We start from the raw sequence: 283805 nt of genomic DNA, 5'->3' as shown, positions 1-283805 counted from the left end.
GCTTCCTCTCCAAGAAGGTGGAGATTGTGGCCATCAATGACCCTTTTATTGACCTGGAATACATGGTATGTGAAGAGGGTTTGAAATATACGCTGTCACCAACTATCTTGTGAATTTAGGTGAACTTTAGGTCATGGCTTTTTCAGTTTTACAAGCTTGGAAAGTTATGTGGGAGATGAGAATCATTCAAGAATGATGAGTTTCTGCTTCTGTCATAATTTGGCTGGAACTGTCTCCCTTTTTTCTCTTTCTCTCTCGCTCACATTTCGTCTTAGGTCTACATGTTCAAGTATGACTCCACCCACGGACGCTTCAAGGGCGAGGTCAAGGTTGAGGGTGACAAGCTGGTCATCGACGGGCATAAAATCACAGTCTTCCACGAGTGCGTTCACTAACCAGACTATTAATGTAGACAGATTTCAGTCAGTTACACAAATTAACAAAAAAAAACAGAAAGCTTTTTTTGTGACTCTTAACTTTTCTTTTGTACGTTTTTTTTTTCCTCAGGAGGGACCCCGCCAACATCAAATGGGGTGATGCTGGTGCCCAGTACGTTGTTGAGTCCACTGGTGTGTTCACCACCATCGAGAAGGCCTCTGTACGTATCGCAATCCTCTCCTAAAGTCCTTCAATGTCAATAAATGATGACATGTGACGTGCAGTTGGCCAAAAAGGACATACATGACGTTTTATTTCCAAAAACATTGCAGGCTCACTTGAAGGGTGGTGCCAAGAGAGTAATCATCTCTGCACCCAGTGCTGATGCTCCCATGTTCGTCATGGGCGTCAACCACGAGAAGTACGACAACTCCCTCAAGGTTGTCAGGTAAGAACCAGGAAGTTTCTGTTTGTTTGTATTTTTAAGTGTTTTTTAAATGTGAAAAATTGCATTATTAAGTGTTTCACTTATTGTTCATCTCCCTCTGATCTGTAAAATATTCTTCTGTCATACAAAAAGGCTTTAAGCCGACGCCTTTATTTTGAAAATCCTCTGTTAACTGAAGCTGTTATTTTGCTTCTCCATAGCAACGCTTCCTGCACAACCAACTGCCTGGCCCCCCTGGCCAAGGTTGTCAATGACAACTTTGGCATTATTGAGGGCCTGATGGTGAGGATTAATACACTCCTGGGAACAATCTAGCAGAGATGCTAAGCAGCCCCTAAAACCAGATTATGAACTGCCCAAACATGACCTTACAAAGTTAGGGTCGGGGTTAAGCCATATTCACTCATCCTGTTCTCTGTGTCTTTATCCCCCAGAGCACAGTTCATGCCATCACTGCCACTCAGAAGACCGTGGATGGTCCCTCCGGCAAGCTGTGGAGGGATGGCCGTGGTGCCAGCCAGAACATCATCCCCGCCTCCACTGGTGCAGCCAAAGCTGTCGGCAAGGTCATCCCCGAGCTCAACGGGTCAGTGCCAGAAACTGAGTTGCACTATTCACGTTATTGTATGGACAGGACTTGTCCTAAATCAGCTGAGTTTAGTTTGTGACCTCCCCTGCTCTGTTTTTGTATTTTACAGCAAGCTGACCGGTATGGCCTTCCGTGTCCCCACCCCCAATGTGTCCGTGGTTGACCTGACCGTCCGTCTGGAGAAACCTGTGAGTGACCACAAACTAGAAGCATTCATAACATTTGAAAAATTCAAATGAATTGTGCTGCAAGTTATTTTTAGTTTTTCTTACTGTCCTCAAATACAATGAAAAGACCAAAAAAGCAATGAATTTAATAATACTCACACACCCCATCCTTCTGTCATAACTACTAACAAGCAAAGATAATGTGTATTAATCAAAGTCCCCAACAAATGCACCATTTACTCCGGTTTGAATAATATTTGCTTTAAATATATTCCCCTTTCTTATAAATTAAATGTCTACCTAGGAAACCCCCTGTAAACACACCTCTAGGTGACACTTGTTTATCTATTTTATATTACCAAAAAAACGTACATCCATGTTTGGCATCGCATCCAAACAAGACTGTATGCGCCATATCTGTATCTTGCACCTATTCCCTATCCCTGTCTCTTTATGCGTGCTGCTATTTAATGTCTGTCGATGTTAAATCACCCGTTGTTTTCTCTTGTTTATACATGTGTCACCGTACTTTATTAAAATATCGATCTTTAGTTGGAACCAATAGGCTCGAGTGTCACAGACAGGAAGTCAGAAAGTGTTGAGAAATTGATTGTGGTGTTTTAAAATGTAACAGGCCAAATACGACGACATCAAGAAGGTTGTGAAGGCCGCAGCCGAGGGACCCATGAAGGGCATTCTTGGATACACAGAGCACCAGGTTTGTGCTCGTCTCTCTTCTTTGAACTCTTTGTCAATAAGTGTTCTTGCTAACAAGGCGTCCTCTCTCTCCGCTCTCCTGCAGGTCGTCTCCACAGACTTCAACGGTGACACCCACTCCTCCATCTTTGATGCTGGCGCTGGCATCGCCCTCAACGACCACTTTGTCAAGCTGGTCACATGGTACGCTTTCAGGATGGATTACTTTCATATGCAAGTATCTCATTTCCTGTGATGCTTATTGACAATTTTCTTTTTCTCCTTGCATCTTCACCAGGTACGACAACGAGTTCGCATACAGCAACCGTGTCTGCGACCTGATGGCGCATATGGCTGCCAAGGAGTAAACCGAACCAGCCGATCGCTCATCACTGCACTATGCCACATCACCCACGTTCTCCTGATACCAGAGTTAAACATAAGAAATTGTGTTATCTGTGACTCTGCCCGGTAACCTCAAATAGTCGACCCTTTCATCAGATGCCTGAGGAAAGGTCCCACAGAGAGCAAACGAAAAAGATTTAAAATTGGTGACCAATTACTTTTTTGTATTTGTTAAATTCCCTGTTCTGTTCTTGTGTGAGATGGAGTGAAGGTGTGAGAGTCTCTGTCTGTAGTGCTGACGTGCTGCAGTCAGTGGTGAAATAAAGTCCTCTGTTTGTGAGAATCACGTCATCCTTTTCTCTTTTCTCACTGCGCAGAACAAATTTATATATATATATTTCTCAAAAAGTGCTCAACTGGGATTAATCGTGGTATCAACAGATGAATTCTTATGTGGGTCAGTGGGTTTAGCGAACCCTTACAAGAGCCGTGTATCCATACTGTACGGGGCTTATCTAACACGTTCCCTTGTGGGAATACACCAACACCTCTTAATTGCACTGCCTCTCTATTAGGTGGAATTGTGGGGGATCATTGCTGCTCAAATCAATTTTTTTTTCACGACTACATTGCCTTTTAAAACGATCTACTCTCGCTAATAACCCTGCCTTTTAGTCCTGTCAGATACCAGAGTGTACTGCAGCCTGGCTAACACCCAGACAAAAGCCCACTATAAAAGTTCAATAGGAGGCTTTTATGAATTATGCCTGCAGGTGATTTTGCTCAGAACAAAATGTCAAATTTAACAAGTTTCTCAAAATACCGAACCATCTCTATCAGTCACTCATCTGAGCTGCTCGAGAATAAGATCTGAGCTCCACATGTTGACTTTAAAAGTAGGATTTATTGTTTATATAACACCATGTGCATACAATTGGGAATATGCTCAATAAGAACAGTGTATATGGAGTTTAATGGCTTTCATTTCAAATGTTTCCATTCAACTAAACATCTTTCAGGTTTTGGGCAAAGTGTGAAGTTATTAATGGCTTTACAGCAAATGCATTCATTTCTGTCAGATCAGGATAAATGTGATTAATTCCTTCAATAAAACGCCTCCAAGAGGAGAACAGCCTCTATCATAACACAGATCATACTGTTACTGGATTTAAAATGAGTGTGTGTGTGTGTGTGTGTGTGTTCAACTATTGAAATGGTTCACTCTGAACCACACATTTATTCGTGAATCTTGTTTTTTTTTGGGTTACTCATCTTTTCTTACTTTAATCTTCAAAATTAAAGCCACAGTTCTTCCCTGTCACCTCTTTAGCGGACAATAGGTACTGAGTGTGTGTGGAGGCTCCAATTACTCTCAAACAGTGTGCATTTTATTTCACAGACATGATTGCGAGGTATTCAAAATGATTCTTAGGAATAAAATGATTTTAGTAGATGGCGATCAGAGGAGAACAGAGTTTAAAGACTCAAATAACCCCTCCCTCCCTCCCTCTCCCTCTCTCTCTCTGTTTCTCTCACACTGTTTCCCAGTCTGATTTCTAAGCCAGATAGTCAACAGCAAATTTTCTCTCCAGCTCTCCAGAGAAATGTCACATGGATTTACAGAAAGAGGTTTCAGATTGGGATGATATTAAAATATAAGAGACAATCTTTGCCGTAAAAGACGAGAGGAAGAGCCTGACAACCAGACAAGAGGAAGGTGAGCGTTGACGCTTGTTTCTGTGTCTTTAATGTGTTGCTGATGGAGAGATTAGGGACGAAAAGAGTAAAGACAAAGCTTTTGGATAAATTGCGATTATTTCAGGAAACCTCTGTTCTGTTTTATCACTGTCCCCTTTGTCCTGTCATAGTGTTCATGTGACGCTCACGAGACTCAGAGCCTGTTGGGCATAAATTTATAATAATTGAGGAGAGAGAACTTGTTTTTTTTTCCTGTCACTGTTTATTATGCAGGGTCAGCTAACACTATTCATTATATTTAGTCATTTAAAGATACTTAAAGTAACTTGCATTCTTCTACATAAACAGACACCCCTCTGATGGTGTGACACATTCCCTGGGATAACCCTGAAATATGGAAAACTATAATATTGAAAGAAATGTCAGATTTAAAGAAAAAATTATGCTGCAACCATAGAGGATCTGTCAGCCAGCGGGGTTGAGATGACATTACATGATCTTCTCGATCTGCATAAATTTACATGATTTTCTATGCAATTGTCAACATGCCATCATCATTTACTTTAATGTTGTTTGTAATGTCAGAAGAAACACATCTTAAGGGTTATTTTTGATATTGAACTCAAGGAGGGGTGAAAGAAATGTGTTTTTTTTTTTTTTGTTAACATGCACTACATTGTTAATGAGCAGTGACAGTGACAAGTATAATTTGTGAAAATACTTTCAAACTTAAAGCTCCTACTGTCTCACACTATGCTGCCTTACACACTCCTTATTCTCTTAAGCTGGATGTTTAAATCGAGCTTCTCCTCTACTGTTATTTTTGTATTTTTACATTAAAAGCTGATTAAAATGTCTCTCTGAAGCTCCAGGTGCTGCCCCTCCTCTCTGTAGCTGCTGTGGGTCAGTGCAGTGCATCAATGGGAGACAAAAGCTCCTGGTTTGTCCCCTCGTCCATCCACCCTCTGTTCCTCTCACAACTGCCCCCCTCTGCAGACCTGGCCGTCGCTGTCTTCCTTACCTTCACAGGTAAGCATGGTTTAAAACAGACAATATTTAGTATGATAAAGAAAACGCCACAACATTTGTTCTAATTGGTCTAAAGTCTCGAAATCTGGTAAGGACACACTTTGGGCACATTTTCAGATCATGCTTGAAATCACATTTTTATCAATAGTCAAAGTGAGGATTTTTGAATAATTAAGAAAAGCTCTCAACATTGTGTTTGTTAAATGTCTTCCACATTACCTGTTTCTCATAGCATATGTGTAAATATCTTTGATATTCAGCTTGTCATGCGTTCAAAGAGATCTAACACTCAAAATAATATATTAAGTCTTTAGGCACAACTACTGCTGTGTATACATAGAAAAAACAAAAACAAGAGCCCCATTGGCTGTGGCTCAGAGGTAGAGCGGGTCGTCCTCCATTCGGAAGATTTGATCCCAGGCTCCTTTGGTCCGCATGTCTGTCCTTGGTCAAGACACAGAACCCCAAATTGCTCCCCGTGCTGCACATGGGTCTGTGGAAGTGGTTTGAATGATTGCATCTTGATTAGATGATGGGCAGGTAGCCTCTACATTTAGTGTGAATGTGACACTAGTGTAAAAGCGCCTTGAGTAGTTAGAAAACTGGAAAGGTGCTATAAAAGTACAAGTCCATCCATTTTCCATCCATCATGTGTCCAAAGACTAAATATAGAATGACGAGGAAAAAACTGACTTTTCCAGCAAACAATGGTTTGACCCATTTTGAAAATGTCTTCAGATTTGTGCTTAGACAAGCCCCGAAAACACATCTACCAAAGGACATTTCAGTTGCGTGCACAAATGAGCACTTTCAGAGGACACTGTTATCTTTGTGTTAATGGTTCATTTTTGTGAGAAGAGGTTATCGCTCTTGTTTCTGGCAGGTCTGTATTTGCAAACTGTTCGTGACATTTAAACACGCTGAAATTTACATTAAATTCTAGTCAAGTTCCTAAGTATATAAAAAACAACCAAATATACCAGATTACATATAAAGTGATGACACAAATATTTGTTTCAATAAATGTAATATAGCTCAAATGAAATGCTGCAACAAGCAAACACAGAATATATAAATGAGTGTACCTCAGATTGAGTGGAAAATAACTTATTTTTTTAAAAAGACAGGCGCTAAAAGAGAGCATTTAGACATAAAATATGAGAAAAAATAAAGTGTTTTTGAACATAAAAGCATGTAAACAAGTACTAGAAACCCAAAATACAAGTATGAACCTGAAAAAGAGCATGAGTTGTCTCTTTTAAACCTACTTAAAGGGACAATTTAAAGGGAACATTGGTGTAAATTGAAAACTAAATGATCATACCATTGCAATTGCATACTGTAAAAGACAGAAATACTTCAAATGTATCAAACTATGACGGTATCGGGGAAACTAAAAATGTGTTTCATGTGACTGACTCGTGACTTTCTCGTTCAGGGGGATGACGTTTTCATATTTGTTCAGTCTTCATCACAAAAGACAAAACTAGACACATTGTCTCAAAAAACAGACATTTCAGGCAGTCTGAAATCAAAACGCTTGTACAAAAACCTCTTCAGCTCGGAATCATTACTTTTATTGTTTGGTTCGCTCAACAAATCCATGAAGCCACAGATAAACAGACATCAAAAGTGTTTATTTGGGCTGTGTCTGGGTTGATTGGTTTTTTCGGTGGAGCAGTCAGTGTGAATGTTCAGGCGGCTGCAGAGCGGTTGGTTTAGTGTGTATTAGAAAGAGGAAAAAAGATTAATAACTGTGCATTGATCCACTCGGATGCCCTCTGCTCTGTAATCATACACAACGGGTATTTCTATGATTGGAAGAGCAAAGTTTAGTCACTGTCTTTTCCTCACTACTTCTCTTTCTCCAGGTGTTGCATCGGTGCTGGGGAATGGCATGGCGTTGTTAGTCTATTATAGGAAACGAAAGAGGCTCAGACCTCCAGAGCTCATGACCATCAACCTGGCCTTGTGTGATTTTGGCTTCTGCATCTTGGGAGGGCCATGTTTCATCATTTCCAGGTACAGAATACTTTGTTATCAACCAATAAGTAGCTAAAAGCATGAATCAGGGGGGATGTCACTGTGAGTATAATCAACATTTGCAAGAGACAGAAGGTGCTGATCCAGTAAGCCAAGAGACTAAAGCCCTTCTCCCCCTCTTTCAGCCTGTGTCATGCTTGGGTGTTTGGGGAGACCGGGTGCCTTTGGTACGGCATTCAAGGCTTTGTGTTTGGCATCGGCTCTCTACTCACCACCTGTCTCATTTCTCTGGAACGCTGCCTGAAGATCTGCTGCTTAAAATATGGCAAGTCTGAGATCTTCCTAATGTGTAGACTACAATCCACACAGTTGTGACTGCACTCTAAATCTACTTGACTCTTCCTTAATAAACTTTACTTTCAGCGGTGGAAGAAGTAATCAGAGCTTTTACCTTAGTGAAAGTAGTAATACCCACATGTAGAAATACTCTGATACAAGTAAAAGTCCTGCTTCAAGATGTTACTTAAGTAAAAGTACAAAATGATTACCATCAAAATGTACTTAAAGTACAAAAAGTAAAAGTACTCATTATGCAGAATGGCCCATTTCAGAATATTAGATATGATATTATAATTATTAATAGATTAATGTAAATAACACTTTAATGTAGCAGCTAGTAAAGGTGGGGCTGATTTACTTTATATACTGTTGTGTAACTTAATCTATAACAATATATCTTATTGGATTTGTTGATAATATCTTGTGTTAATAATCTGAATCTGTAAAGTAAGTAGTTACTTAAGTACCCCAATAAATGTAGTGGAGTAAAAAGTACAATATTTCTAATGAAATGTAGTGGAGTAGAAGTATAAAGTAGATTAAAATGGAATTACTCAAGTAAAGTACAAATACCTCACTTGAGTACCGAACATGAGTAAATGTACTTAGTGACTTTCCACCATTGCTACTTGCCACACAGACCCTCCTCTTGGTTGCAAGATACAGATTGGCTACTAATTTATATTTATATCTATTATTCTGAGAGCTTATAATCTACATAATCTACATAATCTACACAAAAGCAAATAAACTTTAAGATATGCACCTTTAAAGATTATTTTCTGGCCAATAATCACGTGTTGAGTACACAATGACACGTCTGATTTGACAGATTGTGTCAAAGCTTTTAATTTGAATTCATGGGCAAAATCGTTTATGAAGTTTTTTTTATGTGGACTTACTTTTTTAGACAAAATAATCAGTTGGATTGGATTAGGTCAGAGGCTGAGTTATGGAATATTAAATCATCCATCTTTGATCACTTTAAGCCTCTCTTACCCTCAGGTGCGCTTAAATTACAGGTTATGAACTTAGCTTATTATATAACATCCATATAGTACATCCCTAATTTGAAGAGTTATTGATTTAAAAGCCATTCATTGATTGATTGGTTACTCTAAAGGTTAATTAAACCTGCTGATGTTTCGACAAAATGGTAAAGGTAAAGGTCAAGACTTCCCATGAGGCTGAGGGCCCACAATTACACATTAACATTATTAGTCACCCAAAGTTCATTGAATGGTTTTATGCTTCTTGCCCCTCTAGGTCAATGGATCGAGAAGCACCATGTGTCTCGGTCCATAGCCCTGGTGTGGGTTTACACATTGTTCTGGGCCTTGCTGCCTGCTTTTGGCTTTGGAAGTTATGGACCAGAACCTTATGGGACCAGCTGCACCATTAACTGGTAATCTTGGGTTTAATCTCTCAATCCTCTATTGTTTACGTGCACAAACAAGTCTGCAGATGTCTCTTATTTGTTTTCTTCATGCATTTGCAGACAAACATGTGAGTGTTAATAAACAGTCTGTTTGTATCACTGTTTCAAGGTGGAGCATGAGATCGTCTCTAAATGACAGAATATATATTCTCCTCATCCTGGTATTCTGCTTTGGATTTCCTACACTCGCCATTGTAGCTTCATATTTGGCCATCCTGCTGACGGTGAGGACAACTGCTGTCTTCATCTTTATTCTGTAATTATTTTCGTTCAGATGTGTTAGTCAATCATTTAAAATCCATGCAAACAAAACATGCAAATTGAAACTTCGACACCCCCTATTGATAGTATTGAAAAAGACACTGTGGCGGACAGCGATGTACAGTATATACCACTACGCGCACTGGGAGACAGCAGGGCTTACCAAACAAAGCAAAGCAACAACAACAAAAAAGACAAATTATATCTATATTGACCCAGAAGCTCAGTGTCCATGCTAAGCCTCTTGGAGTTACAAAGAAATATTGACCTGCGGGGGCTTTATCCAAACACATCACAGTAAAGGCAAAAGCTTTTTCTCCCTTTTGTAGCTAAAGACACAAGTTAATATATGTGTTAATGCAATAGAGCGTGGCTATAAAGTAAACACAAGCTGATTTAACTGTCCCAGTTCCAACCTGAATGCCTCAGATTAACAGTTTCTGATTTTTGTTTCAACGATAGACAAACATGAGCCGACATATCAAATCACAGTCACTCAGAGTAGAATAACAGCTCACACAGGAATATAAAGTGCATAGTGTTAGTGATTCTGGATTAGTGGACGCTCATTTCAGCGGCTGTTCAATCGTGGATGAGAAACCACACAGATTTGGTTGCATGCACGTTAGTCTCGCATTGTCAGACCTCCTCTCCACATAGCCGTGGAGTATGGGGGAAAATACTTTGGCTTGTTTGTATTTCTTTAAACCAATCACAATCCTCTTGGGCGGTGTTAAGCCGACTGTGCCCTTAGATAGATCTAAAAATAGATAGCAAAGATAATGGGAGGGACCTGAAATCCGATGCGTGAGAGGACACCGAAAGTATGCTTTATCTTAGCACTGTGCATCTGGCGAGCCGGACTACAAACATGTATAAAGACTCACAGGTTTATTAATACACAGACACATGTCCAGGTCTTAACAAGCACTGTGTCAAATCAAATTATCAGTCTCCCTCGTGGGCCAGGAACTCTGAAGTGAATGGGCTGAAAGCTACAAAAACTTATCTATGAGTAATTTAAAAGATGCTGTAATTGAAAGAAGCAAGTTGAGGTGGTTCGGGCATCTAGTAAGGATGCCCCCTGGGCGCCTCCCAAGGGAGGTGTTCCAGGCACGTCCAGCTGGGAGGAGGCCTCGGGGAAGACCCAGGACTAGGTGGAGAGATTATATCTCCACACTGGCCTGGGGACGCCTCGGGATCCCCCAGTTAGAGCTGGTTAATGTGGCCCGGGAAAGGGAAGTTTGGGTCCCCTGCTAAAGCTGCTGCCCCGCGACCTGACCCCGGATAAGCAGTTGAAGATGAGATGAGATGAGATGAGATGTAATTGAAATTAGAAATTCTTTACATTTTTATATTAGACGTGTCAGGATTCTCTAAATCCAAATTTGATTAGACTTGATTTAAAGGTCACGATTCTATTCAAACACTTTGTTTTTCAGCACTGATGGATATGCCGTTAGTAGACTATGAAGTCTAACAACGGCAAGTGTTATATAACTTAACCACACTAAGGCCATATGGTTAAATTAAAAGATGGGGGAGTTGCCGATCCTGTTTTTGATGTTGTCCTTCTCCAAATAGCAGCATTAACTGTGGCTTCTGTTTCCAGGTCTACAGATCCAATCGCACTCTGGCATCTATATCATCCTCCTCTGTTCGTCACATTAGCAAAGACCTGAGACTTACAAAGGTAAACACTATGAGCATGGACGGATGATGAGACAATGGGGCCCTGGGCACAGACCTGTAAGAGCCCGCCCACTCTGTCTACGTAGGAACAAGCGCACAAATTCAAAAGTCTACTTTTAGCCGTTTTATAGTCATTTTGGGTCTCTGCGTGGTCATTTTACATCAATTTTTAGTTGTTTTGCATGTCTCTGTAATTGTCTTGCATTTTGCATCTGTTTGTGGTGGTTTTGAATCTATTTTTAGACAATTTACGTGTCTTTGGAGTCATTTTTGTCTCTATGGAGTCGTTTTGTCTACTTTCAGTTATTATGCATCTCTTCGTGGTTGTTTTGCATCCCTGTAGTCATGTTCTGTCTCTGTGTCGTCATTTTTGGTAGTTTTGTGTACTTTCATTTAGCATCTCTTTGTGATCATTTTGTGTTTTTATTCAGTAACATTTTTTACTTTATGGGCCCCTGGGAATGTGCCTGGTAGGCCCTTTCAGTAATCCATCCTTGCCTCATTTTCAGATTCCTTAATACACCCTGCAGGGTAAACAAAGCTGTATGTTTATTTCAGATGGCTGCTGTTGTGTGTATCACCTTCCTTCTGGCCTGGATGCCCTATGCCACTGTGTCTCTGATCTCTGCACTCATTCCCAGAGATGACCAAGAGGCGTCTTTAAAGATGGTGGTGGAGGAGTCCATGTCCTCAAGCTCTCAAAAAGCTCCAAATGTGCCCTCTTTGCTCAATTGGACCACTACAGAAGATTACAGACTAATCTACTACAATCCTGAGAGCAAGTGGAGCGATGTGGACGACATGAACTCAGCCTCCATTAGCGGCCTGAGTGACACCATGCTCAGGTCCACCCTGGACAAAGAAGATGAATCTGTGACCAGGGGCCCCCGGCCGTTCTCATGGCTCCCACCTGTAGTCACTTTAATCCCTGCATTGTTTGCCAAGTCCCACAGCATGATCAACCCTTTAATCTACCAGATCATGAGCAGGGAATTCAGGGATGATGTCTACGTGATGGTGTTTGGCCAAGAGAAGGCAGAGCGGAGGCGAATGCAGAGGAGGAAGGAGAGCATTAGACTCCTTGGACACTCAAGGCAACACGGAGAGACACAGCAGCATCAGCAGACAGCCGACATGGAGAGATCGGAGAGGGTCCACATCCAGCACTGTCTGATAGACAGATAGATAGATATATAGATATATAGATATATATAGAGATAGATAGATAGATAGATATATAGATATATAGATAGATATATAAATAGATAGATATATAGACAGATATATATATATATATATATATATAGATATATATAGAGATAGATAGATAGATAGATATATAGATATATAGATAGATATATAAATAGATAGATATATAGACAGATAGATAGATAGATAGATAGATAGATATATAGATAGATGAGTAAAATACACATTCTAGCGTTCTGAGCAACTTAAAACCATTATGACTATGATTTTTTTTAAATTGATGCCAAAAACAGTTGGCTTTCTCCTTGTTTTCTTGTCATTTATAAAAAATATTTTAAAACTACTTGTCACTAGCCTGTTTTTTGGATGTGGTTGCCAGATTCTCCTGCTAGGGGACCCCAAACGCAGCATTAACCCTCCACAGTCCTCTCCTCTGCGCCCTTACCTAAATACGCCTGGTCCCAGTTTTGCTACGTCGTAATTTTAATAAACCAAATTTAATTTCAAACTTGAAGAACATTTATGAACAACAATGAGGAATTTATTTTTGGGAGATTCGCTTTTGTTTTAGCTTCCTAGCATAGAAGTTAGATAAGCATTGCTAGGCAACCAGTGTTGCTTTATATTTTTATTTATTTTATTTTATGTAAAGTGTCTTAGAGTATCTTGAAAAACACTAAGATAAGATAAGATATTCCTTTATTAGTCCCAAAAAGAGGAAATGTCCTTTTTACAGCAGCAAAGTGGATGGTAAACATAAAAGAAGCATCAATAAGAAACAATAAATTGTAGAAAATATGGAAAAAATATGAACAGTATAAACACAGGGGGAAAAAAATATATACAGTATTTTTTAAATATTTTCAAATCCCACTAAGGCACAGAGGAAAATATTACTATTACTAATGCACATTGAGATTGAAATTCACCTGAGCTAGTATTGCACACTGTAAAGTGAACCCAGTTGGTGAACATTATAGTGAAGTTATTGTAATTATTTATTATAAAGCAAAAAATATATTGTTATTTGTATTATTATTATTATTATCACCATTGTTATTATTATTATTATTATTAAAACAGCAAGTCGTTGGTTTATGTAGAGATTAAAATACGAGATATAATGTAATAATCAGTAAGCTTTAGAAGTGCTGGTTGGTGGGTTTTATTACCTTTGCATTTATTTAGGCTATCATTACTTTATTATTATTATTATATTATCATTAATATCAATTATTACTAATACTATTATTAATGATAATTATTATTTATTATTAGTAGTAGTATGTATATATTATTATTATGTATGTATGTATGTATGTATGTATGTATGTATGTATGTATGTATGTATTATTATTATTTCTTATTAATGATCATTATTTATTATTAGTATGTATTATTTAAATTATGTGTGGTTATTATGATTATTATGATTATTATGATTATTATGATTATTATTATTATTATTATTATTATTATTATTATTATTATTATTACTTTATCACCCGTGTTTGACTCCCAGTTTTATCCAAATCTGAATTATTACTTGTTGAGAGTTGCATCCCACAGAAAACCACCAAGTGACTTTCTCAGCGCCGCTCTAGTCGCGTATTTACGGTAGCCGGTCTCTTCCAATCCCGCAGCACCTGCTCCCGTCTGCGGTCACAGCTTGTTGCCAGAACTTCAGTGACGCGGTGACACTGGATTTCGCTGTTAAACATTCACGCTCTGCGTCATTTTCTCCATTTAGTTAACGTTTATTTTTGCAAAACATCCCACCGATGCGCAGCTCCGGTGTTGCCGCATCTTGTGTCCCTGCTCGCAGCCCACTGGAGTCGCTTTGGACGGTTGTTTTTTTCCGCGGACGGTTAAAGAGCAGTGATCCATCAGCCGACGTTAAGACCTCTCAGCTTTAAGGATAAGATGCTGATTTAGAGACGGTTATATAATCAAGGAAACACTGGCGTTTTGTGCGCACGTCTTTCTGGTACGTTTTACTTATTTATCCATTATATTCTGTTGCAGCAAGACAATTCCCGTCCGTGTTCATGCCAGATCTGCAGCGCTTTAGTTTTCCATACCATAGCATGAATCCTTTGTTGGGGGATAACACGCATCTCCAACAGCATCCGCAGCAGAGTCAAGCACCCGGACACCCAGACTCCCCCTCAGGCCTTCTGTCCGACGCTGTTTTCGGTGGAGCGGACCCGACGTCCTTTCTGCTGGGTGAGCAGCCCGGGCCGGGGCCTGACTTCACCGCACCCTCACAGACCTCACCTTACCTCCACCACAGCCACAGCCACTTCCAGCACCGCGCTGTGCCGCATCCCCCCGCAGCTATGGCTCTCAGAAACGACCTGGGATCCAACATCAGCGTCCTCAAAACTCTCAATCTGAGGTTCAGATGCTTTTTGGCGAAAGTGCACGAATTGGAGCGCAGAAATAAGATTTTAGAGAAGCAGCTGCAACAGGCGCTGGATGCCAACAAGGGCTGTCAGGGTGGATGCTGTGAGAGGAGGGAGCAGACCCAGGAAGCAGGTGTGCAGACCGGATTTGTCGGGACCATACCGCTCAGGCCTGGCTCCCTCCCCTTCCACAACACCAACAACTCAGCCAGGAGGCCTACAACACTGTTCACACCTCCACCCACAGCATCCTTCTACCCTGCAGCCGCTGACAACTCCAGTTCAACCCAAACAAATGCAACCTGCAACCCAGCCATCACCATCAGCCAGGCCTCTCCCTGTGTGGACTCCCCCGGCTCTGGCTCTAAAACTTTCTCCAGCACCAGCGCAGGCCCGGGGAGCTCCACCAACCCTCCTCCACGGTTCCTCCCTGGCACTATCTGGTCCTACAACCACACCCGCAAGTTTGGCCCTAGTGCGGAGCGTCTGACCAGCCCAGGAGTGTCCTGGGTGCACCCTGACGGAGTCGGGGTCCAGATTGACACCATCACCCCTGAGATAAGAGCCCTGTACAATGTCCTGGGCAAAGTGAAGAGGGAGAGAGATGAGTATAAACGCAGGTAAATGGAGTGAAACCTTTTATGTATTATTACCATTTTATTGCACTTGTAACAGGCCTACACAATTGGGATTTCTACTGAGCAAGAGGTCTTACAGTAGGTTTCTTGAGTGTGTGTAATGCTCTACTTTGAGGAGTGAGCAGAGCCGTAAAGCAGCTGCAGACCAGCTGTCTCCAACAAAAGCCGAGTCAGCACAAAACCCTCTCCCATCCATCAGCTCCAGCCTGACCCTGCATCCACTTCTTGTCTGTCCACAGAGGCAGGTGCTGCAGCTAGAAATACACCACAAATGTTAACACATCGCTAAATATAAAGAAGAATGAAGGTCAAAAGCTTAGTAGGGACGTGTGAAGAGCAGTTTGTTGCACAAATGTTCACTTCAAAGCTGATAAATCTCCTGAGATGACTCACCCACTGGTGGCTTAGTTTACAGGAATATTAGGAGGATAATCAGGGAAATACAGCAGGCATTTATTTGATGACACTGAACAAGCGTCTGCAGATGAAAGACCGTAATGATGAAGATGATCTAACAACAAACCCTGGAGGTGGTCCAGTTAGGCCCGTGTGAATGTTGAAAACAAACCCTCTGATGCTTTAATAGCACCCATATGGACTTTAATGGGTCATATGGAGATTTTGCGATTCGCTATTAGCTTTATTTAAGTTGGATCTAGAGCTGAAATGATTAGTCAATTTTCACAGTTATTTTTTAAATGGATTCATTGTTTTAAATTATTGTTTAAAAGCAAAAATGCCAAACAGTCACTGGTTCACGATTTAAAAAAAAAGTAAGTTGTTTTTGCTGTTGTTTTGTTTTCAACATGATGACTGATCGAATACTTTGGGGTTTGGGAACAAAACAAAGCTCTGGGAAACTGTGGTGGCTATCTTATAGACAAAGCAACAGATCTGTTGATCAAGAAAATAGTCTGCACATTAATTGAAGAGGAACTTAACTCTTAGTTGCTGCCTTTAGGATCAAGTAACATCTAAAACCTAAACTCATAATCACTCAGTCATCGTCAGTGTACTAGTTCACAGTCACCCGATGACATCACCAGTTCAGATCGAGATGCTCCGATTTCTAATTTTGGGAGACAGCTGTCTGTGTTTGCAGATCACTGGAAGAACAGGGTGAGCTCTTTTTTTTCGGGTGGATTTTCCCTTTTTTAAATTACTGGAGAAAACAACCCACATCTGCTAAATCCCGTTCCTTTGAATGACGTGACAGGATTATCTGTCCTGAGTGAACTACAGTGGCCCCCATGTTACAGCACACTCATCATATTATGTCCAAATGAGCAGCCATGCGTTCTTCACGGAGGAGGTGCTGACCACAGTATAGTGGGTTCTTTGTGAACGCGGCACAGGGACGACACCGACTCAGAGCGTGTGACATAAGAGGTGTGATTTAATTGTATGTAGAGACTTGACACACCCTGAGTCTGTTTCTCTACCTCTGTGAGCTCACTGTAGGAATCAGTTTACCTCGGGACAATGCAGACATTAACGCGTTTCTCCAAGTGAAACTCACAGCCGTTAATTAATTCTTTCTTCATTTATACTCAAGAGATCATTTAGGGGCAACCCTCGTTTACATCAAGTTACAAGAAAACAATGCAGGAAAAAGAAGCAACATCATCACAATAACATAGAGAGATGCCGAAACTTTCCGAAATGGAAAAACAATTAGAAAAAAAACAAAACAGGACAGCCAGGATGCAGGAAGGATGAAATAATAATAATAATAACGCATAATGTAGTGACTTTTGTTGTCCCTGTGAGTCATTTTCACATCTAAACTCCCCTATGAATTAATTTATTGTGAAGCTTTTGGTGCATTTTGCTCCTTTTTTTGCAATTTCTGTCATTCTCCGCCTCTTTTATTCATTCATGTTCGCTTTTTTATTCAAGGACAAATGATCTTTCTCTCCCTTTACTGCCCTCTCTCTCACCCCTCACTCTGCCCCCCACACTTTCACGTTGTCTTTCTCACGTGAGCCCTAAACCATCCCACACACTGAACGCTTCCTCTCCCTCTCTCGTGCGCTCTGCCTCTCCTCTCTCCTACTGCGCACCCCCCTCTCCACACTCCACACTGTATCTGCAATGCAGCATGCACTGCAAGCTGTAGCTGCTGGATGGGGGCTTGGCTTGCAGAGGGAAGCACTTCTCTGTTTTCTGTTCTCTCTCACCTTACTGATCAAACAAGGATCCTCAACAACGACAACAACAACCGCTGTTTCATGACTCAGTTTCTTTCCAATTAAGTATTCCCCAAAGATCTCGATGTGCTGCAGCGGTCTGCATTCAAAACAGCATTTATATAAGAGGGCTAAACAGACTTTGCAGTGGCATGGGGCAGGTGTGCTGTATGAAGTCACTGAATCTTAAGATCGCATACAGGATCCGTGCTCAGGCTTTTAAATGTATTAAAGTTCAGACCCATGGGCCAGAAGCTGCACCATAGCAGTACACAATTCATCAAACAAGTGATTCATCAGTGAGTGAATAAGAACATTTCATTCAACTTGTATCAAGATTTGTATCCTAATATGATTAAACTAAACTGCATTTCAAATGTATTGTCAGATCCAAAGGCACTCAGCCAGATTGAAATCTAGTTGCCATTTGTGCATCTAAAAATCCAGCACCCAAGAGCCAGTCTCTTACGTCATTCCTATGAAACTATGAGACTTCTGACTGATCCCAAAATTGAAGTTTTAGGATGGTTTTAGTTGATTTACTTGCAAAGAAGCAAAGTTATGCTTACATTCAGTGTTACTCACAATAACAAATGTTATATCTTTGAGGTCTAACAAATATGTTGACATTTGCAAAGCCAATTACATCCAGCATTGCTCACATCAATGTTCACTAGCTTGAGGCCTTCTTCATCATTGCTGGGACATTGCTGTATAACCTAGAGTGTTATTTCCACCTCTAGATCAGCATCGACACTGCTGTCATGACGTTATGTGTCAGGAGGAAATTGTGGTTTGACAAGACAGATGCGCTTTAACTTGTATAACATCTGACTATGATCCCTCTAAGCCCGTTTAACTTTTCAACCTCCTGAAGTAGTTCAATCATGGGTCTCTTTATACCTGCCTTAACGTGGGTCTGGAAGATGCATAAATGGATCATGTGTACATGTGAAACTCCTGGCCTGTATGTTCTGTCTGTTTGCTCTCTGCTTCATTCACAAGACATTCAATTATTGTTTACTTTTTTATATCTGTGTGTCTCTTAGATGGGAAGAAGAATACACTATGAGGATGGATCTGCAACAGAAAATTTCAGACCTGCAAGAGGTGATGTGTGTGTGTGTGTGTGTGTGTGTGTGTGTGTCTGTGTGAGTGTGTGTGTGTGTGTGCGCGTGTGTGTGTGTGTGTGTGTGTCTGTCTGTCTGTGTGAGTGTGCATGTGTGTGACCACTACACAGTTCAAATCCTGACTCATACAAAGCTGTTGCACTCTTTTGTAATTGCAATTTCTTTTTTTTTCTTTGACCATTGCCCATTCACTAATTAAGGTTACTCATTTAAAAGTTATAGAAATTCTGTTTTTTTTGCCCTCTCATTCATGCCTTTAATAGTACAGATGGAGGATGACAGGAAATGGGAGAGAGAGAGTGGGGGCGACATGTAGCAAAGGGCTGCAGGTCGGAGTTGATCCATGGCCGATGTGCCGAGGACTTTTAGGCTTTTCTAATGTCTTTTTTTAGTGTGCATGGGGCGTCACCTGCTGTGAAGTTGATTGACATATTTGTGCTTCCTGCAGCTGTGTCTTTTAGAACCCAATGGTTGGTTGATTTCCTGTGTGATAGTGTGTGCGTGCGTGCACACATGCACTTGTGTGTTTGAACGCACGTGGGACATTGCCAGGAATCTGTACCTGACCCAGTTTAGCATTCAACTCCACATTAACAAGAGACCACAAGCGGCAAAGCACCACTTGAGACTGAAAAGGGTCCTGACCAACATTGCAGCACATATGAATAAGTCAACAGGGAGAAAAGAGAATTATGATGCCATTAGACAAAGCCAGGGCTCCCCAGAAGTCATGATGCATTCAGGGTTTACAATGTCTTTGTGCACTTTGCAGATATTGTTTTGTTTTTGTGACCTCTGCTTGCATAACGTAACCTGTAATTTCCAGTTAAGAGATGCGGCAGGGCATGTGGGTGTGGGAGCGTTTGTACTTCTACGTGTGTGTTCTTTATGGCTTCCTTTCTGCGTGCAGGACCTGCAGGAGAGTGAAGGCTGTCAGGACGAGCTGGCTCTCAGAGTTCAGCAGCTGAAGTCAGAGCTGGTTCTCTTCAAAGGGCTCATGAGCAATGTGAGCGCAGTACAACCCATACAGTCACATGGCAGCCATTCACACTCACGTTAGTAGTAATCACGTGACATCTGAAACAAAACTCTCATTTTTAGTGACAGTGAACCATTTACTTATACATGACATTAGTAATAAGACATTAATAAGAACATCTGAAACTTTTCATTTAGTCCTTTAATTTATGAGGAAAACCTCACCATTAGACCATTTGATCACTTATCGCCTGGCTGCAGAGAATCTGGTCCCCCGTTAATTTACTGACAACTTTAGAGATTTCAAAGATGTATACCTGCATTATTATCAAATAGAGACGTGTGTTTCTGTCACGGTTATGCTGGAGGAGCATATAAAGGAGACAGAGGTGTTTTACAACGGGGCAACCCAAAAGTTTGTCTCATTAACTGCTTATTAATCATCTACTGAATAAAGTATTAGTAATTCACTAATTTACAGCAGTAGACACATATTTTCTCAAGTAAGTTTTCCTTTCCTCCGTCTTATTTTGTTTCCTTCATCCGCTCTGTAGAACTTTACAGACTTGGACACTAAGATCCAGGAGAAAGCCATGAAGGTGGACATGGATATCTGCCGCAGAATCGACATCACCGCTCGTCTCTGTGACGTAGCTCAGCAGAGAAACTGTGAAGATGTGATCCAGATGTACCAGGTACCAGGACTGGAGGAGTCTGACCGGTTGATATTCTCATCCGTGGTTCCTTTTATTTGTCCCATCTTTTCATGTGTTATCATATCCACTGAGTCACTTCCTGTGAAGATTTGTCTTGTTTATTGAGAATGGAGGTCTGTATCCTGATTTTTTTTCTCTGCAGGTTCCCAACAACCAATCATCCCTAAACTGCCGCCGGAAACAAACTCCTCTGTCCTTCAATGGGAGCGAGTGTGATGAACCTGTTAGCACCTCTGAAAGTGATGGTGGCGTTGCCAAAGACGAAGAGCACTGTGGCTCATCAGCCAATCAGATAAATGAGGAGATGCAGAGGATGCTGAACCAACTGTGAGTGGTTTGACCTTGAAATATGATGAGTATTATCTCACTGTCTTTCAGTCCTGCACTTCCACTAATTACATTTCAATGTGTGTGTGTGTGTGCGTGTGGGCATTTGTGCATTTATTTTAGGCGTGAATGTGAGTTTGAGGACGATTGCGACAGTCTGGCCTGGGAGGAGACTGAGGAAACGCTGCTGCTTTGGGAGGACTTCCCAGGATGCACTCTGCCTCCTGACCCCACCCACCCACCAGGAGAGGTAGGCTGTGGTCACACGACTCATTTCAAATAGATCTCTGAGTGCTGGTTTTAAGGAATGGACCTAGACCTAATTACAGGGGAACAAAACAATGGCGACACCAAGACAATGCAATGCAATCCAAGTTCCGAGTGATGTTGATTCAGCTCTGTGGTCATTTTTTGTCGATGATTCACTGATAATAACTCCCTGGTGTTTCCCGTTTCCCTATAACTTATCAATGCCTACTTAAAACTATGCCCACTAAACATTGGACATCGGATAGACGTGCAAATCCTATCTATATTGGATCTGTCGGTCCATGACCAATTCTGGTCAACGTCCAAACTAGGTCCAAGGCAAGACACTTCACCCCTTACCCTGACGTGGTAGTTGGAGGGGCCGTAGGCGCTAAATGGCGGCTATAAGGTCTGTAACCCCAGAAAAGTGCCATGTTATTATTATTGTCATAGAAGTAGTCTAAAATTAGTCTGAATTTGATGTTAAAAGGACCACATTTGGACTATAAATAATCCTAACACGGAGGTCCCACGGACATCAACATTCGACATTTGGTAAACGTCGGAAAAAAACGTCGCCTGATGTTACAAAACAGTCTATTCAGTGGGCCGAAACTGGACATCCAAAAATGACATCGGAAATATGTCACTCTGACGTCACATTGCGCTGTGGGTAGAGTCCAAGCATAACTGTATTTGACACAAGCTTCATTTCAACCGTTTACTGATAAGATTTTTCTTCTGATACAAAATGAAAAATAGTAACAAAATATGTATTTACACTGACCAATTAGACCAATTAATCGACTAATTGAATAAAAGAGGGCAGCCCTTCAAAAAGAGGCCAGAGACATTCACACCATGTGTTTAAATTACTTTTATAAAAGCAACTAATGCATTTGCTTTTTACCGTCTCTGGACAAAGGGCAAAGGGAAACTAGTTTGTGTGTGTGATCAGGACCTGCACCTTTTTTGACTTGTCATCCTTCAGGCTACTGCATGTGTCCTGATATTGTTGGTTCATATTTCAAGGAAGCTTTAAAAGTTCTGATGTGGAGTTGATGTTCAGAGCAGCATTATGTCATGTTGGTCGATGCAGTTTTGTCTCAGGTGCACTGACCTTCGCTGCTCTGCTGTGGAAGGGCCGTTTCAGGACAAAACGCTGCACACAAATACTCAGACAGATGCAGTGTCTGGTCTGTATTGGTGTACTGTGTGTTTGTTTCCAATAAATGCATGTACAGAAGGTATTTGTTTTCATCTACCGGCTGTGTGGTATTTGAGCAATCTGCTCTCTCTCTCTGAAGGGAGGAGCTGCATTAGTCCATGAAATGTGAGCTGATGGGAGCATTAAGCCGGGCTGTGCTTTAATAGTCGCGTAACCTCACTTTCTGATTGTGTGATGATAAGCACACAATCACACGTTTACTGCTAAGCGTTACCACATTTTATCACATGCATATCCAGATACTGACCACAAACATACCCACAATCTCTCTCCTCTTCTCTTTAGCAGGAGGACTGTCTGGAAAAGGTGATTAACGACACTGAATGTCTTTTCAAGTCCCGAGAGAAGGAATACCAAGAGACAATTGACCAGATTGAGGTCAGACTCTTGCTTCATATTTTAACATTTCAAATATGTTCAGTGTTTTCCCTGTTTATATACAGCATGTTGCCTGATTTGTCGTTCTCTCTTTGCTCAGTGTTGTTTATTTTTTTCTATCTGTGCGTAGCCAACACCTCACAGTTGTGCAGTAAACAAACCTAATTTAACATCTGTTATATATCTGACTGCTTGTTCTGTTTTCTGACTCCAGCTGGAACTGGCCACAGCAAAGAGCGACATGAACCGACACCTCCACGAGTACATGGAGATGTGCTCGATGAAGAGAGGCCTCGACGTTCAGATGGAGACCTGCAGGAGACTCATCACTCAGAGTGGAGACAGGTAACACACACTCATGTGTCTGCCAGTCCTGTAACGCTTCATTTTACAGCTCCTTAAGTGTCAAAGTTTGTCTGTAGCACAATGTAATGTAGATGTATGCAGCTATGAGGACATTTCGAAGTGTTTATAAATGCACAGTATTTGTCAACAGTTATAACTTCACCTATAAAGACATGTTTTATATAAATACAGCTCTGTTTTACTTTCTGCTTATATACCAGCCTCCACGTATGGGTTCCCACATGAGGAGTTATAGTTTTTCTAAGAAACACATCAAATACAACAATAAACACTTACATCTGCCTACAACCACATAGTGTGTTATTTTTTCATTTCATTAAGAACTTTAGTGCAAAATGAACGCAACACGCAAGGATCAGAACGTTACGTTCAAAGGAATTGATTTTCAGTGGAATTTAATTAAAGTAATTTCTCCATTTAAACCCAAGAGTGTTTTTATTTATTATTGAAAACTTTATTCTTAGTACATCCTGAATGGTAAGCTTGCCTATGAACAAATTTTAAATCTTTGCATGTTAAGATGATTGTGAGTTTCAGTCAGTTCACTGATCTCTGTTTCTGTGTTTATACCAAATTAAATAGTATTCGCAGAAACTTGCATAAGAATTTCCAATATATATCCCTTTCCTTCTAGGAAAATATAAAATAGTTAAAGTGTTTTGTTCTTTGTCCAGTACCACATAAAACAATAAATTAAGAGTGCTACATGAAGAATCTGTTGCATTTCTTCATGTTTCTATCACAGTAACCCTGCGGCGCCTGCGTCCACTGACGACAGTGACCAGAGAGAAAACGGCAGGTCTTCATCATCTCCGCCTTCTTCCTCGAGAGCTGGGAGATCTTGACACTTCCTCATTCTGGCAGTAACGGGGGCTGTGGTCACGTTACCTCCACTGCATCTGGCTTCAGTACCACAACGACGCAATACGCACCTGTAACTATGGCAACACCATGTTTACATAGGAACCTCTTCATTTACGGAGTCATGTTGTCAATTCTTCCTGCTGTCCACGCTTTGGTCTGAGGAGACTTTTTTAGCACTGAAACTGTTATTGAGTAGCAGAGTTGGATTTTTGTCATTACTGCTTAATGTAGAAGTCACTTCCCTGCAGAGGGGAGAGGTCGTCTCATAGCTGGACCTTGTCATCTTGTGTTTGACAGCCGTAGTTTGGACTGTCTGTTTAGGATCCTGAATTCATCGCAAGTAAACGGGCTGATGTCCTTGCTGTGCTGTGCTGTGGGTTATAGGGAACCATAGCATGATTAATACATGTTGTCATCAGATGAAGGTCACTTCAAAAAGTCCACTCCAGACAAATTTACAGGCCTGTAATTCCTTCTATCACCAAACAAACAGGGAGCGGGGTAGTTTGAGTCTTGTCCTGGAGTGTATTTCTGAGTGATATTGATAATGACGAGTCCAGAAAGTCTAATAAGATGTCATGATTCAGCATTTTACTGCCTTGCAGCTGCAGATTCAGGGCTTGCTTTCCACAGGTAAAGTTATAAATAAAACAAAACATCTGTGCTTTATTTAGCAAAAAGTGGAATAATTATAAAAAAAATAAGCAAAACATTAAGTGGAAGAAAACATTAGCTGTGGAGCAGCAGAGTTGTCTCTGAATACCAACATGAATTAGATACAATCCTGAAAACCGTAAAAAGGAAAGTTTTTGTGATCCGTCATAATTCCAATTCACTTAGTTATCTGCTGCAAATCACCTGAATCTAACTGTTATAGGAGAAATCCACTCTGAAAAACAATGTTCTCCATTGTTGATTTACTTTGGATTCCCTGGCTCACCTAGAGGCAAATGTTTGCATTAAATCTACAAATAAATGTATCATCCTGACACAACATTTCACTATTTCAAGAGCACTTACAACATTATCAGCAAGCATCATTTTGGTGTCAGACTTAGGAAAAAAATATCAAAATGACATCCCTCATACACTGAATCTATCCTAGAAAAGCCAATCAATTTGTCAGTGGTAAATGTTGCAAATGAATGTGGAAAATAACACCAACAGGGTAATTTAAAACATTTCACCACAAAGAAAACATCTAAAATGCATTGAACATCACAGATACAAACTGTTAATGGTGCTTTATAAGAAACAGAAGCCAAGGATGTTGTCAGTGTCAAAGGGAGTCATGTTTGTTTTGCAGTTTTAAATCTGCTCCATGTGATAGAATGCACTGACACCCGAGTGTCACGTAGTAGCGGTTACGAATTACTTTTATTTTCAGCAGTAACGCTTCGATCGGAGTCAGGTCCTGTGTTGTTTGAGCAGAGCTGCATGGTTGAGCAGAACCACTTTAAAAGGAAAACAAAATAATGTAAGTGAGCCGTTGAGTGCCAAAATAAAATGGTCAGATTGTGAATCAACAGGAAAATTGCTGTTCAAAAAAAAAAATCAAAAACTAAATAAGCTGCCGAAGCTATTTCACCACGGTGCTTGATGTATATAACTAAACCTATTTTTGAGCCTGTTTGCACATAGAAAGTAAGAGCAGAGCAAAAATGTATAAGAAACAATCAGCACTATTGTAAAACCTGTAATGTAAAAATGTTGACACGCTGGAAATAGAAAACTATATTTCTTCTATTCAAATCTCATCATCTCCATCTTACATGTTGCAGGCGGGGTACTAGAATAATGAATTAACACGAACACATACCTCATTTCTGGGTACATTTAACCATGAACTTTAACGCAGAAACACTGCTTCAGTAAAACATATATTAGCATACTGTCAGGGGAACACCCCACTATCATCACTGCTCTATTATCAGACACTGTAATATAGTCCTCGCTGTAGTTTTACTCTGTGTGGTTGTACCAGGTGAAATACTTCTTCTGCTTCTAACGCAGCTCACACTTCAACACTTTGTGTCAACAGCAAAGACAATAGGAGGACAGATTTGAAGCTTGTATAAACTTCTGCATGAGAGGCCGTTGGAATCAGCTGAATGCTAAATCACACTACTGTTTGAATACAGAAGGAGGATGTCAGAGATGTGTGAGACATAAACACGCCATTTCCCTTTGTATAGTTTTACTTCCACACACTGAGTGAGTCTCTATGTATGCATGTGCCAGTGTGTATGTTCTTTGGGTGTCACGCCTGTGTCCTGAGTGTTTTTAAAAAGACTTTTACTGGAGCAAATGTACATGAAGAAGGAAACATAACCAGTCCAATTTGACGTTGTCTCTATGTTAAGCATTTGAGACTGGGCTGTCTCTTTTTTTGACAGTCACTTCAAAAGTTGTAAATATTTAAATCAAATGACAATGGAGTTCCTTTTCCCATTGGTACCTTTTTTCTTTATGAGTGTATGTGGCTGCCAAATAAAGTCAATTTAAAAATTACTCAAGTTAAAACAAAAAGCAGAACTACTGAAATGCAAGTGCTTTAGCGAAATGACTGTACTGATGGCTTTGATATTATATGTGTAAAGGAAATATAGCTTTGAATATATACTTGTGTTCAAAGGCTGCAAACGAAGAATGTCCACAGTCACACACCTGGAAAGAAGCTTATAATAATAATAACATTACCCCATTTTTTATTTAGTTTTTTAATGGAAATGCTGGCGGTTAATGACACAAAAGGGTGTTTTTTTGGTCACTTCTTTCCATAAAGTGTATATAAAATGGACGACTTGACTCCACTTCCTCCCTCTGTACAAACATGAAGCCAAAATGTCGCGGATACAGGCATTGCCATCTTGCGCTGGTTACGTCATAGGGAGCCAGAGTCTGTGATGTAATGATCGCGGGGTTGATCCCTAATATCGAGGCTGCCCGACTAATAACAACACAATCACAGCTGTCAATCATGATGTCACGCCCCCTTTTTATAGCAACAAATTAAAGCCAAACTTGAATTGAAAGATCATCAGCGTGCACCTACAATGACAGAAACGATCTTTGGGTAATATTTTAAGTGGACTTCTGTTCTGCCCATGGTCCATCTGCTAAAACAGAGGGGGCGGGATTTATGACCTGTACTGTAGCCAGCCCTCAGGGGAGGATCCAGACGCTATGGCTTCACTTACTACTGATTGATCCAATAAGGAAGTGCCAAAAACCGCAGTTCGCCGAGTGGCCACTAGGGGCAGGTTTCATAATGGAGTAGTTTCTCATTGTTAATTAGGCCGTTTTTCACAACTCAATTAAACCTATTTAAGGCCTGGTACAAAAAAACATTATAGGCTGTATGTTAACGTCATATCTCCATGACAACACTGAGGGGGGTGAATTTTTTTGTACCAGGCTATTTTTCCATTTTATTGGAGGTTAAAGTTAATGACGAATAAGGGGCACAGCCTCTTGAGTTACAGCTAGCCGCTGGCCCTCACTTCTCCTGAGAGGTAAACGTCAGCCAGATGGACGTATCTCCCTCCCCTCAACGTCACATCAATGCCCTTTTTTGGTAAGAGGAAATGAGGTGGAGTCAAAGTCTGACAAGATGGCGAGTACGATTAAATCAAGTTGAGAGAACGGACCTCGACGTAGAGGCTACGTCCATTTTTTATACAGTCTATGGTCATAAAACAAATCATTGATAATCCAGAGTTTTGAGATGTGTGACGGTGCAGCTTTAAACACCAAGAATGTAATTTAGGCTAAAAGCTTCACTGCAGAGCTACAGTATGTGATGTCAAGAGAGACTGAATGAATAAAAGATGCAACTGAACAACAAGGTCATGTGTGATTTTTTCTTGGTAAACCCACCATGTGTTTCCGTTCAGCCTTTGATGTCCACCAGCATCCGCTTACATGAGTTTTGTTTGTTGGGTTTATAGGTTTAAATTGTAATGACATTTAAACAAACCCAACAGCAGCATCTCTTTCCAGAAACAATGTTCCGGATAATCTGGTTAATCATCAACAGTCTACAGAAGCAAGCGTTGACTGAACTGTGAGGACACTGTTTTGGAAAGAGATGCTCACACAAAAGCCACATTGTGAAATGGTAACTGTGGTAACGACATTTTTTTTCATCTGACCTCCACCACTTCTCCTTCTACAGTCGACTTTTGTGTCCATCACTTATGGCAGCCCCCTAGTTGTTTTTGATCACATCTGGCCTGGCGTCAGCACAGTCATGGAAGTGCCATGACAGCGTCCGAGGCTGCTCTTCTATAGTCACCACGCAGACATGTATTGAGGGCGGCTGGGCAAAAAGAAAGGAAAGAAAAGCAGGGTCAGTCTGGCTTTGAAAACTGAATATCTTGTAAGGCCGTTCTAAAATAAGAACATATAAAAAACAAGATACAGTAGTCTCTTTGCTACTCTTTGTACTGTGTCAAATGTATCACACAAACAGTTTTGATTGTGACATTTAACGTTAGCCCTAACATTTTTATTCTTATTTTAGCTAGTACACACATAATTATTCTGTGTCTGGTAGTCTTAAGGTAAGTCAAAGACCAATCACAGTTTGCATCTTTGGATCAAAGAATAAAATATATAAAATAAAAATATAACAATCTTTATATACTTTGGAGGCAACACAGTGGTGTGGTGGATAGCACTGTTGCCTCACAGCGAGAGGGTTCCTGGTTTGAATCCTCCTTCTGTGTGGAGTTTGCATGTTCTCCCCGTGTCTGTGTGGGTTTTCTTCGGGTTCTCCGGTTTCCTCCCACAGTCCAAAGACATGCTCGTGTTAGGTTAATTGGTGACTCTAAATTGCCCTTAGGTGTGAATGGTTGTCTGTCTCTGTTCATCTATCTATCAATGTATGTGCCCTGTGATGGACTGGTGTCCTGTATATAAGGGTAAGGGTGTACCCCGCCTCACGCCCGATGTCAGCTAGGATCGATGTCAGCTGGGATTGGCTATATATATATATATATATACATCTATTTAGATATCATTTTAGGAGAAAATACACAACATGTTCTGTTTATATTTCAAAACTTGACCTATTTTCATTGATATATTCAACTCCATTCTTGCTCAGCTCTGTTTTTATCTTATAGTAGATCTTTACTTATTGTATTTACATTTTTGTTTTATTTTCTTCTCACTTGCTTTGGCAATGTAAACGTCTGTTTCTCCCGCCTTGAGAGACAGAGAGAGAGAGAGAGTGGAAGGATTACAATACTTCTCCAAACAGTATGAATGTATGTATGTATGTATAAATAGATACAATAAAGAATAAGTGAGCCTGTGTGAGAGAGAGAGAATTGGCCTTTTAACTGAGATTCAGAGTCCACTAATTAAGCTTTAAAGAGAACGGATAAGCACTTATAACATTGTGTAGGAAATCTGAGTAATTTCACATATGATTAAAAATATACTGACTTCAAATCAGAAATGAAATTGTATCCGTCACTAAAAATGATCTTCCATCATGTTGTTGACACACGTTAACTGCACAGATAACAGCTCTTTGATACGTTCTCCGTCAGAACTTACAGTTTGAATGGAAAGTGATGAGGCTTTGATGAAACTTTAGTCAGAGTGCGGATGGGTCTGTGTGTGAGAGCTGAACGTGTAAACAGGACAGCGGCACACTGGTAGAGCTCAGTGGGCGGGGGAGACAGGAAGATGTCAGCAGGTAAGGAAACAGTGACACAGGATGGGTAGAGTGAGTGAGAGGACAGAGAGAAAGAAAGAGAGACACAGTCACCTTGAGGAAGTTAACAAAACAATAGAAGAACAAAAGACGCATCATACTAAAGGTAAAAATCTTTTTGGGTGAAATTTTCATATTTTACTGTCAAAGCTTTTTAATGATATGAGAAACTGTGTTGGTGCACTAAACTCTTCAGAACATGCTGACCACTTGACACCTGACATTTTTATTAAACATTTTCTACACTTTTTCTGATAGGATGGGACTTGTGCAATGTTTTGTGATTCTCCTGATGTTTTCTGCACAGCTGGTGCTCACCTCTCCCATGGTAATAATGTCATCCTCTACAGTGTATCTGCCTAAATAGCCTTTATTCTAAAAAGAAAATAGTGTTGTTTGCTTTTCAAGTTAAAGAAATAGCTACCAACTGTAGCACGTGAATCAGGAGTGTAGAGGTTTGTATCTAATTGTGTTAATGTGTTAACAGACTGATGGGACCCATTATTACACTATGGGAGACAGGATGTGTAAAATGTGCCCTGCAGGTAAGACGATGTCTGGTGTGAGCGTTTACTATTTCTGTATCTGTTTTTCTGTCTGTTCCTCATTTAGCTTTGACTCACTGTTTCTAATGAATGAATCAGCGATGATTCATATTTAAGAAATTACTGTAAAGCACTGAGCCATGCCGTATCTATCATTTCTCTCTGTCTGTTGCTGTCTTGTTTTTGCACGTCTCTCTGTTTGTCTGGATGAAAAATTACACATGCACACTGAATTTGCGCTATATGACCACATCCTTCATTAATATGCGCTCTGGGCGAGCAGCCTCTCTCTGCTCTTCATCTCATCCGGTTGTTCTCATTTGTGTCTTTCTGTTCTGTCAGGTAAGTATCAGAAGTCTTGCACTGAGTGTGAGTCCTGTCCTCCTGGAAGCTTCACAACTGAGTTGAACCGTGAAGACAGCTGCCATCTTTGCTACAGAGACTGCACGCCAGGTAATGAAACTATGAGTAATTTCTACCAACTTAACAGTTTCATCCATCCCCGATGATGGTGATACCAGAGTGACCTTTGCGTTTCTATAATAAACATAGAAAATATTAATCTATTTGCATTTCTGGAAATAATCATTTTTCTGTGATAAAAATCTCCTCTATTTCCTCAGCTTTTCATATGAAGGTGGTTCAGAACTGCACCGGCACATCAGATGTGAAGTGCGACTGTGAGGAGGGTTTCAGATGCACTGGCTTGGTCACATTAACAAAACACTGCAAATACTGTGTCAAGATCCAGGAAACAACTACGACTGGTAAATACTGAGCAGTGCAGACTTAAAATTCTGTCTGAACCAGCAGGGGGCCTCATGATACACACGTTATAGTTTTTGCTGACTGTATGAGAATGACCAATAATGATACTGAAGGCTTTACAAAAGTCATTTACACCCAAATTCAAATCCTTTACTTTGAATACTGATACTATAGTGTGAAAATACGCCATTACTACTAATAGTGCTACTTAGGTAAACACAAAATAAGTATAGCTGGAAATATATTCAAGTTGTACTCATTTTGATACAAAGGTCACAGAGCCATGGACATCTTAAACATTGCTGAGAAATAAACAAGTACAAAAATAGATAGATAGAACTAACCTTCACAAAAACTCTTTACATAATGTCATAAATGCCTTTCAATCAGGCCGGAACAAAGACTGTTTTTACATTAATTGCTTTAAAAATATGACTTTTTATTAAAGTCTCTGTTTTTGGTGGGATATTTTTCATTTTTTTTATTTTTAGTTGACAGTAGGGAGATGACAGGAAATGGGGGTTGTTATGACACGCAACAAATGCTGACCGAAGTGCAGATCATGGCCAGAGTCTCAACCCCTGCAGACCACCAGGATGCTACAAAGATACGATTGTTATCCAACAACAATAATGGTATTTGGTCTAATTTAGGGAATTCAGTTAATGTGGAAACAAAACAAAGAGTCACAAAATAGAAATTCTTACGTACCAGTTCCTCATAGCAGAGGATGGCAATGAGGAGTGATGTTCAACCTCTTACTGTACATGCTGCTTGGATTGCATCTAAAAAAAGTAACTGTCCATGACATGATGTGAGGAGGTATAGCCCATCATCACATCAACTAATAGATCGACACGCTCTATCTCACACACCTGTAGACTCTTCTCATGTATATCTGTGGATTTTGTTTGGTCCTGTGTTGGTCCTCTGAAATCAGAAACCAACCTCTTTTTTTTTTTGTTCTCCAGAAGCAGCTGCGGTTACTTCGAGCAAAGATAAACACACGCCTTCCTCAGCTTCCTCAGGACATAGCAGCACTTCCGCAAAACCCTGCCATTTTCCCAAGTAAGTGGTGGATTTCCTTAGATACAGTACATAATAAATTCCTCACTGAGTGGAGTTTTAAAGCTCTAGAGTCACACGGCACAGTTACAGTGTATCACACAGAGATTATTTTAGTCTTTGTTCATGGGGACACATATTTGAGATATTCAACATTTCACGCTTTTGTCACACAGGTGTGTCGCTCAGGCTGTCCCAACGGCAGGAAATGGCACACATCTGAAAGGAGGTGAGTGTGAGAAAACAATATTTCAGCTGATTTCTATCATTTTGGGGAACAGACATCCATTCCAGACTGAATTACCTCGTGATGGATTGACATGAAAGTTTGTGCAGACATTCACGATCCCCAGAGGATGAATCCTACTGTCTTTGGTGATCCCCTAATTGTTCCTTTAGGGGGACCAGCCTATTTATATTTTTGTTTTTAAGTTTACATCTGGACAAGTTATTGGATGAATTTGCTGTGGAATTTGGTAGTCTACATACATCCATGGTGCCCAGACAATAAATCCTAGAGACATCAGTGGTTCCTCAACGCTTCCCGCCACCAGCAAGTCAAAGTTTTTACGCAAGGTTTTGTACAAATATTGTTGGTTCCAAGATGATGAATCTTACTGACATTGGTAATCCTCTGACCTTGTATTTTACTTGCAGATCGGTCTGGAATGTACCACAGAGAAAATTTGGAGCTGTTTGCCAAGCGAACGTCCAATCAGTGTTGGTTTTGAGGCGGGTTTAAATGTGATGCAACGCATGCAAATCTGATCTATAGATAAGGTCTATAGACACATTTTCAGACAGCGGTAGCCCTAACTCTGTTAGCCGCTCGCTAACGCTTTCTTCTCTTGGATCCTTCTGCTGGCATATGGACCGAGCACCTGATATTGTGCCTTTTATCTGTAAATTTTCATTACACAAACAGCAAACATCCTTTACCAACATGTTGTCTACTTTCTGAGCTTTGCCTCGACGCTGTTAGTACATCAAGCTTTGTTGATCTGATTGGTTTATTTGACTCGTCTATCATCAACAGAGGTGGTGATAGATAGAATGTTTATCCAGTCAGCAACCAGTATTTTTGCCCCTTCTCAAAAGATCTTCAAACGAGAGTTTCCAGATGTATATGCTGAGAAAATGCGAATTAATCTATCTGGCGGCGTCAGGTTATGACGGAATACATTGAAAACTAATAACATTAGCATCAGCTGTACTTTGTGATAAGTTAGGATTAGTAATCGTTAACATGCTAACACGCTAAACTAAATATTATCTGCTTCACCTCTGTATGTTAGCACTGTCAGTGAGGGGAGAACGTTTAGCTAAAACTTCTCACAGATACGCTAGCATGGCTGAAGACTCTTGTTTCTTTCTTTCAGACAACACGAACAGTCAGCTGGCAGCCATTTTGTGTCCAATGGTTGCCATTGGAATCGTGGTCCTTGTGATCCTGTTCTCCGTTCGTCGCCTTGGAGATGAAACATGTTTCAAACAAGGTTAGATGGTTTTTACATCCAGGACAGCTTCAGTGTCGGGTGTCTTGGCTTAATCAATCGAACCATGGAACTTTTTAATCACACCCCAACAATCATTTGCTGAAAGCCTTTGGAAATGACTGTGATTCAAATTTGTCATTATCTTTGTAAGTCATTTACATGTTGATTCATCATTGGTGGACACTAGTGAAGAACTGACTATTAATATGTTTTATCTGTTTTCCAGCTATTGTAAAGTTGTGCAATGAGGTAAGTAGCTAATTTCAAAACTTCCTTCTATCAAGTACTTTCCTTCATATTTGGCATATTTTCTCTTTTGTTTGCCCGAAACTGATGGACATGTTCTTCTTCAGGGAGCTGCAGATGTGCCTCACAAGCCAAAGGACTCAACTCCTCAGTTCCCCAGAGATTCACTCAGTGCAAAGCAGCAGCCACCGGGCCTTTCAGCAGCCAATCATGGTACTGATGAGTGAACTGAAGACTTTCATTTTAAACACTTGGCTCACTTTGTAGAGTCATTAAGAAAATGAAATGTAGAAGATGCAGCTGTGTTACTGTTATGATTCTGAGTTGCTCTTAGTTGTCCTGCTCTGTAACCTTAATGTTAATGTGCTTCTACGGACCAATTAAAACATTACTTTAAGTGCATTCTTTGCCTGTTTCGGTCTCTGTAGGTCCAGTCCATGTCCACAATCCGGGGACGGTCATCTTTAGCTTGCTCAGTCAGTTTACAGGCCAAGTTGGTCCAACAATTGAATGTGGGAAGACGGCAGAGAGAGTGATTAGCGAAGAAGAGGAAGAGAGAGACTGTCCTGTGTTTCATCCCACATCCTCTCCCAGTATTCATCTCTCTGAGGAGGAGAGGAGTGGAGAGTTTCACAGCATTTTCTTTCCCTCTCAGGAGCAGGGGAAAGACTGCCATGTGTCCAAAGAGGAGGTGCTATAATGTATCATAAAAATCCCAGAAGATTTGTGTTGGTGGTTACAACTGCTGGCTGGATGCCAGATGATCCATAACACATTCTTTTAAAGAAAGGAACTGTAAAACTGTGAACCCACAGATGAATGTGGAGCAGAGACATCTCCGTCTGGATTCAGTGTTCTGCAGAGACATTGTAATCTGCAGATTCTGGGAAAACTTGTCAGTGCACAACAGAAACTTTAACTCTGGGAACACCAGCTGGCGGGTGATCTCCTTTGTAAGTTATACTTTTAAATATGTAAATACCCTTTAATAAGCTCTGCCAGCTTTCTCTAAAATAATATATCCTTAATGTTTAATGTTTATCATAAGTATTAGGCATTTTTACACAATAACATTTTATTTTGAATAAGAAAACTAAGTGGAAATACAGGTACGTTTAAAAAAGATTCACTTTTGATATGTACGTTTTGAATAAAGTCTATTTATATATACACGTATAAATGTAAAGATGTGAAATCACTTTTGTGTACAATAGTACATACAGTACCACCGTAAAGCAAACAAATGCACAGTTAAACTCATGCATAACCATTACGGTGTCACACTGCAGAATTCACTATTTTCAGTGTCTTTCAGATTCTTTCTCTCTCTGGTTTCCTCCACTTTTCTCATCTGAACGTTGCAAATGTCAAACAATCACGTTTCCTCCCAGAAAACTGGATCCATCTTGAATGTTTTCTGTGGTCGTCAGCGTGGTCCAAGCAACGTTTGCCCGAGTTTGTCCTTAATGTCCAAAGCAACGAGAGATGTTTTGCACTAAATAGTCGCCTGTCAAATTCTTGCCTCATACATCACATTTCCCACCTTCCTGGATAGGCGTGGATACTTCTTCATCCTCTTCATACTCCGTAGCAAAAAAGTAGCCTGAGCAACAACAGAAAAGGAAAGTTTTTTAATATTATAATATTCCTTTAGAATAAAAGAAAATTAAAAACAAACTTGTGCATATTATGAAAGTGATAAAGGTACTATACTCAGTGTCCTTCCTGTGTTTGTAAATTTTGGCAGGGTTATCTGCTTCATAATAAATAATCTACTTACCATGCTTGGATTTAATCCAGCGCATAAAGGGCTTGATTTTTGTTACAACAACGAGTGAAATTCCAGCACACAGGAGGGCAATTATCACCAGGAACCACACAGTATCTGTAAGAGCATTTTTGAAAGATTTAGATAAACACCCACTGGAGAAAGAGTTCAATTATTCCCTTGGTTTCATTGGCACAGACAGAACCAGTGGCTTACTTTACCTTTGATTGGGTGAGAGGATGCCCAGATTGTGGGGGTGAGGGCTTCAGGTCTCAGGGCTAGAGGGAAAGAGAGTGGGAAAAAAAAGTATCATCTCAGTGCAGGCACATTAAATATTTCAGTGAAAATATTTAATTAGGGTTCAGATTAGTCAGTGAGCTCATTCTGAGTTCCCTTATTTTAACACTCTTAAGGAAGTCTGCATTCATAACCACAGCACGATTTATGAATAACTCATGTCACCTTGTGTGTGTGTGTGTGTGTGTGTGTGTGTGTGTGTGTGTGTGTGTGTGTGTGTTTGTGCGTGTGTGTGTGCGTGTGTTTGTGCGTGTGTGTGTGCGTGTGTGTGTGTGACTTTACTCCATGGATACTGCAGAATACACAAGCTGAGGTCAGAACATTGTGAAGACCTTATCAACGTTATTATTATCAACTGATTAATTTGTGCGTGTTTAATCATCACAGCAGCACGGAAACGTTTCAGTTGAATTTCTCAACCATCCCAGAATACTTCACAGTATGTTGCTAATTTTACAGAACTGCCATTGTTGCAGTTCTAGCAAATTTCTTTGAAGCAGTGATAAACAGCGGCGCAGGTAATCTGAGTACCTTTAGAAAAGAACAAATTTATGGAGTTCCAAAGGATGAAACAGACAAACAAAATGTTTAAGCGCAACAATGATAATGGCAGAAATCAAATACACTGTCCTCTGAATCTACTGTCATTTAAGGCTGTTTACAGATATATTTTGGATGTTTTTAAGTGGGGTTGTATGATGTATATGCATATCCAATAATCGGACTGGAGCAGGAACCACTGATCCGTGTTTACACTCGAAGGACTAAACTAAAAGGAACCAATAGCCTCAAACACCACTCACACACTGCACAGTCAATACAGTCTTCGACCCTCAGGCCAGAGATACAAGTCACTCACTTTCAGGACTAAAAGAGCCATGTTGAGTTTCGTGCCTACATCTATTATACCCATGAATAGTTTATCTATTTATTTATTCATTAATTTATACATGCATTTTTAACATTCTTTTAATGTTTTTTCAATGCCTATTCTTCATTGTGCTTTGCAAGTTTTACCTACTGCACGGTTGGACCGTTGCGATGTGTGTGGTATATTGTTTTGTGTTGCTGGGTATGTGAACTGTACATGACTGATGTTCTGCACAAACGAAGTTCCTAACGGATAAATAAAGTTAATTGAATTTAATTGCATTGAATAGTCAGAATATTATCTTCAGCAGATGATGGTCAGTGCACCAGCGAAGCAATGCACGGCTGTGGACGGAAACAGCGGAAAAAATGGATTTTAGCCACCTAAAAAAGGCCCACCTAAGATCATCTATATCAGTGTATGATATAGTATAAGTGTACCATATAGTTAGAATATTTTCACCGCTTTTTAACCTTGCTGTCAGACAGTACTTTCTAGTTATAGCATCCACTAACAGTGATATAGATTTTCATATAGGGCCTTTTTTAAGGTGGCTGAAACATGTTTTTGTAGCTGTCCCGTTGACAGCATCACCTAGCTCCTCTTCAAACTGGGGGTGATACAACTCCACTTCAAAATATCCAAAATATCCCTTTAATAGATTTTTTTTCCTCAGTGTTTTCCATATTTAATGCAGAATTTAATTGAGGAACAAATTCAAAATGTTATTTAATTTTTTTTCAATATTTAGAGTTGGTCTTTTTCAAACATCTGTATGAATATTAAGTCTACCAGAATGGTGCATTCATGTGCATGGGAGCAGAGTGTAAAAATGTCTTCCCTTGTCAGATATTAGCTGTAAAATGCAATGCAGCTGACTCTCAGGTACCTGTAGTGGATGGAGGGAGTGTGGGTTTGGTGGTGGGGTCTGGTGTCGGCACAAGCAGTTTGCAGAGTTGGTCTTTGTATATGTAGCCAGCTTTACATCTGCACACAGCGTTATGAGTGGCGCTGCAGTGTGACTTATACTCCATGTTTGCTGTAAAGAAAAAAAAAAGTTATCACTAATAGATAAAGTATAATCATAATTCTGAGTAAGTTAGGGTACGTGACGAACACAGACATATTCACAAAGGCTGCCTGTAAACCATGACAACAATCAGAAAAAGAAATGACTCAAACTGGGCAAGGCAGGTAAAGATTCTAGTTTTAAGTCATAGTAAGATTATATTATCACTTTTGATACTTATTTCTCACTGAGTCGCAGTATTTCACTATGACGAAACATTTTACTTCTTTCAGAATACTTTAATATGAATTCACAAGATAGAAAGTTAATGAGTCCCAAGGAGCCTTAGTTTAATAATCAGTCCGACATAGTTTATAAAACTATGACAGTCAACTTCAGATCTTAGTGGTTGAAGTCTGTGTAGCCGCACATGTTGAGTGTCTAGCTAATTATAACCTCAAACACATTTTAACACATTTAACACATACAATCTTTATTACACTCTTGCCTTTGTTTAAACTCTGCTGTTTTAAAGTTCTGGCAACAAAATGTCTCCACAAGAACCATTTAAAAGTTTGAAACTGATCAAAACTCTGCAGGTTTCCTCTTCACTACTGTCACATTTCACCACAGAGCAGTGGATCTGGAGGTTTTGGAGCTGACTGGGATTCTTGCTCAAGGGCTCTTTGGCAGGGTTGAGAGGGTGGGTTGTAACCTGACTCACTACCTCACTCTGCTGCCCCATGATGGGCCATTATAGTACAATGAAAAAATCTTTGGAAGACTTAAAATAGACATTATTACAGGGTGCCTACACTGGATTATCATGCATGTAAGATAACAAGTGTGAAAATCATGGACTGCAGATTTAAGAACTGAAAATGTTATACTGTATGACAATATTAGTATAAAAGTTGTGGCACTGTGCCTCCTGTGAAACTCTCTTTGCATCTAAATCCTTGCAACACGTTAACACCCTGATGGAGACCAAAGTAAAGCAAAATATATATATATCAATACTGGTGTATTGCAAGAGCAGTGCATGAGGTTTTTGTGTGGGTTGAATCATTTCCACCTGTTTCCGTAGCCGTTAATTGGCACATAGCCCCTGCATGTGTAGGATTAGAGGTTTTTGACATTTTCAACGCCCACCTTCATCGCTGTACTGTTTGGATTGAAATCTTACCTCAACGATTCATAATTCAGACTGAGAGTCACATACTTTACCTCACTACTCTGTTTTCTCCCTTCTGTGTTTTCCAGTGACATTTAAAAATGAAGCACAACAGGCTGTTTGAGCTCACCTGTTGCAGACCTGACGATAACACAGATCATAAGGCATTTGTGTTTCATTTGCTCTTTCCGATGTTTACCACTTTTCTGTGTTTTTTTTTTTCCACCGACATGATGGGTTATACTTTTGAACCTCTATTGGTGGGCTGCTGCTGATGCCGTTACTGCCGTTACTGCCGTTACTGCCGTTACTGCCGTTACTGCTGCAGAATCCCACCCTAACAACCTCCTGAGCTAGTTGATGTAGGTTTCTCAGAACCCCCCAGTCTCTCTCTGACTGTATACCACCATGACACACAAAAGGGGAAATACCCTGGCATATGTGACTTTAGGTCTCGATGTCAGAGCTGAGTAACAAATATCAGCACAGTTACAGCACAAAACCTGATGTTTTAACAGGACCAGTCACAACTCCAAAGAAATGATGAATCACTTCATCATATCAGACATATACACACACACACACACACACACACACACACAATAAACAGGAAAGCTTCAGGGGGGGTGACAGATAGTATGTATAATCACAATTCACAATAATCACTTGTATATCTGATAATGATACAGTCTAATAATCATATTTAGCATTCATTTCCTGTGTTCTGGTTGTGATAAATGATCAAAGAACAAATTGTCAAAGTAAAGGAGGCATCACATTTCTTAAATGAGCACAAATTCACCACTGAATAACGAATACTACCATATAAACCACAATAATATCATTGCTGTTACCAAGGTTGTTTCTGTTGTGGGTCTACAAGTACAATTTTAACACAGTCTCACAGGTCTCACACATACTTAACACCAAAAAGAAAAGCTGTGAAATTACTCACGTTTATCGCAGTTTTTACATTTTTTGCAGTTCAGGTCCACGTTGTAGGTATCAGTATACCAGCCAGACGTGCATGCTAAACACTTAGGATCACAAACGGTGTATGAACGCGAACCCATACGTTTACCTTGAATAAACACCAGACATAACAGTAATAAATCAATCTGTTTGCATCAAAACTATTAAATATGTTAATATGAAAAGAAGCGGGAAGATTGTACCTGGCGGGCACTTATCACAGCATAAGTGGGGTTCAGCCAGTGGCCATGCATATTGTGTGTCATTGCAGTGTATGGAAAGCACAGTAGACAGGAAAGAGAGACTGCACAGGAGAGTAAAAGCAAAATGAGAATTCGGCTGCATCTGGGAAGAAGAAGGAGAAAAATGAAGGAAAACAATTATTTACTTGATCAGATATATTCACATACTAACAAACACAATGCTCTATAGTTTGCACACCTTAGAGGTGAAGCTACCTGATATGAATACATACAACAGTAGGCTACTGATAGAGAAAATCAGCCCTGTACTAACACAACCATCTTTCTAACTTTACATCCTACTTCGAGTCAGTTGACAGGAAGCTTTTATCACAGGTTTGACTGACAGCTATACGGCTGAAAACACCTCGCTTACAGTCTTTACTTACCGTGGAGGAGAAGCTGAGACGAAGCTGTAACCTGGGACCCTCTGAGTGTGAGACTGAACAGGGGACCAGAAGTGTGTCAGGGGATTATTCATAAAATGTCAAGGATGACTCATTGTGAAAGCCTTATTTTGACAGTGTCTTTGAAATCGCTCTGTCCTGCTCTCTCATCTGTTTCATTTGCCTGCGACCCTCTTAGTCTGTGCACGAAAACATGCCCTCCTTCAGCCTCCACTTTATTTCCACAGGCACCTCTCGTCTTTCTCGTTTCACCCAAATCTTGTTTCATCTTTTGACTGAAAACAATCTCTATCTCTTTCTTGCATCCGTCTCTTTTTCTTCCCTTTGTATGTGTGTGTGTGTAACTCACATATTTAGAGAACCGTCCATCCGATCTTATTCACTCTTGGGGGTGTATTGCTGAGGACCCAGGGGAGTGCGTTGTCAAAGTTGGTGAAATTTGACCAGTTGGTGGTGCTATACACGCAAACTTTTTTTGAACCGCAAGTCACAGAAACCTTTTTATTTCTCCTGGACTCTCTGGGTCCAGATGACTCTGTCTCTCTAAATAGATTTTCTACCATTTTGAATTGTGTCCAAATGTTGTTTTTTTCGCTACACCTCCTTCACAATTTGGAAAAACCTTGAAAAGTGACTTTTTGCAGATTTTGATGTTTCATACAGTTTCGCTACAGTTTGCTCAGAGGTTGTGGGCAGGGCTTATATTAAGAACACTGTCAAATCAATGCTTTGTGCTATTCCAACCACATTTGGAGGACACCACTGGATAAAAGTGTCTACTCTTTACTTTGTCGGCTTTTAAAAATGGTGCGTGTTGTTATTTGAAGTTAACACACTTACTTAATGCTAGCTCTTCTGGTTTATAGCCTAATTGTTGAAAGCACTTATGAGCAGTCACTTTGGACAAAAGCGTCAACTAGTACTACCTACGTCACATCCCGCTTAGGGGTTATACCCAATAAGCTACCAGACTTTTTTTCAGGGGAGAAAAAGGCGCTGCTCTTCGGCAGGACCAATAAAAGCTAGGTCAAACAGCCTTTAGGGCGGCTCACATTCAAATGTGGGGCGTTTCGGCGAGGGAGACGCGCCTTATATCAGGTATTCAACAGTAATGGAAACGCCACTAAAATGTCTGAGTGGCCATGACATATTTGGCCCCTTTTGGCAAACAGGTGGCGCTTTAGCAGCACTACCTAACTATAAAGGAGGGGATCTCTGTCTGTGTAAGCCCACATATATGCAGTACTGAACCGGCACGCATTCTGTCACACACACTGCACGAACACATTCCTGGCAGCAATACAAGGAGCCTAGCAATCGCCTGGTTTTGAATGGGCACATCCCAAACGGGCACTGCACTAGTTCCAAGAAGTAACATTATTCGGATGAGCTACTCTGAAATCTTATGACACATAGTAGTGAGCAATAAAAGAGATTTCTATCAACAACACCAACTGTAAAGGTAATGCCAGAAGTGGCATTAGTCATCCTATCATGCAGATGAACATTCAGATATCAAGCTATAACTGTTTGAAGGTTCTGGTATGATGTTTTATATTTCTCCATAACTGCACTGCCTGTGTGTAATACTTTCTGATGATTATCTGTCCACTGTGGCTTTACATCGTCCAGATGAGAGTCAATAAACAAATGAGTGTTTGGGAAATTCCTTCTTTTAAAGTACAAGTAAAAACATGTTGTGTTATTAGTTGATTAGTGATGACCAGCTAATCTACATTTGTGTGAAGATATTTCCCCAACACTTTATTGATCGCCATTTGAAACAGTCACATCCTCATTTAAAACTGAATTAGACGCTGAGTGGTTATTTATCTTCATCTCAGCCAGTCAGTCCATTAAGCAGTCATGTTGTGCTCTGTCTTCTCACTTTCTTCGTCTTTGTAAGCAGGCTACAACACGTGACATCCTGTCAACTGTGAAACGGGGCCTAAGGTTGACGAGGCAGCATTATAAAGGGACTGCCTCTGTGGCCCCGGTGTGGCTCCAAGGAGTACAGGGATGACTAGAAGAGAGATGACTCTGCGTTAAAATCACTTTGAAGTGACTTTCAGCAAACCTGGTCATGCTTATCTTGAGGTTTCAGTCTTAGGCTGCTTGACCGAAAGGATGACTACCTTCAATAAGAACTTGCCAGAAACATGTCGAAGTCGTCGTGATGAAGTAAAACAGATAATACACAAAAGCTATTTTTTACTTGGCTTGAAACGCGAAATCTACATGCAGACTCAGATCCGTCCTCACATTCTATATGAAACTCACAGGTGTGTTTGCACATGCACAAGAAAAGACCTACAAGCCCCCATAAGGTGTGGTTGACAAGATTGAGAAGGCCCTGTTTTAACTGATGTAGTTTAGGTTGTGTTTTAGCCACATGCTAAACAAGCATATTTTCACAAACTAGAAGATGTTTTGGCCTTACAGCTCTTCTGTTATACGTCTTTCCATTGGGGTATGCCAAATAGGGGAAAATTATAGTAATTAAAAAATAGGGTGGGTGTTAAAAGGTTAAAGTGTTTGTATGCCAAATGTGCTAGTGTAAATATTTGACGACGCCTGTGTGCACAGTGAGAGAGGTGTAAGAGTAGAGAGGTGCAGACACATTTTTTGTCTGCTTGCTGAAAAGGAAGGCTGTGGTTTTTCTGAGGAAGCACTTGTCGTGCTCTGCTGACTGAGCTCTTTCATGTACTGTACCAGCAAAGTCACGTGAGGTTACACTCTGCTGGTCCACTGAGTAAAGCACCAGCCTACTCCAATTATGGTGCCCGCAATTACTGTCCATTAAGTTATACTTACTTTATTGTCTGCACTTACAGGAATGGAACTACAGCGAAGGTGAATTTTCACAATAACCTTTACTTTACCTGCTTATTATCTTTGACATATTTTAAGGCCTATTGAGGAGTAAATACAAGTTTACAGAGCTTTTAGTTGGTTAGAAATGCATATACAGCGTATATATATATATATAATAAATCTATTAAACATCTCTCAGTGTCCATTTAATACCCCTGACTGAATATCCTTAAAATGTACTCAATTTGGAAATTAAATCTATTCATTAAAGTGGGTCGTCTATCTCCCCTGAACACCCACACAGGTGTTTTCAGTTCATCCAGTCGATTAGACCCCTTTCTCAGCACTGTGTGGGTGTGTGAACTACAGTAAGGTAGTTCAAAGTGCTTTACTCAAAACTGTCAGGCCTGGCGAAATTAGGACTCAGATGCAGTCGGAGAACGAGTATGATAGGCTTTTATTCTGAAGCACTTGTATCTCCTTCAGAGGAAGTGACAACAAAACGGCTTTAAAACTCTACCTCATCAACAGACAGAGGAAAGACAAGAAAACAATAAACAGGGCTAGAAACTGAAATTCGCTCCCAAAGGAGGTGAAACCAAAAACACTACACTGGTCTAATAATGAATAAACTAAGAAACGTTACACCAACAGAAAATCACTCTCGAGGAGGAAAAGGACAAAAGGCTATTAAATGATCTACTCTATACTATGCTGAGAATAATTACAAAATCAACGCGCTCCACAAGGAGGGAGGAACAAAACAAAAGGCTATGGCTTTCTAGAAAACAAAAAGGGTTCACAACTAACCAAAAAAACTTTATCAAAAATCAAAATCACTCTTCTTCAGAGGTATACAAGGAAACAGAAAAACAAGCAAGGAAATACTTATTAATACTAATTTACAAAGGCAACTCTGTGGCAAGGCTGTGAAATGCTGGAGCTTCATGACAAGACGAAATACTCTGGCGACGTGACAGGGGAAGACAAGGACAATATATACACCAGGGAAGGGAGCACAGGTGGAAACAATCAGGGATTAGGGGAGACACCAGACCGGTGACACAAGAGGAAGGGCAAGTGACCTGAAACGAGAGGAGAGTTACTTTTCAAAATAAAACCATGAAATTCACAAGACAAAAAGCCCAAGACAGGGCATTCCTGACAAAAACATTAAAAGCCTTGGAAAAAAACGCCAATAAAATCACACTTAAATCAAATCAGTTTTTAGAAAAGAAGGAATTGATGGTGCTAAAAGGAGTTTTGCACTTGTTTTGTACTGTGAACACTTGCACTTACCATGGTCAGTATTTTAGACTTTACAGCTCTTTTCCTCCTGACCCCTGACTTTATAAGTTTTTTATTCACCTTTTGTTCGTTTAGGTAGTGTTTGGTTTTGTTTGTTTGCTTGTGTTGGTTGACTCTTTGCTGTGTATTATGCGAAGTATGGTCTGGACCCCCTCGGAAACAAGATGGTGCATCTCAAGGGGCTTATCCAAATAAATACATTTGAACAACAAGTGTATGTGTTTTTCCCCCAGAAAGTTATGTAGTTAACTTATGTAAAGTTCAGTATACGTATATATGCTGATTGTTATAATGGTAAAAGAAAAAAGTATCACAATAGGTGCTATACATTTATATTCTGTATTCATTGTAATTTTCATGTATTATGCAGACAGCAGGTGCTTTCTCAGCCTTGAAACCACCGTGAGAGTGTGTGCAGAGGAGAGATAATAAAGGAGTTTGTGTAGCAGTCAATTTAGGGCAATTACAAGCGAAAGAGCACTGAGGCCTTCAAGGAAACCGTCTGTGGGTGTGTGATATTTTCTTCTACCTATAAAAGAGAAGTGTACTCTGTATCAGCAGACCTCACCGGGCTTGCAGCCTGAACAGATGTGGTTCTCTGTGGTGACATCTCCAAAGATCTTTGCATTAATAAATATCTTAAGCTTGTTTGTGTGTGTCCAAACTGATCACTTCTCATCAACAGACCCGGGGAGGCTGCTTCACTGCCTCAACAGTTGTTTGTGTGCATATATTGTTTGTGCACAGAGGGCAACTTCATGCCAGCCCTGCATAAGTCAGTGTCCCACTTCGACCAAAAAAGTCTGGCTAAGGCTGAAAATGCACCTGAGTCTATCCTCTATACTTTGAGATGAGACACTGCTCTGTCAGTGAGTCACCTCCTGCAGACATAGAGACGCTCGCCTGTGTGCATTATAGTCTACGGGTTCTGGGATGTTGTCGCTTGAAGGCAGTCTTGCCATACTGCTTCAATTCCTTGAAATGGGTCTCGTGACGCAGCTATTTCCCGTTTCAGTCCGCCCCCGCTCGTGTTCAAGCCGAGAGGGGCAACCATCGCTCTGCCTTCGGTCCAAGAAAATGCACTTAGTTGTATTCAATTAAATAAAAATTCATGTCGACATATGGACCCGGAGTAAAAGAGCTATCCGTCGGTGGTTGTTCAGGTAAGAGACGCTTCTCGTGTCAGTCTGTGGGAAGGGGAGATTCATATCAGGCTTGAGGCTGTGTGGGTGGGCGTCATTTGTGGTGTTTAGTTAAACCGAAACCAGTGAGGCAAGAAAGTCTTAAAGTGTACATTTGGTTGTTAAACACATCGACGTTATCTGTAAACACGTAAGTCGACAGGTTGAGTTATAAGTTGTTATTGTGCGACAGGGAAGTAAAGAGGCGAAGCCGCCAAACAAGTGGCGCAGAGACACGGAGAGTCCTTTCTTTCAATTGGCTGTAGTCCAGTTCACTTCTCCCTGGGATAAGCTACATGGTTTATACAAATGCATTGCCTTTGTTTCTCTTTAATGTGTGCTGAGTTGCCTACAGTTATAGCTACTTACACATTTATTTATAGGACAGGAGAAAATGAAAAAAGCTCAAATAACTTTAAATATAGTGGAAAATTCTGCCAAGAATTCACCTTTCATCTCAAATCCCTTACATGTCAGTTCATATTTGGCATTAGAATCAAAATAAAAATACAATGGCTTTTACTTTTTAATCCATCTGTTTATTGTTTTTTGCTCACCTCTAGCTGACCTTGTCGATAGTTTAGTTTGATCTGTTTATGAGTTGACAAAACCACCTCTGAAACTCAGCCCCCTCCCACAAATCAAGTTCACCCACCTCAGACTTGTCAACTGTTTTCATTTGGACTATGTATTTGGAAGTATTTTAAAGTAAAACGTGTCTATAGCAAACTGTAAGGATGACCCTGAGTAATAATCATGACATTATTCTTATTAAAGTCCCCTGGCCTACATTGTATTGTAATATGACAATATGATGCTAATACATAGATAGATAACTTTATTTATCCCCGAGGGGAAATTAGGTCATCGTAGCAGCGGTGCAATACAATCAGAAAATAGCAGAATTAACAGATGTCTCAAAAGTCAACAGGTATTCAAAATCTAAAACAGACTGCAGGTTAGATACCATGTTTGTGGAAAAGCACTTTGGGTGAATTGACCCTTAAAGGTAATCAGGTCAAGGGTCAGGAGGGCTATTTAATGGAGTTTGGATATATTTAACCACTTAAAATTATGCACAAAGCCTTTAGTTACACACCAGAAAATATTATGAATGAATGGATGAAATATATGGAGAAAAAGTGTCCGTTCTTCAAAATATGAAATGAGTCATAGTTAGCCTGAGTAAGAGGGGTTTGTCCTCTTTAGTCTGGTTGTTTTAGGGCATCTCAGACTGAGCTTGAGCTGAGCTCTGCATTGTCAGATATACAGCTATATGTTTTCAGCCACAGGTGTCCTCAAGATGATATTACGAACGGGCCCTGAAAGCCCCAGCCTCACTGGATTGTTGTAACTTAGGCTGTTTAAAACTGACTGGGAACATGCACCACTAAAGTACAATATCTCTTATCAACTGAAAAGATAAAAGCTTTAAAGTGGTTCCTGCTTTATTTGTCAAACTTGAGGTGCTGTCTTTATTGTTGTGTTAATGGGACCGGCATTGCAAGCTGATGAAGCTTCAGGAATAAGATACAGTACATGAACGCATGTGTCAGCATGTTATGCATTAATGTCAAAGTACGGCTGATAGGAATTAGTATCCTGCCATGACCTTCTGTGTGGGACAAGCTGTGACCTGTTGGTGGTGCTAGATGACAGGTGTCACATAGGTCCGTGATCATTTGTCCGTCATTTTTTTAGTGGAAATTTAAAAAAGATGATGCAAAACCATAGTGGTTATTGTTAGTTTCTCTTGTTATTGTTTTTTTTACCTATGAAATTAAAACTAATTCATTAATTTTGATTTCATTGTAGATTTAAGGATGTACGTATAAGGCATTAAATAATTAGTTTTAACTAGTAGTGTGTGGGCCCAGAGCATACTGTCTGTCCATCATTCAGCAAAAGATGTAACAGAATGCATGACACCAACTATTTCAGTGGCTGTTTGAGCTGTTTTACAGATTGTTTTTGTTACAGGTGGCCTCAGATGGATTGAGTTAAACCTGTAAGATAATGGAGGGAGCTGGGCACAAAGGAAGATGGAACAAAACAGCCCCTGTTTGCACAATACTGCTCCTTATGGTGAGAAAAACTTTAAGTTCTTCACTAAATACTTGCATGAAACACTTCCTTGTGATGGACAATAACGTCTTTATACATTCATTGTATGTTCTGTGTCGCAGTGCATGTTCATCCCCGCTCTGACATCGTTACAACCTCCAGAGGAGCAGACGTGTCCACATGGGGACTATCCCACTGAAAAGGGAATTTGCTGCAACAAATGTTCTCCAGGTACCGTTGCTGTGTCCGGATTCACAGTAGCATGCATCACACATTCTTCTTCTTCTATTAAATGTATTCTCCAAAGTCTTAACTTTGTTTAAATGTTTGTGTTTCTAGGTTTTAAGCTTCAAGAAAAGTGTCATGCTACGGGTCAGAGAAGTAACTGCACACCATGTCCTGATAGACAATACACAGACGAGATGAACTTCTTCCCGAACTGCAGAAGTTGTAGACGCTGCAAAGGTAGAGCGACGTTACCCTTTCTGAATCAGTTTTACTACTTTTATTTGTCGGTGTTGATTCAGGTAATGAATGTTAATTTTTTCTGTCTTTTACACTTCTCTGCAGCATCAAAGAATGAAGTGGAGGTATCGAAATGCGAATCATATCAAAACACCATTTGTCGTTGTGTGTCGGGTTATTACAAGTTCGACATCGACTCGGAAACATACGAATGTCGCAGATGCACAAAATGTGGAACGGATGAAAAGGAAAAACAGACATGTAAGATCTGGCAATGTTATGAATTATACTAATACTCAGTTAGTATGTATCCTAAATCATTTTCTTTATCAACTATGTGGCTCATCAAGTATTTCTTCTGTTCAGTTTAAATATAAAACCCGACCCCGGATAAGCGGATGAAGATGAGATGAGATGAGATGAGTTTAAATATAATTGTTTTTGCGCACAGGTACACCGGAGAAAAACACTGTGTGCGAATGTACAGAAAATTACTACCGTGTCAAGGGCAAGTGTGAACCCTGCAAGAAGTGAGTATACTGATTATATGATTTCATTGTTCCCGTCCCGCTGTTTGGGATGGTTTTATTTCAAGTTTCAGATGGGGAAGTTGGTTTGTTGAATTGAAACTTGCAGCACACTTCCGACTACGTTAAATCTTTCCATTTGTTGGCAACAGAAAAGAGAAGTTACGAGACACTAAAAGTGGATTGCTGACACTTCAACATTTACTAAACAAGTGCCCATTTTGTTATGCCTGGCTCACTAGGCGAGGACTCCTGTCATATCTGGACAAGAATCCTCTCCTACAGAAGATCTTTATAAATGTTATTAAGATATTTGTGTGAAACATAAACATTGTTGTAAACATTTGACCAAGGTTTTCCTGATTCGACATAACCAAAACTGCCTACTTAGGCATTTGAAAAGGGAATTACCAGGGAAGATATAAACAGGGCAGCCAATTAATTCGTATCAGGGCAGTACCCAAATAGTCTTTATTTCAGTGAGGAGGGTGTCCAGTTATGATTTGCGTAAATTGTTATATAGGTAGACAGACAGATATTTGTCACAGATAAAAGAGGAAGGAGGGGATCCCAGAAAAACCTACTGCCCATACAGCCCTTAATCCTTAGTTACACACTTATCTTAGTCATTAGTAGTACTTTTTTATAGATGAAGCATTATCTTTCTTTTAATTACTACCAATTTCCTGTGTAGTAATAACTGTGAAGCCATATTCAAAGTGTTAACATGTAGTGGTTTGAACTCATTTGCTGGTGTTAAAAAAGGCATGTCGGCCTTCGTGTTAATCACTTCCTCTCAAGATGAGATACTTCCTCCTCTGTGTTGTGAAACGTCCTCTCTTTTCCCCACAGTTGTACCGCTGAGTGCAAACATCACTGTTCATCGCTTCCTACTCTGAATACAAGAGGTGAGGACCTGTGACAAGGATATGATTATCAGGCTAGCTTTTATATGAAAGAGTTAAACCACTATGAATTATAAAAGATCTGGTATTATTCTGTGGCTTCAAATGTTTTGTGTGTGACGTGTAATGACGTACAGCTGCACTGATGTGACGCTGGAAATCAGGTGTTTTACAGCAGTCTGACATGAACACAGGCTCAGTGTTCTATGGACTTAGATATATATATTTATATATAGAGATATATATATATATAATTTATTGTGAAAATCTATCTCATAAACATTTTTAGTTATTCATTTTAGTCTCCGATGTATATAAATAAGTTATAATGTTAAATATCAGAGAACAACGTATACGACACACGTCCTGTTTTAGCCAAGTTATATAAGCAAATAAGGTTTGAACCAAAAGTAGGGGTTTGCAGTGTTAATGCAATGTGAATTTTCCCAGTCCAGAGCCCATTTTTACAATTATTCCGACACCACATGAATGCAGCACAAATGGCGTATCTTGCCATATTTCAAAAAGTGAATCTTCTTCATGTACCCATGATTTGGATTCGCCCCAAAACATTATAGGTTCTTCCTTGGCCCATGAGACATCGGGCTGGTAGTTTTTCCGTAATACTGACAGTCGAACAAACAGACGGTAGTAAGTAAATGTTTTGCAGATTCAAGCTATCTGTGTTGGCAAATATGTGCATGTGCACACACACACCACTGTGCACCAAAGTTAAAACCAAACCTACGCCCTTGCTTTTGGCAGTAATATTACTTATAAAATGCTTTTACATCCGGGAGGCATTATACATTAATAAACTAAAAGTGGGAACGTTGCAATGGTGCATTGTGTTCGCAGGAGGCTGTTCAATACTTTTGGGTGTAGTTTCAGTCTGCACTATCAGACCTGTAGCAAACACTGTCACTATTTCTATCCACAGTAGATAAGAAGCTGTTTTAGGGAAAACTTAAATAAACACAAATTGATCAATTATTTTCAATTGGTCAGCCGATTCATCCATTTTATGGCACTTACCCTGGTCCACGTCATCTTAACTTTATTTTATTAGATCTTATTGTTACATAGTGCAGAAGTAGTATTGAAAGAAATCTGATATAATAAAAAATCCAGACTATCATCCCTACTGGTTTTCCATCGTTATGTATATTTCTTTGTTAGGTTTTATAACAATGTCTTAAACATTATTTCTTTTTTTAATGTGTATCCATCTTCATTTCTTCTTCCCTTTGGATCTTTATGAAGCTCCTTCTCATGCAAACGAATATCTTATCAACATAATTGCTGGAGTTGTAGTCGCGGCTGTGGTATCACTGGTGCTGGTTGGTCTCATCACCTACATCGCCACAAAACGGTCTACAGAGGACAAGTTGCAGAAATCCACTTGCCAACCATCGGACGTCTCCACGGACTCATGCATGGTACACTGAACTTACTGTCTGTGGTTACTTTTCTCTGCTTGATGTACGTCTACAGTTCATAACATTTAATTTGCCCATTGTCTCATAGCTATCCCTGTTCCACATCGAGGAACCTTCAGACAACATGAGTGTTACGGCTGTTCCCCAAAATCCTGTGGGTGAACAGGAGCCATCTAATCTGCCTGACTGTGTGCCCCTGGAAGTCAAGAGTGAGTGTATATTACACTGCACATAGCAGCACATGCTCCTGCACAATAGTCCAGTGTGTTTTGGCTCAAACATACAGAAAAACTATTGTTCTAATTCTTATCTCTTCCCCTTAACACACCGCTGCCCTCTCCTCACTCCCTTCTGCAGTCCCTGACCTGATCTACACGGTGCTGGATCTGGTTCCTGTGCCGCAGATGAAGCAGCTGGTGCGTTCTCTCGGTGTGAAGGACACCGTGATCGAACAAGCAGAGATGGATCACCGACTCTGCCGCGAGGCTCACTACCAGATGCTGAGGGTGTGGACTGAGAGAGGGTCACGAGCAGGTGGAGGTGGGCGAGAAAAAATGCTGCACTGGCCCTTAATGCAGGAGTTGTTGAACGAACTGAGAAAGATGCACCTGGGACAGGCAGCCGAGGAGCTGGAGACAAAGTACGGCATTCAGTAACTCTGCAACACGTGCCAAGTGGAACAAGAAGCTAATCAAACCAAGTATTGTTCTTTCTAGAGACTCAAAAGCAGCCTCAAAGCATTCAAACACACACACGGTGCTACCGCTAGCAGATTTATTTCACAGAAACGTAATTGAGAATACGTTTCTGTCCTAAAAACATAAAACATAAACTTTTATTGAGCTGATAAAGGTCTAAGGGCCGAAACATATTTCTTAATACAGTTTATTGCAGATACAAGGACAGTGTTTGGGAATTCACCAATCAATTCATCAATCACTTGCCTAAGGTGATTTATTCCTACACACATGTGTCTCCAAGAAAGTGAAGTTGTGCATGTGCCTTTTTCAATCAAGATTTCACAGAAGCCAGCATCACTGAGAACTCCTGCCAATCACTCACTGAGAAGAAGATGGGGTCAAACTACTGAGAGTGACGGATCAATTGGCTCAGGGAGTCACAGCAAATGTGATTTTGCACAGATGAATTCTGCTTTTTATATATATTTATATACACTGATACAAAATTGGAGAACAGAGTATGAATTCTTGATTTATTCTGAAATACTGTCATATTTCACCTGTGGCTATAGCACTGCTGTACTAGCATGTATTTTGAAATAATCAATGCACTTCAACAAAAACCTTTATTTTGTGAAAAAAAAGAACGAGATTTATTACTTTGTTCTCTTATTTTGATCTCCACTGTATATAAATATATCCTTGTATATGTTTTAAAGAAAGATTTTGACATTTCAGGAACTAGCTTATTGTTTTTGTTGTACGGAGTTCAATACCACTCATGTCTGCACGGAAAATAGGAAGCCAAAACCAGCAGCCGGTTAGCTTAGCTTAGCATTAGGACTGGAAAATGGAAAAAACAGCCAGCCTGGCTCTGTCCAAAGGTAACAAAATCCACCTACCAATACCTTTTAGGAAGCTAAAATGTTTATCTCCCAAAACTATTCTTCTCAGATCTTCATCACTCTGCAGAGTTACACGCTGGAGCAGTGAGCTACAGAGGTGTCGGTAGGTAGACTTTAGGTTTCCAGTCTTTATGCTAAGCTAAGCTAAAGGGGTACAGCTTTGTATTTACCATTCAAACATGAGAGTACAATTCTCATCTCCAGGCAAGAAATAGGGCTGGGTACCCTTAATGTGATACCGATACCAATAGAGTACTTAGTCAGAACAATACCTTTTTTTCTTCTTTTTTTTTAACTGCCAACACCATGTTCAACTCCACCACATCACAGACTGAATGTGTTGTAGCTGCGAGGGTAGCAGGCCAATCACATTGCGCATTAAAAAAATCAATTGCGTGACTGGCTGGGAGCAAAACCATACAAATAATATTGTTTTTTCTAGATCTGGGTACAGAAAGGATCAAATGCAGGTAGTGTTTGACTAAAGAAAAGCAAGAAAAGATGCTGAGTTATTTCGGTTGATACCTTTTTAAAAAGTATTAAGTACCAATACGCAGCCCTAGCAAGAAAGAAACTAAGATTATTTCCCTAAATGTCAAACTAATTCTCCTCTAGGATGTTTTCTTTTGGTGCTACTATAATGTGCATAATGTCTTTGTAAATGCCGGGGAATAAGAGTATTTTATGATTTCATACTGAACTGATCACTTATACAGCATGCATTCATAACCGCATTGTGTTTTGGATCATATTCATGTGGGTTTTTATTGACCAGCAAACTGTTTTATATACTGTGCCTACTCTATCATACATAGTTAGGTCAGTTAAGCTAAATATATTGCTGTTGTCACTTTTACAAAGATATTTTCATACTTTTTGTTTTTCACTTTTTTAGGAGAACAAAATGAAAAATCAAATTCAGACTATTCAGCCTGTAGCATAAAGTTAATTGGTAATGTTTTAATAGTAGTTCCAGGTTTCGTTGTTTTAACAGCTCCAGTCTTCTTTATTTAAATGTTATGGGGCAAATAACAAAGCAAGGGAAGTTTTTAGTTCCTCCTTAGTGTAGACCCGACCTCTGCCACTTTTCAAAGGCTTTTCCATTAGCATTCTTTTAAGCCCCATCATACGAGCATTATTCATAACTGTTAGAGAAAACAGGACACGCCTTGTCTCAGTCTGTCTCAGCCAAGTGAACTATTATGATGCTAGTCTCGGCCTGCAGATTCATATGTGAATTAGAGTACGAGTCATTCCTCACAGCACTTTAATCCTGTGCGAAACTATTATTATTATTATAACAGAAAAATATTGACTACTCCATGTAAAACAGTGTATAAAAGATCTTATGTTCATATCTGAACTTTAAATAAATGTATGTCTTTTATATCTTGTGTATCTGAGTTGTGCCATATATGTGCTGCCTCTGACGGGCTGAGAGTGAATGTTAGGGTGTGCAGATAAAGTATTAATGAGGATGTAATCGTGGATTTGACCTCAGGCACGCGGCCAGTCTACATTCCAGCATGAAGCTTTTAAAAATGTAATCGCGTTTGTAACGACATATTTCCTTCTCTTTGGACCTGATCTGATCTTTATTCCTGTAGTTCCGTACTTTTAGCTTTTCTACTTCCCCATAACTCACCTCTTTAAACCTGTGAACGCTGCTCTTTTTTCTACATTTCCCTTTGCTATCAAATACCAGATTCTCATGGTTGATTTCATATGAGTACCTCTCTTTCTGTTGTGTAATGGACAACAAAAACTGTTGCACAAGACCTCTGTTTCCCTCCTTAAAATTATTTGCCCAAGGTGATCAATAAGCCTGATTGACATAAAACAACAACAGATCATCCTCAAGGAACTCAGTCACCACCTTCCACTCTGCTTAGCACTTTTAACTGTGACACATTAACCAGACCTGCGCACTGATTTGTTGGCTGCAGAATCCAGTTGTTCCCGTCGGGCCAGTTGCAGAGAGCAGGGGTGCAGGTGAAAGGAAGAGAGGGAGGTACCGATTCCACTAGAGAGAAAGAGGAGGAGAAAGCTAACAGAAACCAAATATGACTGTGTAAAACAAAATGGATCCAACCAAGCCCAGGTACAGTGTGTAATTTGTTTTAATTAAGATAGTGTTAAGGTAGTGTTGGAAGAGGAGGGTGTGCAGTACTTAAGAGGAACATTTTACCTCAGGTCTTCACTGCAGTAAACCACTTTCATGTCTGAGCTGCTGTGTTGATCCACGGACTGTCCTCTTGACATTTGATGTGTTTGTTTACTGAGGCTATAAAACTAGCAGGAGGTCTGTTTTTTTAAAGATCAATTATCAATCTTTGATTTGGGGAAAGCGTTACAACTTCAGTCTCATATAGTTTAGTGTGTTACTATAACCTTAGTGTGTTACTGTGGGACACAGACAGTGATTGTAAACAGGTATGACACCGTGATGAAAGCCCTTGCGTTCGTCCTTTGATGTTTGACAGTCTAGCATTAGTGCAGTGAGTCTGTCTGCTGCGTGTGGGCTTTTAGACTAACTTCTATAAGACGTTATAAATACGATTGTGAATATCACTTACTTAGAATGGAAATAGATCCTTCTCCAATCAGTAAATGTGAAATATTTCACTGAGATACAATAGCTTCCAGAGACACATATCTCTGCTACTTAAATCTGCAGCCGGACATTCTGCAAATTGTGATGATGTTGGATTTGTGGGAACTACTGTCAGATTATACGGACTACGCTACGACCTGCACGACTGTAACTGGAGCTGTAGGCGTGTGAGACTGTAGGTGTCATGTTAAATCAGTGTCACTGTCTGTAACATGCAGCAGTTATTCTTTCTGCTTCTTTGACAGCCTGTCTGACATCCTGGTATTTCCTGCGTATGTATGTATGAACAAGTCAATGATGCATAAATTACTTTGAAGAGAGAGAGCTTTTGCTTTCTTTGGCTCTAAACTCTACATTTTTATGTTTTTACTATTAAAGCAAAATGAGCTCACAGATCTTTCATTCGCTTACTTTGAACTTATTTATTTGTTTAGATGTTGTTTGTTTCATTGTTCTTGTGTTTGTTAGTATCCTGCTGGTTTGATGTTTGATTTATAATTCTTTAATTGTGACGCATGTTGTACCCTTTGTTTTGAAGTGTTATATGAATACATTTACTTGCTAAATGATATCTTAAACTTTCCAACTTTGGGGTCGAGACACGCACAAGAGGTTGCCAGGCAGATCTGAAGAGAATTAGAAAGCATTTTTCTTATTACATTTTTTTAAACTTTGCTCTTATATTTTTGTGAGTAACTGGATAATTGGCTCTTCAGTCCTCTTGTGATTATATATAATCATACAATTAAAAATTTGGAAAGGAAGTTGATAAGACATTACCAAAGCCAAATTCGGAAGAAAAATGAATGTTATGTATTCACTGTTTTAATTAAAGATCTGCTGACATTGAACTCCTCCATAAATGCCTAAATAACCAGGCTCCTCAACGCTCACTGTCCTGGTGGTGTTTCTTAGAGTTTCAGCTTCATTAACACAGTGGAAAACTGTATGGGCTCTGTTTGGGTGATCAAAATGTGGAATTTAAACTGAATCATAGCTCAAGTTCAAGCAGTTTTTATAGAGTGATCACTGAGGTTTTTGTGAAAGATCTGGTGCTTGTTGTTATATTATATCATCATCTGTGTTTTGTGTTGGTTTGTATGTATTTGTATGTGTTTCTTCTTGAGTTTTATAAACCTAAAGTCCAATGTTTGATTAATTATTATTATTTATTAATTAAATTATACATAAAACAGGGGAAAAAATATATTTGGTCGTGCTGTACAAGCTGACATGCTTTATTTAGTCAGAAGCCAAAAAGGTCTTAAACAATTGAGCTAATCCCATTATTTATAATAATTCTGTTGGTTAACCTCACATTTATAAAGCTTTAGCCCTGAAAGGAAAGCCAAAGTGAAGCCTTTAAAATGATAACAAAGCACACAATGTCCCTCCATTCTGTCTTCAACTCTTGTAAAGCCTTTTCTTGTGACAAACTATTCCTCAAACACAAACGTGTCCTCACACACACCTTATTTTGGCAATGAATAACCCGGTGTGTGTTTATCCTCAGCCTTTCCTCAAAGGCACCGCATGTAAACAACGGTGGGGGAAATGAATCACTGATGGAAGAAGCATCTGTGCCGTGGCGAGATGGCGTGGACGGGGAGAGACAGAGGGACACGGAAACCAGAGAGCCAGACGTTGATGGGACGACAGCAGCTGCAGAGACGAACCATCTCCACAGGGGGTCACCAGACAAACCCAAGTTCAATACGTTTGGCTATCAGGCAAGTGAAATGTGAGGGTGGCAGCTTCCTGTTGTGACATTACCAGTGCTGGAAGTATTTACTCAAGTACTGTAGTATTTAAGCACTGTTTTGAGCTACTTGCACTTTACTTAGGATAGGTTTTATGCGACTTAATGCTTCTACTTCACTACATATCAGAGGGTGAAGTGTTGCACTTTTATTCCATTTCTTTTATCTGGCATCTGTAGTTAGAAGTAATTTTGGAGAAAAATATGACCGTCATCCAAAAGAGACAGTGCCTTAATCTCTCTGGTTTCAATATACAGGCAATAATTAATTAAACACATTTAAAAGAGTTGAACAATCATTCCGTTTTGATGCCTTGACAAGTCTTCTGCGTCCGCGCTCTCGACGTCTCTGCACCGTCATCACAGTCCGGAAATGACTGTGATGACACTGTAGCGTCATGTTCTACCTATATACAGTATAGTTGGGACATCACAACCGTACAAAAGTCCTGACGGCTGATTTTACGGAACGGTCTGTAAATACGGTCTTAATACATTTCTCCGTGGATTGTGTATTTTGATACTTTCACAGAATATATATACACCCCGACCTGTATTATAATAAAAAAAACTCACTTTTTACAATATGGGACCTTTAGTGTCTCGATAAGATTGAGGGTTTACCCAATCTTATCTGAGTATCACGTGCTCAAGTGTTTAAAATCTCTAAGAAATTCGTAAGGCGTGTGTGTTACTGTCAGTGGCGCTGACCGCTTTTGACATCTGCAAAACACAAATCATGGATAAAGAAGCACAGTCTAGAGTCATCTCTTTTTTCTTATTTCATGATTGTTTGTTGATTTTGAATCGAACCTCTGGCACTTCCACATGAAATGCACAGCATGAAAATAGAATACCTGATGGTATTTTCCTTCTCCAGAGGCGGACCAAGCAGAAGGTGGTGACTGACTTTACAACAGTGAGTAAGGGACAATCTGCAGGAGCCAAACCCAGAGCTGCCCTGAGACAGGTCCTGTTCAGCCAGGGCGTGTCTGAGAAGAACCCAGCATCTGAGGTATTATGTTATCTCAAACTCCTCACACTACATGCTGACATGCTGAGAAACAGATACAGACTTGTTCTAACCATGTCCGCCCACTCAAACCAACCAAAAAAAACTGCAGCATGACTCCGTTGGCATACATTTAAACGTCTGACCGCAAGCATTCACAACAACTGTTAATGATAAATTCTACGGAATTACTGATTCATTGTGACTTCAAAGTTTCCTCCTTTTTTTCCCCCTAACCTTTTCTTCCTACCCTTCTTCCTTTTGTTTCTTACAACCACTCAGGAGCGAGGTCAGCTGGATGTGTTGAAGCAGGATCTAGGGGCCTACGCTGTCCCCGTCAATCTGAAGTGGAAGTGGAAAGAGGACAGTCAGGGAACCACGCTGGAGAAGAACTGGACAGATATAGTGCACTTTCATTCAGTACGGGCCTTTAAAGGATAACTTTGTGTTTCTCTCAACAAATCCCATGAAAAACCAACAAGGAATTGATCCTAATAACAGATGATATACTGTATTTATTCCTCTGTGCTCCAGTGTTATGCAAAGCTATTAAATATGAGCCACAGTGTCGGTCCGGGGGACATGTTCCTTCATTACCATGAACATGGGCACTGTAGTTTATTCTAAGTCAATCCCACACACACCATCCTGCTGCTGTAAATACTCACTACAGCATCAGATCTGCAACTGAAAATAGTTCCCAACAAATGCACTATAAACTCCTGTTTGAGTAGCATTTGCTTAAACTTACAGTGTCCAGCTTCTTTAAGAAATAACTTTGCATTTTTAAATATAAAGGTACATTTTCATGGCCTGTTTTCTAAAAAGATGTATGTCTATTTAACTTTAGAGGGCCTTAGAGCTCCAGACAAACTGGCGAAGTGGTAAAGAGTTAACTTTTCATTTTCAGTGGATTTGTTGCCTACACTTACTGTACAATACCTGCTCAGTATGTAGGTTTTACACATTCCTGAAGCATTTGTAACAATCAACTCATTTCCCTCCCCTTTCCTCTCTCCTCCTCTGTCTTGTTTCATTGATCAGACGATGTCTAAGATCCAGAGGCACCAGCAGGAGGCGCTGTGGGAGTTTGTCCACACTGAACTCGCCTACATCAACAAGCTAATTATCATCAAAGATGTAACATGTCATTTTCCACCTGCTGTCATTTAAATACACTATTTATATGTATGCACAGTATGTCAGAGCTAAAAAGGTCATTTTCCACAGGATGTTTAACAAAGCTTTGTCTGCTTTCACAGCTGGTTATTGCAGCTCTTGTCAACCTGCATCAGCACGGATTTCTTCTGGAGGTCAGTCTGCAGAGCATGCAGCCTCATCTACACTGGAAACACACAAGCACTTAGTCCACAGGTCTATTTTCCACTGCTCTGCATACCACTGACATACATTGAGTGGCACAACAACATCCGCTCTAGCTGAATACGACACACAAGTGGAAAATGTAGCACAGCAACAGATTTCCATCGAGAAGACGGAAAATATCACAAAGCAGAGAAGTTAAACTGTAACATTGATTTTTTTTGTATCATTTTGTTTTGACTTCCTCCTGTGACAGGTGACCCCTGAGCTGCTTTTCTCCAATCTCAGCTCCATCATTATCGCACACCAGCTGTTCTGGCAGGAGGTGATTTATCCAATGTTACAGGAAGTCCGAAGGACAGGCAAACCTTTTGACCCCATGATGTTAGAGGCCGGTTGCCTGCAGGTATGAACTCACTGTTGGCAAGATACCTTACAAAAACATTCAGAGGTGTGTTTTTGAGGCATTTACTCAAATTCTTTACTCACAGACACTATTGTGTTGAAGTGTGGGAAAATCAGACTTTTTACCACTACATTTATCTGACTGTTATTTTGCAGCTTGAGATTTGTGCATGTAAATTAGCACGTTACACAACAGATCAAATAGTTAAAATCAGCTCCAATCTAACCTACTATAACATTAAAATGCATGTTACAAGTTAATGTATCAGACCTGATATTGCAAAAGTATAATATGTTATAATAATATAACTCCAAAAGGAGTCATTAAACATTATAATGAGCACTTACGTTATCCACAATTCAATTTGACTGTCAAGAGTTCAGTCCCAGGTTTGGGTGTGTTATGTTTTATGCAGTAGTACTTTGTGGAGTTTTGAACGCAGGATTTTTCAATAAATGTAAATGTAATTTATCATTCTTTTCTTTTTGTCCCCCTCAGTTCCATGAGCGCTTCTCTTCCTATCAGCATTACTGTTGGGAGGAGGAAAACAATCTGGAGTTCACACGCAGACAGATGGAGAGTAACCCACACTTCCTTACTTATGTCCAGGTACAGTGAGCAGCAGACATCCACACATACACGCATGCATGTGAGGATGAAAGTTCACATTCAGTAGTACCAATGCTAACACCAATACTCACCCACACAAACCCCATCATTACCACTGAGTGCAATCCCATGTAATAATGGGCTGTTCTGTTATTAATGGTGATGTTTTCATAACCTCGTGGGCGACCTGTCAAAGCCGCTTCCTGAACCACTTGTCACACTAACATTTTCTCCACACGATTCACTTATTTAGCAGCACCTTAGATAATGTCTTGTTCACAAAACTGAGTGCAGGAGATTTTTTGGGAATAGTGACTGTAGTGCGACAGGTGTGTCCTGCAGCAATTAAACAAATCCTGGAAGACTGAAGGCAGGAATATAGCATTACAGCTTACAATTAAATGAGCTTTATTGAAATACTGAAAAAAAAAATGGTCTGGGATCGCCTCCTCACGACTCTCACATACCTTTCCTAAGCTTGTGAAATATTAACTTTTTGTCACGACCGTCAGCTCCCAATGCAAAAGGCACACACACGACCGGTCCACTTAGCAAAGAAAAAAAAACCTCAAAATACAACACACACAGTTTATTTTCTGCTCAGGACGCCATTACTCCACTGTATCTTTACACAGCAAATATTTACTGTCTTATAAATGTTCTGAATGTCAAGTACACCTCCTTTAGCATTGCTATCTTGTTTACTACTGTAAAAGTGTTTATTCAACACTTGCTTTTTCACTTATGTCATACCATCAAACTTGTCAACCTGAGTGGGAGGTGATGTTCTTTTGTTTAACAGGTAAAGAGACATTTTAACAGGAAGTGGTACTTGGTGGGTGTTAAATGGTCCTCTCATCCAAATCAAACAAAACAAAAACATATCATTTAACCCCTGTGATACTTTAGTTTTTGTAGGGATGGTTTTATTGGTCTAGACTTTGAGAAATCAGTCTTCTGCCATCGCTCCAATATTGTGGAGGTGAATAGAAAAATAATGTCCTGGTTAATCAGGGCAATCCACAGACCTCCCTATGAGTTCATTGGGAACTATTTTCTATCAAAACTGATGAAAATTCTCTGCAGTAAGGCATTGTGGATTAACCAGCGTAACATGGTTTTATTGGTTATAGAAAAAAAAGTTGATATTGAATTTTTCCCATGCTTATAGAAGCACAATCAATCACAGAAAAACTGCTGTGGTGAGATACTATTTAGTTACTGTAGAATGCTTTTGGGTGAACTAACTCTTTAAATTCAGACTTTTCAAACATGAATCAATTCATGGTTTTACGCCACTCTGTAATATAACTAGTTTTAATCAAAAGCACTGACATGAGGCAATTCGCTTGTGTTTTTGTCCTGTCCAGTGGGTGGAGACTCACCCTCAGTGTGAGCGCATGCGGCTCGGGGACATGCAGGCCAAACCCCATCAGAGGATCACAAAGTACCCTCTGCTGCTGAAGGCCGTGCTGAAAACCACACAGGACCCTCATGTACAGCACACACTCAGAGGCATGGTGAGAAATGTTTCAATCGCAAAGGCAGAAACTTTGTATTTCATTATATTGACTGCTTCTTGTTCAATATTTTCCCATATACTGCATTTTTCATATAAAATCCATATGCAACTTTCAGACAACTACACTAAACATTTTATGATGTCTTGATAAAAAACCTTTGTCAATGCATAGGGAAATGGCTGCGGTTAAAAAAATAAATCTTAAACGTTAAACTGCTCACATTCAAACTTCTCTGAGTATCGTCTTTGATTTAGTTGTTTTTAGAATAACTCCAAAGTAACAAAATCCATCATGGACCATTTTAAAGTAAAGTTCAACAACTGTGATCCATCGCAAAAGGCATTTAATTGAGCTTCTGACTTCTACTTAAAACCTCTGAGCAGATTTTTCCAGAATTTGACAGGGTTAACAAGATGTCATCTGCAAAAAGGCTTATCTTCACTTCTGTTACAGGGGCTGCAACTCCTCTAATATCAGAATTTACCTTTATCAGGGCTGCAAGAGCTTCTAGGCACAGTACGGAAATCATAACTGTATCTAAAAATGGCTCATTTGTTTTGATTTTTTGCTTTAAGTGCTTTAAGAACTGAGAAATAAAGCTTATAGAATTGATGCCAAACCAAGATCTGTTCACTATCTTAAAATATCTCCTGAAAATGGGGTGTTGATGAATTCTCTGGGGTAAAAATGTTTCATTTCTTATTGCTTAAATGTTTGTGACTATTTTCCTGTCTGGAATTAAGGAGATAAATAAGAACTTTTAAATCATAAAAGCTGTTCAGTTCAACACAAATTTTTATCTGCAGAGCAGCAAAACTCCCAGTAACCATCTTCTTCTTGCTCCTCTTCAGTTATCCAGTGTAAACGTTTTTTTGGAGAGTATTAACGACTACCTGAAGTTAAGAGATGAGGAACTCGCTCTCAGTATCTCTGCTCAGAGGGTGGAGGGATACGAGGTGGAGGGAATAAATGAAGACATTGACAAGGTATAATGTGATTGTTTTCCTGCCTAACAATACTGGAAATTATAGATTCATGCAAAAATATACTGATATTCAGTCTTTTGTGTTTTACTAATGATAGCATGTCCGAGAGATCTGCCAGTTCGATCTAACGTGCCCCATCAGAGGAGTAGGTCCTGAAGTCGTACGTAAACTGCTGCTGGAGGAGAACTTGAAGATTCGTGGAAGAAAAGATAACAAGGTGAGCTGAGCCCGTGCACTACATTTAAATCTATTTTTTAGATGTGTAAATGAGCATCCTTGTCATTATTATTTGGACTTTCTTGTGTTTCCTCCCACGTGGTACGATGCAGCTGGAGGTAGTGGCTCTACTTTTTTCAGATGTTCTTCTAATGACCAAAGTCCAGAAGAAAGGAGAGCGCCTGAAGGTCGTTCGACCTCCTCTGGCCCTCGACAGAACATATTGCATAGCACTGAAAGACGGCTGTGAGTAACACTTGATTCAACACAGTTTCATTCTGTATAAATATTTTATAGATCTCATGAGCATTCCTCTTTTTCTCTCAGGTTCATTTGTTCTCGTGGAGGTAGGTGAGCTTCGGAGTGCTATGAATGTCTACTTATTTGCAGCCAGCACCTCGGAGAGCTGCTCCACATGGGTCTCCACCATCAACCAGACGAAGGTAAAAACTGTAATTTCTGACCAAATCTTTTGAAATGATAGAAGTCTGTAGAATTTAACTTGTTGACTAGAAGCATGGCTCTAGAGTTGGCAATGTTGGGAGATTGTCTGTCTAACACTTTGAACCAGACTGAAATATGTCAGCAGCGATTGGATGGATCGGCATACAACTATGTATGGACCTTCACTGTCCCCAGAGGATGAACCTTGCTGCTTTTGGAAATCTCCTGACTTCGCCTCTAGCGGCATCACCACGTTAACTTTTTAATCTAATAGTTAGGTTTATAACCATCACCTGAAAAACGAATGATATCCCAATCAGACATACTATTTAGTGCTCAATAAAAAAAATCAATTTAAACTAAGATGGTAAATGCAATAAACATTATACCTGCTTAACATTATGTAGCGCTCTCTCATACGCATGTCAAATGACTCCTTACACAGCCATTGGTTGGTTCACGGCCTGTTATTTACAGTAGTTTGACTGACATTTTCCTCGTGAAGCCACTAGAGGGAGCTCTTGGTTTAAAGAAAAAAGGCTCAAGGTAATTTGTTACTTTCAACCCTTTTCTGAACAGTAAGTGCCATCTAGTGGGCTCAGAAAATAAAGAAAATACTTCATATAGCTTCATGAAGCTTTGTTTGGACATTACTTCTGTTTTCACTTCTACATTTGCGAACAACTGCTCACCTCTGCCTCTGATTGCTCATTTTCTTCTTCACAGAATGTGGCACAGGTCGGGTGTGAAAAAACACAAAGAGAATTACAAAAATCACAATTAATTTGTATCTTTATGCTACATTGTCAGGAAACACTGAGGAGCCTGAGACAGACTGAGAGCAACAGACAACTGAAAAACTTGAAAATCAAGCAGCTGGAGGCCAAACCTGTCGCCAAAGCCAAGACGGATGCCATGGAAACAGAAGAACAACCTCTCACACAGTCAAGACGAGAGACTTTTGTGGATGAACTTACTGAGGAACCTATTATCCCTCGATCAATAAATGGGATGTTGGCGACAAAAGAAGATGATGTGTCCGCTAACAATCCTGTTGATTCTTTTTGGCACTCCAAGCCCAACTACGGTCACCGTAAATTAGTGACTAAGAGCTTTGCTGGTCCGCAACAAGCAGTCAAAGGATACGAATGGATAGAAATGGGAGTGAGAGCAGAAGAAGTCAGGATCCACAGAGAGGAAGGGGAGAGAACAGATGAATCTCAGATGACAACGCACCACAGGGTGCTATCTGCCCCTAATCTGGGTAATTTCACTCACAGTATGGCAACTGATCCATTAAAATACAACACAACAGGACCACCTGCTCTCTTGTATCCAGATGTTGACTACCCAACGGACGAAAATAGTACTTCACAACCTTCTTACCACCCAGCAATATCCTGGGAGGGGCCTGAGATTTTAAGACTAACAGGAGAAGGAGGAATATCAACAAAGAGAGACTCAGATTCCCAGTCTGTGAACCAGGACTCTAGGAGAAATTCCTACAGCCAGTCTGCAGACACTGAGATGGAGACACCTTCAGAGGTTTGGAGTTGCTCCAAAAATTTGAAGTCACCTGGGTTACGGAGGAGGAGGCCAATCATTACCCATCAAGGCCCCACTTCTCAGACGTCCAACTTAAACAGCGACCTGAAGAGAAATTCACTTTCTTCTGGCTCAGATTCACACCGCGTACTAAAGCTGGGTTCCCTGAAGCCAAACCAAGGCATGTTTTGGAACATGCATGATAGAGTCTCTCCAGACCCCCAAACATTGTCTGAATCTGAGCTTCCTGATCTTAACTTCTATAACAGAGTGAAAACCCAAAGGAGTGCCTCCATTCCTAACATCAACATTGAAGGAGACCATGGACTTCGCCTGTATACTCATAGTCTGTACACTTTACCCCAAGCAGAGGACGCACCTCTCCCCAACTCAAGACAAAATCTCAATGGACACCACTCGCCACTGGAGGGTCTTTTGGTAAGAGCCAAAGAGAGAGATGGATTGAAAAGAGAGAGAAATGTGAAAATGGCCACTTTGAGGTCAAGGTATCCTTCCCCCTCATTTTCCACCACACCATCACCATCACCATCGCCCAGTGATGGAGACAGAGACGCAGAGTGGGAGGAGGAGGTGGAGCTGCTGAGACACAGAGCCCTCACAGTGAGTAAAGGATGGAAGGAGCAGCTGGTGGACGGAGATGAAGATGACAAGAGGAACAGGTTAGTTTGACAAAGTGTCCTTTTCATAAGTTTTTGTTGTTGTTGTTTGATTAATCAACATGTTGGATAATACACCGATTTGATTTTGAAAATGATTTGGTTGCCCATGCACAGTAAAAAATTAAAGAGACACAACAAGTGACATGAAGGACATATTCCCACTATAATAGTAACACAAAGACAAACTAACACATTTCACAGAGAGCATTAGAGTAGTTCAGGAGCCCACCAAGCACTATATACAATTGATCTATTAATAAAAGTTAATATGTCAAATAAATGATGCACATAAGAACAATGGGACAAGAAATAATTGTGAAACTAAAGCTTTAACACTATGTCAAAGGGCCTCCAGTATCAGAGAAAACGTGCAAAGATCACTTCACACAGATAGTATGCATGTCCTCTTAAAACTATTTACTCTCTAAGTTGGTTCAGTTTAACTGCATCCCCCTTAATTAGGTCTGTTAAAAGCGCTACTATTGGAATTAATGTTCAGTTTTGAGTAGGCTGGTAATACTCTGTGAGAATGGAAACTTAATTTGACTCTGTGTTTTTCGTGTTTCTAACCACAAACCACTGTGGACATCTTTCTGTCCTAATTAACACGATAAATATCTCTAAAGCTTTTTTTGATATCTTAAATTGTGGATTGTTTACATCAGAAACAACACGGGACACTTAAACAGTCTCCTCCTTACGCTTAATTTCTAACCTCCTATTTTGTTATTTTCTTCTAACTGAGTACTTACGCTATACAATGTATTTATAAGAGCATTATCTTAATTCTTTGTTTATTTTTATGTTCTCATGATTTCACACAATTTAGCATTTTTAACACTATGCATTACGTATTTAGTATTATGCATGCCAGTGGTCCTATTAGACATTTTATACTTTAGGGACAATTAGAAAGGCTTATTAAACAGCATTTAGTTCATGCAGTTATAGTAATAAAATTATTTGCAGCTCCTAAAGGAAGCGTGAACCACATGCACAGTAAATGTTGTAAAATAATTCATTTTGACCTTCTGTTTCCATCGCTCACCTGCTTTAGTGTTGTCTTTACGGATGGAGTAAACGTGGACTGGTCAGGCTGGTGCTTTGATGATGATGAAGTCATGGATCATTTAAACCCTGGAGGCGAAGGGTTTCTGGAGGGCATCAGCCGATCTTTGGCCTCCTGGGATATCCACGGACTTTCAGAACAAGAGGAGGCGGAGTACAGTCAGGTGTAGCTCTGACGCTGCACCTCAGACTCCTGTACTCACCAAATGGATCCTACAACTGAGGCACTGATTAGCAAACACTACAGGCTTTTTAATGAAGAGCTGGAATGCACAAAAGCGGAAAACAAATATATTTCCAGCAGTGCATCAAACTTTGAGTTTTCCATTGACACAAACGCCTTGAGTCTGAATTCATGACCAATTATGAATTTGTAATTAGTGCAAAATAATATATATATTTTTTTAAATATACATAAAATGTGGTCAGTGTTTTGTGTAAATATAACACCTAATTATTAAATATAATTATTTTTTATAAGTGATTGTATATATTATTTATATCAGTATTCATTTAGCCTCTCATTGACCTTCAAGTTTCAGATTGTATATACTGTATCAATTAAAGCAGATTTATTTCTGTTATTTTTAAAACATTTTATTCTCAACATGAAAACAAATCTTCACATACAATAGAATAACGGAAAACAGATACACGTCACATAACAGGATAATACACAACTTTTCAAATTCAACAATGCTGCTACAACGTCTGCTCTGAAAATACTGTATTTACAAAACTTGTGCAAACAAAAGTCTCCCAAGGTCTTGCAGGCACGGAGCTGATAGATCTCACTTCAGTTTAGCGCTTTGAGATCTTTCCTGCGATGCCTTTGCTCTCATGTGTCTTCACTCTTTCACATGCTTTCTTTCTCTCTCCTCCCGCTCATTGGAGACGGTATGAACAATTGTCTCCAGCGCAGGATACTGAAAGATCCTTTTCCTCTGTGGGGAAAAAGAGGTGCAAAGTTATTTAATTTTGTCTGATGTATGAATGCACACGTTCAATTTTAACATGCAATTCATATTTTGTATTCAGTTTTTCTTAAGTACAATATTGTCCCTGCGTTATAAGGAATCAGTTCAATGAGATAAGGTCATTTTTTTCCAGTGAAACTATCTTTCTGGAAACAAGTGACTTATCTTGAAACAAAGACAATAATTTCAAGATTTGGCATCTTTCATGGAAAAGTGAAATATTAGTAAGAGTTTTGGAAACTGCTGTGATCTGCATGAGTTTACCCTTCGGTGGTTCTTGTACATCTGAGCCAAAACCAGCAGCAGAACAAGGAGGAGAAAGCTGAGACCGACCACGGTGGCGGTGTCCTGTGAGACACCTGAAGACTTTTCTCCGCTCAGAGCACCTGTGGGGGAAAATCAACATAAAGATAAAGTCACAATATGACCTTTTGCATGCACATCAATCCAGTATGTTGGTATATTTTGAGTCTATTTATTTCATACAACGTAATTAGAAAAAAAAAATCAACTCACTCATCAGTTGAATGTGGTATGTTACATTTCCCAAAATGCCGTCTTTCCCGTGGAAACTACACGTCCACTCGCCCTGGTTTTCCTCTGACACTCCGCTTATTCTCAGAGATTTCCCCTTCTGGATTGACCTGACCGACTGGGTGCCATTGAGGTCATAGACCACGTGAACCCACTGATAGTCTGTGACCTCGCTCGTGTCGGTCAGCTGGCAGGTCAGTGTCACAGAGCCTGTTTCCTTTTCCTCTCTGCTGTCAACTGAGAGAGAAACAAGACAGTTACATGCATTGTTGATGACAAAAAAAGACACTCAAGCTTAAACTCAGTCCATGTGAACTTACTTTTGGCAACAACAAGCTGCATGTTTCGAGTCAACTGTTGTCTTTCCACGGTGCCAGAGCATCTGTACCTGCCCTCGTCCTCAAAGCCGACTTCTTTCAAACTGGCAGATTTATCGAAGGGGAGCTGAGTGGACGGCAAGGGTGGAGAGAAAGAGGCAGGAAGGCGACCAGCAGCAGGTTGAAAAAGAAACCCAGGTTTTAGTTTCTCCCAGACTGGACTAGAGGGGGTCAAACCATGGGAGAACACACAGGGAAGTGTGACTGCAGATCCAACAGCAGCATACACTTTAGTATTGTCTTTTGATGGGTGGATGATTCCTGTGAGAGGAAGGGAGTGAAAGGAGAGGTTAAAAGAGAAAAAAAATAAACCACATAACTTAATTTCTTTAGATTAATCAGTTCTCTACGTCTTTTTAACTCTTGAATCTTACCCTTCACAGAAAGAGACGCTGAAGCTCGCCCCACTTTGCCTTTGTTGTCCACGACACAGGTCCAGTCTCCGGTCAGTTTGGCAGTCGCCTTCTCCCTCACAACACTTTTAGCGCTATATCTGGTCGAGGCGAATCCATTCAGAGGCACAAATGGGCTGTTGTTCAACGTCCACTGCACAGAGGCTCCGTAAGGCCACGGAGTCACATCACAGCGGATCGAAATGTCGTGCCCCCAAATGGGAACCGATGAAGGGACGGACACTGTCGAGGATACGCATGAGGATGAGATTACTGAAATGTATTACAGCCAATATCTGATACAGATTAGGCCCTTTAGCTCAATCTGTGCTTTATCAATGTTAATTAAATTGAATCTGTGGTGCTGATTTAACAAATTCATGGAGTGACCACAGTTCAGTAAGAAAACAACCATTTAAGTAAAAATAATCAACACATTGAGCGTTATAAGGCTTTGTAAATGTTTCTTACCTTCAATGATTCTGAGTATGACTGTGTTTTCATAGACCTGGTCTCCTTGTTCCACCCTGCAGGAGTAAACCCCTCCATCCTCCTTCCTCACATTGTTGATTTGCAGGCTGAAATCCCCTCTTTCAAACTGGGAGAAGGGGCATTGTACACGTTGGGTGCCTTTTGGTAACCAGCTAGAGCCCCAGTACTGCAGACCGCTCTTTTGCTTTCTCCAAACAGTGCTGTGGATGGAAGGTGTCACAAACAAGTCAGAGTCATCAGCATATAAATGCAAGTTTGAAGTCGAAGGATGGATGGCGAAGCACAGGACTGGAGGGAAATTGAAGGATTTGTGGTTGTTTGGAGCTGAACAGATGAAGCAAAGAGGAAGGGGATGTGGACAAGTGGAGGAATCAAACAAAAATGTGCGTCTTACCCTTTGTTGGCTTTACTCCAGATGATGAAGGGGATAAATGAGGACGAAGAGCTACTCTTACACGGCAGTACAGCCTGAGAGCCTGCTTCTGCAAACACCTCAGTTTCCTCACATTGAACTTCTGAGGAAGAAACATGAAAACGTTTACTTTTGAAAGGAAATCTCCCCAAAAAATCGAATGTATATTTTATCCCCAAAAGATACAAACATTATAGTAAAAATGAATAAATCATATTTACCTGTCATAAGAAACGCAATCATCCCAAAGATGAAATACTCCAACAACATCTTTTTGTTGCTTTTGTTTTTAATTTGTTTGTTAAAATCTTTTCACAAATGTCACTGTGATCTATCCCTCTGTCTATGCTTGACGTGTTATCTGATGTGTGTTTTTGTGAGTTGAATAGATGAGGTATATATATATGAGCCGTGGGTGCTGATAGAGGGCGGAGTGTTTGGTAGTTCCTCTGCAGATCATGTGACTTCAGGCTTTGATGCGGTCTGCCTTTGTCAGCCTGGAAACTGTAAGACAGAGATGTAAACAGGGAGACCCACTTCCTCCCACGGATTCTCTCTCATTCACTCTGTTTCCTTCTTCACATCGTATAAATTGTGTAATGATACGTAACATCATTCATTTTGCAAGCCAAAGCTTACACAAGACACAAGCACAGTACATAGGGCCATGTACCAGAAGCATCTGCAGTAAGACATGCTGTATTTGCACTTCAAAATAAAGTAAATACATTCCTAAATCATAAATGATAAATCATTTTTAGAGGTATCCATGCCACAAAAGCTGAAGGCTACGTTACAGTTATTCTCCACACATGCAGTGACAATTACTTGTTGACAAATCACTTCAGTGTCATTCACGGAAGCAGTTGTTGCTCTGAAACTGAAATGGCAAAATTGCAAACGCCACTCCTCCGTCACTGCCAGTCACTTACGTTTACAACCACTGATTAACGCACAGCTCTCATCAAAATCTTCATCATTACCAGTAGGATGAGAATGAGGCCATTCAGAAATATGGTTTCTTGTTCTGTTGGATATTCATGAAAGTGAATCATAGTCTCCATTCTCGCTTCTTTGTTTTTCCTTTTCGTCAAGTCTTATATGGTTGCTGCAGGAGAACAGGCCTACACTGCCAGTCAACTGTTTGTCTGATTTAGCCTAAATCTGACCATATTTCATTAAATCTATCTATCTATCTATCTATCTATCTATCTATCTATCTATCTATCTATCTATCTATCTATCTATCTATCTATCTATCTATCTATCTATCTATCTATCTATCTATCTATCTATCTATCTATCTATCTATCTACTGTATCTATCTATCTATCTATCTATCTATCTATCTATGGTAAATGGACTTGTACTTATATAGCGCCTTTCTAGTCTTCTGATTACTCAAGGCGCTTTCAGAGTGTTTGTCACATTCACCCATTCACACTGATGGTAGTGGACATCTACAGACCATCTAATCTAATCATTCACACCACATTTACGCATCCATGCGCAGCACGAGGAGCAATTCGTGGTTCAGTGTCTTGCCCAAGGACACTTTGACATGTGGACCGGGAGGTGGGGATAAACCCACTCTTCCATCGATCTCTCTTTCTCTCTATCTATCTATCTATCTATCTATCTATCCATCCATCCATCCATCCATCCATCCATCCATCCATCCATCCATCTATCTATCTATCTATCTATGTCTCTATCTATCTGTCTATCTAGCTATCTATCTCTCTTTCTCTCTTTCTATCTATCTATCTATCTATCTATCTATCTATCTATCTATCTATCTATATATATATATATATATATATATATATATATATATATATATATATATATATATATAGCTATCTATCTATATTTATCTATCTATCAATCTTTCTATCTGGACTATCTTGTTAGAATTTGCCAATTAAAAGGTCCTTTGAGACAAAGATTACTTTTTTTAATTAAACAATATAACACATTGATGACAGAGACCAGATCAGCTAATCTTACTGGGACATTGGTAGAAACTTGCAAAAACTGTAATTAAAAAAAGGTTTGGAAAACTTACTTTCTGTTAAAGGCAAAGCTAGATAGACACACAGATGGATAGATACACCTGAGAATATGTGGGTGAAACCACAGAGCTGTTTTTCTTCATCCTATCGGAGACATTTTCTCTGCTAACAGCCATGTCACCGACTGGGTGAGTGATACCGCAAGTCTTTTTCATCTAATCCACCCAGAACGCCTTTCTCACCCTCAAACACATTTAAATCACTGACATGTTTCTTTTTTCTCTCACAAAAAAAAGAGCGTTCAAACTGCATCTTTGAAGGGTTGGGGGCATGTGTGTGTCACTCACTGTGAGGGGGTCTTTCCTACAGCTGCTGTTTAGTCACCTCCACTGTATCTGAATATGAGGTGAAGGTACTGTGAAGGAAAAAGCCCCGGACATGGAAACAATTGAGCTTTAAGCTTGAGGGAATGCAGATGATTATGTTAATGGGATTAGCTGGAAAATAGTCAAATCGTATTGCTTCTGTGGACGTATAGCAGATGACTAGTTTGTTCCTGTGTAGAGCTCATATTATATCTACTCTTGTCACAGACACGGTTTTTATTTTCTAATTTTACATCAGCATTAAGCTCTTAATAAAGAACACAGAAGCGCCAGACTTTCTGACTTATTGTAAACACTGCTGTGGTTTAATTTCAATAACTGATATGATTATATCACATGTGTGTAGGTGATGAAATATAATGTTCCATTGTGTTTTACTGGCAGAGGAAGCAGAGCACAGATACAAAAAATGCCGCTCGACTGAGAAATTTTATCAATTGTGTTCAGTCAGCATTTTGTTCAGCACTGTGAGGTTGAAGATGGAAATATGACTTTTTATCTGCCATGCAAAGAATAAAGTCATGATACATGTTTCTGTCTGAATTATGGCATTCGGTGAAAGATACTCCCCCCTGAACTATTCATCAGAGGCTTCATCTTCTGCACAAATAAATATAATTTTACTTCATTTATTGTGTATGTTTTTTTCTTTTCTTCAACTACGAATCCAAAGTATCTCTGCACTGAGTTTTTTTAGTTTTTGCACACCAAAAAGAAAGTCAAAAATCCTTAATTCAGATTTATTTAAAGAAACACTGCACAGTTACAGTAAGACAGCAAGTCTTTTCTGCATACACTGTTGCAGTGCGGTTAAGTTAAATGGAATCTAATGTTTAATAAAGTTTTGTCTGGTTTAAATTTCCAAACACTCGCTGCCGTCTTAGTAATAATGAAATGAAGACAAAGATCAGTTTTGCTGCACTAGTTTCTTTGAAAATGACAAAATATTCCACCAAGCTCTTCACAACAGTAAAACTGAAAGTATCAGTTTGTGTGTGTGTGTGTGTGTGTGTGTGTGTGTGTGTGTGTGTGTGTGTGTGTGTGTGTGTGTGTGTGTGTGCATGCGTGTATCCGACCGTGCATGCGTGCGCGCGTGCGAGTGTGTGTGTGTGTTTGGATCTATGATCTATGTTAGGTAGAGAGCGAGAGTATGTAACAGCCTGGATGTCTGCAGGTTTTCATGTGTTCATCCAGCTCGAGGTTTAACAGCTGATCTCACTGATTAGAAGTGAACAGTAAGATATTATTTGTTGCTGGAATGAAACTGTGCATTGTTCCAGAGCTCCATCTGTAAAATGCATCATAACCCGGCCAGATCCTAAAAGATCATAAAGAAAACTGCAAGGTATTTTCTTACAACACAATGCCTCTATGGTACTTGTACAGTTATGTTTGACCCTATGGTTAGAATAGGAAATACTTTATATTTATTAAAGGTTTGATAGATACAGATACAACATACACATGCAAACAGGAACTATGCATTAAACTAACTTTGACTTTTTTCGACATACTATACAAATACTTTTTGTCTTTTTTTCAACATCATATACTAGGATTTTTTTTAACATTTTTTAACATACTTTACTTTGACTTTATATGACTTTTTTCGACATATGATACTATGACTTTTTTTTACTTTTTTCGACCTACAATACTATGACTTTTTTTTACTTTTATCGACATACTATATTATGACTTTTTTCGATATACTATATTACGACTTTTTTCAAGATACTATGACTTTTTCCTGACTTTTTTTCATGCCTAAAGAAGTCATAAAAAAGTCCTAAAAAAAGGAGAAACGTCTTGAAAAAGTATAGTGTGTCAAGAAGCATCGCAACAGAGACATCTAGATACAACAGGGACACACCATAGATTTTAGTGCTTCTATTTTTTTAAATAAATTTTATAGCATATTTATTCAGCTATTACTATTTGTAGAAGCTTTTGTACTTTTAAATTATTATTATTAAAAGCAATTGTCATGGGCCCCTTTAAGTGTTTTGACCCATGTCTGTATCCAACAACAGAGATCTTTAACAGGGCGTCCTCAGAGTTACTGCAGGGGGTCCACCAAATAGTTTGATAACCTTTCCAACATTTTTCTTAAAAAATATGTCTGAAAATATACATTTACATGAGAGCAACGTATTATTAGCAAATAGATACAGATACAATTGAGCTGAAGGATTCAATACGCCTTGCACATGTATGCAATAACATTGGCATATGATGTATATGAATATGTTAATAATGATCATTGTTGTATCTTAGTATTGTATGCACCATAAGAAGCTGTGTTTATAGGCTTTAGGCTCAGTTTGTTGTTTTTACTGTAAATTTAGTAGGCAGCATACCCTTTGATCTGCTCCCCCTACACCTCTGAGATCCTGTGTCATGACAATTTTACATATTTTGTCACCCTTGATTTTCTGAATTCATGTGTTTGCCTATTTAACTTTATAAAGAAAATAACTAATAATCAATAATTTGCATTGGATGTCTGTGGATGTTGCCCTCCCTCTACTGGTAAACATGATGCAAAGACCGTCAAACGATTGTTTCTGCGCTGCTCTAACGACAACACGGTACTGTCGCTGTGCATTGTGGGACACAGAGTAAGATGGAGGCGGCCACTAGCAGCATGTTGACGCCTCAATAACACATTTTTCAAGCGTTATATCTCCTCTCAAGGTTATAATTTATGCTTCGTTGTAATAATAAGGGAAGAGTAAAGTAGAACAAGGTCGCGGCTGGACGTGGAAACTGGTAATGTTCATTTTACGGCATTAATCGGTTGTTAGCTAACTTAAAGCTAAGGCTAAGGGTCAATGTAAAGATACGTGAACAGAAGGAAACCCTGACCAGACAACACAGATACAAAGCATCAAATAGCAGTTTAGCCCGAGTGAACTGAATACCTTTCATGTGTAGGTGATGGTGAGTGTGTTATTGCAGAAACATGTCTGTCCTGGGCGGGTTTCTGAGAGCTGGAGCGACCTTCTGTCAGTCTGCTGGGACTCTGCTGCACACAGCCAGGGCCATCTCCACTGGTGAGGACTGCTCCTGTGGCTTAATCCAGTTTGTTTTGTGTCTTTACTGTCATAACAAGATTACTTTATATGCATACAGTGCGTGCCTTTGTTGATTATTTTTGAAGACTATGCATGACCATTTATTAAATTATATCTCTAAAGGGGAAATTAAAGTTCAAGGTCTCGGGCTCCTTCCAGCAATGCTTATAAAATAGATATAAGATAAAACAGGAGGATTACAATAAAGAATGAAACAACAATTTAGTAAAATACAAAATAAAGTAATTTACACTGTTGCCAATAAAGTTGGAATCAGATATGTTTTACCTCTTCTCGTGAAATTATCGTGTTAATGTGATTTATTCTTGATAGATCAGGTGTAAGTCTTTTAAAAATTATATTGATCAATCTCTTCCAAACAAATCACAGTGACAATTTAATCATATATAAATACAAATGAAAAAAAAAACACAAAATCATTACAACTTTATGGTCAACAGTGTAGATTAAACAGCGATTGGGATGAATAAAATGTAAATAGGAATGTATATGCATATAATTAGATCTTACAACAGCACAGGAAACAGACCCCATAAGGATCTAAGTATTGTACAATTATACCATGAAGCAAAATTCAAACCATATTTGCAGATTTAAACAAGTAAAGTTAAAAAAACCAATAATAAATCCCCATAATAATAAGTCAGGTTACTTAAATGTGCGTCCTTTAAATGTACATTAATGAGGAAGTGACTTCTACAGATAAAGCATTATCGTTTTATCTGCTGATATATTTTTTTAATAATCAAGTGATTGTTTCTTGAGCCAAAACAACCAAGCATTTTTACTTGATTTAAGTAAAAATGCAAGTAGTACATAAAAAGCAACAACAAAGAAAATCGAGAATTTGAAGTGGAGAGACCTCTTCCTGTAGCTCCATCCTCTCTGTCATGAGCCAATAAGAACGCTCTCTCTTTCTGAAATGACCCGTGAATGACCAAAGTCTTCCGTCACAGGCTAGATTTTCGGAAGCCTAAAAACAGAGCTGAAAGAGGTGCAGAAGTCTAGTTTTCTCTCAGAACACTTGAATTACAATACCATGAACAATTATTCTGGATATTTTTTGCCCAACATCACCGAAAATAAACTTCCTACCCCGGGCTTAAATGATTGATACTCTCAGAATTAATTTTATGCTGATCAACTAATGAATTCATCTATGTATTGTAGCAGAACTTAACGTAGTATACGTGCAAAAAGTACTGAATTCTGACCTGAAACAATGTGCTTTCTTCAGGTACATGCTGTCAGATCAGGATGCATTCGATCCCTCAGCCTAAGAAGGTGGACAGGTGGACTGAGAAGAGGACCATGCATGGCGTTTATGATAACATAGGCATCTTAGGTAAGTGTCCTCATCCAGTTAAAAAGCCTATTTGAGAGAGTCAAATGGAATTTTCCAGAAAAAGGCTGAATTTAGAATCGTAAGTGTGCATGCTGTTTCACTACAACTGCAGAATAAGTCCTTGGAGACAGTTTTAAAAGATAAATTGTGTATATAGTAAAAGCCAGACCAATTTAACATCCTGGGTCAGATGGTGCCTTGCAGAGTTTTCTGATCTCATCCCTTTGTGTCTGCAGGGGACTTTAAAGTTCACCCCAAAGACCTCATCAAGGCTCCCTGCTGGCTGAAAGGTTTCAATGGCAACGAACTGCAGCGACTAGTTAGAAAGAAGAAGATGGTGGGAGACAGAATGATGACTCTGGACAAACACAACTTGGAGAAGAGGATCCACTTCCTCTACAGACGCTACAACCGCACCGGCAAACACCGCTAACAGTGAACATAACGTACCGCCAAATGAATCGGACCAGCCAATCAAGACTGGAGTTTAGTTGTTTGATTTCATGCTCTCAACGTGTTGTATGTAGCTGTTTTCATATTCATATAAAGTGAAGATTTGTGTGTTTCAGAGCTGCATACTTCCTGTACTTATGTTTATCGATTATTTTTGGTCCTGACAAACACAAAATACATGGACAGGAAAAAAAGCTTTGTTTCATTTCTTCTTGAGCAATATTTAAGCTACCTGTCTGCAAGAATTGGCTCCAGAGCATCAGTGTGGTCCGGTTGATATCGGCCTTCAGGTTTATCCCGAAGGTGTTCGATGGGGTTGAAGGCAGGATTCTGTTTAGGTCACTCAAGTTCTTGGATACAAAACTGAGGGAGCCGTACACAGGGGACAAAGGGATGTTGTCATGTTGAAGAGTCTCTAAAGATAAATCTGAGTGGTCATGCAAGGAAAATAAAAAAACGTTTTTTGACCCAGAAACTTTGAGATTCTGGCCAAAAAACGGACTGATATATTTTGGTGATTACCTTTCGAGCCTGCCCTACACCAGATAGGTGGCAATCTAACAGACAGCCAAGGTAACTGACTGACTGATTCCTTGGCTGCAATTGCAGAATCTCCAACTAGGACCTTAAAATCTGGAGCTTTTTTCAAGTTGATCTTTGATCCAAATAAAATTACTTTTGTTTTCCCTAAATTAAGTGATAGCCTGTTGTCAGACATCCACCTGCTAACATTTAAATGTTTTGCGCTAAGTGTTCTTTCAATAATGTCTTTATCCTTTATAGAAACTACCAACGCAGAATCATCTGCACATAAGAAAGTTACATGAACAAACCGACTTTAGATAATTTATATATAAAAGAAAGAAAAATGGTCCCAAAATACACCCCTGAGGAACCCCACAGTCTATGCCTTGTGGTTGAGACATCGTACCCCCTATGTCCACCACTATTCTCCAGATAGGAGCCCACCCAGTTCAACGCTAAGTCACTAAAACCATGACCAGTTTTGCCAGTTTATACAATAAAACACAATGGTCAACCGTATCGAAGGCCATCTGTAGGTCCAACATGACCATGCCACAGAAAGGTCCATTATCCACCTCTTTTTTAAAAATGAAATCAGTTAGAAACAGTAAACATGAATCGGTAGAGTGGGATTTACGGAGGCCAGATTGGTGCTCATAAAGTAGGTTTTGTGATGATACGTGTTAATATGTTCAAAAATGATTTTTTCAATTACCTTTAACAGACTACTCAGAATGGAGACAGGTCTATAATTGCCAGGGTCCAGTTTACATCTCATCTCATCTCATCTTCAACCGCTTATCCGGGGTCGGGTCCCTTTCCCTGGACACATTAACCAGCTCTAACTGGGGGATCCCGAGGCGTTCCCAGGCCAGTGTGGAGATATAATCTCTCCACCTGGTCCTGGGTCTTCCCCGAGGCCTCCTCCCAGCTGGACGTGCCTGGAACACCTCCCTAGGGAGGCGCCCAGGGTTCATCCTTACTAGATGATCCCGAACCACCTCAACTGGCTCCTTTCAACGCAAAGGAGCAGCAGCTTTCTTATAAAGCGGAATCACTCTGGCAATCTTGAGCTTATTGGCAAAGTGCCCTTGACCTGTTTACAATATGAGTACACGGGGTAATGGTCTCCGCAGAATCCCACAAGAACCTAGATGGCATGGAGTCCAACCCTGTGGCCTTTTTTCGTACGAATTTCTGTGCGAACTTTTTCGTAGAAGTTAGTACGTGTTCTGGTTATGAGAACGCGTTGCAAATAGCAATATGTGTCTTTGTGTGTAAACAACTGAACTGTAACAGACCTCATACTGTATACAATAGTTCCCTGAGATTGGAGGAGATTACTTATTAGTTAAATGCTTTATATACACCTGCAACCTTTCAGAAATGTCAAATCCATATTTTGATGTAGGGGGTGATAAACAACTTCCACATTGGGTTACACATATGCAACTCTTCCCTCCCTTGCTAATAAAGTTTCAGATCTGGGTCATGCAACAAAAGCTCATGGCTCAGGTGTTTCCTCTCTGACCGTAGTGAATTTAATTCAACAGCAGTTAGTAAATCAATATTTTTTAATAATTTTCATAGCTGATTACTAGTTTAAACAAAACAATATGTCCCAAATCTTTAGGTCCCATGCAACATCTCAAAAACTAGATGATTCTCATTTCATAGATAATTGGTGATCTTTTTCTACTACTTTCTGACATGTTAGTGACATTTAATCAAATAAGCAGCAAACTGATGATGGAAATGTTATTACATTTACTTACTGATTTAGTTAGCGGGTTAGTTAACTGGTAAACAAATAAATATTATAACCATAACTTACTGCAATAAGAAGTCAGGAACAGTTGACGATCAACTGGCTTGTAGTGGGTTTCTAGTAAGCAGACCAGATTTTGGCTTGTTAAGGTAGAAATTAAATATATATATATTGGTGATAATAAATTAGAACATATATGTAATAAAAAAGGAAAAGGGCCTGCTGAATGTTTGTGAAATCATAAACTAGCCAGTTATTTTCCTTGTAAAGAATTAAGTATGGAAGCTTTATATTACATTTGTATTTGTAAACAGCAACTCCTGCTGCAGAAAACATCCCTGTAACCATGACATGGCAGCGCTAAAGTTCAATTTATTTGGGTTTGATGGGAAAACATTATGTTCGGCGTCAGACTGAGGAAAGACTGAACCCAAAGTGTGTAAAGAAGTCAGTTACATTTGGAGGGGGAAGTGTCAGAGTCCAGATCTAAACCCCATAGAGAATCTCTGGAAACCCACTACAGAGCCAGATCAAACCAGAGCAGTGTGAGAAACTAGTGATGTCCTGTGGGCGCAGGTGTGCTGAAGTCATTCAAAGCTGTGGCCTCTACACTTCCTATTCATTTCTTAATCCTATAGCACTAAGAAAACATTGTTTAAATCTTCTCTTCTGACACAATGGTTAATGTTCTCTAATTTTGCTCGATGATTTTCTTTACAAAATAATAAAGGTTTTTGTTGAAGTGCCTTGGTTATTTAAAAAAACATGCTATTCTATCAAATTCTGAACAGTAAAAAAAGAACAATATTTCATAATAAATCAACTATTAATACTTTGTTCTCTAATTTTGATCTTAAGTGTATAAGTCATGTGGGCCACCCCAGTCTTAAAGGTGTGGACACGGCCCTGCACTCTGCCTATCCTGTACCGCAGTGACGTCCTGCCGCCCTATCCGACAAAGAGAGCTGCAGTACTGCAAAGTGTGAAGGGGGGAGAGAGAAGGGGAGGGAGGGGGTGCCGCACTGTCGTTACGAGTCCAAGTGGAGAAGACAGGAGGAGAGACGCATTATTGCAGCAGCCGTACAGTGCCACAGCACTTTGCACGGCCGAAACTACCGCACTTGCCCACAAGACGCACGTACATCCGTCAGCGCAGGGAGACAGCGAGAAATAGAGAGAGAGAGAGAAATAGAGAGAGAGAAAGAGAGAGAGAGAGAGAGAGAGGTGGGGGTGACAGAAATCCAAGACAGACAACTGATTTTCTCATGACTGGACTTTTTGCAAGCTTAATTTTTAAAATCGCACGCATTTGCCAGTAGCTCTTAGAAGCGACAACTCCAAAACAACCAATCAGTGCTGCGTGTCAGCATCCAGGAGCAGCTCTAAAGGGACTCAGCATCCAGTCGGAGGAAGCTGCACGCAGCACCGCAGGACTGTAAACCTCCGTGGATGCCCTCTTAAATGGATTATAATTTAGAAGTACTTTTCTCCTGAGCTCGCTCTCGCTCTCCTCCACTTCCAGTCACGCGGTGAATTATCGCCCGCTCCGTTTTGCGCGCCTCGGTACATTGCGGTACTTTTGCTGACGACTTGCAGAATAAATGCATCGCTAGAAGATCGGCTCCACTGCGCCAAGAAGACCCTCCGCCTCCGTTTACCGTTAGTGCGGCACTTTCATCACTTTGCTGATTGAAAGAAATCGGACTTTCGTTTGGACAAGTGCCTCGAAATTGTCGTCTCGTTGTTATTTCTGCGATCTCGCTGTTTTTTTTCTTCTTCTTCTTCTTCTTCTCGTGTTGTTCTTCAGACCCTCCCTCCCCCTCCACCTCACAGCCCTCACCCCTCCTCCGCTGCCCGTGAGTCAGTTCAAACAGCTGCATAGAAGATGTGAGTATTAATGCGGCGTTTCCGCTGCGCTCTTTTCACCATAGCTGCATTAAAAATAGTTCAGCTTCTCTGGATATATACACATGTATTCAAACCGTTTATTTCTTTGTGTGCTTTTTTCCACGGTGGGGGTCTGAAACTGAACTGATTTCTTTCAGCTTGATGGATTTTGCTGACGCAAGTAAAATTCTCCGTCACACCATCACTAAATTATGTATTCAGGGGTTGACTGCTGCTGCTGCTGCCTCTGTAAAACCTTAGGTGGAGTTAAATTGAGTAAAAAGAAAAGGAAAATATGAAGAAAAAAGATCATTTTCACCGCAGATTTAAAAAGACAGTCAATTTGTAACTCAGCATATTGTGGGTCAGAGGGTCTGAGGTCATCATCACCTGCTCATGTCAAATATCTGGTGGATCAGATTAAGATTAAGACATCTACGTTCCTTATCTGCTAAATGAATAGTTTGTCATGATCTGTATTAAATATTAAACTGTCCATCAGTCAGTCAGCGGCTGCTCCACCGAGGAGCTTGTTTGCTCAGTTTTAAACCCCCTCTTCCCCCTGCTGGATTAACCCCTTCCCCTCCTCTGCAAATCACTCTCCATCTTTACCTTTTCTTCTCAGTTCCCCTTCAGCTCTGTAATCCATCACAAGAACTTCCCCTTTCCCTTTTTTTCTCTCCACAAAACCCTCTCTCCCATTATTCTTGCTTCCCATCTGTGGCCTATTTTTTCTTTCACTCCATTGCATCTTTCAAATCACCACCCTTTGCATCCTATTTTCTGCATTGCTCACCCTACATCCCCCCTGCATAATATGCAGTTTTCTCCTTTTGCTATGTGGTGGCTTTATCCCTCCTCTTTAACTAAAATTAGCTTCACTTTTTCATAAGCACACATCAGTTATCAGAAATACCAAAACAGTTCCTCTTCATCCTCCTCTTGCGTGCTTCTGCTCAGGTCTGCCCCAGATGCCGCTGCCCCAGGTGGAGCCCCCGGTGCTCCAGGAGCCCCTGGCCCAGATGGAGCCCCAGGCGGTGGACCACCCAATACCTCCAGCAACCGCAGGCTACAGCAAACACAGGCCCAAGTGGAGGAGGTGAGCCTGACCAGGCCAGACTAGGAATCCTGAGCCAGAGTTTGCAACAATGTGTCAATATTAAAGCAGTTTAATCATGAAATATCTGGACTTACTGTATACGCACAGTGCTTATACTGGACCAGAGACAAGCAGTCATGTAAAATGCTTTGTTGTTGGTCTTATGTCCTCTGGAAATGTCTGGTATTTCTAATGTAGAAGTTTTAAATGGATTGAAACTACTTATTTACTCTTATTTATGATATTTAGCTTCCTTGCCTTTAACCATCCTTGTCACCCCCTTTGTCTCTCTTCCTCACCTCTGCCAAATGCTGTCTCATCCTCGCTGATGGGCTAGGTGGTGGATATCATGCGGGTGAATGTGGACAAGGTTTTGGAAAGGGACCAGAAGCTTTCAGAGCTGGATGACAGAGCGGATGCTCTCCAAGCCGGAGCCTCCCAGTTTGAAAGCTGCGCCGCTAAGCTAAAGAACAAGTACTGGTGGAAGAACTGCAAGGTGGGCACATTAGTGTGGCTCAATTTAATTTACTGTCGTTAGTGAAAGAAACTCAAAGTTATCTGAGTCTCTTTGTATGTTGTGCATACAGTATGATAGAGCATGTGAATAAAATCCTCAGCTCTTTTATTCTAAAGCATGGAACAACTGTTCATGCTGATGTGAGCTGAGGCGAACACACTGTTCTGGGGATCCTGCTCTCTGCTCACTAATCTGTTAATGAGCTGCTGTGGAAGGCTGAGCAGATGCTCTGGGGGAAATGGGAAAACGAAGTCTGTTATTGTAGAGTCAGACTTAGAAATACTCAAATGTCCTAGATGTTTTGTTGTTCAGTAAATTCCTTTATAAAAAAAAGTCCCATTATAGGAAATGTTATTGTTTTCCCCTTTCAGATGATGATCATGATGGGAATCATTGGAGTCATTGTGGTTGGAATACTATTCTGTAAGTTGCATCTTGATACTAATACAAATATGGTTTGGATAACTGGTTGACACACAGGATTATTTATAGGCTTTTATTTAAAAAATTAGATTATTTAAAAAATGTAAGAGACAAAACCAACTCATTTGTATTTCTACTCTAACAAGACCACAGCCTGCTTACTGCTGCTGATTGTCAATTATTGTGTGAATGCTGAAAGCACTTTGCTCTCCTGCGTGTATACTTTTTAAAATATTAAGCTCAACACATTCTTACAATGTAAACCAATGAATAACTTGAGGAACTGAAGGTTGCCAGTTCAACTACTGCTGATATTGTATTATGCTGTTACTACTACAGCCTTTCTTCTACCTTTTACCTCAGTTTCTAGTGCTATTTTTGAATTATTAATGATTCAAAGTAATATTTCATCTGCCTCTGTGTCTGATGATTTAAACTATTTGTGGGACTTGTGATCAGGGGGTCAAATCCTGTCAAAAAATAAGAATTGTCATTGAAACATTGTTGATTGTACTCACAAACAGGGTTTTATACGTGTTAAACATGAATAAATCATTAACGCATTTCAGCTTTCAGCATTCAAATGCATTTTCTGCAGGAAAATGCATTCTCTAGTTCATCCTATTACAGTAGAATAATGATTATAATGCTGTTTTTTTAACAGTTCTTCGTTAAAAAACAAACCTGTAAACACTACAATATACAGGAAGAAGAGCGGACTGGTCTCTCCCTGTTGTTTTAAGTGATGTATTGCCAGAGCCATTAGACTAATGACTTCCTCTCCTTCTCTTTCCTTCGCAGTGTACTTCTTCTACTGAGCTCAGCCCATCAATACAGATGGATATGGACTTGCGAATATGAGAGGGAAGAGAAAAAAAAGATACCCAAGCGCCACTCCTCCCCTTTTATCCGTCCTCTCCTTCCTCTCTTCACAGTCTTCCATTTAACCATCTTGCACTTATACATGACAGTAGTGTTTATAGGTGTCTCCGCTCTCTTTGTCCCCCTCTCCCTCCCTTCTTGTTGCTTTCTTCCACTGTTTTTAAGTCTCACTCACTCTGTCCTGTCTCTGCACCCCAACGTATTATCGAGGGACGCAGCAGGCGGGGTGAAATAGGAAGAAAGGAAGGGACGGAGGGGGAGGGAAACTTTTTGTGACATGGGAACACACAGGGCAAAATCCTCTGAACGGAGCTATGGGGGGAAATGTACAATGTACAGATGGTGAATGTGTGCAGGGAGATTGAACAAGAGTTTGCCGACCTTTCGACCCCAGATACGCCAAAGCTTGTTCATATTACTTTTTTTGAGAGTCCTACATTTGTAAGTTGATGTTGACATGTCTAACTAACACTTCTTCTCTCACAACTGCTACCATCAATGCTACCTACTAACACACGACCATGTTAGATTAAGAATAGGGACATTTTTGTTGTATTTGCGTGTTTGTGTGTGTGTGTGTGTGTTTTTGTGATCCAAAGCATTGTAGCCAGTAGCTTTTTCCGATTTTAGCCGATGAGCTTTTATTAGTAACTTTTTCATTTTGTTTCCTGCCTAACTTTCTGCAACGTTCAGTAACAACAATGAGATAAAGAAATTGGAGAAAGGGAAAGAGACTGTGTGAGAGTATAAGGTAAGGAAGGGGTGATTCAGGGGAAAGTAATGAACATTTATTCTGTGGATAAATAAAACAAATTCTGGACTCATAAGCAATTATCAATAAAGTAGTTGAATAGCTACGCTTCATCTTACCTTGGTTTTTGGAGGAAGCATAGTGGCAGTGTTAGGCAAAGTGGCATAGTGATATGCACAGCAAGATAAACCGCCACTAACAGACAATCTACTGTACACATGAACTGACCCGGAGGAAGGTCTCTCAACTCTGACTTGGACAGAGTCACAGCCATAGACAGATGAATGTGTGACATCACATTTAATGAACAAATGCCAACTTGTTTTGGAAGTTGTGCAGACAAAGTGTTTGTTTGTTTGATTGTTGTTTAAGTTGATCTGATCTTCAAAAAGCAGGAAAACAGGAGAAAGGACGTTATTAAGAAACCACCCGGCCCTCCCTTCCCATTCCCCCCCTCACTCACATAAAAACAGACTCACCTGTATGGTAACGGCCAAAATGAGGTGTTTGTTCCTAACTTGCATGGCAAACCGTGTCCATAGTTTTGCCTATTTGTGTGATCTGTGTATCTGCCATTTCTGAATCTAACTGCCGACTGTACATTTTCTTTTGTTAGTGGTTTAAACGACCTGTGTATTATGTCTTTCTGATCTGATAATTACAGCTTATGCAATGCAATGATGCTCAAGAGTTTGCCAAATTTCATTAATTTCAAATGCTTTTGAGAGAAAAATAATATTCAGAGATGGCAAACAACTGCTACTATAGTGAACTGTTAAAAACATGTAGTCTTGTATGGGTAGAACAATAATGTCAGATTATGCTCCTAAAAACGTGTTTATAAATTCTTTCAGGTTTTTTGGGGGGGTTATTGAATATAAAGAAAAGCTAATTTTCCTCTCTTCGGACTGATTTTGAGAGTTGATAAAACTGAGATGCAGAATTGTAGCAGTTAGTTATAATTATCTGATGATATTGTGCAAGAACATTATAAGGTAATTACCACGTCAGATATGAGAACGCGTTTTGTGATTTACAACGTGAAAATGCAGTAAGATGATGCAACAGAAAACAAATGCATGCTTACCACTTTTGCTGATGCCAATAAATAAATCATCAACAGAACTGAGTGCTGACCTTTGTTATATTCTCTTGACACATTGAGCCGATTCAGACCTTGTTAGAAAACCTCCACTTCATGTGATGCCAGCTTACAATAAACAGATTCTAGACTTCAGTCACTTTCTGGATGAAATACGGGTACTGATAACGTCAAATACCTTAGAAATGTTTCTGAGTCACTAAATCCTTCATTGTCAAAAAAGTAAATTACATAAAGAGTAAAAATATGAATATCACAAACAAAAAGACAAGTGAGCCATCCATAAAACATAGGCTACATTTAAAAAAAGAGTACCAAATGAAAACTAAAATCAAAATTTAAATTTCCCTCTCTCCACCCGCTGTGCTTACTGAAACTTAACACAAGTAAACAATACTCAACAGCAGATTTATACAGCTAATTAATTATACAGTAAGTTAGTAAAATAACCCCCACACACACAAGATGTTTTGCATTTTTCTGTTCAGTAGAAGCCTAGAAACGTTTGAAGAACCAGTGATCGCTTCTAACGAAATCAGTTATATCTTCCAGACTCACAAATGACACACAGGAAGTCTCTCTGGGCTCAGTTTCAAGTCAAAATGATCTGCTAATAACTACATACAGTACTAACTTATCGCATGACCTGGTAGAAGAAAAGCGCGGTGATGATCAGGAAACCCAGAACCCACCAATAGGAACCTTCAGAGTGAAAGAGACAGAGAACAGTTAGGATTGTATACGGGGTTAACAGTAAGCACAAGATACAGTACACTAATGCAAATCAACAATTTCAAGACATTAAAAGTTTTAATGTAATGTGAAAAATACATTTCTATCTTTCCATTTATACCCCACTCTTATATGTTGATGTTATACTTCAGTTTTTGTAGAAACAAGATGAAACATGTTAATTGGTGAGCTTCAAAGATGCTGGTACAAAGACTTGGTTACATTTACAAGACTGGGTTTCCTTCTTTCCAGTCTTTCTGCCAAGCTAAGCTAACTGGCTGATGGCTGTAGCTTTATATTTAAGGTACAGACATAAGACTGGTTTTGATCTTCTGAGCTAAAAAAATATATATATATATCCCCAAAATGTCAAACTGCTCCTTAAACAACAAACAACAGTCACATATGTATACCTTGTTCTGGACTTTCTACCACCAGACTGACAGAGAGAGGAGCGTCCAGGGCTTGGTGGGTCACCCTGCAGGTGATTTTGGTTCCAGGGGAAACATTGGAGGGCACAGTGAGGTGAGATGACAGGGAATACGTCCCATCACCATGCTGCCGATGGCTGGACAGAGAGCCCTGATCTGGAAACACTGTGGGCTCTGTGTCTGTAGGAGAGAGGGATAACCACTCCATCTGAAAGGCAATCATCAACCAGCACTATCAGCATGTTTCTTCACCAGCACAGTTTCTCTGAGATTCACCTAAATGTAAAAGACTGAACAAATGTAAATGCATATTCTAGTTTCATCAAATTAGTTTTATTAATAATCATAAGGATTTGTTTTAAGTGTTTGATTTCAGAAGATATTTGCTTCAGTTAGACTAGTTTTCTTTTTTTGTTGCTAGTTCTTTGTTTACTTAACTCAATTTTGCTAGGTGTTGGTAAATTTATTTATTTTTGATGTTATTGGGCACAAATAAAAGGCTCCTCAGGTTTTTAGGTAGGACCTAAGACTGGGTACAGAGAAAAAATTTTTTTTCGATTCAAATTGATTTTCATTTGAATGATCCGATATCAATTAATCTAAAAAATGATCCTGGCATCATATGAAACTAGAAGACCAAAGGAATCCATTGGTACCAACCATATCATGCTAAGTTGTCGGGGCTAAATAACGTTCCAAAGTTAGGCTAAATTTTGTATTTCGGGCCTGTGTGTGTGTCACGTGTATAATAACAGAGTGAAAAAAATGAATTTCCCCTTGCGGGATTATTAAAGTAATTCTTCTTCATGGCCATTTTGAAAAGGAGTCCCTTGTCCTCTGACCTCAAGATCTCTCAATAAAAATGTCACTCAATACTCACTGACTGTAGAGCCTGTCCAGTTTACTCCTGATGTAAATGTAATTATTAATATTTTTAATACTGCACCAGGTTTACAACTTGCAGCATTAGTTCTGAGAATCTCTTTTATATCCAAATCGAGAAATCAGTGGTATCACATGGTCATTATTTAAAATCTACATGTAATGCAATAAGTTTAGTATCGTGGCCTCTGTATTGTGATACGTATCGTATTGTATCTTGAGGTTGCAGGCAATACCCAGCCCTAGTACGACCAGCATACACTTGGGATGGTCTACAAATTTTTACCAGAGCAAGAGAGGCATTAGGAATATTTAACCTGTGTACATTATATCCCTATGGTGCATCAGTAACCTTTGGATTTCAAGTTGGAGTTTCATTATGGATAAACAACGGGCGCAACACTAATACCGGGGGATAGTCAGGCAGGTTAACGCATTTCCTTTACTTGTATGATCCACTCAGACTTTGTGTTGTCATCAATATATTAATAGACTGGGATGTTATGCCTAGAGAACGAATAACATAGAACAACAAGAACATACTAGTTACAGACCTGAACATCCAGTGGATAGTATTTAGTGCAGTGGCAGCTCAGCGTTTGGGGTGACGCTGTCTTCAAAACCAGCTTCTCCTCTGACAGTGAAACATGAGGTGGTTCTGAAACAAAGAGAAACAGAGGAAGAAATGAAAGACATTCTGTGGATGATTCTGAACTGAGAGATTGTGGGTGAAACTTACGAATGATGCGGAGTCGAATGACCTGCTGGGCATCGAAAGGGCCAACACTGACAGTGCAGATGTAGGTCCCCTCGTCCGCAACCTTCAGCTTGGTCAGAGTCATTGAGGCGTTACCCTCAACAACCTGGGCAGCATCCATGCTTGATCCCTGCCTTTCTGCGTGCACTGAGGTCAGAAAATTAAACAAGGATTAAGGTCCACTCTCTTGTTTGTTCTGGAGCTTTTGATCATACTAAGATAGCGTTATTATATCATAGAATCATAATACAGTATATGTATGTATGTAACTTTTGCAATTAAATTTCTATTTGTCTCAGTCACCTGTTCATGTCATTGATGATCATTTATTGGAAACATTTGAAACGGCACAATTTTAAATGTTTTTACTTATTGTGATGCATTAACTTTAAGTGTAATTCTGGCACAAAATCTTCCCATGGTCGTTTTCGGAACTTACATACATCAAATAAGCCATCAAGACAGTTTTTTTCGTGTAACAACTATTAATGGAGAAATCGGGGAGAGTCTCAAACAGCCGGACATGGCTAACACTGATTAGCTCGGGGCAGTGCGGTGAAGTCCTTAAAACAGCTTTTTTTAACCACTAAAACTGCTAAAATAACACCAAACCTCTGCATTAGCATGATTAGAACCCTACACATAAAACAAAGCAAAAAACAATGTAGTTCACGGACCTAGAATTTATTAAAAGATTATTTTGAAAGACTTACCAACTGGCCCCTGTACCAGCTCCTTTCGTAGTAAAGTCCATTCAAGTCGAATACCCAATGCAATGCAAAAGGAAGGAGCCCATTGATGCTTAGGTTAATGTGTAAGGACTCTTACCAAGCTACTGCAGAGGTCTGGTGTTATTTTGAGCAGTTTTAGTTGTTAAAAAAAATGTAGTTAAACTATAAGATTCTTCTTCTTTTTATTAATATCATTATTATTATTATTATTATTATAACATCCACATGGAGCCATACTCTTCTACTTAAAGACCCTGGATTAACCAGGAGAGGCCGGGCACACCTGTTCACACAGCACTTACCCACTGCATTTCCTTCAGCATCATCCAGCCTCGTCTTCATTTCAAACACTTTCCACCCTTTTCCCCTGTGCTGCAGTCGCCATTCAATGTCCACATCCTGCGCTAAGGGTATCTCCTGCTGTTTGAAGCCACAGCTAAGGAGAACATCACCTCTCAGAGGCGCAGTTACTGACTTTATTTGGGAAAACACCAGGAATATCACTGAGGGACAGAAAGCAAGGACACCAGGAAAAAGTAGTGAGTATGATGGTATTTATGGAAACAATTCAATAAAAAGATGAAATGTGAACAAAGTCTGGATCTCACCCTCAGACAGAAGAGTTCCCGAATGGCTGAGAGGCAGACCCAGTTTGTTTTGCATGAGGGTCGACTGATTCTTCTCCACCGCCAAAGTCTGCAGAACCAACGAGGTGCTGAACTCACTTCCCTCCACATTAAGAGACACCATGAAATAAGATGGTTCTGAACTTTCCTGGGGTCCACGAGGAGAGTAGCGACTTATTTCGCACATCACCTCCTGCTCATTGCAGTCTGCATGGAGCAACACATGTGCATTGGGGATCTCAGGTGACGACACTGGCACAGAGAGATGAGAGATAGAAGTTCAACACAAGGTTGTGCTTACATAACACCAGACTTTATACGTAGAGAAGGCAGTGAAAACCTCTGGCTTCCAACAGGATGGCATCTGGGTCAGGGATTGAAGGCGCCACAAACGGAGTGAGTGTCTCGAGCGATTCGCCAGGAGCCCCTGCGACGTCTCTTAAGACAAGAGTGGCTGGAGTCCGTGAGAAGAGAGCGCCACCTCCCATTCCACCCAGTCCGACTCCCTCCTCCACCAAGGTGCAGGAAAGTACCACATCTGCAACCCCATCACCTGAGACACAAAACAAATCAAAGTCTTCCTGAACATCTTCATTCATCATCTGGAAAAAATTAGTCTCATGTTGCGACTACAGTAAAACTGTGACAACTAACCACTTTTAACTTTAATTAAAAGTTTACAATTTTTTACATAATCAGGCAAACAAATAGTCTACCAGAAGACTTCTATTAAACAAATATGAATAAGGCTTTCTTTTATGGTCCCATTATTTCCTAATAATGTCTTGAAAGTTTCCTGGAACACATTATTTGTTAATAAGGCAAATAAAGACGTATTTTAGTTTGTTTTGTTGTGTTAAATCTACAAACCACATGTTGGTGTCCAGAGGAATTTACTTCACAAACAGCTCCATTCAAACCCAAGTAAATATTCATTCATTTACTATTGAAAAATGTATTTATACGTGTTGAACCGTTAATTTGCCATGAGATAAACTTCGTGTTCCTGTAATCAATTGGAAGTGTACTGTATTTTATAATAAGTGTAAATTAGTAAGCTCTTTACAGGAAACTTCCCAGGGATTCACAGTCGAAATATGCTCCATTAGACATTGTGAAATGAATACTTCTCTAAAAATTTCTGAGCTTGACATTAAAGTGTAGGTTCATTTATTACAACTTCTACGTTTGTGTGTCATTCATCATTCAGTGCTGCATCAACATGCCAGGATCAATGCTCTTACCACAAACGCACGTCAGGAAGTATCCAAACAAAATGACTTTAATAATCATCATGGAGCCCTGTTTCCGTTTAAATAGATAACTAAATATAACAGTTTAAGAGCCTAAAACAAAGTGAAACGGAACACAAAAAGCACCTCCGCACTTTCACTTTTGATTTCAACAACTAATGACAGCTCACTGCATCGCTTCGGTTGCAGCCTTTCCTTCATCCCACCGATAATGTGCATAATAATAAACTCATAAACTCAACACAATATAGCCCAATACTAAACTCTTGATGTGGTACTGGAGCTGTGAGCCTGCGTCGCTGTCTGGCGCATGCGCATAACGCACCAGTGAAGTGCGAAAGTGAAAGCAGAATGAGTAGACACGATGGACCAATCAGAGCGCAGCAGGGAACGGGTCATCACCATGGAAACAAGCACCGATGTCCGTATTTCACTTAAATCACTCGGTCGTTTGTTATGTAGGCTATTGAATTAGATATAGATATTGAATATTGATGTTTATTCAACAACTAAATTACTTTAGACATAGGATCATTGGTGTCTCTGTGTGTTTTTATTATTCATCAAAAATTCAGCCAGTTGCAATACAAATACACAATAAAATTCCAGAGAGCAGAATAAATCACACTAAGTATACAGTATAAACACATTTCAGACCCGTTTAGTTATGTCCACTTTTTACCTCTCTTCAACATAAAGAGCTCTGACAAGTTTTGGATTTTTGTAACCTTAAAATGCCCCTAATGCGTATGGTGCACTTAAATGTAAAAGAAATCCACCAGGTACTGAAACTTAACAATATTCAATTCTCATATTGTTCCGATAAAAGTCTGACGAATCATTTTATTCAGACCAAATAAAAGTTTCGGACCTCCAACTAGGCAAAGTGCACTGTAATGCCTGTTAAAGTGGAACTTCCTTCTTTTGAATTCAAGGGAGATCAATCTACCCCGAAATCTCCTACCCTTCTTCTTAGGGGCCGTCCATACGAACGCGGGTATTTTTGAAACCGTGTGTTTCTCTGCAAGGTTTGGCCTTTCATCCACATGTAACCACAGTTGTGGGCTCCTGAAACTGGAGTTTTTTGTAATCGGAGTCCAGGGTGAATTTTTTCGAAAAGTCCGGTTTCAGAAGTCATGTGTGGACAGGAAAACCAATGAAAACCGCTATTTCTTGTCGACATTGTTTGACATAACACTGTGCGATGGTAAACAGTAAGTTGTATCCATGGAGACTTGTGGAGTACTCTAGACATGACCAGCGGATGGAGGCAGATTTTGCAGTTTCATGCAGACGGACATATTTTTTAAGACACCAGTGGTGTGGACAGGATTTTTTTTTAAACCGGGGGCCATAAAAGTTTGGTTTCAAAAATACTCGTGTTCCTGTGGACAAGGTCTTAGTTGGAGGTCCTCAACTTCGAACTTCGCATGACACTGGAACACAGTATTTCTCCTCTTTACCGCACGTGTCAGGCTGAAGGGGGCATCAGATGTCAGGCAGGGGGAAGAGGGTGGGACTTTCGAGGGAAGAGCAGGGAGACATGCCAGAAAGGTAAGAATAGCTTTAAGTTTCATGAATCTCACTACAAAACAGGCAATGCTATCACAAAATAAATTATTTTTAAACTTGGCTGTCTGCCACAGGGTGCTACTAAACTAAGCATGTGCAGAGTAAATCAGTAGATTCAAAGCTTGTTTCTGATTGGAAACGTGACTAAAACATGCAACATGAAGGTAAAAGGGTTCCTGACCAAGCTTACCATATAAGACAGTTGGTCCACCCCATGTCTGCAATACATTTATCTCTATGTGACCGGCATTTTAGGCAAAATGTCCTGCACTGAAATGGACCATTAATGTCACACAGACTTTGGTTTGTAGTATTTTTCCAGGATTTGTTTGCCTTGACAAAAATAAATGTGGATGTAAGAAGAAGAGAGTAAATAATGAAAACTAGAAAAATGGTGAGTAAGTAATTGATGGCAATAAACAATCATATAGTGCAAGGTATTACAGTGACTGTCAAATACCAAGTTGGTGAGAGGAAGTTGAAGTGGATACCATCATCTTTACCTGAGGAAAACATGTGAAATCAAAGTTATCTCAGGACACTTTCCATAAGGAGTGGGTCTAGAGTGCACCCTATGATTTACAGAGACCTTAAAACCCCAACATTGGCAGCAGTGTCAACGAATAGCTTCCTTTTACCAGGCAGGAGCATTGGGCAGACCGTAGACTCTATGGTGGGCGGCCATCTGTCTCTCAATTTTGAGTATGGGGGAGAGGGAGGGTAGAGAGACAGAGAGAGATAGAGAGAGAGATAAGAGAGGAAGAGAGAGAGAGAGAGAGAGAGAGAGATAGAGAGAGAGAGATACACAGCAACCACAATAACTTCAGCTATGATAATAATAGAAAATGTGAATAATTATGATGAAGACAGTAGTAGTTATAATAGTAGCAGGAGGCATCAAGCAGGACCAATGCAGCAGCCAGTGCAACCATGATCCGAAGAAAACCTGTAAGATGAAAAAGCACTAGGACTCCGGGGAAGAAGTTAAGTTAGTAACATACATTAATGGGATACAGATGGAGAGAGAGACAGAGAGGGAGAGAGGAGAGAGAAGCTCTGAGTGTCGTGGAAGTTCCCCAGCAGACCAGGCCTATAACAGCATAGCTTAGAGGTGGTCCAAGGCAAACCTGAGTTGGGCCTAACTATAAGCTTTTTCAAAGTTTTAAGTTTCAATTCAATTCAATTCAATTTTATTTTATTTATAGTGCTGAATCATAAGAAACGTTATCTCAGGACACTTTACACAGTAGGTAAAGACCACACTCAATGACTTATTTATGATTTACATAGACCCAACAATTCCCCCGTAGAGTACGGTGGCAACGAAAACCTTCCCTATAACAGGCAGGAACGCTGGACAGACCCAGCTCTGTGGAGGACGGCCGTCTGTCTTGACCGGTTGGGGAGGAAGAAAAGGAGAGAGAAAGAGAGAAAAGACGGACAGATGGACAGAGAGAGAGACAAGGACAGACACGAAGACAGAGAGACAGACACACTTCCAGAAATGCAAGCAACCAAAGAGCAACAGTAACTATAATAATATCTATAGTAATGTAAATATGACTTATATGTTATGGTAGTTGATATAGCAGAATAGTAGAAACAAGCACAGCTAAGGAATCTAAGTCTACTTTTAAATGTGGGGACGGTGTCTGCTGAACCAAACCAAAGCTGGGAGTTGGTTCCACAGGAGAAGAGCCTGCTAACTGAAGGCTCTGCCTCCTATTTTACCTTCGGAGACTCTAGGAAACACAAGTGACCCTGCATTCTGAGAGCGCAGAGTTGTAGTGGGGTATTAAGGTACTATGAGCTCCTTAAGAAATGATGGTGCCTGACCATTAAGAGCTTTGTAGGTGAGGAGAAGGATTTTAAATTTTATTCTAGATTTTACAGGGGAGCCAGTGCAGAGAAGCTAATTCAGGAGAAATACGGTCTGTTTTTTATATATATGTGTGTTAATCTGAGATACATGCATGAAAAGGCACATTTAAATCTGTATTATGTCACTTTATTCAAAACATTATTTTTGGAGATTCAAATACAGTGCCATGACTTGACGATCAGTGTCATTCAAAAATGTCATGAAGTTATTAAATGGTTGTAATCATGATTACAGTTGATCATTTTATCATCAGCCGGAAGATTAACAATGACCTCAAAGCCTTTTTTGTGACACTATGTATTAACCGCTGTTCAGAGAGTGTTATTTTATTGTAGTTGTTTTTGAATTACTTGAATTTCAGTTCTCCTGCATAGTGTTGTTGATCCAGTCCCTGTAGTTGGTGACTCTGGTATAGACTCCATATGTTCCCCGCTTCCCGCAGTCAACACCCCAGCTGACAATCCCAGCAGCCCAGAACCGTCCGTCATTTGTCAGGGCGTAGGGGCTTCCACTGTCACCCTGACAGGAGTCCTTCCCACCTTCAGGGACTCCAGCACAGAACATGTTATTTGTCAGATTTGGTACATCTTCTTTTGTCCTCTTCGCCAAAGTGATTGAACGGCTGCATGTCTCGTGATCCACCAGAGGGAGTTGCACATACTTCAGCTTATTTGTTAAAATCTGCCGGTCGCCAGAGTCTGTGAGGCCAAATCCTGACACCAGTCTGAAAAAAAGAATTACAGATTTAAATACAAGGTAGAAATGATTCACAATACTAAAAGCAGATAATATAAATACAATATATAAAAAGAAAACTCTCAGTTGTTTTTTTACCCCATCACGCCAGTTTCGTATGTGACTCCCTCTGATGGCAAACATATTGGCATAACGGATGAGTTGAATGTGATCGGGTCATGCAGTTTGATCAAAGCAATGTCATTGTTGTAGTCTAGACTGTTGGAGAGGTCGTATTCAGGGTGAATGTGGATTGAGGCAGCCAACAAAGGAGATTCGTGTAGAGTTTTAACATCAGTACGTCCCATGTAAATCTGAAAAATCAACACCAGAGGGGGACATCTAGATTCAGAAACATGGCGACAATGGGCATGCAGATGACTCCTGTAGAAAACTTACCCTTATAGTCTCGCTCGATGCTGGTTTTCCATTATATTTTACGACGTGAGCTGCAGTCATAATCCAGCGGTCCCCAATCACCATGCCTCCACCTCTTCCTCCATCTGTGGCCAGTAGCACTTGCCAGGGAATGGTGTTTTCTGGAGCTTCCTGTCCTCCAATGATCCTCTGATAGGCAGAGATGAGTTTTGTGGGCTGGCCACAAACTTGATGGGATGAAGAAGCAAAGTTATTTATAAGGTTTGACAGACTTCCAACTGAAGAAGAACATTCTTGATTTAAATGTACATTAGATTTTGCAGGATTTTATTGTTGTGATGAAAAGCAATACCTGGTATGCACGTTGGTCTGATAACAACATCGCTGTTGGATCTCCACTTTCTATCGGCTTCACAGGTGAAGACAACTGTACAGCAGAGTAGAAGAAAAACAACGGTGAGTGATGTAAAAGTGCACTACGGGTGTGTCAGCACACTGTGAAATCACTGGGTGTGGTTACAGGTGATGCTTGGAGGTTAAGTTTTTGTTTGAGCACCAGTAGCTTTGCAGCCTATTTACAACAAATCGTGTTACCATCAGCGAACCATTTAACTCGTATGGTGCTTTAAAAAAGATTACACGTTTATGCGTTTTAATTGTATTTTTTGTTTCAAGTGCAGGCTTCCATTGGTTTTCACGTGTCTATTGAAAAGCCATTAACACACAATAAAATCTTATTTTAAGTTAATATGTAACTAAATGTGCTTTACTGGTTAGAGGCAATGCAGTGGGGAAATCAGTCTGCTCTAAACTGCAGTGACATAAAATGATAATGTAGTTTCATGTAAGTTTCAAGAGTATGCTAATGGAAACCATTGGCTGGTATGAATGGTAGCAAAAGTCTTAAACTATATTGTAGAATACTATATGTTAATACTTTACCATTTAGGCCCCCAAGGAGAGAGTAAAATGGTTCATTACAGTGATACTGAACAACAGAACGGTACTGATTCTGAAAGCCGGACAAGAAGGTCACCCCTCCATTCAGCAACGGTTCAGGTTCTCCACAATCAAGTACTGCAGAAGAACAAAACAAAAACATTAATATTTTGCCAGTAGACTGATCATGACATTGATCAAGAAGACACTATTTGTGGTTGAATTAAAATATTTCACATTTTCTGAGCTTAAAGACAACATACTGTGGCATTCTGGCAGCGGGAGGTGCCACTGTCTATTGCTCTGACACATGGTAGAGAAACCCTCGATCTCTTCTCCATCCTGACAGAGAAAAGCGGGAAACTGATAAAACATCAGCTGACGTTTTTTTTTTGCAAACAATGAGAAATATAGAAGTTTTTATTAGTAATTGTAGAAAAAAGTGAAGCTTCCTCTGACCATCATCAGCTTGTATCCTTGGTCACAGCGCACAAAGATGTAGTCTCTGTAGAAATATTCGGTCAATATAGGAGTGACCCTGCCTTTGGCTACATTACCGGGAAATGGACACTTCACTCCTGGAAACACCACGGACAAGCAGACATCAAACATCAACTGCATATACAAGTTACTCAACTGTCAGTTGCAGTAAGGCAGGATGGCGGAAGATGTATTTCACTCAGTGTTTTGACACTCATTTAAAGCTGTTCTTACTTTCTGGCATTTTGACGCTTGAAACACTTAAATGTAAAAGAAATCCACCAGGTGTTGAAACTCAAACATATTTAATTCTCATATATTTCTGATAAAAGTCTGACCAATGGTTTTATTCATCCATTGCTCCATTTCACTTGCACTGCTCATGCTGCCTTCAAGTGCCATGGAAAGTCTGAAGTTTCGGACCTCCAACTAGGCAAAGTGCACTGGGACGCCTGTTAAAGTGAAACCTCCTACCAGCGAATTTGGGGTAGTTCGATCTCCCCAAAATTTGATAGTAGAAGGTTCCACTTTAACAGGCATCCCAGTGCACTTTGCCTAGTTGGAGGTCCGAAACTTCAGACTTTCCATGGCACTTGAAGGCAGCATTTCTCTCAACGCACGTGTCGGGGAGGAGGGAGCATCAGAGGTCAGACAGGGGGAAGAGGGTGGGACTATGGAGGGAATGGCTGAGTGCTCTAACTGAGACATGCAAGGGGTAAGAATTGCTTCAGTTGCTCATTGGCTTATTTCTTTCATTCCTCTCTCGCTCACTGTATGTGCTGTAGTCCAGGCTCCAGCCTTTGCTCAGGCCTCCATCATCAGTGTGGTAGTCCAGTCTGACAGTGCTGGAGTTTGTGACTATCAGACCGGGACTCTTCCCACCACACAGCTTCATGGGCTCTCTTTCTGGGATAGTCACCTTTTAAAAGAGAGAGGGAGAGAGAGAGAGAGAGAGAGAGAGAGAGAGAGAGAGAGAGAGAGAGAGAGAGAGAGAGAGAGAGAGAGAGAGAGAGAGAGCTCATTTATTGTATAACGTATCTGTTAAGTGCTCTGTTTATTTCCATATAGAGTGTATGGAAGCTGTTTGTCGTTACCTGCAACCAGTGATGGAGACAGCTCGGGCCTTCCTCAGTGTCCATGCTCTCGATGTGGAAGTTGTCAGTGAAGTTAAGAGCGACAGTGAAGCCAGACTCTACAGAAATAATGTACTGACAGAACACAGCTTGAGGTGGGGGGTTAGGGTATCCTGGACTGAACAGATGTCCCTCTGGCTCATCAAATATACCTCCACCACAGGATACTGGGAAATCAGAAAAGAGACATTCTGGTTAAATTCAATCAGGTGTTTCACCATCAATGGCTCATTTGTCAGCTGCTTAGCTACTAGTAACTCACTAGCAACTTCCAATCATTTTCATACAGGTGTACATGTTTAAGCATGGATTGGTTGTAGCAGACTCGTGGCTGCTTAGATTCTTTGAGAGCTCCCTCAAAGAGCGTTGTCTTTTCTGCCAAAGTAAATGAAACAAATAAATAACCTTTTGTCATAAATGGTCAGTTCTTTGACAAGTATCCCTGACTGAAATAAATTCTGGGTTTTGCTTCAAGTAGTTTAAAACTGAGTGAGAGCAGTTCGACTGAACATTGTTCCCACCTCCTCCACATCCCTAAAACATACTCATACAAGTGTGTATCTGTACATTACTTACACACACAGCTGCGCTGGTCTGGGCGAAGCTCGTAGCCGTGGTGACAGGAGCAGAGGTATGAGCCAAGGGTGTTGAGGCAGATCTGAGAGCAGAGTGGACCTGAGCCATCTTCAGGTTCTGGTGCAGAACACTCATCTATGTCTGATGACGCGAGAGACGTTAAGTTAGTGGGAGGTGTTTCAGTGGTGGAAGTGACAGAAGATGGATAAGTGCTACCTTTTGCCTGGTAATGAGCAGAGAAGCCCACATTCTGGTGGCGTTCTGGGTTGTTGTCGTCCGTCTGGAATATGAGGGTGAGTCTGTTGCCTGGAGACAAGATGGGCTGGTTGCCGGGGTGATGCCCATCAGCCGAGTTCTCATGGCCACAAAACTTCCCCAGGATCTTTGTATCAGAGAGCACCTGAAGGATCACAGAGGAAATACAATCTTAATCACATATAAATAGACGGACCAAACCTTGAGCCAAAGTCGCATCTCAAGTCTTCTATGTTTGAATTTGAGTCTGAGTCTCAAGTCATTCTCATTACTTAAAGCTGCTATAATTGATACTTTCGTATTAACAATGGATGAAATGACTATTTATATGAACAACATATGTTTCAACAGCACCAGTTCTGGTAACCCGTAACCTAGCATCAAATGGCACACAATTAGCAACTAATGAACTTTAGCAGCTAAAGAGGCAGATACTCCCACCAGGAGACCAAAACACAGCTAAAACCAAAGGGAATATTGGAAAAACATGCATCTGTCTGCCAAAAGTACAACAAATTTGGCTTATCTAAAACGCCAATGTTGTGTTTATAACTTGTTGCATGGACTCAAAATGCCATTTGAGTTTGATGTGGTAAACTGTGGCCAGCAAGGGCCAAAACAAAAAAGTGCTTCAATTACCTTTTATGACACCACTATACGGGAAATTAGCTTTTTTGCCTAGGCATGATTGTGTTGCTAAGACTTGAAGGGGAGCCCCCATTGAAGCCACTGATACCCAAGCAAGACAAAACCTCCAAAAAAAAGCCCAAAATGATGACATGTGGCTCCCTACCAAGTAGAGACTACTGCAAGGAGAAAAACAGAGGTCTTTTACCCCATTGTGTAGTTAGGTAAACTTAGGCAAAACGTGGCGATGTATGTACGCAGTTGGTAAAGAAAGTGGTAAAGTCATCACTATTCAAGCCTGAAACAGGTTGTCAAAACTGGCACTCGTGGTATACTTTAGTTCAGGACTCAAACACAACAAAACTGGTCTTTTGTTTGGGATTTCATGTGTGTTGAAATATGGCTCTGACTGTTAGGGCGTCGTAATAGCAGCCTCCAGAAGCTTCAATGTCCAGGTGTGTGAAGGTGAGTCGGATCTGGTATCCCTCGGGCACACTGAGGTCCCACTGCTCCTGCAGGTTGGGAGAGTAAGGCTGTGGATACGAGGGGGACTGGACCGTCCCGTACATAAGAGGCTCTGGTTCCGGCAGCCTCCGGCACTCACACATTGACACATACAAAAACCTGTGAAGATGCAAAGACAGAGTTCGCTCTGTTTATCAGTTTGGGGTCATCTGAACTGCTGGTCCAAAGTTGATGCAAACAGAAAAAGAATAAACACACAGTGACACAATCAGCTGTTGCAACCGTGTAATATTGTCGTGGCTTTATATATTGCAAACAAACAGATCGCTGTCAACCTATAAAACACTGCTCATCTGTAATATTGGTTGTAACACACACTGATAAGAGGTCACTCCACAATCATAGAATTATGTGCAACGAATTTTGTTATCAAGCTGGAAATTCATGGCATAAACATTTTAAGCACAACATAAAAATGGGTTAAAAAATTCCATCCAAACTTACAAGATGATAAAGGAGGTCAACCCCATCTTTGGATTATCTGCTGTATCCGTGAGTGAAGTGATCCCCTGTTGCAGGCGCAAATGTCTCATACAAGTGAAACATTAATGACACAAAGTCTGCTTTTTCCTGTGTTTAGCAACTCACTGTGTTAATGCCAGGAATATGCCTTGTTTGTCTTGGCAAAATCGGATGAACACTTGACCTTGAATTATAGAAAAACAGGTTTGATGCTGGAAATAATTCCTCTAAAAATTAGGAAGATCTTGTGGAGTAGACACCTCCAATAAGATGCAAATGTATTTTTATTACAAAAGATTACTATAAACTGCTGATTTGGATTTTAGCAATCAGATCCCATACTGTTTCAAACTGTGGTGCATTCACCCATTAACCTCATTCTATCACTAGAGGGAGCTATTAGACAGTTTACTGCATCCTCATACATAGAAGGCCCTTTTAGTTAGCACAGAGGTAACTTGAGCACATTGTACTTTTTGCCTATAAAGCAACGTCAGACTGAGACCATGTCACTGTGGTTTAATAACAAAAATAGAGCAAATTATATGTAACTTGATGTATGGTTGTCCATGAACATTTCTCATGTGCTCTTCCAGGCTGTGGATGACTATGTTTTCAGTCCACATATATAAATTTCCTTAACTGTTACAGCTGAATTGTTTTGCGTTTTAAAACGTGAAATCAGTCAAAAGCATTTGTATTCCTTGTGCTTTGTGAAGGACAAATGTATAAATGATTAAATAATTATGCGTGTGGATGCCCCTGAAAAAAACAAACATGTTTTTCTGTGTATCTGAAGATGAAAAGCTAGAAATACAGAATATTATTATAGGTTTGAGCAGGCACTTCATATACAGAGGCTAAAAGTCCTTGCTGCAGACCCGTTTGGCTCCAACCTGCAGCACTTTTCTGCATGTCATCCCCTCTCCTCCATTTCCAGTCAATCTTCAGCTGTACTATTGATAAATATATACAATAAGCTTAAAAAAACACACACACGTTCACTGCAGTGGATTTGCAAATTCCTTTAATTCAAAAGTGAAATGTGAATATGATCACAGCTTAATGTTATTAATATTGGTACATTTGATTACAAGTATATAGTCTTTCATAAACATTTTTTATTTTAGACATCGGCATTAGCCTTGAAATTAATTATTAGGGTGAGTAGAACATCAGTTTCCTTTTCATCTTTTCTCTTTCTAAGAGTTTTCTACTGCATCTATTGTCTCCTTAATCCAGTCTACATAATTCTCCACCTTGGTATAATAACCCTTATACAGCCTCTCTTGACAAGGGGGTCCCCAGGACACGATGCCGGTCAGATAATGACGCTCTGTGCTCCCACCCAACATAGGCGAAACAAACGGACCTCCACTGTCTTGCTGACAGCTGTCCTTTCCCTCTGCTCCAGCACAGAACATGTTATTAGTGAAAGTCATGCGCTTGTTAGTTTTTGTGTACGGTGTATTTTCACACTCTGTAAGGGACTTGACCCCAATATGAACATACTTTAACAGGGGAGATGTGAAGAACAAATCTTCATTCTTCCTTGATTCTGCTAACCCCCATCCTGACACCGTGCCTTGTTCATTTTCCAGCACTCCCCTGTTTAACTCTGGCAGACAAATGGGAAGAATGTCTGGGCCTAAATTCACCCTGGAAGCTAATCTTATAAGAGCGATGTCATTGTCAAAATTGGTGGATTCTTGAATGCCCTTCATGTAGTCTGGATGAATTATGATCCTCTCACTCTCCATGACAACTACATTAGCCAACCTATTTGATATTGTTCTTCCGTTTACCAGTCCACCATACAGGCGCAAAGAGGTTTCCTTTGCCATTTCCACCACATGAGCTGCAGTGACAGCCCATCGGTCACTGATCAGTGATGCTCCTCCTCTGTTCGGCTCTTTAATCAAAAGATGCCAAGGTATCTCCCCTATGTTTGCATTCCTACCTCCCAAAATTCTGCCTACATTTGCAGGGTGTTTTTCAGGCTTCCCACACACTGAAATACACAAAAAGTCATGAACAGATTCATATGATTTAAATAATGGCTAATATGGGAAAAACTAAGAAATGCATTTAAAGTCGTACCTTCAATGCATTTTGGCATCTCCGTCCTGCCGCTTCCTGTTACCCATTCACCACTGGCACTGCAAGTGTACGTGTCTGAAAGATTGAAGAGAGCATATTGCTGAAACAATGAAATCAATGTAAATGCAGAAAACTTTCACATTCTCAATCAGAAAAGCTTCTTATACTCACCATCTCCTTCCAGTGTGTAATATTTTGAGCTGCATTGGAACTGGATCTGGTCATTATACTCAGTGTGTGGGTTATCTGAGCCCACCAGCTGAAGGATGCCATCTTTTGGGATATCAGGTAAAGCGCAATCCACAGCTACACGTGCAAAAAAAAACATCATGAAAGACAGTGGTGAGAAAAAACCCTAGAAATTCAAGACAAATTTTCAGAAAAAAAGTCAGACTCACGTTCACAGATGTAATTGGGAGTCCATACGCCTGTGTTGTGGCATATCGTCACGTACTGTGAGGACAGGGACTCGGTGCCTTGCTACTTTGGAAAAGGATAAATGAATTAGCTCAACAGTGGCTTAACTACATCCAATGTAACTCTTTAAAATGTTATGGTTCTCTGCACACTCACAGCATTTGCAACGTAGCCAAGATCACAAGTTACTGTCACAGTTTCACCCCGATGATATTCTGCTTTCTGAGGAGTCACAGTGGAGTGTGGGCTCACCACTGGTGGACAGATCTTGTCTGCAATTCACATGTGAAAAGAACAATTATGATCATTTATGATAGGTTTCCAACAAACTTAATCTAAATATTGTTTTCCCATTGTCTCACAGGTCACAAGGTAGTATTACCTGTGGTCTTGAAGTGCAGATTGAAGCCTTTGTTAGTGCCATAGCCATCAGAGGTGAAGCGGATTTGGACATGATGTGAGTGAGTGAGAAAGGGGGATGGGGGAGGCGTGCGGCCACAGAATGGCCCCAGAGTCCCAGAGGGAGTCTCAATCTGCAAACAAAACATGTGTAACGTCTACCAATGTATGCGTCCTGACTTCCTCTCTGCTCTGTTCCCTCTGGTGAAAAGTGCATGTGTATGCGTGTCCTAGTTTGTGGTTGTTAAGTTTCATGAGGCTGTGTTTATCCTAAAGGACACAACAGGTTATTTTATAGAGTGGGGTCATCCTGCTGTGGGGATACTTTTCTGTTTTCCAGTGACACAAAACCGTAAAACAACGGTCAGACTTGAGGTCCAGAACAATAGAGAACATTTGCAGTGTCCAGATGTGCAAAGCTGACAGAGACCTACCCACACAGACCAAAAGCTGCGATTACTGCCAAAGATGCATCTACTAAATACTGACTTAAGATAAAAGGAATGATTTTTTTAATGTTATGTTTTAGATCAGTTTTCCCTTTTGATAATAAATCGTCTTTTTTCGCAAATCTGAATCAAAAGCGCACATTAAATCTATTCTGATTAAAGACGATAAAACTTTTCAAAGGGGAAGGGAGGTGAATATGTTTCATAATCACTAGACGCAAAGGGGAAAAAATCCCCCAAAACATGTAACACAAAGACTATAAAATGGTCAAAATAGGATTTAGGATTTGTACTTGTTGTCAAATCCATGGTTACAACACTTTTGTCTGGATTTCCTATTTGTTTCATGCTCTGTTAAGTTAGAAGTTTTAGATATTTATATTATTTTAACTCGACACCTACCCTGAGTGCGTCTATGCATGGACCATCAGGGCTTTGCTCCACGTCGAAATCTTCAGAGAAGTGCAGCTCCAGCTGCAGGGTGGCCTCCACAGACAAGGTGTACTGACAGTTGGCATTGTCTGCATATGAAGCAGGCCAGGAGGGACTGGATATGTCACCTTGGCTCAGCCCTGACAGATCCTTGGTACAATTCACTGTTGAAAATAAGCGTTCATTTTCATCACCATTTCAATCAACATAATCGTATGACTTACACAATCAGCCTCTTTTTCATGTAATTGTTCTCTTTCGCCTCCTTCACCCCTGGTTTGCCTGCTTCTGCTTCCTCTATTTCCCCATTTTCACTTCATGTTTCAGTTTGGTTTCACCTTCCTTGATTTGTCCTCCTCTGTCTGATTTGAACCCCTGAGTCTGTACACTTTTCACTGATCCTGATCATGAGATTATTTGTACCCGTGCAAGTGTGTTTGTCCACGTCCAGGTAGTAACCATGGCGACAGGAGCAGTGGTACCCTCCAATGTAGTTGTGACAGAACTGGGTGCATCGGTTATCAGGGTCGAAATCACATTCGTCGAAGTCTGAGGGAGGAAATGAATTGAAGGTTAGATGTATAGCACGGCACACAAGACGGTTTAAATGAATCATATTTGACATTTGGGAGCTGTTCACTCTATTGGTGGGTTCTGGGTTTCACCATCAGCACTGTACATTTATTCTACCAGGACATGTTAGTAGGAAATGAAACCTAAAACTGAGCACAGAAAGACTTTTTTATTTTGATTTTATGTTATACAATGTTAATTTATGTTATGCAATGTATCTTTGTTTTCATTTCTTGAAGCACATTGAGTTCACGCTTGTCCTATGAAATGTGCTATATAAATAAATTTGACTTGACTCTAGGTTTGTCATTATTATCGTTTTCATTAGAAATGAATTCTAGTATCTGGCTGGTTTTGATGTATGGTCTTGATTATATTTCTTGTTTTGGAGATGATGATTCACTTAACTGACATGTACATGTAGCACACCAGGCATCTGGCCTTAAAAAACACCTCTTGTTTAACGTCAATATCTATTGAAATCAATACAAATTTAAAATAATGGAGATAAAGAGAAAAGGACAAAATAAAATTAAAATAAATTTAGTTTTCCAAATGGGTTCCCATGTTATATCATGTATTCATTGTGTCAAACTCAAAGACATAGTTCACAGGGAACAGAATACGTTTTAAAAGAAGTTCGAATAGGCACCTGCAGAGGACCACTTACATGAAGACCTCACCCACAACATTCATTACAATCAAATTCCCTAGATATTGTATAAAAGGACCCCAGACGTTTTCAAAGAGTAGTTGTTTACCTTTAATAATGTAAGTAATCTTTTCAGAGGTAGAGTTATGGACAACTCTGCGATTAATAAACTTTGGTTTGTTGGTCTACTTCCAAGAGAGTGGGATAACTATTTTTGCAAGCAGTGAACAAAGATTCAAGGCCACAACATCTTTCTTAGGTGTATAATGTTTGTCAGGCTGTAGACACAGAATTAAAAGCTCAGGGTCAAGTGTTATATGTAAGCCCAGAATATTCTCCAGAGCTTATTTAATTTCCCTCCTGAACGCTTTCATTTTATCACATTCCCGAACACAATGAAAAAATGTCCCTTTCTCCTGTCCACAGTTCACACCTGCTACAGAGATCATGCCCTTTCCATAGCAGTCCGCTTGCTTTTCTGTTTCCCAAATAGATAACGGGGAACAGACAAAGACTAAATCAGAGATGATCTAATAAAGTTTTTCACTTGTGAATATTTGAAGAAATGCTTACATTAGATATCAAACATCGCAACTAACTCTTCAAACAACATTACGGTCCCATTATCTAAAAACATCAAAGCCCTTATTTTCCTTTTTTCTTTTTTCAGTCCACTTCCTAAAACCTGAATCCAATCTGCCTGGTGGGGAAAAATAATGACCCTATATTGGGCTTTAGCTGGAGAGAGAGGGTTTCATCAAGATATTTTCTAAGCCGTGACCACGGAGTAATCAATAAAACCCATCTCTTAAAGTAATAGTTTGGGGAAATACGCTTATTAACTTTCTTGCAGAGCCAAGATGAAAATCAACACCACTGTCATGTCACGTAGCAAGCAGCCAGTTCGCTTAGCTTAGCATAAAAACTGGAAACAGAGGGAAACAACTAGCCTGGCTAAGAAAAAAAACAACTATTTTTAGTTATTTTTGGTTAAGTTTGCCAATATTTATCCATTTATTGTGCCTCAAAAGGAAAATAACTCACCATAGATAAAATAACCCTGGAAACTGTTTTGTTTTCATTTATGTCAAGAGAAACCTCTACAATGTAGTTGTTTCCCAGCCAGCTTTAACGGCTATAAACTGCAACCATTGTGAATTGTTGTCTAAAAATATCATCTTCCTAACAATATGATTACAAAAGTATTCACAATGATGGAATACATGCACGTAAAAACTGAGCTCTCCTGGGAAATGTGGAGGAACAAAATGGGCACAAATACACCTCGGTATTTCACTTTCTTTCCCCCTTTGCGTCTCACCTTGATCGGTATAAAAGCCTCTGAAGCCAGTGTGCCTCTTGGTGTTTGAGTAGTCGGAGTGGAACGTAAGAGTGAGGCAGCCACCTGGGGCGGAGATGAGCAAGGGATTTACAGTGGCTTCAAGCTCGTCAAATTCCCTTTTGCCACACACAACGGAGATTAGGTTTCCATTTGAAAACACCTGAGAAAGAAAACATGTTGTCGAGGGCACAATAACAGTACTGACATCAGGAAGAAACAATTTCAAATTTATCTTGACCCCTGACCTTCACTGCGTCGTTTTCACAGTCTTTGCTGTCCTCCAGGTCCAGGTGGATGAGCTTGATGGAGAGGGTGTGACCTTTGCGGACACACCTGCTCCAGTTTAGACTGGCATGGGGCAAGTATCCAGTGGGATACCCTGGAGACTCGACCCATCCCAGCAGCATCGTGTAGGCCGAACAGGAGAGCAGGAGAAGCAGGAGACTGAGGGAAGGTATTGAACACAAGAAAATACAATAGAGGTGGTGACACATTGTTAAGAAAAGGAGGACGAAGTGGAAAAAAAGCAAGGAACATGAAGTAAAGAAAGACAAAGGTGGTACTTAAATGTGATAAAATACAGTTACACAAAAAAGACAGACGATGAAGCATAAATCATTAAAATAATAAAATCACAACGCCAAATTCGCTAACCATCTTACAAGTTCTTTACCTGTGATTTGCAAATAATTACATCCGTTTTTTTGTACTAAAATGCTAAAAATTCAAACCCACCTTAATCTCAACATCGTGACCCGATCAAATCTCCTCACAAATAAACTACCTCAACTTCTCTTCTTCCCCTTTATTTTATAATGTACTTTCTCTCTGTCACTCTTTCTTGCAGCCCCCCTTTCTCTCTCACTCGTTTTCTGCAAACGCAGGCATTTTATAAATCTATTTGTAGATTGTTTTTAGGATGTCTGCAGTAACGAGGGAGTGACTGCTGTGGAGTGGGGTGGCAGGAGGACAGACAGATTAAAGAGAAACCTTTTAGATCGACTGTATAGTCAATCAGTTAATCAGTTCAATAGCATCCCTGAGCCACTGGGACAAAGGTTCAGTGGAAACAATGGAGATGGACTGAAAGGAAAGGGTGTAGTGGAGAGAGGAAATGTTTCATTGTGCTGTTTTGCTATGTGTAGTTAAGTGTGCCAAAATCAACCTCTGGTCCTCTAGCTACACGGAAACACACACACAGCTCACTTCGCAGTGAGAGGGCTAGGGCAGGAAGGAAATGAGGAGAGACAGGCAGAAAGAGACAGAAAGAGAGAGAAAGACACAGAGGGGAAAACAGCAAATTAGGGTCACAGGGGTTTTCCACTGTGTAGGATTAGAAAAGGCATGAGAAGTAGGTAAGGCAGGGTGAGAAAGGGAAACACATCAGTAGTCACAGACAGTTCAGACAGAAGAAAGAGAGTGGAGAAAGGGAAAAGAGATTGCTGCGAGCGATGATCTTTGAGCTGAGAATCATTAAATAGCTGTCATTTCAGAGGTTAGGAGCAGGCTTAGAGGAAGAGTGTACAGGAAGACGGTCGTATTTCACACATAGGTGGAGGATTGTAATCGAATGGGCAACGAATGGCTAATATGAGTTGCACAAATGAGGATAAGTACACCAGTAAGGGTGGCAGATGCTGTGATCGCTGTGCTGCAGGTCAGTCAATATCTTAAAGTTTTTGTTACTAACATTTCCGTTGTTTTTGGATGACACACTTCTTTAAAGGACTGTGAAAACCACGACACAGTACTTACTGTGCATCTGTTCTGTGTAAATATTCAGCTTTTCACCATTCCCCCACTACTGTTTTTGCTTACAGCCTAAAATCAGCATCATCATTATATCTCTGTTTTCTCGACTCTCATCAGGACAGTACATGAGGGCTGAGTGCGAGTGTGCTGAATGTGGCCGCGGGCTCTACACCGCCACAAAAAATCACTTGAGTAAATGTAACGTCTGCAAGGACTGCAGTTCCAGTAAGTCAAACACATGTACACACATACAGTACTATATGCACACACACACACACAAACACTTTTTCTGTACCGCAAACACAAACACAAACACAGTTCCTTCCTCTTCTCCCCCCATGCTGCCTTTTTTAGAGATAATAGATTTGTCTTGCAATTGTCTTTTCGTTTGAACAGCATCACAAGTCCACTTCTATAACATCTTCCTTTTTCCATTTTGAACCCATTAAACCCCACTAATCTACATGTGGAGTCAATTGTTACATAACTGTGTAGCCAAACTTTTCTAACGTTATTAGTGAAGGAGTTTTGAAAGATACCAAGTGTGTCAATGAAGAGCTGGATACTGCCAATGTGGAGTAAGATGATTTCAACAACACTGACAGTAATAACCCCCAAACAAAGTTAGTGTGCAGCTGTGTGTGCTGTCTTTGCACTAAATCTGGTACAAAACTGCAACAGCAGAGTAAAACATGTGTCAAATGAAAAACTGACTTTTCAAACTGAGGCTGAGGGAAAGCAAATTTAACTGTGAGAGAAAATGTACTATCTCAAGTCTTTCGAATCTGTACTCAAGTTCAGTGAATGAAACTGTTAGTTTTGTTTTATCCACAGCTAATACGAAGAATCTGAAATAATTATTCAAGTTTAATTCTGTTAACTTATTTCTAAGGTGGCGGGGTTCAAGTTGAACCAGCTTGCAATGTTTTACAATGTGAAAATAACAGGTTTTATATAATAACAATAAGGGAAACAGGTTGTTAAAGGTTAACTGTCATTTTCTCTCACGTTAAGTCCAGTTAGTTTTATTTATGTAGTCTAAAACTACAAATATGTATCAGAGGACCATCGTTCCATCTGGATAACTGAACCAAAGCTTTTGAAGTGATTTTCAGAGAGTCAAAAGCAGAATTACATCAGAGACACAAACTTAAACACACAGAAAATGACACTCAAGAGGCAAAACCACTACAAAGAGATGCTAACCGACACAAAATAACTAGGACGAGACCCAAAACAACCGAACAGATGCGAAAGATTCAAAATTACTATAAAAAAGACGCTAAATATTTGGGGTTATTTTTGGTCTTGCTATAGTCGTTTCGTTTCTCTTTGTAAGTTGCGTTTGTGGTCATTTTCTATTAACTACAAACAAGGCAGCATGTCTCTTTCAGTCTGGGTGTCTTGTTTTTATGCAGGAGGGGTGGGGGGGCTTTAATGCCCATATCCGGGTGCATGTTGTCTAATTATCTGCCCATGCTCTTTCTTAAGATTCTTTAACTTCAACTTCAACATAAATATGGTACAATAACATATGGAAGAGACCTCTGCAACAGGCTGCAAGGCACAACAGACTATATCTGTCTTTGACCCTTTCAGATAACAACCAGAGGAAAGTAAAGGACTGTACAGCTCAGGAGGACACAGTGTGTGAGTGTGTGGGTGGTTTCTACTGTAGCAGTGATCACTGTGACCACTGTCGACCAGTGACCCACTGTCCTCTTGGTTTAGGAGTCAAGGTTCAAGGTAGGCTTTCATTTTAAAATGCATAAATTATAATAATCAATTATAATTATATAGTACAAACTGGCAACTGAAAAGACTCCTTTTTTTCTTGCAGCCACTCGCACAAATGATACAATCTGTGCCCCATGTGAAGGAGGGACCTACAGCAACGTAACAGATTTCCACTCACCCTGTCAAACACATACCAGGTCAGACTGCATCTCCATTACTAAAGCTGAGGGAGGATGTTGACTTATGTTATGTGCATCATTCATTAGTCATCCATCGAGACATGGCAAAAATTATATGTGTGGTTTCAGTTGACACCATCGATCTACAAAACCCAGAATATCCACATTACACTTTCTGTGACTATATATTCATCCACACTGTAGTTACTGTTTATAACGTCTAAACCTTTTAAACATACTGGGACAAAAAAATAAAAAAGTAAATTGGTTGTAGACACAGTATAGAGTATGTGAATATTTATTTGTTTGTGTTTGTATGTTTTCAGATGTGAGGACCTTGGAAGAGTGTTGAAAACTCCAGGAACCTCAACAACTGATGCCATCTGTGGCAACTTCAAATCCCGTAGGTCTCCATTTTCACCTTTAGGCTTTTGTTACAAATGTGTATCATCGCTTCAGATCTTAAAATTTTTTTTTAGCTTTAATAAAAACAACGTAGCGAATGTTCTTATCCTGCGTGACTCAGGGAGTTCCTGTTGACCTTCAGTTTCAATATGTCATATGACCAAGTTATTAAGAGAGGAAGTAGAAGTAGTACAAAAGGGAAAAGGTTGATGCTAGAATGGATGGTCCGGAGGGACAGCAAAAGTATGACCCAAACTACTTTAACAGCAAAAGCAAGACACAGTCTGTGACTATTAGTTTAATCCGTAAAACGTTTTAATTAAAATTGGGCAGTATCGATTTATTCATACCTTCCTGACATCTTTACCGAGGTATACTGTACATGACGACCGTCAATCGGTGTGCTGTGGCACATGAGGACTCTAATATAATCACAAAATGCCCTCTGTTCAGGACACCATTACTCCAATATATCTTTACATAGCAAATATTTGTTTGCTGTTTTATCAAACAGATACTTTACCCATTTTAATCATCTGTGTTCAGATGAATGGCATTTGGCCTGTTTTCGTAGCAGAAGTCCCCAAGGAACGATCAGAGATGTGCCAAAATCAGTTGGATGATGCTACTCGGCGAAGACTGATGACGCAAAACTTTGAGGCTCCATTCCTCTGGGACTTCCGCCACTGACACAGTCCAAAGCCTCTTCACCTGAACACAATACCCATATTGCCATGACACAGACCTGGAAAAAAGTTTCACTTTAATTTTCTGAATGTCAAATACAACCCCTTTAAGTCCGTAGAACGCTGAAAAATCTCTGGAGCGTCTTCACTGCACTGCCTTCCACTATGTTTAAACTTTACACTGACGCAAAACAAACTGCTCTCTAAAGATCTGCAACTGAAAACCCCATATTGGTCACAAAGGTCAAAGGACCTCATCAGGGGACAGAAGTTGAGTTTTGTTTATGAGGTGAGAGGTGAAAAGGTGAGAACAGGGGGATTTGATGAAGATACCCTGTGTGTATTTCCACCACATTTTTAAATGTAAACATGATAATTATAGCAACTGGACTCAAGACATTACATGCTGATAAAAGTGAGTCCCCGATCATTTAAAAAAAACGTGCATTTAGAAAAAACGCTTACATTGCAACTTTTTCCTACTTGCGTGTTCCTGAACTTTACGCTGAAGTTATCAAAGTCTTAATTTTTAGTGAGATCAGTGACTGAAACAGTTTCCGTTAATCCAGTCAAATAACTGTTGAGACACACAAGGTACATTTGTAACTTCTGCCTCAGATCTTACAGGTGGAAAATGTACCTGTGACACGTTTTTACCGGGAAACAAAACGTTTTCATAAAAGAAAAAATCTGTTCCAACCACAGGTGCTGAGGAGACAATGATAACATATAGTACTGAAATGTAGTATGCAAAGCATTACATTAAGTTATCAGCAGATAAGGACATTTTAGTGTTTATTAATGTAATTTTATGACTATAACTATACTGTGTATAAAAAAATAGTATATATTTTAAACTCACCTGTGAATCATCACGTCATACAACATGTTATCAAGCATTTATTCATTTATTAAACATCAGTTATGGATGCTTCATAAGGGGTTATAATTGCTAAAAATACATTAAAAAGACACTTACAAACGTATGTAACAACATAATCTCACCTTATAACTACATTATAATGTATTCTAGTGTGTTATAAACCACTTAACTGTTTATATACTGCTTAGAAATGTTAAATAAAGTGTTACTAGTATGGTTATTCCTTGGCATAATTCTCGTGTGACCATAATTTACCAATGCTGTAATGAAATAGAAATGTAAACGTAAAAAAAACAGTTTCCAAAGTCTTGAGGAAATTTCCAAAAGTCCTTTGAGTCGGCTCTTTATTCACAGGCATTTTATTCACTACCATATAATATTATTAATGCTGTACCAAGAGTATTCAGTAACCACTCGCTCCCACTTTATTTCCCAGAAGTTACTTGTGTAAGAAGGAAACCCTAATTAAAATGGATTTGGGTCCCTCTAAAATCCCCTCTCTTTGTTTATCAGATTGTCCCTGGATATTACCCGCAGGCCTGTGGTCAGGACTCGTGTTGACCGCACTCGTCCTGTTTGGTCTCATCTGCTGGAGGGCAAAACGCAAGTCATACAAAGCCGGTGTGTACAACACGTCACATGTGTGGGTGTTTCGTCATTGCTTTGCACACACTTTTGTTCTCATTCTTTCAAAAAGAAATCTTCCCGAAGAGGCGACGAAGCAGCGTGCAGGCATGCCCACTCACTGACAGTAACTGTGCGTGTTGCTAGCCACAACTTGCTTTGAAGTGTACACTTGATAGTCACTGCTCTTCTCCCTTCACACGTACAGTATCTCCCCACTGCCTCATTCACAGTCAATTTATTGTGTACAGTTAAATGAAATATACAAACCTGATTTTCTTATATTCATTTGAACTCATTACAAGTGGGGCCTGGAATTCATTAACTTAAAAAGAAGTGCATAAAGCTGTGTAACCTAATGCCGAACGAGCTTGGCAAGCACGACAAACTGAATGGGGAAACCACATCCTGTACATTTTATGCCTGACACAGTTATTTGGTAATGTGACGCACACTTCACAGGCAGCCAACTCAAACCGAGAACAGGTCCTACGCTTGTGACACAGACCCATAGCTGATTGTTTTGGCTGACGCTGTGTTGTAATTCATTGACATTTACTGTATTTCCAGTGAAACAATGTGCCAATCCTGGAATTTACAGATAAAATAAATTTTTTGAGAGAAGGGCTTCACAACTAATTCCAGTATGCAACTCGAACGTGATGAGGAAACTAGAAATCTCCAGTTCTCATACACCAAGAATGGGCTTTAACTATTGAAATAAAAGATATATTCTGGATTTTTTTTCCCACTGTAAAATGCAATATGAATGAGGGAGAAGGATTACATGTCATTTCAATAAAATGTAACTAGGTAACTGAAGCACTTTGTACTTTTATATTAGCATTTTTATTTGTGCCTTATTATTCACTCTTTCAGGGGAACCGGGGCAAAGATCAGTTGTCATTTGGTTAGACCCAAATTTATTTAAGAGCATGCACAATAATTATTTTGACACAGGGCTCCTCTACAAGGCCGCTAGACAAGACAGATAACTATGCAGGGCAATTACCACAAACGCACTGAAACACAATGAATACGGGCTCTTTGGGGCCCCTGAGGGTCTGGAGTTGCGGCACTCTACTCGCTGTAGGACTGAAACGTTGTTGTAAAAGGTTACAGTGTCACAGAGAGAGTTGTTGAGATCAGCTTTGATTCATGGTGGCTTCCATTGTAACTGCTGTTGATACAAATCTGACTTTGTTTCACAGAGAAAAAGGAAAAAAACTTTTTAGAGCAGCCTTTCAAGTCTACAGGAGGTGAGTGTTTCGTAATCAAAAGCTACGATAGAGGAGGAGTATCACTTTAATATTGAGTCAAACTGAGCTGTGGTACATTTTAATTTTACAGGTTTGTTATGAATGAACAAGAACGTTCCCTAGAAACATATTTCACATCTCAAACACAGGCAGAGAATTAGATTTTAAGAGATTATAGTGCCATCTAAGGGCCAATCGGTATACTTTTGTTTTGAATAAAAGTAACCAGTAAAAACTGGATGAATTAAATTAGATAAGCTATTCATCTATAAATTATGATTATACAGAGCCTATGTAAAATATATACCATGATGTAGCGTAGCACATTGTCTAGTAATTCAATAATAGTCTATATGAAAAAATTCAAGTTAAGGCCTATTTTTGTAAACTTGTGTGGGAATGAAATACTTAACAAATGCAAAGTGCTGAGTATTTTCTCATTTGATGAAGAACTTTAGTGCAGGTGCAAGGATCAAAGAACGTAAAGCCTCGTCAAATGATGAAAATTTCGTCATTACGCAGTTCGACTGCTGCTTTTTCAACATATTTGCGATATAAACGATAGCAATATACCGTATATACACACAATAGACATTTTTATGTCACCTTTTTCAATATCATGGGTTAAGTAATCCAATTGATATTAATCACATTGAACTGTGTGGTAATGTAAAGTTTGATAAGATAAGATATTCTTTTATTAGTCGCACAAAGGGGAAGTTTCCTTATTACAGCAGCAAAGTGGATAGTAAACATAGAAGCATCAATAAAAAACAATACATTGTAGAAAAATATACAAAAATATGAACAATATAACACAGGGAAATATAAAATATAAGAATAACAGGAAAAATATATACAATATTTGGTTTTATAATATATATTGATCATAAAAACCAACCTGCAATTTTCAAATGATATTCTGTAGGGTGTTTCGGAAGTTCGAGTAAATGTTTGTGCTTTTTATTGTCAAAACGTCATTGTTTATCACAAAATCCAAACGGGATTTTTTCACGACATGGATTCCTTTAAAAAGACAATAAATGATCCCCTTGAATTATCACCCAGCCCTAATTAAAGGAGATATTCCCTGTGGCATTGATACTAAATAATCTCATGTTTTACCTTATTTGTGATACTGTCTGTGTTTGACAGCCAGCTCCAGTGTTCACATTACTCTGGTTGACGTGGTTCCAGCAGCACCGGTCCCTTCACTAGAGCTGCCTTTACCCTTCACTGAGCTGAATGGTCACTGCCAAAAGAGCTGCACTGAGGAAGACTTCAAGTTACCACTTTTTAACCCAGGTGAGAACTCCTCATTCAATCAAATGTTTTTGTGCTTGCATTTCCTATGCCTTTATGAAATATTCTGATAGTAGAGAGATGCAACAAAGGTCCACAATTGGACTCAACCCAGGGACATATTCTATATCTGATATGAGAAGATACCCTCTTAGATTTGGGATGCCATATTATGATATAAGTGCTGTCTTTTCCGGGTTTTAAATGGGCTGGCACTTAGGGCTGGACTATGTGACCAAAAGCCCAAATATTTCTTCAAGAGGCAGAAGATAATCCACAAAGTTCAAAATACTAACTTCTCTCTCATGTCGTCGGTGTCCGATTACGACACAATGACGACAACACTGGCAAACAGCCAATCAAATTACAGAGGGGCAACAAGTAATCTGTTTTGGGCATGCGCATTGTTGTTTTCCCACACTTTACTGTACAGCAATTAGCCTATGGCAGTTAAGTCCGTCAACCACTTTGATTATCTTTACAACATTTCTTTTTAAAGATATTTCCGAAAATTCACATTAACATGAATGCAACATATTATTAGCAAAGATAAATCTGTAAGATAACAAACAAATAACTTATAGGCAAGGTAGCCTTAAGTAGCCATCCACAGATACAATTGAGCTGAAGGATTCAATGTGCCTTCCAAAAATGTATGTTTAATATGAACATATGATGTTAAAATTAATGAATACATTAATAATGATCACTGTAATATCTTGGTATTGTATGCACCATAGAAAGCTGTGTTTATAGGCTTTAGGCCGTCCGAGCGGTTAGGCCCAATTTAATATGCAACTTATAATTTTAAGGGTCTCTGGCATGTAATGTCTACTCACCCCCAATTCTTCTCACCATCTTCCTCTTCTCCCAGTGTAAGGGACTACTTTATCCATGATTAACTGATGAAAATCAAAATATGAAGCCCTTTTTTTAAAGCCTGCTGATCATCAGCGTCTGTGTAGGAAACTATACGTTAATTTCCATTGCAATGGAGGAGAGCAGAGATGGAGAGAAACATTATTAGCCCGCTCCCACGGCTAAGGGGTCTTTGGCCCTCTGTCATTTGTGTTAGACAGCGCTCTATGCCGGCATCATCAAAACACCAAATAGGAGAATATCTTTTGGTAGACTGGATTTTCATCCCACCAGAGTTTCAAAGGCACTTTGTTGGTGTTACCCTTTAGTTTATAAGTCATCTTTATTTTAGAGAGAAAAATGTCTCATAATGTCCATTTTCTTGCTCATGCCAGCCTAAAATGATTTTCCACGCGCATTAATGCTTTCAGCTACATTATGATGGCCATAAATATCACAAAAAGAGCACTGCAAAGCATGTTTGATGTAGCATTACTTTGAAGGATGGTCACACTGAACATTGATTTCATTATCCTCCTCAGATGATAATGTGGTGAGTTGCAGCCAACATGACAGTGTGGACAGCATGGACAGCAGCATTCCTATCACCCCACTGAAGGCCTCGGTCTCATTCACTGAACCCAGCAACACCAATGGAAGTGCCAGATATTGCACCGGCAACTTCCTCAGGACCTACTCAGAGCCGCAGGAGGACGAGTGGTGTGGCGACACAATCAAGTAAACATTGTTGTAACAGTATGCTGATGGAGCTCAGAGTCCCTCTCCAGCTTGGAGGGGCTGCAACTAGTTTTCAAACCTTAAACTGGATCTATTTATATTTTTTTTTAAACAAAAAAAAGTGGAGGGTCTCATCTTCAGGAGGTGAAGGTGGCTGAAGGTTTGCCGCCCCCTGCAGGACTTTACTGAGAAGCTCAAGTGATGTGATATTTCTGTGACACATTTACACTGAAGCCAACAGTGTAAATGCAACAAAAAGCTTTTTTTTAACACTTGTACAGCTCTGTACTTGAGTCAGTCTCTTTGTGATTTAGTCTTAGATAAGAGCATCACAAGGGAAGACAGCGTTATTATTGTTTTTTTATCTACAGCTCAGTAGTTAAAGGAAGTCTCTTGATAGTCAACATTTTTCTTCACTTAAATCAAATCCCATGAAAAGGCCAAAAGTCAAAGCGGCTTGTTCTTCTGTGCCGTGGAGCTCCACTGTCCAAAAACATATCAGGCTGTTGCACTTAGCAACGTGTCTTTTCATCACCATGAACTGTACTGTAGTTTATTCTGCTGCTGTAAATATGTGCTGATGATTAATTTGCAGCAGAAAATAGACCAAAAAACGACTCTGTTTATTCTTGTTCGAGTAACTATTGCTAAAAACAGTGTTTTTATTTTTATCTTTTTTATTTTACACCTTAGGAAGAAATGGGCTTGGGGCTCTACAGGGAGTGGGGTCGTCAGAAATTTTGAGACTGAAAAGACCCATTGTTGGTCTTTTCATGGGATTTGGTGACAACAAGAAAAATACTTAACCTTTAATGTAAATGTATTTTGTAATTATAATTTAAAGGATGTCATATTTAACTTATATTGTTCCAACCCTAGTCATTGATTCAGGTCGAGAATTGTACATGGACATTGGTATAAGCCCCCCCAAAAAAACTTTTGTAGTGCACATTTTGACCACACACAGAAAAGATGCAGCAGTGACGCCTGACAGATTTATGATTTGTTTATAACACTGTGAAGATAGATAGTGCAATATGAGGAAGTATGCGGGGAATGTTTACACAAGTCGTTCTGCTCCGCTGCTCTCTTTACAGTTAGTACCATTAGACAGAGACAATTAAAGATGTGCATGTACATATCAGTGTTCTGACAGACATTCACTCTCTTTGTTGATCATTAAAAAAACAAAACAACTATAAACATTATTCAAACCTTCATTGAGTCCTTAGCTATATTCTATTAAGAATAAGTTCACTGTAACATATTCTGCAGTTACTTCAATCAGCCTTCTTGAAGACTTGCTTTGCAACGACGTCTTGAACTCTCATCTCCTGCAGAGAGGGAAGAGACGCAGGGAAAGAGGTGGAAATGAATAGTGACAATCAATAAGACAGTTTGGCACATCAAAGGAGAGTGAAATGAGTGATACACAAACCTGGGGTTGTATCCAAAATACACCCCTCCTTCTCCTTCATCCTTTGACCTTGTAATCCGTCTCCCACTCTTTCACCATCTACTTATCTCCTCCTTTGAGCCCACTCCCTCCTTTCTCCGTCTCCCCCTCACTCACTCTTCATTAAATCTCTCGCTGCTCCCTTCTCCCGCTTTGTGTAACCTTTAAAAATCCACCATTTTAGAGCCTGATCCTTGTTGGCATTTCTCTCCTGAGTTTGGACGCTGACAACACACTGCTTTGTCCTAACTGCAGCAGAGGTATTAGAAATCCTGCAAGAGCCATTCAGCTTTAAACAATACTGACTGTTTAAACATCTTAATCAGCACTGACAGATTATCTATAATCTTCTTTTATAACGAGAATGAGAAGAACCCCTCCTCTCCCTCGCCTCCGAATTATTGTGGCATTTTATTAAGATGCACATTCAAGAGTCTTTCAAGTGTTTGAATTCCTTTTGTGGGGTCCTACCTTCCCCCCCTCAGGCATGCACAAAGCTCCACAAACCTTTTAATAAAGAAGAATGTAGTGGAAAAAGGAAATAGCACTGGCATAGTTTTATTTGCATATCTTCCCTCATTTAGCATATCAATATTAGCATTTTTTCCACTTTAGTGTTTTTATTTTCCTTGTTCCGTATCCCTCCCTCCCTCCATTTCTCTCAACCCCATACATCCTTACCAAATGCAGCGTGTCACCCTCCAGCCAGTGTGTCCAGCCTCGTCCGTCTTTCTCGCCTCGCTGTACACAAAGCAGGTTGTCTCCTTCCCAGCTCACTGTCGTCTGCATGAGAACAGAGAGACGTTTGGTGTTCTGAGAGCAATTGCTATGTAAAGTAGCTCACACAAGTCTTTGTGTATTACAAGAATGGTTTGCTTCCGTCTGCTCATTTGTTTTGTTTTGGGGACTGTAAGATAATGCTGCTAATACTGATTAATGCAGTAGTTTCCTGAATGGGTTTGAGATAAAAGACGTTTAGAGTAGGGTTTTTTTATTCATTGTTTTCTCTCTCTCACACAAAGACATGCAGCTCAAGGCAGGGTTGAAGCAGCAGGGGTTTGGTTACAACACACAAACAGCAGTAGGTGGGTCGACTTTCCGCAGACATTCCATGTTAAAACACAGAAAGCAAACTTGTTGATACTGATACAGTACTTTACTGTATACAGTACTTTATTGTATCAGTACACCTATGTACGCGTGTCCAAACAATGTGCATATTCAGAACAACAACAACAAACACACCTGACAGGTACGACCGTCCACTGGTCCCAGGTCTTCAGTGAATTCTTTTCCGATAGTGAAATCCATGTTGAAGTTCTTGAACGGGGTGAGAGTGCGGATCTTCATGGCGCCGGTTGCCGGGTCGTGGTTGATCTCTTTGGTGGGTTTCAACAGGCACACAATCTTCCTCAGGGCAAAATTTATATCTGTGGGAAGATGACATAATAATGGGGTAAAATAGTGTGATGTATACTTCACTGCTGCTTTATTAAAAGGGAGCTTTGTCTTGTCAGTGTACTGAAAGGATACCCCTCTGAGCGAGAGTGTGTGTGTGTGTGTGTGTGTGAGTGTGAGTGTGAGTGTGAGTGTGAGTGTGTGTCTCTCTCTCTCTGGGGTCATAGAAAGGACAAGGTGGTGATTTCATTTCATTAATGTGCAGCTACAGATGGAGATGATCCACATTATGAAATCAATGATTAAAGATTAAAAACTCAAAGAAACAATAAAAATGAACAAGCTTTAAAATAAAAGGGCAACAGAATGCATTATGTCACGTTAGAGGTTTAATAAACAGAACTTCTTTGTTCTAAGGGTTACAGCTGTGTGAAACCCGCACTAACGCCAATAAAAAGTCTTACCTAAAGCTGCGAGGTAGGCGTCCATGTTAACCTGATCCACCATATGAAACGTGCCGGAGTAGTTAGGTTTAGACATTTTAAACTCCAAACGAGCAGGAATCTGTGCTTTTCCTTCTTGGTTTTCTTTCCTCGAGTCAGGTCTGGATCCCAGAGCAGATCTGCTGCCGCTTTTTAATATCAGTTTCGTTTACGCAACGTTTTTGGGCAAGGCGTTGATTTTGGACGCGTAAAAATGAGACTGTTGCACGGTGTTTTTCTTGTCTGTGCTGCAGGCTGCTCCTCTGAACGTCCTCTCGGGCGGAGACTAACACTGGATGTGTTAAATCGGTTGCAGGCAGCTGCTGTGACTCACTGAGGCTGAGACTTTCTCCACAGGACCTCATTCAGGGGGAGGTTCATTCATCTTCCCTATTGCTTCACTCACACAGAGGGATCGGTTTCAGAGGCGGTGCTTCGGATTCCTGAAATATGTGGAGGGTGGGGTGAAGATGTAGCTTTCTGGGCACCGAAAGCATCCAAATATAAAGTTTTTTTGGTTTGTTTGTTTTTTTGCAGAACGACGTATATTAGGCTATATTATTGGATTGTATTATTTAATGCATTACTATCTAAATGCATGTTGTCGTCGGTAAAGGTGGTGCTTTTTTCAGGTGATCAAAAGTCTTATTTTTGATCATTTAATGTTTTTGTCGATTATATTTTATATTACTAATCAGCAGAGGTGGAAATTGTGTCATATCCATGCCATGTGTTTGTTCAGTCACTGAACCAGGTGCATTTACTTACTGGCTGTAGAGCTGAGAACTGAGCAGAACAAATACATGGCATGGAGATGACTTGTTGAAGCCACAATTACCATCTCTGCTAATCAGATTCTGCATTTTGTGAAATAATGTACTAGAGTAAAAAGTAGGCTACAATATGTCGTGGAGTTGAAGTATAAAGTAGCATCAAATACAAGTACCTCCGTATAATACTATGTAATATTGTTATCATTATAGTACAGTACTTGAGTAAATGTACTTTAGTTACTTCCCACCACTGTTGTCAAAACCAGAGGTAAAGATTTATTTCAGATTTAGAGACACACCGATTCAAACTCAAAGGTTAAAGGTCTATTTTTTTAATGTGGCTCTATAAACAAAAAAGAAATGGATCAGTTTCATTTCTAGATGAGCATTTTTGTTGTTGTTTATTATTTGAATTATTGCCCTGAACACTATTGAGGTAGTAGAGAAACCATATTAGCACAAGTTGCAGCAGCCGAGGGAGTTAAAAGGAAAAAAAGTAAAAAGCTGAGGTTCAAAGTTCATTCAGCAGTTGACAAAACAACACCAACAGGACTCAATCACTGTTTGAAATGCGGATGTTAGCAAACCTTTAACTACAGACACCCGCCTGTCTGGACGTGTGAGGTTAATCAATTTGGGGATGAGAGGTAACGGTCTTATCTGTGTTCTTTGGGAGGTGCTGACATTTGAGAAAGGTGCAAATTTCCATATGAAAAGTAGTCGTATGGTTCAGCTATGAGAGGTTCAGTGGTGAATTCCTGATCTGAAAAGGAAAAGAAATTGGCAAAAATCTGAATGTAAAAGTGAATGCAAGTTGTTTTTTCATTGGTTGTTTAATGCATAAATATGAGAAGATGAACATAAAAGTGAATAAGATCTAACATCTGTCTGCGTTATCATGAAGTACAAAAACATGTTGCTCAATTGTAAACACACTTATGTTCATCTCTTGCTCCTGAAGCACATCTGTTTATTCATATAAAATATATTATGCGAGAGTTAAACACTTAAAGAGACTTAAACAATCATTTATTTGACGATTAATTGACAATTACAAAACAAAGTGTTCACACAACTTCTGACTTTATTCTCAACATTTCATGTCATCAGATGTCAACCGGTTGTCTCTAATTTCATAATTCACATTTATTTTATTTAGCCTCCACTAAAATACAAATTCTTTAACATTTAACACAATTCTTTAAAAGATTCCCTGCATAAATATAAAAACATCACATGATAAAACCTTCTTCTATCTTTTCCTCACAGAGCCACTTTTCTTGTCTGACTTTTGCTTCTTCGCGTCTTTCTTTCCTTTTGACAGATTCTCGTAAACATCCTCCTTGTTTCTGGAAATAGACGAAGAATAAGCTGATTAGCGGTTCTTTCAGATTCACTGCTGTATATTTTTATATACCGGCCAACACTGATTCAACACAGCTTTGTTAGAAGTGAATCAAAGATGCTGGAGAGGTTAATGAACAGGGCTGCTGCATGAGAATGGTTTAAATAGATCAACCAACCATGAATCAATCACTCAAAGCTGGCTGCCAACTATTCAGCGTCCAAGTGGGTCAAAGTTTACAGTGCTCGGGGCTGAATTGTTCAGTGTTGTGTGCTGTTTTATTTATTCCCTAATTGGCTGATTAGAACATTACTCTGTTCATACATGAGTGGTTTCCAGGCTCAGAGGTCACAAAAAAGCTGAGACAAGTGTCGTCCTGTTTACCTTTGTTGTCCATTTAAGGGGCACATCACTTGAGAAGTGAAAAGAGTTGCTCTGGACAGAACTTTCTGTCTATAGGTGCGTTTCCATTAGAGCCAAATACCCGGAATAAGGCGAGTCTATCTCGCCGTAACGCCCCCAATTTGCATGTGAGTTTCGTTTGTTTACCCTGTCGCAGAGAAGCGCCTTTTGTCCCCCTTAGAGAAGCCTGGTTTCTGATTGGATATAACTCTAAGCGGGATGTGATGTGTGTTAATACTTGACGCCACAACAACACAGTGAAGTAGAGAGTGGACACTTTTATCCAGGGATGTAGTAGAACGCAGTGCAGAAAATGATCTGTGCACGCGCAGGATATCTCAGCCTCTGTTGCTTTGATTTTGATCATTCTTTTTCAAATGTGTCTCTTGTAAGTCATTCGTCTTTATGGAAGTGCAACACTGACTCACTGGAGTATCGCTTTAATGCCAACAGAGACATTTTTTCATTTCCTCCTCTACGCCAGAGCTGTGATAATAGCTCTTAATGGAGCCAAGATACGATTATTTGGGCTGATTTTGACCTCCACTGCCCTTCAACACTAAAAGAAACCACGCTCGAATTAGATTCATTGTGGACTTTATGTCTCTACAACATTTTGTGCCAATCCATCTAGTATTTATTGATATATTTCTGTACCGAAGAGGTGGACCGACTTCCTACTGCTTTGAGGACTCCTTGATTAAAATGTGGTGGTACATACTGCTACTTTGATACACTGTGGATGAGGCTCTATAGTTCATACATTAATCTGATTTTACGCAACAGCTACATTTTCCAGCTGTGGTTCTTGTCTTTAGTGCCAGTAGTCTAATGGAAAAATAATATATTTCAGCTCAAATGCAGTGTAGTCCACATGATAAATAAATGATGAAACTGGGTGGAGTTTAGTTAAACTTAAATGCATCTTCCTTCCACCCACAATTCTTTCTCTCTACAAAATAAGACTTTCTGCCGACATGAGGCGGAACATGTGTAAAAGAAAATAGGGCAGCAGTGTGAGGTTTAGAGGAGCAATGTGAATGTATTAGGGACATTCAGTTCACACACACACACACACACACACAGACACACACACACACACACACACACACACACACACACACACACACACACACACACACACACACACACACACACACACACACACACACACACACACACACACACACACACACACACACACACACACACACACACACACACACACACACACACACACACACACACACACACACACACACACACACACACTCACTTTGAGACCTTCCTGCTCGCTGGTTGGTGTTTGAGCTGCAGATTTCCATACTCTGTCTCAGTTTCCTGGTGAACAGAGAAACAGAGACATTTTAGATATCACATGACAGAAGGATTACTCAAACACAGAAAGAAGGCATGCAACTGTTTTAGTCTATGTGGTTGATTGTTTTCTGTCTCCGGGTCAACGTTCATCTTTCATAAGCCACTCTCTGATAACATATCATTCTGCTGACATTGAACTAGACAGCTGTGGTGCGTGCAGTGTAAAAGTCAACAGCCAAAAGTGCAAAGGCCTGGTGACACACATATCTGTTTTCATTCCTTGTCCTTGTTTCCACTGTTTCCATCAATTTATGTTTCGACCATAAGGAAAAACTACATCCTAAGGATTACTAAGGATTACATGCAAGCATGTGGCTAAGTGCATGTATATGACTATTGTGCAAATAGCTACATACATGTTTTTGAATGGGCGTGTACATGGGATGCATTTGTATATTTGCACGTGGATGTATTTAAACATTACATTCACGTTGCCACTACACGCATCTGTCTAACTCATAACTGTGACAGGAATGCAAGACTCCATGTAACCCCAACAGTTCCATGTTTTACAATAAAAGTGTACTTATAGAACAAAGAAAAGAGTTATTCCTTTGTCTTTTCTCTGTATTTTCTGCCCCTGTTGCTCACCATGGAGGCATAGTCTTTGGCCTTGGTGGTCTGTATGTACTCTGACACAGCCAGGTAGATGAACTTGTACTGGGCCTCTGTCTGCACCATGCCAGAGCGCTGCTCTCGCACCATCTGGATGTATTTTGGGATGTCAAGATCACAGTCCAGACCTACAGAGTGAGATACGAAAGCATTGAATGGAGGCAGCATTTAAAACAACAAACTAAAATAAACTGTTATCTTGAATGGTTTTCTTTTTACTCAATATTTATCTCTAACTGATTTCTTCGTTAATATTTTTTTACCTATAGTGTCAATGGTCTCGAGGATCATGTCGATCACCACAATTGTGCCCGTTCGACCAATTCCAGCACTGCACAAATTCACAGAAGAAACCAAGTTAATGCATTTTTTTTCATCAAACAAACAATTTTACTAACAAAACTAAAAGTCTCTGTGAGGCTGTATTACATGCTAAACGCTTGTATGCTAACATGACTACACCAACATGCTGATGTTTAGTAGGTGTAATGTTTAAACATTAAATATTAAACAATATTTGAAAATTAGCACACAACTTGAAGTGCAGCTGGCTGATGTTAAAGTCATTAGTTCTGCAGGTTGTTGCTCATAAAGTACTCAACACATTAAAACCTGATAATGATGCTAGATGAAAAGTCAGATGATCAAATTATTACGAGTCATGGCAATCCATCAAACAATTGTTGAAACATTTCACTCAAAACCACAAATGTGAATCTTATGGCGGCGCCAGAAGAGAAGTCAGGATCACCAGAGTCATTATAGATTTATCCTCTGGGAGTCGTGTGTAAAAACATGACAATACCCCAGATAACAGTTGAGATATTCCTTATAGTGTGCAACACAAACTAAAAAAAAGAGGAGGGAACATCACTCAGGCATATGCAACCTCTGACAAGGGGCCATAAGTAAATATTGGTATATCAATAAGGGTTGTGTTAAGGGAAAGTATTGGACATCCTATTACTGCGGTGCAGCTTTGTGAACATGCATACATGCCAAAATACTTACACAAGGGTCATGTAACCATCTAAACAACCAGTTTTAAAATAGCACAAGTGGCCTCAGTGTCCGTCACATCACACGGGGGAAATTCCAAAAGGATAAACTGTCAGTTGACTCAAAACCTTTTGTTCAGCTACTACTAATCTAAATCCTGAAAATATCATAATTTTTAATCTTAAACCTTATTTTCAACTATGATTATGGAACCTGAGCTTGGTCAACTTAGTGTTGTGATGCTTTTCACAGCATTACACCAGTGCAGATTTCACACTTTTAAAGAGGATTTACGATCTCCCTGACACGTGGTGTGACCCGACCTCCATCTGGGAAACATAGTGTCACTTCCTGCAAAAAGCTCACATCTCCAAATGCATTATCAGATTCTCAGGAACTAGGAATTTGAACTGTTTTGATTAGGGGGTATTGCATAATGTCAAAAAAATCAACATTAAAATTAAATGACATTGATTTACATGATCAATTCATCGTTTAGATCACTTATCACAAGCAAAAGAGCTAAATATTTATTGCCTCCAGCCTCTGAAAAGTGCTGATTTTCTTTATATTATATTATTTAAAGCAGAATATTCTTGTTGTTGTTTTCTAGCTGCTAGTCAGACAAACGTGCAATTTGAAGAAGTCATCTCTGGCAAATTGTAATGGGAATCTTAATTTTGCAATCAGGGCTCTAAGGGGTTACACGCCTCCACAGTTTGAGTCTGCTTCTAGCTTTGCTGCAGGTTTCATGATCCCCATAACAACATCTCAACAACAATGGATCATTGAATTTATTTTTTCACGTTGTGTGGAGTTTGCATGTTCTCCCCGTGTCTGCTTGGGTTTTCTCCGGGTTCTCCGGTTTCCTCCCACAGTCCAAAGACATGCACGTGTTAATTGATGACTCTAAAATCGCCCGTAGGTGTGAATGGTTGTCTGTCTCTGTTCGTCTCTATGTGTGCCCTGCGATAGACTGGACAAGCGTTTGAAAATGAATGAATGAACTCTGGGGCCCCACAATAATTATATTTGGTCTCCACCCTCCTTCCATGATGTTTCTGGCTCTCCTCCAGCCGCCTAGTACCTGCAGTGGATGATCATGGGTCCAGCATCAGGATAGTCAGCCTGTTTAGAGTTCACTTGACTGAGGAAGCTGAGGACACCGCCTGGCTCCTGAGGGACGCCGTGGTCAGGCCAGCTCATGTACTGGTAGTGCCAGATGGTTCGAGAAAGTTTTGGCTGGGAAAGAGAAGGAGGAAAAAAATGGCATTACAATAATATAATCCCGGTGAAGGCTTGACGTCACAGAGGTGAATGAGGGCAGTGAGGTCAAACAAGGTTTTTTTTGTCAGAGGTTACCTTGTCCACAGGAGCAATCTCCAAAACTCGGATTTTGTAATCAGCAGCTTCCCTCTCTGAGTTAGACGTCACAACAAACGGACCCATCTCCTTGGAGCTCTGAGGGTCGGGCCAGTACGGCACACATTTGTTCTGCAAAAATATAAAGAATAAATTAAGTCAATTCTACCTTTATCTGCAAGGAGCCTCTGTGCGGCTTTTGTTTTCCGTAGTTTGTTTGGTTGCAGTTGTTTTTTATTGTATTTTGCGTATTTTCAATATGTTCATTTGACCTCTGAATTGTAAACTTTGGTCACTTTAATGTAAATATTTTTAGATATTATAGTTCCAAGTGTATTTTAATACATTCATCATGCTCGCCCAGTTATACTTTCTGTTGTAATTGTAATAAGTCAACTCAACAAGTTGCATGCTCAAAGGGCTTGACATTTCAAAAACAAAAATATGAAAACTGTGAAACAACAGCGACCCCACTCCACTGGAAATATCTTTAAAGATCCAAAATAATAACCAGAAATTTTTGACGTCATTTTGAGATATCATGATCATAGTTTCAGTATTTTCAAAAAGAAACACTTAAAGTCTAAATCTGCTTTCATGATTGATGTTTTGATACTGACCCGCCCTTTCTCAACCTCTCTTGTTGTCATGACGATCACCCTCGTGTTCTGCTGCCATACCATCTGCCAGAAATCGTTGACAGTCGTTGCTAGGCACCCTTGGGTGGCGATGTAAACTTTCTGATCTCCGGACTCCCACAGGGTGTTCTACAAACACACAATAAACAACTGAACGCTGCGCAATAAACACACAGCAAAAACCTTAAAGAGTAATAAAGAGAGTGTCTGCGTGATTCTGTGCTGTTATGAGACTTACTCTCACGTAGTTGGCGTTGATGTAGTCTGAACCCACAACATCAGGATCGGTGTCCTGCAGGATGACCCTGGTGTCATTGACTTACAAGAGGGAAAACAAGAACATTTGTAAAGATTGAGTTAATTGAGAGAATAATGACACTGAGAAGATTAAAAACTCACAGGGAAGAATGTTCTTGTATCGATTTTTGCTCTTATTTTCAGGCCTCTGGCCCTCCTCTCTGCTCCTTTTTACCTTTGCCTCGAACTTCTGAAGAGCCTGTTGGAAGAGAGAGACAACTACTGATTCTGTACAGTAAGGGTAATTTGCTAGTTGTGACAGTGTACTGATAGTATACAGGTAGTTAACATATTCTACAGTCAATCAAACTGTGACTTCATAGTGCAACTACCAATAAAACTTCACAAAGAGAAACTAATCAAGTCAATTCATTGCTGTGGGTGGGACAGAAATGAAAATGCAACTATTTCATACTATTTCTACTTCATTCATTGATTAAAGTTCCCATACTGTATAAAGTGACATTTTCATGTCTTTTTTATAATAAAGCAACTATATAAACAGTATCACAATGCTCAATTTACAGGGAAATACACATCCTGTATTCAGAAACTGTGTCTATAAACAAGCCCTCAGGACGGCTGTACATTTGTGTTGTCACAACTAAACTAATATAGGTGGACAGTTAAAATCCTTCCCCTGCTGCAATGATGGCGCAGAGACGCCAAGAGCACAGATGTGGAAGACCCGGAAACACTGACCAATCAGAGCAGACTGAAGGGGGTCTTAAAGAGACAGGCGCTAAAATGGAGTGTTTCACAGGTATATTCAGAAAGACAGGATGAGAAATATTAATGTGTTTTTGAACATTAAAGCATGTTAACATGCTCTAGTAGAAACCCAAAATACAAGTTTGAATCTGAAAATGTATATCTCCCCTTTAAGTCATTTTTAAAAGCAAAAAATGTCAAACACTCCCCTGTTACAGTCTCCTGATTGTGAGTTTTTGTTGTTTTATATCACTTTATATATTGTAATTTTCTGAATGGTCTGACAATTTTTACCAAACGATTGAGAAAACAATTGTCAGATAAATCCGTAATGGAAATAATCATCACTTGTTTGCAGCCTGAGTCACCACCTGTAATTTATCTGTATTAAATTAGCTTCTTAAAGTAGCTTTTGCATTTATTTTCACCAAAAAGTCAAGTGTTTTTGGTGTTAGTGAGTACATTACATACATACATTCACTACTGCTCATATCCTGCGGTGAGTTATACGGCATTGTGAGTTAGTGTATTCCACCACAAGATGGTAGTATAATACCTCTAGTTCTGCCCAAAGTCAGGAAGTAAGTCTTGAGATGTCTTATGGACTGTCAGTTTGTAATAAGATGTCTCATGTAAAATTAGCTTGTTCCCACTTTAGGGACAACTCTGTTTACACCACAGATAAAGCATCATCGTAAGAAACAGTCATAGTGAAATTAAATGAGGCCGGGTTCAAATCTTACGTCAAACTCCTCCCAGAAGCCGGCCTTGCTCTTCTCTCCCTCGCCCTCCTGCTGCTCCTGTGTGGTCTGATCCAGCTGTCTCACTCTGCTGTCGATATCTGCTGCATTCAATCTGGTGGAGTAATAGGGCTGCAGAGGACAGACAGAGAGAGAGAGATAGGAAAAATCTTATAATAGAGATGAAAGAAAAAGATGAGCCAGTGAACGCAACACGCAACATTTTCATCATCATCAGTACGGCCACAGTTAGACAGAGCTGTGAGTAATACTTCCTATCTGTGGGCCGTGCTGCTCTTCTTTTAAAATCATTGACAAAGACTTGTTTCTGTTTTTCACAGCTCACTGATGTTCGCTTTGTTGAATCCACGGTGCAAAACTAAATCAGACATGTTACAAAAGTGTGTATCTACATAATGCGTGGCTGTGTGAAACAGCCCGGGTCACCTGTTTGAGATACACCCAGTTCCCAGAGATCTCCTCGATGCCTTTGCGTTTGTAGAACTCCACCAGGTCTGTCAGCGTGTCAAACGTCTCTGAGCCTCCCACTGTATACCTGTCGTTCTGGACACACACATGGAAACATATCACTTTGCATAACAACACATGTACGAACTGTCTAGTGTAAAAATACAAAAAGATGGTTTCAAAAGAGAAGAAATGGTCCACAAAATGAAAACAAGGGTACAGTATTTGTATTAGTGCAATAATTTGATAGAATCATTATAGAAAACAATGAAATAGCTCCCAACGAGTAGATTTGACTACATGACTTGAAGCCAATTCTCAAAGTATTTTTTTGAGTGGTTGACTTCTTTCCAACACTTTAATCAAACAAGTTATAGGTTAACTGTATATAAAATATATGTATACTGATGTGTTAACTGATACCAGCAGCAGTCAAGGGACTCGTTTTGTGCCAAGCACGGTAAACTGACCTAATCTTTGCCACGCGCTCATGAAAAGTCCTTTGTGACCCTTCCACTAATCTCACATTAATCTTCTACACCCCAGCGGTGCACAAATACAATGGCTTCCATTTAAATGAGGCCTGAACGATGTTTTCTATGTGGTAACCCAACGCTAAAAATAAAATGCAAAAGCTCTGATGATGACGGAGAGACACAATCTATGAAAATGAGTTTGATCCGATGGCAGTGTGAGCAGCCGTTTACAGTGAGTGTATGAACACCAGGATTCAGTTTTAGGTTTCATGTATCTGTTCTTACTCAGAAATAAAACCGTTTTTTTGGGGGGGAGAACATTGCTGGTGAACATCTGACGTAAAACTGCGCCTGACATTTATGAACAATAGCGAAGTTGAAATATGAGACAGTCTTTTATTGCATAAGACAGGGGAAATGAGATTTTATACTTAGTTCAAAGTGCACTACACAACTGTGGGAATACCCCTTAGTATTTTTACATGATGTGAATCTGTTTCTCCTAATTCTGTATATTCAAAGCATCAGACTGACCAAGAACAACCTCTAGTTTCATGCACCCATTATCTTGCATGCCACACACACACACACACACACACACACACACACACACACACACACACACACACACACACACACACACACACACACACACACACACACACACACACACACACACACACACACACACACACACACACACACACACACACACACACACACACACACACACACACACGCACGCACGCACACGCACACGCACACACACACACACACACACACACGAGGGCAAACACCCACCTGACACATTATCTTGATGTGGGAGACTCTCTGTTTTCCAGTTTTGTTTTTCTCATCTGTCAGAACCGACAGAACAAAGTCTCCAGGTTTGGAAAGCGACTCTCTGACCAGGAAGGTCCCCGGCTCCTCTCGTGCACCCAGCAGCTTCTCTGCATTCGGCCCAGACAGGTGACCGTGGTACCACCTGAGACACACAAGGGCACTGATGGTTCACATTTGTGTGCACATTTCTAAAGATATTCATGCCCTGAGCTACATTTAGGTGTGTTTGTGGTGATGGTTTACTGCTGTGATCTGCAAAAACACATCTTCGTGTGTGAATATTGACTGTTATGTAAATGCATTTCATAAGAAAATATCTTAAGCACACTTAGGGCTGTCCTCAAAATATCGATATGGAAATCATATCCTTGCTGATACCTGTATCGATGCAGCAGTGCCGTTAACACAAGTCCAATCCACATTACACAAAGAGCCCATGTCTCAATACAAACAAATATTAATTCAAACATGTTAAGATCAATAATGTAAGAATATTTTATTTGTATGTATTAGTAACTCTGGGCTTAGAAACAGAACATGTCATTTTATGGATTTTGAGTGTTAAGTTGCGTGATCGCTGTTTTACTGAATAATAAAGAACAGCTGTTGTAGTAAATTATATGTAGGACACAGACATTATTTATTATAAGCCTGTATTTGGTTGTAGATAATACCCAGCCCTAGTTGTGACTGTACATAACATGTACAAATCTATTCAAGGCTAAGCGGTTGTCAGACACTCACTGATGTGGTGTACTAGATTTGTGCTCACTCAGTGAGTAGAAATAGAAAGCCGCAACACAGTCAGGTGTATTGTGTAGTTAAAAACAGCATGTACAGATGTTATGGGCAGATCATAATTCTGTCCACCAGCGTACTCAGAGTATGTGTGTGTGTGTGTGTGTGTGTGTGTGTGTGTGTGTGTGTGTGTGTGTGTGTGTGTGTGTGTGTGTGTGTGTGTGTGTGTGTGTGTGTGTGTGTGTGTGTGTGTGTGTGTGTGTGTGTGTGTGTGATTTTGAGGAGTGTGAAAATTACAGAAGGCGCACTCGGCTGTTTTGGGTAGTCGCTTAATTTTAGACACTGTTCTCGATTTCTTCTGCTTAACTTCCTGCTTTGCGGTCGGAAAATTTCTGATGACAGATTTCATGGCTGAAGAGGACAAAGTATTTTTAGCCTGCACAACCCCCCCCCCCCCCCATGTAACAACCACAGATGCCCCCCTGCCCCACACACAGGCATGCACGCACACACACAAACACACACTGCAACTACTCAATTTTTGTCTTTTTGCACTTGCTTTAAAAAACTTAAAGTTAAAGTTTAACTACGATTTACTCACTCATCAAATCACAGTGTGCTTTTACAGAAATTGAAATTAGACTCCACCTGAGAATGTTTAGTTACAGCAGGTTGCATGAAGCACCTGCAGCAACAACATAAAAGCAACAACTAAAAGTGGTGTCTGCGCAGTTTTGCAGAAGCTAAAGAAAAGCCTGTGCAGGAGAATGATTAATGGAGTCCTGTAGTGAGTGGACACGACAACAATTTAACCACGCACTTTCTAGACTGACATGCAATCGCGTCAACTAGGTTTGCTCCACCTGTAACCCCGATAGATATCCACAGAGTGGATGACCATATTTATCCTCTTTTCTGAGAAGAGATAAGCTTCCAGATACATGAGATCAAACATTTATGGTGACCTGCTGAGGTGTTTGTAATCATGCTTCAAGATGAGAGAGAGAGAGATCGGGTGAGATGAGGAAGACGGCGAGTGAGCAAGAACATGATGGAGTGTGCAATAGAGGAAGACAAGTAGGGTCTGGCCATTGCTTTCAAAAGTGTCAAAACTTAAAGTTTCCAACCGCAGCAACAAAAGGGAAGTTAGACAACTGACAGAGAGAGAAGGACGAGGGGGGGCAAAGGGTAGAGCTTCCAGCTAGGGTGAGGTGCACAGTCACACACACACACGATAGAAAGTAGTGTCCTCTTTGACTCATAAATTGAGTGCAACTGTATGAGTTTATCACTACTAGTTGGTCATTAACCTACGTAAGCAGCCTACAGCTGTACAATGTTTCCAGCTGGGAGAAAAACTCCATCAATAATCAAACACCTCCAGCAGCAACGTCATGGAAGTACAATGTACAATGAGAGCCGATAAGAAGAAGAGCACTAATATTAAGTGTTTTTTTTAACCTGCTTATGAAGAATGGAAAATAAATTGAGATTTTTGTCTTATTCACAGCAGCAGCCTGGAGGAGTCTTTGATGTGGACGGCTCTGCATGCAAACAGAGACGTAGAAAGAATCTATATACGGTAATATCTGTCTACATTATTAAGCAAAGATACATGGATGCAAGTTGCTGACAGCTACTATCAGTAAAAATAGAAAATACATTCAAAAGCATATGTTTAGGTGAAATAAAGATAAAGAATCTGAATTAAAAAGTACTAATCATGAAGAATAGTTTTGATCAGAGAGTGATATTATTATTTTAGAATACCCATCATTCAAGTTACGAGGTGTTGAGGAAAAAGCTGCGTATAATCAGTTCTGGGAGTATCCAGAGTATCTGACAAATAATATGATCCTCTATACTGTTGAATAAGTTTATAAAACTATCTAAACAATGTCAAATCACAGCAAGTTTGCTTCTGTAGAGTCTAAAGCTGCAGTCGCCAAGTCTGGCAGATTGAGTTGACTCAAATTTTGAATGTTAACAACTCTCACGCCCCTCCCCTACTACCACGAGCTCCTCCGCTCTCTCAAATCGAGTGCTCGAAAGTGCACGTGCACCAGATTCCTGTGAACGCTCCCGTGTCTGCTCTCATCAATTAACGGCATGGAGTACATGCTTCACGGAGTTAGGCTGGCTAACTTACTCATAGATAGCAACTACTAAAATCATTTAGCATATGCCGAACTTGGGGCGTGTGCCTGTGATATTGTAACATGCGAAGCGTGGAGGGGGGATCTGTGGCGTGTGCACGAACTGTGGCTGACAGTCAGCTCTGCTGCTGAGTGGACGGGATGATACGGGTGCTGCCGACTGGGACTTTAACATAGAGATAGAACAGTCATCCCAACAAAAAGATTTTTTATTTGTAAGTTTTAATACTTGAATGTAAATTCCTAAAGTGCAAAGCAACCAGTAACTACAGTCGACAGATGCAGAAAATGCATTTAAGGTTAAGAAGCAACCAGTGAAAAATGTGACTGCTGCAAGTGTCAAAATGAAGCATAAATAATGTGCAAATGCTGTTTTGTTCTTCCTTTTTTAGAAACAAGAAATCTAAAATTATGTCAAGTGGTTGAAGCATTTCCAGTATCTCCATCTGTGTTTATTAGGAAACAAGTCCCACTGATCACTGGTTATAACCAATGTGAATTTGGACGCGGCATGTTTGTTGAAAGGTAGTAAATAATCCCTTTATTTTTTTAATTGAAAAAAGTTGTATTTTATTTGTCTGTTTACTGGTTGGTCTAATTTATCAGTATTTGTTGGTTTTATGTACATGTTTGTGCAGAATTGTAGTCTTTATGTGGTGGGAAAGTTGAAATTGCTTTTAGTTACTTCACTTGGATGTTTGACCTAGAAATAAACGTTGTTTGCATTTTCATTTTTGGATTTTTCAATGAGGGAGATGTAATTTTATGTATATAAACGTATCAAGCACCAGAGCATTATGCAGCATATCCTACCGTACTGTTACACATGCTTTTTTAACATCTTAACCGAGCCCCACCCACACACACACACACACCCAACCTCACAGAGTTAATAAGGTCATTGCACATATTGCAACCCCACACAGGACACACGCCCACTCAATCCATAGCCCCCTTAAATAAAACCTTGTTTCCACTGAGCAGTCTGGTGCGGTTCAGTTCAGTTTGATAAACATTATTTTTTTTCGTTTCCATTTTCAAAGGTTGCCCCTCTGTTGAGGTAATCTGCACACTGATCTGACACTAAAAGGTGGAACTAGAAACACTGCAGTCTGTGATGTTGTCAGTGTTGTGGGGGAAAAAAGTAAATGCAGTCTAAAGTCTAAACACGTCAAGAGGGGATCTTTAATTGAATTAAATACTTCTGTCTGAAATGAGTAAAAGCACAGAATCACAATATTCAAGAAATGCATTTCAGTAAAGTACTTGAGCAGTTGGACCTTGCTGTTTCCCACCTCTGATAACATCGACCCCAGTGATGAGCTGCAGCAGCGAGGCAGCTGTAGGGATGATGTCTCGAGAGCTGTGGGCTCTTTTTGTCTGCAGTGTGGGTGTTTATTTATACACTGACTCACATTCTGACAAAGATGCTTTTACACCAAAATGTATTATTCAAAAGATTCGGAGGCTTCAAATAAAACACCTTTACCCCAGAGGAAAATATGTAAACCCCATGGAATGTTAAACTCACAAATGACACTTATTATCCCCGTTAAATAGACAACTGTGAGGGGAAATAATGCTCATCATATGTGACTATAGTTGACTTGGCCACCTAACCAAACACTACTACACTTAACCTGAGAGTAGAGGCAGCTCAGAGCAGCCGGTGAGTGTGGGGAGAAGTAAGAGTGCACAGACCTCTCTGTGGTGGGGTCAGAGCAGTTGAGAGGGTATTTGAGCTCGATGACGGTGCCGTCCTTGTCCTGCAGGATACCGTTCTCAGCTGTGTAGTACTCCACCAGCTCTGACAGGGTGGCAAACTTCTCCCCGCCGTACAGGTCGTAGTAGTCTCCTGTGTTTTGGATCCGGATGTGAGTCACCAGCTCGCCCACCCTGGGGAGAAAAACAGTCAGCCACACCGACCGTCAACGTTTTTGTCCTCTGCAAAAAGCTTCCCGATGACAGCAAAGAGAACGCCTCTTTATCAGGAGCTTTTAGGTGCGAGATTTAAAACTGAACAAAAAAAGTTTTCAACGTTTATTTGCTTTAAAAAGAAGAAAAGACAAAAAAATGTTTCAGCATTCACAAATCAGAATCTTACAAAGCTTTAAGTGATTTTCACAGATTGTACAACAGTTAATGTGCAGTATATAGCAGCTGTGTTTGTCTATGACTTTCAGAATATGCACTGTGTTCTCTATAATACAATGTCTACAGTTACAGTTAAACACAGTAGTTCCTTTAATTAGTTAGGATCAGGAATCAAAGTTTGAATGCATGTTGTATTAGGGAATAATCCAACATACAGTAACCATGACACTAACATTTCAGGTAAAATATCTGCAAACGTGGGGTTCACAACTCTACATGTTTTTTAGTTGGGGGCATTTTAGAGCCAATGTCAGCAAGGCGTACACATCCCAATCATGCAGTTTTAAGACTCCAGTCCATTTGATGTGAATGTCTTTGGGACACAAGAAGAAACGCATGTAAGCACGAGTACATGTCTAACTTCTCAAGACGAGAATAACCCAGAACGTTTTTTTTAATTGCAGAGATGATGGGAGTGGACGCCTAATATATTCACTGTTCAGAAAATCTTCAATTTAATTTCAACTTTTACGTCTCTACAACTACAGACTGCTGCACTGTGATTAAGATACATTCAGTATTCAGAGTAAACAAATCAACACCTACACTGCTGCCTGCCTTAAAGGTCCGAACAGGAATATTAAAAAAGGAAAAACAATTCTTACTACATCATATATACCCAAATATCTCTGTGAATTACAGGCTCAGTTTAACATAGCTGCATCATTACAGATACTGTACATTTTACCAATCTAGACTTTTATGTCTTTGAGACTGCAGTACTGTGATCAGTAAATTAATATTAAACGCATTGACATCGGTTAAACCTCATAAACAAGCATCATGGAAATCACATGAGCAAATGTCTCAGGATGTTGATTCACTCCCTGTGTACCACGCGTCACTTCATTCATCATATTTAACTGTATTTGATTTGATTGATCTGATGTTTTTTTTTAGTAATAAGCCTTATCTTTATTCTAAGCGTCTTTAAGTAATACCTATTAAATTGGCCCAAATGGCTTCATTCATTTGTAAAAGCGTTTTAATTTGACTTGAGTTGTTCATATTATGACTAACAACCAAATCAACTAAATCTTAGAGCTGGATAAATAAAAAAAGCACCAACATTTATCTGTAATGACACATTTATCAACACGTGGCATGATCGCACCCACAAGGAGCCGTGGAAAGTTTGATTTCCATCTCCACAGAGTAAGAAATGTTCAAGTTTTGCAATAAACAGTGAAGTTTAAAGGCAGGAGATGCATTTTGTAAGTAAAGAAAAGACAGTAAAGGTAAGAGTCCAGTGTTTCCTGAGCTGAAATAACTTGCTTGTTTGTATGTTTATGTGCCACGTGGATGAGCTTAAAGCGCAATTTTAAAGGAAAGGAGCGATATTTTTTCTTCTGTGGAGATGGAAATGTAAAAGAGAGATTTGGAGTGTTTTTGCATTCGTCATTACCTGACAGACAGGGAAAAATCTCCTACATTTTTCTTGCTGGGTCGAGCCAAAAAGCTGCCATGGATGCCTCGACACTTCAGCATGTCCTCGGCCTGCAGGCCTGTGATGTCTCTGTGGAACCACCTGCATCAACACACACGTGTGCAAAGTAAAAATATACTCAGTGTGAATATAACTGCACCCAGTACACGCACAGATAAGACTTGTATCAGATAAATATAAACACATGTGCCTTCATACGCACAAACATCCAGGTGCATACCTAGTATAATTTTGGTGTACTGGAAAACAACGAGTACAAAGTTATTTTATAAACAAAATATAAAATACATGTACAAATAAATGTAGTCTTTCTTCTCTAGAAATGTCAGTAGTTTGTTTATTAATAAATCTCCACTGCAGGAGAGGCAGGTCTCTCCGCAGTCTGATTCTTCTCGTCGAGTGCAGAAAATTAACAATTCTCATCATCTTACCGATTATTTTCTGGTTAAAGTTTTGGAGACCATTGAGTTTGTCATTATTATCTTTATTGTTAGTTTTTATTAATTTTTTTATTGTTTTAATTATATATTATTTTCTCCTCCTTTTTGTCCGAGAAGCGTCTGTTACCTTGGTTTGCCTTGAGTTGTGATGTGTATATTGTTTGTGTCTGTTTTTATTTGTAAAATAAATACATTTTAAAATTAAACAAAGAAAGTCTTAATGTAAAGATTAACTGATACTAAAATAAATTGTTTCATTCCCAGTGCGGTTTTTGCAGTCTTTATTATTCATTATAATGTTATTTTTATAAGTTTATAAGTTATTTAAGTTATTTTACATTCTCTATTCTGTAGCTGACACAGCTCTGACTATAGACCGGAAGAAACGTTATTTAATTCACTTTTAATTCCCCCCAAAAACTATATTGACCGATATATTAACACCTTCATCAACACTTTACCACCAATTAAGACCATTTTTTCAGAACATCTTACAACATTGACACACTGTACATCTACATTGATTTATTTTTGATTGATCGATTAATTTTCATGCAAGATTTCATTACACTGTTATAAGCAAAAAAAAAAACATTAAAGTTCTGGTTTAAAAAGTCCTTTCAGCAACACCCTGGACTTCAGTCACTCACTTTAACATAACTGTATCATTTTAGACCAAATATCTAGAATTTTATCATTTCCTGGAGCCCTCTGAAGGTGGAAAGAGTCCGTTTTGGGAAAGTTCGGCTCAGAGCCTCCGAGCCAACACAAAAAAGCCTAAAGGAGACCTGTTTTTGAAGTCTGGCTTGACATTAGTAAGAGCCCCAATACAAAAAAATATATATAAATGCTCAATTACCTATAGGATATTTCTAATTACAATAGCTGTCAAAATTAGCTGTTAAATCGTTCCAATTATTTTCATTATTTCTTAATAGCTGCATGGTTAAAATGTACAATATGAAACTTGAAATGTTGCTGAATACACATTCAAACTGTGAGGAACCCCGTGTATGCATTTCTTTAAACAATTAGATTGTGTTTGAACTTGAATATAAGTTACCCCTTATTATATACCCCTTGTAAAGAACATTTGAAGAGCTTGAATGTTTAGGATACAAAAGAAGTGTCTCTTACTCAACCATTGAGGTAAAACACCCTTTGTGACACATTTTCTTTACGCAAACAGACACCGAACAGAACACAACGCATCATATATCACATGATAGAGGAACAGAGTAGGACAGCTGGGGAAAGAAAGAGAAGGAGGAATGGAAACAGAGAAGTTGTCATCTCGTCTTGCACAAAACACAGAGAACAGAGTCGGCTAACAGAGCGTTATATCGTCCAGCGGGGGGGCTTGACTCACCGAACCATGTTGTCTCTTCACTTCTTCTGGGACCAAAAAGAGGAGAGATTTCGTGAGAGTCACTTCTACCTGCACATGTGCAGACTCACAAGTATAAGCACAGCATTTTTTGTTTTAAACACCCAGTTCCTCAATACTTCCTCACTCTACAGCAGCACACTAAACAAAAGAAGACTCTCCTGACTTTCATTCTCATGCTTTTACTCCGTCCCACACTTAGTCTCTGACACTTAACATCTAATATCAAAAATATCAACTCTATCTCTCTGCATCACAGCACATTCACAAAACAATCCTCAAACTAACCGCACTATACTCCTCCTCTCCATCTACGCTTCCCTGCACCCAATCCTCTTCCTATCCAACCCCTCCACATCCCAATAGGAAAGCAGGTAAACACTTACTCTTCTCAGCTTCCTCTGAAAACAACTGACACTCCTCGAGACGCTCGGACCGTGTATACGTCTCTCTCCCCTGCTCTCCGTCGTTCTCTCTCTCTCTCTTTCTCTCTCTCTCCTCTTCCTTCCTTTTTACATCTCCTTTCACAAAATAGTGAAAGCAAGACAGGAACCAAAATAGCTGACAGGCCGGAATTCCTCCAACAGATAGAGTTTTTTTTTTTTTTTATAGACAACCAAAACAAAAACTCATCATGTTTAAGTGCAAAGTAGGTTTAAAATGTGGAAACTTGCTCTCTGATACTCCATCGCTTAGTTTACTGCGTAGATCTTGACAAAGAACGCAAAAGGGATGTTCCATTCAGCGGTGAATCATCAGCGAGAGCGCCTGTCCAGTAATTCCACCTTTGTTACAGGAATGACAAATCCACAAAGTATAAAGTTTAATCCACATGTGCCTTCAAGCCCACACTCCTCCTCTCAGTCCTCAGTCAGACATTTGCAAATCTTTTCCCCTCTGCCTGCCCACCTGTCTGCTTCCACTGTTGTCTGTTTGTTCTTTAATTCCAGGTGTGTGTGTGTGTGTGTGTGTGTGTGTGTGTGTGTGTCTGTGCATTTGTAACACACAAAGGTCATAGTCACAGAACACTTCCTTATTTGCAGTTCAACCTTCCCCCCTCTATACACGTGTGTGTGTGTGTGTGTGTGTGTGTGTGTGTGTGTGTGTGTGTGTGTGTGCGTGTGTGTGTGCGTGAGCCGCATTCAGCTGGTAAACCATTTGCAACTTTGAGCTCGTTTCATTATCAGACTCCTGAGGCGTCAAATCCAAAACTACAACTAAGATGCATGAAGCGGATCATCTTAAACCATGTGATTTTTTTTGTTGTTTTTTATCCCCCGATGTCTAAAGAAGCACATAGATGCATGTAAAAGACACTAATTTCCCCATAATGCAACACAAATCCACTGCACCATAAAGGAGCATTGTTTAACATATCAGCAAACACATGAACCGACATTTTACTACCCGTGGAACAATCAACATTTAACTTGCAAATCCTTTTTACCAGCAAGAGGTGTATTTGAATTCAGGTCAAACATAATAACTTAGTTTACAGCCTAATGAGATAATTGTAAGTGTTGCAAGTGTGCAAATATGCAAGAGTAGAACAATGTGTAACGCTGATAACAACACTGTATTTGAGCAAAGAGCAAAAACCTAAGAATAAGTGGAAGAACCTACAATATATACAGCACACTGTGGCTCCACCCACAGCACTGCAGGTGTCATTCCCCGTGGTTAACGCCAGCCATTTCAGCTGCTTCTCACAAAGGCGCATGTTTAACAGTTGATGCAGGTTTGACTTCTCTTCCCTTGCGACACAATAGAGCGTCAGTTCTCAGGGTGCAGGTCGAACGCTGCAATGTGGCCGCCGACGACACACACACACACACACACACACACACACACACACACACACACACACACACACACACACACACACACACACACACACACACACACACACACACACACACACACACACACACACACACACACACACACACACACACACACACACACACACACACACACACACACTCACACACACACACACACACACACACACACACACACACACACACAGCCTGTTGTTTTTTTCACAACCTCAGAGTGACGGAAAATATGTTTCCTAGATTTGGCCATTATTTTGAGTGTAGCAACGCATCAGACTGTTGCAATGCATCAATTTGTTCAGTACTGTACATGCTGTTCTGGGGTGGCATTGATAAGGTTTTATAAATAACAATGTAGCGGTTCTGCTTATCGTCCGATTCTTTATCGATTCCCTTGTTTATTCATGATCAATTTTCAGTGTAGACAAAAAAAGTAGGCCTACTCAGGTTTTCAGCTTCAGCGCAACTGTTTCGTTATCTCTGAGTCTGACCTGTGTTCATGAAATGAGAATATTTGTACAACTTTTCATTTGGGTTTTCAGGCTTTTAAGAAAAAGAAGAAAAAAGAAACAAAGCACTACGTCTGCATGTGTGGCGCAAATGTTACTGTAACGCTACGCTTTGGACAGTTTCTTTCCAGCAGCGTAGACACATGAGTTTGACGTCATTGTTTTGCAATGAACCGTCAGAAAAACGTGCCGGCATCAATGAAAGGATCTGATGAACTCGGAGGCTCACAAGTCCAGTTCTCAAGTGCACTGCTTCTGGTTTCGTGGATGTGAGGATTTGCTGCTTTTCTAGATTTTTCGATCTTTGTAAACTGAATATCAGCAATTTGAGGACACTTGGACTCTGGGAAATCACTCTTTGAGTTGCACTTTCCCAAATGTTGTTTGGATTATTTAGGGGTTGTCAACTTGACTGTGACACTATTTGAATTTGTCTACCTTTGTCTTCTTCTTTCTATCATGCTAGCTATCCCTCTACACTCGACACACTTGAGTTTCGCAATATTGTGTTTTGCGATACTTTAAAGATTCTCAAAAACACTGTATTGATTTTTAAGTATTAGTTTACCTACAAAGATCGGTGGTTCAATTTTGTACCGCTTAAACCCCCGACCACTAGACAGCAGTGTTGTAATGTATCATCAGCCATTTGACTTTTTCACTTTGAGGTAAAATCGTCTGCATATGTTGGTGTGTTCTTTATACGAAGAAAGTTGACCTAAAACTAGATTTTAAAAATCGCAATAAAATAAATCGTAACCCCTGTATCATGAAATATATGGCATCGCAAGAGTCTTGACAACACACAGGCCTAGTTTTCTCACTTTTTTCCCCTACACAATACTCCAATATCCCCAAAAATATTTTGTAATGTTAAATCATCCTCTAGAAATGTATCAAATGCACATACCAATTGATAATCAGGGGACAAATGAGGACAAAGACTGGAGAAAAAAGGTGAAAAAGTGGGAAAAAAACATCACAGGAAGCTTTTTCATTAGCAAAACTTTACATACACTCACCTGCAAGACATTGTTGGTACTCTTGCAGTTACGGACTCACTGACAGTCTGGACTCTTCTGCTTCAGGAAGTGATGTGTTGAATCCAGTCGCTGGATGATGTTCAGTGTGTCTCTACTGCCAAACAAAGTAAAACTCAGAGAGAGTTAAGTTACATTTACAGTCCAGGTTAGCTCTAATTCTTACTTTCTGTGTTCACTTGTACCCAGCCTCACTCTTGTTTAGCCTCCAACTCTCTCTCTCATGATAAGAAATCAGGCTTAGTTCCCAGCCCAGCCAATCCTCCCGCCCTGTAATTTACTTAATTGTCTAACTATCTCCAGGAGAAAATGTGCCTGTTCCTGTCCCCTTCTTCCTCTGCTCTTCCTCTCATGACCTCCTCTGTGTGCTAAGGCTTTCCTGCTTTACCATCTCTCCTGCAAATCAACATTTGCATCCATGTAAATTCCATCTCTTCTTTCGAGGTCTGCATGCAAAGTATGTCAGGCTCTTTATGCTCATCATTTGTTTTGTTACGGTTATACTTTCCTAAACTGGTTTCAGCATAACTCTGGGTGGAAATATGAACTGATGCAGGGGGCACTGAATTATTGAAAGAGTATTTGGTTCAAATTAATGAATATCTTTTAGAAAGACGATGTCCATTTCCCCGGTAGATCCCAAGATGATATGACAAGGAGTGTCAAAGCTGTTCTGGCAGCTAACGATGGCCAAACAGCCTGAAAATAAAACAGTTTTTCTTTAATTTGTCACTTAATACTTCATTCAAAGACAAGTCTGCAGCCATGCTAGCAGCTCCTCGGTACAGCCTGATTTTGAGCTAAATGCTCACATCGGCATTACAACATGCTCACAATGGCAATGTGACACGCTCATATTTACTACGTTCGACATCTTGGTTTGCTAACATTTGCTAACTTGCACTTAACACAAAGTACAACCAAGGCCAACGAGATTGTAGTTTAGTGTTTTAGTGATTTAGTCATAAATTGAAGGGTTGGACAGTGAGATTGTCACCTGATGAAGTTACCGCCATTTTTCATGGCAATCCATTCAGTAGTTGTTTTTTTTTAATGACATTTAACTCAAAACCACAAATGATTACCTTGTGGTTGCGCTGGAGGAAAAGTCAGACAATCATGAAAGTCAGTAATGGGTAAGTAGGTCAATCAGTGCGACTGTTATTAATATTACTGAGATATTTCAGTCTAGAGCAAAGTGGTAAGCCGTCCATCCCCAGAGTCATGCCGCTAACGTGGCTGAAAATACATTAAGAATTCTTGAAACACCTTTGACTTTTTATTGTAGTTCATAAAAACAAACAGTCATGATAAAAACAACAATGTGGTAACCATAATAATAATTTCCAATAATGTAAAACAACATAACAATATACAGTAAGAAATTAAATTAACTTAAGATTGCCTTCGTTCTCTAAACCCTTCCATGTACCTAAAAGCTGTGGAGCTATTGCATCTTCGGATTTCGGGAAAACGGGAGAGAGTTTCCAAGGAGCAAATCTGTGGTGCAGTTAGGAATGTCGAGGTGCTGGTTGGGACGTTAGCACAGAGAGCTGATCCTGGATGGGGTCACCTGACGGGAGGGGTGGAGGTTTGGGACGAAAGGTAAGGATGCAGGAAGAGGTAACAGATCTGACGCATGGTTAGAAAAGTGACAGTAAGTGTCTCAGTGTCGGGGGGCGTTCTGCAGTAGAGGTGCACATTAATAAGCCCTGTTTTATACAAACATACATACAGGACACACACACACACACACACTCGCGCACACACACACACACACACACACACACACACACACACACATTAGAGTTGAATGACTTTTTAAAAACAAAAGTTTCACAATTTTCTAAAGGAGAAAATGAGCACAATAAAGTCCCTTGAATTCTTCAATAATCCAAAAATGTACTACAAAGCACCAGTATACTCAAAGCATGCTGCTTTTTCTCCAGTCAAGCTTCTTCATCTTCATGTTACATATAGTTACATACACACACGTTTGACCCTGCTGTTAAGACAGAACAGGACAGGTCAGTGGAGCTGCCCGCAGTTCAGTCACCACGACAGTGCCCAGGTTACAGAGGTTAAAACTGAATCCCGGTGGACGAGAAACACTTGTTTCAATTTGCTCCTATCCTACATCTGCAGTTCCAGTCTTCTCAAATCAAAGTCCAGCAGCATAGCTGATATTCCTCTGAGTCCGGCGTTGGGTTGTGGGTGCAGAACTAGGAGGACTAACCTGACTGTGCTGTACATGGTGGTTGAGGGGGGAGGACGTCTGCTACATGGCGGTGAGGTGAGGGCGACTAGCCTCAGTCAGTGAGAGTGAAATGAACAAGGTGATTGGTCAGCGCGGCACCTGCATCTGCTGTGAGGTCTGTGACTGGTTCTGAACGGCGACCTCGGGGCCCCGGCTGGCCAATCGGCTGAGGATGTTCCTCTCTGACATTTGCAGGCGCACGGCGACAGGGGGTATCCTGGCGATGGTTGCCGGGAGACGCGTGACATCAGCCTTCATGTCGCTCAGCAGTTCCTCGAGCTGTTTGAGAACTGGAAATACAACATGTAAATGAGCTAACAGTGCCCCCTGTGGAAATCTAAATGAAGGACTGTTTTAGTTTTATAGTCACTTTTGTTTTCGGTGAAATTCAAGGGTTCAGAATTACCATATTAATTAATAACGTTAATCTGCATTTAGACCAGATTTTAAGATTAAATTTAGTAAATAAAGCTGGAGGGGACGGGAAATTGTGTGGGTTAGGGCTGCAAACATAAACTCTAAAAGCTAATATGGCTAACAGGCCACCAACAGCTCTCCATAAAGTTGTAAATTATATAACTACTAACAACTACTATTTCGTCTGTAATCGTTCTTACACTCACTTACTGCTTGGGCTATTTTAATAATCGATTCATTGTTTACATCATTTTATAAATACCAAAAATACTAAATATTTGGTGACTCCAGCTTCTCAAAAGTGAGGATTTCTTCTCCGTTTTGTTGCTAGTACAAAACCAATCATTTAAAGATGTATTCTTAGATTCTGGGATAATATGATGAGCAGCAAGTATTAATTGATTCATAATCTGCAGAGTAATGGATGGTGAAAATAATAATAAGTTGCAGCCTGAAACTAAACCCTGCTATTGTGCGAGCAATCATCACTTCAACCTCAAAGGTGGAGTACTGAGTGGCTGTACTGCCTATTTCCTTAAGAGGTAATGAAAAGCTGTTCTTGTTCAAACATGGAAGCAGCCCACAGTGTTGCACTGACGCATGTCACGTTAGTTATTTATATGCTTCTCACAACCAAACTACACAGAGAAATTAACGTGCAGCGTATGTAGGCGGGGCGCAGCAGGGTTTTTTTTCCTGCTACACATGAATGCGTGACTGCTAGCTTCACTGTGCCATTGAGTTTTAATGCTGTTGGTTCTGCAGAGTTTGGAAACTGCCTCACAGTGCCCTCTGGTACAATGAGGTATATATCTTAATCAGTTTTAAACAGACTGTACTCAGTTCTATGTAGTATTTACCTGTTGGAGGGCTGCGTAGTTGCGTGCAAAGGAGAAAAATGGACCAGCCGCGTAAAACTAGAGCTGAGCTGGGCTCATGAGGCTATTTAATTGGATATAACGGGCTCACTCTGCTGCGGGAATGCCGTGTACAGAGCCCAGAAAAAAAACAATGTTTCCTTGGAGACAGTATATTGTTTTGATTTAAGCTAAAAGGAAAATTATTGTGAGAATATTTAATACTTTTGACCTGCTGAGATCTGTTCATAGGATGACCTTTGGTTAACGCTCAATTAGTGAAAGTAAACATGCTGAATTTTTTTAATAGCAATGTCCTCGCTAATGATCTACACCTCCTCCTGTGCAGCCTGCTAAACATGACTTTATGTATCACTGAGTTTGTTAGTGAGCTGCCGGGCAGTTGAAACTCAGTTACTTCTCATTAAAAAGCAAAGATTATGAGTGTCACATCTGAAATGTCTGGTCAGTCGAATCCTCTCAAGTTGGCTGAAATAATTAGCGATATGCAATGCCATGTGGTTAAAAGCAAAGTGACAGACTGCCCCTAACTTTGTGGTCTCTAGGAAAGAGCAAAAGCCTGTGCAATACATTTATTTTCCAGGTTCATGAGAACCCTCATTATAACCATCTCTTTTGATGTTTTACCTTTATGCAGAACTGCATTGGCTGGTTTGTTTCCAGACATGGACTCCTTGCTTAGGTGCTGGTGGGACTCGGCGAGACACTCCACCTCACTGAAGCGAGTGTTGAGGGCCATGGATGGGTGGGCCGGGTCTTCTGTCATGTTCAGGTAAGCCGCCCTGCGCAACTGCTCCTCAATCACCAACGCCTGCTCCAGTAACTATACAGGAAACAAAGAAAGACAACATGCCCAGTGAGATGTGATCGAAACACACACTTAAACACATAGACACGCAAGGGAAATGTGATACTAGTGAATGTGGCCAGTTCACCTTGAACCTGCGGGCCAGAAACTTGTTCTTGATCTCCAGGAAGTTTCCTCTGCTCATCTCTCCTTTGAAGGGCTCGTTGAGGATGGCAAACCTCACATCGTTCTGCACATCCTGCCACCGAGCGTAGCCGTGTCTGAGAGGTGCGGAGGTCAAGTCTAACACCATTATTTTGGCTGTTAATGTAAATCTGTGACTTTCTTCGCTTCTTTGGAAAAGGTTCCTCACTGCACAACCTGGCTTGAATGCTTCTAGTATCTTCTGATTGGATCAACAGATAAGATAATAATTCAGTTGATAAAATCAGAAAATAGTGAGAAATGCAAAAATCACAACCTCCCAAAGCCCAAGCTGACCCCGTCAATTTGCCTGTTTTATCTAGCCTGCATTAATAAAACCCCAAGATATTATATTTTCTATTGTAGAGGACTAAGAAAACCTGTAAATATTCATATCTGAGAAGTCAGAAGCAGATTTTCACTTGCTGATTCTGACGACCGACTAATCGATTAACCAACTCATCATTTCAGCTGTAAAGGGCTGAAAAAACAGCAATCACACGAGACAATGAAAACTGTCCTGAAAGGATACTGTATGATTCCAGCCAGCAGCCAGTAGTCATGGCGCCGGTGCCAAATCTCAAAGGTCTTCTTGGTGACGGTGGCTGCCCTCTCTTCATTCTGCCACAGAGAGTGAAGCTCTGGAAAAGAGGGCAGAGAGGTCAAAAGACAAAAACTAAAGAGAAAAAAAAGAAGTGTGGGTGTGTGTGTGTGTCTGTGTGTGTGTGTGTGTGTGTGTGTGTGTGTGTGTGTGTGTGTGTGTGTGTGTGTGTGTGTGTGTGTGTGTGTGTGTGTGTGTGTGTGTGTGTGCGTGCGTGCGTCCGTGCACCCACCTGTGAATCCTCCGTCAGCGATGTTAAACATAAACCTCTGCTTGGTGGCTTTTTTCTTCTCTTCACTGACGTTAACCACCGCCACAGCTGTTGCTCCTTCTTTTGTGTTCTCTCCGTTCTGAAGCTTGCCAGACTCGTCTGTTTTCACAGAGTCCTTCTCCTCTTTTTGCTCTGCCAAAGAAACATGTCAACAACACAAAGTTTAAAACTCAAAACACACAATGATTTTACGGAGACATTAGGTGAAATTAAATTATGATACCAATTGCATTGTTGAGTATATTTACATTTAGTTTTACCGTATAAATGTATTTAAGATGTCTATGTCAGTGTCACAGATGTCTGTGTGTGTGTGTGTGTGTGTGTGTGTGTGTGTGTGTGTTGAAATATACCTTTCTTCTCCTCTATTGGCGAACTTGTGTCCATCTTCTCATCTTTTCCCTCCTCAGCTGAAACAAGAGAAGCTCGGTTAGAATGTCAGAAAAAGGAAACAAGAAACATTGCAGCCACACAAACAGTTGCCTCACCTTTAGACTTGTCCTCTGAATCTGCTTTTCCCTCCAAACTTTCACCCTTGACCTCAGCAGGAGTGTCCTTATCTGAAGTCATGTCCGTCTCTTCTTTCGCCTTGCTTGTGCCATCCACCTCCTTGCCTTCATCTCCATTTCCTGTCTCCTTCTCTTTCTCCTCCTTCCCTGCAGCGGAGTCTACTTCCTCTTCTTTCTTTTCGAGGACAGGGGATTTTTCCGATTCATCTGGGATTTCAATAATCTAGGGGAGAGGGAGCCAGTTTCAAACTGATTGCAAATTCAACTATAATTGTTGCTGCTCAAAACGTATTAGACTGTACAGAATAAAATGATGCTATGGGTATGAAAGCAGAAATTACCTCAGGATCATCTGCCTTCTTTGCTCCTTTGCCGTCCTCACCTTCTTTCTTCGTGTCCTCCTTGTCCTCTGATTTAGACACATCTTCTGACAGGAAACAGAAGACACAGGTCAATGACAAGTTTGCAAAGAATGCATTTTGTCCTGTGTCTGTTATAGATGTTTAAAAACTAAATACATACAGATACATTTGAAGCTTAATAGTTGAAAACGGCAAAAAAATAATTGTGTCTTGTGACCAGTTATTACTTGATTCATTTTTGTTTGTTTGCTTTTTAAATAAGCTAGCAGTCAAGAGTTACTTGTATTTAAACCTGAACAAAGAAATAATTATTAAAATATAATAACATAATTTGAAAAAAAGAAAAAATGCGCTCAAAACTTCCAGGGTTATTTCAGTGCTACAACTTGAATTTCAACTTTAAGTAAGAAAGTTGAGGAAAAGCATGTGATGCTGCTGAGGGCGAAGTGGAAATTGAAAAGCATGTAATTTGTCAAAGATCCCCATATGACAGTGTTACGATATACAGCCCATGTGTCTGTGATGGTTCTTATTGCAAAAGTTTCTAACTACAGTATATGCATCATGAAGCTGAAATGACCTGAGTGCAGTGACTGTTTCTACATTGCACGAAATCATATGGAATTTTAAATGTTCTTTTAATAATCCAGTACAGAGTACAGTATGAAGTGTGTGTGTGTGTGTGTGTGTGTGTGTGTGTGTGTGTGTGTGTGTGTGTGTGTGTGTGTGTGTGTGTGTGTGTGTTTGTGTGTGTGTGTGTGTGTACCTGGGACAGGAGTGTTGGGCTGTGTGTCTGCAGGGGTCCCAGTAGAAGGAGTCTTTGGGTCTTCACCTGCAGCCAACGCTGCAGCCCTTTTGTTCTCCTCCAGCTCTGCCATCCAGGGCATCGACCACTGACCGTTCACATGCTCAAACTCCTGCACCTGTTGATCAACACGTGAACACATCATTGATGAAATACTTGAAATGTTCAAACATATTGTGTTGTGTTTCTTTCCTATCTGGTAAAACATACCTTTTTCCTTATAAGTGACATCACACCAATACGGGTGAGCACATGTTGCCTTGACAACCCCTCTCGTGGGACACCGTCTGCAAAGGTCTCAGCTCCATCAGCACCCGGCTCACAAAGGTGTCGCATGAACAGAGACACGTAGGCCCTGCAAACATGTGTGAAGGAGAAGGTGGAGGGATGTCACCGTAAATATACATTTGGAAAATGTCAAAATCTCAGAGTCATTAGTACATTCCACATAAATACACAAAGAAAATACATTAAATTCAATTCAATTCAATTTTATTTGCAGTGCCAAATCATAACAAAAGTTATCTCAGGAACTTTACAGAGTAGGTAATCATCATCATTGCGAATCAAACTAAATTTTATATATACAGTATATATATATATATTTGTCTTGTTTGTCTGTCCCACAGCCACAGTTTTTAAATGCTGTCATACAAGAACTTAAAATGGTTAAGACAGGCAAAAGTATGACATAAATCATAAACTCTCTCATGAAGATTACGTCAAGACGATTACGAATATCACCTGGCATTTGATAAGAACTTAAAACTTTTCTTTACAGAAACAATTTGATTCTATATTCAGCACTACCTATATAAACATCACATTGAGACTCACTTGAATTCTTTCTCAGACTTCCCTCGGAGGTCTCTGACCAGCCACTGGTTGGTGAAAGCATCCTGGGGAGGCATCCCATAACGCATCACTGCATTCAGGAAAGCCTTCCTCTGCCGTGCGTTAAAGCCCAAAACCTGACAGGCAATAACATGTTCAATTCGAATACATGTCGCTTTCAAGGCAATTATCATTGTTTCTCGTGTAGATTTTTCATCTGCAGGAACTCACCTCGATGTTTCCGCCCACTCTGGCCAACAGCGGCGGCAGAGGTTTGTCCCGATCATTCCTCAGCCCTTTGCGGTTTGGTCTGCGGGCATTAGCTAAAATGAAATGAACAGTTAGTAAAACCTTGGATTAAGATTCCCCTCCAGTCAATAGGGTTTCACTACAGCCATGAAAATTCAATGTCAAAACTTAAACTTATTTTGATCGTGTGATTCTTAACGTCCTGAAGTTGCTCTGTGAAGATGTTCCACTTACGGCTCACTCTGATCCTGCTGAAGCTGTCCCTCCTCACAATCTCTCCGCACTTCTACATTAAATGCTTCTTCGTGAAGCAAAAAGCTTTCAGAACATTTACAGCTGAAAGCAGTTTTGCAATACACTTCATTTATTGAAGAGCAATGATTAAATAGATCTAATACACAATCAATACAAAACATGTACATCTTCTTTCACCATTAAATGACTCGCCAAATAAATAACTTTTATATTTACTTATCAAAAGTGGGTACAATTTGATCTGAAACAAAACTAAAAGTGCCTCGTTTAAACAATCCCTGTCAAGTGTATTTCTAAACAACTTCATTAACAGTTAATATAAACACCAACAATCTCTTTAAAGTGCAAGTTGACAGTTCAGCTGGCCAAGAAATCAATGATTTTAATTTTCTGTCTCTGTTTCTGTTCTTTTTTCCTCATCTTTGCTTGTTCTCTTCTCTTTTTGTCCCTTTTCATCCTCTTTCTATCTTCTCTTGCCTTACTACGCTCAAAGCAGATAATGCAGCTGCATGTTGTGTGTCCTGAGTTCCTGTTGTGGAAGTTGTCTATGAGGATATCATAGCTCTCGTCTGAATCTGAATAAACATCTGTAGAGGTGATTTGAAGGATGTTAGTGGGTGAAAGAACTGACGCTCGAACAGAAAGGTCTACATCTGTGTCTCAAGCATTGCTGGGAAAAGTTGTACTCCGTAAGAATTGAGATACGTTGTTTCTAGCAGCCACTTTGGCGGTGGGATGAAATTGCAGGCGAGCCTGTTTTTTCAGAGTCTCCATCTTATCACATCCACGGTCACTTCCACCTTTTACTCCCGGTCCGTCCCCTACATGTTCCCCTCCTAAATCCATACACACATATCTTCCTATTACACTTCTGCCCTTACTACAAGCCTGACTCAGAAGTTGGACGTTCCAAATTTCTGATTACAAGTGAACGCAGCATATCCGTTAGTGACGATCTGGGCCGCAGACCAACTGCTGTCAGCAGTGTTACTAACATGGTGGCGTATCTGCATTTAGGGAAGGAGTGTCGCCACAGACACGGATATTGTAATAATCAGCAAAAAAGTAGAAGTGCTTTCATTAGTGGGTCATATGATCAATCCCCATTGTTTTAACTCACTCTTTGATAGATAGGAACTTCAAACACAATTAAATAGATGAAAATCTTACGGAGTACAACTTTAAATGGAACATCTGTATCTACACATCAATAATCAAGAGCGGTGACCACCAACGCACACATACCTCTTTTCAACAGTGAGTCTTACCTTCAGTCCGTTCATCAAAGTCTTCATCACCTTCCTCCGAGGCCACCGAGTAATCAGACTGATTATCGGACTGATCCTCTTGCCAGTCTAAAGGGAGCACAGAGAGAAACGTTGAAGAAAATAAAAAGGGACAAAACTCTTGACTGCCGGGAGAGTTACACATAAAGTACGTCCAACTTGTGGAGCTGCAGCCATATTTAGTTACTGACATCCAGGCTGTTAGCCAGGAGAGGGAGCCACTGCTTTTCAGTTTCTATAAATACATTATTTAGTGAGTATCTTCTCCTCGGTTTGTTGTGTTTAGCAGATGACCAAAGTATTCGCAAGTCTTCTGCTGTTGCTGTCCTTCTAATCCTATGTGGACAGAACAGGAGAGGCTACAGAATAGCAAAGCTGGATAACTAAGTCCAAACAGCTCTTTATACATAACTCCATGTTCCAGATTTGAGAAGTACTTTGTAATGTTATAAGACGTTTCCCTAATTCAAATAAATTGTTTTAAACTTGATCTGACAAGAAAGAAACTATCAATTTCTAAATAACACAAAACTAACATGTTTCTAGTTTCTACTGTACACCAAATCTAATAATGCTATTAAACTTCATGCCATACACTGCCTGGATCTCCTACCACGCTACATTAACACCACACAAACACCACCAACCACACCACACGCACACACAAGAAGAAGTTGCAATATATATTGTTCTGTACCCTGTCTTATACCTCGGTCCTCCTGGGAGCCGTCATTGTAGTTGACTGGCTTTCGAGTTCTTTTGCCTTTGCCTAAATTTCGGGCAAGGTCTTCCTGCTGCTGCTCGTAGTGGTGACGGAGCAGCTTCTCCCAGTAGTCAGGATCAACACTTTCCTCCTGTTTGATCACCTCCCTTTCCACCTCCTCCTCCTCACAGAAAGCAAAGAGTACTTAATACTTAAGATCAGAAAATTAAGACACAAGTCAAAGCTCAGTCTATGTCTGCAGCTGCACCACAGACTAAAACGTACATTATTTTCTGATATATCAGGGAATTTTAAAACAGTTTTGACTAAAAACAGACCCTACCTATCTGTCAAAATAAAATTAAGCTGTGTATTTGTACACCCATATTATAGACACACTCATACATACCTCATCCTCTTCATCTTTGACCACATACTGGGCCACTTTAAAGGAGCTGAGGTATTCGTTCATGCTCTGGAGCTCAGTGTCATCTGTGGCATCCTGGTTCCTGTCTAACAAACGGTCTATTGCGCGGTCGTCATAGTGGATCACACTGCTGTCATCTTCCTTGTTGTCACCTGAAAGCAGGATGAGTCAAATAAAGAGGAAGGAAGCAGAAACTACATTAACTCCCTGTAACATCTGTCAGATTGGCCAAGCATCCCAGTGTTAGTACTCTGATTATCTCCCAAACACAAGAATAACAATGTGGATTGGAGCACATTAAAGTTAGTAAAAAACTGAATAGAGAATATACATCCATTGACAAAGCAGTGTGCATTACAGATCTCCATCTTTAACAAAAACACACTAACAATAATAAATATGAATTGCTTTCACAAATATGGCAACTGCCTTCATTTTTGATTAGAGCGTGTCTCACCGCACCTGCTTGTTATCTTACATGTTATGGATACTATTGGTTTCCAACTGATATGGCAGCTGGTGTATGTTTATAAAGCAAGGCCTCATTTGGTTTAGATTGGAAGGAATAGGGTTTAGTAAACTAAACTAAAATACTCCCACACACTATCTTTTTTTGCAGCAGTTTGTCCTACTGAGGAAATCCATGCTTTGACTGGGTGCAGCCAGCGTACATTATGCAAGTTGGCGTATTTCTGTAATTGTGTACGTCGTTGACTTCAATAAATTGCCCCAGCCCTTGACTTACCCTCTCCGAGTTCATCCTTAAACAATTCTTCAGTTCCAAACTTGAGGATGTCATCAAGCTCCTGCTTGGACATGGAGCCCGTCTTGGAGCCGAGACCGGGTCGCACCACCAGATGAGTGAGCATCATCTTCTTCTTTGCCACCTGGTAGACGAAGGCAGACGGAGGACAAACAAGCAATCAGCAGGTGATCACAGCATACAGTTTTAACAGTTATGTGTCATTTCTTGTCACAGACCTGCGTGATCCTCTCCTCCACAGAGGCTTTGGTGACGAAGCGATAAATCATCACTTTCCTGTTCTGGCCGATTCGGTGAGCTCTGCTGAACGCCTATGATGCACACATTTGGAGCAGACAGCATAAGCACCTATCGAACAAACACGGCTGTGTAGTTACACTCTGGGTTTGCATACCTGGATGTCATTGTGGGGGTTCCAGTCAGAGTCGTAGATGATGACAGTGTCAGCAGAGGCAAGATTAATGCCCAAACCACCAGCTCTGGTAGAGAGGAGGAAAGCAAACTGGGGAGCACCGGGAGCTGTTGGGATGAACAGAACAAAGAGGGAAAGAAAATTAGAACATTGAAAGCACGTCAAAGCAGCTGCTTTTACAAACAGTGTATTTTTATGGCTCACCATTGAAGCGGTCAATGGCCTCCTGTCTCAAGTTGCCAGTGACTGATCCATCAATTCTCTCATATTTGTATCCCTCGTTCTCCAGGAAGTCCTCCAGCAGGTCAAGCATTTTGGTCATTTGGGAGAAGACCAGAACCCTGTGGCCTCCCTCCTTCAGCTTCTTCATCATCTTGTGGAGCAGCGTTAGTTTTCCTGAAGACTTGGTCAGAGCATTGCCCTCATACATGCCATTTGGAAGTTTCGGTGCCTCCTACAGTCAGAGAAAGAGATCTGAATAAACTGAATGCATTAAACATGTTTTGAGATATAGTTCACATGCACCTCAGTAGAAACCATTTGTTTCCATATGGATTGTATGAAAAGACTCGGATCGTACTGTGGCGGCTGCAGGAAAGAGGTAGGGGTGATTGCAGCACTTTTTCAGGTCCATCACCACATTGAGAAGCGAGACCTGGTTTCCTCCTCCACGAGTGTTCAGGGCCTCAAAGTTACGAGTTAGGATGAACTTGTAGTATTTCCTGGGTTACATAAAAGACCAGTCCACAAGTATAATGACAAAAAATTAGACAAAGGAAAATATAACAAACAAATACTCAGAATTCACACTTTATACCCTACACACACATACTTCTGCATGGGGCTCAGCTCCACTCGAACAATGAGCTCAGTCTTTGAAGGCATGTGTTTGAAAACATCAGCCTTCAGCCTCCTGAGCATGTGTGGTCCCAGCATGTCATGGAGCTTCTTGATCTGATCCTCTTTGGCAATGTCTGCAAACTCCTCAAGGAACCCTTCCAGGTTACTGTAGAAAGAAAAAGAACAAATACTTGTATATACTTACTTATATATAGGGTGTCCTCATTGTACTTGCAATACAGCCACATATGCTGTGGCCACATGTGGGGCTACTGACTTGAATCTCACTGGGGTCAGGAAGTTCAGCAAGTGAAAGAGCTCCTCCAGGTTGTTCTGAAGAGGAGTGCCAGTTAGCAGCAGCTTGTGTTGCAGCGGATAGTTGTTCAACACTCGAAAGAACTAACAAAAGGCAGAGAGAAAAAAACATATTTTGGGCATTGAACAAACTAATTTTTGTTTATCAGTATTACATTTGAAACGCAGGATAAACCAACACTTTTAAAAAGTACTCTAAAGCCCCTTTTTCACTATCTTTTCATCCTCTTGGCTGTTGTGCCTTTAATATGCCCTGTCGTCTGTGTGAAAAGCTTGTCCGAATGGGGGACAGATCTGTTGTGCCTCTGAGCCGGCAGTTGAGGCAGTCAGAGCTGTAACAGTGCTGATCCAACGTCTGTGGGAATGGGACAGCCAGCAGGGCTGAACGACACACAGTGGAGATGTATGATTCGACCCACAGTAGGTCAAAAGTGACAAAGCAGCGTTTAGAGTAGCCTCTAAGTAGAAGTTATTAATAATTTACACATGCACAGGCATGGGCGCAGTAGTCCGTCTCTGTCATTTTCTCTACTGACAGTTGTGCTACTATAATGTATAAAGTTTGTGATTCAGGTCGACCTCGAGTGGTTGAATAACGGTGCATATAGGCTCACATACACTAGATGCCAAGGCTTCTTTTGCTTCCATACTGCTGACGTTATTTTGCCTTTATACCACCTTTACTTAGACAGTGAGAGACCAAAAAACTGGCGTTCCTGTTGCAGAATCTCTGTGTGAAAATTCCTTATGTAATTACCTTGGACTGGTTGTTTTTGAGCCTGTGGGCCTCGTCCACAACCAGGCAGGCCCATTCAATGGAGCCCAGCACAGCCTGGTCAATGGTAATTAACTCATAGGACGTTAGCAGGACGTGGAACTTGACGGTTGAGTCTTTCTGCAAAGCACAGAGAGAGGGGGGCATTAGATAAGCTGCCAAACATGAAAAGAAGTAGATACACAATTGTTGAGGCTAAACGTGTTACTATACAGGGCACCAGTGACTGTAAACCTTCATTAATACTTCAAGTGGAAGTTCTCTCATTTGGTATCATAATTTTTTCTTCTTTTTTCCTTACCTTCATCTTGGATGCTTTTTTCCCTCCTCTGATGGCGTTTCCCTCAAAGGAGAATTCGTTCTCCCTGATGACAGCCCTGCTGTCTTTGTCCCCTACGTAGGTCACCACGTACATATCAGGGGCCCACATCTCAAACTCTCTCTCCCAGTTAATGATGGTGGACAGGGGAGCACTGACCAGGAAGGGACCTTTGGAGTGACCCTGTACCAGGAAGACAAAGTCAACATTAAAATCTAAAAATGTTAATAGATGTAATAGATTTATCATTGAATCATTAAATGTCTGCATTTATATAGCATTTTTATCCAATGTGCATCAAATTTTTCTTTCACACACACTCACACACAGATGGCAAAGTACTGGCCACAGCCTCCCACAGCTGATCTTTATTTATTTATCTCTACTGTATTTGTCTTGCCCTGCCTTTAGGATAGAGTTCTTTACTTGGAACTCATCCCCTTTAATGGGCATAGTTACTGTGTGTCACATGTCTGAAGCTTTACCCACTACCACTGATTGACAGGGGATGGCAGACTGGACAAAATAGCTTCAGGACAGGGTGGAAAAAATATGCTTACATTTCTTGCAAGACAAACGGATATACTGTTTTTTACCTCCTTGTACAATGAGTAGAGGAAGACAGCAGTCTGGACAGTTTTTCCTAAACCCATCTCATCAGCCAGGATTGTGTCTGTGGCCTGTGCCCAAGAAAACCGCAGCCAGTTCAACCCCTCCAGCTGGTAGGGATGCAGAGTGCCTCCGGTGCTGTCCAGGTAGTCAGGCTGTCGATCAAACTTGATGGTGGGCTGGAAGAAAGATATCATATCTGTCCTGATTCAAGCTACTTTTATTCTGCCAGGGACATACACATGACAGTGATGCCTCATTTTATAATTAATAATTCATTAGTCAATTTTAAAAAACTGTACGGTGTTTGGAAATTCAGGGTTTTATAATACTTACATCTACAACTGGATTAGCGGGAGGACGCTCTGCCTTCTTGACTTTCACTGTCTTCTTCAGCTTCTTAACAGGTCTACCCTCATCACCCATCATCAACTCTCTGAGAGAAAATGACAGATTTTGAGATTAGAACATATTTTCAACTACATTTATGTATAACATGAGAGAGGATTTATCCAAGTCTCTGCATACCTGTGATTCCAGTATGTCTGTTTGTAGGTGTCAAACTCCGGGATGTCCATGTCTTCACACTCCCAGGTTGACTGGTCATAGGCCAGATCTCTCCATTTGATCAAGTAATGTATGTTGTTCTTTTTATCAACACTAACAATGAAAAGAAAAATGCACAAATAAGATTGTGATATGATAAAGCTGTGTATTATAGAGTTACTAGAATAAGGTATTGTTTTATCTTCATACAATGAATGGTCGTTGTCAACATGATATTCTTACTAACTGTCTTATTGATTGAAATTATATTGCATTTCTCTGCTTTTGCCCACTCATTTTGATGAGTTATTAGAAATAAAACAAAGAATCTTTAAACCAAGTATACCAATGCACATTAAAACCCACATAGAATAATGATCTGTCTGAGTACTAAAAACACTAATTCAGTCTTCCACACAATTTACTGCATGCTTCTTTTTATAGGTGAACTGTGTGTTAAATATGAGATTATATGTGTACTACCTGTGGTTGAGGATGCGGTGGATCATCAGCCACTCCATCTTGACTCCATAACGGTAAAATTCCTCCTCCATGTGGACAAAGAGAGGATCCTTGTTCTTCCTCTTGGTGCTTTTGTTTTCGTCACCCTCACCTCCAAAATCCACAGGCGGCGGTTCGTCCATATCAGTCTTCCTCTGGTAGTTACGGAACATCACTTGGCAGTTCAGCTCCAACTGGGGACGGGTGACAGGGAGGTAAAGAAAAGGGACCATTGTGTTTGTGAGTGTCTTGTGCGCTTGTGATGGAAGTGCACAGAAACCTCCACATTCTCAACTACAGGTGGAAACAGTTTGAGAGAGTGTGTTCTACCTGTAGCTCCAGCACCCAGGAGCAGTGCCAGTAAGACATGTTGCACCATTTGACAAAGAACTCCCTCTCCCTGCGGCCCGCCAGTGGTGGGGGATCAGGAGAATCAGCAGGGAGGTCAGCAGGCCGGGGGACAGGCGTGGGGGCAGGCGGCTCCCCCCACCGCCATGTTAAAACCTTCTGGACTTTTCCCTTCATCTGTGGACACTGTTGGGAAGTAGGGAAGGGGAGGAAATAATTAAGGATAGGACGCTTGTTGATTAACAGAAGGAATCTGTCACTGATAAGAAATCCTGTTTTTTGAATATAATAGAAAAAGGTGATTTTTTTGGACATGAGAAATCAGCAAAGAAGAGACTGCCCTGGTTTATCTAAAACACCGTAGGCGTGCACAAGATGGAATCTGTATCTGCATGCACACCCACGTGAGCACATGCACGCGCAGACTCACATGCACCAGTGCACAGCGCTCACCTTGCAGCGGGGGCAGATCCATTCTCCGTTGGGGATTTCAGGGAGAGGAGGGTTGAGGCAGTGGATGTGGTAGGAGGAGGGGCAGGTGTCACAGCAAAGCAGCTCCCCTCCATCCTTGCAAACCCGGCAGAACTCAATGTGGTGGTCGTCTTCTTCCTCCACTCCTTCATCTCTCCTGTCTTCTTCATCCTCCCCTTCGGCCTCAGAGAGCTCATCCCTGGCCTCCCACTGGATCCCCTCCTTCTCCTAGTGGCAGAATTACAGACAGACGGTGGTGGTGTGAGTGTGTGTGTGTATGTGGGGGGGGGGCAGACAGGCAGGGAAGGTATGCGGAACGGAGTGAAAGGAAAAAAGGGAGGGGTGTGGGGTGATTTTCAAGAGCGCCGGGGGTGGGGAGTGTGTGCATTGCGTGCGTGTGCATGTGGAGCCATAGTGGAGGGAGGGGAGGGACGAGAAGAGGAAATGGGGGATGGGGGGAGTGGGTGGGAGAGGATAGACGGGAACATGAGCAAAATGGTCGGGTGGGGTGGGGGGGGGGGGGCAGAGGACAAAGAGAAATGAAGAACACAAGAATATTTTTTAAATTACCATTGACAAAGTATATTATTAGAAAGTCAATATTAACTATTTCCCACCAACTTTGCAGTAACAGTAACAACACTTTGCAGACAGGTGTAATTTTCTGTCATACTCCAGGACTCAGAGCCCAATATTTTGTAACATACTGTAGCAGCAAGTGGTCTGAGAGGTACTCACACAGTGTGGGCAGCTCCACTTGCCCTCAGGAGCCTTCTCCATGTCAGGATCCAGACAGACCATGTGATAAGCTCTGGGACAGGTGTCACACAAAATGATCTCTCCTCCCTGTTGGCACACCTCACAGTAGTCCTGGTGGTCTGTCTCGTAGCCATCGCCATCCTCCGTCTCCACTGAGAGAAGACACAAACAGAAAATAAGCACAAAAAATAGGAACAAGGACATAAAGGCTTCTAATTTGCCCTTGACTCTAAGCTTATTCGAAGAAGCAAAACCTCTTCATTAAGCTGCTGCCTGTTATTAAATCTTTGCCCAGATAACAGAAACATGCCAACCTTTCTTTTTTTTCTTCGCACTCTTGGGTTTTTTCTTAGGGCGGCTGCTGCGGTTGGAGCCATCGGACACAGAGAAACTGCCATCGTCAAAGTCACTGTCGACATCGGGCTCGTCTTCATCACTCTGACAGAGAAACAGTGACATTGAGGACATTGGGACATGTTCCATTATAGTACATGATCGATATTCTGATTTAATTAACGTCTAATTCTCAAACGTAAAGACTGCGGTGTAAAACTGAAAAGAAAAAGTGTGGCAAAAAAAGTATCTTACAGAGGAGCGCTTCCTCTTGCTGTTGAGACCCCCTAGTTTGATTTTGAGTGGCGCCACCTTCTTAGGCTTGGGCTTCGGCGGAGGTTTAGCAGCGGGCTTCGACTTCTTGCGAGCGTTGGGACCTGAGACGCCACAAGGATTCAAGTTTAATCATGAGGTAGTTATAGAATTTACAAACAAACCACATTTATCTGCATGTTTAACTATCATGTTATGCCTAAAAATCATGTTCCATATGTATCCTACTCCACCTTTTCCCTCTTTGGTCTTGGCCTTGCGGAGCGGAGGTGCCGGGGCCACTGGAGGTGCAGCAGGTGTCGGAGCAGTTGCAGGAGCAGCAGCAGGTGCAGGTGAGGCAGCAGCACCAGTCTCTGCCACTCCGTCTGTCCCTGCCACCACCATATTCTCCACAGCTGCAGCCACATTGGCAGCTGCAAGGGCCGCATTGGCAGTGGCGCAACCCTGTACAGGGTGGACAGAGCAAACAGTGAGAAACTCTGTTCTCTACTGTCAGACACACAAGAGGACAACAGCAATATGTGATTTATTACAAATCAGACTTTGTTCAGGGTTGCATTACCTTAAGAGGGTTGTTGGTGCTGAATTCTCTCCACTTTGCCATCATTAAAGTCATCATCTTGGACACAGCAATTTTGGGGTTCTTAGCTGCAATTAAAGGCCTACAGACATAAAATTTACAGGAAATATAATGATTATTCATATTTTTATACATACGTAGCTCGTTCAATAAAAAGGTAGAGGATAACAACATCTACTGTTAGGGGTCTCACCTGACAAACTGGCTGAAGGCCTTGTAGTTGGTCAGGGAGCTGTAGTCTTCCTGAGTAAAGACGTGGTCAATGTCTTTCATGCCCCAGGCCTCCAGCAGCTGGGTGGAGCTTTTAGGCTGAGGCAGGAAGAGAGGGGTTAAAAACAACCGCCAGGGGAGGTTAGTTTGTCATGTTAGCCCTGAAGGAATCAACCATATCCACTCTGCAGCTGAGTCTGAATGAATCTTTACCTGGCAATCATCGTCATCATCGTCATCATCTTCTGGTTCTGGTTCTTTGCGTTTGCTCTTCGAGCTGGATGAGCCTCCTTTCTCTGCCGCCGCACCACCTTTCTTCTTTTCTTTGGTGGAGCTGATGCGTTTTTTCTTTTTCTTCCCAGGGGCATAATCACTTCCTTCACTCTCTGACCGCACACCTCCCTCTTCTGCATCTCTTTCCGCTGCTTCTACTCCAATCAGATGCTCTGGGGAGCTGACTGGCAACTCCTGCAAAATGTAGAGCCACTTTGCAAATTACACGAAGACACTGGTGATTAAACGTATATATTATGTATATCATGTGAATTAGAAATATAAGTGTCATCCTTTCTATTGGAGTCCTAATGATAATTGTGCTACTCTATTGGGATGTGTACATTAGTCAGTACCTGGCTCATCAATAATTTCAAGTAGGTGTATAGCGATCATTCACAAACTATTTAAATAATCAGTTCATCTTTTTGAATAATTGTTAAAGAAACTCAGGAAACCACAATGTCTGATAACGATGAATCAATTATCAAAATAGTAATTTTCTGTTGATCGACTGATTTAATACTCATTGCAGCTCTGTATCAAATAATACAATTTCTATTCTATAGCACTTTATCCATAATTCAAGCACTTTTCAAACCTTGTAAACAACATTAACATTCATGCATTTTCGAGGATTTCAAGCACCTGTACGAACCCTGCATTTAGGTTTTCAGGTTTTTAAAAGAAAACATCCACTACGCCTGCATGTGTGGCGCTAATATTATTATTAGTGATAGACCGATACAGGGGCCGGCTTATAATATTGGCCGATATTTGCGTTTTTTAGCTGTATCGGCCGATGGGGGCCGCTGCTTTCGCCGATTTCCAGACAGGCGTCCACTGGCAGCTCTGTGTTGCTTGAGACGCCTTTTTAAGTTCATTAAATGTTCCTTTTTTTTAAATTGAGATTCGTAACATTTCCGTAACTTTGTGTATTTTTATGATGTTAATTGAGAGAGAAAAAAATAGTATGGGCTCCAAATATCTGCTCAAGAAAATCGGCAGTCGTTATCTGTCATCGGCTCAGGCTGATGAAACAAAAAATCAGCATCAGCCCGAAAAAAATCCAAATCAGTAGCTCCCTAATTATTCTAACTCGACTGTTTCTTTCTCTCCATGACTCCTTCTTGTTTCAAGCTTTCAGCAGTGTAGACGTGCAAGTTTTAAGTCATTGTTTTGTTGTTTTTGGTAGAAAAACCTGCATTTATAGAAAGAAATCGAGAAGCTTGGATGCAGACAACTCATTTCCCCGTCGATAACTGTGTATATGGCTGTAATAATAACAATAAAACCCTTTTGAATCTTGAATTTCTTGAAAAAGTTTGACAAACTAACCTCTCTGATGGGTCTCTGCCTCTTGCTGCTCCTGCTCTCTCTGCTGCTCTTCTTGGCTTTCTTCTTCTTCTTGGACTTGGGCACCTCCTCTACCTCAGACACAGCATCCTCCAGCTCGTCCTCACCTGCTGCTGCTGCGGGTGACACACACGCATGCTGTCATTAGTGAGGAGGAGAAGAAGAAGAAGAAGAAGAAGAAGACAGGCGGACAGGAGCTCTGCTGCGAGCCACACACAGGGAGAGAAGAAGAGGAGCTGACACGCGCACTGACACGGGCTTGGCGAAACGTGCACGCACGCACACATTCACGCACACATATATGTCACAATAAAAAACAGGTTGAAACTTGTTCCGTGAAACTTTGACAGTTCACGCTCAAGAAGACACATGTTTACGGAAAACACGGGGGTTAAGAACAAGCCGAAACTATAAACACTCGCTTGACAAGTTAGCTAACTCGTCTATAATGGCGAGTGACGGACAGGCTAGCTCGAGCTAACGTTAGCTTCAAGTCAAAGAGAGAGAGAGAGATGGACCTTCGGAGGAATACAATTAAAATAAAAACAACGAGCTTACCGTGGAGAAGTGAGTGCTCGTCCGCGGCTCCAAAGTCTTCCCTCTCATCCTCGCTGCCCGACATTTTCGCAGCGTTTTTTAAATTAAACGTCTTCTGGTGGGTTTATTAATCCCTCCTAAACCTCCTGCTCCTCGGTCGGTGTCGGTGCGGGAGGAGGGAAAATGACGTGGGGAGTGTTGGAGAATTGACCGGGGGTGTCCAGGAAGGGAGGGTGGGGGTGGGGGTGGGGGTGGAGGGGCTGCAAATAAATATATAAATATCCTATTATTTACATGGCATCTAAATTGACCACCTGCAAACAAGTTGGATAACTAGATTATCTATGCTTTTGACATTTTTTGACCCTTGATTTATTTATTTTTTACGCAGAATTAGTGAATGAAGTTAAGTGTGACATGCATTATAATTTAAATAATGCGCCGCCATATCAATCGCCCTGTCGAGTTAAAACAATGCATTAAAGAAAAGTTTAAGCATTGAAGTCCAACCTGCACACATTAGAAACTTACAGTAAGGTTAGTGTGTGTAGTCCCGGGTCGAGGTGTGTGCTCTCTCTCTTTCTCGGTGCAAGGATTAACACAAGTCAGGCTGTTTGTGCGGCAGTTGTTGTCATTTGGTGCTCATTCATTAAGCGGAAATAAAAAAAACATAAATGAGCCGTGAATGACCCAGAACACGTTGCTCCGTCCCCCTCTTCTCTCTCCCCCAACCTTACAGGCAGAGCTTAGCTAACATCCTCACAAACACACAAAGGGGGCAGACATCCCATAATAATCCCCCCCTCCCACACTCACACAGGACTCTGCATAGTTACCTCGCAACGGACAGACCATAATACTCAGCCTGCCTGCCCCCACCCCCCTCCACCGCGCGCGCACGCACGCACGTACACTACCACTACAAGGCACATGCATGCACCAGGCTCATTGCATGCACACACTCCTTCCCCTTTCCACTAGTAGTCCCAGCCCCCTTAGCAACCCCGTTGTCATGGTGACCACCCCCCTTCCCTTCCTTCTCGACAGACCATAATACTCAAGCAGTAGCAGCAGCATACATCCCATAATATACAACTCCTAAAAAGACAAGAAAGAAAAAAACACCAGTCACATGGTCTCCAGGGGAGCAAGTCCACTGGTGACAGACCATAATACTCGCTGAGGATCCACCTGGGTGTGAGCATGAGTATGAGCCTTCACTTTAGTTGTGATCCAAACACAGGCCGGCTGAGTTTGGTGATATGTGTCAAATACTTTGACGATGCCGACGAATGCTGCTGAGCATTCCTGATTCAGGCCGAGGCCTCACGTCAGTGTCGCTGCTATAGAAAGACTGCACCACGTCTGTCTCACTGCGGTCAAGTCCTTCAGGTGCAACACAGGCCAACAGGTGTGCAAGTCCACAGTGGGTACGCCGTGTGTGTGTGTGTGTGTGTGTGTGTGTGTGTGTGTGTGTGTGTGTGTGTGTGTGTGTGTGTGTGTACATAAGGGTGACCAGACGTCCCTGTTTTCAGTGGCCTGTCCCCGGCTACTGCTGTCCCAAGAAACGCCCCCCGGTTTTCACTGTGACTGAAAGATCCGAAATGGAGTATAGGAAAATAATGAATGCTCTGACAAGACATCTTCCTCCAGTAGCGTAAAGCTAAACAATCTTTAAAATAATATTCCAATAGCGGCAGGATGAAGCAAAAGTTTTAAAAGCCCTCTGTTCAAAATTGGTAGGCTACGATTTATATCCAGTTTAGTTAGGCTCTAGTGAAGATGATGATGATGACCTTAAAACCAATTATTCTCTTAAACCATATACCCAAAGTTGTCGTTCAACATGAACTGTGGCATTTTCCATTTCAAACTCTTCCCCAAATCTTATGAAAATCCTGTGGTGTAAAGAGGAGGCCTTGGTTTGGGTGGAGTCTGTGATAAACAGCTGATACCTGTTTATCACAGCTGTTTTATGGATGTTCTTGATCTCAGCTACTTTGATCAGAGGAAAAAAAGTTATTGTTAATCCATTCCTTTGCAATTTAGGAGAAATATGGTGAGAGAAACTGCTTTATGAATGGTAAGGGCAGTGTCCCCGTTTTAGTTTTTCAAAGACGAAAAAAAGACGACAGGTTTTGGAGGTTTTTACGCCTCTGAACCGAAAATGTCGAAAATGGATTCATCTAAGAAATCTGGTCACCTTAGTGTACATCATACCAGTGTCTTGATCTGCAGGATGCAGGTCAAAGGTGAGTACATTAATTCACAAAACACACAAAATGTTACCTTCAGGTTCAGCTTGTGTTGCAGTAAATAACATTTAACTCGCTGCACATCAGAGACACATAAAAACAAATTATGACTGTGAAAGGTTTTTATGCCACAATGTGACATTCAAGGCACAGCACATCAACTAAATTAAGTGATACAAAAGAAGTGTTGAATGAATTAACCAAAACACCCATTACAGGCCGGATCCAGCTGCACTTTGCTCCACTCTGTTCTGGTGCTGCAGCACATTGTAGCCGTATGCTTTGTCTGTAAAAGCAATTGGCTCCACTGGGTTTGTTTTGTTCTAAGGTGACCAGATTTCTGAGATAAAATCCGGGAACATTTTTCGGTTCAGAGGCGTAAAAACCTCCAAAACCTGTCGTGTTTTTTTCGTCTTTGAAAAACTAAAACGGGGACACGGCCCTTACCATTCATAAAGCAGTTTCTCTCACCATATTTCTCCTAAATTGCAAAGGAATGGATTAACAATAACTTTTTTTCCTCTGATCAAAGTAGCTGAGATCAAGAACATCCATAAAACAGCTGTGATAAACAGGTATCAGCTGTTTATCACAGACTCCACCCAAACCAAGGCCTCCTCTTTACACCACAGGATTTTCACAAGATTTGGGGAAGAGTTTGAAATGCAAAATGCCACAGTTCATGTTGAACGACAACTTTGGGTATATGGTTTAAGAGAATAATTGGTTTTAAGGTCATCATCATCATTTTCACTAGAGCCTAACTAAACTGTATATAAATCGTAGCCTACCCATTTTGAACAGAGGGCTTTTTAAACTTTCGGTTCATCCTGCCGCTATTGGAATATTATTTTAAAGATTGTTTAGCTTTAAGCATTTTAACCACGCTAACGCGACTGCAGGAAGATGTCTTGTCGGATCTTTCAGTCACAGTGAAAACGGGACATTTCTGGGGACAGTTGTAGCCGGGGACTGGGCACTGAAAACGGGGACTGTCCCCTGAAACCGGGACGTCTGGTCACCCTATTTTGTTCATATAAGACCATTTCAAAGTAAAAGTACTTGAATGTGCAATAAGTCCACAAGAGGGCTTAAAGGCCACATGTGAGTTTCATAATTCGTTCAAAATACAGATTATCGATTGTGATACCACTGTCCCTGGTCAAGTCCTTCAAGAGAAATACAGGCCAACAGGTGTGCAAGAGCATGTTCACTCAAATTAACTCATAGAAGCACATTATTTATTTACTATATATTGTTGGAATATTATAAATACCTGCTGAACACCTCAGACCCATCTAAGCAATACATACTGGTTGGCCATTAGGTTCTGGTTCTGCATGATTTCTTAAATATAAATAATTAAAAGTAAAAGTTGCAGCCAATAATTGCTTCAGGATTAACAGGGGTTGCTTTGTTCTTGTTAGTACTTTAAAGTGAAATCACTTAAATGTTCAACGAGTCTTATTTGAAATTGTTGAAGTCAAATGAGAGCTTAGAGAGAGCACTTGAAGGCCACACATGAGTCTAATCATGCTGCATACGGACTGATACTGAGAGAGGCATCCGGTCTTTTATAGCTCTGTGAATTGAATCTGATTTGGGCATGTCCGTTTGGCTGATATCAGACAAAATGTTCCCAAAAAATTAGTTCATCAGGAATTAAACCCTTAAGTAGCTGTTTAGGTAGTGAAATTACCTCAGTGTTTCAGACAACAACATTATCTGGTTCCATCTTCAACCTTTATGGAAGTTCTATGATCTTTATACTGAATAAAATCTATAATTTTATTAAATGCTTATTCAAAATTCAGCCTGACCCATGTGAGGAATGTTTAGGATCTCTACTAGAATTTTAAATAAAGTTCCTCTGCTTTGAACAATATTTGGCTGCACATCAGATGCTTTGTAATGACTTACAGACCCACTGGCATCAGCTGTTTGGTATAAGATGCAACTTACTGCTGAGAGTGACAGCCATGGATTACTATCCTGCAATTGTACAATGCATAAGAAGCTTTCCTACATTTTAAACGGATATCTTAGTTTTTAAAGTTGCATATGAGCTTTCGTTTCATTTGAGAACAGTAGCAACAATAGTATTAATTTACTCACTGTCAAACAGGGATTAGCTAATACTTTTCGACTTCTAGCTCTTTGCTTTGCACCCTGAAGGCCTGAAATGCGTTCAGGGGCGTGAAAACAGACCATTTTATGGCATTTTATTTTCTGCATGTGTGTAGATAAGGGTAAGAGAATAGGGCAGGAACAGTTTAACTGTGAGCCCAGAGGCCTTCCACTGCTTCCTCCTGCTTACTACTACGGCCACTCTGCATTAATTCCCCACTGTACGGTACACGCAGATCGCATAGCAACAAAGGCCTATGTCTGGCCGTTGTCTGTTCCTATCTCTTGAATGCCCCTTACACACGCATGTATGCGCGTGCACATGTACTCACGTGCAACACCGTCACCAACACCTCCTTCTTTTCCCTCTATCCCATATGTAGCTACTGCCATCTTTCCACCACCCCCCACCACCACCATCATCCCATAATATTCATGGGTCGTCCATTCCCTCTGCCCCCTCCCCCCCATGTGCACACAGCTCACCGCCCACTCTGCCACCCCCACTTCCCTGCCTGACAACACCGCCGCCCGACATCCCATAATATTCATGCACACGCTCCACACACATTCATACACAGCAGTGCGTTCAGCTCTTTGTTCACAGAGATGCATGAGCAATGTGAGCGTGCCGAGGCAGGTTGCCCTCAAGTGCAGAGGAGTAACAAAGCAAATGAGAGAGCGTAAAAGGTGGCGGGTCAAATTTCCATGTCATAATGACCTTGGGTGGGAAGCCCAGAGTCACCCTGAGGCATCATCTCTGAATGAGGCCCATCATCCACCCTGTAAGCATCAGTAAGGTCAGTTTAGAGTTGCCCCATCTCATAGCAGAGTCTCTCAAAGTCTGCTGCTGCCTCCCACTGTACCAGAGGGAATACAAGTCATCTCTATATGTCATGCTGAAGCTTTAACAAGCATCTCTTTAGGCTCTGCAACCTGGCTACAGTCAATCAGTTCTGGACCGGTTCAGCGTGATAAAATGTCCACAAAATGGGGGAAAGATAAAGGTAAAAAAAGAGGGCAAGTTATTTACGAGAGAGGGCTAAAGGGATGAGCATAACAGAGGCGCCGGACATGACAGTGGCCAGCTCATCACCATGGTGTTGCTGTGGGAGACAGCGGAAGACGTCACTTGGAGAAACAGGGGACACAAAGGAGGAATACGACATGAGGAGGACAAAAAAAGGAGGAAAGGGGGCCTACAAGAAACCTGTCTTTGCAGATATAGACAGAAGAAAGTGTGTGTGTGTGTGTGTGTGTGTGTGTGTGTGTGTGTGTGTGTGTGTGTGTGTGTGTGTGTGTGTGTGTGTGTGTGTATGTGTGTGTGTGTGTGTGTGTGTGTGTGTGAGAGAGAGAGAGAGAGGGGTGGGGTGGGGTGGATGCAGTGACCATTTACTCAGGAACTGGGTGTCAGAGAGTTCAGGTAAGACAGCCACCAAATCCTGAACAGGGACCACACCAGAGTCTGCAAATGTTTCCTCCGGTGGGCACTGACTCATCTCTGATTCAACAAATGAGCCCTTAAGAGCAATAAACAAGTTTCGTCAGGTGTGATAAGGCTGTGGCGCAATCTTTCTTTCTTTTTTTTTTTTTTACTTTATTGGCCTCTGGGATTAAAAAGAAGGTTTGATTTATTCATCCTTAAATTAAGCAAATTACAGAGCTCCCACCCTAATCAGCCAACACTGATTACAGAAGATGGTCTACTAAGCTTACTAAATAAATACCCATAAAATAAAACCACAGCCTATTACAACATAAAACAAACAAAGCCAAAACACAGTAGGCCTAGGCTAGCTACAATGTGCTAATCTAACAAAGGTCAAAAAATATCATACCAAACTGCAGTGACTGAGTTAGCCATAAAGCTAAATCCGGTTTTCCCCTCTTGTCTCTTCCTTTCTTATGTTATTGGAAAAAAAATATATTTTGATGCTCCAACATCTTTATGAATGTGTTTGCTATACCTCTAAAATTAGGCAGTTATTAAATAAAATCAGAATGGAGACTAGCTAGCTCGCAAAGAGCTAACTAGCCTAATTTAGCAGAGTAGGCAAAACTTGCTATATTTAGTTTATGCCTCTGACTGTGGTAGGATTGGGGTCATCCCAATGTTCCCCACTCGCAAAAGCCTCTGCCTTCGCTGATTTGAGTCAGTGTTTTTTTAGGGTTAGAATTTACGGTTAGGGTCCGGGTTAGGGGGTAGTGTTACAGTCTACATAGGAATATTTGAGGTGGAATTGGCACTGATTGTGGAAAAATAACAAACGGGGGAACATAGGACTCTTTTTATGAAAAGCGGTCACATACAAAGCGGGAATCATAGGACCCGGGGAACAGGACCTGGGGAACAGGACCTGGGGAAAAGGACCTGGGGAACAGGACATGGGGAACAGGACCTGGGGAAAAGGACCTGGGGAACAGGACATGGGGAACAGGACCTGGGGAAAAGGACCTGGGGAACAGGACCTGGGGAACAGGACCTGGGGAACAGGACATGGGGAACAGGACCTGGGGAAAAGGACCTGGGGAACAGGACCTGGGGAACAGGACCCGGGGAACAGGACCTGAGGAAAATAGGTACACTCCTGTGGGATTCATGGCCTTTAATGTGGTTACACTACATTTAAATCACATATTTAAAATGTTTTAAATTTTACATTTATTCACTATATTTGTTAATTAGTTCACTCGGACAATAACGCTGGATTAACACACTTAAACTAGGACTGACAATGATTTTAAATATATATATAAATATATATATTATGCCTAAAAAGCTCAAAATTAAGTATTTACAATGTGTTTGTCTGTTACACACTGACATAGTACCTATTCCATTTTCTTCCTCATCACACATTTCTGGTTGTGTCATAAGAGAAATTATACTTTTTTACAACTCTTTCAGCTAAAATACACATTTACAAAAATTGAAAGTAGAGCTGCAACATTTCTTTTAAATACAGGTAAAATTATATAATGTAAGCCTGTTGTGAAGTTGCAGCGCTGTCTTTCCAGTTATATACTATTAGAGTGTGAGAGGTAATGTTGCATCACTGGCTTAACAGAAAGAGCCGAAGGGAGAGGAAACTACCAAATAAACTGTGAAGAAAGTGAACTTAGTGCAGATTATTAGCAGAGATTAATCATACATATAAGCAATACAGTCTATTTGTTATGCTGTGTGTTTCTCTTTGCATAAATTCACGAGTATTTCAGATTCCCCTCTGAAATATTAAATAAACCCACAAACATACGGTCATTTTTTTTTCTAAAATTGTGTCACAAACCTGCTTTGTTATTCTTTACTGCTTTTTCCTAACCCCGGTGTAACACCCATCCGCTTTCTCCTTTCCCTCCTATCTCGTGATTTATTTGCCTCAGTTCCAATATTTGTCGGCAGTGTGTTTTTTTCCCCTTGTCTAAATGTCATCCCTTCTTCTAAGACAATATAGGGAGTGGGAGAGCGGGAGAACGAGAGGGCAAATGCTGGGGAGATAGAGGAAGGGGAGGTGTGGGGGTGACTCGTAAAATGAGCAACAAAGTTTGGGAAAATTAAACATTAGGTAAGACACTTTTTCACATGCATGCATACATACATGGAAACAGAAATGCTATGTCATAGCTCATGGTGTGAGGATTTCATGCAGGACATCTGATGGATCAATAGAGTATTTCTAGAGAGGAAACAAAAAGCTTCAGTTTGTCTTCTCATAAAATGTTTCCCAGCAGTAAATGCACTGTAGCACACACATTAACATGCATGCTTGAAAGAAATGGGACAAAGAAACAAACACGGACACACTCATATCTATTTGTGATAATAATTCAAAGGGCATTATCTCCAGTGTTCACTCATGCCAAACATACACAATAGAAAGTAAACTCTTAGTACTTACGTTGTACAACTATTATCCTTCCAAAGCCTCCTCCTCCCCTCCCTCTGCATCACTCCACACCCAGGATCATGCCTGTCCTCTCTCTCCCACCCTCATTCTCTACCTCCTTTATAACCCATCACTCCCATCTCTCTGCTCTCACTCATTCTCGCTCTTTCAACCAGGAATGGACTCATTTGTTTTCTGGGGATGAAACTGAGTATTTTCTGATACAATGTTTTTTGTAAAAATTTGAATTTTACAAACACTTTTGGATTTTAAGTTGATTTTTGGGGGGAGGGGGGGAGGTTCTACTGATATGTACAGTTAAGTTGGACATGTGGACTTATTTTTGTGTCTAAAGGATGAGTTTTGCTTGCAGTTTGTAAAACATTCCTGTGAGCATGCTTTTGCTGTCACTGACAGCACAAGTGAAGAAACTGATGAACAACTTAATTGATTGAAATTTGGATTCAATTTCAGTTTGGTCAACTCAAAATCAAAAAGGAGGATAACTGGATATCACAGGACTATGAACTGGTAAGAATCAGTGTAACTTTTACAGCCGGAGCGCTGCAGCAGTGGCATGATCACACCAAGGTTAAAACTTAAATATTATTCGATATATTACTGTTTATTCAAAGGTTCTTTGTGGAAGAAAAGTATGATTCATTTGTTGCATTTTGTCTCTGACCTGTCAACCTGTCATTACAACAGATATGCGGGGATCATCCCCAGACTCTGGACCAGAAACATAACCAACAACACAACAGACAGACAGATCACTTTGACTGTGGAGACGGGCAGCGTGCTGTCCAAAGACCCAGCCTGACGCAAGGAGACGGACAGACAGACAGACAGTCTGATGCCAACTGTCTCCACTGTCAATCTCACAGCACCACTCCTCCTCCTGTTGCTATGGGCAACCCACCCCACCATGGCAACCAACTGGCTGTAAGTCTAGTGTGCAAGGGAGGAAGAGAAAGAGGGAGTTTGTTTGTCATGCTATAACTTTTAAAAGATGGTGACATGTCTCTAAATCTCTTTCAGTCGCTCCCCTCTCTTTCTTTGTCTCACTCCTGGTGACCTTTTCTCATTTCTTTCTCTCTGCCTTCACTGTGTCTTCCCTGTCTTCTTTGCCTGGTCTTCCCCTTGTTTCCATCCTCTCTAAAACTCTGCCCGGTCGTTACCTCTTCGTCCTTTTTGTACCCTCTTTTCTCTTCTTAATATGCTCTTCCTCTTTCACTCCCTCCCCTGTTCTTCATTATGCATCCTCTCTCGTTGCCCCCCCTTGCCCAATAATTTTCCTTTCCAAACCTGTTCTGGGTCACTTCACCACTCCACACCTTTGTGTTCCAGCTCCCTGGCGAGGCTGCCTCGCTCCAGGCCCGTGTCTGGTGCTGCCCCATGTGCACGGCTGAGGGGGCTGACGCCAGGGCAGGTGGGGGTGTGCAGGGCGCGAGGGGAGGTCATGGAGTCTGTACGCAAGGCAGCAGAGATGGTTATAGAAGAGGTAGACCTATGGTCTCAGCATTGACCTGCAGGCATCATCACTATTTGCCTCAAAACACCTGCTAATAATGCAATGCATCATAATTCAATCATGACAGCCCCTTATCTCACTGTTATGCATGTCACTGTTTACCTCAGTGCCAACACCAGTTCAGGAATCGCCGCTGGAACTGTTCCACCACCCCACGTGGGATCAATGTATTTGGCAGAGTCATGAACCAAGGTATCTTTATATTGAAAACAGGCCTGCTGATAAATCCATACACTGATAAATGTTCAAATTTCTGCATCGTGTGCTCTATTTTGGTTTCAGGGACTCGTGAGGCGGCCTTTGTGCATGCTTTGTCCTCAGCAGCTGTGGCAGTGGCTGTGACTCGAGCCTGCACCCGCGGGGAGCTGGAGAGGTGTGGCTGTGACAGGAAGGTCAGGGGGGTCAGCCCCGAGGGTGAGCTTGGATTCCTTTGCATGAAAACGTAACACGTAAATCCCTGCTGAATCACACATGAATCAAAAAAATGACTTTTTCTGTGGGTTAAAACTTTCAAGTATGGAGTGCTTACTGTATCTTGTGCCACAGCAACTGTTTTCCCATCAGCTGTCACAGCGCTGTGACAGTACTGATTAGATTGTGACCATAAGTGCAACACGTACCGGCAGTGTAGCAGCTGCTTCTGTGTGATCCAGTGGGGTTTCAACATTTAATTGACATCTTTCTCAGCTTTAAATCAAAATGCTCAGTTGTTTCAAGGAGGCAATAACTCACAATACGGTCTCTCTGTCCAACCAAAGGGTTCCAGTGGTCGGGGTGCAGTGACAACCTGTCCTATGGTGTGGCTTTCTCCCAAACATTTGTTGATGAACCAGAAAGAGCCAAGGGGCTGTCAGCGGGGCGACCACTCATGAACCTCCATAACAACGAGGCTGGCAGAAAGGTTGGTGGTCGCACCACTTTGATGATAAACACAATTAATTTCCAACTTTGTCTTCTGTCAGATTCAATCTGCTCCGCTTATATTAATTCTTGCATCCTCAGGCCATCCTCCACAACATGCAGGTGGAGTGTAAGTGCCATGGCGTCTCTGGCTCCTGTGAGTTGAGGACCTGCTGGAAGGTTATGCCTCCATTCAGACGCGTCGGCGTGGTGCTCAAGGAGCGCTTTGACGGAGCCACTGAGGTACAAGAATGTTGGTGAACACATGTAGAAGTCACATAAATTGAAACAGAAACCTTGAAAGTTCCAAGATCGTAGCTCTCTCGCCTCTCCTCTTAGGTCCGCCTGACCCGTATAGGATCCAGGACAGCCCTGCTCCCCCGTGACCCCCAGGTCAAACCCCCAGCTGCCAGAGACCTTTTGTACCTTGCCCCCTCCCCTGATTTCTGCCATCTCGACCCTGACAACGGTATCCCTGGCACTGCTGGTAGGAGATGTAACGGTAAGATTGTCTCACAGGAAAACGATCCAAATAATCCTGATATATCATCAGAACAACTGCAGAAAAAATGAAGCTGCTTTCTTCTAAAACACACCCAGGAACCTCGCGGCTGGCACCGGATGGCTGCGAGCTGGTGTGCTGCGGGCCCGGGTACAGAGCGGGCCGGGCCGAGGTGGTGCAGCGCTGCTCCTGCAAGTTTTCCTGGTGCTGCTCAGTCCGCTGTCAGCAGTGCAAGAACACAGTCACCATTCACACCTGCAGGGTGTAAGAGAGCCCCAAAGAAGACCAAACCGACCGAGCAGAAAAACCCAAACAAACCACTAGACAGACACTCCTGGACACAAGACGGGATAAGAACAACATAGACAATAACACCTTATTCACACTAATAATAATAACCTAATCTTCTTCTGGTTTTAATTTAACCCACTTTCAATTGAAACAGTGCGTCCAGAGTTAAGTTTGAAGATTCTGTTGTAAAAGCTGCAAAGTTAGAGAACATGTAAAGAAAAGAACAATGACAAAGCATCAGCCTTAACCTTAGGTGCTTGGTAAGGTGCAAACAAAAATCACCTTCAGAGACGGACAGGTGAGCATGCACACACATACACATAAACACACTCAACAGTTAATCTCACATTGAACTGACAAAGCTTTTAAAGCAGAACTTAACCACAACTAATAGGGAAACATTGCAGCACTATTTGTTTTATTATTTTATGCAAACTATTTGCATTGTGTCATAGACTAGCAGGTCTTTGAACATTTACTGTATTTATGTCTTCTTCTCTATTCTGGTTTATTTATTTGTATATCTTTGCTTCACTTCAGCAACACTTTAAATAGCAAAAATAACTTCTACTTACATCAGTCTGTCTTTTTTGCCCCTCACCTTCATGTGAAACTCTTCTGTATGTTGCTGAACAAGCAGTGCTTTTAGGTCTGTTAAATAAATCTAATAAATACAGTAGTTTCATCCAAAAAAACCTGTGTGTTTCTCGAGTTTTTTTATTGACCAGATGAGTCTTAAACTGTAATTCCTGCGCAAAATCCTCCCATAGTCTTTTTCGGCACTTTCATGTATCAAATAAGCCAACGAGACGTTTTTTTTTATTTATGAACTATTAATGGTATAGTCGCTAACAGCCCAACGTGGCTAACACTGATTAGCTCGGAGCATTAAAATGGCTTTTTTTAACCACTAATACTGCGCAAAATAACTCCAAACCTCTGCATTAGCTTGATAAGAGTCCTTACATATTAACTGAAGCATCAGTGGGCTGCTTCCTTTTGGATTGCATTTGGTAATCGACTTGAATGGACTTTACTATGAGAGGAGCTGGTACCGGGGCCAGTAGGTAAGTCTTTCAAAGCACTTTTAAACTCTGGGTTCACTAACTACATTGTTTTTGCTTTGTTTTATGTGTAGGGACTCTTATCATGCTACTGCAGAAGTTTGGTTTTATTTTGAGCAATATTAGTGGTTAAAAAAGCTGTTTTAATGCCTTCACCGTAATGCCCCGAGCTAATCAGTGTTAGCCACGTCTGACTGTAAGCGACTCTACCGGATTCCTCCGATAAAAGTTTATACACGAAAAAACTGTCTCCGTGGCTTATTTGATGTATGTAAGTGCCGAAAAAGACCAGAATTACACTTTCCGATATTGTCACAATTAAAATTCCTGACAATAGATCATCTGTGAAGGTAAAGGTTCCCTGTGGAGTTTTGACCACTAGAGACAAAGTTTTGAAGAGCCGGCACCTGTTTCAAGGCTGGAACATGAGCGAACATGCACGGCACGTTTATGGACTTTCTTTTTACGTTTAACCTCTTTGTTGTAGTAGTTGGATAAACCAGTAAGCGTGCCTGACACACAGGTCTGCACAACACGTTGTTGAGATTTGAAAGGTGTGCCCCTGCAACCCATAATGGTTACCCATAACACCGTTCTCTCCACTAAGCCGTTAATGTGCATCTTTGGAGAGCCATAATTCCAGCCTTATTTGTACTTGATGCTGTAATAGTACACACAAGGATGCACATGTAACGCAGGTGACGTGATGCACTTTCCTGCTGACTGCAGAGGGTGGTGCAGTGCCTATAGAAAGTTATAATACCCTTTTGAAATACTCACCTTTTTTTGTTTTACAGCCTGAAATGATAATACATAAAAAATATATTTTTCCAGAGTGATTTACACATTTTGCCTTACATTCAAGTGAAATAGTTTTCCTTTCAAAATTTCAGAAAATAAAAAACGAAAAATATAGCAGGGTTGGAAAAGTGATGAGTCCGCAGATTGAATCCTTTGTGGAGGCACCTTTCGCTTTAATTACAGACATCAGTCTGTTTGGATTTGTCTCTACCAGCTTTGTGCACCTGGATTGGGAAATATTTCCCCATTTATCCTGCCGAACTGTTCGACTTCAGTCAGTGGACGGCGATGGACTGCACTCTATCGCCGTCCATCGCTTGAACTTGTTGTAAGACAAAAAGTATGAATCACGCTGGAAAAATACTTTTTTTTTAATGTATTTTCATTTCAGACTGTAAAACAAAAAAAGTGACTATTTCAAAAGGGTATCTTAACTTTCTATAGGCACTGTAAAGCAAGTGTGCGGAGAATGCAAGCTCAAAACACAGATTGACTGTCAAACATTTCAAGCAGAAGGCAGAGAAGAAGAGGGGCGGTAACTGGTGTAAACAACGCAGGTTTATAAATAGTAAAGGATTGGCCTTGGCCTTGCTTTAAGAAGTAGGAACTTTGAGAAGTTATGTCCTATGAGTTGTTGTGCATGCATTATTCTCCTTCAAACATACAAAACAATAGCTACTTTCCATATCATTAAACCATTTTATTAAAAATATCCTGTGATTACAAACACCCAGAAATTTACTAGCAAAATGTTATCATCTCAATCTCTATTGAGATTAAGATATATTATTCAAAATATTACAACTTAATTTTATCGATCGCTCAAAGTTGGTAGTCTAGCAATTTTTAAAAAAAAACAAAAAAACAATGTTGATAAAACAAATCTCAAGTTTCAAAATGAATAACAGCTAAACATTTCCCAAAACAAGAGTCACAGAATTAATACAATATACATAAAAGAAGAATAAAATAGAAATTCATAAGAAGGGAAATTGGTAACGATGCACTTGGCGACCCCAGAAGTCTCTGAGTATCTTTGTTTGGAGTGACAATAAATCTCTTGTGCTTTCATTATTCAACCCAAAAGGGTCAGAAAAGAAAGCAGATACCACCTAACATTAAGTTGCCCATCACGTGTGTTAAACAAAGTCCACTAAAAAACGTAATGTTAAAAGTGTTTCCCCATTTATATTTCTTGGTTTAAAACCCCAATAGGCCAGAAAAAGTAAAACACAGAGGAGTTCAAAGGCAACTATATAAAAGGAATCTTTCTTTTTTTTTTTTTTTTTTTTTTAAATGGAGCAACAGTGACAGGCAGGGGGGGCCCGCCCCACCTGAATATTTGTAGAGAGAACACTGCAATTGCTTAAAGCTCTCAGAAAAGGAGAGGTGACACTTTCTACATGCTGAGGGTTTGCCCCCTCTTTCAAAGTTTATTTTGAAGGCACAATCAGTGTACACGTGTTTTAGAATAAGTCTCAATGGCATTCATGTACCTCCCTTCCCCCTTTGTTTCGTCCTTTTTTTCATAATGGCCATTGATCTTTCTGATGTTTTGATTCATCCCTCATATTTCTTAAACCCATTACGTCTTTCGCTGCCGTTGTTCATCTATAGGAGGACGCACTTTCTCTTGGTTTTGGTCTCAGGTGGCTCCAGGGCTGCCAGGATGGCCTCGTCAAACACATTCTTAAGCCCTCGCTGGTTGTTGGAAAGAACAGAAAACAAGAGAGCGGAAATGAATACACTGTCTGTTATTGCCTGATTTAAAAACAAATCATTATATTTATATATATATATATATATATATATATATATATATATAAATATGTGTTGCTTTCAGTTCAACAATGTGAGGAAAATGGAACAATGCCCCATACCTGTGTCAGAGCAGAGCACTCCACGTATTTGACAGCCTTGAGCTCACGAGCCAGCTTCTCTCCACTCTCAGGATATAGGGGGCGCTGTTTGTTCTTCGCCAGCTTCTCGATCGTGTTGCTGTCTTCCCGCAGATCCACCTGTGTGCCCACTAACAGGAAGGGTGTGCGTGGGCAGTGGTGGGAAATCTCAGGAACCCACTGGGACAAAAAAAAAAAAAAGGTTGTAAAGATTAAATTCACATTTTCTTCCTTCCTGGCCGCGCCTAGGACTGAGTACTTCAATACTTTTTGGTACCAAACAAACTGTGTGTGCTGCTCTGAGTATTAAAAACTGTCAAGTACTGAAAGCTGGCACTGAATGACAAATGTAAAGCTTTTACAGTAGCTTGTGTTTAAACAACATCTAATATTTGACAACTAAAATCTATATTTCTCAATGTCAGAAATCAGTATCAGTACGGTAACAAATCGTATATGCGATTATCAGGCTGCCTTCATCACATCTGTAGAGCTGAAATGATTACTGCATTAATCAAAAACTGTTTTGAGCAAATGCCAAACTTCCCCTTGTTCTAGCTGTTCAAACTTACACTTTTTGTTTCAAGTGACAGTAAACTGATCATCTGTCTAATAAATTCCAGCAATTGAGATACATTTAACAACAAAAGTCGGGGTCATGTTTTTCCCCAATAAGTGAAAAAGATTTAAAAACTGACCTTCTCTTTGACGTTTTCGAATGATGACGGGGAGACAACGGAGAAACATACAAGGAACACATCTGTCTGTGGATAGCTGAGAGGACGCAGCCTGTCATAATCCTCCTGACCTGTGAGCGACAATCACAAGACGAACAGGGAAGTTTTTCTACTTGTTTTAAAGTGACGGAAACGACAGAGAAAAAGAGAGATTTTCCACAACGTTCACGTTACCTGCTGTGTCAAATAGGCCGAGTGTATAGGGCTCTCCCCCTATCATCACTGTCACTGCATAATTGTCAAAAACCTTTGAACACACACACACACACACACACACACACACACACACACACACACACACACACACACACACAAAGACAAATAATTGGACAAAAATGAAAATGCAGCATGTCTGATTGTGTTGTATTTCTGCCATGAAGAAATATTAACAGAAAAGAGCGGCTGAATCGACATACATGTCCTTTCAACATGACTCTTTTTCTTACCGTGGGCACATATTCTGAGGGGAACTTGTTGGTTGTGTAGGAGATCAATAAGCAGGTCTTTCCTACTGCACCGTCTCCCACCACTACACATTTTATAGTTTGCATCTACAGAGATAGGGACAAAATAGGAAACACATTTAATACTTTTTTTTTTAAAGATAATTTTTTTTTGCAGTTTTCAAGCCTTTTATTAGATGAGACGGACAGGAAATGGGGTGAGAGAGGGATGGGGGAGACATGCAGCAAAGGGCCGCAGGTCGGAGTCGAACCTGCTGCAGCTGCCCCGAGGACCTTCAGCCTCTTTACATGGGGCGACTGCTCTGACCACTGTGCCACCGGCCGCCCCACTTCAATACAGTTTTGACATATATGATTACTAGCTGGCCACTAGCTAAAATTACTTCTAATTTAACCAGCTACAACATTAAAATTCTGCTTACATAGCGATGCATCTGTAATAATAACCCAATAATAATATAATATACAGCGCTGCGAGGGGCCTTTCTGCTGCCTGACGAGTACATTTACTCCCGTAAAATGATCTGGAAGTTATCAGATTGACATTTAACATATAAAACTTTGATACTTTAATATGTTTTGCTAATAATACTAACCCAGTTACTTACAATGCACACGTTTTACTCTGTGTACCAAAATTTTTTTATTTATTTTTTTGCCTTTATCAGACAGAGGAAAGTGTAAAGGCAGATACAGACAGTTATGACGTGCAACAAAGACCCCTAAACAGGCAATTGGACCGGGGATGTTGTAACTGTACGGCAACCGAGTCTCTCCCTGTGTATCAATTTTTACATTGTGTCATATATAATATATAAAGTACTTAAAATCAGCTCCACCTAGACCAGTCAGAACAGTAAAATGCTTCTTACATGTTAAATATTATATTTTTGTTTTATCCATTCACTGCATTGATTTGACAGCTTTGACATCTTTCAGATTAAGATGTAACATACATGCATAACACCTCATAAGGTTTCCCTCAGTTTCCAGTTTATTAGGTACACCTGGCTAAAACTATACAACAGTCCTACAATAAATACTACCTTGATAGATATATAATGTTTTTATTGAAGCTGTTTTAGAGAGGTGTTGAATCAACATTATGGTCATTTCGGAGGATATAGTTGTGGTGCTGTTGCGCTGTATTGAATTATACAGAGCGGCGTTTTCTGTTATTTAGCCTACTCTCATTTATATAAATGAGGAGGTAGTAAGAGGAACATCTGTCAGTGTAGTTTTTACAGTGTTTGAGTAAGATTATAAGAAAGATTGAAATCAAACCTGTCAATTAAAAGGCTCTCAGATTTGAATGAGGTTCTTAATTAATGGGTTTGTCACATGGAGGCGTGTTGACAATTATGCGACTCCGACCTGCGGCCCTTTGCTGCATGTCTCCCCCTCGCTCTCTCACCCCATTTCCTTTCTATTCTATGTAATAAAAGGCTTAAAAAACTTCCCCCAAAAAATATTTTAAACAATATATACATTTACATGAATTCAACATATTATTAGCAAAGATAAACTTGTGGGAAAATAAATAAATATATTTACACAACCTTAGTGATAGGCTTACTGGCTCATAGCAAGGTAGCCCCTAAAGTACATGCCCACATGTATGTTTAACATTAAAATATAATGTAGAAATATGTTAATAATGATCATTGTTATATCTTAGTATTGTATGCACCACAAAAAGCTGTGTTTTAAGTCACCCCAGATGTTAGGCGCAATTCAATATGCAACTCAATTTAATATAATATTGGTAGTAGGGGTCCCTGCTTCCTCTCTCTTTAGGTCCTTGGCCTAAAACATGTTGAAGACCCCTGAACTGGGGCATTTTAGTAAAGAAAAAATATAAAGTGTAGCCTGCCACTGCAAATACAACTTCTAAACCAGTACAGTTTAGGTACTCTCACTCATTTTAGTGTTCCCATTTCTGGAGATAAGTAAAATGAATACACATGTTCGCATCAGTCGTGTTGTGCTTGTGGCTGCATGTAAATACGTGTAAAGGCTTATTCAATCAACCAATCATTGAATCACTTCCGCATAGGCGACATACCAAAGATGTTAAGAGAAAGAAGAGGACAAAACGGCGGCCTATTAGCACAATGTAATTTAGAAGCGGATACTGGCCAACACTTCCGCTAAATGAGCAGCTCATTGGATATCTGAGGGCTTGAAAACTGTTGAAAACTTGAGGCAACCATTTGAAATGCATAAACTGTAATAACCACAAAAAAGACAAGCTAAATCTGAGCCTGACTGCAGTTTTTAAGTGATTTTATCAGCTCAGATTCATGATGCGAAACAAGTTAAACTACTGCCTCAGTTAGCTTACTTCTTAAACTATCAATAGCTTAATCTATGAAGACAAACGCAAGAAAACAACCACACAACCAGATACTAACTGACAAGAACTTCATTAACCAGATTTCTGTTAGCCAACTGTAAATTAAGCTTGGTGGCTCGGAAAACTTAAACACTACGCGAATTTATACACCAATGAACAAGCGTTTCCTCTCAGAAGTAACTTTGTACTGTTGAGGAGACTCTCCCACACGCGTCCCACAATATAATTAAGCATAAATAGTTATTTCAGACTGTTTTTCTAACTCTACTCACCGTTTTTTCTTCGGACAGGTTAGGCGTTGGTTACATCCGGGTTTGAGGGTCGAATTACTTTCTGCGCAGCCGCAGAACAGACGAGCCACAGTCACAGCTGTGGACAAGAAACAGCGGCTCCTGGTGGACAGAAGCGCACACATCTATCTATCTATCTATCTATCTATCTATCTATCTATCTATCTATCTATCTATCTATCCATCCATCCATCCATCCATCCATCCATCCATCCATCTATCTATCTATCTATCTATCTATCTATCTATCTATCTATCTATCTATCTATCTATCTATCTATCTATCTATCTATCTATCTATCTATCTATCTATCTATCTATCTATCTATCTATCTATCTATCTATCTATCTATCTATCTATCTATCTATCTGTCTGTCTGTCTGTCTGTCTATCTATCTATCTATCTATCTATCTATCTATCTATCTATCTATCTATCTATCTATCTATCTATCTATCTATCTATCTATCTATCTATCTATCTATCTATCTATCTATCTATCTATCTATCTATCTATCTATCTATCCATCCATCTATCCATCTATCCATCTATCCATCTATCCATCTATCTGTCTGTCTGTCTGTCTGTCTGTCTGTCTAGAATAAGCAATATGTGCCCTAGTTTATTTCCTGTTGCAGTGCATGTGAATGACATCAACTGACAGGAAGTTAACAAGGACCAAGGCTGTTGCTTATCAATTGAATACCATTTAAAAGGTCTATTCAGTTTGTATGCTCCACATATCTGGAACAAACTTCCAGAAAACTGCAGGTCTGCTGCGACTTTTCTGTTTGCCGCTGCTTTTCAGTAAACTGCATTGTACCTTCTGTAACTGTAACCATCTTTTATATGTTTTATGTTATCTCAGGACACTTTACAGAGTAGGTATAGACCACTCTCTATGACTTATTTATGCTTTACATAGAGCCAACAATTCCCCCGTAGAGTAAGGTGGCAATGAAAACCTTCCCTGTAACAGGCAGGAACGTCGGTCAGACCCAGCTCTGTGGAGGACGGCCATCCATGTTTTATGTTGTAGGTGTTATTTTCCCCAATGCTTTAAATGTTTTATGTAAAGCACTCTAAATTACCTTGTTGTTGAAATAAACGAAGTGACCAGATTTCTGAGACAAAATCCGGTAAAAACCTTCAAAACATGACCAGTATTAAGTCAGTTTGACATTCAACATTAATTTGATATTCCGATTAAAAAAAACTATTATGCATTTAAACCATTTCATTGAATTATGTCAAACCAAATGTGCAACATAAAGACTAATATTCCCCATGTATCACAAGGCTTGTTTCTGAATAATGTATTTTTTATGTTTTTTTACATAAAATTATCTATTATGCAGAGATGGGAATTGTGGCTTCAACAAATCATCTCCATGCCATGTATTTGTTCTGCTCAGTCACTGAACCAGGTGACTGCGATCAGCACAGCTCTACAGCCAGGGAGATGAGCAATTAGTAAATGCAACTGGTTCAGGGACTGAGCAGAACAAATACATGGCATGGAGATGACTTGCTGAAGCCACAATTCCCATCTCTGCTATAATGCTTCCTTATCTTTTGACCTGAAGATGTCAACGTTGAGTTTTAACCAGAACAAAGAGATCAGATCACGTCCCCCCAGTTCTTAAGACCTTACATTGGCTCCCAGTCAGCTCAAGAATAGATTTCAAAGTTCTGCTACTGGTTTACAAATCACTGAATGGTTTTGGTCCAGAATACATGAATGACATGTTAGTAGAGTATAAACCCAGTGGAGCTCTGAGATCTAAAGACTCAGGTCAGATAGATCTTCTCTAGAAGTTTGTCAGTCTCTCTGTCTTTTGTCTATCTTTGTGTTTCTCTCTTTCTCTCTCCTTTTCTTCCTCCCCAACCGGTGCAGACAGATGGCCGTCCTCCACAGAGCTGGGTCTGTCCGACGCTCCTGCCTGTTAAAGGGAAGGTTTTCGTTGCCACTGTACTCTATGGGGGAATTGCTGGGTCTATGCTTACTCTGTAAAGTGTCCTGAGATAACTTTTGTTATGATTTTGCACTATAAATAAAATTGAATTGAATTGAATTGATAGTGGAGCACAAAGTTCAAACTATGGTGAAGGAGCATTTAGGTGTGATGCTGCACACAACTGGAACAAACTACCAGCAGATCTGAAATCAGCTCCGACTGTGAGCACATTTAAATCCAGGTTAAAAAAATTTCTCTTATCATGTGCTTATAGCTGAGCTCTTTTTAATGACTTTAAACTTTATCTATTTTCTTTTACTTTTTATTCCTCTTTGCGCCTGCTTTTAACTGGGTTTTTTGTTTTTTATGCTGTTTTGTTTTTAAAAAATGTTTTGTCTTTATGTAAAGCAAATTGAGTCGGTATGATATATATGTATGATTATATAAATAAAGATGCCTTGCCTTGTCACACCACTTTGGCTTTGGCCTGTGAGTAGTAGGGTGCGCAACTAAACGTGTTGTTTGGTCAACAGTGAAAACCAGGGACATTTCCAGAGACAGTAGTAGCCGGGGACAGGTCACTGAATACGGGGACTGTCCCCAGAAACTGGGACGTCTGGTCACCCTAAAATAAACTTTCCTTGCCTATTGGGTTCTTATGGGCTTTCCCCCCTTACCCAGGACATATTGAGGATACAAAATCAGCTGAGTTTGCTTCAGTTGCAATTTATTCAACATTGACCCCTATTTTGGCTTAAAATTACTTGTATATTATATATACCTACGTTTAACCACAATGTCTGTTGTATTCTGTCACATTTAGTTATTGTTTGATTTATTTGATGTAAGCTTTATTTTGATTTGATTTATGTTTATGCTTATTGTTACTCTGACCCTTTCCCATCTTTGTATTGAAACTGTTGCACAATAATTTCCCTCGGGATAAATAAAGCTTCTTGAATCTTGAATCTTGAATCTTGAATCCTGAATCTTGAATCTTGAATCTTGAATCTTGAATCTTGGGGTGGTAGTAGCTTAGTCCATAGGTGACTGGGCTAGGAACTGGAGGGTTGCTGGTTCAAGTCCCTGTGTGGACCATGAATGGAGTGTGGACTGGTGGCTGGAGAGGTGCCAGTTCATCTCCTGGGCACTGCCAAGGTGCTGTTGAGCAACGCACCGAACCCCCAACTGCTCGGGGTGCCGGTCACTGGCAGCCCCCTTGCTCTAACATCTCTCCATTGGTTGCATGCATATAGGTCCTGTGTGTGTGTGTGTGTGTGTGTGTGTGTGTGTGTGTGTGTGTGTGTGTGTGTGTGTGTGTGTGTGTGTGTGTGTGTGTGTGTGTGTGTGTGTGTGTGTGTGTGTGTGTGTGTGTAGAAATAATAGAGTGAAAATGGAATTTCCCCGTTCTCGGGACTAATAAAGGAATTCCTCCTCTTCTTCTTGAAAATGACTGGACTATTGCTGTGAAAGCTTCACGGGAAATGCTTTATTTTGAAGTAACAAAGAGACCGGAAGTGACGGCGGTGAGCGCTGACGCTAGCTTGACTGCAGTGTTGCTTCTTCTTTGTCAGAGGACTGACTTCCGTTTTCATGTTTGGTCCAGGATTCAGGAATTTACTCTCCTGTGAGACTCTGGGCCGCCTCTCGCTTTGATACACAGCGGTTGTGATTCAGTGTTTTTGGAGACGGAGCCGACAACAGATTCTCCTCTTCAGTTTGAGACCGTCATTCTAGTTCATCCTTGAAAAACACGACTGTTTACAAAGCTAGCTGGCTAGCATCAGAGCCAGCTGAGTTAAAGCACCTAGCATGTTTCGGTTCTTGAATGACGTTGATGACGACCCCTACATGATGTGAGTATTGACATTAATCACATTTTCTTTGGCCGCTGTTATCACGGTGCGTTTTTGCAAGAGGTGGGAAATGTACGTATTGTCATGCTAAGTGGTATTTTTTTCCCACTGCTCCTTCAGCAGGTACATAACGTTACTCCAGCCAGCTGTGGGGGCCTACAGTGGTCCACCATGTTGGATACACAATAACAAAAAAAAAAGTCAGAGATCAACAGCACTTGGTTAACCAACCAGCAGCTAATCAGGCAAATATTACCACCCGTGTTGTTTCCTAATTAGATCTGAGATTTCGCTAATTGGTTGCATGAGGCAATTGATTTAATGGTCTTTGCATAACGTTACCTAAAGAGTGTTTTATGCTGTGACAAGTGCATGTAACTGAAAAGTGCTGACCACTCTTTTCTTTGCTAATTTGCATTTATTGGCATTCACCAAAAAATATTTGAAGGGTTTGAGTAACTCTGGCCCTAGTGATCCATGTGTTAGATTTGCTGCAACAACACACACACACACACGCTTCATTATTGGTTTTCAATCATATAATCCTACTGAAAGTGGAGTGGCACCTCTTTGGGTTTGGGGTCCTGTGCATATTCACCAGCTTTCACACATTTAGTAACAGCACTGTCTATAATGTCCGAACAACATAGAAAAGCCAGACAGTGTCGGGAACGTATTGGCATTATTTGCATCTGACAAATATTTTCTTTCTCAATTAATCCATTTATCTATAAAATATCATGATATAGTGAAAAGTGTCTGTTAAAATATCTTACTTAAAGCTTCAAAAGCAATCCAAAAAACCCCAAGCTATCATTTGTGACAAAGAAACGCATGAAATCCCCACATATGACGTAAACAGCAAATATTTGGCATTTTTTGTTTAAAAACCAATTAATAAATGATCAACATAGTTGTCTGTTATTGTTCTGAATGACTAATTGAATAATCGACTAATTGTTGCAGCTCTTTTTTGAGCTACTTGCTTTCTCTTGAAAATAAAAAAATACATACACACATGTATAACAACTGAATATGAGTTGAACCCTAACTGATTAGTTAAGTGACCGAAAATGAATCTGCAACAATTTTGACAATTTGTAAGTCATTTGTCAAATTGAAAACTGTTGTAAGTTGCATTCTTAGACTTGATAACTTTAACTACTGGGCTCATTAGATTATTGGGAACTCAAAGTGGGTTTTCAGCGAGAGGAGGTTGATAGTAAAAAAACTTTTACAAGTGACATGTAGTCTCAAGAATCATTTTTTAAAAAAAAAGGTGCATATTGGTGCTGATGTGACACTTATTTTGTAGAAGATAAATATGTGTGCATTACAAAATACATTTTTCATTTTCAATCTAAGTAAAATTATCAATGAAATCTATAAATATTAAATAAAAGAATTAAATAAACAAGATTGCAAGTCTGACTAAGCACCCTACAGCTTTCACTATGGACACAGCTTTGATACCCACTCCCAAGTGATCTGTTGCATCTTATTCAAGCTGATCCATTTGCATTATTTACTGTATGTGAGTCTAGTCACGCAGCTACACCCAGTCAATTTACAAAAACTCGTTAGTGGTTAGTGAAGTAATCTGTGATTTCTTTTAGGGACCCATTTGCAGCTCACAGGCAGCAGATGAGGCTTATGTTTGGACCATTTGGGATGGATCCCTTCGCTCTCGCCCCCCAGATACAACCGCCCCGAGCACCACGCAGACAGGTAACTGTCCGCCATGTTGACAGACTGTGTTTGTGTCTTGTGTGGTTCTTGTGTTTGATATCCACAATAGTTTATCTATTGTCTTTAAGTTTTTACGTTTTCTTCTAGGCTGGTGCGCTGGCCCCCTTTGGCATGATGGGAATGGTGAGTAGCTGCTTCTATGACCTCCTTCAATAACTTTTAAAAATAGAATTGACATGTGTAATGTTACAGATTACACATGTGCTGTCAAGTGACTTGACAGTGTGGTCAAAAAGTTAACTGAGCTTCAGGAGGAAAGCACAATATTGTGTGAAAAGTAGTCTCCAGGTATTCCGGTGTTATATTACATGAACCAGAGTTGGGATTTAAAATATGTCTAGAGTCCAGATTACGTTTTTAAATGAGGACGAAATGGCGAAAAAGACTTTTATGCAATATGTACTTGAATCCTCTTTTTTCATCTTATTATTTACCAGTGATCGTTACGATGTCGTATTAGGACCATTTGTAGGTAATATTCAGAGAAAAAACAGAATTAAATGGTAAATATGTGAATAAAAAACTGTAAAAGAATGTTCTGTGGGATAAAAGTGGTACATTTATGAGATAATCATAAATGTATGAGAAAAGAAACTTGAATATTTGTTGAGATGATGAAGTCACAAATTTACAAGAAAAATCACCATGGAAAAACTGTGTTTCCTTAATTTGTAAGATTGGATCAACCTCATTACATCACAAACGCCACCAGTAAACACATGTTGGTTAAGAGGAGCAACAGTATGAAACATGATGTTTTCTTCTGAATATTCCCAAATCACAGCACTATCCCTTAATAGTGTATAATAATATAGTGATTCTAAAACCACAAGTATTTCCTCATTGCTAATTGGATTAGGTCATCCACTGCAGGCATAACACATGGCAAGTGGTGTTGATCAACCTTGTTAAGTGAAGCAACGTGGCTCCTTCACAAAAAAATGATAAAAAGGTGAGACATGCACATCACTAGATCAAAGGGACAACTAAGAGAAGAACAAATTGAACTGTGGGCTCAGAATGTCACTAACTTTAAAATCTTTCTAATGGGAGCTTTTTGGTGTGTGGAGCTATTTGTAAAAAGCACTATTTTACCCATAGACTTTTTGTATGTAAATTTGTGACTTTAATGTCAGACGTTCTGAATTTCTTTCTTGCAAATTTATGACTTTAAAATCAGAAATTTAGAAATATTTTCTCAGAATAATACCCCCTAAACTGGCTGGGACTTTTTTGCACCTATACAAGCACTTATACACTGTCCTAGATCACAAAATAATATGATTTCATGCACAATCTTGGGTTGGTGTTTCCAATCAATTGAGAATTTAAAATACCTCCTTCTTAATTCGTTTTTACAGGGTGGAGGAGGCTTCATGGATATGTTTGGCATGATGGGAGAAATGATGGGAAACGTGGTGAGTAGTTTTGTCAATCAATTTAATTAAATGTAATTACCCTCATAATGGAAACATGTGCCTGAACAATACTCAATCTCACCCTCTATCTTCTTTTTTGTATTATTTTCTTCTTGTAGGAACGAATGTCTGGTTCACCGAACTGTCAGACGTTTTCCTCTTCAACAGTGATCTCCTACTCCTCTTCAGATGCAGGGCCTCCTGAAGTTTATCAGCAGACCAGTGCAACGAGAACAGGCCCCGGAGGGGTAAGAATAACTTGTTAACAGCTGTTGAACAGTTTACAGTACACGGACGAGGTTGCTGATTAGTACACCTGAGTGCTGTCCTCAGCCTCCAAGACTACGCCTGACTGCACATGCGGCCTTCATGCTTTGATAGAGCAGGCATGACTGTGGCCTTCTGGCCTCATTAACACGTGAAATCATCAGTAATTGTAGTGACAATAAATAGATAATGTACAGTATAAACATAATAGTTGTCATAAAAACATTTCAGTCTAAGGTCATTCAGAGTGCAGAGCATCCGGCTTGTGTTAGTGAACCGAATTGTCACTTTTCACCTCAGATCCGTGAGACGCGACAGTCAATGAGAGACAGCGAGAGCGGCCTCGAGCGTCTCGCCATCGGCCACCACATCGGGGAACGTGGACATATAATGGAGCGTTCACGAAATCGCCGCACCGGAGACCGCGAAGAACGACAAGACTTCATTAACCTCGATGAGAGTGAGTACCTGGGCCAGAAAGATATTGACTGTTTATGACAGAGGATCCACTGTTATAATATAATAAATTCTGTGGCTTAACAAGAAACAAAAGTACTGTTGTTATATTACCTAGAAGTTGGCCACACTGCCGTGACATGAGATCTGTTGCTAAACAACCTGCTCTCTGTTCTGAAGCTGATGCTGTAGCGTTTGATGAGGAGTGGAGGAGGGAGGCGGGAAGATATGTTCCCCCGACTGCCCGAGCGCTGGAGTACGGCCGAGATCGACGGGGAGGAGGCCAACAGCTGGCCCTTACTGCCCCTCCTAGTACGACGACCCCACCAGGTCATCGGCACGAGTCCCCTAGACACCGTCAGCCCCAAACCCCCCGCCCACGTTACGACTGGTGAGAGGTAAGAGTGAGTATTTACAGATTTGATTTTCAGGCCTAGATCAATCAAGTCAAGTCCTGAGACATCTGTATGGCTGTTGTCTGTAAATTTTGTTTAATAAAATATACATTTGTTTCGGTGTATATGAATAATATGAAATTGCAGTACAGAAATTAATATTATTTTATGGGTCAGGTTTAATTTTTTCCTGAATCGAAAAACATGAAACATTGTCAGAGGTTTTCTCAGCTCGTTTGTAACAAAGTTGTGCTGCATCAGTTTTTTTTCTCCGCCTCCCTAAAACAAGTCAGAAACAAAAGGACGAAAAATCTTCAGAGAGACAATTGAAGCAGACACTTTGTCCAGATGCTACGTAAAACAAGTCAAGTCAGTTCTGCTGATGCTGCTGGTTCTGATATTATTTGTTTGCATCGTTTTGTCTACATCGAGGAGCCATATGAAATTTCATGGTACCTGAGTATACTGACAACAAAGGTGATTCTGATTCTAAAGCCCTCTGTCCATAGACCTTCGATTCAGGTAAGAAAAAACTCCCCAAAAAATGGAAGAAACCTCAGGAAGAGCAACAGAAGAGCGACCACTTTGCAGGACAGACAGCCATGCAATAGATGGTGTGTACTAGACCAATGCAGCATTTCAGTATAGACAATCAGCGTGACTAAACTGTAGATGGAGCTCAAATATATAAAAAATGCATTTCCAGGAGGACACCAAGCAGTTACCGGTTGTGGTCAAACAGATAGGACCTGAGAACGCTTACGTAATGTCACGGTTTCATAACGTCACGGTTTCATAACCTAAAAAATTGTTGAAGCTACCATATCTACGGTGTCCTAATTCCTGCATCGTTGCCTCATGAAAACAAACTTTGCGAGTCACGTAACACGTCTGTTTGTATAAACTTTTTGTAGATAAATCTAAAGAATCGTCAAACAAAAACCTCTTGGCTTGGTCTGGTGACTTAGATGCAGAAATATCTGATGATGATGATGATGATGATGATGATGATTGGAAGAGAATTTGCTTGAGCATTTATCCTTGGGCTACTTCCACCCGAATTTAGGCTGTCAGGAGCAAATAAATAGATCCGGCTAAACTCTGTATTGCAACTGCCTGGAAAAGCACTGAGACACCTGCAGTCGGACAGGTAGTCAAAAGTCTTTCCAACTGTCTAGACTGACTTATGCTATCAAGGGGAAAATACAGAGCTTCTTTAAAACATGGGAACAATTTCTGAAATCTCTTAAATCAATTCTTACGGTTCTTGCATGTCTCAGAGCTTGCAGCGCTTCCCTCCAAAGTCCCACCCTCTTTTCCCTGCCTGACCTCTAACGTTCCCTCCTTCCCTGACCTCCCCCTGCTCAAAGTGGAACCTCCTACTAGTGAATTCGGGTAGATCGACCTACCCCAAATCTGCTAGTAGGAGGTTCCACTTTAACAGGAGTTCCAGTGGATTTTGCCTAGTTGGAGGACCCAAACTTCGGACTTCCCATGACACTTGAATGCAGCATGAGCAGCACAAGTGAAAGGGAGCGATAGCTGACAGGCAGCAACCTCAGCAAAATAATTGTATTTGGGCTGGATAAAATTGTTGGTCAGACTTTTATCAGAAATATGAGACTTGAATATTGATGATTTTTAACACCTTTTACATTTTAGTGTACCATATGCTTATTAGGAGCATTTTGAGATTACAAAAGAAAAGTGTAAAAATGCCAGAAAGGCAAGAATAGCTTTAAGTCATCCACCAATAATTCTGCTGAATACTTGAAATGCATGTTTATGCATAAAGATAATGTCATTTTATTCTATTTTTTTCTTCTTTCTCATTTATTATTTGTCTTTATGTGTGTGTGGACCCTTATGTGTGTGTCGTGTTATTTCTGAAAAAGCAATAAAATAGTTTTCCTCAGTTAATAAGATTTATATTTCCTCAGTTGATAATTGAAAGCTCTTTTGATTCCATCCTACAGAATTTGTCGTAACAAACACTGCGGCTCTGGTTGACTGTCCCCTGCAGGTGTCACACTTGGGCGACCTGATGGAAGGAGTTGAGGGAAGATTTCCCCGATGCTGTGAACCACGCTGAAGGCGGAAGTTGATGATCGTCACAACTGCCCCGTCGTAAATGTTTGATATGACTGGACTGTCTACTCATGAACAACATACATGCTTGATAGTTACATTGACAGTTTCCCCTCTCCACCGTTACACTCAACACACACACACATGCACACACACCCTTGTGCAAACATGGGTATAACTACACTCACTTTATATATACTCATTCTCAAAACTTGACATGTGTTTTTGCCCACTGCACTAAGGTGCAACAGTATACAGTAAATCTGCTGTACAGTCCATTTTATGTTTGTGAAGACACTAGTGTGTCAGTGAATTGAATTGTATACTGTTAACTAATTAATCTAACTAAATAAAACTTCATTAAACATTGTTAAATAATTACAGAATGTGTCTGTTGTGTTTTGGATTACATGGATTAAATACTACATATGGGGTGTTTTTTAAAAGTCAAACAACTCGTCAACCTACAACTTAAAAACAATTCAAGTGTAATTCCAGTGCAGAATGATCCCAGGGTCTTTTGGGGCACTTACATACATCAAATAAGCCATCGAGACAATTTTATTCGTGTATGAACTGTTAATGGAGAAATCCGGTAGAGTCACTAACAAGCGGATGTGGCTAAGACTGATTAGCTTGGGGCATTACGGTGAAGGCATTAAAACGACTCTTTTAACCACTAATACTGCTCAAAATAACACCAAACCTCTGCAGTAGCATGATAACTGATGATCACTACACATCAAACGAAGCTCCAACAACGTAGTTAGTGAACCCAGAGTTTATTAAAAGAGTGTTTTGAAAGACGTACCAAAAACCCTGGTACCAGCTCCTCTTATAGTAAAGTCCATTCAAATCGATTACAAAATCCAAAAGGAAGGAGCCCACTGATGCTTTGTTTTATGTGTAAGGACTCTTATGCTACTGCAGAGGTTTGGTGTTATTTTGAGGAGTATTAGTGGTTAAAAAGCTGTTTTAATGCCTTCACCATGCTGCCCTGAGCTAGTCAGTGTTAGCCACGTCCAGCTGTTAGCGCCTCTCTGGGACTTCTCCGTTAATCGTTCATACACAATAAAACTGTCTCGATGGCTTATTTGATGAGTGTAAGTGCAGAAAAAAACCATGGGGTGATTATGTGGTGGAATCACACTATAATATATATAACAAAACCTGTCAGTCTAGGGTTCTTTTTTTTGCTTGTCTATAAATGTGTTATTGGTTCTTTGCAGCTGTAGACTGCTAATGTGTAATTCTGCTGTAGTTTTAAAGATTATTCAGCTGTGTGTTCCTTTCCCGCTGCATTTGCATGTATCTGTCTCCCTCTTCCCTTTGCCACCATGTCTGCAGGTCATGTGACATCCAGATGGAGCACACGAAGTGGAGCGACCAATGAAAACCTTCTGTTCTGACGGATCACTCCCATAGCAGGCTCCCTGTCTGCCTCATCCTGTGCTCGCTGTATCTTTAATTACATCCACGACTATTTTTAAATGCACGTCCTCCTCCCTCCAGCGTGTGCTGTTCTCGTCACCTGTCTACCTGTCTCCCTGTCTCCTTTAATCCTCGTCATTGCATCTCTGAAGTTCTCCAACAAGGCAGCTCGTTTTGTGCATGTGTCTTTGGTTAGACGTTTCTTTGTTCTGATGTTTTCTGCCTGTCATCCACATCTAAAGTACACGGATGTTTGTTTTCATTTTTCCAGGCAAACTGTTACTTTCAGCCGGTTATGACATTATTTACATATGCAAGATAACAGAGCTGCCTGGATTTGACAGCACCCACAAATTAAGTGTTCATGTTAGCAGTTTGCTGGGACAATATTTGCATTTCACTGAGTGCTACTGCAGTCTGTTAGCTAATGAGCAGATGTACAGCAAGCAAGCAGTGCTAAACAAATGACAAGGCATGTAGGAAGTCAGGGAGACGATGTGAAAAGCAAATGGAGTCCAGTGAGAAAGGTTACAGTAGAGGGTTTCCTCAGACATTTTAGTTTCCTGCAGCTTCACTAAAACAAGAAATACATGCAACCCCTGCTACTCTTCCTCTTCTCTCTCTTTTCTCTCCTCTCCCTGTTTCATTCGCTCCCCTCCCCTCTGCATCTTCCAATGACTCACACGCTCCCCCTCCCCCTGCGTGTCATACGTTTTCACCCCTTCTCCTCCCACCTCCCCGTCCCTCTGACTCTCGCTCTCTTTCGTCCACATCCGCTCACTTTCTCCACCAGGCTTCAAACACGCTGCAGGTAACGCTTAAAAAGATTGATCTATTTCATTCCCTCCATCCCTCTTAACCTCCTCCCTCCTCCTCCTCCTCCTCCTCCACCTCCTCATCTCCTCCTGTTCTGTGTTTTCTCACTATCTCATCTCTCCATTGGTTCATATACTGAGTCACTGAGTGAAACAGCACAGAAATTGAACTGGCTTTTGGTCCGGAACAGGTTGACAGTAGATTCATAAATAGGTATGCATTATTAGCTTTTGATTTATGTGTCCTGTGTATGTGTGTGTGTGTGTGTGTGTACGTGTGTGTTCCAGCATCTTCCTAGGGAGCATCTTTTCCACAGCTTTCCTTCCTTAAGGCTGCGTCACTATCATCACATTGCATGTGAATGTAAGGAAGCGAAAAAGTGTGAAGTCCTTGATACTAATGTGAAATTGAAGCTTACAGCTGTAATGAAATGTGTTTTCAAAATTTGCTATTTGCTATTTTCATACTCATCTCTCTTCGTACACCGATTCACTCACCTTTTTTTAGGCAATATAAGATGGAATGATTCGAAGATACAAATCCAGGTTGTAATGTGCTGTACAATCGGTTTGATAAAGCTTTTTTTTGTTTTTTTACAGGATGTCCATTGTGAGTATTGTTGCCAGGGAGATCCTGGACTCCAGGGGAAACCCCACTGTGGAAGTAGACCTGCATACTGGCAAAGGTTAAAAAAATAAAACCATTGAAAGCATTGCTCATATATTGTATTTGTACTGTCAGTTGTGGGCTTGACACCTTGTGTAACATGCTTACCTTTACCTTTTCTCAACCTTCCAAGCCCTACTGTAAACCTTTTTACCTGCCGTAATAAATCTTCCTTACACCGTTTACAAACCGTCCATAATGCTGCTCCTAGTCTTTTAAAATGATCCAACAGATGGTCACACATTATAACTATTTTAACCTCTCTGCACTGGCTTACTGTTAGTTTTAATTCATTAAACAATAACAATTAAGTGTTGGTGCTCACGTATATGGCCCTACAGGCTTGAGGTGTTTGGACTCTGTAGACTCTCTTAGAAAGCAGCTAAAAACCCATCTGTGCAGACAAGCCTTCAGGTAGCATGTGGTATTTTATGTTTTAAACTTACATTTAATGTCTGTTCTCGTTGTATGTTTCATCTGATGTTTTATTTATTCAATTCTGTTAGATTAACTGTGAAGCCATTTGTGACTGGTGTCTTTAAAGGTGCTGTATAAAAAAACGTTGCTTGCTTGCTTTGCATATTTTTTCCCCCATTCCAGGTGTGTTCAGGGCTGCTGTGCCCAGCGGTGCGTCCACCGGCATCTACGAGGCACTGGAGCTCAGAGATGGAGACAAGACTCGCTACAAGGGCAAAGGTGAACACTTGTAGTGAGATGTATCTTCTGCACTCTTGTCCTGTGTCTTGTCTTATGTGGTTTTGTTAGATAAATGTGGACTGACAGTGTTAGTTTTCCATGGCTTCACATATTTTCCTGCTGTCTAAGGTGTAACCAAAGCAGTTAGTCACATCAATGACACCCTTGGACCTGCCCTCATCCAGTCTGTGAGTGTCCCTGCAGAATTTGAGCCATTCAAAGAATAAAATGGCTGAACGATAAAGTGAAGAATGACTGACATTTTGTTTTTCTTCCAGGGAATCAATGTGTTGGAGCAGGAGAAACTGGACAACACGATGATTGAAATGGATGGCACTGACAACAAATGTAAGCCTTGAACACATCTGGTGCGCGGTGATGGCATGTTTCCGCACCAGTGGTCACTGACTGCACCCATGTGTCGTGTCACTGCTTATGTGTTTCTCCCAGCTAAGTTCGGGGCCAATGCTATTCTTGGAGTGTCACTGGCCATATGCAAAGCTGGTGCAGCAGAGAAAGGTGTCCCCCTGTACCGCCACATTGCTGATCTCGCTGGAAACGCAGAGTTGGTCCTCCCGGTTCCTGTGAGTAATGTATTATTGTTTTTATTGTAAAGCAATTTAATTCTTCTAAAAAAATTTATTTTACTTTTTATTCAACCCATATTCACCAAGTAAGACCCATTGAAAGATAACAACAACAATAATCACATGAAAACATAAAAGAAATGCATTAATTTTTATTTAAATATTTTAAATTATATTACAAAATATTATAATACATACGCATAATGACAAGTAACAACTGATTAATTCACACATGCACTTGTAAGTTCTTTACAATCAGGCAGAGAGGGAGACGAGCAGAGGACATAACAGCTTCCTTTCCCGGTCAGACTGTGCACTTGGAATAGACAACAACACCATATCTTGTGAGCTTAGACTATAATTACAGTCAGATTTCTGTGCAATTAAAGTACAGATGTATGATGGGAGTTAACCCAGGATGGCTTTATAAATGACCGAGTACCAAAGAGTACAATGATGGGTGAGGATTTTACAGTTTGTAACGAATCTCAGTGCACTTGTGATATGCAGCGTGCAACTGTATGCATTTAGGAATAACAGATCACCGTAATAAAGAAGCAAAGATTAGTCGTCTTCTGACCTCAAAAGAAAAACTTATTTCTGAAATGAAACCTTAACTTTAGCTTTTAAGGAACATTATCAACCTGATGTGTATAACAGCAGTTATAACAGGAAAAAGTTATTTCCCTGAGATGTTATAACATTCAAATTATTAAATGGCTTCTTTCTATCATTTGGGAACAGTAATACATAAGTTTTATCAGCATTTAAATCCTTACTTTTGTTGTGACAGCTGAATCTGAATAATAAAAAAGAGAGCCTGCAATTTGGCCACAGTCGCCCTAATAGAGGAACCAGCACAATATACAGTATATATATATATATCACTGTATCACCCGCATAAAAATGAAAACCTAAACTATTAATATAGATAGAAAGTAACAGCAGACCTAAGACAGAGCCCAGTATTACACCAATTAAATTCAATAGGATTTATCAACATGACAACTGAAATGTGTTGCCACAGTATAATTACAAAATACAATGCATTGAATTAAAGACAAAATGAAATAAAATAATATATCAAAGTACTGTTAGTGAAGGAGTTGGTGGTGGTATTCAGAATATGGTACATGCTCCTGGTTGCCTCCTTTTTTGTGGCAGGAAGAGACATATTCAGCAGCCAACACCAAGTAAATTATCTCTTTCTGTCAGACTTCAGAAATCAGGGCAATCCTTTGATCATCATCGATGATTACCGATGTTAAGGCAGTCAGAGGTGAGCCATCTCATCTCCCTGTCTGTCACTCACTTTAGGCTTTCAATGTGATCAATGGGGGCTCCCATGCCGGAAACAGACTGGCTATGCAGGAGTTCATGGTGCTTCCTGTGGGGGCGGAGTCTTTCCGGGATGCTCTGCGTGTGGGGGCGGAGCTCTACCAGACACTAAGGGGTGTCATCAAGGAGAAGTACGGTCAGGATGCTACAAATGTGGGAGATGAGGGAGGGTTCGCTCCTAATATACAAGAGAACAGTGAAGGTGAGCACTGACTTAAAGTATCTCCTTCTCCTTCCTTTGAATTCCTGTGATGTTACATCTCTCTGTTTCTCTCCGTCAGCTCTGGAGCTGATTAAGACCGCAATAGAGAAAGCGGGCTTCACCGACAAAGTGGTGATAGGGATGGATGTTGCTGCTTCAGAGTTTTTCATCGAGGGCAAGTACGACCTTGACTTTAAGTCTCCGCCCAACGCTGCCCGCAACATCAGTGGCGAGGAGCTGGCCAGCATCTACCAGGGCTTCATTAACAACTACCCAGGTGTGTAATCTGATGTGGGTGAGCGTGTCTGGAAAAGGTGTCAACACATGTGAGAAATACCTCTTTTACTGCTGTTATAGCTACACATCAGAGAACATAAGGTGGGCAATTCATCATGGACATTTGAAATAAGGGAAACGTATTTCCACAGATCTCTGAGCCTCCGGGCACAGCATCAGTTTTAATGGATGACTGATCCTCTTGCCTAAGTGAATGGTCACAGCAGTCTATTCTTTCATATTTCTACAATTTCTTTCATCACCTTTTTGACAGAGAAGCTAAGAGAACATAAGAGCTGGATGTCTCTACAGCCCAGTCTCTCCTCCTGACACTCGGGCCTGTTAAAGAGGTTTTAATTAGGCGCTACAGTGCACATTTGGCAAGCAGGGACCTACTCTGATGTGGCTCTTTACCTTGTCAATGGTGTGCTCCGTGCTTGTGTGTGGGCATCTGTGTGTAATGTGAGTGCATTTTGGGACATTAATCCCATTAGAACCGGTACTGTCTCTGTCACTGGTGCTCCTGATTGACTTGTAGGTGAGTAATGGGGAAAATGAGGGGTTCTCAAAGGTCATATTATTATTCTACAGAAAATGGTCTTACATGTCTCTCTTTCCTTCAGTGGTGTCGATTGAAGATCCTTTTGACCAGGACGACTGGCCAGCTTGGTCACAGTTCACAGCCTCAGTGGGCATCCAGGTACACATTGTCCTTGCTATCTGGAAGTGAATGAGTCCTTAAATTGGTTCTCCAGCAGTTGAGTGTTGCACAGGGTGACAGTAACAGTTCCCAGTTTGATAAATTGACAATCAATTCTTGGCCACTGATGGCAACCACTTTTTAATTTATAAAGAATAGGCACCGCAAACAGAAAAAACGTGCACCCCCAAAATAAATATTTTTAAAATATTAAAATATTTCCTGTACATGACCGACGCTGAATCTTACTCACGTGAGCACAGGTTTTTATTTTAAAGGCCATGAAGAAGCAAATTAAGTTGTTTGACTGTGGGGTGATAGTTGGACTAACCCCTCAACATAGCAAACAAATGTGCAAATTTAATCTACTGGCAAAGAACCAGATGCATCTGAATGAAAAACAAACAGGAAATTTGTTTGTTTCATCAATTTGTTATTTGATATTTTACGGCACATTTGCATGATTAAGCTGATATTTAACTGCATAGTGTCTTAAGCACTCAAAATATACAGCCTGTTCTCATTCCCAGGGCATCAGATACCACGTTATGTCATGGCCCTTGGCGTTACTGATGAACCGGGCTTTCAACTGTAAAACCACCGGAGGCATAATTAGACACTCAGAGCAAGTGCAAGATTAAGCGTGGAAGAGTCTGTGTAGGGAGGAGGTCGGGGCGGTGGATGGGCCACCCAGGAGGCTGCGGTTCATGTCACTGTAGTTACGTTAGAAACACACTTATTTAAACCCCACCCATGATCTTTTCCTAACCGTTATCAAGTGGTTTTGTTTGAATTCACCAGCTGTTCCCCGTGTTTAAAACAGCAAGGGAGCGTAATAGTTGGACGTGCAAGGCTACCCGGTGCGTTGACAAGTGATGATAAGGGTCCTAATAAAGCGGCCGTATGTAAGAGAATGGCAACTTCTAACCATGACAATGGTCAAAATTGATGCTGCAGAGGTCGGGATGTTCTTATTTGTAGTTGCTAGTATCGCTGCAAAATGCTAGATTCTGCCATGTCCATAATGGAAGTCAATAACTTGTTTTATTCTCATTGAGAAGTTTATAGTGCAGGCTGATCTTTATGTGTAAAATCAGTGGAGCTCCCCTTTAATAATATTGGTTTATGTGGTGTCACTGCACTAGAATTAGGTCTACATACGCAGGGCGACAACAAACTTCCTGGGCTGAGTAGACTTGTGAGTCACAAATTGCACTTTAATCGCTCTGTAACAATGCTGGATGAATTGTGCAGGTGGTTGGAGACGATCTGACGGTCACTAATCCACGCAGGATACAACGGGCCGTGGAGGACAAGGCCTGCAACTGCCTCCTGCTTAAAGTCAACCAGATTGGCTCTGTTACGGAGGCCATCAAGGCGTGAGTTTCTGCGTATTTCATGCACAGACCTGCCACGTGAGAGCAGGCGTCACATTTAGATTTACTTACACTGCCCCTGATTCTCAGGTGTAAGCTGGCCCAGGAGAACGGCTGGGGTGTGATGGTGAGCCACCGCTCAGGAGAAACAGAGGACACTTTTATAGCTGACCTCGTGGTTGGTCTCTGCACTGGACAGGTAACATACACACACACACACACACACACACACACACACACACACACACACACACACACACACACACACACACACCGTGTTAATTTCCAAGTTTATTTGCTAATAGAATTCTACATTTGTATCATTGCCTAGTTGTCCCTTCGTCCCAGTACATTTATGAGACGACACAAAACACTACACTACAACAGTACAGATAGAAAACAAGACAATACAAAACTACAATAATACTTAGTGCAACAGTAGCTCAGGAATAAGGTATAATGTAGCATTGCAAAATTAGCAATATAAGCTATAGTACTAAATATCTATGTAAGGTATTTCTGAAAAGATTGATGTTTTGAAATAGATAAGTAGACCAGTCAGTGCGCCAACAAACACTTGTACGTTGGTAAATCAGATAGCAAGACAATATCAAATATTTGCTGATTACTGCTTCAAAGTGCTAATATTACACAAGTTTGATTCTCTATGAAATGTGAATACTTTTGGTTTGATGACAAGTATAAGAAATCTTAACATACACTTTTAGGAGTAGATGCCATTATTTCTGAAACTTAACAGACGTGATTCGTCTAACAAAAAGCAACCAAAAGATCATTTGATAGGGGAAATGAGTGTTGCTTGCTATCCAAGTACCGAGGATCAGTGATAATGCAGCTGTACCAGTAACTCTCTGTGATCCTTGGTATTTGTATTCCCCTTCAGATCAAGACCGGAGCTCCCTGTCGATCAGAACGTCTGGCCAAATACAATCAGCTCATGAGGTGGGTATTCATAGCTCGATTTGTGTATGTATGTGTGTTGTATAGAAAATACATGTAGAAAACACCACTCCTGCCACTTTTATATTTCTCTTCTTCTTTCCCTCTTTGTTGTATCTGCTTCTGTCCTCTTTCACATTCATCCGCCTGCTCTACATTTCTCTCTGTTTTCTTCCTCACCTCCTCTTCCTCCTCTCAGGATTGAGGAAGAGTTGGGTGACCAGGCTCGCTTTGCTGGGCACAACTTTCGCAACCCCAGTGCCCTTTGAGTGCCGGTGCCATTAGAAGTGGCACACAAGAACAAACACATACATATTAATCATGTTGTATTTCAATGACTGGCACATAGTAAGGAAATCATGACAACAGCTTGAGCAAAGACACACTAAGACACACTTAAAAGCATTAAGGAGAATTCGTTTTCAGACAACTGAAATGCATAGATAATGCACTGTAGCTACAGTATTTTGACCAGACGCTTCAGCAAGTGACTTAATTGGCTACAGCCGATTGCAGCAAAACCTGAAGGGGGAAAAAAAGTCAGTGTTTCACCTATAGATGAGCACTTCCCCAGATGCACTTGATAGTTTCTTTCCCTTTCCTTATCCCTCTGACTGTCTTCTTTTGACTTTGTGCCGAAGTGTTTTGATCCTTTGTGCCCTGTTGTTTCCTCTCCTTGTGTTGTTTCTGATGTAAACCCTCAGCAGCTTGCTACAAAATTGGATCTGTCACTTCTTATTCTGTCTATAAGGTTGTGCTTAATAAATGGACATGTATATATAGATGTATATTAACAGGGACCAAACATCTCTAAGCATTTGTTTAAAGGGGAGATTCTGCTGCGTCATTTCTATTGCCTAAAGGTAAATAATCACTTCCAAAAAAGTCGTACATAAAAATCCTGCAGAAAAAAGTAAAGGTCATTCGTGCTGATAAAGTATAAAGGAAAAGAAATTCAGCACAAATCCTGCAGGAACTCAAGACTCCTCTTTCAGCAGAACTATTTTCCTGATGTCAACTAAAGGAAGTACAGCAATAATTCATGGCCACCTCTCATACAACTGCATCTGCAGGATGACAAACGCAAACATAATGCATCCTTAAATATAATGGTTTTGGTAATCAGTTCACGTATCATCTAGTTGCCAAATCTGCATCATCAGTGACGGGCAATCTGTTGCACTTGTTCATTAAATCCACAACATTAATGACTGGATATATTCAGGTGTCAAAGGCAAAACATCTCACAGATCTTCTTTTTTTTTTTTTTTACAGCAGACATTTTGACATTTCTGCAAGAAAAGCACAGGTGTCCTTAATAATTAGTTAATAAAAGTTATTATTATTATTATAAATATTATTATTATTATTATTGACTATTTTTTATTGTTACTTTTCTTATATAGCATAAAAAATCTTTAAGAGATGCCATTACAGCAGAAAATAATGTACATTCATGTAAATATAAAATTACAAACATGAGCAATAGAAGAAATACCACTATTTTTAAATACTTAATTGTAAGACTGCACCAAATTTCAGCTGTAAAACAAAATAAATAATTTATTAAATATGTTAAATATGATACATACATTGGTGAAATCAGCATAAAAATGTTCTGGTAGTATATTATATATTGCAGAATAATACATAATATTACCAAGACATTGATTGTGATGTATTATTATAGATTAAGATAAAATAAGATTTGATTGATCCTCAGGGGAAATTCACAAACTACCCAACAGGTAAAGTTTATAAAATAGTTAAACTTTGCATTAATGCATTAGTAACTATAATGATATAATATATATTATTCTGAAATGGGTCATTGCTGTATAATGAGTAGCCAACTTTTACTGTCGGTACTTTTAGTACTTTTTTATGTCAACACTTTTGTACTAAACATAAATATTTGAATGCATACTTTGACTCCCACCACTGCTACATTGTAACGTCGCGCGGCTGCAGAAGAGTGATCAGGTGCACACGCAGCTCGAGCAGCAGAGGGAGCGCGAGCGCGGCGAGGCCTCGCTTCCCTTCTCGTGCCGGTGCCGCTGCCGCTGCCGCTGCTGCTGGTGATGATGATGAAGGAAAAGGCTGGAGCCGCGCAGGCGCAGCGGGTACAGTCTCCGGTCCGGTTTCCATGGTTACCACACAATAGGAGACGGGACAGGGGGCTGCGTGAAGGGGAGAGAGAAAGAGAGAGAGAGGGAGAGCGACAGCAGCGGAGCGGAGGGGAGGAGGAGGTCTGCAGAGCCGCTTGACTGGACACACCGCTGCAAGCTTCCCCCCAGACACACACACACACACACACACACACAGACACACACACACACAGGGAGCTGCTGGACACACACGTTACGCACAACCTAGAGCACGATTTAATGTTAATTTCTCAATTGTTGAATTATCCCAAACGTTGTTGGAGCTGTCTTTGTTAAGTCCCTGACACTGTCATTAAAATGCTCACGCGATTAGACGCGTGTATTTTCTCTTTATGCAGCTTGTTTGGCGTTGAAATAAGTGAGGCCTGCAAGAACAAAGACCTAGAAGCCTATTGGACATTTCTTCCTCTTCAGGGTTCATCGCGAGAGAAAGCGGAACAGCTATAGTTATTCAGTCTGGAGCAGAGCTCTCCATACAGTAAAGGTGACTCTGGAGGGACTAGGCAACAGAGACAGAGAGAGACCCTCCCTCTTGATCCCCTCCCTCTTCAGAGTTTTGGCCCTCTCTCTGCGCCTCTCTCTTCCTCCTTCTCCCTGCTTCACTACTCCCTCCTTCTCCTCCTCCTCCTCCTCCTCCTCCTCTATCCTCCCCCTCTCTCCTCATGCAAATCACGCCCTCTCCTCTCTCCCTTTCTCTCACCCGACGTGCATCCCTCTCTCTGGCTCACCCCTCCGCTAAAAAATTGTGACTGTAAGGACCGGGGAGAGGGGATATTTAAAAAAAAAAGTGCAAGTCGTCTTAGAGGAAGAGGGGGAGTAGATAGGGTGGGAGAGAGGGGGGCAAAGAAAAAGAAAAAGGGGGCGAAAGGGGGTGGGGAAGAGGCGAGGGTATACGCATCAATTTGTAGTCTTCAGTTGGCACCCCTGTTTTTTTCCTGCAACGAATAGAAAGAGATTTTCTTCTGCATTATTGTTGTTATCGGGAGCCCGTTGCAATATGAGCCAGCACAAGCCTCCTCTGTTGTTGACAGACGCCTGGGCTCTGAGGTGTGCGTGTCAGCGTGCAACATAAAACGACAAAACAGTGGGAGAGAAAGGAAAGAGGGGAGAGTGAGAGCACGCATCGCTGGATATTATAGGTAAGTAAAAGAAGAAGAACAAAATGATGTAGGCTTATATGCTGTGTGTTTGGAGCTATTCCTGCTGGCCACGTTTGTCCTCTCCCTCCCCTTTTTTCTTCTCCCTTTGTGCTTTAATTATGAGCATACTCCTGCGTTATGGCTAAATCATGTCCCGGTGAATTCATGTTAATAGAGTGCACGACGCGCACCCACATTCCAGCGAGGAAAAAGGGGGAGAAGGGAAGGGAGAGCCGGTGCGAAATGCCATGATTCGCCATTCCATATCATCTTTCTTTTTTTTTTTTTTCGCTTTTTTTTTTTTAAGATGTGCAGCGTCTAGAAAACAGCACTGCACACAGGCATCCATTCTGATTGTGGACATGTATGTGCTGCTCCACGCCACTGCTCTCTCTCTCTCTCTCTCTCTCTTTCTCCCGTCGTATAGGTGGACCGTGTTCCGCCGTGGTAGTCTTGAGAGGCGGGCGGCATAGAGCAGCTTTTGGCCGGTCTCCTCTCTGCATGTGTATCAATAACATTCGCAAGAAGAAAGAGTCGTTGCAGTGCTCGCCCGCTCGCTGGTGATGTAAGCAGAGCAAACTGCATGCTGCTGCTCTGCATCACATGCAGTCAGTCAATTTGTTGATAATAATGCATGTGCTGTTGTGTGCTCGCGCATGATGAGCGTGCAAGGGCTATGTTAATGCCGGTGTATGTTAGTGATGCGTTTGCGTCCTAGTTGTTTACTGACCATGGTCAATAAGGACCTGCCACTGGACCTCAGACAGGCCAGGAGCTGCCACCTGTAACTGAGATGCATTATGTATACAGTAACCCCCACCGGGCACTGAATGTTTCCTGTGTGATGAACTTATAGTCTGAGGCTGCATTGCCTTAAAAAAAATGTCATGTTTATCTATTATGCATATGAAGTGTGAACTGTGATTGTGAGAGTTAAGGTTTTTACTCTGATTGGATCAGTCACTGCAGTAATGCACTAATAATTAATGCATAGCCATGTGTAGTGGAGCTGCTACAGGATTAACATGAATCAAACACAGAAAAATCAGTGTGTGGCTTCTGTATTAACTGGCTGCATAGCAGAGTGTACAATAGCTCTCTGCTAACTGTTCTGCCAATTATTTATTTTTTTAACATCCAGTGGTGTGGACTATTTATATCCTTATTTAATATACATGAGCCATTTTTTCATCATAGTGGTACATGAATGAATGGATTGGGGCCGAGCCCTTGCAAGTGAAGTATAGTCCACACACCCAAATGGATAAAGGCTCCTGACATTGTGCATTTCCTCTAATGGTTGGTTGGCTGGCTGGATAAATAAATAAGAATGCGATTCTGCCCGGCCATAACCGGGTCATGTGGGTTAACCACAAGTGGCTGTGGGTTTTGGCTGTTGTGGTGAAGGTGGAAGGAGGGGGGGGGGGGGTGTGGTCCCAATTTCCTCAAGATGTTTGCTGGAGTCTTCTGCAGGCCGCCATCCAAAATGCAGCCGACCAACCAGCACCTTCTCTGCTCCTCTGTTATTATCACTTGTTTTAATGTTATAGCACCCAATTATACGATACTTAGACCTGTGCATTCTGTTAGTGTGAGCAGGTTAACCAATTGTGCATGTGGATTGTTTTTTTCCTGCTGTGGTGAAGACAGAAGGCAGAGAGGAAACAGTTTGGAGCGCAATGAAAAGCAGTTGTGCCGATACAGCGTGAAGCATGCTGGGAATTTAAAATGTTGCAACAGTGCTTTTGCAGTTAAAAAACTCAGATGTTTTCATAATGTCACAAAAAACACCACAGTTGGTGCAGATAGCAAAACAATATTGCTTATTATCGCTGCATCTTTACGATTGTTCTGCAGCAAAAACCTTGAATTCTCTGTAGGATTTGATAAAGACTCAATAATGCCTTCTTTGTTTATGCTTCTTTACAGGTTTTGCTAGCTCTCATGGTGTAACAAACAGCCAGTCAGTAAGCAACAGGAACCAGTTCAGTCCCTGCAATGGCTTGTGTTGTAAAATGGGCGTTTTAAAGAAGAAGTAATGAAAACACGGACACACAAAGAATCGGTATGAACAAGGCCTACATATATATATATATTTTTTACAATGAGGTCAGAGATTGTGTACCTGCCTATGTAGCACATTTGGGAGTGTGGCTACATCCTAATTAGTTCAGTATGTGATAGTGCTTCAAAATAACCAGGATGACTAAGATGTAAATTATTTATTTGGTTTTTATTTGATTTTTTTCCTCTGCTTACAATTTCTCCCTCCTCTCCGTGGCCTTCTGTCTATTATGGCCTGTTCCTCTTTTGCCTCCCTCCCATTTTCTACTCCTCACTCGTTGTTGTCCTTTCTACATTCCACCTCAAATGGAACAAACTTGCCTTTCTTTTTGGCTTGTATAAACTCTATTTTCACCACAATCAACGCATCTCATATTTCTGTCTGTATAGCTCTTTATTCCTGTAACTCTACATTGTTTTAATATTTAATGCTGTTCCCTTCCCGTCTATATCTTCCTCCTTTGCTGGACTTTGGATTTTGCAGATGCCCATGCGCAGTGGGAGACGGAGAGGGGCGAGTGAGGATAGAAGGGGCAGACGCCCGCACGCCAGCCCCACTCGCCCTGAACGCAATGATAGACAGACGGTTAGAGCTCACCTCTTTTGTCTATCCTTCTTTGCTGTCAATGTTTTGGCCATGTTTCTGTGTGTGCATGCAAGGACAAGAGTCATGAGCAATAAAGTACTGTCCCTGTGTATTGAATTTTGTGTGTGTGTGTGTGTGTGTGTGTGTGTGCGCGTGTGTGTGTGCTTGTGTGTGTGTGTGTGTGTGTGTGCGTGTGTGTGCGTGTGTGTGTGTGTGTGTGTGTGTGTGTGTGCGTGTGTGTGTGTGTGTGTGTGCGCGTGCGTGTGTGTGTGTGTGTGTGTGTGTGTGTGTGTGTGTGTGTCTCAGTGCATGAGTCATCAGTATGATTGCCACAGGCATACCCTTGCAGTGTCAGTATTGTTCGATTGTGTGTTTTACAATGTAGCACTTTGAAATCTCTGATGTTTCGTGTTTGACATTGATGTTTTGTATGTGTGCGTGCAAGTGCGGCTTTGTTCTAAAAACAGTCACAGGCCTATTAGGGATTCAAAAGCTTCACTACAGAAATAAAAGTCTTGTGTGTTGTTTTAGCAAAGAGGTGCTGGTGAGGAATTGGCTGGAAATCGCTTCAGTCGCAGATCACAAGGGCATGATTCATCAGAGAGTGAGGGGGAGGAACTTGTGTCTCCTCCAAAGAGGCAGAAAGTTCAGGTTTGTGTTACATTTCATCAACCTGTTATATAAAGACTAATTATGAAGCTTTGATTCAGCTAAATCATACAAAAAGGCACTGTCTACGCTGCTAAGAGTTATATTCTGTGCTTCTACATTGTGAACACATTACGGAATTTCCATTTTTACCTCATCCACAAATGATCTTTTCTCGACAGGATACGGCTTCTACTCCAAACGCTCCAACATCAACACATTCAACTGACAGCTCGGCTCCTTCCACTGTCCCACCTCCAACCTCGGTTGCCAGCCAATCCCGCGAGAGTGACAACGAAGATGGCCAATCCCAGGGCAGCAGGAGCTCAGTTGTGGGGAGCCTAGCCAACAGCAGCAGTAGTCTGAGCAGTGGGCGGGATATAGACCAGGACAATCGTTCCTCATCCCCAAGTCTCTCTGCTTCCCCTTTGGGTAGCCTGGACTCTGATTCCGATGGCCCCGACTCACCAAAGCAAGGAGATAGGGAACGGGAGAAAGGCAAGGAGGGAGGAGTGGGGAAGGTAGCAGGAGACGACAGGAGAGCACTACGAGAGGGGAGAGGGGATGAGTCCTGTGGAGATGGAGAAAAGCGGGAGATGGATGCACGAATTGAAGACTGTCCGTCTCTCAAGCCCCCGTCTGCTCCATGCTCTTCCTCTGTCCTGAATCCTTCTCTCCGTGGAGCAGGAGATTCATCAAACGACAGCAATAGTGGGAGGAAGTCCTATTTCTCCCTGGACTCCAAATTGATGTGTAAAGTTGAGTACGGTGGGCCGACGGGCGTTGACGGTGCACTTAGTGGCAGCAGAATGAATTCCAAAGCCAGCACGCAGTGTGTGACCAAGACAACTATCACAGGAGGAGATTTTCCCCATAACAGCCCAAATATTTCCCACTCTTTACCCCCTCCTCTTCCTCCTCCACCTGCTCTGAAGCCCCTGGAGCTCGGGGGACAAAACCTGCCTGCTGAGGTTAAGATAGAGAGAGACAAAATAGAAAAGGCAGACAAACTCCTGGACAAGTCTCAGTCCACTCCTCCTTCTCTGTTGCCACAGACTGGATCCCAACCACAATCCCAGCCTCAGACCCAACCCTCCACTCACCCTCATCACTACAGCTCCACCAGCTGGCAGGGTGGCACAGCAACTGGCTGCCAGGGGAACTGGGGCTACACCCGTTACCCTGGCAACCACCACCCACATCAACCACAGCACCAGCCCCCAGTGCAACAGCAGCAACTTCCCTCTGTTTACAACCCTCCATCCTCTCGCCACTCCTCCTCCCACCCCTCTTACCTCCCCCATCCTCACCCCCACCCCCACAGGGAGTACCTTCCCAGGTACGCTGGAGGGGGAGGGGACAGAGAGAGGGGGGCTGCAGGAGAGCGGGAGAGAGGAGTGAGGGGGGAGTGTGGGGGGAGAGAGATCAACAGAGAGTTCTCTGCACCCATTGGCAACAGCAGTACCAATAATAGTGGGGGTAGTAGTAATAGTGCTTGTGGTGGGTCCAACAGCATCCAAGGCAGGGAGTTTGGGGGTCAGAGCCGGGAGTTCCAAGGTTCTGGGAGAGATGGACCTAACCTGGGTTCTGAAAGAAGAGACTTTGGTTCAGCTTTCAGAGACAGAGAGCGAGAAAGGGAAAGAGAACGGGATGCAGGGAGGGAGTTTCCTCTGCCAAACCAAAACCAGAGTAGAGACTTTGGCCCCAATGGAACTGGAGGGGGGCATCCCAGAGACAAAGATGGAGGCAGATGGGGTGAGTTTGGAGGCCAGACAAGAGAGGTTGTGGGTAACAGCAACAACCCAAACAACAACTCCACCCCCCAGGGAAACCCCCCAAGTTCAACGAGTGGACTACCTGCCACCCCTTTGCTGAACCGAGACCCACCTGCATCACCTCAAAACAACCCAAGTCACCCTTCCCACTCTTCCCTGCCGCCACACCCTCACCCACATCCACCAAACTCATCCAACCGGGACTTCCCTCCTCCATTGGACCAGGCACAAACTCCTTCCTCTGGAGCAGACCACTTTCACAGAGAGTATCCTCCCACTGGAGGAAAAGACTTTCCTGCTGGGGCTCCTCCTTCCACTGGCACAAATCGAGAGTACCTCAACCCCCCTGGTGTGACCCCAAACCTGGGACGAGAGTATTCGGGGCCTGGAGGAACACATCACCCCCACCCACCTCACCCCCACTACCAGTCTGGACCCAGAGACAGAGAGAGAGACTCTAACCTGCGAGATTCTGCTCTGTACCAAAACCGTGGAGGCTCAAATCAGCCTCCTGCACTCTCTCCGTCCTCCTCTTCCAGTCATCATGGACACCCTTCGAACGCTCCCTATCCCCCTCCACCACCTCAGGCTGGTCTACCACCACCCCAAACCTCTCACACCCAGCCACCCCCATCAGGTTTGGCATCCAATGTACGTCCCCAGCACTACCAGTCCTCTGCCCAGACTCCTCCAACACCCCTATCTCCAGTACCCAGCCCATCCACAAATCAGATGGGAGGCTTCTCATCTTTTCCCCCTGGCCCCTCATCTGGACCCAACATGCCACTTCCTGGGCCAGGTGGGTCATCTAGTTGTTCACCTGGATGTCGCCCCTCCCCTTTCCATGGCACTTTGAACAGCCACCCTCCCTTCAGTGGAACATACCACTCCAATGGGAACAGTGGCAGTAACATGAGCAACAGCAATAGCAACAGTAACGCACCCAATAGCAGCAATACCAACTCGCAATCACTCTCGCCTCAAAATGTCTCTAAAGGACCACCACCTCTTAGTAACTCAGCCAACAACAGCAGTAGCATTTCGACCCCTGCCTCCAGTTCTTCACTCCCTGGTGGAGATGGACATTTGGATTCGGCCCCACCCCCCACACCTGTTATCAAAGAGGAACCAATAGAAGAAAGAGAAGAGAGTGAAAGCCCACCACCGGTGTTGAGAAGCCCTTCTCCTGAACCAAAACCTGTAGACATTCCTATCCACGCCAGCCAATCAGCAAGGTAAAGTCCAAATAACACCTTCCTATCTGAGAGTGTCACTGTATCGCTCTGTCTTTATGTGATCAGATTGATTGTCAGATTATGATGGTAATTCTGACTTCTGGTGGTTAAAGTAATGAAATGCTCTGCTTTGCCACTTGTGTCCAGGTTTCACAAGGTCCTTGATCGTGGCAGCGGGAATTCCTGTGCCCGCAGTGATGTCCTGTTTGTCCCATTGGATGGCTCCAAACTGTGGAAGAAAAGGAATGAGGTGATCGAAAGGGCTCGCAGGGAAGTCGAGCAGCGTGCCAGAGACCTCAGAGAAAAAGAGAGGGAACGAGAGAGGGAGCGTGAGCGTGAGAGGGAACTGGATCGGCATCTACAGGTGTGCACATTTGAGCGTAATAATCATGCAGCGTATCAGATTTAATGGAGTTGATGTCGATTAAATTGGTCATTTTAACGGGAGGGGAGTAAAGCAGATCAGAGCAGATGTGATTTACTCTCTTTTACTGTTTTCTCTGCAGCAGCAGAAGGACGCCAACGCCGCTGGAGGGGGTCGCCAGGGCTCCTCTCTCTTCTTCCCCTCCTCATCTTCTATCATCCTCGACCCTTCATCTTCTTCCTCCTCTTCCTCGGGCAACTCTGTCTCCCACCCTCCCCCTCATCCCCAGCATCATCACTCACATCCGCACGCTCACCTTGCTCAAGCGCACCATCTTCACCCAAGCCTAGCTCACTCTATCCCCCACTCCCTCCTCCTGCCATCCATGGGTGGGGCATCAACAGTGGTTGGTCCCCAGGGAGCCCTGGGAATAGGTTTAGGAGGTCCATATCTGGGCCCTGACACCCCAGCACTGAGAACCCTGAGCGAGTATGCTCGCCCTCATGCAATGTCTCCACTCGGAGCAAGTCGTGCCCAGGCACACCACGCACAAATTCACCATGGCCATCCCCATGTCCATCCCTCATTCTTCCTTCCTCAGTTCCAGAATCATGCTTTAGGCCACCCGCATCACCTGCCTACGGATGCAGCTACAGCTGCAGCCATCTTGGGCTTTTTGTATGGTGGCAGCCTTGAAGGGGGTCCAGGTGTTGGAGGCCATGCTGGGATGGCAGGAGGCCCAATACATGGAGGGATTGGGGGTGCAGGGCTAGGAGGAGTCGGCTTTCCTCATGCAGTGGCTGCACATCGTGAGAGAATAAAGCAAGGATTTGAATTTAAGAGTGAGGATCGGGTTTACCCACAAGGGGCCATACCTGATCACGCAGCTCTCGCCCTTGCTCACTCTCATTCTCATGCCCATGCTCATGCCCATGCTCATGCACATGCCCATGCCCATGCCCATGCCCATGCCAATGCTCATGCACATGCACATGCACATGCCCATGCACATGCCCACGCACACTCCTTGCTACTGGGAGGAGGTGCAGCGGGAGCTAATGAGGTGTCACTCTATGGCACTCCTCCTCCCCCAGCTCCTCCTGGCCCCCCACATCTCCAGAACCCAACCATGACCCCAGTAACTCGACCTCCCAACCCTCCTGCCCCTCAGTCCCTGTCCAATCCACCCCCTTCATCTCTCCTAACACCCTCTCTCCCCACTCACCCATCCTCTGCACCACCGGCTGCCCCCCCAGCCCCAGCAGGCCCTGCTGCTCCTCCGCCAGCTCCTCCTCCACCTGCTCCGCCGACCTCCAACGCCTCCTCACTTCATCACCCAGTCCCCCATTCTTCTTTTCCCAGCTCCCTGTCCTCTCATTTGCCACCAGCCACTGCTCCAGCTGCTCCCCCTGAGAACTACCCCACTCCCACTCGCTCTCCTGCCTCTTATGAGCGCGACAGGAGTGGGGAAAGAGAGCGGGAGAGGGAGAGAGACAGAGCAGCTTTGCCGGCATTTGGGGACAGAGAGCGAGAAAGAGAAAGGGAGAGAGAAAGGGGAGGAAGTGGTGGAAATGGAGGAGGAGGGGGAAGTGGAGGAGGAACAGGAGGAAACGGAGGTGGAGGAGAGAATCTGGGGCGTCTTCAGATGTTAAATGTGACACCTCATCATCACCAGCATTCACATATCCACTCACATCTTCACCTGCACCAGCAAGACACAGGTACTAACCACTTCTACTACAAATGCTGTCATTATCATTGTCAAGTGCCTTGAGATTACACAGATATGTTACTACGAAAACATTAGGTTGTGAAAAAACTCAATTTTTAAGTTTTGACGTGCAAGATTTGCATACTAAATAAGTGAAGGATAAGGCTAGCAATATTCCATCAACATAGACCTCCATTGTTGTAGAACAGCCACACTGATGCACTTGACGACACATTCCTTCTTTATGATGTGCACTGTAGTTTATTTTGAGTTGATCTCACATTGACTATGCTGCACTGAATGTTAGATCAACACACCAAATGTGTTTGTGGCTGAAAATAGTCCCAAAGAAATGCCACACTCACTCCTGTTCGAGTAATATTTGCTTGAATGCTCCAATGTTTTAGGAAATTACTGAGAAATCTATATATTTGACTCATTTTTAAAGGTTTACATCTTCAGTAGGAACAACTAGGCTTGTTTTCCACAGACAGGGCAGTGAAGTGGGAAAGTATTGAGAGCTGGACTAGGTTTGATCTTTTTGAATTGTGGACAGCAAGAAAAACAAACCAGCCTTATCCTTTAACTTCAGTATGAATCATTTTTGTATTAATGTAGTTCACCACTGAACACAGATTCCCCTTGTTTTGAAGTGACACAGGGTCATAGTTTTTGCTGAGACACCTCATTTGTTCAAATGTTCAAAGTTCTTAAAGAAGCGTTAGTTCGCTCAGATCTGTTTGGAAACACCAATCAGCAGAAAATGTAACAAGAGAAGCCCTTTGTTTCTTTCAAAGAGTTCATGTTTAAAGTTTAAATATGCATATTATTATTTAGAGTGGCACGGTGGTGCAGTTGTTGGCATGGGTTCTCACAAACAAAAGGGTTCTGGGTTCGAACCTGCTGTCCGGCTTTGGCCCTTCAGTGTGGAGTTTTCATGTTTTCCCCGTGTCAGCAAGTTTTCTCCGGGTCATCCGGCTTCCTCCCACAGTTCAAAAAACATGCATGTTAAGTCAATTAGGTTAATTGGTGACTCTAAATTGCCCATAGGTGTGAATGTGAGTGTCACTGGTTGTCTATCTCTACTTGTGTCAGTCCCGTGATAGTCCGGTGTACCCCGCCTCTCGCCCAATGTCAGCTAGAATTGGCTCCAACCCCCCATGACCCTGTAAAGCATAAGCGGTTACAGATAATGGATGGATGGATATTAATATTTGCATTTAATTTCACTACATTTACGCTTTAGCAAAAGCCATTCTTTTCAGTGACTTTGTTTTGCAACCAGAGTCCAGATTTTATTCAATTGTCTCAGCATGTCTCATGTGCTGCTTAAATGTAGCAGTAATGTATTTCCATGCTTTGTGCATTATCTTCTCTTGAATTCATAATTTACTCTTATTAAATATCTCCTGTATTTCCTATTACATCACTGGCATCCAGCGACGGGCGGGGTACACCCCCTGATGGACCCGTTGGCGTCGGGGTCTCCTTTGACACGCCTCCCTTACCCAGGAGCCACACTAGGCACCCCCATCCTGGCTCACCCCCTCACTGACAGCGAGGTGCTCCGCCAACAGCTGTTCGGTGAGGAGAAGGCTCCTCGTCCATGTACTTGTTCAGTTTTTCTCTCTAAAAAACTCCACAGTGCTGAAAGTTTATGAATAGACTTTTTGAATATGATGACGATGATTGACCTCGGTACCCCTTCGCCCCCTTTATTTCTCCGTTTTCCTTTTGTACCCCCTACCTGCTCCTCCTCTCTCCTCCTCTTCCTTTATTTTTTAAAATTTATTTTAACAGGTGCTCCTTTCCGTGATCTGCCCCAGCCGTCCTCCCTCACTGGTCCCATGTCGGCAGCCCATCAGCTCCAGGCCATGCAGCAGGCCCAAAGCGCAGAGCTGCAGATCCAGAGACTGGCCCTGGAACAACAGTGGATCCATCACCACCACTCCCTCACCCAGGACGAGTATTACAGGTATAGGTGTGTGTGTGTGTGTGTGTGTGTGTGTGTGTGTGTGTGTGTGTGTGTGTGTGTGTGTGTGTGTGTGTGTGTGTGTGTGTGTGTGTGTGTGTGTGCGTGTGTGCGTGCGTGCGTGCGTGTGTGTGTATGTGTGTGTGTGTGTGTGTGTGTGTGTGTGTGTGTGCGCGTGCGTGTGTGTGTGTGTGTGCATCCATTGTAACAGCTTTTGATAATACAGCAAAGATTTTGATGATTGTTTCTATTAATTGATAACGTGTCAATAAAATGTAGGAAAACAGTGCAAAATGCCCATCAAAACTTCCCAAGGCTCAAGGTGTTGTCCTCCAAATATTTTTGTTTGCAGTCCAAATATATTGTGAAAAACTTTGTGAAAACAGACAACTCAGTCTGGGCTGCCTAGATCAGAAAACATGGGAATCAACAAGCCATTCAGATTTGGCTTCCCTTACTGTGTCAGAGGCAGGTTCCTTAAAATACACTGCCCTCCATCTGAGTATCTCCACATACGGCTTAAGAACTATCTTATTTTACTAGCCATGTTTTTCTTGCAAGCCAATCAGAGGAGCCTAGGCACTTGTAGAAAGGCACTGTTTCAGAAAGAAGGTTAATACGGGTAATTTATGTTATAATATACATTCAGAGGGACAGTAAGAGAAAAACAATGTGCTTTTTGAACATTAAAGAATGCAAACATGTTCAAGTAGAAACCAAAAATACAAGTAGGGACCTTGAAATTAGCATGATATGATACTATGATACTATAATACAAGACAAAGAAAATCAACCAGAAAACAGTATAATGATGAAATTACTCGAACAATTAATCAGAGAGTTAGAGTTTTGGTCCTAACTGACCCAGTGTGTAAAGGCCTAAGCCACCAGGTCTGATCTGTATGTAATCTTTTACTGTAAATCTATTTGCAACAGAAAACTTGCACGAACTGAACATTCATTCCTTAAAATTACAACTGAAAATAACCAAAAACCGACCTGACACAGTTCTTTGTTGGGAAAGCAGTAATAAGCAGATATTTACATATCTGGTAATTACATTAAAATCAGCTTTTTAACAAGCCTTAATCAGAGGTTGAGTCTACAAAAACAAATGAATAGCACTAATTGTATTTTTAGATAAAAGCCCAAGGTTAGTAATTCTGATGTTTGGCAGCTTCACAAACTGTTGATTAGTTTGTTACAAATGGCCACCCTTCCAAAGAAAAGAGGGGGTTTGTCTCTTATGAAACCTCTGTCAAAAATAATCTATTGATTCAAATAAAGCTTTACAATGAATCCCAAAAGAGCTGTTATTTTGGGGAGTAAAAGCTGCCATTATGTGAGATGAAACTGGACCCCAACCTTAGCTGTGACCTTTAACTTTAAAACGCACTCTAACATGACTTATCCTTTGACCTTTTAGTCACCTGAAGAAAGAAAGTGACAAGACCCTGTGAGGGAGGGGCACGACAAAGAGCAGCATGGAGAAAAAAACGAGGGAGAAATGTGTGCAAAATGAAACGCAAAAGAAAAGCACTGAAGAAACAATCAAGGAAAAAAGACTCGAAACGAAAGCTGGACTAATGGACGGGGGGGGGGGGGGGGGGGTCCACTGAAGGAAACAAGAAGATTTTGAAGGATTTAACAAAAGGAGGGAGGAGGGCGTGAAAACGTTGCACATAGTCCCTGCTGACTGCACCGTGTTGAAGATCCAGACTCCAGCACTTCCCTGCATAATGTTCTCAAACTCCAGTCCTGTTTTGTATCGTGCTCTGTACAGTATATTAGATGGGGCCGGAAATAGTGAAGTACAGTATGTGTAAAATACTTGATGCCAGAAGGAATGTGTACATGAGTCTCTTTTATGTCATTGCATGTAGCTAGGCGCTTATTCTGAACTGGTGGAACTTTTGGTTCTATTTTTAGTAATTACCCCCTCTTTTGTATCTGAGGGGCGTTCTATATGCATGAGACCAGCGATTTAGTGTTACGTTATGTTTATGATCAATAGTATTGTTATTATGATTAATGTTGTCTGTTTGTTGATAATGACATAATTATATATACAGTACATATTATTTGTATTATTTTTTTACATTTTCATGGTATGGCAGTCGGTTTTTATTTTTATTTTTATTTTCAATTTACCTTGTGAAACAAGATGCAAATGAAGGCAAAAAAATCTGGAAATAAATTATAATCTTTTTTTGCTAGTCTCTGGCGTATTCATGGTTGCACTATTTTTCACCCCCCCTGCTCACGTACATTCAGACTATATGCCCCGTCTTTGTTTTATACAAGTCACTCATGCACAAAGCATATCAAATTCCTCGTTCTCCTCCCCCCACCCCTCCCTCTCTCTTTTTTTGACTCCCCCCTCTTTCTCTCCGTCCCTCCCTCTCTTGGTTTGAGTGTAGCTAATAGGAGACACATGGGATGAGTGTGAGACATGGGAGTTGAGGCGCTCCAGTGAACACCAGCCACCCTGTAGAGCGAGCATTCCTTACTGCACAGTAAAAAATGAAAAGGGGGGGAAAAAAATATAAAGAGAGAAATGAAAAGGAGAAAGAAAGGAGGAGCTGGGAGAGTGTGATTTACTGCTGAAGGCTCAGGGCCGTGTGTGTTCTTACCGTGTCCGGCTGGAGGAATCTCCTTCAAAAACGGACACGGATCACTGGTTACGGCCTCCGTGCTGCAAGACACGCAATCACTGCTTGGCTCCGAGAAATTTGGGGGACAAGATCTGGCTGAATAAACTACAATATCATTATGTTTGTCATAAAAATGCAATCAATCCATTGAGATAGTCTTACGTGGTTTTCCAGAGGCCTAAAGTCTGCATCCCTTTTCTTCATGCAATAAGAAGCCCCTCGTACTGATGTGACATTGATTGATAGCCTTATCTGTAGGAGCCATCTCAGTCAGGAGAGTGATATTGGATATAGATACTGTATAGGGCATGCTTGTGAGTTGGTATGTAGGTTGTGTGTCATTAAAAGTCACCTTGAATAAGTGTGTCGACATAATGTAAAGTATCCTCCGGCAGGACAAATCTGATTTTCCCCTCTGGTGACATCACATCTGGGGGATATTCTTAGCACTTCATCAGTCCTCTCTCAGGGCAGATCACGATGTTGTGAAAGGTGCGGAGGAAAGATGAAAGAGGTGGTTTGAGCGATGCTTTTCATATAGGCCTAGCATATTATTATTACACCCTTTATAGCAGTTTTGTATGTAAAATTTAAAAAAACGTTATTATTAGCAGCTCTTGTTTTCAAATCTGGGATAAATATTTGCAAATAATTCTTATTCTCTCATATTGGCCAACTTTTAGTACCACATATGAACTGTTGGTATGAACGATGTCTTCATATCAATTTTAAATCAGGAGTTCTGAGTACATCCCTGTGCTTTATGAAACCAATACATTATAAACTATATAACTTAATTTGTTATATTGCTGCACTATACTATATTCTACTATATACTTTATATTACCACTATACTGCACCTTATACTATCTCTCATTTCCTTCACTGTCTCATAATGTACCATATTAAAATATATTAAGTAACAGTGAGTGCCGTTGCTTAACTATATCATTTATTAGTCTGGTGAGAACATAGTGCTTTACCACTTTAACATGTTATTTTGCCTCTCAAGTACTCTTCTATAGTTTCTATTTGTATTCTATCCTAATGTATGTGTTATTATTTATGTATGTTACTTCTATACTCATCTGTATTTACTTCTGTTGTTTTTCTATTGTACTGCTGCTACGTTCAAATTTTCCTGCTGGGGATCAGTAAAGGTAGATTTGATTTCATCTAATTTTATCTTATCTCATCGTATCTTATCTTATCTAATCTTATCTTATCTTATCTTATCTTATCTTATCTTATCTTATCTTATCTTATCTAATCTACATGTGATACTAATTTGAAAAGATTAAACCAACCCTCCTTGTACTATGATGATTATAGTCACACTCTCATCTATTACAGACAGTTTGTATCCACAGCGTAAAGGTTTCATTTGCTTAATTACAACTGCGGAAGAGGTGATGCCAAAGTCATGCAAGCCTAATGAACTCTAAAATGTTCTCCAAATAATAAGCACTCCTTCGCTTCACCAGCCACAATAAACAAGGTGTTCCGAATTAATCGAGAGTGAAATAAAAATGAGAACAAAACACACCCTCACATTTGTAGATGCATAAATACAAAGACAAGCTGCTTCTGCATACGAGGGGATCTAACTATCCCCTGTGCCATTATCCAAAGAAAGCATTCATACAGACACTAAAATAAAAAGACACTCCAACTTCCAAATGTTATCACAGACTATGTCAAGCTACGCCTTCATAGATCTTATGTCTGGGTTTGATGCTTGCACAGCGTACCTTGCACAAACAGTGACTAATTTGGTTTGGTCCCTGTCCCACAGCTCCCTCCGGCAAAAATATCTTCCTTTCTACTTTACCTTCACATTCAAGCCCTGTTTTGCCAGAGAGTGACAGTTTGAACACATTCTGCTGCCTCTTCTTGCCAATGCATTTGCTCCACAACCATTCCTCTCTCCCTGCTAGAGCTGTCATACTTCATAAGGATTATCTAATGGCCACCACTAACTCTTTATTGTGTCTGTCTGCTGTCCATCTGCCTGAGCGCTGACAGTGGCTGCTTTGCTCCTCTGCCTCTTTTGTGGTCCATTTTTGCCAATACACTCCGGGTAGGACTTTCAGACTGTCATGTCCAATTTTATTGTAGCAATTACATTGGAGCTCCTCTGTTTGCCTCAATTAATTACATACAGACCCCCCCTCTCCCACACTTAATAGACAGATACGGACTCTGGTCAATGAAACCTCTGCTTGATCAACATCTCAAACATCATTCATCAACAGACAACCTCCACAGTACTGGCTGAAAACGGAGTCTGTTGCCTTTTTCACCTTCTCTCACCCATACAATGGATCTCATCTGACCTCTTGCTCCCTCCACTCCAGCCTGGAGAAAATGATCCCACAGGATCATCTTGAGGCATTTGCTGAGTATATTTCAAGTGCTTGTAGACAACATGCGGGTGACCAGAGCTCTCTGCCTCCTTCAACTACACACCAGGGAGGTGCATCCTCATCATCTCAGTGAAAAGCTACAAGATTAAAACTGGTCCGGTTAGGCCTGAAAATGGAGAGCTCTCACTGCAGGGCCAATTACATTACATAACCTGGAAAAACACATTATAAACAGTCACGATTTGATTAACAAAATGGAAAACCAGTGGTGCTGTGGGTTGAGGAACAGGTTTGAAAATAACGGGTCTATGAAGATAGTGGCTACACTTTTACTTGCATAAAACAGCTGTTTGGGGGTGATAAAGATGGAGAAGCAGTTACAGTGTCTGTGTCATACTCATCTATTCTGTTTGGAAGATCCCACTTTGAATTCATTTGGCCTATTATTTTACTTGTGTGTCTAAGCTACAAAGTTTACAGGCTGGTCTTTCCAACAAGCTATTTTGTGTCTTATAAACTTCTTATTTCTGTTATCTCTTCTATAAGTGCCTTGGCATTGTGCTTGACCATAAGCTCAAATGAGAAACGAATGTACTTTCTAAAGAAACGGCTGTTGTTTAATGGCCCTAACAAAATGCTGCAAATGTGTTAACTGTGCTTTTATTGAAGGTGTTATTCTTCTTATTCATCTGCTGGGTTGGTAATGCCACTGAGGCACAGAAAAATACTTTTCTTTCTTTCCACAAGCAATTTTGATTTTAAACAGGTAATGAACCAGCACCTCATCCCTGTAGCCACTCCTTCCTGCTCAAAAGAAGATGTCCAGCTGGTCTGGCTTGTCCTCCTCCTCCTTCTACTCCTCCTCCTCCTCCTCCTCCTCCTCCTCCTCCTCCTCCTGGTATGTTTGTGTGTTGTCTGATAATGTTTGTGACTTTGTGATGTTGAAATGCCTTTGTGACTATGCTGCAAACCAATTCCCCCCTCAGAGACAAATAAAAGTATCTATCTATCTATTACGGGTGACCTGCACAGTGCCTAATACGTGCTAGAGAGGCGCCGTTGGAACGAACGGATGGATGGGTGATTGTTGTGGGATATATTTTTGTTCTACAACATCCTTCATAATTAGAAAAAGAATGGATGAAATCTTAGATGTGAATCTGCTATTCACTGCTTACGTCCATACCTAAATCTTGCTCCCATTAATCTTTTAAGGTCAGTAGGTTTATATTGTCTGTGAAGCCGTATAACTAGGATACATTCACTCTAATAGAGATGGAAACAGTGGAGTGTTTACTGTGTTCGAGTTGTCGGACATAAAATACTTATTATGACATATTTTGATAGGATGGTTTGCCACTTAATGACAGCAGTCTACATAAAGAAGTAGAAAGAAGGCTTTTGATGCTGATATATTTTTTCACGGTGGGTACAAATTATTTAAGTGCACGGTATGAGCTGGAGAATTCAAACAATCACAGGGTAAAGAATTGAAATGAGTGTTGCAAACAAAATGTAGAAAGTAAACCACTTATTCAAATGATAGTATGATGTTTTTCAGCAAATATATTGGTTCCCCCTAATACCTGAAACATTGTGTAAGTATTTAAAGGGAGCAATCGGAGAGCGAAGCAGCCCTTTGGCCACAGAGCTAATGGGAAGCACATTGCTCTTTTTGGAGATTCAGTGTAAAACCTATCTCTGGTATTTTCTGAAACAGTCCCCCAAACTGCAAATAAGATGTGGACTGAGATGTAAAAGCACAGAATAAGTGTTGTCCTATAACTCCCCCATATAACCATCCAAGTGAAATCTGTGTTTGGAGCAACACTGCAGACTTTGGAGCAGAGCCCTAGCACATAATTCATCTTTATTTGAATCCACATTTTCAATGTTGTGTCATCGTTTTAATTGCCTACTCTGCACACTTGTAGTAAGTGTTTTACTGCGCAGAGCACCTGCATGTACATGAGAGCTCTCAGAAAAAAAATCTCTCTCTCTCTAATAAGTGAGAGCACCCTGAAATAATAATCCAGTTCAACAAGATGTTCTACAACGTACATCAGTGTGAGACATGAATGAAGTGTGGGTACTGGCACAGTCATCTTCAACATTTCGAGTTTATTTTCAGTCAAGCTAGCTGAAACATAAAGAAAAATAAATGAACTAAAAAAGAATATAGGTGCCTTGAATCACAATGAACTCTGTATTTCTTAAACTGTGATACTTTAAAGACTTGTATCTACTATTTGTAACACAAAACATTGAACTCTACCCCCACCGCGGCTGCATACGTACCCTGTGAAACACAGCTCCCTGCATACCGAATCCCAATTTCACCCCTGAATATAAGTAATGACTTCATAATGGCAGTGAATGGAATGGGCAGCGGGGAGAAGCCCTGTGTAATTTCACCCTGAGGAGGTAAGTGGACTGTGTTTTTTGTGTGAACTAGAGGAAACCTGCAGTAACCAAAACTGTGTGGACTCCTGAACATTAGACCCCCGAACATCTCCACCATGAACTTTGTTGCTGCAGCCTGTCCATTCTCATAAAAAAAAAAAGGCTTTGCACGAGACATTTGGAAGATGGTCGCAGGGATTTGCTGCCATTCAGCCACAAGAGCATGTGTGAAGTTGGGCACTGATGTTGGGCGTTAAGGCCTGGCCCAAACACTCAGAAAAGCATCGTCATTTTATTCACCTGGGCATCGTGTCACTCTAAACAGGAAAGGGCATTCTCAAATTATTGCTATAAAGTCTGAAGTACGGGCGGGCTTTTCTGGCAGATATTTTGATTTATCACAGTAATTAAATCGAACTCAACAAAAAAACTTACATACTTTTGCATTTATAGAGCATTTTGCCTAAGAATTAAAATTTAAAAAAAAGCTTTGACATAAAGTGTCAAATCAGACGTGTCAGCGTAAACTCTCTCAATACGTGTTTATTGGCCAATGCAAATCAACTTTAAAGGTGCATACAGCCACCTGTTGTGTCAGGAGTTTGAAGATGCTGCACTTATCAATACAATTAAATTTGGCTTCTTATTGGACAATCATTGATCAGGTATAATTGAATTATGGGAATATACACTCACCAACAACTGTATTAGGCACACCTGGTGCTTAATAAAGTATCAGTATATTCTTCTGCTGCTGTTCCCTATCTGCTAGATAGTAGGTGGGGTTTTGTGTTCACAGATGCTCTCCTGCGTTCCTCTGTTTTAACCAGGGGATATTTGAGTTACTGTTGTCTTTCTATCAGCTTGAACCAGTCTGGCCATTCTCCTCTGACCTCTGGCATCAACAAGGCGTTTGCACCTACAGAACTGCCGCTCAATGGATATTTTCTCTTTTTGGACCATTCTCTGTAAACCCTAGAGATGGTTGTGTGTGAAAATCCCAGTAGATCAGCAGTTTGTGAAATACTCAGAGCAGCCCGTCTGGCACCAACAACCATGCCACGTTCAAAGTCACTTCAATCACCTTTCTTCCCCATTCTGATGCTCGGTTTGAACTGCAGCAGATCATCTTCCTCATGTCTACATGCATAAATGCATTGAGTTGCTGCCATGTGATTGGCTGATTAGAAATTTGCGTTAACGAGCAGTTGGACAGGTGTACCTAATAAAGTGGCCGGTGAGTGTACATTTCCAATAAATCTGCTCTTAATTTCTTGGTACCGACCTATACTGTGCATCCCTAGTAACTATAGCTGTCAAATAAATGTACAAAACAATATTTCCTTCTTAAATGCAGTGGAGTGGAAGTATAAAGAAGCAGAAAATGGTCACACTCAAGTAAAGTAAAATAATTAAAAGTACTTGAGTAAATGTACTTAGTTGCCTTCCACCACTGGGAATAATAAAATGATACCTCTGAAAATTTTGACTGTAAGAAGGACTGAGAGTACCGTCAGTTCCCAGAAAAGAAGCACATACTCAGTACATTAGACACTAGAGTCTGAACACTGCCAGATCCTGTTGGAGACAGATGTGAGATTGTGAATGAAATGCTGTTACTGCCACCTACTGGAGCGCTGCGCAACTTCCCCTTTCTCGTGTTCCTGCAGCAGAAAGCAGAATACATTAAACAATAGTGTAGTATTTACATTTTATTCTGCAAGAATACATCTGCCATATGTCATTTATAAAAACACTGTGAACATTGTCTGTGAACACATTTTCCAATTCATCTGCACATCATTTACTGGCTTAGTGAGGTCCATGCACAAAATAACTGATTACACACTGAAAACAGACATTACATTCTTTGTTCTGTTGTTTTTATACTCAAATCATAGATTTAACATACAGTGACAACATGACTAACCTATCAGGCATTAGAGTATTTTCAATAAGAGTCATTCAGGGGTATTATCTCTCTTATGCACACTTCTGATGTGCCTGCCAAGAGACTCCATCCATTTGAAGGATTTCCCACAATAATTACAGACAAAGTGTTTCCCTTCGGTGTGGATGGTCTGGTGTCTGTTCAGAGCGCTTGTTGTGATAAAAGTCTTTCTGCATAATTCACATCTGTAAGGCCTCTCTCCTGTGTGAGTCCTGATGTGAGCTGCGAGGTGGGAGCAGTTACTGAAACGCTTTTCACAAACAGAGCAGCAGTAGGGTTTCTCTCTGCTCTCCTCTCCCAGGTTGTTGTGGTAAGGGTGGAAGGGCAAGGTTGGGTCCTGAAGGCTGCTTTTCAGACTGGAAGGAGACGAGATGAAGTCTTTAATGTCTGCGTCCAGGCCTTCCAGCTGCTCTGCATGGTGGTGGCCCATCCAGAAATCCCTGTGGCTCTTTAGCTGCTGCTCCTTCTTCACCTGTGAGGGCTCTGGGTGCTCCTCCATGCTGCTGCACTCATCCTCCTCACAGTGCTGGGGCTCAGGAGGCTCCACTGCCGGGACTGACTCATGCTGCTGCTGCTGCTGCTGAGAAAGAGGGGGAGGCTGGTGGTGATGGTTGAGCTGCTGCAGCTGGGCTCCGAGGCATCTATCCAACCGAGGCTCTAGGTAAAAGACAAATGATAACATCACAATCGTGCAGTTGATCTAAAAACAAGATTGCTTGCACGCAGCTTCCATTCAAACCAACCTGACTTGAGGAGCTTCAGCTGCATCCTGAGACGACCGATTTCTAAATCTTTTGAACGTGAAACCTCCTCTCTGTACTCTGCTATTGTCTTTTCAACAGCTCCAAATATCTCCTCCGCCGCCGCTGTCAGTCTCTCGCTGAGAAAAGCTTTCAGCGACTGCATTTTTGGACGTTTATTAAGAAAATTAGCAGCTTTATTTGCGCCGGGAGACGGTTTTTTAGCGAGTCCCTGAACGTCACGCTTCGCTTGTAAACACGGACATGACTGAGCAACTCACAAGTGCTCAAACGGGGCACTACCGCCCCCTGCTGGACCGGGGTGCAAAGGTAGGACCACCAGGCTGCAGAGGGGGCTGGATAACTGTGCTATGGTGGTGCAATAACCTACACTGACACAATATTTGTTGACTCGGTGAAATTAATACAGAAACAATGTCACATTTGTTTTTTTTTATTGTGATGTATCTAAGAAGATTTGGACTGATGTTGAATCACATTCCTTGGATGCTGCTAACTCTGTCTACTCTTTTACCCTTAAAGATGTTAATAGCTACTACGTTAACCCAGAAGATAATACTCTTGAACACCTGATGAACTTTGTTATCAACATTAATAAGCAAAATTCTTTATTCACAAACAAAAAATTGCAAAATTAGACCTAAATCTGCTCCTTTCCTCCTGGAACTGACCTGCTTAAATCTCTGATCTTGGTAAATAACGTATACTAAAAATAATACCTTACTGAATCATTATGAAACGTTTTTCCCTGAAGCCTCTGTTTGAACTATCTAATATTTGTTTATTTAAATTAGTATTTTTTATTTAATTGTTTGTTTTATGTTTTTTGTGCTCTATCTTTGATTTATTTATTAATTATGTCACCAATGTGCTGTTTCTTGTTGTATACCTTGTATTTTTGTACATTTAATTAAAATAAAAATATATATTTATATATATATATATATTTGTTGACTTAACTAAAATACAACATTAAAAACCTTTTAAAAAGTAGTATTTATTAAAGGACTATTGTATATTTTGGAGGTTTTACTTTAAAGGTCCCGTTTTCTGCTCATTTTAAGGTTCATACTTATGTATTTTGGGTTTCTACTAGAACATGATTACATGGTATTTTTATTTTTAACTATCATCATACTGTCTTGTCCTGTTAAATAACAAAAAAAGTAATACCTTACTGAGTCATTATGAAAAGTTTTTCACTGAAGCCCCTTTTAAAACTATTTATTATTTATTTATTTAAATTACTATTATTTATTTAATTGTTTGTTTTATGTTTGGGGTTTCTTTTGTACTCTTTTATTTATTTATTAATTATGACACCAACGTGCTGTTTATTGTATACCTTGTATTTTTGTACTTTGTTCAATAATAAATATATATATATATATTTGTTGACTTAACTTAAGTAAACCTTTAAAAAGTTGTATTTATAAATGACTATTGTATGTTTTTGGAGGTTCATACTTGTACTTTGGATTTCTACTAGAACATGTTTACATGGTATTTTTATTTTTATTTTTCACTAGCATCATTCTGTCTGTCTATATATATACATATATATATACATACCTGTATTCACCTCAGTCTCTCTTTTAACCCAGTCTGCTCTGATTGGTCTGAGTTTCTGGGTCTTCTGCATCTGCAGTCTCGCCGTCCGTGCACCGTCACTGCAGCCGGGGGAATGACTGTAACGACGCTGTAGCGGCACGTTTCTACATATATATAATAAAGTTGTGACATCACAACCGTACAGAGGTCCTAACGGCCCGTTTAAAGACACTTTCTGAATACAGGCTGTGTGCATTTCTCTGTGGATTTTGTTAATGGTTCTGATACTTTCACAGTGTTTATATACAACCTGCTTTATAATAATAAAAGACATGGAAATATCACCTTTTACAATATGGGACCTTTAAGGGGAAATTCAATTTATTCTATGATACGTGGCAGCCAGTTTTAGCTCATGTACAGAGTGAAATTTTGAGTTTTATGCGTTTTGATGTGGTGAAACTAAAATGACGTGAAATCTATACTGGATTACTATCTGGGCAAACAGAGCAACTGGGCAGTGACTCTCAGGTAGTCCCTGTGTAGACTTAGAGGCAATTACTTCGTAGTAATTGTATTAATTACAAATTAGTTTGGTGCCGTGTCACAAAAAGCACAATTAAAAACTGAGCTGGTTAAGGCCTCAGAGGTGGCTCCTGCATCCTAATGAAATCTTGAGGCCTCGTCTTATATCGTAGATGGGTCCAGGCTCAAAATCTATTTAAACTGATGTTATCACATTGTGTGTATTCTTTATGAAAGTGTTGTTTAAGCAAAATAATCCTGTTACATTCCATTACAGGAGTGCTGGCAAAATTCACTGCATAAAATGTGTTGGTCTATGCATTTAATTACATCGTGTTCTACAGGTATTCTTGTTGTGTTGTCTTCCTTCTGTACTACATCGTACCGTGGCTGTTTCAACCCAGTGACAATATAAAGAAAATAAAGACGCTGCGGGGCAAAGATTTGGTCAAAACTTAGTGCTTGCTGAAGACAGACATGCAGATCGTGATTGTGTAGGAATATTTTGACCTCACCCTGAGCTCCAAGACTGTTTTGCTGTCAGTGCAGCTGTTTGAGTCCAGTACAATTTAAGTGTTGTGTGAATCAGAGAGTGAGAAACAAAGTGTTAGCAGAATGTTTAAAATATGTCAGTGCTGTATTTAGACCTAATAAAGCCTTTTTACAACACAAGACGTGGTGACCAAATGCTCAGTGCTTTTGGGCTTAAATGAGCAGTATAATGATTTAGAATTAGTTTCTGTAAGATTGTAATTTGCAAAGCTACAATTTCCTCCCCTGATACATGAGTCTTTCACTGCTGTGTGTTTTAGTTCAAGGCTGGGATAAAAATAGCAGCCAGATGCTTCTCTGCATGGCATTGTCTTAACAGAAGGTCACTTCTGTAATGAGATCCTCTCTCTGAAATACTGAGAATACTACTGGGATTATTATCATGAAACCTATTAGTACATAAACCAAATGGGTCCCTCTAAAATATAAGGCATATGGAAGGGTTTCTTTGGAAAATCAAGGGATAAACCTCATGAAGAAAAAACAAGACACAACACACTAAAACCATCTCTGATCAGTTTATTATGTTTCCTTACAGCCTTGCCACCCTTATACCCATCGGCCATGACACAATATGATTAACATGTAATGGACGCTCCCCTCTTGGCAGGGCAGCCAATCAGAGAGCGGTTCATGCACGTCTACAGGGGAGGTAAAAGCCACAGAACATCATAATAACACAAAAGAGACATCTACCGTATATTAAAAAGACAAATCGATGTCATCGACAAAGAGCTGTGACACGGTTTACACAAAAAAAGTTGATAAACTTTTCAAGTAAAGGCGAGGACTGGCCGTCCACCTCAAGATGTAATTGACAGTCTTTATAGCTTGAGCACTTGGTGTGGAAGTTAGTATGCACACAGACTATTTTCAGTGCAGTACAGTGCATGTGTCAACCTGTCCCTTTTCTTCATGACAAAATATATCCAAAAAATAAAGGAAAAGGAGGGAATGACACCATTACACGAATACTTTTGAATAGAAAGGGGAAGAGGACTAAGTGCTGAGAGTGAGGGATGATGGAACTGGATCGTCTGAATGGAGCTGGACTCTGATGTGGACCTGGTCACACTGCAGCTGTTCACGTTCTTATGCCTTGGCGTTGATGATTTCCACAAACTCTGGCTTGAGGGAGGCTCCGCCGACGAGGAAACCGTCGACGTCCTTCTGGGAGGCGAGCTCTTTGCAGGTTGCACCGGTCACAGAGCCTGAGAAGAAGAGAACTATGAGTGTGGGAAGTCAAAATGATAACATGAGGACAAACACCGTCTCGTCACACCGACTGACCTCCATAGATGATCCTCACAGAGTTGGCTACAGCCTCAGACACGTTGGTCTTCAGCCACCCCCTCAGTTTCTCATGAACTTCCTGAGCCTGGTGAATCATGCAGGAAACAGACACATTATGACGAGTTATGGGAAGAGATTGCGGTAATCATTTTCAGTGGTTACTGATATTTACCTGCTGGGGGGAAGCAGTCTTGCCAGTGCCGATGGCCCACACAGGCTCATAAGCAAGCACGACCTTACTCCAGTCCTTTACATTGTCTGTGAAAGAGACGTGTGATAAGACATGAATTTCTATTTCACAAGTTTTGAGTTGTACCAGCGCTCTGGCTTGCATAAACCTTCCCTGAAATGCATATTGCAACATGTGGATTATCTCCTGTGCATATAAAACTCTAGGTAGAAAATGTCAGGAGTTGCGTACCTGCGATGACCTTGGTCTGGGCAAAGACGACCTTCTCGGTGATGCCGGCCTCTCTCTCGTCCAGCTTCTCGCCGATGCAGGCGATGACACCGAGACCACTCTCCAGAGCGTGGGCTGTCTTCTGGCCGATGAGCTAACACGACAAACAAGCATCTAATCACAACCTGTACACATTCAGCCCTCAACAACCATAAAAGACTTTGTGACTAGTGTCTGTGAAAGGTGCTGTAAACATAAATGTTGCAATAACCTCGTCACTCTCTCCGAAGACGTGGCGCCTCTCAGAGTGTCCCAGGATCACCCAGTTCACTCCACAGTCCTTGATCATTGCAGGGCTGCAGACACATATTCATACAATAAACACAAAATATTTAAATCTGTGCAGGTTTGTAATATGAAACATCAACTAGATGTTATATTTGTGATCTAACCTAATAACCCAGAGTGACTGTGGAGCCACTTTTCTGCATTTCAGCTGTATCTGTATGACAAACAAACCCCTGATGGATGCACAACGTACCTGATCTCCCCAGTGAAGGCACCCTTGGCAACTTTGTAGCAGTTCTGAGCAGCAACGCCAAACTTGGCGTCCAGCTTGGACCTGGTGTAGTCCAGGTAGATTGAAGGAGCACCGCACACCACCTCTGTGAGCCCAGAACAAGGAAAACCATGCTTATGTTTAGCCAAACATCAAGCCATTTTTGATATGCAGTTTCCACTAACGTGACAGTAGTTTGGGTTTTTACTTTTGACATGTAAAAAGATATTAACTGCACAGAGAGGGTGATTCCAGGACCTGGTTAAAGACACTTCAACAGTGAGACAAACTGTGGACTTGAACACGAGTCTGTCAGTTAAAGGGCAGCCTGTGTAACCGCTGGACAACCACATTGAACTGATGCCATGACTTCATGCAATTCTTCCCACAACACTAAAACACTGTGGGGATTAAAGAGACAAACTCCAGTCCAGGCTTTTCAAACATGATGTTTAAATGCTTAATACATATTACAAATGCAAACCAAACAGTCAACAGACACCAAAACTAAGAACACATGAACGGAAAATGCCATCACTCTTAAAGTGATTGACAACGATCAATGTGCGACAATTAAATCTAAGTTATTAGTGTTTTCAGACGCTGTTAAAGGCTTCTTCATCAGAGGAATGCTTTTTACAGGACTACATCAAAACACTAGCACCAGATTTGTCCTCACAACCAAATGCATCAATATACTTGTATACTCAGTATAATATGGTGTAACTTTTTTTTAAACAAAGTCAACAGCAGAACAGTCTGCATGGGTCAAGCAGAGTACAGTAAACTCAAGACACTGACATTCAAAATGTAACTATATCTTGGGGTTACCAGAGTCTATATTAAACCTGTTGCATATTGGTTTGGTAAAGGTCATTTCTCCGTGGCCATGGTCAGACCTCTCTGCATAAAAGGTCTGAGTTCAGCCTCCTAAAGGTCGCCTAAAGGGCTGCATTCTGCAGAGGTCAGAGAAAAGTCATGAGATAACCAGAGTTTGAATATCCTACATGTGAAAGAAAATCAGTCAGGGAGGATTCAACAGCTGAACTTTGACTTTAAAGCTCTGCGGAGAGGCCAGTGGGAAAAGTCTTTCCAACTGGTGCTGCTAAGGGGGTGGGATACATTAATGGAGCAAGGTCCAAGGATAGCCTCAACTGTCTGTACAGACACAACTACAGTTGCATAACACCAACTTTGCAGGAGGAGCAAGACTGGCACAACAGCAGGAACAGGCCTCGACACATTTAACTTCTCCCTGCTTGTGTTCAGTGGCATGCCCTGGATAAAAAAAAACTGTGTAATGTACTAACAAAACAGCCGCAGCAGCCAGAATACAGGGAGCACACTGCAACAGGGCACAATGTCTGCTGCTGCTGCTTTCACGTCATGCTGGAAAAATCGATGTCATTCAGACGAGAACCGAAAAAAACATTCGAGTGTTTTTCCTCAACAACTCTCAACGTGCGAGGGAAGCTCACAATAGGCCATTGTACATCTCATGAGTTTGCAGATGAAAGAGGAGCGACATCATTAACGAGCAGCCTCCCTTGAACGCACCATGCTCTCTTTCTCTCTCTCTCTCTCTCTCTCTCTCTCTCTCAACAGGCAGCAGAGGCAGATCCCGGCTGCTGGACTACGTGCTGCTGCAAACGCACACCCACCAACACTACCACCATTACTGAAAATCCCATCCGAGCGCCCGTCCTCTGTATTCGTGTATGTCTGTCCGTCTGTGTGACGCTGTTAAGAGCTGGCTCGGTGGAAATACAGAGCCGACACCGAATGTAACTTTATCAGGGCATGCAAATGAAAGAGATGCAAGTCTGTGATGCTATTGGGGTCATTGATTTATTGAATGACAGAGCCATTTTGACTCTCTGCTGTGACATTAAAGGAGGAAACGACTCGACACAACAAAGTAACATAGATGCGTAACTGAAAACCCTGATTAAAAGAAAAAAAGTAGCTAAAATCCTATGTGCAAATAAAGGAGATTTGGTGTAACGTCAACAGCTGTCAAAACCTAACGTTACGTACCGACATTGGGGTCCACCTTGGCCGCGTTCATGGTCTGCGCGAGCTCCCCGAGGCTCTTCTTGTCGCCGTTCAACTTCCAGTTTCCACCAACGAAGAATTTCCTGGTCATGGTTGCGGGTTTTTTCGGGGGTTTGCTGCAAATTGAAACGGTACCGACAGCAGGGTCTACCTTCTCTGGGGGTAAGAGAGCGAAGAAAGGGTGTGCAGCTCAGAGTATTTATGAACTTGCGAAAATTAGACCCCTCCTCTCTGTCTGCTTCATTGGTTTGTGGCGTGCACGCCCGTGAACGCGTCTCCCATTTGAGTGAGAGCAAGATGTCATGCTGCGTTCAAGGACTGTTTGTAAAACACATGGATTAACCTGTTACAGTGATACAAAAATATGTACATATGTAATATGTAATATGTTACTGAAGGTTCTGGTGGTGTGTTTGAGCATTTATAGAATCCGCAAAGTTTGATAAGCAATTACACATAAAGCACATAATAAAAAAGATATTTTCAAAGTCGTATTTATTTTATTTCCATTGGTATTTATTTTTTGCTTGCTCATTTTACTGTTTGGGTCTAATTTTATCACGTGAAGCACTTTGTGACTTTAACTATATAAGGTGCTTTATCAAATATACATATTATTATTTATATTATTATTATTTATATTATTATTATTCTTTTATTGTTGTTATTATTATTGTATATGCCAAACGCTGTGGTGGAATGTGAAAAAGTGCATGTACAATTTTGACATATCTGTACTGCACTTAAGTATATACATGTTATGGTCGCTTTATACTTATACTCCGTTACATTTCAGAGGGAAATACTGTACTTTTTATCCCACTACATTTAGGTTATAGTTACTGGTTACTGTGCACATATAAAAACAAAACATGATACGTAATGCTTTACTATTAATCTACCCAGTGGAATACAAAGCATCTCCACATTGATGCACTTCATCATTAAAATGCTTTTACATGGATTAATTTGTAATTAAAATCGAAATAATGTAATATTTTATAATAATAAGAATCAGAAAAAACTTTAATAATCCCAGTGGGAAATTGTATCACTGAAATTAGTCATTCTGCATAATGAGAACTTTTACTTTTCATACTTTTATTTAAAGTACTTGCACTTTTACATTTTGAATTCAGGACTGGGATGTTTAAAACCATGGTATTTCTGCTTTTACTTCAGTAAAGGATTTGAGTACATCTTCAACTACAGCCTAGTGCGTTTGTGGGCACATAGTTCTTGTTTAGTAAATTAGTAACATGCTGCAAATACATGTAAAACGGTGTTGTTGTTGTTGTTGTTGTTGTTGTTGTTGTTGTTGGACCCTCAATGACCCCTGGCCCATGACCTACTTATGGGTACTGTAAGCCGGGTGGAAGGACGAAATAATAATGAATAAAAATAATAGGTATTAGTCATTACAATGCATATGGAATCAGACATTTTAAATGTACCTTGAAGGAAATAAATTAAAACAATAGTTTATTACAAAAAAGCCACTTTACTCTTTTGAAAGTTTAGTAGAAGTATGATTTCACATGTGATGTTTTTCACATGAACCTTTTTATTTGTCAACATTTGTTACTTTAACTATTATGCCAACAACAACAACATTTGTTTTACATTAACACGTTTATCACTAAAACTCGATAAGACATGCAATAAGAGAGCCGTCCCACAGTCATGACGATCCACTGATTAATTGGATGAAAACGCTTAGGCCACGCCCCCTTTGTGTCGTGCTGCGTACCCAGCGTGCACTGCGGTAAAGAAGATATGTTCTTACATGCATTAAGTTGAATTTTGAGGAGTTTTGGGTGGTGTTTTTCTTACATATAAGCATATACTCGATGTTTGTTGGAGTTGTTGTTGTTTGTTTGTTTGTTAAGTGGTTACAAACTGACACCGTAGCAGAAGAGTAAACACTCAGACTACTAGTACAGCCAGGGTACAAGTGAGAAGTTAGGAATCTATTTGCTCTTTAGAAATTTATCCAGCAGGTTTCTCTATAGAGAAGCCCACACAAACATGTCAAATATAATTAATATCAATCTCTACTATGCTAACTGCTGTAACGCAAGATATGAATTTAATAATTTAATAATAGAATGAACTAATGAGTATCAGTCCAGTTTCTTATTGGGGCGGTAGTAGCTCAGTCCATAGGTGACCTGGCTGGGAACCTAGGGTCGCTGGTTCATGTCCCTGTGTGGTGCATGTATGGAGCGTGGACTGGTGGCTGGAGAGGTGCCAATTCATCTCCTTGGCACTGCCGAGGTGCTGTTGAGCAAGGCACTGAACCCCCAACTGCTCGGGGCGCTGGTCACTGGCAGCCCCCTCGCTCTAACATCTCTCCTTAATTGCATGTATAGGTCCTGTCTGTGCATGTGTGTGTGTGTATCGGGCCTGTGTGTGTAACATGATTAATAATAAGAGTGAAAAAATTAAATTTCCCCGTTGTGGGATAAATAAAGTAATTCTTCTTCTTCTTCTGACTGAAATTGCTCTGAGGAAAACGATGACCTGCACAAATGAAAACATTCACAGGCTTTGCTGAATGGTTTGTTTCTACAGCTGATTGAGAGCAACCCACTGTTATTAAGTCATACTGTATAATTACATTTATATTGTATCATGTTTTGTAATTTAACTTGATGCTTTGTCCTATGTAAAATACTTATCTGCAAAAAAAAAGAAAAATATTCCGCAAAGTGCAACAACTATAGAACAGAACAAGTCACAATGATAAACATAAGGGAACCATAACAAAGAATAAAACATTAAAGAAAGATGTTTGTTAAGTGGTTGAAAAAATATTCCACAAAGGCAAAGTACAATGAATATAGAACAGAACAAGAATCAATGATAAACAAAGGGGTGCCATAACAAAAATAAAAACATTAAAGAAAGATGTAAGTCTTTACAAAAGCCATGTTTTCATTGCTTTACTTTTTTTTTAAGTCCATGTAATGTTTTAATATAATGTTTAATATAAGCATATACTTGATGTTTGTTTTAATTGTTGTTTGTTTGTTAGGTGGTTACAAAGTGACACCATAGCAGTAGAGTAAACACTCAGCGTACTAGTACAGCCAGGGTACAGCTGAGAGGTCAGGAATCTATTTGCTCTTTAGAAATTTATCCAGGAGGTTTCTCTAAAGAGAAGCCCACACAAACATGTCAAATATAAATCTTATTTATGTAATGCAGGTGCTACACAAATCTTTTCCTTTTCTATATTTTATGCTCTATCTTGAGATGTTATCACCATGAAATTTTTAGCACATAAACACATAAATAGACAAGAACTGAACAAGACAAAATGATAAAAAAAAGACACAAAGTCAGGAACCTACTTGCTCTTTAGAAATGTATCCAGGAGGTTTCCCCACACAAACATGTCAAATGTGAAGCACATCAATCTTTTTAGTTATCTGCTGAAAATCAAAACATGCATTAAATCTTTTTTTTTTCTATATCTGGTCAAGAGTGACTTATTATATTTACTCCATATTATAACACAATATTTCATAATGTATCATTTTGTTATTTTAACTTTACTTTACAACTTTGTCCTTTGTTAAAATATTTATCTGCAAAATAAAAGGACAAATAACAACAAAGGCAAAGTGCAACAACTAAAGAACAGAACAAGGAAAAATGATAAACAAAGTCTTTACAAATTCTAATTGTTTTAATTTCTTTACTTTTTTTAAGTCCATGTAATGTTTTAATATAATGTTTTATACAAGCATACACAAAGTTTGTTTTAATTGTTGTTTGTTTGTTAAGTGGTTACAAAGTGACACCATAGCAGAAGAGTAAACACTCAGCGTACTAGTACCGCAAGGGTACAACTGAGACATCAGGAATCTATTTGCTCTTTAGAAATTTCTCCAGGAGGTTTCTCTAAAGAGAAGCCCACACAAACATGTCAAATATAAATTCATTCCTAATTAACTCTGTAATCAAAGTTGGCCACTAAGCTTCAAGTTGCTTGTTCTAGATCTGGTCCCCATGTTCATTGATGAGATAGTTTTTAAGTAATTTTATGTCAAAATTAAAAGCACATAAAAAATATATTTTTTAAAAGTCCCCTACACAATGTGTCAATGAAAAATGTTCATATATATATATATTTTATGTATTAATTATTAAATATATAGGCTATGATATTATTGTTTGTTCTGGCCCGTCGTCAAAGGGGGCACTTCACATCGCATCCTCACACTGGTTTGCTAAACATATCTTTAAAAAATACATCTTTATTTCATCATACAATTATTATCACACACACAAAAACAAATACAGAAACAGACAAGAACAGAACAAGGAAACATGATAAACAAAGGGGTACCATAACAAAATAAAAAATGGAAAGGAAAATGTAAGTCTTTACAAATTCTAATTGTTTTAATATCTTTACTTTTTTCTAAGTCCATATAATGTTTTAATATAATGTTTAATATAAGCATACACTTGATGTTTGTTTCAATTGTTGTTGTTTGTTTGTTTGTTAAGTGGTTACAAAGTGACACCATAGCAGTAGGGTATACACTCAGCGTACTAGTACCGCCAGGGTACAACTGAGGGGTAAGGAATCTATTTGCTCTTTAGAAATTTATCCAGGAGGTTTCTCTAAAGAGATGCCCACACAAACATGTCAAATATAAATCACATCAATCTTTTTAGTTATCTGCTGAAAACTGTGGTAAATAGTTTGTTTCTATAGCTGATCAAGAGTAACCTATTGTAATAACTACATACTACAGGTTAATTACATTTATATTGTATCATATTTTGTAATTTAACTTGATGCTTTGTCCTATGTAAAATATTTATCTGCAAAAGAAAAGAAAAATACCCCACAAAGGCAAAGTGCAATGAATATAGAAGTGAACAAGACAAAATGATAAACAAAGGGGTACCATAACAAAAAAAACAATAAAGAAAGATGTAAATCTTTACAAATTCCACTTGTTTTAATTTCTTTACTCTTTTTTTTCTTCCAATTCTATTTTAAATTGTTTGTATTTGTGGCATCTTTTTAGACGATTAGCATTTGTGAATGAAGAATTTTCTCAAAATATACTTTTTTTAACAACCAAAGTCATTCTTGTCATAAGAAAACACAAGATCTCATTTTCCTAAAAATATATTTAAACCAGTCACTGTCTTTAAACAATATTCCATATCTAACAGAAATAATATAACGCATAATAAGATAAGATAAGATATTCAACGTGGATAGCAAACATAAAAGAAGCATCAATAAGAAACAATAAACTCTAGGCACAGAGGAAAAATATTACTATACTATTGCACATTATGAAATTCACCTGAGCTAAGTATTTCACACTGAAGTGAACATTATAGTGCAGTTATTGTCATTATTTATTATTATTACTTTGGTGAACATTCATAAAATGAATTGCATATACCGTATTTATAACATTTATCTATTAATTATGAAGTAAAAACCAAATATAGGCTCTACTTCTTTTTTATTTGTTCCCACCTGTCGTCACAGGGGGGCACACTTACACTGTTATGCTCATCTGTGTCTCATAGAGCAGTGGTTCTCAAACTGTGTACATGACGTACCACCTAAGTTAAAATCAGGCTTTCTCAAGTCCGACCACTAAAAATGTTAAAATACAGCAGAATAGACCAACACTATTCAGCTACGGACAGAAAGGTTTATTCCTAATCAGAAGATTATTTATTGTTGACTGTTGTTGGAGCCAGGCCCAGACGGAGGGCTCGCCGGTGATGTGGCACCTCCCTCCTCGCCATCCTGTGGGCCCACCACTCGCAGGAGGAACCGCTGGGGTCGGGTGTGCTGCTGCACGGGTGGCAGTGAAGGTGAGGGGCCTCGACGGACCAGACACGGGCTGCAGAGGCTGGCTCTGGGGTCGTGGAATGTCACCTCTCTGTGGGGGAAGGAGCCGGAGCTTGTGCGGGAGGTAGAGTGCTACCAGTTAGAGCTGGTGGGGCAAACCTCCACACACACTTTCGGTTCTGGAACCGTACTCCTGGATAGGGGTTGGACCCTATTCTCCTCTGGAGTTGCCCAGGGTGTGAGGCGCTGGGCAGGTGTGGGGTTACTCACAAACCCCCGGCTGAGCGTCGCGGTGTTGGAGTTCACCCCCGGTGGACGAGAGGGTCGCCTCCTTACGCCTACGGGTGGTAGGGGGAAAACCTTGACTGTTGTTTGTGTATATGCACCGAACAGTAGGGGACTCCATAGTTCTGCTGGGAGACTTCAACGCCCATGTGGGCAATGATGGAGACACCTGGAGAGGCGTGATTGGGAGGAATGGCCTCCCTGATCTAAATCCGAGTGGTCGTCTGTTATTAGACTTCTGTGCTAATCACGGATTGTCTATAACGAACACCATGTTAAAACATAAGTATGCTCATAAGTGTACGTGGTACCAGAGCCCCCTAGGCCAAAGGTTGATGATCGATTTTGTGATCGTATCATCTGATCTGAGGCCGTATGTTTGGACACTCGAAGAAGAGAGGGGCAGAGCTGTCAACTGATCACCAACTGGTGATGAGTTGGGTCAGAGGAAGGGGGAAGATTCTGGAAAGACCAGGTAAGCCCAAACGAGTAGTGCGGGTGAACTGGGAACGTCTGAAGGAGGCCCCTGTCCGAGAGGTCTTCAACTCATACCTCCGACGGAGCTTTTCTGGCATCCCTGTGGAGGTTGAGGGCATTGTACCGGAGTGGGCAATGTTCAAAGCTCCCATTGCTGAAGCTGCAGCGGTGAGCTGTGGCCTCAAGGTCTTAGGTGCCTCAAGGGGCAGTTACCCTCGAACACCGTGGTGGACACCCGCGGTCAGGGAAGCTGTCCAATTGAAGAAGGAGGCCTTCCGGGATATGTTATCCCATAAGACTCCGAAAGGCAGTTGCAAGGTATGGACAGGCAAGAAGGGCTGCAGCCTCTGCTGTGTCAGAGGCAAAGCTACGGGTGTGGGAGAGGTTCGGAGAAGTCATGGAGAAGGACTTTCGGGCGGCACCAAGGTGCTCCTGGAAAACCATTCGATACCTCAGGAGGGGGAAACGGGGAACCGCCCAAGCTGTTTATAGCTGCTGAGGTAATCTGGCGTCGGAAGGAACACTTTGAGGAACTCCTTAATCCGACTAACACGCCCTCTTTTCTAGAGGCAGAGCGGGAGGCTGATGGGGAATCACAAGGGTGGTGGTTCCCCTATTTAAAAAGGGGGACCAGAGGGTGTGTGCCAATTACAGGGGTATCACACTACTCAGCTTCCCTGGTAAAGTCTACTCCAAGGTGCTGGAAAGGAGGGTTCATCCTATAGTCGAACCTCAGATTAAAGAGGAACAATGCGGATTCTGTCCTGGACGTGTAACAACAGACCAACTCTTCACTTTCCCAAGGATCCTGAACGGGGCCTGGGAGTATGCCCATCCAGTCTACATGTGCTTTGTGGATCTGGAGAAGGCATATGACCGGGTCCCCCGGGAGATACTGTGGGAGGTGCTGCGGGAGTATGGGGTGAGTGGGTCACTTCTGTGGGCCATCCAATCTCTGTACACCCAAAGTGAGAGCTGTTTCCGGACCCTCTGCAGTAAGTTGGATTTGTTCCCGGTGGGGGTTGGCCTCCGCCAGGGGTGCGCTTTGGAATCCTGTCATTTTCATGGACAGAATATCGAGACATAGTTGTGGTGGGGAGGGGTTGCAGTTCGGTGGGCTGAGGATTTCGTCTCTGCTTTTTGCAGATGATGGCATCATCGGTCAGTGACCTTCAGGCACTCACTGGATCGGTTCGCAGCAGAGTGTGAAATGGCTGGGATGATGATCAGCACCTCTAAATCTGCGACCATGGCTCTCAGCAGGAAACCGGTCAATTGCTTTCTGCAGGTAGGGAATGAGTCCTTACCCCAAGTGAAGGAGTTCAAGTACCTCGGGATCTCATGAGTGAGGGGACGATGGAGCGCGGGTTTGGCTGGAGAATCAGAGCAGCGGGGGCAGTATCACAGCCACTTTACAGCACCATTGTGACAAAAAGAGAGCTGAGCCGGAAGGGAAAACTCTCAATCTACCGGCCAATCTTCGTTCCTATTCTCACCTATGGTCATGAAAGCTGGGTCATGACCGAAAGAACGAGGTCGCGGGTACAAGCAGCCGAAATGGGTTTTCTCAGGAGGGTGGCTGGAGTCTCCCTTACAGATAGGGTGAGAAGTTCAGCCATCTGTGAGGAACTCGGAGTAGAGCCGCTGCTCCATTGTGTTGAAAGGAGCCAGTTGAGGTGGTTCGGGCATCTAGTAAGGATGCCCCCTGGGCGCCTCCCTAGGGAGGTGTTCCAGGCACGTCCAGCTGGGAGGAGGCCTCGGGGAAGACCCAGGACCAGGTGGAGAGATTATTATTATTATTATCTCCACACTGGCCTAGGAACGCCTCAGGATCCCCCAGTTGGAGCTGGTTAATGTGGCATGAGAAAGGGAAGTTCTGGGTCCCCTGCTAGAGCTGCTGCCCCCGCGACCCGACCCCGGATAAGCGGCTGAAGATGAGATGAGATGAGATGGAGATGTTGTTGCATCAGAACTGACATGTCAGTGTTTTCAAACCAATCATTTTACCTCTGCTTACTCTCTTGTCATCACAGTTTAATTCGTAACTCAGCTCTAATTACATAACTGAACTATTTGATCAAACATACCAAGAGGTGTCACTGATTTCCTACCTCCCAGTTACCTTGCATTCTTAAAATGTGGTTGAGACACGGTATGTAACCTATGGGGTGGTCAATTTTTGGTAAATTGCTGGAAACTTTCCAGAAACAAAAATATGACAGGAAATAAATTAAGTATTTTTCTTAGTATTATATTATTTTAGCCATTAATGTTTCTTTTTCTATTATTTTGGAGATTCCTTCAAGTACCACCAGAGAGAGTTTAAGTACCGCAGTTTGAGAACCAGTGTAGTAGAGGGTTAATCTTCACACACACTAGTTTGCTACACATTATTCTGAGTGTGCAGATAGCTTTACCTGTCAGCCCATAAATCTGACCTGTAGTGACATAATAAAGGGAAAGCAAATGCTAATAATAAAAGAGTGGTAGAGACAGGCACAATTAAACAGTTACACATAGTTCCATATCTAACAAATTATTAATTATGAAATAAAGACAATATATTCTACTATTTTATTTCTTCCCCCACTTAAACTACTATGCTCATCTGTGTCTAACAGAGGGTTAATCTTCACACACACTAGTTTTCTACACATCACTCTGAGTGTGCAGATAGCTTTACCTGTCAGCCCGTAAATCCGACCTGTAGTGACATAATAATGGGAAAGTAATGCTAATAATAAAAGAGTGGTAGAGACAGGCACAATTACACAGTATCACAGTTACAATACTTTTTTTCCCCTCTGTGCCTTAGTGTAAATTTAAACATGTTGTTTTTTAATATTGTATATATTGTTCCTGTTATTCTTATATTTTATTTTTCCCTGTTTTTAAATTGTTCATATTTGTTCTATATGTTTTATCTATATCTTTTCTTATCTCTTAAACAATATTCCATATCTAACATAAATAATATAACGCATAGACTTTTATTTATTAATTATGAAATAAAATCAATATATTCTACTATTTTATTTCTTCCCCCACTTAAACTATTATGCTCATCTGTGTCTAACAAAGGGTTAATCTTCACACACACTAGTTTGTTTGCTACACATGATTCTGGGTGTGCAGGTAGCTTTACCTGTCGGCCCGTAAATCCGACCTGTAGTGACATAATAATGGGAACGCAAAAGCTAATAATAAAAGTGTGGTAGAGACAGGCAAAGAGGAGGAGGAGGAGAAAACTTTAAAGGAGGTTGAACCTGGAAGGGCCTTTAAAAAGCAGAGCGTGTGCGGATGTCTGCCGTCAGTAGAGTTCACTGAACCGTCGCTAGGAGAAGTTTCCGCCCACAAGAAAGATGGCGGCTCCCTTGATGGAGAATCTGTCGGAGTCCTTAGGTTCCCCGGAGCCAGCGGTTCGACTCATTTTATCTATTTTAATCGGTGAGTTTCAACCTCACGAACCAGTTACGGGTTTATTCTGATAGCTAGCCGAAATGGCATCCATCCACAGTGGTATATTTAAGTGCTGAACTGCTCTCATTGCTGTGTGTTAACTGTTACAATCACTGCTAACATAACCGCTCAGTCAGGTATTAACTGTGACACATCATCGCTAAGGGCTGCAAAATACAGTTGTGTTGGGCTACTAGCTAAATAACTATCCCAAGAGACCACTTATACGATATATTTCCAGAAAGCCTTTTTTATATATATATTTATAAAAATGGCACACACCCTTTGAACGTTAGAGTAGACAGCGGTCAAAACATCCCCACCAACGGCTAACTTGTGGTTGTTAACTGACATGATAGTGATCTGGTTTGTTGTTGACGGTCGTGGCTAGTTTGTTGTCGTTTGTCACTGTCGGAATCTCCCCCTCTTTTATGAAGTCCTAACTGTTGGATTAGCTAACAAACTTGGACAATTAGGGTCAAGTTAGCTGGACAGTTACAGAAGCCTACTACCAACATAACACTGTTTGTGTGTGGGCTGTTAGAATAGCACAGTTATTGGTGGAAACAATACTCCCAATGTTGTTGGGGGAGGGACATGCTTTGACAGGGAGAATGAGCACATGCAGCTAACAAAATATGGGGTTAGGGTGTATTAAATAAAGGCAGATACAGTGTAAATAGGCAAACCGTTATCCTATGCAAATATCATAGTGCTTATAGGGCTAGAAGGGCTTTCTTGGAAAAAAGAGATTAAAACAATGAGGTAAAAAGAAGGTAAGCTGAGTGCAGTGAGATACAATAACGCACAAGGTAAAAAGGAGATAAAGAAGGTTAAAACAGTGAGCTAAAAAGAAGGTAAACAGAGCACAGTGAGATGCAACAAAGCACAAGGTGAAAAGAAGACAAACTATGTGTGAACAAGGCAACAATTAACTTTTCATTACAGTTTTATTTGACTTAGGATCTGCTGTTTTATTGTAGCTCGTCACATTGAGCACTACTTCAGGACGACAGGGTCTGACTGTCAGGGGTGTCTGTGTGGATATGATGGGGGGAGGGCGTCCTCCATGCAGTCCTCTCCTCTGAACTTTGGTCTGGTACATGGACACGTCTCTTTTTCTCTCTCACGCCAACAATACAATGGACTGAACGTGGCTTTTCTGGATCAGACTTTGGTTGGTTAATGCGTCAAAACCCTTCCCTTAAGTCAGCCGGTTGCATGCTCCTTGTCTCAGTGTTGCTTAATATGTCTTGCGTAATATTGTAGCCATAAAGTAACTGTAACCATGGGGGATGAAATAACAGGAGGTTTCCTCTGCAAAGACTGGTACGATTTAGGCAATTACATAGTTATACACTGTGTGACGCTGCATTACAGACTGATGATTAATGCCCTACAGTGGCTCCATACTTGATTTATTGGATTGCAAAATGTTTCAAAGTACAAGATATGAGTTATTCTATATTTCTTTATAAATCCCCTGAAAAAACTGGTATTAATCTGTCTTTCAATAACATTGGACATCTCTACTCCGTATGTTGCACAAAAAAAAAGAAGAAATATATTGTTTATTTCTTAAAAATATTACTTCTAAAACAGCCAGGCACGGTGAGCAACCAGTACTCAGACAGGAACACGTAGAGCCTGTTCAGCTGAATATTAAATATAGTAGTATTAATATGCACCAGTGAATATTTATGGCAGCATGGTGGTGCATGTGGGGTTGACTCAAAATAAACCACAGTGTCCCTTTTCATCGTCATGAAGGAACATGTCACCCAGTGCAACCTTGTGGCCCATTGATGTGTGTTTGGACAACAATGGAGGTCTATGAAATAGAGAAGTAAGCAATATCAGGGTTTGAATACAGTACTTGTTAGTGAGCTCAATTTATCGTCAGTTTTGGTCTTTTCATGAGCTTATTTACTTTATTTTACAGATAAAATCAAGCACCTTTTTATATCAAGCTGCTGCAGTGCCCTCGTGCTCTTTGCTAGCCCAGGAAGGACAAAGGTACAAGGACTTGGTCATCTCATCCAATCAAAAAGAGTTATTTCCAATGGTGGGCTCTTTGGCCCCTCAGTTATATAATATTGTAGAGCACATCCACGCAGCAAATATATTTGTAATGGAGCTGTTGGAAGATTGTTTACATTTCTGTCAAAAATTAAATAACCATGCGTAAAAATGTGACCAAGAAGGAGTCCAGCTGAACTGGTTGACCCTATTTGGAAAGAAATTTTTACCAAGATCGCTGGTAAGGCAGTTATCTTTCTCCTTGAGATGCCAGATTTGTAGCAACACACACCACACAAGGATACTAATGTGCTACTGTACGTGAGCGCCATGTGTTTTTACCACAAGGTCAGTGTTGTTGATATCAGAGGGTGTCAACTATGGCCCACTTAGCAGACATGAAGGCACATACTGTAACTCAATTAACACTTTTTTTCTCTCTCTCCTGCAGGCTATCCCTGTGCTCTTGTGTACCGGCGGTTCTTGTTCTACCAGCCTGCCACAGTTATACACTTGTTCCACGCGTTATCTGGACTGGCGCTAGCAGCATTCAACTTTGGTGAGATGTAGAGGGAGCCTCAGTTTTAATACCTTCTTTTTAAGATAATATTTTGGAAAGTTCCTCCTTGAGTTCGTTAAGATATTTATGGGGCCTTATTTAAAACTTGAGTTCACTTGTACACACACACAAATATTATGTTTAAATTTACAGTTACTCACCAACATTGTGTGTATCCTTGGTCTAAGGCATGCATGTTCTTCTTCTTTAAGCATTTCTATTTTTTTAATTTTTATTTTGCATTATGCGTTCTTCGTGTGTGTTTGTGTGTGTGCGTTTACGAGACCACGAAAAACCTGCTCCAAACAATAGACAGCATATAAAGATGGACAAAGGTGTACTTTGAATTTTGAGTTTGGCCAATGTCCCATCCTCTAACATGGAGGGGGCGGGACTTATGGCCTTTACTGCAGCCAACCACCAGGGGGCAGTCAAGATGCTTTGGCTTCACTTTTGGGGAGCTGTCAAGGCGTCCGCCGATGCATTAAGCAAAAAATTGCATGACTAGTGGTCAAATTTAATTTTACTTTAGGTAAACATTACATTCATCTTTGAATAAACGGTTTAATGTTACATTTTTTTCGGTTAATTTGCAAAAGAATGACATAGGCATGTACTCTCACTCTTTCCCTTTGTAGCTTAATATAGGTTTCATTGAGTTAATTGAGGGTTCCAAGTATAAGTTATTTTCATCATCAATTAATCTACAGATTCTTCTTTTTTAATGGATTTCATTGGCCTTTGGGAAACTGTAAAGTGCTCCTCCTGAAAGGATGAATGGAAGGAGCATGCTCTTGGATGAGAGTGGCATGCTGGAGTAAACACAAACTGCTAACATCAATGTCTTTCTCTTTTCTTTATTCTGTTGTTGCTGCACTTGGATTTTACAGCAGGTCTGTTGCTTTATCTTTCTCCCCGGGGAATACTTTCCCTTTCAACTCTTTGAAACAGATGTGTTTTATGGATTTAAATTGTTGTTCTTTCTCCATCTCTGTCAATACTGAGCGGGGAAGGAAAAAATGCTGTCATGTCCAGTCCAACAGGTAATACTTGAATGCACTCACCATCATCCCCATCCCTCCCTATCTCTGTCTCTTTCCCAGGCTCTCAGATCTATCACTCCGCAGTATGCGTGCTTGTCCAATTCCTGATGCTGAGGCTCATGGGAAGGACGGTAACAACTGTCCTGAGCAGCTTTACCTTTCAAATGGTGAGCTGGCCCTGTGCTTCTTTTACTTTGCCATGCGTCCAGGCTTGCTCTAAAGCATTAGCTCCCTTTTATCCAGTCAGACTTTTACTGCATTGGTTTCATTTGTCTGCCAAGCCTAATATCAGATTTCTGCATCTGCAGTCTGCACTTTTCTTTTAATTGCCTTGTTAATGCCTACACCCAGTTTGTTCCATGGATTAAAAGGGCCACCAACAAAAATGATGTAGTTACATGCTTCCTGAAGAGATACCGCAGCCTTTATTTTTTGCATACTATTGCATTTGTTGCCCATGCTTTTAAGAAATACGGCAATGAAACCAAGTTGTTACACAGAAATGTGCCTGCGTCAGATTTCCTTTGTTTTTAAAGCATACTTCCTGTGATTTGTTTGGGCAATGTCCTATTTTTGTAATTTCTCTGTCACGCAGGACTCAGATAAACATCTGCTTGGAGATGTTTAATCAGAGGTATTTTTACTGGATTTCTTTCTCTTTCAATCCTCTCATTCTCTCTTCCTGTAGGTATACCTGCTGGCAGGGTATTACTACACAGCGACAGAGGAGTATGACATCAAGTGGACCATGCCTCATTGTGTCCTCACACTCAAACTTGTTGGTGAGTTCACTGCAGCTTTCCTTGCACTCCTCGGCTTGATAAACCAAAGTTTTTCATAAAAGCAGATGTTTTCTTACTTGATATCTTCCTGTTGCCATTGTTTCACGCTCCCCCTGTACTCTGGTGAATGATTACCACTGTGATAAACTGCTGACATGGCCTTTGCATGTTTAACAATGCTCATTCAAATGATCATGATAGCATTAGTCATGCTATCATAGTTTCTGACACAAGTTGCATTGTCTGTTTGCAGGTTTGGCATTTGATTACTATGACGGAGGGAAGGAACCAGTGAGTTGGTTTAATTATCTTGCTTTTGCCTGCTTGGTCATTCGTCAATATATTAGTGTTGTCTTTCTTTGAATATTTTTGTATGTAAATGTAGTGTAAATGTCTTAAAACAGAACAATAACTCAAACAAAAACACTAAAAGCACCAGAAAAGTGATATACACAGGTAGACACACATTGTTTGTTTTGTTATAATTTCAAATATTTTTACGATCATAGAAAACACAGAAAAGCATAAACTCTTCACATTTGTGAAGCTGGTACCAGAGAATCTTTGGATTCATTTTCTGCTGATTAACTAAACCATAATTAGACTAATAATTTTAGTTTACACTCATATATTAAACTAGTTGAAGTACATATTGTAATTTTTAGTGAGTATGATTCTTGCACTTTTTGGGCAGTATCTTCATGGTTGACTGCACTGAATGTAATAAATGTAATGTAATAATTACCATACATCAATGGGATGGGAATTGATAGTTTAGTTGATACCAATGTTGGTGTTGATTCTGCTTATCAGTCTGATTCTATATCCATCCATCCATCCATCTTAAACCGCTTGTCCCTGTCGGGGTCGCAGGGGGGGTGGGGTGGGGGTGGGGGTGGGGGTGGGGGGCTGGAGCCGATGCCCTGGACAGGACACCCTGGACAGGACACCCTGGACAGGACGCCAGTCTATCACAGGGCACATAGAGACAAACAGAGACAGACAACCATTCACACTCAAACCTACGGGCAATTTAGAGTAATCAATTAACCTAACACATGCATGTCTTTGGACTGTGGGAGGAAGCCGGAGAACCTGGAAAAAACCCACGCAGACACGGGGAGAACATGCAAACTCCACACAGAGGCGACCGTGCTAACCACCACACCACCACACCACCCCTGATTCTTTCTGGTTTCCCTTGATTGATTCTTGATCAATTTTCCGCATGGGAAAAAGTATAAAAAAGATTAGAGTCTGAACATTGAAACATTGAATTGAGAGATTATTTGCACAGCTTTCTTTTTAATTTTTCAAAGAAAGAATCTGCCAAGCCTGCCTGTGTGGTGCTAATGTCATCGTAACAACACGCTTTGGACTGTTTCTTCCTTTCAACCATGATTCTTTCTTGTTGTTGAAAGTTTGCAGTAGTGCAGACACAAGAGTTTGACATAAAAACAAGCTGGCATCAATAAAAGCATTTGATAAGCTCCGAGGCAAAGGATCCTGGATCAGATTTCAATTTGTTACCCGTTCTCAATTCCCTGCACCTCTACATGTGACCCCTGAAAATAGAGCTATCTCGTCTTGTGACCCCTCATCACATGTTACAAATTTCGCTCTGAGGTGCCCTCCTCAACCAAAGTGATTTTCCCCTCTCAGTTTTATTTTGTTCAAGTGCACGGTAACGTGAGTAAAACCATTGCTTCAAAAAAAGCCCTGAAAAACAATTTTAAAAACAGAACTAGTACTTCTGATGCCTCTTCGCTCTGATTTATCTTGCGACCCAATGTGGTGGGGGGATTAAAGGCTCTCCGGAGGAAAAGACAAGATGATGGAGAACAGAGGGAAAAATAGGACACAACAAAAGAGCAGAGAGGCTGGTAATAAGGAAACTCGGCCATCACAGTATATGATAATAATAATAATATAAATATCGCAGCATCAGCATATCGTATGATGCAGTACATTTTTACTCAAACTCAGTTTACTGTAACCAGATACAGTATGACACCTCTTCCTAACTATATGCGAACAAGTGAGCGATAGAACATCCCATTGTTTCAGTTTTACCCAGTGGAGATGTCATCCAATTCCACATTCAATACTAAACTCCTCAAAATGTATTTACTTTATCACATTGATGCAAAACTACAACCATTACAAGCTGAAGTCGGTAACTTTTGTGAATTTCTATTATTTTTTTTCATATTTGCTAAAATTGTCTTATTCAGACCGCACAATGAGACAGACGATCTGTGAAGAAGTCATGTAGCCCGGCCTTCACCTGCTGCTCCGTGAGTGCTGCTAATGGCATCTTGAAGAGTCCACCGCGACCGACTCAGGGCAGAGGAGTCTATGATGCAGTGTCAGTGACACAAGTTTCAGATGAACATATTTTTCATAGAAAGTTACCGACTTCAGCTTTAAGGAGCATGTCAACATATATTGTTGTGTCCCTGGACTAACCTTTACCAGTTTAAAGCTGATTTTGTTAAAACAACTCTGTCTGTTGGGAAGCATCTCCGTTTCCTACTCTTTCACTCAGCTTGTCTACAGTATGTTTGGTTCCTCCGTAGTGCAGCTTGTATATCTGACAGTTGGTAATTGCCCCTTCTGTTGCTTTATTTCATAGTTATTCTAATTTTATCTGTGTAAAATGTTACTTGAGTACACTGTTAACAACCTGCAGTTTAATACAAGTTAATGAGTATTCAGTGCAGTGATACTGAGTTTGTGGTCAGTCAAGATCGTTTCTAAAATAATAATTTGTAACAAGATACATCCTGTACCAACAGGCTTTTAAAATGACTTCTCTTTTCTGCTGTCTTCCTCCACCCCCTTCAACCCTCTTTCATAATGCTTTTTTCACCACCTTCTTCTTCTGACATCTTAAACTCCAGTCCCTGCTGAGTTCAGAGCAGAAGGAAGCAGCTCTGCCGTCAGTGCCCTCCCTGCTCGAGGTGTGCGGCTTTTCCTACTTCTACGGAGGCTTCCTGGTGGGCCCCCAGTTTACACTGCGCAGCTACCAGAGGCTGGTGGCAGGGGAGCTCACCGACTGCCCTGGAAAGCCTCCAAACAGGTGCAAGAAAATTTTGAGCAATGAAAAGAAAAATACACTTAAAAGCTATCTTCATTACATATCTGTAAAATTAGCCAACTGTGAAGTGTCACAGCTCTGCAGTGAGCATTATTACTTTCCAATCTTCCATCATCATCTTGTTTCTTTCTCTTCCAGTGTTATACCGGCTATGAAGAGGTTTGCTCTGGGTTTTCTCTGCCTCGTGATATATACAATATTTAGTCCATATTACCCAGACAGCTACTACTTAACAGATGAGTATGAGGTTAGAACAATAATACTTTAGAAATAATCATTGTGTATGCTTAACCTTTTTTCAATAAGATGAGTCAGAGTTTGTCTAAACTGTAAAACGATGTCCTTTCCACAGGCTCAGCCCTTCTGGTATCGCTGTGTGTTTATTCTGCTCTGGGCTAAAGTCATCCTGTATAAGTATGTCAGCTGTTGGGTCATAGCGGTAAGTAGCCTCTCGATCTGCAAATGAGTGCACACAATGTGTGAACAAGTGGCAACAGGCTACTAATTAACCTAATTTATATGAAGCTGTATTTACATATAACACCTGCCTTAAAACTGGACGAGAAAGCATTAACAGTCAAACACCATCCTTTACATACCTTTGCATACACTCTCACATGCAGGATTAGATTTTTTTTATGGCACACCCTGATCTGCCCAAAGAGTACCAGTTTATCGGGTTCTTGTGCTTCATGGCATGATTTTACATGAGCAAATGATAATAAAATGTTCTGATGTGTTACAGGAGGGTGTATGCATATTATCTGGACTAGGCTACAATGGTGTAAGGAATGGTGAGCACCAGTGGGACGCCTGTGCCAATATGAAGGTGTGGCTCTTTGAAACCACGCCACTTTTTGGAGGAACCATCGCTTCCTTCAATATCAACACAAACGCCTGGGCTGCAAGGTCAGTGTCCAGCCAGAAATCTGTGAAACTCTCAAGCTTGTAATCAAAGCAGGGTTGTAAAAGTTAAATATTCACTTAGATGATAACAGTGACGAAGAGTCGATGACAGTTCAATCCAATATGCATATGTGGCAATGTGTCACAGAACAGGAGTAGAGTTTGTGTGAACAGCAGAGGAATCGTCGCAGGAAGGGAGCGGACATCCTAGGAGGGGTTTAAACATTTGTAGTTTACCAGCAGGAACATTTTGAACACGTGACATCATTTGACCACAGTGAGCAAAGCAACTTATTGGACATATCATTTATTACAGGGTCCATTTCAGTTGAACTCATTAGAAACCTGAGCTCTCATGGCTTACTGCATGAGACGCAGAGAGTAGAGGAGGGGAAGTGACATCTTTTCAGAATGGAAATACAACAAGTAACTAATAAGCTATCAAAACGTCACTTCATATTGTTTAGTGGGTTGATGAAGAGCGTTCATGCCCTTGGTAGATAAAATACATGAGACTTAAAATGCTCTCATTGTTTGACACACAAAGAAAAGTCTATTTATAGTCACATATGTGCCACTTTGTAAGCAGATTACTATTCGGCGGCTTAAGTTTTATATTGTATTTATCAAGCTTTCTTCCTCTAGAATAGAATTATAAACATGCATGTGAGGCATTTAAATGCATGCAACATACAGTAGGGAAGAAACCAATGTGAATCAGAGAGGCTCGACTGATTAGTATGAGGACAATGTTTGATATAAGGAGAAGCGGCCTCTATGATTCAAACACGCTAGTTTGTATAACGTACCGTCTGAAATACTGTTTATAGCTGCTCCAAATGACCACGTTCAAAGGCGGGCTAAAAAACCTCAACTGAGACTCAAATTCACAAGTCGTTGTGTGAAGCATGAAAAGGACTTAACATACTTTCTGCACCTCCAAGCACTGTGTTTGAAGCATACCGATGCCTTAAAGGCCTTGAATAAATGGCTGTCCACACCAAGAACTGTAACTATGACGATGACTACAAATATATAGTTTTAAAAGTCCTTCTAACTGAAGTGGATGGCGAAGCCCACACCACAACTTTTAAAGATAACGACAGTGTCGAACGTCATTGGGGGTTACAGTGATTTGATGAACGTTAGAAGCACTGACAGCCAATCAAAATCTGTTACTGGTCATCACATTCAAACTATATATTAACAAATCAAATATAATAAAGCGTAGGCTGAAATCACTATTTCTCTCTCTCTCTCTCTCTCTTTGCCCATAGCTTTTTGGCACAGCAGTGGCTACTGTTTTCTTCTTATTCTTATTAATAAGAATAAAGAATAGATACAAGCTAGATTAAGTGCTTTATAAATGTTGTATCTGCCGTTTTTGACTACCTCTTTTATGTAAACTAATTTGATGGCATTTAGGAAACACAGTAATACAGGAGAAAAGACAGTTGGAGCATGTAGCAGCGTTTTATTGTTCATTAGTGTTGAACGCTCACATCGTTATAGTTATCATTCCAGTTAGAGTTCTTGGTGTAGGTGGCCCTTAAGGCTTCAAAATACTGCAACTTGTCACTAGTATGCTGTCGGAAAAAAAAAACACCACTGGATTTAAAATATAATGTGTTCATTGCTAACACTAATATATTATATTATAACACAGAGTCTAGGTCACAACTGAATTGATGAGTTCCCTTGAAAAGGATGTAAAGTTGTTGAAAGGTTTATTATAGCCTCAGTTGCTATGCAACAACAACGTTCAGGTAAGTGAGTGCTTACCATGTAGGCAGTGATGGCTGAAGCATTCAGTTTTTCTAACTTACATTATCCAGATTCATTGTCCAGGAACAATCCATAAACCCTGACTTTCTCTTCCCTTTTCTTAAGACAAATCTTCAAGCGGTTGAAGTTCCTGGGCAATAAGACCCTATCTCATGTGGCCACACTCCTCTTTCTGACTATTTGGCATGGTCTTCACTCCGGATACATCTTGTGCTTCTCCATGGAGTTCTTCATCATCACTGTAGAGAGACAGGTACACTACAGATACAAAGCAGGACGTGGAGATTGATTATGTGCAGGAATCTCAATACATCTGAGTATCTTTTTCAGTAGGTTGTAAATCTGTTGGTTACCATTAGTTGAATTCTGCAAATTGTCTCAATAGAAAGCTAATGTTGCATTTTGTCATCATATAAATCAATTATTTTACTTTTTTAAAAAGAGACAGTCTCTTGCTATTAAATACCATTGATCAAATGCATCTCTGCTAAATGTAGCCCTTCTTGTAATTAAGTATTGACTACAGTTACAATTTGGCATCAGGTTATTATATTACCGCTCTTTTATTGCTGTGTTATGATGTGTTTGTGTGTGTCACAGGCCCTGGCACTAGTGAAGGACAGTCCCTCGCTGACGAAGCTGGCCAACAGCCCTCTCTACCCGCTCATCTATGTAATCCAGCAGTTTATCCACTGGCTCTTCATGGGTTACCCCCTAGTGCCATTCTGCCTCTTCACCTATGACAAATGGCTCAAGGTAATATACACCTCTGAGAGATCACTCAGTTGTAAAATTAAGCTTTGGGCATCATAGTTCAGGAGGCAACAGGGAGGAGGAGCCACATACAAAAAACACTGTTTTAATTACCAGGTGTTCAGAGCTGAATGAGCACTGCGTTAACATAAAACCAAGGGGTCGGGACGTGTTGAAATACAATCCAGGAGCACATTTCACCAAATTTGCAACATGCAAGTTTTGACTTGCAGTATGAGATCATTATCTTCTCCCACATTTTGACAACACACAACATACTTGTTACCCAGGCATGAGCATACAGGAGGCCTTTAGGAATCACAAATGTATCTGCAGTTTGTGTCTTGTGATTATCTGGACCAAGCAAAGTTGTCCCAGTTGTGATTTCACACAGAACACCAGCATTAGGAAGCAAAACAGGTGTCAGCGTCTAGTGCAGGCATCTCCAATCCTGCTTTGCAGGACCTGCCCTACATGTTTTAGGTTTCTTCCTGCACCCTAATGCTCTGCTCTTTATCAAGCAGCTGAAGCTTGCCACAGGATTTATAATCAATAGACTCAGGTATGTTGGTGCTGCAGAAACTTAAAACATGCAGAGCAGCCCCCCAGGAGCAGGATTGGAGATGCCTGGTCTAGTGTGTGTGCAAATTCTGTCTGTGTGCCTTTCACACGGACGGCCGGGGCTTAATAAAGGCGCAGTAGTCCTGCAACGAACAGGTAGTGTGAAAGTGGCTTAAGTAGTGTTCGCAAGTCACTTTAGTGAAACAGACTCCAGGAAGACCCGTTTGAGTCATATCAAATATCAGATGTCAAAACACTGCACGGCTGTACAGAATCCTGTGAGAATGGAGAGTCATCAGGCTGGCAGTGATTTTCTATTTCATCATGTCAGCTAAAGACAATTCAGTTTTATTTTTACAGCACAGCAATCTCTGAAGCATATGACACCCTATGTTGTTGAATTAAATTTAGAAAAAACTTCCTCACAAATAACTTTAATGGAGAAAAAAAATGGAAAAAACCTCAGGAAGAGCAACAGACACGCAATAATGTCTTGTGTTCAGAATGAACTGAAATAGCAACAGTAAAATATGCTATTATTTATTTATGCAGTATTTCACCAGATACAGTTAACAGCAGAAATATGGTGTTCATGTTCATAAATAATCTGCCAGGAATGTCGATTGAACTAAGCAGTGCTTTGCCAGCTGACATCACATTGAACTGGAAAGAGTGAAGGGACTTTTTTGTGTTTTTATACGGAAAGCTGTTATCTACCTAAAAACACCCTGAAAGGCAGTTTAGTATAAATGCTCAGCAATAAGAAGAGAGCGTTCAAACATGGAAACAAGATCACTGGCAGGTTTTCAGGTGATTTACAAAGGCAGGGCAGTCTCTGGTGGTGAGAAGAGACAGAGCAGGTGTCAGCATAACAAAATGAGGATTTTAATTTGATTGTTTTGTCACCTTTTTGTCTTTCAGGTGTATTCGTCCATCTATTTCTGTGGTCATGTATTCTTCCTCGTAGCCTTTTTAGTCATGCCATACCTCCGTAAGGCGCTGGTGCCTAAAAAAGAACGGAGCCAGACAAAGCAGGATTAAAACTTGGTACTAAGACTCGGCATGGTAAGCAAGTGCAGGCCTTTTATGTTTTGCCATTTTGCTTCAGTTATAATGTTGTGCAAGGGACGAGCTTTGACTAAATGCTTTTAAAATATCCATGTGTCTCCTTCCAGGTCCGCCTAAGGCTAAATATCCACTGAAGGGAACTGTGACTCTCAAGGAGCAGAATGGAAAATATTTTAAGGCCTTTAGTAATATATATGTCCATGTAAAAATAAATTTCTATATATTTTTGTGTTTTAAATGGGAAGGGTGTTTTTATAAACATTTGGAGAAATGTTTACAGGAATTGACCATCGTGCCACATGGGGTAATTGTGAGCCAATCAGGGGCGATTTCCTGTTTTTTTGGGAGGTTTTTGTAAAGAAATGTTGGACTTGTAGAACTTGAGAGACTTTCATGCTGTCAACACAGAATTGCACTCACCAGTCACGGGTTCAGAGTCTTGTCATTGGCTCCGATGTTTTTTGTTTGTTTGTCGTCGTTGTTGTATCATCTCTCTCTCTCACCCACATTTAGCAGCAGCAGCAAGACGTCACAGGAGGTTTAAGCACAGCGCCAACGTATATGGCACTTTCTAATGTAATAATTCAAAAGTGCTTTCTGCAAAAGACTGCTGATGATGATAATAATAATAATAATAATCAGGGGGGTCGTTTCTGGAAAAAGGCTGCCAGTGGTTATACAAGCACTGTAAATCACACTGTACACTAATCCCCAACTCAAAATGGCCTTGTATTAATGAATGTTTTTACAATACATTTGTTCTGGTTTTGATTTGTGACGGGGAGAGAGATACTTGGTTCAAAGAGTTTTAAACAGCTTTTATGAAAAAGAACATTTTGTAGCTTTGGGATAAGATTTCATGAAATAGTTTGCATTGTTCCCTCGCCTTTCCTTGTTTGATGTTCCTGTTTTCTTTCTTCCCATGTTTCCTCCTCCTCCCCCCCTCTGTTCAGTCCACTCCACTCCTCTGTCCACCTGGGTTCAAGCCCTTGACCCTCATCTCTGAAATGCACAGATGTAAAAGTGAATTATTTGAGAGGGAGACTTGCACACTGCCCACCCATACAGTCACTACAGCTAATGACTTTGGTTCATCCTAAATTCACTCTGATCTCCATGAATAGAGTGTTTTTGAATTGAGGAATTGACTCATTTTTGTAACTGGAAGCAAAAGAAACTGGCCTGCTCTTCTGCTCGCAACTGCAGGTGGTGTAGAAGCATCCCAACCGACTGTGGGAATGCCTCTTTATTTTGTTTAATTCATTTCTTTAGGATGGGTTGGGGGGCTGGATTGCCTGATCCATGGTATGCTGGAGGAAGAGCCAGCGATGCTGCTGCTGCTGCCGCCGTCCTCTCACTGACGCTGACACACGCGTGGACAGGACGAACCTCACTGTAGCAACAGCCCAGATTTTAGTAATATTTATACATGACATGGGGGGGATTATTAATTGATGTGAATTGCTATTTCAAGAGACTACTTTTTTGCCTTATTCCTACCAAATGTACAAAGGAAAAGAAAACTTGGGATGGAGGGTGGGGTGGGGTTGGGGTGGTGGGTGATTTTCAAATACAATTTTATAATGTTCATTAAAATGCTGCATTTCAAGCAAAGACTCTAGTTATTGTATGTGTATGTGTGTGTCATTGCCTCCTTGAGTCCTGACAGGAGCACAGGGCAAAAGGGGACGATATGACGTCATTTTGCAGTGTGATGATGGGAAGCTTGAGCATTTGGGGAAATAGGGGAATCAATGCATTTTAATATAATACAAAAAAATAAACAAGGTGTCACCAGAGCTGAGGGAACAAACGTGATGCACTGCTGTGTTGGGGTCTGAGTCACTCTCAATGTGCGTTCAACAGCAAAAAACAGCCAGAGCAGCAGTCTGGTACAGAGCTGGTGGTGGGGGCCGGAGAGAGAGAGAGAGAGAGGGAGAAGGACGCAGTGTGGGCGGGTTAAGAAACGCCGAGAGGGAGGGGACGCCAGCGTAACATTCCCACCGTTTTTTTCTCCTCCGTAGAGCCGAAAAAACAAGGACATCCATCGGTTCTCCTCACCTTCCTCACACCTCATCACCAGTCGCTAGGCCTGACATACAAACCCTTGTCATCCCCCTCAGCTGCTGCGGAGAGACTACCTGTGTTGTCCTCTCCTCTACCTGGAGGTTTGTTTTCCGCCTGCGGAGGAGGGTGGGGGGGAGAGGGATTGCCGAGCCGAGCGGCAGGGGCGTGAGAGGCGGATGCTGCGAGCGTAGAGGCTGGGTACCAACCAGGAGCATCACCGCAACTCACCACCACGGTAATGTCAAATCTTGCTTTTTTAGCCAACCTTCATTTCTGCGACATTTCCTCTCGTGGCTCTGCGTGTGAGCCTCTCAACGTTGCTGTGAGGCAGCCACGGAGCCCAGGCTGGTTAATGTGTGTCAATACCAGCCTGTAATGTAAATCGGCTGATTAATGTCGCATAGCATGTTTCTCCCGGTGGATGTATGTGTAGCCTGGACAACCTGTGAACAGATTGAGCCTTCTGCTATGTATTTTATCCCATTTTTTTTTTATGTATACAGCATTTGTCCTGTAGTCTATCAAGGACTGCAGCAATGAAAAAAACGTAGAGGCTTGTTATGTCAATGAGAGCAAAAAAAACCCCCCAAGGACTCATTTTTCAGTTGTGGCCACAAGACAGCAGCCGCATTTTTTTTTAAAAACCTAACAAACCACAATTGAAACGTGGGAAAACACCGACACTGCCACATGCAAAACCTATTATAGCAACACACACACATTTACATACAGAATACACACACACAAGACCACGTTATGTGCATGCTCTATAGGCTAGACTCTGCAAGCTTGTCAGTAAAAAACAATTATGGATTATTGGTTTCTTCATGCTGACTCAATATGCAGCACCAAATTGAGTTCATCATGTGGGGTCTCTCTAGGCATCCAAAGGTTACATACATGACACCTGCATCTAACAGGCCTGATCTGCCCCTCTTTCTTGTTACTGTACCTGTCTCTTCTAGTTGTTGATGCATGAACTAAATTCCTCACCCCACCCTGTTGCCCCCCTCTACCTTTCCTTTCCTCTCCTTTCCTCCCTCAGATGGACAGAATGAATTTTCTCTCCTTCTTCCTCCTTTGCTTGACTTCGGTTGCCACTGGCAACAAAGGTCAGTTCCTCATCATTTTGACTGTTAATTGTGACGTGTTGAGATGATGGTTGACATCGCCACAGGAGCACGCAGAGACCTGTCAAGGTGCTCAGGGCAGGGTCGTGGCAGGTTTTTGCCCTGAAACGCTCCTGGTGATCCTCACGAGTGTGTTAGTTAGATTTCAGGTTCCTCGTTACATAAACAGACTGCATACATGCATACGTGTTTCTACGTTTTGTGTTTCGTGACCCCTGGTGTGCATGTGCCTGTTTCACCAGTGCTGTGACGCTGAGAGGAGATGATAAATCTGTTTCCTCCTCTGGAGCAGATTCATCATCCTGGATAACCATGACTCTGATTCAACATCATTGTTCCAATGATTATCATGCTTGGGAGAGGCGAATGAAGCAGACAGCGTGGAGGGAGAATTGTCAGAGGAGGAGGTAGTAGAGGAGTAATGCAGGGAAGAGATTGGAGCAGAGTGTCAGAGAAACCGAGAGAGGGAGAGACAGAGAGGGGGGAGTACGAGAGACAGAGGAAATGTTAGGAGAGACAGAGGAGAAGGAGCTGTGACAGGAGAGGACGTGGCCGAAAAAAGACGCAGGCTGATAAGGAGGGAGGAGGAGGAAGGAAACAAGGAGGTGGTGGAGGAGAGAGAGAGAGAGAGAAAGAGGTGGTACGTGAGATCAGGTGACACGAGGGAAAAGGAAAAGCGCAAGATACTGAAGTATTTGTGTATATATATATGTGTGTGTGTGTGTGAGGGAGACAGACGAGTAGGGGTGGGTGTTGTGGGGTGAGAGAGTGACAGAGCGGAGGAGAGTGCCAGGAGAGACAGAGAGATGGAATGGGATGCCTCTCAATCTGTAATCCCGGATGTAATCCACAGGCCTGATGCTCAGATTAATGCTATAGCATAGGAAGGGGGTGGGGTCGGGGGGGATCAGCCAAAGGGACAGGGGGCGGGAGATAAACGACCAAAAAAGAGACACGGCAAAAGGACTGTTGGAATAGAGGAGGAGAAGGAGGAGACGTGTCAGGCTAGACCTTGAGAGGAGAAGATGAATATCTGTGATTAGGGCTGAACCTCGACACTCTTCTGGTGCTAAAACAGAGAATCAAAAGCTCGGTCACATTTGTTCCCTTTCTGTATTCAGTGATTAGATATTTTCTTATTTAAATCCTGCTCTTATCGAGTAGTACAAGTAAAAGTAATTAGGGCTGCAACTAAGAATTATTTTCATTATCGATTAGGCTGCTGTTTATTTCCTCTCTTGGTTAATTATTCAGTCTTTGAAAAAGTCTGGAAGTTAATGTCAACAAATAGCTGATTTTATACAATCAACAGTACAAAACAACAGAGACGGTGTGATTATTATCACGTAAGACGATCAGCAAATCCTCTCATCTGAGAAGCAGTGTTGGGTATTTTTTGCTTTAAACATTACTCAAACACTGATTTTGGTTTTCTGTCGACAGGCTTGATTAATCACCTAAATGTTTCAGCTCTAAAAGTAGCAAAACCAAAATGTAAAAATACCCCATAACAAGTAAATGGCCTCTTTCATAATAGTTTATTATATTATTAGATTATTGAAGTGTTACTGTGTAGAACAGCATTCTAATATTGTTGCTGGTTGAGCCAATTTTATCCAGTAGCAATATCTGTCAAATAAATGTTGTGGAGTATAAGGAACAGTATTGCCCTCTGAAATGTGACGCAGTGGTTGAAGTATAAAGTAGCATCGATTGGAAATACCCAAGTGAAGTACCTCCAAATTGTACTTAAATACAGTACTTGTGTTATTGTACTTTTCAGCACTGAGAAAAACAAATTTATATTCTCCAGTAAGGCATCAAAAAACATCATTTTGGCTCTATAATCGAAAAACTCATGTGAAACCCAGCTCCGTCTTTGAAGAAACAGAAGTTTGATCAGATTCAGAACCAGCAGCATTTTTTCTCTGTTGACTCTCCCCTCGCAGACGAGACGGCACAATTAGTTCCAGCCGGGTTCTCTGGAAAATTCACTGTGAAGACAACAAAGCTATTGCTAAACACAAGTCTGGAGTTTCTGTCTGATTTCAAACTCTGTAGCTCCAGCGTTAAAGCGATTGAGTACAACAGAGGGGAGGCGCTCCGGCTTTTGTTTTCGCTCTTTGCTGGGGTGTAAAATCGTCATCCTTCTGGCTCATTAACTTGCCCTTTGATCACTTAGTGCAGAACATTCAGCACAAGGATGAATAATTAATTCGCAATTAAAGGTTAAATTCACAGTAAACCTCGGGCATTTGATGTCGACTCGGCTGTTTCTTGGCGCATTATTGTGCAGCGCCTGTGGCAGGCCTGATTGATATGAGAAATATACCCCTCTGTGTGTGATAAGCTGAAATCTGACTTTAATTATACTGTCAACCATCGCAGAGTGGCACTTGACATGAACAAGGGAAGAAGGTCTGGTATATGGCGAGAGAGAGAAAGACGATGAATCTATGAGAGTGTGAATGCGATTGTCCTTGTGGTCACACATACATTGTGTATTTTTCCACTCACCATGTCCTCGCCCATAATGGAGTGTTAAAAATAGACACGTTGGTTAATTCTAATTGCTCCATTTAACCCAAAGCCTCTTCGGTCTCTTTTCTGTGCCGTTCAGCCAATAAGCACAAGCCATGGATCGAGACAGAGTACCAGGGGATCGTCATGGAGAACGACAACACCGTGCTGCTCAATCCCCCTCTCTTTGCCCTGGACAAAGACGCACCACTACACTACGCTGGTAACTCCAACCGCACGAAACAGCCTGAGAGAATAGAGGATGAGAGGGAAATGGCGAAAGAAAAATGCCCCAAAATATTTCAATTTTTGCTTGAATTTGCTCGAACATCCACAGAACTGGCTGCTGTGGAAAATAGGTCAAATCAAGTGCCTCGCACCGCCAAATTGAAAACCACATCACCAGGCCAAATTGAAAATGATCTCACCAGGCCCGGCCTCGGCTTTAATAGTAAACACGACACTGATTTTACAGAGAGATGTTTGGAGCTATCAGACTGCTGCTGCCTTTTCCAGCCTTATTTCCCAATAGACCAGTCTAAATATTAAAGGTAATGTATTCAGTCACACAGTCCACTATTTTTAGACCATCGTAGTGTAATTCAACCCTTCATTGCAGGAGTAGCAGTCAGCAGCGCTCCTTGCCTCTGCAGCCTGATGAAATAAGGTTTTCATGTTTGCACTCGTGGAAATGACTGTGTTCAGTCAAATTATTAACTGCCCGACCAGAATTACTCCGCTGCTCCCTGAAATTTATTTGGCTTGTGTCAAGAAGGAAGAGAAAATTAGCTGTTTGAGCTGGAAAGCCTGCCACACCTATGTCTTATGTCAGCCAGGGAAGATCAGCTGCTATATTAAGGGTTTTATTTTGAGTCTCAGCTTCAGTCCGTCATATTTTATACTCATGATCATCCTACAAGATCCTATAGATATCTGTCTGCTTTGTGTTATATTCTGAAAATGTCTGGACGATGTGACTTTAAATCTACTGAATATGAGGATAGATTAGTTAGTTCAATAATGATGGATGCAATGATTAGTGTTATTTCCCTCCTCATGGTTGCTCCCTTCTGAATTGTTTGACCTTATCAATACAATATGAACACTTAGACTGTGGACACTTAGACTGTGGACACAATTCTGTTTATATGTCACTGGTTGTTGTAGCTGTTAATAATAATAACCTTTATTTGTATAGCACTTTACAAATCAGAATTGCAAAGTTCTCTTCAGAAGAAATCAGGAAAAAACAGTAAAACAAAACAAATGATTGGGAAAATAAAAAGTAGGCAGGGCACAGAAAAACAACTGGATATTTATTAGAGACTTAAAGGATTCTTAGAGATGAATTTTAAGAGGAAGGCTGAAGGTAAATTCATCTTTAGTTTTGACTCTGACTGCAGAGTTGTGTGGCAGGATCTAAGGGTTGCAACAGTATGAGATTTGCATGGTACGATAACGATCTCATAATATATCACAATATCATGGTATTACGCAATTATTATTATTATTATTATTATTATTATTATTATTATTATTGTCAGTTAAGACCCTTAAAGGAATGAGTTTTTACCCCTTGAAGAAAACTTTATTATAATTGAAATCCATATAATTTCTACTTTCTATATAATTGAAATAGAAAGTAGTATGTGTAAAAATTAAGTATCTTTTTCAATCCTGTAGATAAGTAAAATGAAAGTAGACGGTATACTGTGAAATCAGCTTATCGCTGCCACCCAAATGCTGGAGCCAGACCTGGAGTGCTTTAAAAACTACTGAGTAAAACTTAAAAAGGTGAATTGTAAAGTCAACTGAAAGTCAATTTAAAGAGGGTAAATGTGGGGTTATATAATTTCTCTTATTTGTTCTTGTGAGGAGTCAAAGCGGCATGCTTTATAATCTGTGAGAGGCTTTTGCCACAGGAAAAATGAAAAATACTCAAACTTTTAAGACAATAAGAAGTTTATAAACATATTATTATGTTTTATTTCAGACAATTTATTAATCTTAAAATGAGGATTTGAGTAAACTTGGATTCACAGTGTGCGTACTTAAATACATGTGTTTCATTGCTCTGCTCTGATATGATGAGCTGTTTACCTCCCTCCCTCTCCCAGGTGAAATCTGTGGTTTCCGGGTTCATAATGGCCCCTCGGGTTCAGGCTCGGTCCAGTTTGAAGCGGTGGTTCTGGACCGCTCCACTGGCGAGGGCCTGGTCCGGTCCAAGGAGCCGCTGGACTGCGAGAGCCAGCGGGAGCACAGCTTCACCATCCAGGCCTACGACTGCGGAGAGGGACCTGATGGAGTCAACAGCAAGAAATCCCACAAGTCAGTCTGCTCTCTCATCCAGTTTAAAAAGAAGAGCTCAAATGTTATATTGTGTTATAATCACAGTCACTATCTGACATTCCTCTGATTGTGTAAACACTATCCAGCCATTTCAGCTTCCTGCTGTTATAATAATCCATTTCTCCATCCCTCTCTCTGCTTGTGTTTTGCTTCCCACTCCTCCTTCCCTCAGGGCCACGGTGCATGTACGTGTAAACGACGTCAATGAGTTCTCCCCCGTGTTTGTCGAGCGCCGCTACGAGGCTTCAGTCCCAGAAGGGCGTCTGTTTGACCGAATCGTGCGTGTGGAGGCCCTGGATGCAGACTGCTCCCCGCAGTACAGCCAGATCTGCTTCTATGACATCATCACTCCTAATGTGCCCTTCGCTATCGACAACGATGGTGAGATATTTTTTATCTTGTAGTAGTAAATCAACTGGTGCCGGACTCAGACCTATTAATATTTGTCTGTCTCTGCTGCAGAAATACAATATCCCCACCAGTTGCCATATTATTATCTTCGTATCTGCACTATCTGCTCTGTGAGGCCTTGGTTGCACAAAGAATCACTAAATTCAATATTCAGTATTCAACTCCTTAACTGCAGATGTCCTCAATACAAGAAAAACACACATACCAAACACTGCTTGGCGACATTGATGTCTAGATAGCGACAGAGTGAAAGAAATTGCAGGTATAATTCCTCGCACAGGTAGAAACTAAAAGATGTTAAAATAGACTTTGTGTGGGCGGACTATTGTTCCGTCTCTGCATAAACACAGCAGCAGCTGTCGGGTTTAATATAGCATCCTGTCTTGCTCCTGGCTGCTTATAGATTCCCTAAAATTCTTTGTTGTAATTGTATACATTGACTGGTTGTTGGAAAATCGATTGTAATGTGACACAGCAGCTGTTTTAGTATGACTCTGCAGAATTGTCCTGGACTTGGAAGGTTTTGCTGAGAATGAGCAGCTCCTTTCTTTTTTCGGTCAGACTGGTACTGAGACCTTTTGTTCCAACCTTGTTCAGATGCTGCAGGCTTGTCATTGTCTATATTCTTTTTTCTCTCACTTTGTCTTTTCGGTTCCTATCACTATCTCTTTCATCCCACTGTTTCTCCTCTCGCCATGTCACACCATCTTCCGTCTTACCTATTGTCTGTTAGCTGCCATGCTGAGGGCTGTCAGCCTATCGCAGTTACTCGCTGTTGCCGTTATCTGTAAAAACCTGTAAAAAGGGAAACCCTTCACTTTTCATTCTGTTCTGAGCAATTCATCTTTTTCTCCTTCTATTCCCGGATACGGTGCACTGAGCAGGCGAGTGACTCCGTTTTTGTGTCCTTGCAGCCTTAAAAGCTTCATCAATGAGCGTTCATGTATTTTTTGGGGAGGGTTTCAAATATGCAAGCAGGATGTTGATGTCTAACCCTGCTATTTCTGTGTCCTTTTTATTCTTGTGTTTCATTATTTCTTGTCCTTTCTTTCTCTCTCTCTCTATCTCTCTCTCTCTCTCTGTCTCCTAGGTAACATTAAGAACACAGAGCCCTTGGACTCGAAGCGTCAGCGTGTTCACACCTTCTGGGTGACTGCCTTCGACTGTGGAAAGAATCGGGCTCAGGCTGACGCCCAGGTTGTCGTCACGGTGAAGCCGTCCTGCAAACCCGGCTGGATCGGTAATCAACGTCACAGATCGCTCTCTTTCTGTCCAGATTGTCACGTGTGGATAACTTTCAGGGTTTGAGAGATAATAATTGTTGAATCCGTTGAAACGATCACTTTTAGTCGCAATGTGAGTGGGCTGCCGCTTAGATGAATCATCTTTGCATGTATTTATATCAAGAGCTGCACTTTAAAGATGTAGTTCTGAACCTTAGTCATATCAAGAGAAGGCAACTAGATTACCTGACATTACATTAATCCAACGGGATGAGAAGGTACAGTTTATTGACAATTCAGTACAATTTAAATACAATTTCAATGCAATTCAATTTTATTTATAGTGCCAAACCATAACAAAAGTTATCTCAAGACACTTTACATAAAGAGCAGGTCTCGACCACACTCTATGACTTATATATGATTTACAGAGACCCAACGATTCCTCCATGAGCAACTGCAAGTCGCAATATCTTCTATCTAAAAGCTTTAAATAGTAATACTATTACTACTAATAATAATAATAATAATAATAACTAATTAAGAACACAGAAATAAGACTAACATTATTATAGCAGTTAGTATTAGAACTAATAGGTAATGATACTATATATGAATAATAATAGTAATAGCAGCAGGAGGCCTCAATTTCATTTTCTAGCTCCCTTGACATTTTTTCTGCTAGAGTTTCCTTAAGAAAACTTGTTAGACCCAATAGAAAGTGTCTTTTTGTTACAGCCCCATTAAGGCTCTTTAGTTTCTGTAATAACAGGAGCATGGACGAATTTTTCAAAAAGCTGTAACACAGTTTCTACAGGGCCCTGCAGCAGTGCTAAAAGCTGACCAGAGATTTAGAAATATGGCCTTAATGTGGTACATTCCTCCCAAAATACCTCACACTTAATACAATGTAGCCTCTATTTAAAGAAGAACCTGACATTTTTAATGACAGTTTTCTGTTGATCTTTACGAATCAAGACTCAGTAATCTAACAATGGCATAGCCATCAGTGCTGGGAAAAAAACTGGAACCAAATCGTGGATTTGGAGAATCGTGACAGACTTAACTTTTAATGAGAGATTGTAAGAATGTTTTTAACCGTATGAGAAAGAATGGCATTGATTGAATGACTCCACCTCTTTATAAATGTGGGGTTTTGGAGAACGTTATTTGCTCTGTCTCATACTTTTTGAATCCAAATGTGGAGGGTCAGGTTGTTTTTGTTTTTTCAGGATGGACCAAGCGTGTAGAGTACACGCCTGGGTCAGGCAGCATCCCCCTGTTCCCCAGCCTGCATCTGGAGACCTGTGAGGAGACTGTGTGGAACATCCAGGCCACCGTAGAGCTCCAGACCGGCCACATCGGGAAGGGCTGTGACAGAGACAGCTACTCTGACAGATCTGTGCGACGGCTGTGTGGTGAGTCCTGGTTTACCCCTCAAAATGTTAATATTCAGAGGGCGGGACACCTTTTAATGGATATCCTTTCTCTTTTTCATCCTCAGGTGCTGTGCGGGGTGAAGTAGACCTGCTCCCACCTCCATCTCCTGCTGCCAACTGGACCTCAGCTCTGCCCACTCTCCCATCCTCTGATTCATCTCTGGTCTTCTCCTTCAACGGATCCAACCACGTCGCCATGGTGCCAGATTCGGTTGTCTCCGCTCTATCGGGTGACCACTTCACCCTGCAGCTGTGGATGCGAAGGGGCGGCGCCAACATCCAGGCTGCGACCACTCAGACCAGAGGAAGTCGCAAGGAGGAGGAGACTATTGTGTGCAGCACCGTCAAGAACGGTACGTTACATCGTAGAGTCTCGGTGTTGATACTATTTCAAGGAATTTTAAAAGATATAGTGGGCAATTTTTGAAAACATCAGATATTAAATCCACAGAATTTGACAGACTCAAGGCCCCAGAACTGCAGAGAAAGAAATAAAAAATAAGTAAAGCTGTTTATAGCTTTAACACCAACTATCAAGGTGCTCTTGAGAGAGACGCTCAGCTGCTCCACATGAGCAGCCAAGTGAACAGCAGCAAAGGAGTAAAAGAACAGTAAAACACTGTAATTGTGCCAGGCCGAGTATCGTGTGTATCTTATGAATATTTTCAACTCCATGACTTTGTCGGCGCAGTGATCAAAAGCAGCATGTTCAGCAAACCTTTCCTTAGGTAAAAAAAACAAATCAATGAGATGAAAGATGAAAATCTATATTAAACTAATTGCCCATTTCTATGCTTTACTGTGGGTATTCTCTGAAGAAATGCCCGGTGATATGACGACAGTTTGACGAGTCCACGCCGTCTGACCCACCGCTTTTTTCTGTTCTTCTTCTGCAGATGATTCTTTCTCTCACTATTCCCTCTCTGTGCACGGCTGCCGCCTTTCTCTCTTCTACTGGCCCGACGTCTCAGCCGCACGGCCCGTCAAGTTCTTGTGGAAACTGGAGCAGGTACTTTGGGAAATGCAACACTAAGCTTTGATGTTCTTCTGTATTTGTACCTTTGAAATTAAACTTGAGGAAATGCAATAGTTAGTTTGTCTGTGTAAGACGTACATCAAACATCCGGCCCAGACACCGATTTCACAAACATTTATCTTTTCTTGATAATATAACACAAAAACTAAATAATAAACTACTATACTATACTATACTATACTAGATACTACTGTTCTTTCAAAAAAAATTCACATGAACTGTGAATTGACAAGAAATGCTACAAGACAAAAAAAATGAAGGACACTAAAAAACAAACTGAAGTAATTTTCTATATCCTACAGACTCACATTAGGGGGTTGAGGGGCTTTGTTTTGACTGAAGCCACTGGTCCCAGACAGATTGAAGCAGAAAGGATTAAAGGATGCTGAGCTGATACAGAGAAGATTTCTCAAATCCCTCCGTCTGAAACCACAATATCTGATTACCCCGGTCTTTCTCTTCTGCCCCTCCGTCTCTATAATTCCCTTCCCTTTGATTTCCCCCTATCTATAGAGGAAGCTAAAACAAATGTGTAAAGGAATTTACTTATATGAAATACTGCCAGTGATGGACTGTAATGTGTTTTTTATTGCACTATATTTGTATAACTATGTAATATAATTAAGATTTTGCATGAGAAACATGATCAGTTTTTAAAATACAATACATTTTCAAAGTTTAAACCAGTGGCTCTGAACATTTTGGGATGTGCCCCCTTACAAAAACAATTATTATCTAGTTAGGCCTGTTTGTGGTGTTTCAGATGGTTAATTTAGATAACAGTTCAAGGCCCTAACAAATGAAATTACCGAATAATTCACAAAAGAGCCAAGATTAAGACAAGTCCTGTTATTTTCTTCCCCATCAATCATGTCACAACCCCTCAGTTTTATCTTGTGACCCTTTGGTTGGAAAACAGCTGGACTAAACTATTCAACTGTTAATAAAGTATCTAACTTTATTTAGGTCTTATTATTTATTTATGTATTTAAAACTACTAAAAGCTACATGATAACAACATTAACAACAATAATGTAATAAAGGGTATAATGCCATACCATTGCCAGGAGCCATTTAGCCAAGTATTTTTAGTACATTTTAATGGTAATACCCAATAGATAGATACCCTGCATTTATAGGGTAGACTATAAATGCAGGACTTTTACTTGTAACAGAGTATTGTTTATATTATTGTATTGGTATTTTTACTTAAGTTAAATATCTGAATACTTCTACCACCACTTCTACAAACCAGTAAATGTTCAGATCATAGAAATAGAAATAGAGTAGAACGTACATTGAACCGTTTAGCGTGGTCATTTAACTAGAACTTAGCGATTGCTGTTAGTCGTTATGGTGACAAGTGATGGCACGTGTCAGTGGGGCCACAAAGTGTGTCACAACAGAGACTCTCAGAAGCCCTCACTAGTTTGAGAACTGTGTTTTGGCTGATCATTTAATGAATAGAATTTGATGACTTTCTAATACAGTAGAAATGTTAAATTGAATACAGCAATCCTCAATTGCTCCCCAGCAGCAAGGCAACGGGCAAAGTGCACAAAAGACGCCTCGCAAAACCTTTTTGCAAAACCTCATCTCAGTGAGTCTGCGATTTGCAGCAATTTGGTTCATACGGAAGTTAGCGTAAGTTAGCTCGCTACAACGGACACAGTTTGCTGAAATGGCAAGAAACACATAAAAATGGCCGCCACTCGAACCATCCTGCCATGTTGATTTGAATGAAAATGTCTGTCCAACTCTCATTCTGTATCTATGGTTCAGACCTTCACCTGCAAGATATTTCAACAGTTTCCTTTGTCCAGGCTCATGAGTCTGTGTTGTCTCTGTCCAACAGGTGTGTGACAGCGAGTGGCATCATCTTTCACTCAGCGTCCAGTTCCCCTCGGTGACCCTGTATGTCGATGGTGTGACCTTCGACCCCGCCCTCATCCATGACAACGGAGCCATCCCCAACCCCGTCCCCCTCCAGAGGATGTTCATCGGCGCCTGCTGGGGTAACACACTGAAATTTATGCTCAGTGAATCCACATCCACCATGCAGTATATTTCATTCCAGCTTAATGGTGGAGTCTGACAGAAATGTATGCATGCAGAGAGCGAACAATCCTGTTGTTTTTTATTTTTGCATAAAAGCCGTTGTACGGTTTGCCTGCTCTTTTGCATTCCTCTGTCAATGAAACGTCATTCAAATCACACATCAGCAAAGAAAGCAGGCTGCCCTTTCTGGTAGGGGCATCGGCAACTCACGAACCCTCGTAAGGCATCTTCAGACAATCTGCCGAGACATTTTGCCTCACGCCATTCACTCCCTCATTTCACTCAGTTATAATTTGGTTGACGCATTTTGTCTTAGAGGGCTAATAATAAAACTGACTTATCAATTATTCAGGACAGCAGAACAACACGAGGGCCAGACAGTTATCAGCCACTTGCTCTCGAAACGCTGGTTAAAATGAGAAACTGTGGCTGCCAATTAGCAATGAAATACACTCACACTCACACACACACACACACACACACACACACACACACAGTGTTACACTCTCATCCACAGTGGAAATCGCTCCGCTGCCTGCGTGGCAGCAACTGCTGCTAGATAATGAGGAGATGGTGCATGATATCATTTACAATTCTCTTGCTTGCATTTTCTCACTTGTGCCTCCTCATGTTATTTATTTTTTTCTTTTTTCATTCTGCCTGTCAACCTCTGGCATCTTCAGCCTTCCTCTCACTTTCTTTTCATACCATAAGTATCTGTCTCAGTGTGCCTCACTGTTTTCTCTTATTCTCTGCCCCTTTGTGCCCCTCGCTGGTGTCCCCGCAGAGCCTGAAGAGAAGCAGAAGGAGATACTAAACAACACCATCCCAGAGGGTAAAGACTCAGGTGATCTCCCTTTTCACATTGTTTGCAGCAGTAAGGGTGTGCAGTCTGTCTTAAGCTGTGTAATTGTTGGTGTTTTATTTATGCGCATATTAGAATATAGATGTGGTGTTATAAAAAGTATTCTTACTGGACTGTGTCTGTTTTTAGTGAAGTATGTGGGTGGTTACCATGGCCTGTTGTCGGGGGTGACGGTGCGTCCTGGCAGCGTGGAGCCTCACAGTGTGGTGGAGTGTCTGTACGCCTGCAGGGAGGGCCTGGACTTCGGAGACCTGGAGACTCTGGGCTCTGGCATGAAGGTAATGCCTCAGAGACCGCAATGTTATGTAAGGGATAATGTAACACGACCGGGTCATTATTGCGAATTAAACCCCAGACAGTGTTGATGCAGGACCCTGATGCACAGCGGGTTTAATTTGCAATTATGACCCGCTCGCTCTACATTATCTGGCTTATTACACGGCTACTTACTAAAGAAATCAATAATCTGACACAAAATATTAATTTAAAAATGATTTTGTTGATTTAGAAATGGTCCTCCTGAGTCTGTGAGAACTGCCTTCATAGCAGTGGTCTGCTACTACTCTACTGCCGTAATTGACCAATCAGAGTTGAATATTCAAAAGAGGGTGCTCAACATCTTCATCCAAATTATTAAAATGTACTCTCTTCTCCACAACCCCACGCTTTATTCACCAAAATCATCTATCGGGCCTGATGGTGATCAGTCTTTCACTTATTGATACTGATAAGTATCTCGTTTAGAAAACAGCAGCATTTTCTATTCATTTACAAGAGAATTGGAAATACAAACACACAATATTTTCAATATTTTTCAAAAATACTAAAGAAAAATAAATCATGAATCCATTAATTGGTTAAAAAGTTGAATCAACATTTTTAAAATAAAAAGCAGCAGATTCTTTATTCTGTTTTTTCACCCTAAAATACTCTATATTCAAATATACATGTGTATATAATCTTTAACTAGTTAACTTAAGATAACCAGTTTCAAAGTCAATCTTGATTGATTTTACCACATGCTTCATTTAGCTAAAATTCATAATGGGTTTGTTCCATTACTCATACTACCATACTATTAGTACGCCTGAATAAGATTTAGTGTGTCCCAATACATAGTACGTCAAATGCAGTACGGCAAAAATATCAGGATTTCCTCTCACATCTGGTCGGATTTTCCAGTATGCAAGCCAGCCTGATTTTCTGGCTAATCTGTCCCACAATCCTTTGCGCAGCAGAAGATACGTCACGTTGACTGAGCAGCCAGAAGAGCACAGACAGATGAAAGCCGTAGACAGCTCATTAACTACACACTGTGACAGATATTTGAGCCAGAGGGTCAAAGTTTAAAGCGCAATGTTATAACGAAGTATAACAGTAAGTATGTCCCAGTTGTATACATACTGCATACAACAGTAGATACAGATATAGATGCAGATACATACTAAAAATAAAACATATATGGTTGTTGAAGTAATCCACTGAAATCTCCATTTTTATTGTAACATATCATCACTTGTTCATTATCTGCAAGCAGCTCAGTCACAGATTGTGAGTTCATCGTCTTATTATTTTAATGAGACATTCCTAACCCTTAAACGTCAGAATCTGCCAACTTACCATGAATTTACTCTGGTGTTTGGTGCATACAGTACGATAAACAAACGAAGCACAAATGAAAATAAAAACAAAGGTGCTGTAACAGTTAGAACATAAATACATGATAGAAATATTATATTAATAAAAACAAAGAAGATGTAAGATATACTATAACAATGTACAATATAACTGTTTTGGAATAAGAAAGCTGTACAGTTCTGTGCAGGATGTGCAAAAATATAAATATATGTTAAGTTATGCATATGAGGTGTTTCAACATTGTTAAACATGGTTTCAACGCGTCCTTGAAATCCTTAAAAGTTTGTGAATATGAGGATAGAAAAATAAAGACCTTGAAGATAGACATAAATAGACATGGGTCGTTAAAAGTGCTTAAACTTAAATAATAGAAATGTAAGGTTTTTTCCTTTTTTTTTTAGGAAATTAGGCCTGGAAAGTCCTCGAATTTGATGTTTAAGCAGGTGTAGGAACCCTGTGATAAGTATGTAACAGAAGGGAAGTCATAATCTAATTTTTCCTTTAATTAGTTTCATTTTTATTCATGTTCATTCCACCTTTCTGTTTTCACACTTGAAACAGGAACAGGAGGAATTAGTACAACAAGCAAAACCTGTTTCGATCCTCATACGGGCACCAGACTTGAAAAGTTGTGAACCTATCCTTTGATTTCAACACAAATTGTTGATACGCTGCCAAATGTGTTTCTCCCTTAGTGGTGGTTTGGAGTGTGTGAGGCTTTTAATCTTCAAAATGTAGACATATTTGTGCAAAAGGGGTCAAAAAAGACCAAGAAAGTCTGCTAATATCATTATTTCTTTGCTCTGATATCTATTCAAACGAATCTCTGTTGAATTAGATTCAAGAGCCCTATCCAAAGTTTCCCTTTGTAAAGTGTCCAATTTTGTCTTGAGCCCTGGTAACATGACGCCTTCTTATGTAAATGAAAGGAAACTTTTCAAGCGTCTCTTTTGGCTCTGCAGGTTCATGTGAACCCCAGCCAGTCAGTGTTGGTGCTGGAGGGAGACGACATCGAGAGTTTCAACCGAGCAGTGCAGCAGGTCACCTACAGGAACTCTCTACGCTTCGCCACCCCTGGAGTCCGACCCCTCAAACTAACGACCTCGCTCAGGTACAAACACAAACACACACACACACACACACACACACACACACACACACACACACACACACACACACACACACACACACACACACACACACACACACACACACACACACACACACACACACACACACACACACACACACTCTCCTATTGTGGATGGACCTCAACAAGCATACGGATAAGAAACAGTCATAGTAGAGGCGGGAATACTGATTTCACAACAACAATTAAAGCAGACTTAAGCAAAAGCAGCCCCAGCATGACGGCTCTAACTAAAGTCATACGTCCTTTGATTGAAAGAGACCGTCATTATAACAGAATTTGAAACTTCAATATAAAAGCCTCCTGGTATAAAACACAATTTCAAAATGATTTCTTTTTTTTATTAACAACCTGCTGGTACAGAAAAGGTTGTATTTGTATTTTGTATTTGTATTATTCATTTATTTCAGACTTGCAATCTAAAGTTGATCAACACACATTTGTGATACTGTTAATTGTAATTATTAACTGTTAAATATTCAACCTACCTTGTTGGCTTACACAATCTTTATGTTGTTATTATTGCTTTTACTATTATTTCTCTTTTTTTGTCTAATGTACTTATAAACCGGGTTAAAGATCCGGGGATTTTCTTCCCCGTTGTTTTACCTGTGCAGCCTTGGGGAGTAAATCTGATTGTAGATCTGGTTGTTTTTTTATATAGCTTCAGTCCTTTTATTACTAACACATTTGTTTATAATATAATTAATAGAGATTGGATGGTTTTTAAACACCTGGTATGGAAAAATATATACTTTTGACAACCTTTAGAAGAAGAGGCAGGCTGAAGGAAAGTAAATGTAAACGGTCACACTGGAAATCTCATGGAAATCACAAATGATATGAGGTGAAATTCAATCATTTTGTCTGTAACAGTCAATAGAAGTGTCCCTCTCTGGACTCTCTGCCTCTGATTTCACTCCTTTGACATTGAACTCATCAAACATGGACCTTGCCTCGGCCGTGATAAAGACTAGGCTGGAACGAAAGAGATGATTATCGAGAGAATACGTCGAAGTAAAAGATAAGAAGGAATATCTTATCTCTTTCGTCCGTTCAGCCACAAAGTAACTTTTGCTTAGATGGAGTAAACTGCACGTACCAAATTTATTCTGCCTAGTTTTACCTTTGGTTGTTGAAAGATCTGATTTTCCCGTTTAGTGAAGACCAATCAAAAATACAGTGATTCACATCTGTCATCATGACGTTACTCACTTTTTTTCCTGTGTCCTTGAACACTTTTTGAGAAATAGTTTAGCATCTTTCTGACAGGAAAGTGGTTCAAGTGTTCAGATTTACATTAAAGTATTGCACAATCAAGCAACACAAGACTGGATCTCTAGTTCAGCGCGCATCACACGGAATCACCTGGCCGTGAAAATAAAGAAGCGCACAAACTCTGTTTCCGGGTCGGTGCTCGGCCATGCTTCACAACTGCAAACTGGCTCTCTGGCTTTAGCAGTCACTTCTAGCTGATGAAATATTAATTCACCCCGGGAAGTACAGTCCAGCTCATATACTATGTGGTATACTGTGTATTTAAAACTAAAACTAGCCGCCTGCCGACAAATTAGATCTCATCAAACTCTCGGGCTGTGCAGTTTTATTACTGTCTTTTGGGACCGTTGTTTTTGTCGCATGTTTATAAGATTAAAATGAGTACCAGGCCACAAGTCAGAGCTGGAGGTTTTGTTTTTGAGTTCCCAATGATTCAAGGTCACGGGCAGATTTTTTTTTTTCCCACTTCTGCTCAAGTGTACCAGAGTTTTTTTTTTTTTCCTCCAGCGTGTTTTATTGCGTGTGTGAAGATTAGACTGATTTGAGGCCAGGAGTTACCCAGATGGCTGAACAGCAGGCCCTTCTGGAGGGGCCGATAGAAGCAGCTGCTCACTCTGATAGTGGAAATGTAACACACACATACACACACACACACACACACACACACACACACGCACGCACACACACACACACACGCACACACTGCTTAATCCCCTTTTCAAATGTGAAGCTGAATTATAATGCAGACGAATAAATATATGTACGCAGTCTGTCATCAATCTGATTTGCTCTCCCTTTCTGGCAGGAAAATTCAATTAGTAACAGCAAATGGTGTGGTTTAGCTTTTTCTATTTTCAGACCAAAGTGAACCGCAGTCATGGTGGAATTAGGGAGCTAGATTGAGAAAACATTGCAGTGGATTTAGTCCTTTTTGTCGACGACTGTGGTGCCAACTTTCTTGACAATACTCAGCCACAATGTTGCTTGTTTGAGACTCCTGTTAATTAGTCCAGCTAGCGGTGCTTTGAGTTAAATGCTATCATAAGCGTGCTAACATGCTCACAGTGATGCTGATGTTTAGCAGGTTTAATGTTAACCTTGTTATCCATCTTAGTTTAATATGTTTGCATAACATTTGGTAATTAGTACTTCACACACAGTACAGCTGAGGCAGACGGCAATGGCATTAGTTTTGCTCGTACTGTATTTAGTCATAAACCAAATTCAAATTTAACCTGATGATGGCGCGGTATGGAAAGCTAAGAGGCAGCTGTGCAAGTTTTACAAAGCAATGTATTTAGTTTACAGGTCTTTAATGTCTGTATCAAATTGTATGGCAATCCATCTGAAATCTGCTGATATTTTACTGCAAAACAAAAATGTCCACTTCAACGTGGCGTTAGTATTTAGACCAAAGTCAGCACGTCTTGTCTGTCACTATGAATGTTTTCATGGCAATTCATCCAGTACTTGCAGAGATATTACAGTCTGGACCAAAGTGGTGGACCACCTGACAAAGTGACATTTCCGTACCCAGAGCCACATCGCTAGCGTGGCAAAAAAAAATTGCAACATTTCCATCTCTTTTTGCCTCTTTTTCATTCTCTGACAACACACACTTCCTTCCTTCCTGCCAGATGTTTCAACGAGGAGAGCTGCCTGTCCCTCAAGCAGCTGGAAGGATACCTGGTGGTTCTCCAGCCTGACGCCCCTCAGATCTCCCTGTCTGGGGTCGGCCCTCATCTGGCTCGTCCTGCCCCTGAGTTTGAGGGTCCCCGTGGTGTCCCCCTTTTCCCTGAGCTCCGGATCGTCTGCTCCTTGTCTCATGCTGTCAACACGGCTGCACAGGGGATGGAGGGTGGAGGTGAGTCTCACATTAAATAACTTTCATCTATTGACATGTTAAGGTTTGTTTAGCACATAGCCCTTACTTACCACTTGTCTAAGTATCTTTATATGGAAATGAGTTGAAGAGATCATTTGTGGTTTGCATCCTTTGTTTCTTAAATTGGGGGATTGATCCTCTCTTAGCTCTGATGTCCGACGCTGTGGCTCACACTTTGGACGGCTGTGAGGTCCAACCGCTGGGGGAGGAGCTTAACCCAGAGAGGGAGGAGCTTCTGGTGGACATGGATGTTGTGCGAGAGAGGGGATTGGAAATCATCAATACTACAGCTTATATTGCCATCACAGGTACGGTGCATAAACACATTATTAACACTATTTTTATTTTTTTTACCAGAAAAGCATCTTTTACATTGAAAATATTTTGTCCTGGCCAAGATAGACAGAAAGTTATAGATAATATTCAGTAAATATGTCAGGAAATATGAATTAAATTGGCTTCACGGTTAAAAAATGTGAAAAAAGCATAAACATAAGCTTCTGCTTGAACTTTAGCGGATTAAAATATATTCATATAAGACTACAGATCTCATAGTAAGAAGCTGATTTAGAAAATAGTTTTCTGCGCCTGTAAAACTTCTGCACTCAGTTCTTGAAAGAAATTCAATATAATAGATTCGCTATGCCCTTAAAATTAAAGTAATAAAAGTAATCCATCCGATACAGTCACCTCCTGCTCCTCTCTACAGATAGTCTCAGTATTGACTCTGTCTATCTTTTTTTCTGCTCTCCCTCCAGGTGCAGAATCCATCTCTGTGTACGAGGACGTCCTTCGCTCAGTCCGCTACCGACTGGCCAAAGGCTCAGCGCGCTTTGAGAGGCGGTTCCGCCTGTCCTGCTCTGAGATGAATGGCAGATACACCAGCAATGAGTTGACTCTGGAGGTGAGAAGAAACATCATTCACACACACAGTAACACCTCTGGCACTGACATGAAGATAAGTGTTCTTTAGATATGAGGAAGAACACAAGTTAAGACCTTTGGGAACACTATTTGTATGAAAAATAAGATTATTTAGATCATTCAGTTACACATTCTTCTTCTCTCCTCCTTCCTTCAGGTGAACTTCCTCCACTCTCTGGACAGTCTGTACCACCCATCTCACCTGCTGGCCTCCCAGCAGCAGTTTCTCCATCCATCCCACCACGCTGGAGAGCTGAGTGGACACACTCTGCCAAATCCACACCGCAACTCAGGTGACATTTCTCTCTCCTCAACTTTTCTTAGTGCTGTCCTGCACCTTTCTAGAAGAGACGACAAAAGAAAGGTATAAAATGCATTCAGAATATGATATAACATTTATATATAATATTTATAAGAGTGATAGATAAGGAGAGCCTAATGGTTGGCGCGAATACCAAAATGCTGAAGCGTCCAGAGTTTGATTAGCTGCTGCGGACATTTTTTACAGGTCATTCCTCTCTTCTTGTTTCCTTTCTTTCCTTGGGGATGGATAAAAGTAATAAGCAAATTATATACCTTGAGGTGTTTACAGTGCTAAGTGATCTTAAAGGTGCCCTGTGGAGTTTCAGACCTCTAGTAGCTCAACAGAGCTGTTTTTTTAAGTGCGTCCCCTCTTTTGTTTATTGCGTCTGCACACACTCGTGTGGTGTGATACACAGTCGTACCAATGATGTGACACTATTCCTCTGAGCAATAGGTGGCGCCAAGATATGCTGCAATGTGCCAGCAAAGACAGGGAAGAAGACAACTGCCAGCTAGTAAACATGGGTGTAAATTTAAGATACATTTGTGGGACCTCAAGGATTCACACAATGAGTTTTGGTGAGTTACATTGAATGCAAACGTATTTTTTGCTTGTTTGCAAGAAAACTCCACAGGGCCTCATTAAGTCCAAAGGGAGAGAATTACAAGTTTTGGGAGTCGCAGCCTCAGAGGCACGGTCCTAGTTTTCAGCCTGGAGTGAGGGACAACCCACAAACTCTAATAATCAAAAGACCCCAGGGACCTACTGGTGATAAAGGGCTGCAGCAAAACACAAATGCAGGAAGATGTCTGACCATTGCAGAGCTCTGAGAATACTCACAAGACTGTGGAGCAAGTGAAAGAACAGCGTGCACAATGGGGACGTGTTACCAACAGTTGTATAATTGTCTGCAGAACCTCTATTGTTTGTGAAGTAACTACAGCTACAAAGCAGAAAGCATTGTCAGGTTTAATCTGGTTTGTCTTAACAGTCTTAACAAACCAGCAAATGTTAGATTTTAAATTTGCCTTTAAGTAGATGGTTAGTTTGGATAATTGTGCTATTTTTCATACCAATGGTTACGGCTGTCTGGATTCCATCTGCTGCCTTTCCCCTCTCTGCCCAGAGTTTACCAAAGAAGATTATTTCAGTTAGTCTGACTCATACTGGGAGACTAGTTTAACTTGCTTTATTAAACCGAATCAACTTGAAATGAGTCAGACTAACTGAAATAATCCTTATAAGCCTTATTTGGTAAGCTTGTAGCCCATAGGTATGCTACATTGCTCAACAAGGTACACCTGGCCTGGGAATTAGGTGCTTGTGCTTGTCCCAGCAGCAGAAGAGAGAGGTTTTTGGCGTGGGGCCTGCTGGTCTTGCAGCCTCTCAGCCTGGGATTTTGCATTGATTTGTACACCCCACCCATAGACTGCATAACACCCAAAACATTGCAAAATCCCAGGCTGAGAGGCAGCAAGACCAGCAGTCCCCACAGCAGAGGCCTCTCTCTTCTGCTGCTGGCACAGGAGCTCCTTCCCAGGCCAGGTGCACCTCATTGAGCAATGTAGCACACCTGGGCAGAGCTACGGGAGAGAGAAACACACACACACACACACACACACGCACACACACACACACACACACACACACACACACACACACACACACACACACACACGCACACACACAGCGATAACACTAATGAATTCATAGGCATTCAGTAACAAACTTACGTCACAGGGGGGGAGGGGGCAAAGGCTGTACAGTACAGAGTTTGTACACATATGAAGGGACATTAATTAGAATTTCCATTTGTTCATGCTGAAGACGTAAGTCCTTAAAAACTGGTCACAGACTAAATAGTGCATTTGTTGGAGACTATTTTCAGCTGTGTATTAATACACATTTAGTCCTCTGAGTATTTGCGATATTAAGAGAGTGTAGTAGGATCAGTTCATCCTTAGTTTTAGTATTTTAGTGATTTGTCAACAATAAAAAGAACACAGAATTTCATCAGATTTATTGTTTAAATCTTTGATTAGACATAATCATGACTTCTTCTTTGTTTCAGTGGTGCCAGGAGCAGCCACCGTCATCATAATGGTGTGTGTGGGTTTCCTGGTGGTCATGGTGATCCTCGGCGTTTTCCGAATTCGCTCCATCCATCGCCGTGGGGAGGGTGCCAGAGGCGGGGCTAAGGAGGGTAGCAGCCAATGGGACGACTCTGCCCTCACCATCATTGTCAACCCCATGGAGGTAAAAAATAAATTATAAGTTGCGATTGTGATGAACGACCACACCTGTCCACCTCCTGTTTTCATGCACACACCGCTCTCTCCCACAGTCCTACGAGTCTCGTATGGGCATCTCCCCTGACATGGAGGGGGAGGGGGAGGAGGACGAGGAGGTACCAGAGTCGCCTGAAGACGCCAGCGACGACCAGCGAGTCATCATCAAGAAGGAGGGAAGGGACGGCAACGCCCGCCGCTACTGAGTCACATATGTCTCTGCACCAGTTCTCATGGAAACCACAAACCGGCTCACCAGTCACACACTCCAACACTTTTAATATCAACGACTGCTGACACTAATAGTATAAGGAATGTATGCTTACAAACACGACACACAACACAGTCACTGTAATACTCTTGACACTCAACGCCATACGTGACCTATAGCCAACGGGCAGTTGTTCTCCACCTAAATGTTCAATGGCACAATGTATACATTTAATGTAATTTAACCGCCTGAGCAAAATCCCACCAAAATTGTATGTGATGCACCAGTTCAAAATCACAAGACAGTAATGTTTCTGAATAGCGTCATAATGGTCGAATGAGACTGGTTTTGTTTTTTAACAACAAGGATTGTATTCTATCTTTTGTTATTGAACGCAAAATGAAATCTTTAAAAAAAACAATGGAAACTGGAACATGCAGGCCTTGAGTAGATCTGTAGGCAAAGACACAAGCCTTGATCCCGACATATCGCTGCACTCCCTTATTAGACTCGACTCGAGAAGTCTGTGCACAAGCTCTTTTCTCCCTCTTTGCATCCTCCTCTCGACACATTCCTCAAACGCCGTTAACCGCAGAGTGAAGACAGTGAGGTCAGACATTACGGTCACGCTCCAACTGAAAACACTAAGCTTGCAGATATTTTTTTTTCGGTATTGTGACTTTTGTGCTTCAGCTCTCTACTATATTTTATGTGGTGCTGATGATAAGATGATAAGATTTTAGGACTATCAACCATACACCTCACCCTTTACACAAGTTGGTACTTATGCAATCCCCTAGATGTGGGTTAAAATCTCAGAGGTGTTGAGTCAGGAGTCTTTGCAAAGTTTCAGCTTGTGCCGCTAAATGAAAAAACATCGCCATCTACAGTGACTTTGACCCCACACCCAGTGACCGCTGGAATGTCTCTAAATGAATCTCACTGCACTGTTTCACTCACTGCACACTACTCTTACAATGACTGTAAGACGTCACTTGCAATCACACACAGAAACACACACACACACACACACACACACACACACACACACTCCATCACGCTACCCCTGCTGTTTCCAGAATGTCAGCTCAGCTTGGGCAGTTTTGATTGTATTGATTGTAATGAATTTTCTGTACATACAATGATGAAAATTATGAAATTATTGTTATTACTATTATTATTGCAGCAGCCACTCTTTCTGCGTATTTTGAGAGGGAGCAGATTTCTCTTTTTCCGTTTGATTAATCACCTTTACAGCATCACAAAACAGTTTAATGATAATAATAATAATAATAGTAGTAGTGATAAGGATGATAATCCCTGGCTTGATGAGTGTCTCTTAATTTGTGTGTAATATTGTTGTAATTTAAGAACTTGCCAATATCTAAATCACAGAAAAAGGGAGGGCACATTGTTGTGACACTTAGATATGTCTCACTCATTTCATGGTTTACACTCCCAGATCATTTTTTCACATTTCAGAACTGAACCTATAATTACTTTTCTATTTCAATCCATCCGATATATTTGGTTCAATGAATGTACAACTTGTGTGCTTCTCCTCACCTCTCTCTCTCCCCCCCTGCCTCCCTGTCTTCCCCCCTCACCTCTCCCTCACTCTCCCTCTGTGTCTCTTGCTGTCTGTTTGTGTAGCCTATCAATGTGCAGTGCTAAACCTGTCAGTAAATAAAGCCTGTCGTTTTTGAGTGTGATGTTAAGAAGGAATAAACATTGCATTGATTAATAACTTATATTATTACTATGTTACTATTGGAACATTACCTGTAATTATTGATACAATGATGACATGGATTATGCTGACTAATTGTTATTGAGAACTGTCAGAAAACATTACAAAATTCATAATAAAAACACTATATGACGTCTCCATGAGAGAGCTTTCTTCTAAGAGTAAGCACTGAAATAATGCTGTAATATTTTAACAGTATTTTAATGGTGTATGAAAAATAACCTGGAAGAAGCACATATTTTGTGCACAATATGTTGATTATTTTTATATATACTTTTTATTATGAGTGTTAGTTTCATACAAATGTCAGAACATTACAATCACCCTGTATCTGCTAGTCACTCACAACATACCATATTAAGTATATTGCACATGCATTTTTTATGCAACTTTAAATATATACTCAA

At 40.8% G+C, this 283805-nt stretch overlaps 24 protein-coding genes across 36 annotated transcripts in view; 15 read left to right on the top strand and 9 right to left on the bottom strand.

Annotated features, from left to right (window-relative positions):
• Window positions 1–2966, top strand: part of gapdh (glyceraldehyde-3-phosphate dehydrogenase) — a 5028-nt gene extending 2062 nt beyond the window's left edge. Inside the window, exons 3-12 of the mRNA XM_083918636.1 lie at window positions 1–65; window positions 276–382; window positions 508–598; window positions 711–826; window positions 1027–1108; window positions 1261–1412; window positions 1525–1603; window positions 2217–2300; window positions 2385–2482; window positions 2577–2966. The exon at window positions 1–65 is cut by the window's left edge and continues 35 nt beyond it. Coding sequence (XP_083774762.1) covers window positions 1–65; window positions 276–382; window positions 508–598; window positions 711–826; window positions 1027–1108; window positions 1261–1412; window positions 1525–1603; window positions 2217–2300; window positions 2385–2482; window positions 2577–2646 — 944 coding nt within the window. The 3' untranslated portion in view covers window positions 2647–2966. The remainder of the gene's footprint in view (window positions 66–275; window positions 383–507; window positions 599–710; window positions 827–1026; window positions 1109–1260; window positions 1413–1524; window positions 1604–2216; window positions 2301–2384; window positions 2483–2576) is intronic.
• Window positions 2967–5241: 2275 nt separating this feature from the next.
• Window positions 5242–12248, top strand: opn9 (opsin 9; the record flags this gene model as incomplete). Its single annotated transcript, XM_083917806.1, has 7 exons — window positions 5242–5350; window positions 7222–7372; window positions 7519–7658; window positions 8939–9077; window positions 9220–9334; window positions 10984–11064; window positions 11622–12248. The coding sequence occupies 7 exons, from the start codon at window positions 5242–5244 to the stop codon at window positions 12246–12248; spliced, it is 1362 nt and encodes a 453-aa protein (XP_083773932.1).
• Window positions 12249–14149: 1901 nt separating this feature from the next.
• iffo1b (intermediate filament family orphan 1b) lies at window positions 14150–25260 on the top strand. 2 transcript variants are annotated; one of them, XM_083918228.1, is made up of 9 exons: window positions 14150–15298; window positions 18555–18615; window positions 19546–19641; window positions 20168–20308; window positions 20472–20656; window positions 20780–20906; window positions 22422–22511; window positions 22726–22856; window positions 23623–25260. In XM_083918228.1, exons 1-9 carry the CDS (start codon window positions 14322–14324, stop codon window positions 23720–23722), a joined length of 1908 nt encoding a protein of 635 aa, XP_083774354.1. In that variant the 5' UTR covers window positions 14150–14321; the 3' UTR covers window positions 23723–25260. The 2 variants fall into 2 exon arrangements, with proteins under 2 accessions (XP_083774354.1, XP_083774353.1); XM_083918227.1 differs by having other exon boundaries at window positions 22419–22511.
• Window positions 25261–29502: 4242 nt separating this feature from the next.
• LOC310951004 (uncharacterized protein) lies at window positions 29503–34655 on the top strand. The gene is made up of 11 exons (XM_083919064.1): window positions 29503–29575; window positions 29728–29797; window positions 29957–30014; window positions 30357–30467; window positions 30638–30781; window positions 31754–31850; window positions 32024–32076; window positions 33227–33343; window positions 33570–33592; window positions 33697–33802; window positions 34018–34655. The coding sequence occupies exons 2-11, from the start codon at window positions 29729–29731 to the stop codon at window positions 34287–34289; spliced, it is 1050 nt and encodes a 349-aa protein (XP_083775190.1). The 5' UTR covers window positions 29503–29575; window position 29728; the 3' UTR covers window positions 34290–34655.
• A 10819-nt stretch (window positions 34656–45474) lies between these two features.
• Window positions 45475–53975, top strand: tnfrsf1a (tumor necrosis factor receptor superfamily, member 1a). Its single transcript, XM_083917714.1, has 10 exons — window positions 45475–45614; window positions 47613–47717; window positions 47819–47927; window positions 48036–48161; window positions 48267–48422; window positions 48613–48691; window positions 49541–49596; window positions 50857–51032; window positions 51121–51241; window positions 51390–53975. The coding sequence occupies exons 2-10, from the start codon at window positions 47649–47651 to the stop codon at window positions 51686–51688; spliced, it is 1191 nt and encodes a 396-aa protein (XP_083773840.1). The 5' UTR covers window positions 45475–45614; window positions 47613–47648; the 3' UTR covers window positions 51689–53975.
• A 678-nt stretch (window positions 53976–54653) lies between these two features.
• Window positions 54654–67318, top strand: plekhg6 (pleckstrin homology domain containing, family G (with RhoGef domain) member 6). Its single transcript, XM_083918664.1, has 15 exons — window positions 54654–54718; window positions 56745–56961; window positions 57871–58005; window positions 58285–58422; window positions 59047–59142; window positions 59265–59315; window positions 59582–59731; window positions 60230–60340; window positions 61711–61860; window positions 62715–62849; window positions 62947–63066; window positions 63179–63311; window positions 63393–63508; window positions 64320–65734; window positions 66792–67318. The coding sequence occupies exons 1-15, from the start codon at window positions 54699–54701 to the stop codon at window positions 66970–66972; spliced, it is 3168 nt and encodes a 1055-aa protein (XP_083774790.1). The 5' UTR covers window positions 54654–54698; the 3' UTR covers window positions 66973–67318.
• Window positions 67319–67650: 332 nt separating this feature from the next.
• On the bottom strand, window positions 67651–70349 carry lag3 (lymphocyte activating 3; the record flags this gene model as incomplete). The annotated part of the gene is made up of 8 exons (XM_083918023.1): window positions 70208–70349; window positions 69969–70089; window positions 69554–69774; window positions 69065–69325; window positions 68634–68951; window positions 68296–68550; window positions 68044–68165; window positions 67651–67746 (listed from the first exon to the last, which is right to left on the bottom strand). The coding sequence occupies exons 1-8, from the start codon at window positions 70254–70256 to the stop codon at window positions 67651–67653; spliced, it is 1443 nt and encodes a 480-aa protein (XP_083774149.1). The 5' UTR covers window positions 70257–70349.
• Window positions 70350–75009: 4660 nt separating this feature from the next.
• mrpl51 (mitochondrial ribosomal protein L51) lies at window positions 75010–77468 on the top strand. Its single transcript, XM_083919057.1, has 4 exons — window positions 75010–75159; window positions 75349–75443; window positions 76723–76830; window positions 77067–77468. Exons 2-4 carry the CDS (start codon window positions 75353–75355, stop codon window positions 77261–77263), a joined length of 396 nt encoding a protein of 131 aa, XP_083775183.1. The 5' UTR covers window positions 75010–75159; window positions 75349–75352; the 3' UTR covers window positions 77264–77468.
• Window positions 77469–80676: 3208 nt separating this feature from the next.
• vamp1b (vesicle associated membrane protein 1b) lies at window positions 80677–86260 on the top strand. Its single transcript, XM_083919235.1, has 5 exons — window positions 80677–81463; window positions 82424–82562; window positions 82900–83058; window positions 83451–83502; window positions 84304–86260. Coding segments are annotated over exons 1-5 (369 nt in total). The 5' UTR covers window positions 80677–81461; the 3' UTR covers window positions 84321–86260.
• Window positions 86261–86454: 194 nt separating this feature from the next.
• On the bottom strand, window positions 86455–91934 carry tapbpl (TAP binding protein like). Its single transcript, XM_083919234.1, has 8 exons — window positions 91641–91934; window positions 90737–90949; window positions 90379–90648; window positions 90073–90273; window positions 89022–89186; window positions 88837–88940; window positions 87383–87608; window positions 86455–86939 (listed from the first exon to the last, which is right to left on the bottom strand). Exons 1-8 carry the CDS (start codon window positions 91690–91692, stop codon window positions 86872–86874), a joined length of 1299 nt encoding a protein of 432 aa, XP_083775360.1. The 5' UTR covers window positions 91693–91934; the 3' UTR covers window positions 86455–86871.
• A 3526-nt stretch (window positions 91935–95460) lies between these two features.
• c1r (complement component 1, r subcomponent) lies at window positions 95461–101221 on the bottom strand (the record flags this gene model as incomplete). Its single annotated transcript, XM_083917805.1, has 13 exons — window positions 95461–95827; window positions 95938–96152; window positions 96238–96443; window positions 96569–96643; window positions 97159–97293; window positions 97419–97497; window positions 97615–97733; window positions 98407–98554; window positions 98730–98935; window positions 99345–99485; window positions 99561–99744; window positions 100637–100850; window positions 101196–101221. 13 exons carry the CDS (start codon window positions 101219–101221, stop codon window positions 95461–95463), a joined length of 2115 nt encoding a protein of 704 aa, XP_083773931.1.
• Window positions 101222–102223: 1002 nt separating this feature from the next.
• Window positions 102224–108343, bottom strand: c1s.2 (complement component 1, s subcomponent .2). The gene is made up of 11 exons (XM_083918649.1): window positions 108313–108343; window positions 107823–108021; window positions 107557–107737; window positions 105434–105559; window positions 104981–105174; window positions 104113–104263; window positions 103887–104002; window positions 103712–103793; window positions 103485–103619; window positions 103314–103388; window positions 102224–103224 (listed from the first exon to the last, which is right to left on the bottom strand). Exons 1-11 carry the CDS (start codon window positions 108324–108326, stop codon window positions 102416–102418), a joined length of 2082 nt encoding a protein of 693 aa, XP_083774775.1. The 5' UTR covers window positions 108327–108343; the 3' UTR covers window positions 102224–102415.
• A 603-nt stretch (window positions 108344–108946) lies between these two features.
• Window positions 108947–118029, top strand: LOC310950987 (tumor necrosis factor receptor superfamily member 5). 2 transcript variants are annotated; one of them, XM_083919043.1, is made up of 9 exons: window positions 108947–109234; window positions 109447–109554; window positions 110929–111075; window positions 111170–111263; window positions 111572–111648; window positions 113733–113840; window positions 115055–115102; window positions 116258–116407; window positions 117805–118029. In XM_083919043.1, the coding sequence occupies exons 1-9, from the start codon at window positions 109159–109161 to the stop codon at window positions 118002–118004; spliced, it is 1008 nt and encodes a 335-aa protein (XP_083775169.1). In that variant the 5' UTR covers window positions 108947–109158; the 3' UTR covers window positions 118005–118029. The 2 variants fall into 2 exon arrangements, with proteins under 2 accessions (XP_083775169.1, XP_083775170.1); XM_083919044.1 differs by lacking the exon at window positions 115055–115102.
• Window positions 118030–119214: 1185 nt separating this feature from the next.
• On the bottom strand, window positions 119215–121643 carry rbp5 (retinol binding protein 1a, cellular). The gene is made up of 4 exons (XM_083919045.1): window positions 121319–121643; window positions 120702–120886; window positions 120138–120239; window positions 119215–119334 (listed from the first exon to the last, which is right to left on the bottom strand). The coding sequence occupies exons 1-4, from the start codon at window positions 121392–121394 to the stop codon at window positions 119281–119283; spliced, it is 417 nt and encodes a 138-aa protein (XP_083775171.1). The 5' UTR covers window positions 121395–121643; the 3' UTR covers window positions 119215–119280.
• A 1390-nt stretch (window positions 121644–123033) lies between these two features.
• On the bottom strand, window positions 123034–141164 carry ptpn6 (protein tyrosine phosphatase non-receptor type 6). 2 transcript variants are annotated; one of them, XM_083919018.1, is made up of 16 exons: window positions 141094–141164; window positions 140690–140712; window positions 138839–138961; window positions 136981–137175; window positions 132344–132527; window positions 131046–131162; window positions 130602–130730; window positions 129250–129346; window positions 129089–129168; window positions 128833–128979; window positions 128213–128344; window positions 127938–128092; window positions 126115–126182; window positions 125828–125979; window positions 125133–125197; window positions 123034–123458 (listed from the first exon to the last, which is right to left on the bottom strand). In XM_083919018.1, the coding sequence occupies exons 2-16, from the start codon at window positions 140695–140697 to the stop codon at window positions 123362–123364; spliced, it is 1749 nt and encodes a 582-aa protein (XP_083775144.1). In that variant the 5' UTR covers window positions 140698–140712; window positions 141094–141164; the 3' UTR covers window positions 123034–123361. The 2 variants fall into 2 exon arrangements, with proteins under 2 accessions (XP_083775144.1, XP_083775143.1); XM_083919017.1 differs by having other exon boundaries at window positions 140690–140715; window positions 141094–141109.
• Window positions 141165–145360: 4196 nt separating this feature from the next.
• Window positions 145361–165327, bottom strand: chd4b (chromodomain helicase DNA binding protein 4b). Of its 5 annotated transcripts, none has more exons than XM_083917850.1 (39): window positions 165181–165327; window positions 164605–164738; window positions 163207–163461; window positions 162977–163092; window positions 162766–162865; window positions 162437–162647; window positions 162186–162307; window positions 161912–162035; window positions 161577–161749; window positions 160821–161066; window positions 160350–160553; window positions 160002–160213; window positions 159501–159632; window positions 159309–159408; window positions 158960–159151; window positions 158346–158546; window positions 158027–158164; window positions 157232–157353; window positions 156947–157120; window positions 156695–156836; window positions 156319–156568; window positions 156097–156221; window positions 155921–156013; window positions 155685–155826; window positions 154922–155091; window positions 154507–154696; window positions 153792–153878; window positions 152251–152342; window positions 152023–152156; window positions 151396–151540; window positions 151147–151303; window positions 150360–150445; window positions 149998–150241; window positions 149863–149919; window positions 149471–149641; window positions 149170–149278; window positions 148582–148714; window positions 148274–148469; window positions 145361–146641 (listed from the first exon to the last, which is right to left on the bottom strand). In XM_083917850.1, exons 1-39 carry the CDS (start codon window positions 165242–165244, stop codon window positions 146439–146441), a joined length of 5946 nt encoding a protein of 1981 aa, XP_083773976.1. In that variant the 5' UTR covers window positions 165245–165327; the 3' UTR covers window positions 145361–146438. The 5 variants fall into 5 exon arrangements, with proteins under 5 accessions (XP_083773976.1, XP_083773977.1, XP_083773979.1 ...); XM_083917851.1 differs by having other exon boundaries at window positions 150360–150442; XM_083917853.1 differs by having other exon boundaries at window positions 154519–154696.
• An 8584-nt stretch (window positions 165328–173911) lies between these two features.
• wnt4b (wingless-type MMTV integration site family, member 4b) lies at window positions 173912–177067 on the top strand. The gene is made up of 9 exons (XM_083919048.1): window positions 173912–173959; window positions 174137–174373; window positions 174779–174932; window positions 175070–175154; window positions 175245–175376; window positions 175721–175863; window positions 175965–176105; window positions 176202–176364; window positions 176463–177067. The coding sequence occupies exons 2-9, from the start codon at window positions 174285–174287 to the stop codon at window positions 176630–176632; spliced, it is 1077 nt and encodes a 358-aa protein (XP_083775174.1). The 5' UTR covers window positions 173912–173959; window positions 174137–174284; the 3' UTR covers window positions 176633–177067.
• Window positions 177068–179205: 2138 nt separating this feature from the next.
• cdc42l (cell division cycle 42, like) lies at window positions 179206–184299 on the bottom strand. Its single transcript, XM_083919193.1, has 6 exons — window positions 184248–184299; window positions 181602–181706; window positions 181330–181402; window positions 181117–181226; window positions 180401–180598; window positions 179206–180221 (listed from the first exon to the last, which is right to left on the bottom strand). The coding sequence occupies exons 2-6, from the start codon at window positions 181704–181706 to the stop codon at window positions 180132–180134; spliced, it is 576 nt and encodes a 191-aa protein (XP_083775319.1). The 5' UTR covers window positions 184248–184299; the 3' UTR covers window positions 179206–180131.
• Window positions 184300–187807: 3508 nt separating this feature from the next.
• On the top strand, window positions 187808–194788 carry mlf2 (myeloid leukemia factor 2). The gene is made up of 8 exons (XM_083918000.1): window positions 187808–188080; window positions 189697–189808; window positions 189917–189952; window positions 191191–191247; window positions 191367–191495; window positions 191815–191974; window positions 192151–192368; window positions 194389–194788. Exons 1-7 carry the CDS (start codon window positions 188037–188039, stop codon window positions 192363–192365), a joined length of 753 nt encoding a protein of 250 aa, XP_083774126.1. The 5' UTR covers window positions 187808–188036; the 3' UTR covers window positions 192366–192368; window positions 194389–194788.
• A 1872-nt stretch (window positions 194789–196660) lies between these two features.
• Window positions 196661–204172, top strand: LOC310950311 (gamma-enolase-like). 2 transcript variants are annotated; one of them, XM_083918031.1, is made up of 13 exons: window positions 196661–196695; window positions 197300–197385; window positions 197967–198062; window positions 198192–198250; window positions 198341–198410; window positions 198513–198646; window positions 199967–200189; window positions 200269–200466; window positions 201089–201165; window positions 202420–202544; window positions 202632–202740; window positions 203446–203504; window positions 203701–204172. In XM_083918031.1, the coding sequence occupies exons 2-13, from the start codon at window positions 197301–197303 to the stop codon at window positions 203768–203770; spliced, it is 1305 nt and encodes a 434-aa protein (XP_083774157.1). In that variant the 5' UTR covers window positions 196661–196695; window position 197300; the 3' UTR covers window positions 203771–204172. The 2 variants fall into 2 exon arrangements, with proteins under 2 accessions (XP_083774157.1, XP_083774158.1); XM_083918032.1 differs by lacking the exon at window positions 196661–196695 and adding an exon at window positions 196836–196913.
• A 2392-nt stretch (window positions 204173–206564) lies between these two features.
• atn1 (atrophin 1) lies at window positions 206565–219372 on the top strand. 5 transcript variants are annotated; one of them, XM_083918750.1, is made up of 10 exons: window positions 206565–206808; window positions 208738–208873; window positions 209357–209458; window positions 209990–210109; window positions 210289–213116; window positions 213264–213480; window positions 213626–215201; window positions 216632–216775; window positions 216992–217166; window positions 218590–219372. In XM_083918750.1, the coding sequence occupies exons 2-10, from the start codon at window positions 208847–208849 to the stop codon at window positions 218621–218623; spliced, it is 5223 nt and encodes a 1740-aa protein (XP_083774876.1). In that variant the 5' UTR covers window positions 206565–206808; window positions 208738–208846; the 3' UTR covers window positions 218624–219372. The 5 variants fall into 5 exon arrangements, with proteins under 5 accessions (XP_083774876.1, XP_083774873.1, XP_083774874.1 ...); XM_083918747.1 differs by having other exon boundaries at window positions 216632–216799; XM_083918748.1 differs by having other exon boundaries at window positions 213623–215201.
• Window positions 219373–230430: 11058 nt separating this feature from the next.
• On the bottom strand, window positions 230431–234418 carry tpi1b (triosephosphate isomerase 1b). The gene is made up of 7 exons (XM_083917664.1): window positions 234216–234418; window positions 232161–232284; window positions 231891–231975; window positions 231641–231773; window positions 231392–231477; window positions 231217–231304; window positions 230431–231137 (listed from the first exon to the last, which is right to left on the bottom strand). Exons 1-7 carry the CDS (start codon window positions 234322–234324, stop codon window positions 231019–231021), a joined length of 744 nt encoding a protein of 247 aa, XP_083773790.1. The 5' UTR covers window positions 234325–234418; the 3' UTR covers window positions 230431–231018.
• Window positions 234419–244159: 9741 nt separating this feature from the next.
• Window positions 244160–258388, top strand: lpcat3 (lysophosphatidylcholine acyltransferase 3). The gene is made up of 13 exons (XM_083918069.1): window positions 244160–244284; window positions 246767–246874; window positions 247978–248084; window positions 248606–248699; window positions 248953–248990; window positions 251603–251781; window positions 251938–252046; window positions 252152–252238; window positions 252545–252708; window positions 254596–254743; window positions 255091–255246; window positions 256726–256869; window positions 256980–258388. The coding sequence occupies exons 1-12, from the start codon at window positions 244200–244202 to the stop codon at window positions 256843–256845; spliced, it is 1395 nt and encodes a 464-aa protein (XP_083774195.1). The 5' UTR covers window positions 244160–244199; the 3' UTR covers window positions 256846–256869; window positions 256980–258388.
• Window positions 258389–259025: 637 nt separating this feature from the next.
• On the top strand, window positions 259026–283534 carry clstn3 (calsyntenin 3). The gene is made up of 19 exons (XM_083919024.1): window positions 259026–259174; window positions 259985–260051; window positions 262690–262812; window positions 264707–264917; window positions 265111–265319; window positions 266440–266589; window positions 267805–267990; window positions 268077–268364; window positions 268908–269020; window positions 270903–271062; window positions 271893–271952; window positions 272100–272248; window positions 274571–274719; window positions 277674–277900; window positions 278068–278229; window positions 278680–278825; window positions 279003–279138; window positions 281221–281405; window positions 281494–283534. The coding sequence occupies exons 2-19, from the start codon at window positions 259985–259987 to the stop codon at window positions 281641–281643; spliced, it is 2871 nt and encodes a 956-aa protein (XP_083775150.1). The 5' UTR covers window positions 259026–259174; the 3' UTR covers window positions 281644–283534.
• Window positions 283535–283805: the final 271 nt, after the last annotated feature.

The sequence above is a fragment of the Echiichthys vipera genome (assembly GCF_963691815.1).
Source record: "Echiichthys vipera genome assembly, chromosome: 8".
In the NCBI taxonomy this organism is placed as follows: Eukaryota; Metazoa; Chordata; class Actinopteri; order Perciformes; family Trachinidae; genus Echiichthys; species Echiichthys vipera.
This window is presented reverse-complemented; position numbering and strand designations above follow the sequence as displayed.

Coding starts and splice junctions, on each gene's coding strand:
- iffo1b (XM_083918227.1), top strand. CDS start 14,322: ATGCCAGATCTGCAGCGCTTTAGTTTTCCATACCATAGCATGAATCCT. Junction 15,299..18,554: donor AGAGATGAGTATAAACGCAG/GTAAATGGAGTG, acceptor TGTGTCTCTTAG/ATGGGAAGAAGAATACACTA. Junction 20,657..20,779: donor CAGAGGATGCTGAACCAACT/GTGAGTGGTTTG, acceptor CATTTATTTTAG/GCGTGAATGTGAGTTTGAGG.
- LOC310951004 (XM_083919064.1), top strand. CDS start 29,729: ATGGGACTTGTGCAATGTTTTGTGATTCTCCTGATGTTTTCTGCACAG. Junction 29,798..29,956: donor TGGTGCTCACCTCTCCCATG/GTAATAATGTCA, acceptor ATGTGTTAACAG/ACTGATGGGACCCATTATTA. Junction 30,015..30,356: donor GTGTAAAATGTGCCCTGCAG/GTAAGACGATGT, acceptor CTGTTCTGTCAG/GTAAGTATCAGAAGTCTTGC.
- tnfrsf1a (XM_083917714.1), top strand. CDS start 47,649: ATGGAGGGAGCTGGGCACAAAGGAAGATGGAACAAAACAGCCCCTGTT. Junction 48,423..48,612: donor TGAAAAGGAAAAACAGACAT/GTAAGATCTGGC, acceptor TTTTGCGCACAG/GTACACCGGAGAAAAACACT. Junction 51,033..51,120: donor TCTCCACGGACTCATGCATG/GTACACTGAACT, acceptor ATTGTCTCATAG/CTATCCCTGTTCCACATCGA.
- plekhg6 (XM_083918664.1), top strand. CDS start 54,699: ATGGATCCAACCAAGCCCAG. Junction 56,962..57,870: donor TCAATACGTTTGGCTATCAG/GCAAGTGAAATG, acceptor TTCCTTCTCCAG/AGGCGGACCAAGCAGAAGGT. Junction 61,861..62,714: donor AGCACACACTCAGAGGCATG/GTGAGAAATGTT, acceptor GCTCCTCTTCAG/TTATCCAGTGTAAACGTTTT.
- mrpl51 (XM_083919057.1), top strand. CDS start 75,353: ATGTCTGTCCTGGGCGGGTTTCTGAGAGCTGGAGCGACCTTCTGTCAG. Junction 75,444..76,722: donor AGCCAGGGCCATCTCCACTG/GTGAGGACTGCT, acceptor TGCTTTCTTCAG/GTACATGCTGTCAGATCAGG. Junction 76,831..77,066: donor TGATAACATAGGCATCTTAG/GTAAGTGTCCTC, acceptor TTGTGTCTGCAG/GGGACTTTAAAGTTCACCCC.
- vamp1b (XM_083919235.1), top strand. Junction 82,563..82,899: donor CACAGGCCCAAGTGGAGGAG/GTGAGCCTGACC, acceptor CTGATGGGCTAG/GTGGTGGATATCATGCGGGT. Junction 83,059..83,450: donor ACTGGTGGAAGAACTGCAAG/GTGGGCACATTA, acceptor TTCCCCTTTCAG/ATGATGATCATGATGGGAAT.
- tapbpl (XM_083919234.1), bottom strand. CDS start 91,692: ATGATGATTATTAAAGTCATTTTGTTTGGATACTTCCTGACGTGCGTT. Junction 90,649..90,736: donor CATCCTGTTGGAAGCCAGAG/GTTTTCACTGCC, acceptor TCTCTGTGCCAG/TGTCGTCACCTGAGATCCCC. Junction 86,940..87,382: donor GGTAGAAAGTCCAGAACAAG/GTATACATATGT, acceptor TTCACTCTGAAG/GTTCCTATTGGTGGGTTCTG.
- c1s.2 (XM_083918649.1), bottom strand. Junction 104,003..104,112: donor TCTGCACTTCAAGACCACAG/GTAATACTACCT, acceptor TGTGAATTGCAG/ACAAGATCTGTCCACCAGTG. Junction 103,794..103,886: donor TTGGCTACGTTGCAAATGCT/GTGAGTGTGCAG, acceptor TTTCCAAAGTAG/CAAGGCACCGAGTCCCTGTC.
- LOC310950987 (XM_083919043.1), top strand. CDS start 109,159: ATGGCTAATATGAGTTGCACAAATGAGGATAAGTACACCAGTAAGGGT. Junction 109,555..110,928: donor CTGCAAGGACTGCAGTTCCA/GTAAGTCAAACA, acceptor TGACCCTTTCAG/ATAACAACCAGAGGAAAGTA. Junction 115,103..116,257: donor GCCTTTCAAGTCTACAGGAG/GTGAGTGTTTCG, acceptor TGTGTTTGACAG/CCAGCTCCAGTGTTCACATT.
- rbp5 (XM_083919045.1), bottom strand. CDS start 121,394: ATGTCTAAACCTAACTACTCCGGCACGTTTCATATGGTGGATCAGGTT. Junction 120,240..120,701: donor TGGACGGTCGTACCTGTCAG/GTGTGTTTGTTG, acceptor GTTCTCATGCAG/ACGACAGTGAGCTGGGAAGG. Junction 119,335..120,137: donor AGGGTGACACGCTGCATTTG/GTAAGGATGTAT, acceptor CCCTCTCTGCAG/GAGATGAGAGTTCAAGACGT.
- ptpn6 (XM_083919018.1), bottom strand. Junction 129,347..130,601: donor GCTTCTGGGAGGAGTTTGAC/GTAAGATTTGAA, acceptor CTCTTCCAACAG/GCTCTTCAGAAGTTCGAGGC. Junction 129,169..129,249: donor ATACAAGAACATTCTTCCCT/GTGAGTTTTTAA, acceptor CCCTCTTGTAAG/TCAATGACACCAGGGTCATC.
- chd4b (XM_083917850.1), bottom strand. CDS start 165,244: ATGTCGGGCAGCGAGGATGAGAGGGAAGACTTTGGAGCCGCGGACGAG. Junction 160,214..160,349: donor CCTGGGTGCTGGAGCTACAG/GTAGAACACACT, acceptor ACCCGTCCCCAG/TTGGAGCTGAACTGCCAAGT. Junction 156,222..156,318: donor GGCCATTGACCGCTTCAATG/GTGAGCCATAAA, acceptor TCATCCCAACAG/CTCCCGGTGCTCCCCAGTTT.
- wnt4b (XM_083919048.1), top strand. CDS start 174,285: ATGCCAACTGTCTCCACTGTCAATCTCACAGCACCACTCCTCCTCCTG. Junction 174,374..174,778: donor ACCATGGCAACCAACTGGCT/GTAAGTCTAGTG, acceptor TTTGTGTTCCAG/CTCCCTGGCGAGGCTGCCTC. Junction 175,377..175,720: donor CAGGGGGGTCAGCCCCGAGG/GTGAGCTTGGAT, acceptor GTCCAACCAAAG/GGTTCCAGTGGTCGGGGTGC.
- cdc42l (XM_083919193.1), bottom strand. CDS start 181,706: ATGCAAACTATAAAATGTGTAGTGGTGGGAGACGGTGCAGTAGGAAAG. Junction 181,227..181,329: donor CGGCCTATTTGACACAGCAG/GTAACGTGAACG, acceptor TGTCGCTCACAG/GTCAGGAGGATTATGACAGG. Junction 180,222..180,400: donor AGTGCTCTGCTCTGACACAG/GTATGGGGCATT, acceptor TCCAACAACCAG/CGAGGGCTTAAGAATGTGTT.
- mlf2 (XM_083918000.1), top strand. CDS start 188,037: ATGTTTCGGTTCTTGAATGACGTTGATGACGACCCCTACATGAT. Junction 189,809..189,916: donor CCCGAGCACCACGCAGACAG/GTAACTGTCCGC, acceptor GTTTTCTTCTAG/GCTGGTGCGCTGGCCCCCTT. Junction 189,953..191,190: donor CCTTTGGCATGATGGGAATG/GTGAGTAGCTGC, acceptor TCGTTTTTACAG/GGTGGAGGAGGCTTCATGGA.
- LOC310950311 (XM_083918031.1), top strand. CDS start 197,301: ATGTCCATTGTGAGTATTGTTGCCAGGGAGATCCTGGACTCCAGGGGA. Junction 198,647..199,966: donor AGTTGGTCCTCCCGGTTCCT/GTGAGTAATGTA, acceptor CACTCACTTTAG/GCTTTCAATGTGATCAATGG. Junction 202,741..203,445: donor TTGGTCTCTGCACTGGACAG/GTAACATACACA, acceptor ATTCCCCTTCAG/ATCAAGACCGGAGCTCCCTG.
- atn1 (XM_083918746.1), top strand. CDS start 208,847: ATGAAAACACGGACACACAAAGAATCG. Junction 213,481..213,622: donor AACTGGATCGGCATCTACAG/GTGTGCACATTT, acceptor TTTTCTCTGCAG/CAGCAGAAGGACGCCAACGC. Junction 216,800..216,991: donor GGAGAAGGCTCCTCGTCCAT/GTACTTGTTCAG, acceptor TTATTTTAACAG/GTGCTCCTTTCCGTGATCTG.
- tpi1b (XM_083917664.1), bottom strand. CDS start 234,324: ATGACCAGGAAATTCTTCGTTGGTGGAAACTGGAAGTTGAACGGCGAC. Junction 231,976..232,160: donor GCCTTCACTGGGGAGATCAG/GTACGTTGTGCA, acceptor ATGTGTCTGCAG/CCCTGCAATGATCAAGGACT. Junction 231,138..231,216: donor TGTGAGGATCATCTATGGAG/GTCAGTCGGTGT, acceptor TCTTCTTCTCAG/GCTCTGTGACCGGTGCAACC.
- lpcat3 (XM_083918069.1), top strand. CDS start 244,200: ATGGCGGCTCCCTTGATGGAGAATCTGTCGGAGTCCTTAGGTTCCCCG. Junction 246,875..247,977: donor GCTAGCAGCATTCAACTTTG/GTGAGATGTAGA, acceptor TCTCTTTCCCAG/GCTCTCAGATCTATCACTCC. Junction 252,047..252,151: donor ACTTAACAGATGAGTATGAG/GTTAGAACAATA, acceptor TCCTTTCCACAG/GCTCAGCCCTTCTGGTATCG.
- clstn3 (XM_083919024.1), top strand. CDS start 259,985: ATGGACAGAATGAATTTTCTCTCCTTCTTCCTCCTTTGCTTGACTTCG. Junction 271,063..271,892: donor GTTCATCGGCGCCTGCTGGG/GTAACACACTGA, acceptor GTGTCCCCGCAG/AGCCTGAAGAGAAGCAGAAG. Junction 271,953..272,099: donor CCCAGAGGGTAAAGACTCAG/GTGATCTCCCTT, acceptor GTCTGTTTTTAG/TGAAGTATGTGGGTGGTTAC.